The sequence below is a fragment of the Zeugodacus cucurbitae genome, chromosome 5 (assembly GCF_028554725.1).
Source record: "Zeugodacus cucurbitae isolate PBARC_wt_2022May chromosome 5, idZeuCucr1.2, whole genome shotgun sequence".
Taxonomy (NCBI): domain Eukaryota; kingdom Metazoa; phylum Arthropoda; class Insecta; order Diptera; family Tephritidae; genus Zeugodacus; species Zeugodacus cucurbitae.
This window is the reverse complement of record NC_071670.1, coordinates 45,874,017-46,162,374: the sequence shown is the minus strand read 5'-3', so window position 1 is coordinate 46,162,374 and position 288,358 is coordinate 45,874,017. Positions and strand designations below refer to the sequence as shown.

At 34.8% G+C, this 288,358-nt stretch overlaps 7 protein-coding genes and 2 long non-coding RNA genes across 22 annotated transcripts; 6 read left to right on the top strand and 3 right to left on the bottom strand.

Moving 5' to 3' along the window:
* Window positions 1–18,820: 18,820 nt before the first annotated feature.
* Window positions 18,821–55,717, top strand: LOC128922126 (uncharacterized). The gene is made up of 3 exons (XR_008471414.1): window positions 18,821–19,157; window positions 19,220–19,274; window positions 53,576–55,717. It is a non-coding gene; the product is annotated as an uncharacterized LOC128922126 (long non-coding RNA).
* An 11,130-nt stretch (window positions 55,718–66,847) lies between these two features.
* Window positions 66,848–74,403, top strand: LOC105219874 (uncharacterized). The gene is made up of 3 exons (XM_054231779.1): window positions 66,848–66,964; window positions 67,256–67,437; window positions 67,527–74,403. Exons 1-3 carry the CDS (start codon window positions 66,848–66,850, stop codon window positions 68,683–68,685), a joined length of 1,458 nt encoding a protein of 485 aa, XP_054087754.1. The 3' UTR covers window positions 68,686–74,403.
* A 1,212-nt stretch (window positions 74,404–75,615) lies between these two features.
* Window positions 75,616–197,924, bottom strand: LOC105219872 (probable serine/threonine-protein kinase yakA). Of its 7 annotated transcripts, XM_054231711.1 has the most exons (7): window positions 120,882–121,161; window positions 119,816–119,910; window positions 119,270–119,745; window positions 117,605–117,655; window positions 93,958–95,695; window positions 82,513–82,853; window positions 75,616–82,332 (listed from the first exon to the last, which is right to left on the bottom strand). In XM_054231711.1, the coding sequence occupies exons 5-7, from the start codon at window positions 94,697–94,699 to the stop codon at window positions 81,871–81,873; spliced, it is 1,545 nt and encodes a 514-aa protein (XP_054087686.1). In that variant the 5' UTR covers window positions 94,700–95,695; window positions 117,605–117,655; window positions 119,270–119,745; window positions 119,816–119,910; window positions 120,882–121,161; the 3' UTR covers window positions 75,616–81,870. The 7 variants fall into 7 exon arrangements, with proteins under 7 accessions (XP_054087686.1, XP_054087690.1, XP_054087685.1 ...); XM_054231715.1 differs by lacking the exons at window positions 119,270–119,745; window positions 119,816–119,910; window positions 120,882–121,161 and adding exons at window positions 171,370–171,416; window positions 197,762–197,924; XM_054231710.1 differs by lacking the exon at window positions 119,816–119,910 and having other exon boundaries at window positions 120,224–121,161.
* Window positions 87,093–92,437, top strand: LOC105220456 (uncharacterized). 4 transcript variants are annotated; one of them, XR_008471412.1, is made up of 5 exons: window positions 87,093–87,699; window positions 89,388–89,679; window positions 89,742–91,197; window positions 91,297–91,424; window positions 92,294–92,437. It is a non-coding gene; the product is annotated as an uncharacterized LOC105220456 (long non-coding RNA). The 4 variants fall into 4 exon arrangements; XR_008471413.1 differs by lacking the exon at window positions 92,294–92,437 and adding an exon at window positions 91,507–91,930; XR_008471411.1 differs by lacking the exon at window positions 92,294–92,437 and having other exon boundaries at window positions 87,095–87,699; window positions 91,297–91,938.
* On the top strand, window positions 147,671–154,402 carry LOC105219870 (uncharacterized). The gene is made up of 4 exons (XM_054231778.1): window positions 147,671–147,959; window positions 152,300–152,604; window positions 153,041–153,208; window positions 153,327–154,402. Exons 1-4 carry the CDS (start codon window positions 147,686–147,688, stop codon window positions 153,654–153,656), a joined length of 1,077 nt encoding a protein of 358 aa, XP_054087753.1. The 5' UTR covers window positions 147,671–147,685; the 3' UTR covers window positions 153,657–154,402.
* On the top strand, window positions 174,914–184,702 carry LOC105220063 (uncharacterized). The gene is made up of 4 exons (XM_054231718.1): window positions 174,914–175,711; window positions 177,251–177,846; window positions 177,971–178,117; window positions 182,151–184,702. The coding sequence occupies exons 1-4, from the start codon at window positions 175,705–175,707 to the stop codon at window positions 182,805–182,807; spliced, it is 1,407 nt and encodes a 468-aa protein (XP_054087693.1). The 5' UTR covers window positions 174,914–175,704; the 3' UTR covers window positions 182,808–184,702.
* Window positions 197,925–203,702: 5,778 nt separating the features above from the next.
* Window positions 203,703–205,259, top strand: LOC128922123 (putative nuclease HARBI1). Of its 2 annotated transcripts, XM_054231719.1 has the most exons (3): window positions 203,703–203,945; window positions 204,015–204,388; window positions 204,454–205,259. In XM_054231719.1, exons 1-3 carry the CDS (start codon window positions 203,771–203,773, stop codon window positions 205,210–205,212), a joined length of 1,308 nt encoding a protein of 435 aa, XP_054087694.1. In that variant the 5' UTR covers window positions 203,703–203,770; the 3' UTR covers window positions 205,213–205,259. The 2 variants fall into 2 exon arrangements, with proteins under 2 accessions (XP_054087694.1, XP_054087695.1); XM_054231720.1 differs by having other exon boundaries at window positions 203,703–204,388.
* LOC128922124 (uncharacterized) lies at window positions 205,235–206,635 on the bottom strand. The gene is made up of 3 exons (XM_054231724.1): window positions 206,412–206,635; window positions 206,229–206,351; window positions 205,235–206,154 (listed from the first exon to the last, which is right to left on the bottom strand). The coding sequence occupies exons 1-3, from the start codon at window positions 206,442–206,444 to the stop codon at window positions 205,402–205,404; spliced, it is 909 nt and encodes a 302-aa protein (XP_054087699.1). The 5' UTR covers window positions 206,445–206,635; the 3' UTR covers window positions 205,235–205,401.
* A 36,549-nt stretch (window positions 206,636–243,184) lies between these two features.
* Window positions 243,185–281,311, bottom strand: LOC105219618 (uncharacterized). 4 transcript variants are annotated; one of them, XM_054231722.1, is made up of 5 exons: window positions 281,078–281,311; window positions 251,441–251,916; window positions 250,789–250,926; window positions 249,471–249,518; window positions 243,185–243,913 (listed from the first exon to the last, which is right to left on the bottom strand). In XM_054231722.1, the coding sequence occupies exons 2-5, from the start codon at window positions 251,837–251,839 to the stop codon at window positions 243,455–243,457; spliced, it is 1,044 nt and encodes a 347-aa protein (XP_054087697.1). In that variant the 5' UTR covers window positions 251,840–251,916; window positions 281,078–281,311; the 3' UTR covers window positions 243,185–243,454. The 4 variants fall into 4 exon arrangements, with proteins under 4 accessions (XP_054087697.1, XP_054087696.1, XP_054087698.1 ...); XM_054231721.1 differs by lacking the exon at window positions 281,078–281,311 and adding an exon at window positions 255,520–255,714; XM_054231723.1 differs by lacking the exon at window positions 281,078–281,311 and adding an exon at window positions 253,827–253,896.
* Window positions 281,312–288,358: the final 7,047 nt, after the last annotated feature.

The window sequence follows — 288,358 nt, the reverse complement described above, 5'->3', positions numbered from 1 at the left end:
ACAGCTAATTTATTAGAAAGCTGAAGAAAAATAGCAAACATTTCCCTACACAAATTTAGAATTCTTAAAACTTTTTATATATACATGCTTTATTCCTGGAATATTGGCTTTGTGTAAGGTATTTGTAGTTGTTTATACAAACAGAAGCATTAGAAGTTATTTAGGTTAGGCGGCACGTGTGCCATTAAACTCATTTTATTGGCTGGCCAATAATTCACTGACTGACAGTTTGTTACTTTTGTTTTGGGAAAAGCTTTCAAAATAGATTTTGTGATAAAAGCCATATATTAAAGGAAAAATGTGAAAAGTAGTCTTGGAAACCGGTAACGTAGCATAACTTTTATACAGAAAATATTGTGGGTACCCAAATATACCATTCTGATTCTGAATTCCTTTGCTACATTTAAAAGTTAGACGTTAGATTTTGTAAAAAAAAACAAAGACTTTTGTGCTCCACTGTATGTTAACTAAGAGTGGAATTTTATATGCTTAAATACAAACATTTTTTATTCATTATGATCTTTGCCTTTCTCATGATCTGCTTTCATCGATAACATGTATTGTTATATGTTTCTTTGCTATCTTTTTTTATCATCATCGCTTCACATTTAACTGTTCTGTTACAAAAGTGTTCTTCTTTTCTTGCTTCTACAAAAAGGTGACTACTTAACTGTAAAATGAAACCATTTTGTACTGAAGCTCATTAGCAACTCTTTCAAAGTTTTCGAAATTCACCTGATCCTAAAGTGAAATATAAATTAGCTTTACATGGCAAAATACATATATGAGGTGTTTGTGAATAAGTACCCTCTTGCATATATAAGTATATAATTGAAGGACTTTTCCTTGTGCAGTGAAAAAACAACTGCTTAAATAAACATGCTATACTCATACATCATTCAGTAAGGCATTAAGGTATTAGTGTGAATTCTACGGAATTTCAATGTTAATTGTATACATACATATTAAACAGCTCGGTAAAAAGGTCTTGCCTTTACTTACAAATTAGTTGATGAAATTTTAGATATACAGCCTTGGCCAAAAGTATTAGGCACCCCATTAATTACTGAATTTTTTGTTTTAACAAGTGAAATAATGAAGTTTTATTAGTAAAACAGTGAAAATACAATGAATTAGTGATAATAACATTAAAAAAAATAAAAAAAAATATTATAAAATATTTTATGAATTTCTTAAAAATTACAATTTTTAGTTTTAGCTTAATTTTTTTTTTTTAATAATCAATCAACAGTTAAATTTAAATTTTAATCAACAGTTAAACACCCATGTAAGACATTTACAAAAAGAAGTGGTAACTTTGATAGCCACATTTGAGAATACTTGTATTTTAATGGGGTGCCTAATACTTTTGGCCAATGCTGTACTTTTTGCGAAGAATATTTCATCTCAAAGGAGTTGGCGAAATATTTCTGTGAATATATCTTAACAATCTCTGGCGCTTGTGTGCACTTGCGTTTCCTTTCGGATACCCATTTGAGTAATTAGTTGGATTATTATCTAATTCTTTTAATCGTACTTGTAGGCAGTTAAGTTAATGAAATATATATGAATATGAATTTATTTAGAGAGTCTCCATTGTATGTGATTAATTTGATTATATTTGAATTTTAAATTCACCTTTCAATAATATTTATATACTTTTTTTATAATTTAAATATATATATATATATATATATATATATATATGTAGGTAGGTAGGCCATTAACAAGTAGAAGTTAGGATGATTATATTTCATTGCATAAATTATATTTAGCCTTCATTATTACTTGCACAAAATATTTTGTTTCGAATACCCGAAAGATACTAGTTTATTCTTCATCGAGAGCTCCACTTATTTTCGAATTCACTAAATAAGTTGCAGCCGACAGCAAATCAGATGATTTTGATGTGATTCCTGCCGTTGCGTTTTTATTTTTCCTTAGAATAACGCACGGCTGCAATTAACGGTATTCATGTGTCCGCCATAAAAACCAATAAACTCAAACCGGTAGCGCCGCAAATTCATATTGACAATTCCCCTCTTACAGCGACACGTGTTTGATCGCAAAAGCGAAGAAAGTAATTACAGACAATCAGGAAATAAGGAAAGACGACGCATATCGACGCCTGTTGCTAATTTCCTTTTGCAATATGCGTGCGCTTCATTGATATTGCAAATACGGCGCACTAGCACTCTCTTACGTATGTAAAAATGTACATGTGAGTAAACCAATATCCTGAATATAAGTTATTTTGCTTGTGTATACTCAGTGAACTGTATACACCGCTGCGTATACGCAACCTCCTGTGTTTTCCTGTGCGCAGTCATTATAATTTACAAAATTATTTATCGATAATTAGGATGTGCCAATATGGCTTTTTAATTTTTCCTGGAAGTACTAAGTTCACTTGAGGAATTTTCCCTTTAACTACATAGAGATATGCCAGTAATAAGGAGCTTGTAGACAGAATTTGTCGTTTTCTTGCAGAGCCGTCAGATGTTGGAATAACTAATCGCTTTAGGTATTCAAAGATGGTGTAAAAAATGTAGCTACTTTGGGTTGATTATTAAGGGAATTCTATTTTATTAATTGCCAGCGAATTTGAGTTTAATTGTATATAAAAAATATAGATATTTCCATGTCAATAACATATTTACTCAGAAGCTTAACTGCACCCTTTAAATTTTCACTGTTCAGTAAAAAAATTATATTTAGCATTCGCTTTTATATTTGGTCATATCCAATTTGCTGCATATTTGTTTACATTCATACTACTTTTGTATGTGCTTTTCATTTCATTTGTTTTTGCTCTCACATAAATGGAACAGAATTGAATCAATATTTCATAACACAATTTATTGGAAAACCGAATTTTATCCACAAAGAACACGTGGAAACAGTTACACTGGCTCAAAGCAGATGAAGCAAACAAACCACATTTTATTTGTGCTAATAAAAAAAAACTTGTTTCTCTGTAGTTCGCTTACTGGTAGATTACATAAATTTTCATGGCTGCCAGCGCTAACAAAGCAAATGCATACATGCATGAATTTCATATTTTCACAGGAAAAAATGTTGCAAACTACTGGTTAAATAAATATTTACAAATGCCATATAGCATATTGCGCTGAGCATCGCTTTTGCTATAAATCAACAACAGGTTAAATATTGTGTGCTCTTAATTGGGTTGAGTAAGATAAAAGTTTTAAAGTGCACTGTTTCTTTTATAAACATATATACTATGTACGTATGAACAACAGTGTTTAAATTGAGCATACAAATATATTCATCACTTTGTGGAGCTTTTCGGTATATTTTTTGTATGAGAAGACAGCGAATTCTATTATCTGGTTATATAGTGTATAATACATTGGTATGAAAAGATAAATTTACGTTCATCTTTAGTAAATTTGTTTATTTGATACGCGTATAGTGGGTTAACTCACCAATTAATATATCTCAAGTGGGTGATATCAAGCGAGAGCTTGCTTATAACGTTTAACTCAGCTATTTCAAAAAATCATGTGTAAGCTTCTTTGTATACAATTTTGAACCTTCGATCTCCTCTAAAAGCACGAAATTCAATAAATACTCCTTGTTATGGAATGGCTTCATTCATAATTCATTTCATATTTTCATTTTCAAAATACATAAGTATGTATGTACGTAAATCTTGTTTACTTGCACTTACGTGGGCATATATACATATAAACGTACTGACATATAGCCAACTCCAAGTTCCAAGTATTGTAAGTTACACAATACTAGAATTTGTAGCCTGCAAACAATTTTGCAACTCTTGGCCAAAAATCGGCTTCAACGAAGAATAGAAAGCTGTTGCAAGGATGCAAATACGTACGAGTGGACACGGAAGCTTAGAAATTATTTAGTTTGGAAAGGTGAAACTTCCATCTAATTGCATGAACACAGTAATACAAGAACATTCGTGGTCTTGCAGTGATTACAACGGTACCTCTTCGTTTAGTAAATCTTAGCAGAAAATTTTTTGTTGATTTGTTTGGCTATCGAAAATTTACGTAGTGTGATTTCGATTGCTGTAATGGATCGATATTGACATTTATGTACTTCTTGTATCTGTTGAAAATCTCAATAGTCTCACTTTGCTTAAGTGTAAATTCTCCAATTATGAATTCAAACTCCAAACGGAGAGATTCCACCAAGCCTTTTTGTATTCCCTACTCCCAAATATTTTTTTCCTAATGTGAACAATTTTCAACTTCTCGTTTGAAAGTGTAAATCCCAATAATGCCCTAATTTAATTGGCGTTCAATAGATAGACTTATTTAAATATTTATGTTGAAATGTTTTTGTTAAACAGGTGGAAAAAAATTATTTAGTCCACACTTAAATTTTCTTTGATTTAACTTCCGATTTCTGTTTTGCCAAAACTTCATTCAATTCATTCAAGTTCTGATATGCAGCCATTAAAATGACAGCGCTGACGACGTCCAACACTCACTGCGTGACACTAATTACGACATGCTGGCATGTGATTAATGTTCATTGTTGAAATAACTGTTGATAATATACATACATACATAACAATAAGGAATAGGAGTTGAAGATGGAAAAGCACACACTAAAGACTTTGGGTACCTGCAGAGTGGACGCTCAAAACCGAGCCGAGCGCAAGGCTGATGAATGCTAGAAATAAGTGTCAAATCTGTGCGCATACATTTTCATACGAAATCACACAGTTAGCGCAGAGTGGAAGTTGACTGATCTAGTTGTTGACCCTTAGTAGTACATGAAAAACCAGCAACGAAATGATGGTCATGTGGGTGGTGGACAACACGCTTTCACCATTTTCCATTATTGCTTGCTTTTATTAAAGTGAGCATATAGTCTCCGTTCCAAAGGACTGATATGTAGTCGGTTAGATATAGAGAAAAGTTCACCCGTTAACTCTTTGTTGTAAATTAATTAAACTTGCCACTGTCTTTGAAAAGACTGGCGCTTTGAATAGCATTCGAGCGGAAAGCAACATCAACTGAAGTTTACTTTGCTAATCTCAAATTCAAATCAAAATATTAATTCATTATGTACATAAGAGTATACAGTTATTTTATGCTCCGAATATTTCTGTTTACTCGCTTTGACAAAGCTGCAACTGATTTTATTACGCCCTAAGCTACATTCCCTCTGAAAGGGTTAGTGAAATAAGACTTGTTTGCCTTTGTCCAAAAATATGCAAACAAAATTACTATACACGTATACTATATACTATATAGTATATGAATTTGTGTTGTATTATATCAAGTTAATGCAATTTCGCCGAAAGTAAAATCGTTGAACCGAAAGTTTGTAGTTTTATGTCAAAACTCTGAAGTGTGCAGAGATTGGAATAAGTTATCACGAAAACTTTTTAATAGCAGAAAAAGTAATCAAAAACATTTTTGATGGTGAATATCAAATAAGGGGATATGAGAGGTGCGACTGACGGCGTGACTGGGTCTGAGGTTGTAATATTTTTGTTGATTATATGATTATACACAAGATTTGATATTCGTATCAGCTGACTTTACTAAAGAAATTATCTGAGGGTGATTTTACAACATTTAAATCTCCAATATACATGAGAATTTATTTTTATTCCTGGAATAAACAAAAACAAGTATTTCTTATAAAATAAGAGATAACTCCCTCTACTACCTATTTAATTAATTTTATATACGTTCTTTGTTTGCGAGTTGTAGCTCACTTCTTAAGAAAATCAAAAGCAGAAATGTATAACAGCTGATCGGATATCGAGTAGCCGGCAGTGTGAAGGCTGTGATTGTTCAATCAAAATTTTAATTGATCAATTAATTTGGCATGAAAATGCAATTACCCTTTCGAAGGTTAAAGCTAAATTTTTTTAAATTTTTCTCATCTCATATTTCATTAAACCATATTGCTTAATCTCATATTGCATAAAATCAATCAATTAAATGTTCTATGTGCTAAAATTGCATTTTCATTAATCTTATCTTCACACAAATAATTTCATTTAAACGTCTGCTAAAGGCAACTCTGATGAGAAGACCGTTTTTATTGTGTTCTTCCCATTTTCAACTTGACTAGAATCTTATCTCTGTGTGCAATAAATTTCCACCCAAATGGATTCAATTTTACCACTTAAAAGCTCAACAAGTTTAAGTTGTTACTAACCATGCTGTTGCTCTTACTACTCCTCAACAGTTGTTATTAAACAAGTCAGTTAACTTGCAAATGTGTTTATCAAAAACATAGAATAGCAAGCGACTGAAAATATGCAACACATTCAGGATCTACATATACATGTAACGTTGCCTGTGGCCTAAATGTGTGTTGTATGTATAGCACACGTGTGTGGGGACCCAAAGTGAAAACGGGCGTAAAAGCACCCTCATTTTGCCATAACTGACAGGTGTTTACAACTTAAATGCCAGAATGTATGCAAGCGTATACAAGTATATTATATGTATGCACAGTGATGGGGACTTAGAGTCTTGAATATCATTTACGTTTTGAGTATGTTGCAGTGGAAGACATGGTTATTTTTAACAAGAAGTTAACGCACTTACTCTCCTGCATATGTGTCTTAAAAAGCTACTGAACACAATCACTTGCAAGCCCATTGCTTACACTTTCAACCTAATTATACACATGTAACACACCCCCACACCTATAAGAATAGTATTACTTATTATATATGGCAAATGTTTATTCAATGCCTACTATGGAGAATCTCTATAATATATATTTTTCTTACAGAATGTTTATGTATATATGGAAAACTGTACGTTATTTGCTCATGCAATCTTGAAATCTTTGTATGACAGCTTTCAAGGATTCTACTTGTTGCATGACAAATTTGCTTTGCATCTGAAAATTGGTTTCACTGCCAAGTTGGCAAAATATCACACAGAGAGCTGTGAGATGTTAGATGTTAGTTAGCTACAAGTGGCGAAAAGTTAATTGACTTTCAGTGACTTGGGATGCAAGAGGATTTTAATTAGTTTGTCGGTTAATCTGTGTTGTTGCTTTGGTAAGGTGATCTTAAAACGCTTCCGAATAGTTAGTTAAGGGGACACGAAAAAAATAGAATTTTCAGTCATTTTTTTGCTATTAAATCATGTTATTTTACAAAAGTAATAATTTGGTTTTATACATAAAGTTCTGACGAAAATTTGAAAAAAAAAAAAAAATTTCCAAAGTTATAGCTAGTTGACCAAGTTCCATAAAAAGGGCCTAAGCCAAGCCTTTTTTTATTTTTTCAAAACTTAACAAAATGGCGGCCTCAGGTATATTTTCTAGATTTTCGGGAAAAAATTTACAGTTCATTGGACTTAAATAATTTAAGTTTTGGAAAAAAATCCTGCGATCAGCCCTGAGTTTATTATGTGTTCCTAAAGCTGTATAAATTTCCGCTCAGTAGAGGTTTTCGAGCTGCAGTTGTCACCAATTAAAAACACATTGTTTTGAGCGAAATGCATTTAAAGTTTCACACTAAAGAAACCGGAGAGCTGCAAGCATCTTTGTTATTTCTCGAAAAGTAATAATCGGATCTACTTCAAATATTTTAAGAATATTATATACGAAGATACGCAAAAATAAAAAGTAGATTTTTTTGAAAATTCAGTCGGCCATGGGTTATGAAATTCATAAATAATTTTTTTTTTAATCAGTAAAATATAATCAATTAAATTGAGTAAAATAAAATTATATAAATCAAGTAAAATGAATATATATAAATATAAATTAAATATATTCCTTCACATCATGTGAGATTCTTCATGGCCATTTATTTAATGTCAATATTAAAATTCATGCTGCTTCTGTGACATGACAACACGTCCACTTGACCACTCTCTTCGTAATATAAACAACAATAAAAGTCTATATGAATAAAAGTATATGCATAAAAAACAAAAATATTTATATTTGTAGAAGATTTATCCGTTCCACATTTTCGAGCGTTTCTCCTATCGTTTCAATACATATTGAATCAACACATCTCTATCGTCTGCATAACCTCCTATTTACATAAATATTTACTTGCATTATTGTTGATAGTTCAGTGACATTGACACCCATTTTGCCCTTAATGCACTTACAGCCACTTCGTATACTCAAAAAACTTGCTGGTCTTCGGAGAACTTTCTTTGCCTTGAAGCTAATTCAATTTAATGCCCTTCTGCAATGTTTTATACACAGTTTTGTACTATTTTTACTTACGTAAAGTGAAAGTGAAATGTCTTCATAACCATGTACTTAAAGTAAATAACTGTTTTTTTAACTCAACACATGTATAGTCTGGATCTTAAAGGTGAATGACTCAGAAGGAGTGCGAAATTTTTAGGTTCGAAACAAATGAATAGTAGAAAAAATAAGCACTTATGTATGAATATATTCCTATAATAAAAGCAATAGAAGTATTTACTAGTTTTTATTAAAGAAAGAAATATTTTGAAATTGCAAAATTAATTGAGGCTAGGGCAAATGGTGAGCATTTTACTTTTTTTATGTTTATATTTCAATATTTTCCATTAATTGTGTTAAGACTATTCATATTATACCAGCCAACGTTGGTAGTTTTGTTGTGGGACCTTGATGGTGTGACAACAGCTGAGCTATCAATGCGATTGTTGTCATTGAAAGTGAGTACCAATAGAGTAGTGAAGGGAGTGCGAAAAGTGTTACACACATCGCATGTTTTTTTTTTATAATCCTCTATATATTTTTGCTATGTATTGCCAGATGTGTGTGTGTGTGTATGTACGATATCACTTGTGCATCGTCACAGTCGACTGTCTGGTTGCCTTGGATTAAAAATACCACACCACCACAAAGTTTGTGCTGTTCAATTGCAATTGTTTAAGCCGTGTGTACGCTTCGATGACACTTTTCTTATCACACCACTAGGCTGACCACACGATTGCAAGGCACACAATGCTGACATTTAGTGTATGCTCTTATGGGCATGAGTGCAGTCATCGATTTAGAGGCAACTTTTTTTTTGCTATGTGACCCGTTTACTATTTCAAATGACGCTATTGTAAATTCGTGGAAACTTTATTATACCAACACCATATGTTACCATTCCCCTATCAACTACTCTACCGAGAAAAAAGTAAAAAAAATCAAAAACTTAGCAAATCTGCAATTTAACAGCCGGCAATATTTGCCCATTGGCTGTGGTTGACTCGATTATGGTTGTTCCGAAGCTAACAAGTAATTGAAATTAAATAAGGGGAAAATTGAAAAATAGCAAATAGCAACGTAAAGTGCTGCAAAAGCTTGGTCAAACAGCGGTTGCACAAATAGCAATCAAATGGCAAATACAAAATAAAAAAGTTATGAAAAATCCTCAGCCTGTGCTTTGCTTCGGGTCCGTAAAGAGATTTGGCATTTTTTCATTGCATTTAGCTGGAAAATCGCATTGCTGTTGTTTCTAATATTTCCAAGTCGTTGTTTTATGCTTGTGTATATATAGTTTAATTTTTTTAATTTATTGAGGTTTTGTCGAGCGTATTGTATGACTTATCAGTGTGGCTTTAGACCTGGAAAATCTACAATGGACCAGATATTCACAATGCGCCAAATCTTGGAAAAGACCCGAGAGAGAAGAAGCGACACTCACCATCTTTTTATCGATTTTAAAGCTGCCTTCGATCGCACGAAAAGGAGTTGCCTTTATGCCGCGATGTCTGAATTTGGTATCCCTGCAAAACTAATACGGCTATGTAAGCTGACGTTGAACAACACCAAAAGCTCCGTCAGGATCGGGAAGGACCTCTCCGAGCCGTTCGATACCAAACGAGGCTTCAGACAGGGTGACTCACTATCGTGCGATTTCTTCAATCTATTGCTGGAAAAAATAATACGAGCTGCAGAACTAAATAGAGAGGGTACAATCTTCTACAAGAGTGTACAGCTCCTGGCGTATGACGATGATATTGATATCATCGGAAGCAACAACCGCGCCGTTTGTTCTGCGTTTTCCAGACTAGATAAAGAAGCGAAGCATATGGGTCTGGTGGTGAATGAGGACAAGACGAAATATCTCCTGTCATCAAACAAACAGTCAGCGCACTCGCGTCTTGGCTCCCACGTCACTGTTGACAGTCATAACTTTGAAGTTGTAGATAATTTCGTTTATCTGGGAACCAGCATTAACAACACCAACAATGTCAGCCTTGAAATCCAACGCCGAATCACTCTTGCCAACAGGTGCTACTTTGGACTGAGTAGGCAATTGAAAAGTAAAGTCCTCTCTCGACGAACCAAAATCAAACTCTATAAGTCGCTCATTATTCCCGTCCTGATGTATGGCGCTGAAGCGTGGACGATGACAACATGCGATGAGACGACTCTTGGGGTTTTCGAGAGAAAGGTTTTGCGCAAGATTTATGGTCCTCTAAACATTGGCAACGGCGAATACCGCAGACGATGGAACGATGAACTGTACGATTTATACGACGACATTGACATAGTTCAGCGAATAAAAAGACAGCGGCTACGCTGGCTAGGTCATGTTGTACGGATGGAAGAAAACACTCCAGCTCTGAAAGTATTCGATGCAGTACACGCTGGAGGAAGCCGCGGGAGAGGACGACCTCCACTCCGGTGGAAAGACCAAGTGCAAAGTGACCTGGCTTCACTTGGTGTTTCCAGTTGGCACCAAAAAGCAAAAAGGAGGAATGAGTGGCGCGCTCTGGTGGATTCGGCTATAATCGCTTAAAGCGGTTCCTACGCCAAATATATATATATATATGGTTTAACTTCCGTAGCTCGAATCACCACAATCCATGAAAAAACTTTAAATTCGAGAGACTTCGAGTTATGGAATGTAATTTGTATTAAATGTGACTTCAATTGTCAATTCAAGAGTTCGAGTTATGGAGAACTTCGAGTTATAGCAGTGCGAGTTATTATTACTAAAGGTTCAGCCATACAAAAAAAAGATTGTAATGTCCTGGGGCTCTTACTATATATGAATCTGTCCATTTAACCTCATCAGATCAGGGTTTTGAGATAACCCCAGAGAAACAATACGGCGGGCAGCGATTTTTAAAATTCATCGAATTCACTTTAAACTAGTTATTTAGGGTTTTTGGGGTCGCTGATTACGAATCGGTCGGTAGCTATATATAGATCTTGCTTAAACTGTAATTTATAATTAAATATGATATATTTCAAATGTAATCAATAGAAATTTCAAAGATGTATACTTTTAACAATTATAAATATTGTTTTTCTGCCAACATAAACTAATAATATATATTCCCTTTATTTCAGGTGTGGATAGTTTATGTGAGTAAAATTTAAATGTTTCAATTTTTTGAATTTTAATTCTATATTCATTATTTACTGCAATATTAAATATTCTTTAGTTCAATGCAAATATAAATTACTATTTGCTTAAAATATGTATTCTACATACCTATGCATGCGCACAGTCTATTCACATTTCCACATCCTGTAAATATTTTATTTGTACACATATTAACATAGTGAAGAATATTGCGGCCATTGTAGTCCCCCAAATAGTTTTGCATTGCGTAAATGGAAGTGAAACAGGATATGCATTCAAATGTTGGTGTATTTAAATGAGATAAAGGCTAGTCGGCATCATTATACAATATTTGTATGCTATGAATATTTTTGTGATAATATTCATAAACTCTACATAGTTTCTATATATGTACATATATTTATACAGTAATTATTGCGAATACTTACGAATTCCGTCGGTTCGAATGACTCTATACATACAATATTATTGGCATATGGAAAATTATTTTAATTATAAAATTAAATATTTTATTGTAATACAGAAATGAAATTCTTTACAATTCGTAAAATAATTCCATCCTTGTTCAATGTAATGCCTGTGCTGGTATACAGAAAAAAAAACAATTGATATTCGACAACAATTTAAGTACTATGCTTATATCCATTCCCAATATTGAATTTATGGCATTCATTCATTTAATTGAATTTATTTTATCTACAGATTATAGTAGCAAATTAAATAGAAGAGTGAGCAAAGGTGATTTTTGAAATCCGATATTTTATCACTTTATGTTCTAAATTTCATCAGGTAGATCTCATGATTGAAGCTTAGTCTTTGTCAAACTTCTATTTATAAGCTAATATAATATACAGTAAAATTAATTAGGTCTCCTTTTAAACATATTGTAAAAATGTAGATTTTGGGGCACCCCTCAATATTGCTGATATATGTATTACCGCCTCCACTGATCTATATGCAGTATATTTTTGTTACATAACTAAACTCATAAATAATTAGTTTTTGTTAGTAACCTGTAGGAGAAATAAGGCTATTAAGCATTTCAAAACGATTCAAAGTGATAGGGTTAATAAATATCATAGGCCGTTTATGAATTACCACTGTTGCCTTTAGTATCATTCCAAAAAGCTGCTTAGTTTCTGGGGTCAAATTGAAATTTATTTGAGCCGCTTATAAGTACTAGTGAAAAGGGTTAAAGGAAAGTATATGCACTATTTCTTTGTTTGGAGAACAAACATCCATAAATATTTGATCGCTCTAATAATGATGATTTAGTACAATAAAACCCATTGGAGCAGATAAAGGGAGCAAGCGCTTCATAATAAATACTTCCCTATACTATACGGTATTTTCCTTTTTATATCCCTTTATACACATTTTACGCTCTTTTGTTATAAACGGAGCAAACCCAAATGCCCTCATCCTAATTTAATGGCTTTTCTTTTCGTCACTATAAGTTTGCTGGCAACAAGTATAGATATATAACAGTAAATAATTCACTTAAGCATTTGACTTGTTTGTACGCACTACTAGTTCTTCGTCACTCATCGTTGGCCCTATTGTGTTTATGATGGGCCAGCTATCATTGTCGTACTTGACCTTTGCTCAATTGATATATGTATCACCGTACGAGCTTCTTTGGACCTACTATATGAACGTCTGAATTTTCTAATTCTATTGTAGTTTTGTTTTTATGAATATTCGAACAGACTACTTAAAATTTAGACAATAAAAAATTAAAAAAGAAATTAAATGCATGGCATTTTTGATAAGAAAAAGCTTCCAAGCAAATGCTCAGACATATGTATATTGAAAAGTTTTCACTTGTCATAGAACCAGTTCACCACAAAATTTTCGAACTACAACTATGTTTATTTTATGCTTTCTAAAGTATAATGATGTATTGATATACACCCAGGTCTACCTGACAAATTTTGCGTATACGCCATGTCAATTCGCTACTTTCACATCAATGCGGGACAATAACTTGACTTTTATAACTTGCATATCTGTAATACTCTTGGCATTCAACAAACGCTTTATACAGTTTTTATTTACTTCATTCACCTTTTTTACTTATGTACGTTGGAAAAAATACTTTAACAAATAGCTTTACAAAATTCTAGCGCCACTAATCTTCACACTTTCATTAAGCAGCAAATCAGATTAGTTGAAAGGCGCACAAATGGCGTTAAAAAGTTAATGCGAAAGGGTCAAAGCAAGCAGCAAGACAGCTGAAGAAACAATTGCAAATGAACCAGTGAACAAAGCTAAAAAAGCAGAGATTGAATTAAATTAGGGGACGCAAAGTAATTCTTTCAATTATTGAAGGGTAAACAGAGGAAAGGTAATAGAAGACTTGTGGAAAAAAAAACTCGAATGAAAGAGATTTTGTTATATATTACATTGGTATGTATAAACGGCACTAGTTACGTATATACATATACTCTATTAACTGATATTTAGAATAGTAGTGGCAAATGCACTTTTTTAAATACATTAGAAAGGATAGGATTTGTCCAAAAAAGCTCTTATCTTTAGCTATCCACCCACCTAACCCGTTAAAAAGACTGTCTGCCCCGTATGTCGCTGTAAGAGTGCTTGCCGTAGTAGTTGGTGTAAAAATACGGATAGCGTATTCATATTTTCCATTTTTTTGTAGAGCTGAGCTGCTTAGAGATTCTTTGGAGAGATTTAAAATACCTGCTTTAGTCATATTATATTGCAGATTAAAAAAATCGCAAAAATGTTTAGAAATTCTGACATCCTGCAGAATAATAAGAAGTAGATAGCTTTTTTGTTACATTTGTGCATGTTATTGAAAAAAAAATGTCAGATATTATTTGTAAACTGTTTTTTCCAAGTCAGCCAAATGTTAGTAGTTCAACTCACAAACTCAACTATTCAGTTGTTTTTTTTTTTCATTCTAAAAACTTGTAGTTTTTATGAGAAGCCAAAAGGAAAACAAATTTTGCTATAGAGCAAACCGAAGAACCAAAAATTAGTTTGATCACTAAAGCTAACAAGATATGCACGTTGCAAGGTGATTTAAATAGCCATGGAAAAAAAAAAACAAAAAAAAACATTTATTTAATTTCCGTTTGCCAAAGATTTCGTTGTAAGCAATTAAAAGTTTGCAAACATTCAAACTTTGCCACTTAGTACCATATACATATTTATGTAGGTATTTGCATGAAAGCACATAAGGATAATTCTGTTGCGGTCAGAGTTTCCGTAAAACAGTTTATTTTAAGATGCGACCAAAGTTGTGGGCAATTAGTGGTTAACTTTAGTAATTGCAACTGTTACATACATATGTAGATGTGCAATACAATTACTAAATTTACTTTTGTGAATATTTATTTAAATTTCTCAGAGTAAAGTACCTTGAATTATTATACTGTTTAAAACTTAGCTTTTATATAATCTATTCTTCGTTTGCATATTTTTGTACTTTTTTGTTTTTTAATTCATTAAAATTTTATAAAGAATTGTATTGTGTCCTTTTATAGCTTATTTTGAGGCAAATTGTTTCTAGAATGTTAGAAAAAAAAATGTATAGCTCTGACCCAAATACTATTGAGAAAATTTGGTACCAACCAAGCATGCTTGGGGGGGCGCTATCCTGATGACGTGTAGTGTACATACAATGACTATGTTAACAAACCAATTTTTTTCTGAATTATTAACAATCGCTTTTGACATTTATTCCAATTATTGTACACTTTTTCCTCAATGCGAACAAAGCTAATTTTTCACGTTCATTAAATAGAGTAATCAATTTTTAATTTCAATTTGTTTACTTGACGTTAACAAAATGGAATATTTTGTGGAAATTTTAAAACGAACTGAGCACTTGTTATTTCATTATTTCTCTATCAATTGATTGTAGAGAAATTCATGTTACACATTTCTGACACTTTGAACTTGTGTGATATATTCTTATGAAATTTAAATTCAAATTGATTACTTTCGAGAATTGTAAATGCTTTGTGTTTATTACAAACCGTGGTTGGTAGTTTTCGTTGTTGTGATGTGAATATTCATATATACTTGTTCTATTACAATAAATCTCTTGATCACAAATTTTAATACATTTTGAATGTTGATTGAACATATATAACTAAAACTAATTGAAATCGAAAGTACAGCTTTCAAAAAGTATTACTAAATAATCAAATGTTTTTCATTAGGGTTTTAAAATAGAAAAAAGATATTTTTTAAGTTACTCATACGCTTTATACAACAAAAAAATATTTTTCGTCTCTTTGAAAATGATTGACAATAGACTTTTGCTTTGACACATTCAGTGTGTGGCAAATTGACTTCGGGAAATGAAAATTTCTATCAAAGCGCTAACCTTAGAAGCTTATCACACAAGCTAACAGCATTAATCCATTTGTGTCGCATTGCTGCTTGTGATGTGGTATTGTTAGAGAACTTAACAGCACATATAAGAACAGAGACAGGTAGCAGAGCTTTATTAGCAGCGAGTGGTTTATGTGTGCGCTCATCAGGTGTCCTGTGGATTTTCAGGAACATTTTTCATTTATGAAAGTGTTTTACAGTTGCAAGATTTTGTTTTTAACAGATTGCTCAGTATATTTGTGAGAAATGTAATTTTTTTAGAATAAATTGAAGGTAAAAAATTAAATTTCTTTAAAAAAAATTCATACGGAAATATGTATACGTATACGAATATATGTAATGTATTCGTATCATTTACCTCTACTTACCACTTACAACCAAACAACCAGTTCAGTACATAAAGAAAGGATTTGCATTATAACAACATATAATTTATGCGATGTAAAATTCACGCAGTAAAGATAAAAGCAATTTTGTTGAGAGTTAAAGTAATGACTTTACCTTACACGTGCGTAAGTGCAGGCCTCCAACGTTAGCAGGGATACTCCAACGTTATACACATAAGTCTACATATTCATGGTACAATTACATGTATATTTGCATTTCTTGCTTGGCTTCATTACTACCACAAACACATAGGCTTGTTTGTGTTGTGTGTATATTTGCTAAATACGGCAATAAAGATTTACATAATATGAACGAACGCAAACGAACCATTCACAAAATATATATAAAATATACACTGCGCGTCATCAGGTTAGCACACCTTCACCAGACTACTGAAAGCTACAATTATTATTTCCATGATCTTCGGACAGAGGAACGTCAGCTGGGATGTCTACATAGTGGTGGGGGTGGTGTGATGGGTTGGAGGGTCATCTTCTACGATGGTATATACCGACTACAAATTTTGAATACTAATATGACCACAAAGATATATAACACGTACGGGAAACTGATTTTCCTATTTTCAAAATTTGGTTTGGAACTTTGCCATATTGTTTCCATCATAATAAAGCACATATGTATTAAAAAGTGACCGAGTGATTGAAGTATTGAATTAAGGGACAAAATGGTGTTTTAACGCAGTGGCCGCCTTACTCACCGGGCATCAATGTAATAGAAAACGTGTTGATATTGTTGGTTGGGAAAGTTTACGAGTCTCGCGGGCAATATTCCATAAAATAAAAACAAATTAAAAACATTAAATATTCTTGGTTATTAATTTCCTGAAATTATATAAGAAAATTGTACGAATCGGTACCCAAACGGACCATTGGTGTAATTCTAATTAAGGGGTGAGATACACTCTTAAAAAATATATTAAATGTTTAAATTGATTAATACAAAAATTCAAAAATATGATCGTGGCCGAAAATGTTAAACAAAATTAAAAAAAACGGATATGTGCTAACCTGATGACCAAATTTTAATCACTAATTTTTCTATTGATTTCGTTTTATTTAGTAGAAAATTGTGTCATTAATATTCACTAAAAATTGCAAATCTGTAGCTTCTTTAGTTTTGAAAAAAATTAACAAAAACTTTTTGATCCAGAGGTGTGCTAACCTAGTGACGCGCAGTGTATAATGCTATTTTCGACTACTTTAAAATTATAGAGCTTTCATTTAATTTCATTTCAAATATTTTATTTATTACATTATGTATATATGTATATATGCGAGTTTTTGTTTACTTACTTTGTTTATAAGCTGGTGTTGATTTTATTTATTTTTTTTCCACATCACCCTTTCATCACCCTAGGTGTACTGTAAAGTATGTTTAAACTTCCCCGTGATGTTATAGCTTCAAGCTTACATACTCATGTAAATGTCTTTTCGTGATCATGTATGGCAAATGAGTTAATGATTTCGTGAATTTAACTAGATATATTTACTGAAAAAGTTGCGAAATAAATATTTATATATTTCCACAGATAAGCTCGCTCATTAAATAACTACGTACATATTTATAAACCTGCATACCTTATTTCCAATATACATGGATGTACGATAATTACAGAGACACTGTCGCAATTAAATGAGCATAATGACACGTGTTGAAGCTTTTGTTAATCGGATCGCATGCAAATGTCAAATTTAATCTTTACCAAAGTTAATGAAATAACAAAAAGCAAGCGACAACAACTAACTAATCACTTGCCTTATTAAGGCCAATCGGCGAAATAGTCACATAGCTAATTGATCAATACCGCATGACCTTCGAATGGTGAGAAACATGCCATATTTAAAGAGATTAAGCAAAATTAGTTGCGGATGTTGATGCAGAAAATTAACATAAAAGCGTAATTTTATACAAATATTTGTCTGTGTAGGTATGTTTATTTGTCCAGTAAACAGGGATACAATTAATATAAAATTTGTAAAATTATTTAATTCAAACAGGAAACAAATATAAAATGATGTATTTTTTTTTTCAGTTACTAGATGAATACAAATGGACTTTCACAAACTTCCGATTTTTATATCAACAATCTTAAAATAGCTACATATCTTATCCTGAAGCCCCACAGACAATTCTACAAGAACTCAGATTCGAATCTAATGTATTTCCTTAATGGACACGTAATATTTTTATAACTTCCTTTTCTATTTTGTAAATCTATCTCTACGACTATACATGTCAGATCTCATTTTTGAATACACCTCTTTCATGTGGAATCTTCCTAGCATGATTTGGGTTATACATGTCGTATGAGTAATATACGAAAAAGCTTGAGTGCAAAAGAGTCATCGGATTACTGTATGACCATAGCTACAACCTTAGAAACAACTAAAAATAGAAACGTCATGCCTTTCAAGCAGTTGAACAAACACTCATGGTCTACATGTCCGCCGGAAATTTATTGCGTTGAGAGTTTGCCCAGCAGCCCATATTCATATTTTCCATCTCGCATCGTTGCGCATAACATCTTCTTCTGCACCATGCAATTGCATGCTACTTGCACTTGGAATGTCAGACTAACGCTACTACCACTGTAGTGTAGATGTGGCAAAAAAGTGCAGCAAGCTTAAAATAGATTGATAGGAGAACTGAAAAGAAGTGTTAGCTTCGAATAAAAAACAGAATGCAGGAATTGGAATGTTAAAAAAAGTTTCAATATCATCAACGTGCACTCAACGTGATTTAACGCGAAAAACTTCAGTCATGTATAGACTATGTGCCTATATATGTATGCATCTCCCTTCATTCTATTAAAATGAACATTTGCCCTCCCTTTTACATTGGAGTTGAAAACCGTAAAAACCACTAAAAGTTTCATGCATGATTCAAGAGCACTCTTCTCCGTTAAGAATTATAATATTTTTGAGTTTTATTGTATGTTTGTATTAAATTTTTTTATTTGTATGTGTTTGTATATTTAAATATATATATATGTTTTCCAGTGAACTCGCTAAACTCATTCTGTATGCAGTTGCTCGCACTGTTGGCAATTTTTGACGCATCTGGTCAATTGAATATTCAAGTAACGTTTTATTTCCATTTATCGACTTTTTGTAACAACTTTTTACATTTTTTCACTTTCAGGCACCACTTCAAAAGGAGGCATTTTAACGCTTGACTAAAAGTTTACAGTGAAAAGGTGAGTGAGATTTTATTTCATGGAAAATATTTGTCTATAACATAACAGAAAAAAATTTGTACGGAAAATATTTGTAACTGAAAAAATATTGGAGTGTCAGCGAATAGCTTTCATTGTTGTTGGGTACTATGGTAAATTATAAACTAAGATACTTTTTTAAGTTTTGTTTGTTATGAGTTATGATATTAACCATAAAAAATCAGAAACCTTTAATAGTCTTGCCAATCAATAACTTTTATATTATCTATCTGCTAAAAATACCCACAGAGATGCAAACATTTCTAAGAAATTGTCAAAGTAAAAATACTGGAGAGAATTGTTAGTATAATTTTTGATGCTACACAACGCCTACGGCTATTTTTCTCATTGTCAAATTCGAATAACGATTATATAATCTCCAAAGACGTGTAGGTGTTAGTCAGAAACGCAAATGAGGCAGTAAAACTTTTTCTAGTTCCAAACAAAAATAGCTTTCACAGATGTGTGTGTGTGTGCCTTCCAATTAACCTGCGATTCACAAATAACGTATATTCATATTTGTAGCTGATAGTTGTTAGTGGTAGTGTAAATACCCACATGAAAAATCAATTGAAAAGAATGATATGAAAAAGTCCCACGCTCAAATTAGTGAGTTAAAAAGTTTATGTAAATACTTATTATCGCTATTTAAATACTTTGGAACACACTTAGATGACATAACAATAGTTAGACGCTTTCTTGGAAGTTCTGCTCATCAGACCACGTCAGTATGAATGTAAAACTTTAAACGTGTTTATCTCAAAACTCCATTTTTCTAGTCGGTGGACACGATATCTCATAAAGTTATGAAGCGATTATTTTCAAATTCTGCACACATATTATCTTTTTAGGAACGAAGAGGAACGAAGAGCCTATATATGACGAAAATTATATCAAAAAAGTTAACTTTTTGGTTAAAACTCCGTCAAATTTCAATATTTCCTTTTTTCCTTAGTTCATTAACTAGATTTATCCATGTACTATCGAAATATATTTGGTTTATTGTTTTTTAAATGAACCAATCATGAGTTATGATGTCCACCGCAAGCCCTTTTTTTAAATTTTTTTTAAATTGTAAAAAATACCCTTGCTTTTAGCCACTGAAACCCACCTAACCCCTTAAAGAACTTTTTTTGCTATTTCATCTAAAATATTATATTTTTCATGTAGCAGTTAACATCCTTAATATACAACTTTGTGTAAGCATATCATTTGCACATTTCTACTATAAATAGTAGATAAAGTCAGAAGTCAGTGTTTGAGTTTCCATTTCACTTAAAAATATTTTCTAATGCTGTAAACAAGACTTTATAGAATTTATGTTTGTTAATTTAGCGGTTTGTATAACGCAGCTGAGGCACATCCACTTTCGTTTAAACTTTGTGAGCATAAGTTGTCGCTAGTTGTTGGTTGAGGGACATTTTGCAAAGGCACATAGATAATTATTTGCAGATGACTGAGCGCAAATAACTCTGGAAATTAACCACAAACACTACAAGAAAGTTCTGTTTTACTATGACAAAGTAAGAAGAGGAAATATTTGTTGTATGAACTTATATAAATGTGGTTCATGTTTTACTGTAATATATTACTTTCGCCCCCCTTAATGTATTATTTGGCTCCCAAGTATCAAGTATCATAACACATTTTTACATCAAATGTCTGCTCTTATCTCTGATTATTTCAAGTTACTCGTTGGCGTGCATTTCGATCTCTCTCACATTTATCCTATACATATTGTATATCCTGCTCGCTATTCCAACAACCGAGAACATAACTCAGGTTTCACCTACCATAGAGTCTCATATATAAAGTCAGGGAATTTTAAATGTTCGCTGCCAAGTTTTTCACAAAAGTACTGTTGCTCAGGTTTTATTCATACACTACAATACTTACTACAAGCATATGTATATACAATTATACTTGCATGTTCTTCCATACATGTGTATGTATGTAGATAGGTATTCGAATCGAAATGTTTTGTAAATGACATTTACTCAATATGGAATTCAAGAAATTTAATTTTCTCTTTTTACATTTTGTTCTTGGAAATTATTACGATTATAATTACTACATCTGTTGCAATTATTGCATTTAGATGTAATATTATTTTTGCATTTGACATTTGTAATACTTGCAGGTAGTAGAACCGTAAATTTACTGTCAACATACAATGCAATGCGTTAGAATTCTCCTTTTATAGACATAAACGTATATATGGCTTTGAAAGTATTTTATATAAAAACATCCATTCGTTCTCTCTATTTAAGTTGCGCAAATATTTAATATGATAAGTGTGTGGAGTCATATTATTTTTCCACACGCGTGACCATACTTTCTATGACAATATAGTCACATTTCACAATAGTCTTTTTCTCTTACATTCACAGTCGGAGTTTTCGGTATGCAACAGGTTTTTCTTATAATTTAACTGTTAGAAAACACACAAGCAAATACATATATGTGACGCCAAATATATAATATATTATATATGTATATTTACTAAAGCACATATGCATGAACAATAGTCATTTCAGCTTGCTTTTTGCTGAAGAAAATTTGCTTGTATTTTACTTGTTGGTTGCTGCCTTTTGTTCTAGCTTCTCATATACATACATACATATGTATATAGTAGCTTTTTGCCAAGACTTGCAAGTTAAGTAGTGGAAATAAGATGCTTAGACAGTAGTGCTGCATTCTCTTTACCAGCAAACACGTAATATACAGCATCTGCTTGAATCTGCCACGAACAAGCATTATTCTACAAGAGCGAATAACACATATGGCCAATGTCAAATTATGAGAATGTTACGAAACCAATGTTTTACGAACAAAGATAGAGAAATGTAAAGAAAATGAAGTAAACTAGCAAATATTTGATTGAGTGTGTAGGTTTTGGGCGAAGAGGAGAAGTAGGAAATTTCACTTCTCTCTTTGATGATGCTAAATTTTATAACTAAAATCTCAGACGTCTTATGCTCAATCTATTTCGTTCATAATAAACTCTTGACGATTTAAATATTTTGATTTATCTGAAGAACACTTAGTTTTATCGTATGTCTTCATTTAGTAAAAATTGTTGTAATGCATGGTAATCTGCATATATTTCCTTTTTCACTCTCTTTGTCAATTTTATCTTTTAGCTGATTGACTTTGTTGTAAATAAAAAAATTCTTCATGCATTTAGAAACATTTTCTCCGATCTTTTAATTTCAAAATATTGACATAAATCGAAGTTTAAATTTACCAAAAAAAATTTGAAATTCAAAAGTCAATAACTGCGAGGAAACATTTACAGTAAGTGGTTTCAGTGGAAACCTTCGTGGAAAGCATAAATCAACATAAGTCCACAAAGAAGCAAGAAGAAGCTATGTAGAAAGACTGCAATCGGCAAATTGAAAAAATTGAATGAGTTGTTGGATTTTTTTTACTTCTTTGCCTTCTTTCAAAATTTCTATGCTGTTATTCTATGCTCGATGGTTTTACTTCTTTGCCTTCTATCGTATGTATATCTACTGTTACTCTATGTGTTTGTGTATTTCGTTTGTTTATTTCAATCTTTTACAATTTTTATTGCATAAATTCCTTCAGTATAACCTTTTCTGCTTAAATGTGTTTAAAAAGTCAAAATACTAAAGTCACACACCACAACACCAAGGCCATTGGAGATTCATGAAATTGTCTGTGTGTATGTGTGTCAGTGGGTACAACTTTTACTTTTTCTAAGAAAGAAAGTGCGGAATGAAAAGCCATAAACTATACTTATACATATATACAATTTTGCGTATGTATGTATATTGACTAAAATCTAATAGTATATCGCAGAAGAAAAGAGTACACAGAAAAGTGTACAAAGAATTTTAAATAAAGCTAACAGGCAACAGATGGTTGAAGAAAACTGAATAAACCACAAAAGGTGGGAATCGAGAAAATTAAAACAAATGCAAAATATTCAGAAAAATAAAAAGCTACGCAAACGAACAAGTATAAATGTTAATAAATACCTCAGAATCAAATGCGGAAATCTATAAAGTAAATTGGAAAAATCGTTGAGGAGATACATTTAAGACATATGAGTTTGAAACAAAGCTTGTTGCTTCAACGCACGAAAGGAACATTTACATTTATTTTCCTCATGGTTTACCACATTCTAAATTGATTGTCCGACGGAGCGTATGAGTATTAGATATGAATACATTTAACCAAATCTGGGATTATATGGTACATTATGATTTATGATTATGTTTAAATGAGTTTATTACTTCTATAAAATAGCAATTGCAATACAGTTCTTTTACGGAACGTATGTTTCTTTTTATTTGTCCTCTATATTTGACTTTTTTGCTTAGTTCAGCAAAGCGAAAAAATTGTTAATGAAAATTCTTTATGTATGAAGAAAATTTATGACAAAATTGAAATTAATGGTAATTCGCCTAATGTAATATTATTAGATACAAAACTTGCTGCTGATTGTCATTAATTCCAATATTTTTTCATTTAACACATATAACGGTTATAGTAGTAATACTATAGTACCTTCTTTGTATGTTAATGTATCCTGACATAATGGCTTAGGTTGCTTGCTTTCGTCTACATTTATTATATAAAGCTGGAAAACTCATTTTATCGTACTTGAGCAGGTATGCTTAAACATGCGTGAGAAAAGCTGCACATTAGCTAACGGTAAAATTCTTTCGCACAGCTGGTTATTTGTTACATGCTGAACACCTGTAGATTGAGTCAGTTAAAATAAAAGTTTTTACGGTTCGTCAGACAATTTTTTCGTATACTATTTAAATAATATGTCTACAAATATAGGGGTTGGCAGCTACTTTCTGTAAGTGGCAGCTTGTAACCCACCCCAAAGGATTGTGAATTGTCAATTGTGATTTAATTCAAAAGAAAATTTACTCAAACACATATTGTAGGTATATATTATTTCAATCAATGTGCTTTTCATACTTGTTGCGGCTATATAATTAACAATGACTCGTATTTCTTTGTGCTTTAAACTCTCACATAGAATTATATGTTGTATGTATTTATATATATGTATATATATATATACATTTTGGTTGCTAAAAATTAAAAAACCTATTGGCTGTGGCCACAATATAAATAATGATATTAAGTACGCAAAAACAATGTTTTTACCCACAGTGAAATTGAAAATGGTATTTATTATTTTGAAATTTGCTTATTTCTTGTGGTTCATATACATTTGCGGTTTTTAATGCTTTTAGCTCAATGGGTATGAATTATTGTGGTTAAAATAATATTAGCAAAACGTGTAGTGGTTTATCGCTCGGCTTAACATAATAATAACTAATTATAAAACACTTTTCAATGCGATAAATGTACTTCATACACTGAGTTTTGTGCACTTACATATTCAAAGGAAATTTCGGTAGAATTCACATAACAAATCACCGCATCATTAAATCATTTCCTCGCTAAGAAATTGTCTTATTAAAAAATTCAGATTTTGTACTGTAGATATACTTTTTTAACCTTACTACTCACTTTTCATATAATTATATTTACAACATAATCAGTTTATTTTGCCGTCATTTAGTGTCAGAGAGTTAATATAATAAATGAGCTCGCTTATATCTCATTTGATAAATTTTATTACTCATACGCACTGTAGCCTTTGAAATATATGGATCATTACAAAGTCTGTGGCTTCAAAACAAAAATCTGTGATACATTTTATTCCATGTATGAAGCATAATAAGTGTGGTACTGAGCAAGAATAAAAAACAAACTTATTAAGGAAAGAAAAAAGTCAGAAATATATCATAGAAATTTATTTTGTAAATATTTTCCTTCAAATTATTGTATCCTCTGTACGCGGAAGGTCTAGTCTCAGTTCTTCGCAGCATACCATTCGTTGGTCTAAATTCACTGGAGAGTTACTTCCGAACACCACGTCACAACTCAGTCGCTGAAACAACAAATTAACTGACGACAGCAGCTCCGTTTACCTATATGAGAACGCCAACCACAAGAACAGCAAAGAAATATCGTCTACCTGAAAAATATAATCAAGACAAATGGATGCATGAAAATATGAGGATTTATGTAAACGAGGCGCACTGATGAATGACCGAGCTTGTGCTCGGTTGCCTGCGCTACGCATTGACTACTTATCAGCTTTGCTCACAACCAATAGTGTTCTGTTACTCAAGCTCAGGCAGGGCTGTTACTCCCACGTAGATGTCATTGAAGATAGCAGCATATGGTAGGTCAGAGCTTAGCAACAGTTTGTCGATATTTAGGCGGTCGTAGAATAATATTTTTTGTAGAACCTTGTAAGAAGGAGTATCCTATAAAAAAGGTAAAAAATATGAGAATCTATAAACAATTTGCCTTAATATAGAGCATGCTGAGTTAAAGGGCTGTAAGAACAATGGCTACTAGTAAGCTTTGTTATTGTTGTGACTAGCATTCGTTGGCTGATTGCTTGCGGCTTAGTTGACTATCGATTTTCCTTATGTATTCTGCCTCACTGCAGCTACTTTTTAAATTTTATTTCCCTTTCTCTTACCTTTTTACTTATATTTGTGTACCTAACTGTTGTCACTGCCACTGGGTAGGTTGTCAATCTTCATTATCTTTACAATATGTCAACTATAAAATTGAATGTTTACTTTTGATGACAGTTGAATATCTATGTTGTATCCACTTCCGAGCGCTAATATACACATCTATATTTGTAAACAAAAATAAATTACTATAGCTCTATGCCTCCAATAACGCAGTGGCCTTTCACATTTTGTTATAGTTGACAAATGACAGTTGACAATTGACAGATTTGTTTTGCAATTTTTTGGTTATGTAGGAATATTTATAGCAATCGTCGATGGAAATTCCGTTTGCATATTTAATGAAGTAGATAATGTTTAATATAATTTTAAATGTTTTTTTTTTCCTTTTAGTTATTTTCTGTTATGAAGTATGTTATGGTAAAGTAGAATAAACCAAAGATTGTATAAATTTCATAAAGGTTCCATACTTTATACCTATTGGTTCAACATTAATCTCTTTAGAACAGTGGTTTTAGGGTTTCCAGTATCCTATTAATGAGAAGCGAACATATTTTTTATCAAAAAATTAATGTTTCTAAGACTACTCTGTTCTAACATTCTTAGCTCCAATTCACATGAGAAAAATATGACTTATTTTTGGTTGGAAATACTATAAAATTTCAAATATCTTTAGCTCACATATCTCTAGAATTAGAACTAAATGATTCTCTTCCTCCACAACTAGGGTTATTTTCCTTAGGTTAACCCCTATGTCAAGAAAGTGTGACTTTGTTTATGAAAAGTATATCGTATATATGTCGTCATTTCAGTTTGCCTTATACGAATTTCGAACATGATAATGTCATAAAAATTCCCAACCGACTAACTTGTGCTTATGAGTACGAATTAAGTACACCTATGAATCCTTCCGCTTCGCTTCACCAAATGTTAAAGAGTGCGGTAAAAGTTTAACTCTTAACATCCACAACATAATTTTAAGTCAAACTCATTGCTGCACTCTTATTCCTGAACCTTGTTACTGCAACTGACTGCGAACTTGTTTTGAATTTTCTGTTTACCTTACTCTGGTTTGTTAGGTTTCAAAAAACTTTTCATGTACATTTTTATTACTGTGTCGAAAACAGCTTGATAGTTTTAAGCAGACCTTTAGCGTTGTAATGCTGTCAATATTGCTTTGCCTTTGTTTTGTCTTACAGCATCGGATGCGTTTGACGTGCAAATAGTTAGTGGTAGAAAGCAAAGTAATGGTTTGAGATGTTATTAGTTCGTATCGTTCTAGAATTCAATAAGTGTTATTATACTTATTTCTAGGTAAAACGAATTTATACCACTTACTTATATCATTTTTACTTTATTCATTTATTTTATTTCTTTGAAATTCACTGTTGCATCAATATCAATACAAATGGCACGCGCTTTCACACTGTTTATAATGCAATTGAAAAAGTTTTCCCTCTCTTTCTTTGTTTGTTTTTTACTTCCCACTTTTACGTATTTTGTTTGTTTGAAGGAAATTTTCTTTTTCGCTAGTTTCAAACGTATATTACTTGTAGTTTGCTCGTTTTCTTATCGTGTTTAGTGAAGTGCATAAATGTGTTAGCGAACTTCTCTCTCCTTGGGAATTTCTGTATTGAAATGCAAATATTGCTTTGTCCATTTATGACAAGTTGGACTGGAACTTAAGCAATTCTAATATATGTTTAGTAAAATTATGGTTAGATAATTTATAAAAGAAAGCGAATTTCAAGTGTATAAGTGGCACTTATCCAGCAATTAAAACTCAAGGTTTTTCTAATAGAAAATATATTATTTTGTTATATTCATAAAGTATACGCTCAAAGCAGGTCGAAATAGACCTTCATCGTTCAGTCGGAGAGAGTAAGATTTTACTATATAAAAAATTTATCAAACCTTAGGTATTTTATTACAAAAAAAAAATGTAGATAAAATTTGCGACTATTTTAAAGAATCACTTCAGTTTAGTACTCACTCACGCTCTAATTAATTTATCTACTCCACTTACTTGGGTGGGTGAAATACCTTAAATGGCGATGTAGTCATTAAAAGGCTTTAACATGATCATTTGGCGTCAAGATACGATACCAAAATCATCGGAAGAGTGTAAACCAGTTTGCTTCTAATTTTCCATTATTCATTCTTGTAACTATATCTTAATTTTTAATCAGCAAGTATAGTCTTGCAAGTATACTTGAACTATTCATATATTTTCTTATACACTTTATATTTTGTCATAAACTAAAGTCAGTTGGTTTATGAAACTGACGATCTATATTTTATCTAGTATATTTGCCTCGTTGTCATGACTGCTTTTGACTAATGGCTATTGATTCCAAATTCTATCCATAGCCAAAATGCATAGCTCTTCTATGCAAAAGCTGTGCAACCACATCCTTGCGTATTTATGTATATACTCTACGTATGTCTCATATAGTATATGATACCTCACCTCAACACATCCCTCCGTCATGACAATGCAGCTGTGTGTTGTAGTACCTTTGAACTTTAGCTGTTGCAGTGAGATTGGAATTTGATTTGTGTTGTATGTCTGTGCTTTATTATCGCCTTTGAGCATTTCCTCTTCATTACTGCTGCACTGAACACACAACATACTCGTTCATCCAGCAATATTACTGTGTTTGTGGGTTTACTGCGGACAAGCACAAACCATTTGACTGTTGCGGTAATGCAATTAACGCGAGGCATTCAGCCAAAATGTCAACCAATGGGTTTCATATATGGAGCAAGTGATTGTCGTCCAATTGTAATGCATATGCAAAATGAAGATGTCTTCTGAAGATTATGACATTCTTTAACAACATTCGTACAAATTTCCTTGCAATGTAGATTTAGGATATTTTAGATAAAGTAAGGCATCCAAAATTGGACTGATTGTGTGTTTTCCAAACAAATTTTCGTGGAAACAACATTTATTTTCCCCTTTTGGCATGGCATAATTTTTATTTATTACTTAGTAAATACTCATATAAACAGTTTTTGTTTAATAATTTTAATATAAAATCAGTATCCTTTCTATTTAGTAGCCACATAAACTTAAATCATACAAACCTAGTAAAAATGCATCTGTTTTCTCAACTTAAATCCTTGCTCATGTAACCTTCTCCACTTTTAATTAAAACACACTCGCTTTATCATTGGATTTGTTCAGCTTAGCAAACTAATTGGTAATTTACCACAGACCACAAACAGATTTATTTTGAATTCCTAATGCATTATACTGCTGCATACGTACGCACTCATCTGAGCAACCACATAAAATGCTGTGAGGGCCAAACATTTCTTTGGCTAACAGTATTGTTGTATCAGAAAAGTGAGGTAAATTGAAAGACCGGAAATGAAAAAAAAAAATTATATAATATATAAATGAAGTGAAAGAAAATTCTTAGAAAAGGGTTCGTTTTATTAATGAAAAAGCATTTGAGCATTTATCTCATTGTCAAGTTACTTACTCCCGCTAGCTCCTGACCATGTTTTTGCGCGCGTGTAATTACTCAGCCACAGTACTTCCGCATCCGCTTGCATTAGCCATTGGTTGCTGAAAGTAAAATAAAATTAAAGCTTACCTTTTGTGGATGAGTCGCTTCCTTTGGCTAATTTACAGCTGTTATATTGACTAATTAAATACAGTGCACATATGTATGTATGTATATAGGTACAAATAGTAAATAGGAGAGAGGGTTGGTCGATTTATAATATTTCTCCTTTAAATTTATTTCATGAAAGCAAGTAGAAGATTTTGAAGTAGATCGCGTTGTTTGCTAGTTCTCTCGTACTTTTGCTTCTTTTGCAATAATATCCACTCGCTATCCAAATATCTTTCAGTTAAAATTCTCTTTTGCCATATTCATTGTTAAATTTGGCTTTGATTTCTATGAGATAAGCTTTAACCTCTTCATGGCAAACTTTTCCAATTTATTTATTACTTTTTGGGTTACTTGCTGTGCCTTTGCTTGTGCTGAGGGTCGATAGGTAGGATTAATAAGGCTAATTTTCTAAATAACTGCAGGCTATTTGCAAAGTAGCTGTGTATTGAAAGTTATCGTCTGTCGTAACAAAAAAGTAGTAAAGCTCAGTATCTTTTTTTCTAACTATGAAAATCTTAGAAATATACAAAGTATTATTGCAAAAGTTTTATTTAGGCCTTGCCTTTGATTTTATTAAATATTATATTAAAGATAGTAGTAATCGGCCACAAGTTTCCAACGCACTTAACACCTCATTTATAATATTGATCCTTGTTATTATTGATTGATTATTGTTCCTTTAAACCACTTAGACCATATTTTGTGGATTTTTGCGCCAAACAAAAGTATGCACTGTTATTGATTGCCAGCTATTGTGTGTCATAATATTACACATATGGTTTTCAACTTCTAACCTTTCAAATTTGTTATATTTGTACCCAAAAATTATCGCAAATTATACAGGCACGTGTAATGTTTTATTTGGATATTGCCCATCAAAAGTAAAAAAAAATGTACTGAAAAATAGGTTTATTTACTTAATCTCAACGCATACTGAATCTTTTTTTCTTGAATAAAAATACTTTTCACCAAAAAGGGTCCGACAAAATAACGCAACAACGGTATGACAGCAACCAGTGGCTATTGGCTGTGTTGTATTGTTGTTTTTTATTTTTTAACTCAATTGGATTATTGCAAAACTTTTTGATTGATTTGCCAATGGAGTAGGGGACACGGTATGCTTTATTACACACAGTGATTTAAGTGAATTAGTGTGCAATTTATTCTCAATTGAGTGGTTACAAAATGATACCATAGAGACTAATAAAATTTACAACATTTTGCTTGAATCTATACACATGTAACCATATAACTAATATCAATGTGATATATGAAAAATCGTTTGTAATATATATTTGATTAACACATGCACGATTGACACAAAATTACGTTTTAATCGTTTCGAAATTCCCTAATCTCATTAATCAAAGCCCTAATTCATTACATAATCATTTAAATATAAATATATAGTTACTGATTTTCTTCATTAAAAATTGTGTTCATAATCGATAACACCGATTTGTAGGTAGATTTTTCGTTCTAATTTCAATTTATTAATAATTTGCTATTAATTCTAGTTTTTTATACTAAGTACTAGTAATTATGCTTACGATTGTGCGTATTTTGCATTTATTTTATCTTTAGTATATAGAATTAACTTTATTTTTACCTAAATGTCGTCAATGTTAAGGTCTCAAATCTCAATCCGCCTGAGCAAGATTAGGTTAGGTTAGATTCAAAGGCTTAACCTCGCGACAGGTATCGTGATGGATCCCATTTGAACAGCTGAAAGTGCCGGTCCATTGTGATATCAACAGACTTCTAAATATGGATCGCAAAGAAGACCCATAGACTTCGCCGAAGTGCTTTGAGCCTATAATTTTATGAGGCGGCTAATGGCTATTCGGGCAAGTTCATATGGTAGTATAGTTGCCGAGATGTTCCAACCTCAGTTATGCGAACACAGGACAGTGTAGGAGGAAATGACTTGGTATTTCACACCGCCTTTCTCCATACAGCTATGATAGATTGCGTCCGGCAGGATCCCTAGCCTCATCGCATGTATGCCCATTCCGTAGTGATCAGTGAGTACTCCCACTATTACTGCATTTGAGTGCACGTAGTTCCCCCAAACCTCTTGCGTTCTACTTTGGGCTAAATAGATCTCGCAACGGAGCAGGTTTTAGATGCTAACCACGTATACCAGGCTCATGAGGGATCCATTTATCTGGTGCTAGAGCATAAGAGGACATCAGAGCTCCAACACGTTCCCAGCAAAAAATAATTCAATTTATTTTAACCAACACATAACTAATATTTTTGAATTTTGGTTTCAAAAGTGACAGTAACAGTCTTCTAAGATCCATATATTTATTAATATATTATTGAATATCATTTCATATTCCATTAACAAGGTTCAATTAGAGTTACCTTGCTCTCTTTTATGCAAATAGAGAATTTATATATTATCAAAGCTTTTAGAGTATTCCTGAAAGTGTATTACTACATTAGTCTCCTTTCGAAACTCTCCTGCAATACTGTGATAAAAGCCTTAAACAACAGCCTGTCCAACCAAGATAATACTCATAATATCATGCGAAATTTACATTTTTTAAAAGCATTTTCTATAAATATACTAAAATATTCAGAATCTGAAGAGTTTGCTGTTACATTATAATTTAAATTTGTTTACTTTCTAATTCACTTATGCTGCTTTGCCTGCAATTTACTCACTCAGATTTGTTGTCTACGCGGATATTCTTTTTTTATATTATTACGACGCCTAAACATAACAATAAATTTGTTTCTGCCAACGCATTGTTTCATTTCCCATTATCTTGCGTTGAGTAAAAAAATTAATGCCTTTGCTTCTGTTTGCTTACGGCGACCATGAAATTGCTGTTTTTATAGCTCTTTGCCTTCATTCCGCCTTTATTATATTTATCAATTTTAGCGCGTCGTCATTTTCCTGTCTGCCAATGCAAATACGAGTATATTGCATGTCAAAGGCATTGTACTGAATTATGTTGAGCTTAATTTGGTTTTCATTTGAATATCGCGAATTAATAATACAATTTACATTTTTTAAAGGGTAGGTGTGTGTGTAGTGATGTTTTCTTTAATATATTATAAAAATTACTTTGTGTTTTAACTAGCTTTTGTCATATCACAATGGCAGTGAATTTGTCATTTGGTTTCCCAATCAAGTTCAATTAATGTAAACGAAGCGATGAAGACTTTCAGAATAACATCCTTTCACTTGTTAGTTGAGCGGAATTTCAAAAGAATCCTATTTAGACAGATTCTTTACTTTTATGCATTTAGAAAATATCACACAATTTTTCAATCGTTATAGCCTTCAGCTAGCAAAAGTTGATATTGAATGTAGAATGTATGTTGTTCAGAATAAACACAAATTCGAATATTTGGCAGCAGTTTATTGAAATTTTACCAAAAATTGCTTACTTGCTCGATGTAGCGACGCACAACAACCTCAACACATTCTCACTCCACAATTCAAGGACGGATTTATTGAATTTCCATGATATGGCTTGTGGCTAAAATCCTCATTCCAATATTTAAGCTAGCAAGAGCACCATGTTGGCAATGGTTTAACCGGCGAAGACAGGTGAAATTGTGCCCATGAGTGTGGTTAAGCAGTTATTCGAGAGATGAGTACGATATGTTCTATACTTTATAGATATTTGAAAAGCTTGTATGTGAACAAATACAGAACATCATTTATTGTTCAGCACAGCTTCCTGCTTGTTCAGACTTCTAATGGCTAAAAAACATACATATGTAGTCTGTGTGTATTGCAATCTATATATTTCATCACTGCTAATGTGCCAACGGAGTGCTATGAAAATTGTAGACACATCAGCACAGAAATAATATAATATGCATATGCAGGAGTTTTCACTAAAATTATTCCCGGTTCGGTTACTATAATAATAAATATGCTCTGATGTGAATACATTTTGTTATATGGTCCGTTGTAAGCACTTAAGCAGCTCAGGATGTTCATGCTTCAGAGCTATAGTATTTCTTTATTTCTCTTAAATCGACTTAAACGCTTTAAGATTTTCTAAAATCTATTTAAAACAGCGAAAACTACCTTTGGATATCTGAAAGGAAATTGAGAGAGAGAGAGAGTCTGGATTTTAAGCTCTAGTGATTTCATGCAATTTACTTTAATACAAGGTTATTCGATAAATTTCCGGGCTTAGTTAGTTTTTATTATTTTAGTCTTTTGATTAATTCATATGCTGCCTTTCAAATTAAAATAATGTCAAAACAAGGTTTTTTAGGCCTCTCAAAGTAAGTGATTTTATTTGCATATACAATATCTTATTTATTCAGTTATTCAAAGTCAAAGCTTTTTTCGGCATATTTAATATTCATTTTAATTAAAATAGAACTCTCCACTTTTACACGTAAATGAAATGTTGCAATTGTTCAGTTAATTTTTTGCACATACCACACAAAAATTTTAATGTCAAATGTCAGTTGTGAATATGACTTTCAACATGTTAATGATTATTGTGAAATTTAAGTCGTAATAAATGTAATATCAAAACTTTTATGTTCCGATTTCGGCGATTTTTGGAATGGGGCTGCAACACTATAAACATAGTATTTGTGCAAAGTTCTGCACCGATATCTTCACTAGTGCTTACTTTATATATTGTAAAGTAAATGATTCAGATCTTCTTCAAAGTTCTGGTATATAGGAAGTAGGCGTGGTTGTGAAGCGATTTGGCATATTTTCACAACATATCATTGGGATGTAAGGAAACTATTACAAACCAAGTTTCATTGAAATCGGTCGAGTAATTCCTGAGGTTGGTTTTTGACCCAAAAGTGGGCGACGTCACGCCTATTTTCCATTTTGTAAGAAAGAAAAAAACTGAGTGCAGCTTCCATCTGCCATTTCTTATGTGAAATTTAGTGTTTCTGACGATTTTCGTTAGTGGGTTAACCCACTTTTATTAATTTTCAACCTAGCCTTTGTATGAGAGGTAGGCGTGGTTATTATCCGATTTCTTTCATTTTTGGACTGTATTAAAAAGTGGCTAAACAAACGACTGCAGAAAGTTTTTTTTATAAAGCTCTATTGGTTTGCGAGATATGCACAATGCCACTGTGATCGATAAAAATTTAATATATATGGTTATAGTTCTTAAGATATTTTTCAACGGCTGTATATGCGAAAACAAAAAACGTCTGTATAATTTAATCCATAAATTCTTCCACCCTGTGACTATATGACATGTCAAATACGCCACCATATGCATCATTTGTTTATTAAATTCAAGGTGCCGTACTCTTGTAATATGTATATTTATAGTTATGTTGGCAACTTACGAAATTTTATGTTTAACACACGCGGTTGCCCAGTAAAGAAAATACAATTTAAACTTTCATTGAGAAAAATTGCGCTCCTCAAGAGGAAAACTTTTAAATGCTGTAAAGGAAGGAGTAAACTCTTTTTACTCTTAACACATACATACATACGTGTCGAACATACACACATACATAAGTACAGGACAAATTCGCATAACGAACTTTGAACTATTACATTTTTTAGCAAGTTGTTTGTTATAGTGTACAGGAAAGCGCTGAATTTTTAGTTCAAGTTATTTACCTCAATTTTTTACGTTCACAATTATTAAAACCTGGTTTTGGATTTTTTTAATTCTCTTTTTGTTTTCAACACACTTTTGCTTTAATAAAAACCTTGTACAGGTTTACTTCAAATAAGGAACGAAGTAAAAACTCTTTTGTATATCTTCACTATTTATTTAAGTTGAGATTATGATTTTATTAGATTTGTTTGGCTTAAAGCTTTAAATTTTATAAAGTAAAAATAATGCATAAGGAAAATAAATAATGTATAAAAAGCTGCACTATGCAGCTAGACAAAGAAATGCAAAAGACCTTCCGTACCAATAGCAGGTATTGTTGCTTTTATTAACCTACTTTATACATTATTCGTATGCACACATCATTGAAAGCATAATCTTCTTTTAATAGAGTAGGGGAAATAAAGTATATAAATATGTACCTCAAATGCAGAAGAAAGAACTTTCAAGGAGCTTGTCTACTCTACGATAACGCTTCTTAGTTGAAAATGAGACCTGCAGAGCTTTACCTAGATACATAACCCAGTTAACTTTAAGTGTCCGATATCTATAGATATGGTTCGTATCTTTAAGTACTTGCAAATTCAAACAAAACTAATAACTTACCACAAAAACTTTTAAAATGGTTTTCAATCAAAATACTAAGATTGTTTCTGATTTGTGTTTTGAAACTATTTAAGAATTTGTCGAGTGAGGTTTAATATCAGGTGATACTTACCACGAGTGCATTTTTTACATATTCCTTGGGTTCTAATTTGAAAATAAATTTTTATTTTATTAATATTTTTGATTTCGCTTCTCTTGCTTAACTACTTACATAATACATTCTTATTTATAATGGAGTCAAGCAATGCCTGCGGCAGAACATTCTCGCCACGTCTGGCATTTGACAGGTATCATGTCGCACTGCTTGTTAAGCACTAAGGCTTATAAACAACAGGCGTGCCGTACAAGCATTGAATGACTTGAAGCACTTTACTTACTGCTTCTTAGCTTGTGTTTGAATTGTCACTACGTTCATCTTTAATGGGAATGTTTGATCTATATAAGATATTGAGTTTGCTGTTTTCCAAATTTTCTTTTTCTTTTAAGAAGACTAGTCACAGGGTTTCCGAATACATATATAAAGCATTACATTGAATTTAGTGTTCGATATTCTCCAATTAAAATTGGATTTGAATACCAGTAATACAGTACTGTCCCCGTAAGTTTAAATCCTATATTGAAATAACAATAAAAAACGAGAAGCACTTTTATGCACAATATATTCATTGTAGTCTCACTACGTTTCACCATTCTCTTTGTGTTGCATTTCTGTATTTCCGTTCCATTCCGGTTATATTACACACAACTGGATATTAAATACTTTTTGCATTTCTCATGAAACATGAAACATGGAGACAATGAATAAAAATGGCATGCAGCACAATACAAAAAATTCTAACCATTGGAATGTGGAAAGAAAACCTCGCATTCCTCTCAGGAAAAGCGCATAAATCATTTCATTCGTCTGTGAGTGCAAATGAACGCGCTTGGCTGAAAGAATAGCATTTAAAGTTCCCGCATGAGATATACTAACTGCTACTAGGTTAGGTAAGGTTAGTAGGTAGATCTCTGGATATACAGAAGACCTCACTTATACAATTTTGAGGGCTGTCCTTTGTGATACTAATAAACTATTAATGGATCAAGGACCCTTAATATTCAGCAAAACACAGCGGATTCATACCTCTCTAAAGGAGGCAACCATGCGGGGCAGTGTGTCCACTGCTTCTTTAATCGCAGCGACCTCTGCCGACAATTATTAAAAGAATTGCCCAAAAATCTTCTTCCAAATTGAACACTACTCTCCACAGTTCGAAGTAAGGGTATTCTGAAACGTTTGTTGTTTCAAATTCGAAGATATATCTAACTTAATCTAAGCTTAGATCATCAGATTACGTCAAAGTATATTATCTTATAATGGGGTCCGAAAATTAGCTACTACTACTTCAATTGTTTAACAAAAAGAACCAACCCTGACCGACATTTTAATCACATAATTTAATGTTTAACTTTCCTTTCTGGTGGGTGATTATGTACATTTCTGCTCTTAAAAGTGCTCACGGCGAAAGCGACACTCTGTTGCATGCTATTTGTACATTTCATTGCGCTGGTGTCACAACTGTTGCTTTGCTTGCAGCCATATTTTGCAACACTCTAATCAAACAATAGTGTGTCCTCTCCACGGAAGCAGCCATTATGTTTTATTAACAGTTGTGTTAGTGAGTGCGTGGCGCATAAACGCTTGACTGCCAGCCAGCGTTTGGAGTTGAACAGCATAACTTAAGTGTTTTGAATTCCATTGTTTCAAATTTAATGAAATGAAATAAAATTGAAAAGAAAAGTAGGAAAGGACAGAGTATGGTTGGTGAGCGTGAGAGACGAAGGAATTTGTGAACTGAAGTGAGGTGTGAGCATAGGGTTTATAGTTTCAATTAAATGGTTTTATGAAATAATTGTTCTGCTGCGTTGTATCGAGAAAGTGTGCCACAGTTGATTCACACTCAATGCCGCTATAACTCCATTACACTTACAGACAATTGTCGTTGAAAGCAGCAGCAAAAGTTGCTCACAGCAGTTGCTTAATGGCTGGCATTTTTATTATTGTAGAATTTGTGAGTTTGTAAATATATATAATAATATAATAATAATAATATATAATTAAGCAAATTCATTAGGAATTATTGCTGAAATTGTTCATAATTCATTGAATTGAAATTGGTGTGTTTTAAAGTTGATTTTTATTGCTTCCAATATTTTATATTTTCTGTTGGTATTAAGTTATATTGCAATTGTATTTGGGTTTATTTCACTCGAGATTTACTTTATGACTTTATATTATTTTTTGATGCTAGATTTCTAGAAAGTTTAGATATGTAATTATATGATCATGTTTTCATGAAATTTTTTATTCCTAATTTTGTAGAACATATTTTCTTGATGATTATGTGGCTTGGCCTTAAAAATTTATGAAATCTATCCAAGCCTTCCCTAGGTCATATACATATATAACTTGATAGAAACATTGTACTTGATATAGTCAATAATTTGTATGAAATTATTCCTTAAAGTTCTTTACGAACTCATAAATAATCCAGAAATCAATATTCTTGCTCTCCAACTACATCGTGTCCTTTATTCTATAATATTTTCTTAATTGTCTGATTTAAGGCTAGATTTAATCCAGAATGTAGGTCGAATACCACTTACATCCATCCTATTCATAAATCATCCTACAAGCTTTGTCGACTAACTCAGCTGTCATGACCTAAAATGTTGTTTTTTAAATAAATACTGAATTCTGACCTCTTCAAATACCACAAAGTTTATCTCCAACGAGTTTTTCTACACATTTATGAAAATATATGCAGAAAATTAAAAATTGTAATCATTAGAAATGTAAACCATATTTCTGTTTTTGTGTGGACTCGCATTTCAATTGCAATGAAAAATAAAAACCTTGGCAGTAGTAGGCACACATCTACGTAATTGCATCATAATTAATATGCGGTTTGTGAATTTGCATTACTGACAAATCAGAAAATGTCCAAAAGTGCACATAAACTCTGCTCATCTCTCACTCAACCATTTAATATTGTGTGAAAATGCATGCAGATGAGTATTGAAATTCATGCAAATTTTATATATTTATATACGCATTATATGACTAGTTCACGTCAGAAGGCGTGAGGCGAGCGTATGTAGCGGGAAAATTTGCATATGAAATGTATTTGATTGATGAATGAAATATAATTCAATGCCAAGCATCAAATGCGCGGATCAAATTTCATAATGCTTGCTCACGCAGACATCTATTTAAATTTCATTTGTTCAACATATGGCATTGAACAAGGATTTTAAAGCTTAGAAGGATAAAAATTAAATTTTGTTTCATCTTTTTAAATTATATTTACCAAATTTTGTATGAAGTCTGAGTTTTGCTTTGGTAATATCTTTGAAAGGAGCCTTCCTAACATGAATGCTTAAAACTTAGACTTACTATAAATCTATACGAGTATACCTCCTTGGTTGAGTTCTCAAAATAATTTTTTAAATTCTAAGTTTCAATTCAGCTTAAATGTACACAGGAATCCTTTAGTTACGATTTAGACAAATCATTCAGCGCTCTACTCGAAGCTTAAAAATATTAGGAAGTTCTTTATGGCTTCTGAGATTATCGTGGTTGTGGCTAAAGACTTCACAAAAGTTCTCGGAGTGTATTATTTATTTAAGTTCGAAAATCATCTTGATTGGAGAGTTACATTGCTTTATCTTCGAAAATATAAATGACCTACTCCATGATACCGAATTAAGACGATGTATAGTCCATCAATAATTAATGTATCCATTTCTTGTTATATACAATATTAATTACTGAGCCACACTTTCTATTTAATTCCTCGTTCCCGACTGTTAATTCAACCTTTTGTAAAGCACAAAACACTAAATTTTTAAACAAAATCCAAAAAATACTAATAATCAGTATCTCAGTATGTCGTATCGAACCAACCAAAAAAGCAACGCAACAGAGCTTAACCTAGCTTTGCTTCTGCTATTTTTCATGGCAAAGTCGAACAACACACATAAGGACAAAATACAAAGCGTTCGCTGCTGATCGTTGATTGCACTTTCAATGACTTTGCCATAACGACGACGCACTGACATAACAGAAGACGTAAGCGTAATTCCTTTTGACAGAACCGGTGGATGTGTAGGTGCACGTGGAGGGAATTGCTTAGAAACAAGCACCAGAACACAGTTTGCCTTTCCTTCAAACAATACAACGATTTTACTCGTAATCTCTGACGATTTTCGTTTAATGGCGGAGCCGTATGGCAGCTTTATATACGAAAATTGGTTTCCCTTGTAGGATTAGGCAATTTTTCGTGCGTCTATGTCTACATATTGATGACCAAATCGCGTCCCTCGCCGTTTCTTATAGATGGGGCGCAATAGTAACGAGGAAATGATTGCGGATTGATGACTGACTGTTTGATAGGGTTATTTTTATATTTTGTACTTACAGTTCTGAGTGTTCTATCGAGCTTATGATTATTTTATAATGATCAGAATAGATTACTGTTTTAAAAATTTTTTTTTGTACACTTACGATACTTAAATTCAATTAAAGATCTCTGCTTCCCTTATATATTTTATATTTGATGGCTGAGTAAAATCATTCGCACAAGGACCTCCGTATCTCTAGATTTGGTTAATATAATTAATTTAAATTTTCAGTAAACATAATGAAACGAATTTAAATGGTAATTAATTGTTATTGGTATTTGCATGAAAGTGCTCACACACGTGTTTGCTTATGTAATTTCATCATCATTTAAAGCTGTAAATGTGTGAATGCCGTTGCAAATTGTGAAATGTAATTAAACCCAAAGGACATGTTTATGTATTCAAGTACAGATTTCATTATCCGAACGGGAGTCATGGGTGGTATTCTCATTTTATGTTTGTGCAATAAATTTAATATTTTATTTAAATAGGAGTTTAAAGCAGAATAGCACTAGTTCGGCAAATAAACTAATGGAACAAGTTTATCAAATTTTTAATTTTTAACATTTAAATATTCTTAGTTGAAGATGCGACCTAAAAACTATTTTTATTTCTACTAACCTAATAACGGGTGATTTTTTTGAGGTTAGGATTTTCATGCATTAGTATTTGACAGATCACGTGGGATTTCAGACATGGTGTCAAAGAGAAAGATGCTCAGTATGCTTTGACATTTCATCATGAATAGACTTACTAACGAGCAACGCTTGCAAATCATTGAATTTTATTACCAAAATCAGTGTTCGGTTCGAAATGTGTTTCGCGCTTTACGTCCGATTTATGGTCTACATAATCGACCAAGTGAGCAAACAATTAATGCGATTGTGACCAAGTTTCGCACTCAGTTTACTTTATTGGACATTAAACCAACCACACGAATGCGTACAGTGCGTACAGAAGAGAATATTGCGTCTGTTTCTGAGAGTGTGGCTGAAGACCGTGAAATGTCGATTCGTCGCCGTTCGCAGCAATTGGGTTTGTGTTATTCGACCACATGGAAGATTTTACGCAAAGATCTTGGTGTAAAACCGTATAAAATACAGCTCGTGCAAGAACTGAAGCCGAACGATCTGCCACAACGTCGAATTTTCAGTGAATGGGCCCTAGAAAAGTTGGCAGAAAATCCGCTTTTTTATCGACAAATTTTGTTCAGCGATGAGGCTCATTTCTGGTTGAATGGCTACGTAAATAAGCAAAATTGCCGCATTTGGGGTGAAGAGCAACCAGAAGCCGTTCAAGAACTGCCCATGCATCCCGAAAAATGCACTGTTTGGTGTGGTTTGTACGCTGGTGGAATCATTGGACCGTATTTTTTCAAAGATGCTGTTGGACGCAACGTTACGGTGAATGGCGATCGCTATCGTTCGATGCTAACAAACTTTTTGTTGCCAAAAATGGAAGAACTGAACTTGGTTGACATGTGGTTTCAACAAGATGGCGCTACATGCCACACAGCTCGCGATTCTATGGCCATTTTGAGGGAAAACTTCGGAGAACAATTCATCTCAAGAAATGGACCCGTAAGTTGGCCACCAAGATCATGCGATTTAACGCCTTTAGACTATTTTTTGTGGGGCTACGTCAAGTCTAAAGTCTACAGAAATAAGCCAGCAACTATTCCAGCTTTGGAAGACAACATTTCCGAAGAAATTCGGGCTATTCCGGCCGAAATGCTCGAAAAAGTTGCCCAAAATTGGACTTTCCGAATGGACCACCTAAGACGCAGCCGCGGTCAACATTTAAATGAAATTATCTTCAAAAAGTTTTATGCGTTTTTTTTTTAAAAAAAGTTATCAAGCTCTTAAAAAATCACCCTTTAGTACTAAGTACAACAATTTAGCTAAAATTGCGTATTTAATAATTAAGCTGGTTTTCAACTATAGATGACATTTCCATTTTCCTGTTCAATACTCTTCCGTCTCAAAGACCAAAAAGGTATTTTCAAAGCCGTTCTTCCTTCATTTCCTAAGCCTTCAACATGGTTAAATCTGACTCATGTAAAGATTGATAGAAAATGATTCTTGTTTCCCAAAGGCGAATGTCCAAATCCGTTTACATTTACTAAAGAATTTAAAATAAATTCTCTGCTGGTTTAAAGTGCAAGAAACACTTATTATGACCACATTGAATGTAATTTCTTTTCTTCGTTTTCGCTGTAATCATCATCACCATGCAATTTTATTTTCCTTCTTCGTATACAAAAATTTAAAAATGCAAAGTTCCAAGTTGAATATGCCGAAAGAGCGAAACTGAAAATCATTGCTGCTCATTTAAATAAGCACTTTACACCGATGTGTTTAATGAGCGAATGCTCAATAATGAGTACCATGGCAACAAGCTGCTGTGTTGCAGTGACTACTCGAAAATTCGAAAATACAACAGAAATCAAGGCCGCGCAAAATATCTTCTCGCCAGAGCTTTGAGCGTTGTACTCATGGTGCGTTTGTACTTTTTGCTGGCATAATGACTTCGAAAATGTACAAGTGTACGAAAGTAGTGCGAGTTGTCGGGCGACTTATGGATTTAAGTGGAGCTCAAACATTGTAAACATTAATTTGAATGTATGTATATAGCTTCCTTTCGCTTATGTTGTCAATGAAAACAATATAAAGAAAGTAATCTCGGCATAAAAACTATCTTGTAAGATACGGTCATGTTGGACACGGACTATAAGCAGAAATCAATTAAAAAGTAGTATCCAATTATGAGACAGTAATTAAAAATAATAATGTTTACTGTTTTCTCTAGTCTAGTAATATAAAGTGGAAGTTGGGCAATGAATTTCTCAAAAATTTTACTGCAATATTATATACATACATTTTGTGTACTTGCCAAATCGTATTATAGTGGAAATTACTGGAAATAATTGGAGAGAAGTAATTTTTGTGCTGAAAAAAAAACTTCAGCATTTGAAATTGATTTGTCGGAAAATAAATTGTTTCAAATTTTGAAAATTAATACTGTGATCAAACTAACCAAAAATGTTTAAAACTAAGCTTGATACAATTGAAGGTAGCGGTAATACATACATATATTGTATACAAAAGAGCAGCCCTCGAAGATAGCGACCAGAGAAAGGGCGAATCAAACACAGCTAAAGTTTTCGTAATATCAATTTTTCATGATACCAAACCAAGAAGAATTTATCATTTAATTTCATTAATTGAATATGCTGTAAATATGTCTTGCCTATATTTCTCTTCCCCATTATCACTCTCTTAAGCAGGTAAAAAGGGTAAAGTAATCAAGTCAGTCCGTGATGGAATAACCCATAGTAGCAACCATGAAATATTTTGATGTTAATGAGAAATGAAAAGGAACTTCGAATGCACCTATGTAGTGATGTTTATTATTTGCCTAATATGTAGAGTTTGATAAATGGAATTGCTTCAACTTAAATATTCGTATTTGTACATAATATTAGAACTCTCTTGACACATCCTACATGACGTGTGCCGCTACTAGGCTGTGACCAGTAAGAATGCCAATCATGGTTCTACAGCCCTTTCTATAAACTTGTATATTTCCGTTCTTACGCTTTTCATATGACCTCTGCGGTTTTACAACCCGATAGACCCTTCCAGCGCGCACCTGTCTATGCCGTCGTACAGATAGTCCAAGGGTTTACCGATGTCGATCATGTTTTCGGGTGACAGCTGCACACCATATTTTTGTAAAGGTTAAATAATTGATTTCTTTAAGAGATAATTTGCTCTCGATGCCTCAGCGAAACCTCAAAGCATCCTGCGTTTACAATTCATTTGCTGCGGAATTGTTAAGCCTACATCTGTCTAATTAGCGTAATACAATTGCAGCGATTGTATTTGCTAATTAACACACGCATTCCTTTGGCCTATCAGTATGTTCCGAATATTACGTATGAGTTCGTTCGCGCAAACATTACTATTGACCTCAGGTTTATTGAATGACCGTAATTATCGATGCTTAGTAATTTGAACATTATTGAAATGTTCTTGTTGTGTATAAATACGCATTCACCACAGCGAGGAAATTAGGTTAGCGCGTAATGACTGCCGCATATACACATTTGTATCCTTGACCCGGTTGTAAGCTTCTATATAGTAAGCTTGACATAATTGTATTTGTACTCACTCATATGAAGATCGGGCTAGCAATACCGGCACAAGCGTAATTTTTCAAACATCTCTTTCACTTGTTACATAAAAGTATATTTTCCAACCACATTTACAAAGTGTTGATCTTGCATAATGGCAGCATTGAATTCCTATTATAATGCCGAAGAGATTAACCATATGTATTTTTCCATTATTTATCAGATTATTGCATTTATTCTTTACGGAAATGTTTGTCAGCGCGTGTTAAGGCAACTTTAAAATCGTACAGTGTATATTGTGCATAAAATGTGGTTTTGAGATTACTCATACGCCATGGTGTTGCTCTGATTGTTAATGCGCATACAATTTTATATAATCATGCTTTTGAATGATACATAAGAGCGTTAAGAATATAAAGGAGTTTTTATATTGCTTTATATATACTATAAATAACGGGTGATTTTTTTGAGGTTAGGATTTTCATGCATTAGTATTTGACAGATCACGTGGGATTTCAGACATGGTGTCAAAGAGAAAGATGCTCAGTATGCTTTGACATTTCATCATGAATAGACTTACTAACGAGCAACGCTTGCAAATCATTGAATTTTATTACCAAAATCAGTGTTCGGTTCGAAATGTGTTTCGCGCTTTACGTCCGATTTATGGTCTACATAATCGACCAAGTGAGCAAACAATTAATGCGATTGTGACCAAGTTTCGCACTCAGTTTACTTTATTGGACATTAAACCAACCACACGAATGCGTACAGTGCGTACAGAAGAGAATATTGCGTCTGTTTCTGAGAGTGTGGCTGAAGACCGTGAAATGTCGATTCGTCGCCGTTCGCAGCAATTGGGTTTGTGTTATTCGACCACATGGAAGATTTTACGCAAAGATCTTGGTGTAAAACCGTATAAAATACAGCTCGTGCAAGAACTGAAGCCGAACGATCTGCCACAACGTCGAATTTTCAGTGAATGGGCCCTAGAAAAGTTGGCAGAAAATCCGCTTTTTTATCGACAAATTTTGTTCAGCGATGAGGCTCATTTCTGGTTGAATGGCTACGTAAATAAGCAAAATTGCCGCATTTGGGGTGAAGAGCAACCAGAAGCCGTTCAAGAACTGCCCATGCATCCCGAAAAATGCACTGTTTGGTGTGGTTTGTACGCTGGTGGAATCATTGGACCGTATTTTTTCAAAGATGCTGTTGGACGCAACGTTACGGTGAATGGCGATCGCTATCGTTCGATGCTAACAAACTTTTTGTTGCCAAAAATGGAAGAACTGAACTTGGTTGACATGTGGTTTCAACAAGATGGCGCTACATGCCACACAGCTCGCGATTCTATGGCCATTTTGAGGGAAAACTTCGGAGAACAATTCATCTCAAGAAATGGACCCGTAAGTTGGCCACCAAGATCATGCGATTTAACGCCTTTAGACTATTTTTTGTGGGGCTACGTCAAGTCTAAAGTCTACAGAAATAAGCCAGCAACTATTCCAGCTTTGGAAGACAACATTTCCGAAGAAATTCGGGCTATTCCGGCCGAAATGCTCGAAAAAGTTGCCCAAAATTGGACTTTCCGAATGGACCACCTAAGACGCAGCCGCGGTCAACATTTAAATGAAATTATCTTCAAAAAGTAAATGTCATGAACCAATCTAACGTTTCAAATAAAGAACCTATGAGATTTTGCAAATTTTATGCGTTTTTTTTTTAAAAAAAGTTATCAAGCTCTTAAAAAATCACCCTTTATTATATGTAATATACTATATTGGCTATCATACATACAACATGTAGTGTCTGAAATTGAAATTTTTAATAAACGCAATTTAACAAACTTTTGCCGTATCTTTGACATTTTTCACATTATCAAGCAACCTTGTTGATGTTGCCACACTTTCATTTTAGCAGCAATGACCTTGCACGTGACAAGCATAGAGAGATGAGTGTAGTCGCATAAATCTTTCGTGTGTATGCTATTATTTTCACTGAGTGAAGTTAGCAAAAAAAAGTGAGTATATACGCAAAATTAAAAACACGCATTTGAAGCGAAATTTTCCCATGAAAATGTTTCGAAAATTCAACCATTTCACCGTGGAATTACGATTTTTTTTTGTAAAACTAAGTAAATCTTATACACATGTTTATACGCTTCGCTATAAAAACGGTGTCAGAAATTTATTGTAGCGTGTGCCAAATAGTAGCGTTCGCAATAATGCAACTTTGTTTCTAGTTTAGAAATTTTTAACAACTTTTTTCATATATTTTTAATATTGGGGAAATACCTGCGTTTACCTGTGCGAATGATTAAACTATTCCAATGTGTCAAACCAGAGGTACATAGTAGGAAAGTAGCTGCAAAAACTTCGTTGAAATTTTGTGAAAGGGACACAGTATATTTCAATGTTAATTACTTATACTAAAAATGGCCTCCCGCAAGCATGTTCCTCAGAATTATGCTATTATCATTGTATTTTTATACTCAAGGATACCACAGTGCTAATTCTACCACCTTTAATTTTCGAAATATTTTCTGATGCTAGAGCCAACCATACACATGTACATTAGATTATAAATAATTAACATTTTGAGAGATTGAAAATTTGAGTTGTATAGCTTGCTGTAAGAATTTTATCAGCGCATTGGCTTAAATACCCACATACTTACAGATTTATCTAAAACTTCAAAAATATTCAAAATATAATTATAATAATTATAATTATAATTAAAGATTTTTTTCTTGTTTTTTTTTTTCAAGAATTTTAGCATTTTTTTCATTCCACGTTCACTTGTCGTTCGTTATTTGGTATTTACATTATAATGTTTTTTCTTTATTCCTTGTATTTTTATGGCGGCTAGACGGCGGTGCGTGCTAAGTATTATATGCGATTTACAAGAGATTTATTTTCGATTTCAATATTTTCCTTGTAGTGCTTGTTGCCATTACTTCCATTAATTTTTTTTTTTTGCGGTGTAGCGACGTGGAATCGGATTTATGATTTCCATTGGTGTTTAAGTGCTCACAGCTGTGTGGCGGCGCTTACTTTTACTTTTTATATGCGATTTTATATTTCTTTGCAAAATTCTATGTCTACATAGGTAAATTTATTGGCGTTACTTTGTATATATAGGTATATATAGGGTACTTTGATTTATAGGGAAGAGAAAACAAAGATTAAGAGTTTATGAACTTTTTCTTATTATTAGCATTACGTATGCATTACACTACATAAATACGTTTCTCAAATACCTAAGGTTGTAAATCTTATTTTTGATATCGTCAGTCATATCCTCTTCTTTACTTTGGTGGTCATATTAGAAATGAAAAAGTCAGTGAGAAAGATTCAAAATCAATGGATTCGTAAAGGCAAAAGGTTTCTAAAGATTACGTCTGTAAACTGACATTTTAATTTCCAGTTTTCTTGTTAATATTCTGTTTGGTAAATTTTCGATTGAAAATTATTAATATGCTCCTAAATCATAGCCATTGTTTTCATAATTATTTTCGCAACTTTGTGTAGCCATAATACAAGTACTTATACATTACACACGCTATCGGCTCATTCCAGTGTAGTCGACCAACTCACTTAACTAATTCATTCGCACTACCGAGGAAGCTGTGGCGCTTTGTTTGTCTTAATCGACTGCTTAGCTACTTATCTTCATCTTCGCTTTCTTCTACAGCCTTGTGCAAAGTCCTCTGCCCGCACAAACGGCTGCAACTTCGATTATTCATTTATCTTGTGGTCTCTTTGCCAGCTTGGTTTAAACACAATTTGGACTTTATTCAATTATGAGCTTATTAAACTTTTCCAGTTGATTTTTGTTGTTGGTGGGTGTTTTCACGATGGTCGCTTGTGTTGCCTAGGGACTGCTTGAGGTCAACCACGACTGTTGTTCTTACATTTCAAAGTACCCGCAAGACATTCAAAGTCACTACAACTTACAATACGCCCTCATTTATCTTTAGTATTTGCGTTAATATTATTTGCACTCATTTTCCTTAGATTTTCGAAAATTTATTGGCTGTTTGTATTTGTTGCGTTGAGTTTCATCAAAACACACACAGCATTCATTCATGTTTATTGAAAAGTTTTTTTTATCAGTGGTTTCAGTGCTGGGAATTTCATAAAGTTTTCGCCGTAAGCATGCTCTGGCAGAGTTTTGCCAGCGGATCTAGTTACTGGTTTGGTAGCTGCAAGTCATGTAGATGTTTATATTTATGAACGTACATATTATAAATTTATCCAGCAAGTCAAGGCACCTACATTTTGTCTTCTATTTATATACAAAATTGTATGCGGTATTCGGTTCGTTTTAATATTCTATGGAAATGCACTTTTGACCACTTTCAGCGTGGCTCCTCACTCTGCTACAGAAAGAAATTTTGCGGTTTGCAGATTTTATTAGATGAAATTTATTATATGCCAATTAATCTCGTTATTCTTAATTTTAGATATTTTCTATATATATTTGTGGTTAACTCGTCCTACTAATTTGCATTTAAATGGAAGTAATTGGGTGTATGTGGCAAAATTTAAGTTTAAAATTCAAGGTAACACAGCAATTTCAAACCACTAATGGGAATATGAAGAAAATGAAATCAAATCACTTCTGCCTCTAAACAAGCCACAGTATGTATGTATATTTACTATAAAGCCACATTTTATAGCCATTCCATTTTCTACTACTTTATGTGCTAAACTCACTAAATCAAAAGCGATTTGAATGTGCTATATCAATTAAAAAATTAATAGATATTACATCGCGAGTTTTGATCAACTCAGCAGTTATTTTGTATTTATTTGTTTATTTGATTGCTCATTTATGCTAATTTGTTTGACTTTTATTTGTCTAGCAAATGCTCAATTCTATTCATTGACATTTTATGCCCGTCAAAGTTTACATTTAAATGTTGCTCATACGCCATGTCAACACGATCTCAAAATGTGTCATGACATGGCTGTGAGCAATAAAGTTTTTATGCGATTTGACATAAAACTGTATTGTTCAGTCTGAGAATTACAGCCATTTTATCTTTTCACAATTGCGACAATAATAATAATATTTTAAATGTGTAATTTGTATGAATTTGATTGAATGAAAGCAAACAGTTTTATGATGGGAGCGGTGTTTGCACTTGAAATATTATATTTTTTTTTACAAATTTTGGAAAGGGTTTTATTGTGAATACATCTCGTTTAACCAATCCAAAAACAGTGCAATTTTTACTAATTTTTCACATTTTAAAAAATTACTTTTTTGTATTTTCTATTCAATTAATTTGCTGCTTTCAAATTACTCTATTGGCTCACATTTCACTTTTTTCGAAAAACATACACATTTATTCTAGAGAAACTTTACTACTTAACTGTTGAAAAGCGACTCCATTGTACAATTAATTATTTAAGCAGTAGCTCATTACCGAAATAAACTTAGTAGCTGCTTAAATATACAACACTCAATAAGGCATTCTTGAGTATTCTGACGAATTTATTTTCTTATTAAATAAAACACAATATTTAGCAGTTCAACGACAAAGTGGTGCCATTTATTATAAATCAGTTGATGATGATGTTAGAGGTTGTTTTCTAAAGAAATGTATGGTTTCTCACTTTAAAAGCGATGTCAAGAAGTTCCTTTGAATATTGCTTAACAACGAATAGCACTTGTGAGCATTCGATTTTCAATATAGACAGCGATTTAATTTATTATCTAAATTATCTATCACATACTTGTGATAGTTAATTTAATAAAAGGGTGTGAGTCTTTCAAAAAATCGATTTTTTATTTGCTTATACGATAGTTTATACTTTCAAAAATATCCCTTGATTTCATGAATTCAGGAAAATCGCCTAACTCTCATTTCATGGGCCATTTCATGGTATAGCCCCTTAAAACATGCTGCGTATATTATTTTCATTTTAAATTACGTAATGAAGTATTCTGTTTCCAAATAAAACTCCCAATACAATATTAAATATGTATGTGTAAAAATATATTTTTGAAGAAAAGTATAGCAATATACACAATGAAATTTTATTACAAACATTTACACATTTTTATAAGCTTATAAGCTAATATAATATTATTTTTCAGTTAGAGGAAATAAACATATCACTTAAATCTTAATAAATTATTTTATTATATTAAGTTATTTCCTTTTGAACACATTTCATTTATATTAATTTCATTTAAAAAAGTTTTATTTATAATACACAAAAATGTTTTAGTAATATTAGAAACTGAGAAAATTTTGTTTATATTGTTGACCTTTCCTGGCCCTTTTATATTATATTTGCGGGCAAGTATATTTTTCTCTCTACAAATATTTCATAAACACACATATATGCATATGTATGTATAAAGCTATAAGAATTTACCAAAAAGTTTACAAGTTTTTATTTGTATTGAGTGCATTTACTTACTTTTCTTGTATTTATTTTAGAATATGCCTTTGTAAAATGCAAACACTTCTCAATAACTCCACATTCGTTCAGTTAAGTTAATAAAATTCGATAGGAAAATCCACTTGACTATTGCCAACCAAAAACTCTTATGCAAAAGTGAATAAAATCAATTTCGCTTTATTGCTATGAAAAATAATCTCTAAAAGGGTTGACTATTTTGTGAAGGGTATAAGTATAATCAAAATAAAATGAGATTTTTCGACATACACACAAACAGTAAACATATAAACTTGTATAAGTGGTAGTAGTGCAAGTATCATTGTATTCGTGGAAATTAAGTTAATAAATGCAGCAAGCATATTTTGAAATAATTTTTTGCTTTTACTTTGGCAAAAGCATTAAAATATCTGTTTCTGTTTTTATTTCTGTTTCTGTTTCTATACTCGTACCAATCAGAAAAGCAATTGCAGACCGACAAGAGATAGAAGAAAACTGATGCGTATGGACTCCTGCTACTAGTTCCTTTTTGCACCATATGAAAATAATTGTAAATTTTACAGAAAGTACTATAGAACCATGTACACCATTGCGTATACTTAACCTCATATAGTAAACAGTATTAATTTTAGTAAATAGGGATTTAATGGAACAAACCAGATAAGTGTTTCTTAGAGAATATTTTGTATAATACTTTTCTACTGAATATTAATGTGATATATTTATAAAGCTGAATGAACAAGTTTAAGATTAATATCTGTTTCTAAAACTTACATACAATTCCTTATAACTATAATACATACATTTTCAGTTTACTGATAAAAGTACCTAAAGATCAGTACTACAAATAATAAATAATTCTGGGAAATATAACAGAACTGAACACATTCTTATAATACACCTTTCCATTTTCATTAAATATTTTCTGTTATTGGTCTTAATGAGGCACCTTTTAAAGCCGCTTTCTTGCAATCCTTCCAGTTAATCCTTACTGGTGTACGATATTTAAGCATCCAACGCATTTCCAAAATAAATATTCGTTTATATTGTTGTACGTAACATGTATTTATACAATCTGCAAAAAGGATAAAACATTACACTAACTTTAACAATATGGAAAACTGTATTGCATTTGACAAAATTATTTTCATTTTCAGTTAATATTAAAATTTTGTACAATAGTTGTTAGCCGGAAATTGTTTGCTTGCTTGATTGGCTGATAAAAGCTTCACCAAAGAAAATCCGTACTTTTTGACTGCGGCAGAATATAACAGATACAGCGCTTTTGCTTTGGCATCAGCGTGTGATTGTGATTTTTTTTTTTTTTTTTGTTCTCATTGATTTATATATAATAGATTTATTTCTTCAACGATTTTTAGAAATATTTCAATATTTTGTAGTTTTAGTATCATTGAAGAATATGTGGAAGATTTAAAATACATTCTAGTTATCATGCATTGTTTTACATATTTATTGAACACATATTAAATATTTTTATTAAACAAATATTTTGTGAATTTACTACATTAGAAGGTAAATAATCAAATTTTCCTTAAATTAGGACCAGAATCCTTTTCAACTACTACTATTCCACTTCTCTCCTTTTTATGTATGCTGATGAAAATTGCAACTCGTATTTCTTGTTTGCTATGCAACCATAAAATTGTCAACGATGTTGACGGCTAGCAACTGCTGCTTGCCACTAATTGCAACATGCTGGTGTGTGATTAATGTGCGTTGTTGGCATTACGGACATAAAGTAGAAAGAACAAGGGGGAAAACCATTGTGGTAGTGTGTCACCTACCAAAGTACAATTTGACCGGTCAGCATTTACGAAAAAAATGCACACAATATTGATGGACAGGACATGCGGGTAACGTCAACACAATTTCTTCATTTTTCATTATTGTTTACTACATTTGACATTAAGTGCAGACAAAACATTTATAAGACAGATAAGACAATTCAACAGCACACATGCTAAACGCACGAGAGTCATATCGAGTATGTAAGCAGCAATTTATTATAATTTTGTATGGCAATTGTATCTTCCAATCATTTCTTCCATCCATTCATATACTTCACTTACCGTCGCTAGCGTAGGCCAAATGAGTACAGTTGTCAATCATTGGAGTCAAGCCTCGAATACAAAATTAATGAAACTATCTCTATATCTTTTCGTTTATATATATATGTATATATACGAGTATAACACATATAGTACTTCAAATTCACCCTCTCCTGGTTTGGGAAAAATTCGGCAAATAGTACAAGTATATGGAATTACTTTTCGTACTTTTCGTTCGTCTTTGTACGTTATGAGCACATACTATATGTATGTGAGGTTTCGACTTGTTGCTTGCCAAATTTGCTTGACATCCGAGAATTGGATCCTTGCCAAGATGGCAGAATATCAGCCAAAGAGATGAGAGTAGCCGAGCTTGTGAGTTGCCTCGTTAGACGTTAGTTAACGACAAGTGGCGTTTGAGTATGTGGGATGCAAGTGGATTTTAATTAGTTAGCCAGTGACACTGTTGGTGTTGCTTTGGTAACGTGTTCAAGCTTGTTGACTTGTGTTTAAGCTGCATGGAAGGCAGATGAAGATTATTCCGACAGCGACTTGGGGGGAACAATAATTACAAATTGATGAGAATAACCGTTGCAAATTCCGTAAATAAGATTACTAAAAGACAATTCAGAAATTAAATGTATTTAAATTAAAATTTACTGTTTAATATTTTTACAAATACATTCCAAAACTTTTAGCATTTTGCACAAAATTAATACCTGAATTTTATATAACAAAGGTTCTGTTATATTTTATTTTAAAATTATATTTCTTTTAAAATTCTTATTTTTTCAGCTTTAAAGTAGTAATCTTCATACATATTATTCTCTTACTTTTTAATTTTTTAATTTACAGATTAAACTGGAGTATATAAGGACACTATAAATCTATCAAAATGGGTAAGTGATATTAAATACAATCGTAACTGCATTGTGTACTATTTAATATTTTATAGAATAATTTTCTTCTTTAATATTATTAATTTATTGGAACTAGAATTAAGTTAGAAGAATTATTATAAGAAACGCAACAAAATGTAGAACATCTCGTTTGAACATTCATTGGCATTACAATAGGAATGTTCTATTATATTATATATATTATAACTATACACAAATGTAATCGGTATTATTGAATGAATAGCGCTTCGGACTCCTATTATTCTTCCCACTACTAAATAGTTAGAAAAAGTCAATATTAACTGAAAACGTGCGACATGGCAGCCAATGTATTAAATGTATTGAAACCTTTGTTTCACACCTGTGAACGATACATTTCGAAAATAAAACAAAATTTGGAATTATATGGAAATATAGCATAATATTAGTATGCAACGCTACCATGCATACTCACTGCTTGCATCCTGAATGCAAACTTCCACGATTTGCACCAAGCGCGCTGAAACGCATTGTAGGGGTTAGGGATGGCAAAAAAATTTTTTTAATCGATTAAATAATCAAATGATTAATTGCAAGATTTAAAAAAATAATTGCAATTAATTCCAATTAATGTAAAAAAATCGATTAATCGAGTAATTCCAATGTTTGCAACTTTGCGTAAAAATAAAACTAATAAAATATAGGAGACTATATTCTTATTTCAGACATTCAAATTGTGTTCGTATATACACAAAAACAAAAACGGAAATAAAATTAAAATATCATATTAAAAATTCATTTGTCTTAGCATAAAGGAAAATATATTCATTGAATATATTCAGAAAATTTAGAAGTCTGTTCAACCAAGTTTGAAGAAAAAGCCATTTCGATAAACTTTTTGTTGTCAAACGATTGCGTTTTTCGGTCGTAGTTGCACCCGCTTTTGAGAAAAGCCGCTCAGCTGGTACTGAGGTACCAAGTAGATGACAATACTTTTTTGAAAGTCCGTACAGTTTGGGTAAACGGTTTTCATTTCTTCCCAAGCATAAATAGTGTTTCGACTTAGTTCTAATACCTGACAATTCAAATAAAAGCTCAATTCATCTTGTGGAGATGTAAAATCGTTGTCCTTCCTCCTTCTTGTGTGCACTAGAGTGCACAAAATGGTGTCAGTGTCATCATCACTTAGGGAAACATTGTCTTTACTCCAAGATTGCAGGGTCTAATTTGTACACATATATTTATATATAACTAGAAGAAATTTCAAATGTAATACCGATTGCTCCGACTTACCACCAATTTGCAGGCTACAGTTGCATGCTTTAATTTTAAATGCTGCAACATATTTGAAGTGTTATTAGAAAATTTTAAATTTTTGCAGCAAAGTTGACATTTAACGTAGTTATTGCTTATTTTATTAAAAAAATGTCCACACTTCGCTTTTAACTGGCGCCATTGCTCTTCAAACAACTGAACGTAAAATGCGTTTGACTTAACTGTAAATGCAGTGTTACCAGACATTCATTTGTTGATATTAAACTACGTTGACATATTAGAATGTAACTATGTTTACACCGTTTGCAATTTCGACCCTTGTAGCTAACTTAGATGAACATAAAATGTATTAAATTTCAAAATGCTGTTTCTGATTATTTTGCAATTACTCGAGTAATAGTCCTCAGGGTGCCAAAGAACATGTGTTCCAAGTTTCATTAAGATATCTTACTTTTTACTCAAGTTATCGCTTGCACGGACAGACGGACGGACAGACATCCGGATTTCAAATCTACTCGTCATCCTGATCATTTATGTATATATAACCCCATATCTAACTCTTATATTTCTTGGTGACACAAACAACCGTTATGTGAACAAAACTATTATACTCTGTGCAACAGGTTGCGAGAGTATAAAAAGTATGCACCACTCACATGCCTACTCTATGCTTTTGTGTTAGTGACGCCAGAGGAAATGCTTCCAAACCGTAGTGCAGTGAAAAATGGCGCCCTAATGCGGTAGCTAGGGCAGCGCTAGGCACTGCAGTACGGTGATCTGGTACAGGGATCGCATTGCAGTGCAGAATGGCGCCCGAATGTAGGGGCTAGGGCAGCGCTAGGCAGTGCAGTACGGTTTTATGGTACAGAGATCGCATTGCAGTGCAGAATAGCGCCCTAATGCTGTAGCTAGGGCAGCGCTATGCAGTGCAGTACGGTTTTCTTGTATACGGACCGCATTCCAGTGCAGAATGGAGCCATAATGCAGGGGCTAGGGCAGCGCTAGGCAGTGCAGTACGGTTTTCTGGTACAGGGACCGCATTGCAGTGCAGAATGGCGCCCTAATGCTGGGGCTAGGGCAGCGCTAGGCAGTGCAGTACGGTTTTCTGGTACAGGGACCGCATTGCAGTGCAGAATGGCGCCCTAATGCAGGGTCTAGGGCAGCGCTGGGCAGTGCAGTACGGTTTTCTGGTACAGGGACCGCATTGCAGTGCAGAATGGCGCCCTAATGCAGGGGCTAGGGCAGCGCTAGGCAGTGCAGTACGGTTTTCTGGTACAGGGACCGCATTGCAGTGCAGAATGGCGCCCTAATGCTGGGGCTAGGGCAGCGCTAGGCAGTGCAGTACGGTTTTCTGGTACAGGGACCGCATTGCAGTGCAGAATGGCGCCCTAATGCAGGGTCTAGGGCAGCGCTAGGCAGTGCAGTACGGTTTTCTGGTACAGGGACCGCATTGCAGTGCAGAATGGCGCCCTAATGCAGGGGCTAGGGCAGCGCTAGGCAGTGCCTTACGGTTTTCTGGTACAGGGACCGCATTGCAGTGCAAAATGCCGCCCTAATGCTGTAGCTAGGGCAGCGCTAGGCAGTGCAGTACGCTTATCTTGTATAGGCACCGCATTCCAGTGCAGAATGGCGCCATAATGCAGGGACTAGGGCAGAGCTAGGCGGTGCAGTACGGTTTTCTGGTACAGGGACCGCATAGCAGTGCAGAATGACGCCCTAATGCTGGGGCTAGGGCAGCGCTAGGCAGTGCAGTACGGTTTTCTGGTACAGGGACCGCATTCCAGTGCAGAATGCCGCCTTAATGCTGGGGCTAGGGCAGCGCTAGGCAGTGCAGTACGGTTTTCTGATACAGAGATCGCATTGCAGTTCAGAATGCCGCCCTAATGCTGGGGCTAGGGCAGCGCTAGGCAGTGCAGTACGGTTTTCTGGTACAGGGACCGCATTGCAGTGCAGAATGGCGCCCTAATGCAGGCGCTAGGGCAGCGCTAGGCAGTGCAGTACGGTTTTCTGGTACAGGGAGCGCATTGCAGTGCAGCATGGCGCCCTAATGCTGGGGCTAGGGCAGCGCTAGGCAGTGCAGTACGGTTTTCTGGTACAGGGACCGCATTGCAGTGCAGAATGGCGCCCTAATGCAGGCGCTAGGGCAGCGCTAGGCAGTGCAGTACGGTTTTCTGGTACAGGGAGCGCATTGCAGTGCAGCATGGCGCCCTAATGCTGGGGCTAGGGCAGCGCTAGGCAGTGCAGTACGGTTATCTTGTATAGGCACCGCATTCCAGTGCAGAATGGCGCTATAATGCAGGGGCTAGGGCAGCGCTAGGCGGTGCAGTACGGTTTTCTGGTACAGGGACCGCATAGCAGTGCAGAATGCCGCCCTAATGCAGGGGCTAGGGCAGCGCTAGGCAGTGCAGTACGGTTTTCTGGTACAGGGACCGCATAGCAGTGCAGAATGCCGCCCTAATGCTGGGGCTAGGGCAGCGCTAGGCAGTGCAGTACGGTTTTCTTGTATAGGGACCGCATTCCAGTGCAGAATGGCGCCATAATGCAGGGCTAGGGCAGCGCTAGGCAGTGCAGTACGGTTTTCTTGCACAGGGACCGCATAGCAGCGCAGAATGCCGCCCTAATGCTGGGGCTAGGGCAGCGCTAGGCAGTGCAGTACGGTTTTCTGGTACAGGGACCGCATTGCAGTACAGAATGGCGCCCTAATGCAGGCGCTAGGGCAGCGCTAGGCAGTGCAGTACATTTTTCTGGTACAGGGACCGCATTGCAGTGCAGAATGGCGCCCTAATGCAGGGGCTAGGGCAGCGCTAGGCAGTGCAGTACGGTTATCTTGTATAGGCACCGCATTCCAGTGCAGAATGGCGCTATAATGCAGGGGCTAGGGCAGCGCTAGGCGGTGCAGTACGGTTTTCTGGTACAGGGACCGCATAGCAGTGCAGAATGCCGCCCTAATGCAGGGGCTAGGGCAGCGCTAGGCAGTGCAGTACGGTTTTCTGGTACAGGGACCGCATAGCAGTGCAGAATGCCGCCCTAATGCTGGGGCTAGGGCAGCGCTAGGCAGTGCAGTACGGTTTTCTTGTATAGGGACCGCATTCCAGTGCAGAATGGCGCCATAATGCAGGGCTAGGGCAGCGCTAGGCAGTGCAGTACGGTTTTCTTGCACAGGGACCGCATAGCAGCGCAGAATGCCGCCCTAATGCTGGGGCTAGGGCAGCGCTAGGCAGTGCAGTACGGTTTTCTGATACAGGGACCGCATTTCAGTGCAGAATGCCGCCCTAATGCTGGGGCTAGGGCAGCGCTAGGCAGTGCAGTACGGTTTTCTGGTCCAGGGACCGCATTGCAGTGCAGAATGGCGCCCTAATGCAGGGGCTAGGGCAGCGCTAGGCAGTGCAGTACGGTTTTCTGGTACAGGGACCGCATAGCAGTGCAGAATGCCGCCCTAATACTGGGGCTAGGGCAGCGCTAGGCAGTGCAGTACGTTTTTCTGGTACAGGGACCGCATTGCAGTGCAGAATGGCGCCCTAATGCAGGGGCTAGGGCAGCGCTAGGCAGTGCAGTACGGTTATCTTGTATAGGCACCGCATTCCAGTGCAGAATGGCGCTATAATGCAGGGGCTAGGGCAGCGCTAGGCGGTGCAGTACGATTTTCTTGCACAGGGACCGCATAGCAGCGCAGAATGCCGCCCTAATGCTGGGGCTAGGGCAGCGCTAGGCAGTGCAGTACGGTTTTCTGGTACAGGGACCGCATAGCAGTGCAGAATGCCGCCCTAATGCTGGGGCTAGGGCAGCGCTAGGCGGTGCAGTACGGTTTTCTGGTACAGGGACCGCATAGCAGTGCAGAATGCCGCCCTAATTCAGGGGCTAGGGCAGCGCTAGGCAGTGCAGTACGGTTTTCTGGTACAGGGACCGCATAGCAGTGCAGAATGCCGCCCTAATGCTGGGGCTAGGGCAGCGCTAGGCAGTGCAGTACGCTTTTCTGGTACAGGGACCGCATTGCAGTGCAGAATGACGCCCTAATGCAGGGGCTAGGGCAGCGCTAGGCAGTGCAGTACGGTTTTCTGGTACAGGGACCGCATAGCAGTGCAGAATCCCGCCCTAATGCTGGGGCTAGGGCAGCGCTAGGCACTGCAGTACGGCTTTCTGGTACAGGGACCGCATTGCAGTGCAGAATGCCGCCCTAATGCTGTAGCTAGGGTAGCGCTAGGCAGTGCAGTACGGTTTTCTTGTATAGGGACCGTATTCCAGTGCAGAATGGCGCCATAATGCAGTGCTAGGGTACGGTTTTCTTGCACAGGGACCGCATAGCAGCGCAGAATGTCGCCCTAGTGCTGGGGCTAGGGCAGCGCTAGGCAGTGCAGTACGGTTTTCTGGAACAGGGACCGCATAGCAGCGCAGAATGTCGCCCTAATGCTAGGGCTAGGGCAGCGCTAGGCAGTGCAGTACAGTTTTCTTGTATAGGGACCGCATTCCAGTGCAGAATGGCGCCATAATGCAGGGCTAGGGCAGCGCTAGGCAGTGCAGTACGGTTATCTTGTATAGGCACCGCATTCCAGTGCAGAATGGCGCTATAATGCAGGGGCTAGGGCAGCGCTAGGCGGTGCAGTACGATTTTCTTGCACAGGGACCGCATAGCAGCGCAGAATGCCGCCCTAATGCTGGGGCTAGGGCAGCGCTAGGCAGTGCAGTACGGTTTTCTGGTACAGGGACCGCATAGCAGTGCAGAATGCCGCCCTAATGCTGGGGCTAGGGCAGCGCTAGGCGGTGCAGTACGGTTTTCTGGTACAGGGACCGCATAGCAGTGCAGAATGCCGCCCTAATTCAGGGGCTAGGGCAGCGCTAGGCAGTGCAGTACGGTTTTCTGGTACAGGGACCGCATAGCAGTGCAGAATGCCGCCCTAATGCTGGGGCTAGGGCAGCGCTAGGCAGTGCAGTACGCTTTTCTGGTACAGGGACCGCATTGCAGTGCAGAATGACGCCCTAATGCAGGGGCTAGGGCAGCGCTAGGCAGTGCAGTACGGTTTTCTGGTACAGGGACCGCATAGCAGTGCAGAATCCCGCCCTAATGCTGGGGCTAGGGCAGCGCTAGGCACTGCAGTACGGCTTTCTGGTACAGGGACCGCATTGCAGTGCAGAATGCCGCCCTAATGCTGTAGCTAGGGTAGCGCTAGGCAGTGCAGTACGGTTTTCTTGTATAGGGACCGTATTCCAGTGCAGAATGGCGCCATAATGCAGTGCTAGGGTACGGTTTTCTTGCACAGGGACCGCATAGCAGCGCAGAATGTCGCCCTAGTGCTGGGGCTAGGGCAGCGCTAGGCAGTGCAGTACGGTTTTCTGGAACAGGGACCGCATAGCAGCGCAGAATGTCGCCCTAATGCTAGGGCTAGGGCAGCGCTAGGCAGTGCAGTACAGTTTTCTTGTATAGGGACCGCATTCCAGTGCAGAATGGCGCCATAATGCAGGGCTAGGGCAGCGCTAGGCAGTGCAGTACGGTTTTCTGGAACAGGGACCGCATTTCAGTGCAGAATGCCGCCCTAATGCTGGGGCTAGGGCAGCGCTAGGCAGTGCAGTACGGTTTTCTGGTCCAGGGACCGCATTGCAGTGCAGAATGGCGCCCTAATGCAGGGGCTAGGGCAGCGCTAGGCAGTGCAGTACGGTTTTCTGGTACAGGGACCGCATAGCAGTGCAGAATCCCGCCCTAATGCTGGGGCTAGGGCAGCGCTAGGCAGTGCAGTACGGTTTCTGGTACAGGGACCGCATTGCAGTGCAGAATGCCGCCCTAATGCGCGGGCTAGGGCAGCGCTAGGCAGTGCAGTACGGTTTTCTGGTGCAGGGATCGCATTGCAGTGCAGAATGCCGCCCTAATGCTGGGGCTAGGGCAGCGCTAGGCAGTGCAGTACGGTTTTCTGGAACAGGGACCGCATTGCAGTGCAGAATGCCGCCCTAATTCAGGGGCTAGGGCAGCGCTAGGCAGTGCGGTACGGTTTTCTGGTACAGGGACCGCATAGCAGTGCAGAATGCCGCCCTAATGCTGGGGCTACGGTTTTCTGGTACAGGGACCGCATTGCAGTGCAGAATGACGCCCTAATGCAGGGGCTAGGGCAGCGCTAGGCAGTGCAGTACGGTTTTCTGGTACAGGGACCGCATAGCAGTGCAGAATCCCGCCCTAATGCTGGGGCTAGGGCAGCGCTAGGCAGTGCAGTACGGTTTTCTGGTACAGGGACCGCATTGCAGTGCAGAATGGCGCCCTAATGCAGGGACCGCATAGCAGTGCAGAATCCCGCCCTAATGCTGGGGCTAGGGCAGCGCTAGGCAGTGCAGTACGGTTTTCTGGTACAGGGACCGCATTGCAGTGAAGAATGCCGCCCTAATTCAGGGGCTAGGGCAGCGCTAGGCAGTGCAGTACGGTTTTCTGGTACAGCAGTGCAGAATGCCGCCCTAATGCTGGGGCTAGGGCAGCGCTAGGCGGTGCAGTACGGTTTTCTGGTACAGGGACCGCATAGCAGTGCAGAATGCCGCCCTAATTCAGGGGCTAGGGCAGCGCTAGGCAGTGCAGTACGGTTTTCTGGTACAGGGACCGCATAGCAGTGCAGAATGCCGCCCTAATACTGGGGCTAGGGCAGCGCTAGGCAGTGCAGTACGGTTTTCTGATACAGGGACCGCATTGCACTTCAGAATGCCGCCCTAATGCTGTAGCTAGGGTAGCGCTAGGCAGTGCAGTACGTTTTTCTGGTACAGGGACCGCATTGCAGTGCAGAATGGCGCCCTAATGCAGGGGCTAGGGCAGCGCTAGGCAGTGCAGTACGGTTATCTTGTATAGGCACCGCATTCCAGTGCAGAATGGCGCTATAATGCAGGGGCTAGGGCAGCGCTAGGCGGTGCAGTACGGTTTTCTGGTACAGGGACCGCATAGCAGTGCAGAATGCCGCCCTAATGCAGGGGCAAGGGCAGCGCTAGGCAGTGCAGTACGGTTTTCTGGTACAGGGACCGCATTGCAATGCAGAATGCCGCCCTTATGCTGGGGCTAGGGCAGCGCTAGGCAGTGCAGTACGGTTTTCTGGTACAGGGACCGCATTGCAATGCAGAATGGCGCCCTAATGCAGGGTCTAGGGCAGCGCTAGGCAGTGCAGTACGTTTTTCTGGTACAGGGACCGCATTGCAGTGCAGAATGGCGCCCTAATGCAGGGGCTAGGGCAGCGCTAGGCAGTGCAGTACGGTTATCTTGTATAGGCACCGCATTCCAGCGCAGAATGCCGCCCTAATGCTGGGGCTAGGGCAGCGCTAGGCAGTGCAGTACGGTTTTCTGGTACAGGGACCGCATAGCAGTGCAGAATGCCGCCCTAATGCTGGGGCTAGGGCAGCGCTAGGCGGTGCAGTACGGTTTTCTGGTACAGGGACCGCATAGCAGTGCAGAATGCCGCCCTAATTCAGGGGCTAGGGCAGCGCTAGGCAGTGCAGTACGGTTTTCTGGTACAGGGACCGCATTGCAGTGCAGAATGACGCCCTAATGCAGGGGCTAGGGCAGCGCTAGGCAGTGCAGTACGGTTTTCTGGTACAGGGACCGCATAGCAGTGCAGAATCCCGCCCTAATGCTGGGGCTAGGGCAGCGCTAGGCACTGCAGTACGGTTTTCTGGTACAGGGACCGCATTGCAGTGCAGAATGCCGCCCTAATGCTGTAGCTAGGGTAGCGCTAGGCAGTGCAGTACGGTTTTCTTGTATAGGGACTGTATTCCAGTGCAGAATGGCGCCATAATGCAGGGCTAGGGCAGCGCTAGGCAGTGCAGTACGGTTTTCTGGAACAGGGACCGCATTGCAGTGCAGAATGACGCCCTAATGCAGGGGCTAGGGCAGCGCTGGGCAGTGCAGTACGGTTTTCTTGCACAGGGACCGCATAGCAGCGCAGAATGTCGCCCTAATGCTGGGGCTAGGGCAGCGCTAGGCAGTGCAGTACAGTTTTCTTGTATAGGGACCGCATTCCAGTGCAGAATGGCGCCATAATGCAGGGCTAGGGCAGCGCTAGGCAGTGCAGTACGGTTTTCTGGAACAGGGACCGCATTTCAGTGCAGAATGCCGCCCTAATGCTGGGGCTAGGGCAGCGCTAGGCAGTGCAGTACGGTTTTCTGGTCCAGGGACCGCATTGCAGTGCAGAATGGCGCCCTAATGCAGGGGCTAGGGCAGCGCTAGGCAGTGCAGTACGGTTTTCTGGTACAGGGACCGCATAGCAGTGCAGAATCCCGCCCTAATGCTGGGGCTAGGGCAGCGCTAGGCAGTGCAGTACGGTTTTCTGGTACAGGGACCGCATTGCAGTGCAGAATGCCGCCCTAATTCAGGGGCTAGGGCAGCGCTAGGCAGTGCAGTACGGTTTTCTGGTACAGGGACCGCATAGCAGTGCAGAATGGCAGCGCTAGCCCCTGCGTTAGGGCGGCATTCTGCACTGCAATGCGATCCCTGTACCAGAAAACCGTACTGCAATGCGGTCCCTGTACCGTACTGCACTGCCTAGCGCTGCCCTAGCCCCTGCATTAGGGCGGCATTCTGCACTGCAATGCGATCCCTGCACCAGAAAACCGTACTGCACTGCCTAGCGCTGCCCTAGCCCGCGGATTAGGGCGGCATTCTGCACTGCAATGCGATCCCTGTACCAGAAAACCGTACTGCAATGCGGTCCCTGTACCGTACTGCACTGCCTAGCGCTGCTCTAGCCCCTGCATTAGGGCGGCATTCTGCACTGCAATGCGATCCCTGCACCAGAAAACCGTACTGCACTGCCTAGCGCTGCCCTAGGCCGCGCATTAGGGCGGCATTCTGCACTGCAATGCGATCCCTGCACCAGAAAACCGTACTGCACTGCCTAGCGCTGCCCTAGCCCGCGCATTAGGGCGGCATTCTGCACTGCAGTGCGATCCCTGTACCAAAAAACCGTACTGCAATGCGGTCCCTGTACCGTACTGCACTGCCTAGCGCTGCCCTAGCCCCTGCATTAGGGCGGCATTCTGCACTGCAATGCGATCCCTGCACCAGAAAACCGTACTGCACTGCCTAGCGCTGCCCTAGCCCCCGCATTAGGGCGGCATTCTGCACTGCAATGCGATCCCTGTACCAGAAAACCGTACTGCGCTGCCCTAGCCCCAGCATTAGGGCGGCATTCTGCACTGCAATGCGGTCCCTGTACCAGAAAACCGTACTGCAATGCCTAGCTCTGCCCAAGCCCCTGCATTAGGGCGGCATTCTGCACTGCAATGCGATCCCTGTACCAGAAAACCGTACTGCACTGCCCAGCGCTGCCCTAGCCCCAGCATTAGGGCGGCATTCTGCACTGCTATGCGGTCCCTGTACCAGAAAACCGTACTGCACCGCCTAGCGCTGCCCTAGCCCCTGCATTAGGGCGCCATTCTGCACTGCAATGCGGTCCCTGTACTAGAAAAATGTACTGCACTGCCTAGCGCTGCCCTATCCCCTGCATTAGGGCGCCATTCTGCACTGGAATGCAGTCCTATAAAAAGAAAACCGTACTGCACTGCCTAGCGCTGCCCTAGCTACAGCATTAGGGGGGCATTCTGCACTGCAATGCGGTCCCTGTACCAGAAAACCGTACTGCACTGCCTAGCTCTGCCCTAGCCCCTGCATTAGGGCGGCATTCTGCACTGCAATGCGATCCCTGTACCAGAAAACCGTACTGCACTGCCCAGCGCTGCCCTAGCCCCAGCATTAGGGCGGCATTCTGCACTGCTATGCGGTCCCTGTACCAGAAAACCGTACTGCACCGCCTAGCGCTGCCCTAGCCCCTGCATTAGGGCGCCATTCTGCACTGCAATGCGGTCCCTGTACTACAAAAATGTACTGCACTGCCTAGCGCTGCCCTATCCCCTGCATTAGGGCGCCATTCTGCACTGGAATGCAGTCCTATACAAGAAAACCGTACTGCACTGCCCAGCGCTGCCCTAGCCCCAGCATTAGGGCGGCATTCTGCACTGCTATGCGGTCCCTGTACCAGAAAACCGTACTGCACCGCCTAGCGCTGCCCTAGCCCCTGCATTAGGGCGCCATTCTGCACTGCAATGCGGTCCCTGTACTAGAAAAATGTACTGCACTGCCCAGCGCTGCCCTAGCCCCAGCATTAGGGCGGCATTCTGCACTGCAATGCGGTCCCTGTACCAGAAAACCGTACTGCACTGCCTAGCGCTGCCCTAGCCCCTGCATTAGGGCGCCATTCTGCACTGCAATTCGATCCCTGTACCAGAAAACCGTACTGCGCTGCCCAGCGCTGCCCTAGCCCCAGCATTAGGGCGGCATTCTGCACTGCTATGCGGTCCCTGTACCAGAAAACCGTACTGCACCGCCTAGCGCTGCCCTAGCCCCTGCATTAGGGCGGCAATCTGCACTGCAATGCGATCCCTGTACCAGAAAACCGTACTGCACTGCCTAGCGCTGCCCTAGCCCGCGCATTAGGGCGGCATTCTGCACTGCAATGCGATCCCTGTACCAGAAAACCGTACTGCACTGCCTAGCGCTGCCCTAGCCTCTGCGTTAGGGCGGCATTCTGCACTGCAATGCGGTCCCTGTACCAGAAAACCGTACTGCACTGCCTAGCGCTGCCCTAGCCCCTGCGTTAGGGCGGCATTCTGCACTGCAATGCGATCCCTGTACCAGAAAACCGTACTGCAATGCGGTCCCTGTACCGTACTGCACTGCCTAGCGCTGCCCTAGCTACAGCATTAGGGGGGCATTCTGCACTGCAATGCGGTCCCTGTACCAGAAAACCGTACTGCACTGCCTAGCTCTGCCCTAGCCCCTGCATTAGGGCGGCATTCTGCACTGCAATGCGATCCCTGTACCAGAAAACCGTACTGCACTGCCTAGCGCTTCCCTATCCCCAGCATTAGGGCGCCATTCTGCACTGCAGTGCGGTCCCTGTACTAGAAAACCGTACTGCACTACCTAGCGCTGCCCTATCCCCTGCATTAGGGCGCCATTCTGCACTGGAATGCAGTCCTATATAAGAAAACCGTACTGCACAGCCTAGCGCTGCCCTGTACCAGAAAACCGTACTGCACTGCCTCGCGCTGCCCTAGCTCCTGCATTAGGGCGCCATTCTGCACTGCACATCGATCCCTGCACCAGAAAACCGTACTGCACTGCCCAGCGCTGCCCTAGCCCCAGCACTAGGGCGGAATTCTGCACTGCTATGCGGTCCCTGTACCAGAAAACCGTACTGCACTGCCTAGCGCTGCCCTAGCCCCTGCATTAGGGCGGCATTCTGCACTGCTATGCGGTTTCTGTACCAGAAAACAGTACTGCACTGCCTAGCGCCGCCCTAGCCCCAGCATTAGGGCGGCATTCTGCACTGCAATGCGGTCCCTGTACCAGAAAACCGTACTGCACTGCCTAGCGCTGCCCTAGCCCCTGCATTAGGGCGCCATTCTGCACTGCAATTCGATCCCTGTACCAGAAAACCGTACTGCACCGCCTAGCGCTGCCCTAGCCCCTGCATTAGGGCGGCAATCTGCACTGCAATGCGATCCCTGTACCAGAAAACCGTACTGCACTGCCTAGCGCTGCCCTAGCCCGCGCATTAGGGCGGCATTCTGCACTGCAATGCGATCCCTGTACCAGAAAACCGTACTGCGCTGCCTAGCGCTGCCCTAGCCCCTGCGTTAGGGCGGCATTCTGCACTGCAATGCGGTCCCTGTACCAGAAAACCGTACTGCACTGCCTAGCGCTGCCCTAGCCCCTGCGTTAGGGCGGCATTCTGCACTGCAATGCGATCCCTGTACCAGAAAACCGTACTGCAATGCGGTCCCTGTACCGTACTGCACTGCCTAGCGCTGCCCTAGCCCCTGCATTAGGGCGGCATTCTGCACTGCAATGCGATCCCTGCACCAGAGAACCGTACTGCACTGCCTAGCGCTGCCCTAGCCCCTGCGTTAGGGCGGCATTCTGCACTGCAATGCGATCCCTGTACCAAAAAACCGTACTGCAATGCGGTCCCTGTACCGTACTGCACTGCCTAGCGCTGCCCTAGCCCCTGCGTTAGGACGGCATTCTGCACTGCAATGCGATCCCTGTACCAAAAAACCGTACTGCAATGCGGTCCCTGTACCGTACTGCACTGCCTAGCGCTGCCCTAGCCCCTGCATTAGGGCGGCATTCTGCACTGCAATGCGATCCCTGCACCAGAAAACCGTACTGCACTGCCTAGCGCTGCCCTAGCCCGCGCATTAGGGCGGCATTCTGCACTGCAATGCGATCCCTGCACCAGAAAACCGTACTGCACTGCCTAGCGCTGCCCTAGCCCGCGCATTAGGGCGGCATTCTGCACTGCAATGCGATCCCTGTACCAAAAAACCGTACTGCAATGCGGTCCCTGTACCGTACTGCACTGCCTAGCGCTGCCCTAGCCCCTGCATTAGGGCGGCATTCTGCACTGAGGCCGCTTTTCTCGCCACACTCTCACAAGCACCAGCTCCATCCGGTCGTCGTCATTCGGTCGTAACCATTTCTAAAGTGCCAACAACCTTGTTTGGCCGCTCACGTCGTGAATCAGTTGCCGCTTATCCAGCGGGTAGCAGGTGAGTTGGGGAAGGGGGTTGCTTGTTTGTTGTGTAGTGTACATGTGCCACTATAATTTAACTGTTCAACCTTTTTTCCATCTCACCAGCCGAGTACTGAACTCCCGTCGTGAAAGCAAAACCTCAACTGGGCCACCATCCACAGATCCCATTGGCAGTATACACAATCTACAATTGGATATAATGGACGACATCGTACAATCCCGTAAGGCACGCATGAAACTGTGGAATACGAGCAGCGAAAAAGTTTGCGAAGTGCAAACATTAGATGAAGTCGGTGGTGGAACACCACAACGGTATACAAATCGCCGCTATTCGGAATGTGTTTCCGGTGGCACTTCACCAGCACCCAATATGAGACGCGCCTCCGAGCATCCAGCTATCATTTCACCATGTATTTTACAACCGGGCAGCAATCGTTCCTCCACAAAGCGCAAGAAGAGCGGCGGTCTGCTAAGCACTTCTATTTTTAGCACACTCACCTCGTCAGCCATTGAGATCAACAAATTTGAGGACACAATTCCGACAGTCGTTTTGCCATCGTCTGCGAGCGCTAGTTCGACTGGTGCTACCGCTAAAACAAAACCAACATCAAGTGGCGGTCTAACAGCGTCAGCTGGTGCCGCCGCAACCAGTAGTTCTTCATCGAATCTGCTAGATCCCAATGCGGGTCGGTCCACGCGTTCGAACAGTTTCGATGTTTCCATACTCAACAATGCCAAACAGTTGGTAAGCAATGCACAAGACAATAGCTCAGCAGCGCTTTCCGGTTGGTTTGAGAAGCGGCACCAGCCGATGGCACGCAAGAAGAGTATACGCAGCAAAAGTACTGCTATGGCACTTTCCGAGGATATGTTGAAACGTTTGCAGGCTAAAGATGTATTGCGTGAGAGTAAACCGAAACTGGTGCCACGAAGCAAGCAAAAAAGCTGGGCGGATACGACAAAGGGCACAATTGTCGATGCGACTGTGATTGGTTCGGCAATTGAGGGTTTTCTACGAAAAGGATCGGTATCAGGACCTTCCGGTAGTTCGGGTAGTACGCCAAAGAGTGGTGGTAGCACCAAGTCTGGTGGTCTGCTAAACAAAGATACGGGTAAACGTAGTGCTCGGAGTAGCGCACAAAGTCAGGCAACGAATGCGGTACGCTCAACACTAAATTGGTTTGGCAAGGCGGACGAAGATGACTCGAAGGACACCTGTGAAGCGTCGCTCTGTTCAACGTTAAAGGATTTATTTGTGAAATAATTAACAGTGCGACGACTGTTCAAGTAAATAAGCACGGTCCGACGTTGGGTAAGCGTACGCTATTTATAAAAGTGTGATATTTGAAGAGATGGCGGAGGAAAGCGATAAGAGAAGCAACTAGTTGTTAGTTTTTGATTTTTCATACCAAAACATTAAATGCTGATTATGTTTGTATAAAATAAAAAAACAGACATTTAGAGTCTGAAGTACCTTCCGGTTCCTGTGTATACAGAAAAACTATATATATATATATATGTGTGTATAATATGCTAACGCAGAAATTGTATAAAAATATTGTATAACTAAATTAATTTCAAAATAAATTAAATGTAATTAGAGAAAATATAATATAAATATTTATGAAAATTACTTCATAAGATGTAGTGATAACGTTAGTTCAATTGAGGTTCAATAAAAAAAAGTATAACTGAACAAATACTATATATAAATATGCGCAATCGGATATTTACTTTGATTGGGTTTCTTAATATTATGCTAAAAGCTCAGAACTCCTTCGAATAACCAACCTCCTGGTTTTCTTGAAAATATTCTTCATAAAATAATACGGTTTTCAAACTCAAAAGCTTATAATTCCAACTGACTGCAAACCTGTTCCAATTTTATACAGAAATATATCTATCTATCGATATTTCAATATATTTAAAGTATACAGAATAGTTTTGCATTCTATGTAATGGCTTGCAGATATTTGCCAACTTTCATAACTATTGTCTACAACTTCTGAAATAACAAAAATGTGAAGGTTCAAAATCAATTTGTATTAACTTAAATAATAAGAAAAAACCGAACAGAGCATTAGCAAGTCCTAGACATATTTGTAACAAACACTAGTAGGTAAAGTCAGTCAAAAAATTGTGCATTCAATACATAATGACAATGCATTATGGGTGAACTAGGATATTGTACATACCCAGTTGATGTAATATAATACATGGTATACCTAAAATGTTCACCATTATTAAATAGTACAATATTATCACCAGTATATTGAAAAAATATTAAATAGTTTATTTAAAATGCGAGCGTCAGTTAAAAATTTATTTGAATCATTAACCAACATACAGATTTACTTTAGCGAAAATAAATTATATATATTTACTATCGCGCCCTCTTTGCTTTACTAATTATCAATTAAATTACTGCGGAGGATAGCATCAAAATCAAACATTGAGATACCTTACACCATTTGTGGTAAAAATATATGCCACACCATACAAGTCGAGCTCATTAGCTCACCAGATCTCAGTCGCTAAGACGCAATAAACTAATGAAAGTATTTCGAAACTTTAGTTAATATTTTTGGAATAGCCGTGAGTGTTATTGAAATATATGACAGAAATGAAATATAGCAAGAATAATGACGAGTACTGACATAACAATTGTTCTGTTATCAGTTAGCTCTCTTGCAATTATCTCTCAGATATTCAGTGAAATGTGTTACATAGATTTCGCTCTTCACTAAGTTTAAAGCAAAGCGTATTCTTCGCTCCCAAAATGTTTATTTCAATCGATATTAGGACCACGAATTATCTACACTTCCCGCAGAAATGGCAAAAAGAATTTAAGTTGTTTGCTATTCTCCAAGCTGTTAATCCGTATTGAGGGGCTATACCAGTGTAACCCATGAAAAATTAGGCGATTTTCGTAAATTTTTTTTAAAAGAAAGTACTCGATTGATTGTTTCGAAGTTTTTTACACATAATAAGGTATATTTTCAGTTACATTTCAATTTTTTTTTTACAAAAATATTGAAAAATAACGAATATAACCTGCATTCGGTGGTGCCAAAAAAAAAGTTCCCTAACTGCTGACTTAATTCCGGCCGAATGAGTTGCTAAAAAAAAATTCAAAAAGGCGAATAAATTTAATATATTTTCTATACAATGACCTACGACGATTTTTGAAAAATATCAAAAATTGACAAAATGGCGTAGTTCTGAAAAACAATTTCATTGTTTTTTTTGGGTACAAAATTGACAATTTTCAACCAATCAAACAGATCGTAGTCAATATATTCAAGAATACTCAGTTTAAATTTGAAGTCGATCGGTCAATGTATCGTTGAGTTATGATGTCAGCAATTTTGAGAAATGTCGTTTCGAGAAAGACGCGTTTGTCGACTATAGCTGCCTATACCATCGAACGCTGCCATTCAAAAACTATTCAAGATATGATCCGCTTTCACTGAATATTTTTGAAAGTATAAACTATGCAATAAGCAAAAAATAAAAAAAAAAAACGATTTTTTGAAAATGTCACACTGGTATAGCCCCTTAACTGCTTAATCAGGCTTAATTCGAGAGTTAACTCAATTAATTCCGTTGCTAACACCCATTTAATTCTAAAAATTTTAGAGAGTTAGTGAAAGTTAGTAGCATTTTCGTAACGTATTTGAACAATTTTCAATAATTAGTGATTTTGTACTAATTTTAGGGCTAACAACCGCAATATTTGCCTTTGATCCCATTTTATTCTACCAAACTGAAAATATAATTGCCAGTCAGCTGTTTAAGTGAGTTTCAAAATCACTTTGCTGCCGTCTGTCACCTCTGTTTAAGTGCGGAGTTAATCGGCATTAACGGTGCCGTCTGTCAAGGCTATTAGAGTTGGTTGTTAAGTTTCAGTTGTTCCATTCAAATAATTTAATCGATTTAACATTTCATCCTAACAGTAAGCAGGAATCGATATAATTTATATTTTATTGAGATTATTGAAATACGATGTTTATATACTTAGGTATTTTTCAAACTTTAGAAATCATCAGAAAACAGACAATTTATTTTAAAACTTCAACTATGTGAGTTCTGTTGAATTCTAATTTAATATGTATGTATATATGAGTAAATAAAAAAATTACTAAACGGTAATTAGTAAAGCTAAACAGAATAAACTAGTAGTTCATATAATTAGGAAATACGGAATCCGTAACTACTAAATAAGACAAAATTACAACAATAATATTGCAACAGTATGCACGCTATTTGTAAAACAAATATTTACAACTAATAACAAAATAAATAAAATATCTGGCGCTCTCTGCTCTACTCATTCACCGCTTCCTTTTACTGCGATTTTTCGAAGGAAATTCGCTGCAATAAATATCTCGATGTGGCAAAAAAAAAAAGACAATTTTTTTTCTATTTTTTTTTTGTTTGACATAACAGCCAAATTAAAGCAAAATGCAAATAAAATGAAATACGTTAATAAAAAAGTGCGTAAATGGAATTTTAATAACTAACAAATATAGCGACCAACAGTGCTCATGGAGAGATATAATGACTGCAAAACCATAAACCAAATAACTAAAAATAATTAAATGCAATAAAAACAAAAGTTTATGCAACAAATCTTGATATGCAATGCAATGAAAAAAGTGCTACAAAAGCAAAAAAATAAAAACCGAAAACATATATGTATGTATGTATGTAAATGTATGTAGTCATGTGTGCAAACATATGAAACATTCCATGTTTTTCACATACAAATTTGCATTCGATTCAATACCATTTTGAATATGCTACTTAAATGTTACACAGTTATAATGTAACTTTCATAAATGTGATGTTTAATGTTTTTTATTCAGATATGTAAAATAACAATGACAACTTTTTCTCAATATACTATATGTGTATGTTTGTATGTATGTACTTGTGTATGTAAAAATATGCGTTTGTGCAGCACGAAAGGATTAATAGTCGGCTGTTATGGTAATTATGGTGATGTCATATTGATAAATGCTAAGCTAGAGAGTATGTGAGTGCACGTATGGCACGAAAATAACTAAAAAAAACATGTTGTTTATTTAAAAAATTTACGATTTTTTTTGGAATTTTTCGATAAGCATTTGAATGTTCAATTTTCTGGCGATATAATATGAAAAAGATATACTTATAACTGTTTAACCTTTCCTTTTTTGTAATGCTTTCAACTGCAATTAATTTTAAACGCTCTTAACAGAAATTTTAATAAAGTACACACACCTGAATGCATCAGATAATAGATTTTATATAAAAAAATGTTGTTAAAAACCAATCAAATGAAATGCAAAGTTAACTCAACCATTAAGCGCAAATAAATGCACGAAAAAACAAGATAAAATGTTAAAACAGAAATGTAAAAAAAAATTACAGTTATCTATTGTATAATAAGTCATGAAAAGAGCCAATCAAGAAAACTATAAAAATAAATTAATTAATTTAATGTAGGTTTGTAGGTTAACAAATGCAGATTTTGTTGAACTACGTGCATATGCACATGCAAATAATATGAACATACACAGCAAACAGTCGTTGATGAATATATGCATAAACTAAAAATACAAATGAAAATTGTATGAATATAGATAAGTAATTGAAATCCCACCAGTGTTTAGCTGTATTATTGCATTAAAGCGCAATTGTAAATAATTCAATGTGTGTGTGTAATAAACAAGCTGGGCTTGCCTATATAGTATCACTGTAACAAACATAAACAAAAACAAATCAATAATGACAATACTAATAAAAATTGTGTTTGATATTTACCGTTGCTAGATATATATTACATACTTACATGTACACAAAGTACAAATATTTACAACTAAACTCAACTAAATATGCTCTAAAAATAAAATACTAAATTTAATTTTCAATATTGCAGAACTATTATAGAATATATGGCTTCATGTACTTTTTTCCTTAAACTAAAATACTGAAAATAACAGGAATACATAAAAAGAGCGATCGTTAAAAATATTATAACCGTAAAATATTTAGCTTCCAAAAAGTTCTATTTGGTTTGGTAGTAATAATTCAAATAGATAACAAGTTCTGATGAAATCGAATATTTTATACTTTCGCAAATTAATGCTTGAATGTTATTAAGATAACACACAATTTGACCCATATATTTGGGATAAACTCCAATAGAATAAGGAAAATCATTATATATAGTATATGAGCGCTATATATAATATATGAGCGCCGATTTCACTCATTTTCACCACCAAGGCACACCATATCCAAAGCATATAGTCACTCACTTAATTTTGCTAAGATATCTCACATATTAACCGATTTACGCGGTATAAGGCCCACCGGAAGTTTGATAATCCGAATATAAGGTATATGGCAGCTAGGGGAAGTTATGACCCGATTTTAATAATTTTTAGAACAGAGTCAAACTATTAGAAGAAGAAAATATGATCTGAATTACATTAAAACATCTAAGAGATTTTCCGATATTTTCGGAGTAAAATTACCCTAAGGCACTGAGTTCTTCATGTTCGCTATCCGGGGCCTTAAAAAGTTATAAGCCGATTTCACAACAAGTGAAGCCACAGATGATTCCACAGTATTTGTATAAAGTTTTAGTCCGCTATTCTTCATCGGTTCCTTATAAAGGGAATTCAGATGGAATTCAAAATTGAGTTAAATGGAAAGTAGTCGTAGTATCAAGAAAGTATTATAAACTGAATTTCTTTGAAATTGGTCGAGTAGATATGGTTTTTGACCCATAAGTGGGCCACGTGGCGTAGTGCGTGGCGCCCGTTTAAAAAAAATCTGCTTAAAAAAATGTCATTCAAATATACCTCTTCCTATTGCGATCCTTTATACCAAATTGCATATCTTTATTTATGGCTTAGTTATGATACTTTATAGGTTTTTGGTTTTCGCCATTTTGTAGTCGTGGCAATGGTCCGACAATGGTCGCTCATTTTCTATAATAATCTATTGTTTCAAGCTACATCTATGCCTTAAATTTTATATAATTAATTATAATATATTTCAAATCATTTGAGTTATTCACAACACCAGAACTGGTATAAAATATGTAAAACAAAACGTGGTACAATTGAAGATGGCGGTCATACCACTTTAATTAATTATTTTCATACATTCGATACGACAACTTTCTTATTGTTGTTTGATGTGGGCTTTTTGAAGACTAACGTTTGGACTAAAGTTTAGAACATATTCGAAAATATTCTTACTTATTTACGTCTTACAATTCGCATATACGGCGTCATTGAGAATAAGACCATTTATTCAGTACGATTAAAATTTTCTTTTTTTAACTAATATTGAATCTTGAAAAATACCGCCTAGTAGCTATGTTTCGGAAACCGGTTGCTAAGATATTTCATCTTTTTGAAATTTTCATAGCCAGTCTTTTCGCTTGTGCTACATTCCTGTAGCAAAAATGTGAACCCTGATTAAAACAGTGGTCTAAAATTGTTTAAGCTTTGTTACCAATTCGATGATTTTTAGCGATTTTAATGACGGTTTTGTTGAATATTTAGTAGTTGATTGATTAAGAAAGAAAACAGAACTTAGTGGCTCAAAATATCTCACCGATTACTTCTATCTGAACTAGGTATAATAAACTATGCTGGAGGAATATAAATTTATTTCTGGCAGTTGTTACATTTCCATTTTATACTTAAATATATAACTTACAATAATTTTCACAATATATATTGTATAATTTATCAAGCTACAGTACGAGCTCTCTAACTTTATATGTAGTATTTCATAAACCAGACAGAATATTGCTACAGATAAATCAATATATCGGTATTCAAACTTTTACCTAGTAGATATTCTAAATGTATTATAAATGTTGAAAATTCAAGCACAACAAACATATGTGTTACAATACTCAAATATGCAATTTGCAAATATACAATCAATATTTAAAATATTCGTATACATACATATAGAGAATAAATAAATAAATCCATATTTATGTGAAGAGATAAAATAATTACACAAGTACTTTAGGCGTTATTTAATGTTGTAACAGATACATATATATTTACAAAAAAATAAAACTATTATATAATGACATATAAGTACTTAAGTGCATGTGCAGATTAATTATGTGTAAATAATTAATTAACGGTGTGTAGCGATAATAAAGAACAACTTAACATTATTGTAAACATGAATATGGATAATCATATGTTAAAAGCATGTAGTAAATATATATATATGTATATATAATTAGCGAAAATAAAAAAATAAATATGCATATTTGTTGAAATAAAAATAAATACAAATGAATATTAAGGAAAACTCTCACACATAGAATGAAAAGAATTCAGATTTTTGGGGGAAAACGGAAAATACGCATAAATAGTTCATACCAAAGGAGAATATGTACATACATAAAAACGTATAAATATAAATACAATCGATAAATGTTTATTTCATCTTAAGTAAATTAAAGCATTAAAAATTAAGTATACAAAAATATGTGCAGTTAAAAAAATAAATGTGGGGCTCTAAATGCAGCAAATTTAAAATTAAATAAAATAATTTGCAAACATAAATAGTAAGCATGAAATAAACCACAAGTAAAACTAGTCGAAATGTAAATAAATATATTATAACTGAGTGCTAGCAGTTGATACGTAAATCAGAGAAATATGTAATTCTAACTCCACTCCTATTACCATCTTCTACACTTTCGCTTTAAGCCAATTTTATAGATCACTCTTGTTCTTCATAACAATAAATCACTCAACTATATATAAAAATAATTTCCAAATTATTAAGAAATATATTATCTCCCTTCAACTATCTTAGAGCAAACAATAGTAACCATATTAGATTTATGTTATTGTAAAGTTATAAAAATATTAATTTATTGTAAATGTTTGTATATTTTTGTATGCTTCTTTACAACACTTCCCTTTAAATTTCATGATATAAATGAAATTCTGAATAATAAACGCAATCTCTTGTGTTTCTGAATAGTATTTGTATTAATAAAAATTTATGAAATTGCAATTCACCATATGCAAATTGGATTGCGAATAAATCATATGAATTGTAAGCAGAATCCCATTAGTAATTAAATGACGTGAATAAATATTCGTACTTTACTTTGTGAATGTGTAACAACAATTTTTGTAGTTTTATTTATTTATCTTGGAAGATAAAATATGAAAGGTATGTACTTGAACTGGATAACATTAGCTGGAAAAGCATGAAAAACATTCCGATATTCAAAGGAGATATACATATTTACAGGGTTTTCAATAAGAGCGCTACAAAAGCAAATAAAACAAAAACGGTTTGGGATATCAATGAAATTCCCATTATGTATGGAATTCGATTTCTGTTGCATGGCCACCACTTTCAGCAGTCCAGACGCTGAACCCAATTTTCGACGGTTTTCAAGCATAAATCGGCCGATACTGCTGCAATTTCATGTTCGATGTTCTTACGAAGTTCATCAATCGTCGCTGGCTTGTTGGCATAGACTATAGACTTGACGTAGCCCCACAGTAAATAGACTGTGTCATTTCGTGAGATAACACGTTCACCAAACTTGGAACCAAAAATATTCGGTTGTCATTGAGCGGTAGCGATTCCCATTCACGGTAACTTGCCGATCTTGATCATCACTGAAGATGTACGGTCCAATGACGCCGCCGGCCCACAAACTGCACCAAACCGTAATTTTTTGGGGATGCAATGGTGACTCATGGAGTACGTGTGGATTGCTGCCTGACCAAAAACGCATATTTTGTTTATTGACGAAGCCATTCAGCCCGAAATGAGCCTCATCGCTGAAGATGATTTTTCGATGAAAATCCGGAACATTTTCAAGTTGTTACTCAACGGCTTTAGTTCTTGCGTCAATTTCATCTTGTAAGGATGTAGACCAAGGCGTCATAGAGATGCCCAACGCTTGAGAACGACGTGTAAGATACTGATATGGGTCTTTCTCAATTGATGCGCGAGCGGCAGCAATATTCTCGACATTACGGGCACTTTATTGTCTCACTGGCGCGGGAACATTTTGTACTATGCCTGTGGATTCAAATTTTTCCACTAGACGCTCAATTATTGATCTGCCCGGACGAATTTGACGACCATAAATTGGACGTAGCGCTCTTAAAGTTGAGGCCAATGACTACGAATTTCGGTAGTAAATTTTAATAATTTCGATTCGTTATTGGATCATATCCATGATGCAATAGCAAACCTTACTGACTAGAAATGTCAAAAGAGGAGGAAAAAATATGGCGTCGTCCCTATCGGTCTACTTTTGTAGCGTCCCTTTATTTAATGAAATTGTTATAAGGATATTGCATTGAGAGGTACATATATAACATTAGTTCTTAAGTAACAAATCAGAATACAGTAAATAAGGTAAGTATTGGTATAAATACAAAAATTATCAGAAAGAAAGACGAGATGAATTGTTCTGAACACAGATTTTTTGTTTTTATTTCATAACACAGCGTTGAAATGGATGAAATTGGACAACAACCACACCCACCCCTTTGTAAGGATCAGGCTCAAAACTACTAAAACACCGCTAAATGTCTTACGATTAACGCCCGAAACTTCAGCAGCCTTAGATTAGTTAGACAATTTAATAATCTGCCTTTAATAAATGATTTATACAATCCATAAGTGTAATATTATAACTTTTGTTCACCTTTATACGATATAGGACTCCTTTAAAATTCTGCCTCGATAGTACATTATAAATTTTGTATAATGCCCTGGTTGAAAAGTTCGATTTATAGAAGGATTGTTTTTATGAAATTTGACTTCTATTGGCAATTTAAGTGTTCGAGTTCAGGAAGTTTGAGTTATGAAAGGATGGCTTCAAACCGCTATTGCCAATTCAAGAGTTCATGCTATTGAGATCTTCGAGTTATAGAAGTTGGAGTTATGGAAGTTCAACTGTATATTAGTCTGAACACAAATAGTTTCAATTTTTGCTTCTGTTCGACTAGTTTAGTAGTAGAAAACACTTTTTTTACTAATAGTATTTCTGTATTTCCTGATACTAATAACTGACATAGAATATTCGAAACACCTTCCAACCTTTCAGCTTTTCAAGAACTATTCCAGATATACCCAAGCTCGAATCATTACCTTAGATACTCTCTTCTCGAATGAAATGACTAACTAGCAGAGTAATTTGACCGCATTCAACTATTATCTGTCTTCTGCCATACAGAATGCAATATAAAATGTTTTTATTAAAAAATACTATTAAATAAATTTTCATTCGCAAACCAAAAGTTGGTTTACTCCCTGCGGTTTTGCTGAAACTTTTTCTCTCGCAAACGGTCAACGTGTGTGTTTTGCTATTTCCCACACCCACACATCGAGTGTAATGAGAAATTTTTCTTTTTTTTCTGAAATTTTCATTTCCTGTGCTGTCTCACCTGTATACGTGTTGCAAAAGCAAACGCACACTTCCGGTGCAGATATGTGTGTGGGTGACGTCGTCAGTGTTTGCAATACAATGCAGCACAAAACTCTTTACTTACTTTAGTCAACTGCATTGCTAAAGTCTTATGCAGCACGTAAAGTACACAGTCTCTTTGTGGGTGTTTGTGTTTCAAATGTGCGTCAAACAACCGCAAAATTAATGAGTTTCGAATGCGTAAAGGAAGAAGGTTGCAGCAGAAGTAATACAATTGTGTGTGACAAAAACTTTTGCTAGCACAACCGAAGGTAATGGCTGCCTTAAGTTTAAAGGTCAGTGCGTAGGTAGGTCAATTCTAATGGGTTTAGCAAAGTTAGTCAAATACAAATCACACACCCACTCTGCATTCATTTGCGTGCGTAGGACACATTTGCAAGAATTTGGGCTAGAAAGTAAGTATAAATTTGGTAAAGGAATTAAAAATAATAAAATTACATCGACTTTGGTTTGAAATATTGGTTATTTCTGTTATTGAAAGGCAAAAATGAGAAAATACTTCAATAAAATTGGATTGTAGGTTGATTATATTCGGTAAATTGAAATATTGTATACTGTTATTTGCGTTGCCTTAGAAAGCTTGGGTTATTGTACAAAATTCAAACATATTTCTTGAGGAGACGTTAGTCATAATTCAATACTCAATTCAATAAATTGCTTTTTAGTATAAGGTCTACAACTTTGCTTCCGCCGTTTTTTGTAAATTTAAGGCTTTTTTCACTTAGGACAACCTCACCGAACGTATCCGAAAGCATTCGATGGGCCTCAGCCGCACTTTTCTTGGAATTAAAAAATAAAAGCAAAATTTCCCGCAAATGTCGAGAATGCGGCTCAAAAAGTGACATTTACAATTCAGAATAAGTTTGGGATGCAAACAGATCTCTGAAAAATTTTGTTGAGTTAATGTTGACACAAATGTCCAAGATCGATATAAAAAAAATCGGTTTAATCGACCAGTGCTTGACCCTAGAGACATCTATTGGAAAACGGCGGCAGCAAAGTTGTAGACCTTTGTTATTTGGTTACAGGATTAAAATCAGTTTCAAACTAAAAATAAAATATTTTAATAACCCAGAATATATGCTATGATATGCCTTTATTCAGTTTCTTTCATCCAGTTTTGATCTAGATTGGAGAGCCTACACCGTTTAACAATTTTGAAAATTCTTCCCAAAATGTATTTAATTCGCCTGAGGATCTTTGAGAAAATTCTTTCACTATTTCTGGGGGACAACTTTATATCGCTTTTAAACACCTTAAATTTATTTCTGTTAGTCTGTGTTTGTCTCTTGTCTCTGAAATACCCATATAAAATATAATTTAGTCCGTCACTCATCAACGAATAGATTTCGACCAAATTTTCGATTTTGCGGATTTAATGATTTCGTAATTAGCGATATATATTAGCCGCGGAATGTATTTTTTCGAGTCGGTAAGTGAGTTCAATGTGATCGTACATTTTATTTTCGATACGGTTTCAATGATTTCGACGTAAAATTTTTCGATCGTATCGAACCATTTTTCGATCGAAACGAATAGGTCCAATGTTTTTTATTTCCAATAATACGATTTATATAATGTCAGACCTATTCATAAAAGTAAAAAATTCGAGTAATCGCCACGAAATATTATTCTCTTATATTGAGATTAAAAATTATGAACTGTATGCAAAAAAAAAACAATTTCTTTTACATTCATAAAATACAAAAAAAAACAATCAAAAGCTAAACGTATACATTTTTGTTCATATGTGTTTACGTTAATTTTAATATTAATTTCTGAGTTAGTATATTAAAAAACAAAAATAAAATTCATCTGATGTTGAACAAAAGTAGTAAAATAGCATACAACATTAGTCTGCCAGAAATTCATTAAAATCTGACGTATTTTTTATCTGTAAACTCCTTTGCATGGCTTCTTCTTGTAGATTTCTCAGTGTATGCGTTTTGCAACTGTCAATATTATTCTCAACAGTTAATTGCATCCACATGATTCACCTTTTGAGATTCTGCTCGAACAACAATTGTTAGCTGGCTGGTTGCCAGTATATCGTTATATACGATATTCTCATTATTCCAAGCGTTCTAATTGTTGTCATTAAACGCTTCATTTGGAATCACGTGCCTTAGTAGACGTAAAGTGTTTATGGTCACGATGATGTCTCCACTTTGCTTAAGTATAGAGAGTGGAATGTTGTCCTCTTCGTCGAATACCGTCGTCATTTAAAAATCAGTTCCAACATTTTTCTAATGATCCTTGGGATATTTTCTTCCATGATAAAGCAATTAAAAATACAGCATGAAATAAATTGTTTTGTTTGAGGCACGTCTCAAGACTTTCCGCCGAGGTCATAACCATTAATAATAAACTGCTGCAGTATCAAAACAGATCGAACGGCGTAATGAAAGAAAAAAGTGATTTCGTAATACCGAACGACAAAATATTCCCAATCTGCTATATATTTTATTTCAGATTACTCAAAAATTTACAACAATGTCTTTGAAAAATACGATTTAAAACAGCAATAAATTTTTCTATAGCGAACGTCGCTACACTAGTACTAACGAACTATAATAAATCATATTTGCAAAACGGTCGACAATCAAAAAAAGCTATTTCTTCACTTCCACTCACTCGTTAAACCAATAAACAGCAAGAAAATGTCATAACGACGCAGAATACACATTATTACACAGAGCCATAGATTCCGAGAAGTGACATTTGCCACTCCTTGATTTCGCAAAGTTATTTCCAAGTTCTTCTTTCACGAAATTCAATAAAAATCATATTTGATTTGCATTCGATTTACTTATAGTGCGCAAAATAGATAATATTAAATAAATATTTTATTGAACGAATCTCCTTAAGTGTATTGATGAAAATTGAACTAAGTTGTGCTTTTTATTCACTTATCTGCGGCTGCTCACAGCATTTAATTTCATAGCGCTAAAATCCTTGCGCGCCTTTATACCGCAGCGTTGCATAGCTGTGCTGATAACCAGTAGCAGGCGTGCAATAATTCGAAGCACCAAAGAAGCCACAGCCGCCACCTCCACCACCACCCGTGGCACCAGTGAGACCATCCATGCCAGCACCAACCGTCGGTCCACTACCAAATGCATTATAGGAATTTGCATAATTTTTTGCAGCCGCAGCAGCCACCGCCGCCGACGAATACATGCCAAGTGTTGGAAAGCTCAAAGTGTAAGCAGCTGCGGCTGCGGCCGCATGATCCATTTGCTGATGAAAAAATCCACCCGCACTGCCGCTACCAGCGATGGCTTTATCGAATTTGTGCGTGACGCTGATGGGCGGCACCGGTTGTGGTGTACTCGCCAGAATGGAGCGGCCACTCGTTGAGCTCCGTTCATTGCGACGGAATTTTGCGCGTCTATTTTGAAACCATACCTATGACAGAAACGTATAAGAGGAGGCAAAGTGTAAATGGATGGTAGTAGTTGTAGATATTGATGTGCAAGTGGAAGTGGAAATGAGTGAAAATTGTGAGTAAGAAAAGCGCATAAATGTATTCATCGCATGTGCAGGTATTAAAATTTCATTTGCGATTTTGTTAGCACAAACACCCACCTGTACACGTGCCTCGCTCAATCCCACTTTGGTGGCCAGCTCTTCGCGTACGAATGCATCCGGATAGTGTGTACGTTCGAAGACCTTCTCCAATGCTGTCAATTGGCCAGAGGTGAAGGTGGTGCGATTGCGACGTGGCTTACGTGAATTATGTTGTTGTTGAGTCGACGGACCATGTTGTGAATGTTGTTGGGCAAGCATTTGTTGTTGTTCGCTGTGATGTTGCAACATGTGCGTGGGATGTGCGGTCGGCAGGTGATGCTGCAACGGTGCTGTGTGTGTTAGTTCCATTAAATTTGACGTGTCCGGGTAATCGTCATTGCTGCTACGGAAACTGTCATCTGAAAAATTGTATTTAGTGCATGATAAAATACTGGTGGGGCACGCCTTTGCCGCTGCGAAAGTCAAGTAATTATGAAAGTTAATGAGCTGCCGTCGTATTTTACGAGAATCTTCAAACAAAAATATGCGTTTGGTGATAGATTTGTGTTTCCAGGAAAATGTTTCTGTTGTCAAAATGTTAAATATGCTATCTCTTTGAGTTTACAGAAGCTCAAATTTCATCATCCTCTGGCGTTAGGTTAGTTTTGTAAGCAGATCTCTGCAAATACAGAAGATCTCATTGAGACAGTTTTGAGCGCAGTCCCTTGTGATACCAATAAACTCCTGATGGATCAAAGATCCTTACGATTCAGCAAAATGCTTGGAAGTTGTTACGAATTTTGTTAGTCGGCTAATGTCGATTCTAGCCAATTCGCTAGGATCGCCGAAGGTGGGAACTGGACAGTGGAGGAGCAAATACTTAGATGATTATACCTCGCCTTTCTCTAAACAGCTTTGGCAACTTGCATCTGCCAAGATCCCAAGTCTCAACGCATGGGTGCCCAGTGGATAATGATCGCGCTGAGGTGGACTTTGCTAAAAGAAAGCAGTTCAAATGCCACATACGATCCACAGCTTGGCAACTTGCATCTGCCAAGATCCCAAGTCTCAACACATGGGTGCCCATTGGACAATGAACAGTAAGCACACCAATGATCTCGCTGAGATGGAATTTGCTAAAAGAAAGCAGATCAAATGCCCTTTTACGCTCCACAGTGGACCAAAAGGTACTGCACAGGTGCTGGTTGTTGACTAGCGCTTGGCGAACTCATGCCTAGTCTGCATGTTCTCTCTTGAAAGCTTGTCCGCTACATGAAGTAACAGTCTACAAATTTAGTTCATCACTACATTCAACGACCTTGTCCGTATTAAATCAATAAAATGTCCAATTTTCAATCAATAGGTGATAAAATTGTTCAGGTTTCGAAAGGGTAGACTTTTTCTTATGATCTTTGAAATTTGGCTTACAAGTAGGAAATGGTTATAAATAAGACAATTACGGAGGAAGCTTCGATAGGAACATCTGAGATATTTTTCAATGGCCATTCACCAACATCTTTGCATAGGCAAAATTTCAATATTGAAGATCAGCTCCTTTGGTCTTTGGCTTACAAGAGGCATAGTATTTTTATTAATGACAACGGCTCACTTAAAGATGGCCTGTAGTCTGAAGAGCAAAGCGGAAAGAAGAACTTTGTATTTTTGATAAAAGCTGTATACTGTTTTTTCTTTATTATTCATTCCGTGAATCTTAATTCGCACCCTCGTATGACATAAATTCTCAAATATCCACAAAATGTGAGAATTGGACTGCTGAACTTTTTCACGTACTATTTTACATTTAAGAATGCAATAAATTCCTTTTCTCAAGTACATGAGTACGTAAGACACATATAGTACATCGAAGTAGTTGATCGTGAACATTAAATCAATACCACGTAGTGTGAGCGGTTTCAAAGCAAAGCTCAAATTACACATTAGGGGAAAATGACCACATCATGTATATGACTTGTAGCATATATAGTCTCTTAAGCACACACCCACACTATCCACAACCACTTCATTGTGGCGTTTACAGCACAATAAGATTTTTACGAGGCGTCAGCATTTGGCGAGCCACAGTGCCCCGAGCGCCGGAGAACGCATCAAATGTGATTTTATGTATCAATGCTCGTTGTGACAATTTCATTGTGCCGTTGCGGTGAATCATTAAATTCTGTCGTATAGTTGCACAGCATGTTTACAACTGCTCAGACAACTGCGCCAACCAGCACCGACACAACAGCAACAAAATGGTCAATTGTCATACTTGCCAGCAGGCGCACGTATAACAAATAACTCGATTTTATTATTACTCACTTAACACCTTTTGTCATCGTCAGCTGACGACAAGCACACGCAGACACACACCAGCACACAGAGATCCTTAAATAGTTTTCCATGCATTTCGCTTGAATTTATTCCTTTAATACTTTCACTTTCCACTTTTCATGGAAAATTTAAGCGAAAATTACGTTCACTTAATGCGCCACTTTACGGTACTTTGTAGACCATTAGCACACCGCAAGGCAATTTCATTTTGTAATCGAATTAAAAACTCGTAAAATAATGATTTAGTGTTGACATTTGCCGAAAATATGTACGTACATATATTTGTCAAATATTTAGTCGTTAATAGCGCACATTTAATAGCTCATTTGGGACATAAAAATGTCTGCCATTACTTTGTGTGTTTCAGTTACGATTTGTAGCACCTCAGCTAATAGATTTTCTAGATGAATTTCTTGGTATTTGTGGTCTTTTAATTTAACTTTCAGCTTGTTTTTACGATTGTCCTATAAAAATATGTTTTTTTTTTGCATTCTCATTCACAATGGCTGGCAAATTCTTGCACTTTGTTTCAATAGTTAATTTTTCGCAAATTTTATATGCCATTATATTATATTAGCACTAAATTCTTTACATGGTTTCCACAAAGTAATGTTTCCAAACTTTACGACGTCTTAGTAAGGAATCAACGGACGAAGCGTAATGTATACGCACTTGGTTTAGAGGCTTAATATACTTTGTTTCAACATTACTAGTCCTTCAGGCATTAAGAAGAATATAATATAATACTGAGTCTCCAGAGCTCTTTACCGATTTGCTATTTATTATCCTTTGTTAACATTCATTATTTATTTTGCGGAATTATATAGTACTATGCAGATCTATCTAAATCAGGCTCAAGACCACCATTTTCAAATATATATACTGTATAAGCAAAAGGCGAATTTTGTTATAGTCACTAGTACAAGTATACCGTCAATTATACTCCATACACAATTGGGTTATTAAACAATATGTTTTGGGAACTAGTTGCACTGGCAATGAATCAACAAAATATTCAAATATATTAAAAAAACACAAATAACAATCGTTGATGAAAAAAACAACTAACTTTTAGTCGGATAGGCTTTTCTCAAAATACCGTCGGCATATCTTCGTTGCATAGTATTCATTGAACCACGGCACCTATTATCAGTAGATCGTCCCTCTACATTCCATAAAGAATTGTTCCGAAAACATGATATTTTTGGTTGAGCTGGCCGTTCTCTTTCGATATTATTTTTGTCTATAAAAACTGTAGAAATTATATATACACATTCCAGGCATTCATCTACTAGAAGGCCAATTTTTGGTATATTTCTATCTCTGTATACCGAAATATAACTAATTATTAAGAGGTTTTCAATAGGGTAGCTATAAAGGTAGAGCGATAGGGACCGAAAACGATGCCATACTTTTTCACGTTTTTTTGAGATTTCTCTTCAGTAATATTTCCCATTTAATTATGGAAAGATATACGAACCAACCACTAGTCGAAATTTTTAAAATTTACTACCGAAATTCGGAGTCAGTGGCCTTAACTTTAAGAGCCCTACATCTAATTTATGGTCGTCATAATCGTCCAATCAAATCACTAATGAGTTCAAGCTTGCATCCCGGAAAAATTACGGTTTGGTGCAGTTTATGATTATGACCGGCACATTACTGTGAATGGAAATCGCTACAGCTCAATGATAACCGAATTGGATGATATGGACATGGACAATATGTGGTTCTAACAGGACGGTGCCATAAGCCACACAGCGAATGTCACAATTGGTTTTTTAGAAACCAAGTATGGTGAATGTGTTATCTCACGAAATGGCCGCCTCGGTCGTGCGATTTGACGCCGTCAGACTATTTCCTGCGGAGTTACGGCAAGTTTATGGTCTATGCCAACAAGCCAGCGACGAATAATGAACTTCGTACAAATATCGAACGTGAAATTGCGGCATCGACCGATTTATGATTGAAAACCTTCGAAAATTGGGTTCAGCGTCTGGACTTCTACGAGCGTGCCCGTGTTGGTCATGCAAATTGTTTTATTTCAAAAATTTTTGAATTGCTCTTATTAATATTTTTAAATAGCAAATAGGTCAGATTTTGAAGTTAGGAGGATATGATTGTATTGTTGGCAACCATCTAAACCGAAAATATTCACTTACATTATATATTTAATCGTCATAAATTATTAAGTCTATATTTCATTGGGCTACTGGTTTTTAAATTGGGTTACTGGTAATGTATAAACTTGTCCTTAATCTACTGAGAGCAAATATGCTTTATAGGTGTCTTCTTACTATGTCAATGCTTTTTCGATCACTTTTTACGTCTGTCTACGTTCATAACAATTTAGTTGTATTTATACATTTCAGACAATTCGACTCAACTTTTGTGGAAAATAAATTCTTATTTTGTAAACCGTTAAATGTTTATTGAAATTTATTGAAGTTACAGTCCTCCGATTTAGAACTTGGAACGTCCTTTTATCACATTAACATATTTTAAATTTATTACTTTAACAAATGCAATAAACCACTCTTTCACTATTTTCAGTAACCGAAATCATTAAAAATTTAACGGAAAAGAAGAAACCCGACTTTCCTTCACTGCGAAAATTACGCGAAAATAATGTGGAATACAGCAAACATAAATAATATCACATAAATTCCAAACTATAGTACGAGTATACCCCCCAATAACGAAAAAGGGATACGAGAAACGCTTGTCAAGGAACCGCCAAATGAAATGTCACTGATCCATGCGATGACACAAATTACGCCGGAACGCGCATAACTCAAAACAATGTGAAGGAGGAGGCAGCCAACAAACGGCAGTCGGCAGTTGGCAGGCGACACTGCTTGAAAGCAGGGGCTGAAAATCCAAATGAGCGAAACGGAAAAAAACACACACAAAACGATGATGATTTATAATTAGGTGAAAATTTAGTGCTCTTTAAAATTTAATTATTCATCTCGTTGGCGGTGGGAAGTCATGCCGACAGCCACTTGAATTGTATGTTGTGTGTTTTTGTTGTTGCTGTTGTTGTTATGCTTGCCGACATGGTAGAATATGATAAATCGTCGCACACACACGCGCCATATGTGGGCAATTTTTGAAAGGCGGTGTTTGTGATTTTGGTTTGACAGCGGCGCATAACCGAGCTGTCAACATAAAAGCAACAGACTTGACATTTCGACAGGGGGAGAGATGTGACGAGTAAAAATGTAACAGTACAAATAGTGATTTGATGAGTGTGGAGTTTAGGCCCAGGTTATGCGTATACCGTTTTTAATTATTTTGATGAGAATGAGAGATATTATAAAGCGAGGAGCAAAGGTTTTCCAAGGCAATTAAGAAAATAAGTTACTCAATTAATCAAAAGTACACTTTCTAATGTCACGGCTAGAGTTATCTAAAATATATTCTTATAAAGTTAAAAAATAAATTCAGGTTAGGTATTGATTCTATATTTAATCCGGTGGGAACTATTATACGTACGACTCAATACTGAATTTTCACTTATAAGATCATCTTCATACCTCCTTAAAGTATCGATCATCGAAAAAACACGGGAAGAACATTAGAGAAACTCAATAAAACTCCAATCTTGCTAAAAAATTTACCAATTTCTTTGAATATTCATTAATAAAGTTATTCTACAAATTTTAAAATCAATTAAATAATTCTAAGAGATCCCTATATCATACTAAAATAATACCAGTGCTTTACAGGCCTATCGAAAATGATAGTAATTAAGGGGTTATATGGGTTTCAGAGCTTCAAAAAGTCGATTTTTTATTGACTTATTCCCACAACATACCTAGAGTTCTCAAGTCGAACCGTGTAATTGGTTTGGAAATACAGTCTGAAGGAGTTGAACACTGCGCTTCAAAGTTATTTTATTGTCACTAAAACTTTAAAGACGTTTTTCTCTTAACTGTGTTTTCAAAGACGTTTGTCAGGATTTCTGGAGAACTACTCAACCGGTATTGATGAAATTTTAGACATAGACCTTCGAGATACAATTTACATAGAACATTTTAACCAATTTCTTTTCCTAAAATCCTCTGCCAAAAATATATTTTTAATTTTCTTTCCTTCGTCCAAATTCTAGCTTAAAGTCTTAACTAAACACATAATTTTTTATTTACATTTAAGATCTTCCAAGAGTGTGTCCTTAGTATGTTAGAACTGACACACCTTTTTCACGAAGGCTCGCCGGAAATGAATTCATAATGTGAGAGAATTTCATATTTTTCTTCGAAAATTTCAGTAAAAAGTTGGAACTAAAAAATATATTTTTATATTAAAAAAATTATTGGAAATAGGACTTTTTCCCCAGATAAAAAACACATTACTAACCATCGTATAGTAGTCACATACTTAATGCACTCGACTAAACCGATTTTTTTATGAAGAGGGGTATATTTCATATCCATGTATTATCTTACAACAATTTATGCAATTTTTGGAGATTTCATAGGGATATGATATATCATGTATGTAACAGTGCTACTACATATATATATATATAAACCCTTACATTTGAAGATTTGATAAATCTATTTATGAGTGAAGGGGATATCACAATCATCAAACGAATATACTATATGAATTTTCAGGCGAATCCTTTGTATGTAATAACCGAGGCGGAATTTTGCGGCAAAATCACAAACGTTGACGTATTACTTACACGCTTGATGCGATATGTCTCAATTTTGATGAGTTGCGACGGAAACAACTGACTGGTGTTTACAACCACATGAGAGTGTGTCTCTAAAGATAAGTACGCTAAGCGGCAGCAATAAAAAGTGGAAAAGCAAATAAAAGCGGTTTCCACGGATATTAACTAACTGAGTCAATTCGGAACTACATAAAAAGCTGAGCTAAAGGCATACAACAGCAACAGTACTGGTAAATAATGCTGGAAATCTCCCACACACGAGACACATAAATATATTTAACACTTTTTATAGCAATAATAACTCAGTCAATTACAAATTGCGGTGAAATAAAAAGCAAATTAAATACGAATACGAAACAAAACACTATGCCTGGCAGATGCTTATAAATAAGCACAAACACATATGAGTGTCTGTGGCATAAAAAACTCTATCCAAACGATAGCAGCACAAAATAAATCTGTCACATCACAAGTGATGCCAATTTGTCACCAAACTTCAAACATCACCCTATCGCAAGCGCACACAAGTAGTAGCTATAGTGATCACATCACTGACATAAAAAACCACAAGCAACATTATAGCCGCTGTGGGGCCGCTCTGAGGGATTGTTGTCTGTCAAAATAATGTGGGATCGCATAAAAAACGTGTGCGCCACAGAAATTGCTACCCTTTAACTGAAGCTACTCAATGAAATGAACAAACATAAACGCAGAGACCGAAAAACGCGTGGTACAACAACAACAACAACAAACATAGAGTCACTGCCAGCGAATGCGCCAAAGGAAGATAAACGTATAATAAAAAGTGAAATATCAAGTGGGGAGTAGTAAAAAAAAAACAGAAACACACACACAAACATACTCGAAACTGTCTGTATAGCACCGAGAAGCGTCTACATGCATGTTGTTGTTGCAACATTTGAAAAGGATACACCTTGTGTTGCATCGTTGCACATGCGGCATGCAACTCAAACTAAATTAACTTAGACGTTGAAAATGCCGCGACAGCAGCAAAAGAACGCATATATATATACATACATACATACATCTATCAAGCAAAAAAAAAATGTGTTGCAGTTGTTGTTGCCTTGCATTGTTTGCTCCAGTGGCACAACAACTAGACAGACACTTGGGTATAATAAATGTGTGCTATAAAAGAGAAGAGCAACAATAAACAACTGAGGATGCACTTATAAAATAAAAAAAACAACAACAAAAACACTAAAAAATAGAAAAGAGAATAGCAAAAGTTTACCGTTATTGCAAACGTATACTATGTTAGCAAATGTTAAAAAAGTCGAACGCACGGCGAAAAAGTTTGCGCAAACATAATAACCGTGAAATAACTAAATATACATACATACACACACATACATATATATATGTCATGTATATGGAGTCAGTTTCCGCACAAAGTGTTCATTTTTTCAGACTTTTTGTTGCTTTTCCTTGCGGTGTGCGTGTGTATGTGTTTGTGGTGTGGTTTCGCTTGCGGTTGCTCTTGTGGCTGCGCGCTTGTAGTTGTTTGCCTTCCCGGCTGTCAGCAGCAGCCGGCACTGTCAGCATGAATTAACGTTATGTCATTTGTGAGAATGTTGGAATTTTTAGTTTTTCATACGGTTTAAATGACTGCCTTCCACTGGCAGTCGAGTGGAAGTGGAAATATTCTGTGCATACACAAATTTTATATACAAGCATATACTACAAAATATACGAATACGAATTTGTGAGGAGCACAATATAAAAAGGTAATGCAGTCGATTTTTCTGTAAATTCGCACAACTTTAATAATGACCTCGAATAAATTGTATATTTTATATTAATTACTACAAATAATTTTATTTTAGAACTAAAGAGTGAAAATTTCCCTTCCCCCTTACAAAGGTTATGTTGAAAACCGACGTTAAGTCACTAACGAAAAATACCAGAAGCACTAAGCTATATATAAAATATGGCACAGAAAATCTGCACTATGGTTAGTATAAAAATTTAAGAATAAGCGTGGCACCGCCCACTTCTGGGTCAAAAGTCATATACTATCAGGAACCAATCTACAGGTTAGAAACGAATTTTCTACGTAATATTTCTTTAAGAATTAAGAATTGTGATGTTACGGTTTGTAAATGGCTGAAATCGGTTGACAACCAATCCTACCCTATAACACAATTTTAAATTCCATCTGATTCGTTTACTTTACAATATATAAATCAAACATCAATGAAGATATCGGAATAAAACTGTGAAGTTTCATCATCGCTCATCGTCAACGGACTATAACTTTTCCAGACCCTCGATATCAAATACAAAAACCTGAGTTTCTGCGATTAATTTCTAACGGAAAACATTTGTAAATCTTTCATACATATATTTTAAAGAAAATCAGAGAGTTTATGTTATTATATTGTCCTTACTTATTAATATCAAATCTCGTCCCATTCTCGGTTTCAAAAAATCGATTTTTTTTTATTTAATTCGAACCTATGACTATACAAGACTATTTCTTTAAAATTTTTAAAATTTAGTGAAAATTTCAAAAACTCTTGAAGATAGAGAGCGCCTCAAAACTTTAAACGCGTTTTTCTCGAAACAGTTTTTTACGACTGGAGCATCAGTGTTCCCAATCGGTTCCAAATTTTAATAAGTTATTCTATAAATACTATATATAGCTATAGTATGAACTAGGATAAATCAAATCGGTGAAGATCTTCTTTACTTTTCAATTTGATTTGTGGCTGAAAAAAAGGCGATTTAAAAAAAAAATTTTAAAGGTCCGCCATTTGTGAAATATTCATACCAGAGCCAAACATGTACTCTTTCTAATCCCGTTGGAATTTTTGGTTTCAGATGTTCCAGTGAGCAGAAATCACATGTTCCGCCGAAAAGAAGGGCTTTTTATCACCAAAAAACAAAACAAACAAAAAATTATGTAAAATTTGATTCTTATTTTTTAAGTCTTCAAATAAATATATGCAAAGGTTACAACCCAAAAAATAATTTATGTTCATTTACCAGCCCTTTGAAAATCGTCAAAATTGGATTCCCTTAATGTCAAGGGGTTATCAGCAGATTTGAAGTACTAAATTTCAATAGAGCGTCGATCATATAAAATTATTAATGTGCCCGCTCTAATAGATGATGCCCCGAAGTGTTAAAACAAGTCGCTTGGCGGTGATCTCGAATTTTTTAAGAATGGCTGAACTGATCAGACCCAAAACTTTTTTGATTTTAACAAAATGACCTTTATTGAAAAATCGTTTTGACCGAAGTTTTCAGTGATCGTTATTAAGAATTGTAATTATTTTAACTAAATTTTTTGCTTCATTCAATAGCAGAGGAATTTATTTAAGAAAATTGTATACAAGTATGAGGCCGATCGATTGAAATCACTGGCTGTGCGGCTACTTCTGACATATATATTTGAATTCAGGTATATCTTCGAAAATAATTATATGCATGGTTTAAATTACCTATGTACCATCCGAAAATGCAAAATAAAAAATCGATTTTCGTGCAAGGCGTATATACAGAAATAGCTTAATTATACATATACCCGATATTAGCGTTTCGTCAAGTGAGAGGTAGATGATCTCGTCCAACTTTGATATATCGTAAATCAGAGATATTATAGTATTAAGAGAGCTATATATTCTACATACGAAGACGATTATAAAAAATTGTACATACTATTGTATAGAAAGCAAGTAGTTCTTGGTGTCATTCGGACTTAAGAAGCTTGAGTGCTAAGGAACAGTAGATATTTTAACAATTATCTTATCCGATGATTAGATCTCTTACAACTTCATCTGTCAGCACAGTCGCTTATATAGAAAAATATGATGCATCAAAATTCAGCATCCATACGCTTTAATCTATATACAAGGTGGAAAAATCTAGGAAACAGCACTTTCTCCTCCATTGCTAGACATTTACAAGGCTGAGATTGAAAAAGCTCGTTAATTATACTTTCGGCGAACCAGTGGAATTGTTCGAAATTCACATTAGCCAAACAAATTTTTCTTTATGAACAGCCTTTAGGAGTTTTGGGCATCATTACGGACTTGCACTTTTAACTGTCCAAGTCAGATACTTAGTGGCCTTTGCCACAAGGTTCGAATTTATCACCCAACCTTGTTCCTCATGTTATTTCATCACAAAACGAAAATACTAAAATCCGACTTATTTCCCTTCCTTTTTGAGATATATGCATAGCAGCCGTCGGCAGAACAAGGAGAACATATTGGAAACGATTTCTAGGCAAATTTTTATCTACCTGTTTAAACGATGTCCTTTCGTAAATATGTAGTTATGTAGAAAGTTAACTAGAATTTTTAATCAGCAGCTATTTTTGACATCATTTTAACTAACAGACTTGATAGAGGTTTGAACTAATGAGGACATCAGTTACAGCCCCAAGGAAATTTAAGATATTTATAGACTTTTTGCATAAGCAAAGGCGCACATATATACATACATACATACATATGTATTAGTATGAAAATTAAACCCACCTAGATCATTTATTTGCGAGCCATCCATATTCTCCTGTTGATGCTGATGCTGCTGCTGCTGCAATTTGCCTGAAATGCGGCAATCATTGGCCAATTCCAGCAAATTGTTCACGGAGAAACGTTTCACATTCTCCGAATGTTTACCGCCAACAACGTGCAACGGATAGTTATCTTCAATTTTTGTAAGTTCATCGGATGAGCAGGAGGAATTGCGGCAACCAACAATATTACCGTTGCCGCTAACGGCAATTCGATCCGTTTGCGATGGTTGTTGTGTGTGATGATGGCTAAGCTGTTGGTGCTGTTGTTGCTGTTGTTGTTGTTGCTGATGATGATGCTGCTGTTGTTGTTGGTGTTGCTGTTGTTGTTGTTGCTGCCGATAAGCTGTGCCATCACCGGCGGCGACGGTGGAGCTCATATTAATGGTATTGGCATTACAGTTGTTCGTGTTGTTGTTGTTGCCATTATTGCAATTATGTGCCGCAAATGCATTATGCTGTGTCAGACTGTGGAGCTGATCCAACGACGACGTAGATGACGACGCTGCCGCTAACAATGCTGCCGACGCAGCTGTCACCGCGCGTCCACCACCGTTATTAGCATTGTGTAATGTCAGCGCGTTTGGCACGTTCACCGTTTGTGGGTAATAGAAATTGTCGGTGTTAGCAATTGAGCCACTCAATTGCGCCAACTGCGTTTGTGGTTGTTGTAGCTGTGGCTGTGGTGCGTGATAGTTGAGCATTATTACAACAGAAACACACACACACAAGTGGTGAATTGAAGAGTTGAAGGTAGAGGAGTAGGAATAACTGTTATGAAGCGATGCGTGCGGCGGCGGCAGTTAACAGGAGAAACTCATTAAATTAGCGCAAATCAGTGTCGAATTTCGCTGACTGGACGGCAAACTTGCAGCGACGGCTAAACAAACATGCACACATACAGCAGGCACAGTAGTATGCGCTGTACCGTTATGCAGTTATGCGCTTGTATAGGCGTGCGTGCGTGCGTATGTTTATTGGCGCATTAATTCAATTACAAGTCAATTAATTAACAAAATTGTCGCACGGACATTTGTCGAACGCTATTGGCGACGACAGCACAACGCCATGAAGTAAACTAGCGCTCGCGGAGTGCTGCTGCTGCTGCTGCTAGGATGCCGACGCCACGCTGGCTAGCTGTCACTATTAATTTTGATGATTTTGTTGTTGTCGTTGTTTTTTTTTTTGCAGTTGACGTACTTTTTATATTATTTTCAGTTGCTTGCTTTACTTTTATTTTTTGTTTTATTTTTTGTTTTATTTTATTTGCGCTCCACTTTTGTCAACAGCCTCAATGCTCTATAGACGCACATACATATGTATGTATATCAGCGAAATTGCGTAATTTAACAGTGATTTTTCGGTTCGACGCAATCAGTTGCTCGCCACTTTCGGTTGAAGTGCTGTAATTGCTTGCACAATCACTCTTGATTTCGCACTTTTCAAATTTTACTTTTCACGGCGGTGCTGTCAATTTGGTTTGTAAAAAAAAATTTAATCACTTGAATGTTGTTGTTTTTGTATTTTTAGTGTTTGTTGTTTTTGTACTTCTATTTAAATTTTTTTGTATTTTTTTATTTTAATTTTTTTTTTTCTATTTTCATTTAATTGTTCTTCTTTTATTTTTGGGTCTCTTCAAGTTCATCAACAGCCTTTTAATTTCGCTCTTTTTTGCCAGTCAATTTGATTTTTTTCTCGTCCTAATTCAATTAGCGAAAAACACAAATGAGTTAATTAACTTAATTGCTGTGCAAACACTAAACAATGCCAAAGTCGACTGACTACTGAAATTATTTTCAAATTCTTGTTGGAAAAGGCAACGTTTTTTCTCTACTCAACGGCATCGCGGCACCCCGACACCCTCGCGACAGCACTGCTATGTCACCACCCCTACACCCATTCGCTTATTTTTACATCGGGGAATATGTATGTTCTTAATGTTAAGCAGCTGATGATCTTTTCGTTAAGCGTTGCTGATCCGCAGCAAAAGTATTTACATATACACACAAATAGATGTCCCTCAATGTCTTCATACTTGTAGAAGCGTTCTCACTTTCTCACTTAGTATTCTACTCATTTCAATGGCGTTTCTAAATTTAGTTCGCGTTTTCTAATTGGTTCGTTGTCTCGAAGCAAATGTTTGTAGAGCATATTTTCTTTCTATTTATGTAAATGTGTTAGTGCTTAAAAAATCAGCTGGGCGTTGCTGCTCGTGTTCACTTTGTTAACGCCCATAATTCGTTTTTAGCTGTTCGCTTTTTATTTACGTCTCACATCATAATTTAAAAAGAATTGATATGTGGCAAGATCAGTGAAATCAATGTCGGAGGTTAATAACTTCACTTTTAAGTTCTTTTGATTTTTATTCACCCGTCAAATATATGGAACGCGACTGATATTCAGCTCTAGAAATAACTCCGTTCCCCCGGTGCAAGGTATGATTCTGTAACGGTGATGATCTCCACATTCCTCTAAAGTTTCTACTCAGTGAGGAGTTTTTCAAGTTTGAAAACATAAGCAGTTGCACGAAGCCAAATTTGGAGAATATGCTGGATGAAGTACCAGTTTGTAGCCTAATTCGATCAATTTAACCGTGACGTCTTTGCAAAATGTAGCAGACTTTTCTGGAATCCGGAATCCCGCCAATAATTATAATAGGGGAGTGTCGTTGTAAATCCCAGAAAACGATGGCCATCACTTTTCCTGCCGATATGATAGTTCTCGCCATCTTTGAATGAGGATCGTTAGGCAAGTCCAAAGTTTATCTTATTCGGTAGTCTCCATGATATGCGTGCTCTGAAACGATGCAGAAACTCTACCGAATTGAGCTTAAACACCGTTATATACTGAGACACGGAAGCACTTGTTGTCTCACCTACCTTCAATCGATGATCTGCTACTATGAAATATTGGCCCATCAAAAACTAATGTCAAGCCATATTAAGGGCCGGAATCAAGTCAGCAGTTGGGAAACTTTTTTTGGCACCTCCGAAGACCGCACATAACTCCGTTATTTTTCAATATTTTTGTAAAAATAAAAAATCTTAAAATATAGCTGAAAATATACCTTATTATGTCCAAAAAATTTCGAAACATCGAGTACTTTCTTTAAAAAATCACGAAAATCGCGTAATTTTTCATTGGTTACACTGGTGTAGCTCCTTAAGAAAAGTCATCGTACACATAGCTTCCAAACCCTTCTTGATGGCAAAGTGATTGAGAATTTTCTTCCATCTTTAAAATCCGAATGAAATTTTGAACTTTCTAAGCCAGTTTTAAAACAGTTAAATGACATAATGAGAATAAACCTCATAGGAACTGTGGTATATTAAGGTGAGGATTAACTAAATCAATAAAAAATGACTGTAACGTTTTTTACAACTTTCTTTCTTCGATAAAAATTGAACTCCGCAAAATCGAAAAATTATTAAAACAAATACTTGGACTTCATGCAAAAATTCAAATACAACAAAAATATTGGTATTTATTTGAGAACTAAACTGAGAACTTTAAAAACTTGCGATTATATTCGATGATTAGATCCGTGAAACACCAAAATTAAAATGATTTATATTGGGCCTAATAATTGAATCCGTTTCGATCGAAAATTTTTACGTCGAAATCATTGAAACCGTATCGAATTTAAAATTTAGATCACATTAAACTCACTTACCGACTCAGAAAAATACATTCCGCGGCTAATAGATGTCTCTAATTAATTACGAAATCTTTGAATACGCAAAATCGAAAATTTTGGTCGAAATCTAATCGCTTATGAATGTGTTGCGGAAATTTAAAAGAAATATACCATTTTAAAGTTTTTATGTTTTTTTATGTTACTCAAAAACTTTAAACGCGTTTTTCTCGTAACGGTGTTTTCAAAGTCGATTGTCAAATTTTCTCGAAAACTACTCAACCGATCTTAATGAAATTTTGCACAGGTGTTCGAGATACAATTTACTCGTGTTTGAACGAAGACTTTCATTTTTTTTTTCAAATACAAATGTTTAAATAAAAATATCAAGCAAATTTGACCGAAATTTTTATTTTTTTGTAAAAATGTTTGCCAAAAATTCCAATTTTTACTTTTTTTGTCTTTCCTTCATTCAAGCACGAGTTTATGGTATTATTTTTATTTTTATTTTTATTTTTCCAGTTTGGATGATCCTGTCAGGGGTTGTGCTGACAACGCGGACGCACCGTTTTTCCGAGGGGTCACCGGAAATGACGTTGCAATGGAGGAGTTTTAATATTTCTTTTTTGAAAATTTCAGAAATTATTCTTTAAATATAAGTATCTTTAAGACAGAAAAAAGTTTGAATTAAATAAATAATTTTTACATAGAAAAAAATATTGAAAATATGCCATTTTTTACGCGACAAAACCCATGCAAGCCCTTAAACTAAAATCAAATCAAGTAAGGAATGGCTAAGGTTCGGTGCAACCGATCATTTTATGTCCCCCTATCTCCCCCCATGTCTAACTCTTTTATTTCTGAGTGACACAAATAACAGTTATGTCAACAAAACTATAATAATCTGTGCAATATGTTGCGAGAGCATAATTATGCAATTTGTTTGAAAATCCTTCATATAAATTCCATGCAAATTAGAAAAAGAAATTTCAGAATTTAAATAGTAAATACATATTCTTACTTTAACAACTGATTAACTAAGATAATATCCGAAAATGCCAAGCAATTTAATTCTGATATACAATATAATCTCAACAACAGCGAGTATCTACATACATATATGTACATATGTACATATGTCTGTACCTTATATGCCATAACTCAATTTCTCAATATCCTGAATATTTGATAAACGAGGTGAAAACTGTCAACAAGTACACTTGAATTCAAGTAGCAATAAATACCAATTAAGATGTCACCATTTATGGCACGCCCTTCACCACGTGAGCACCTACAAGTGTGCTTATGTAAATGAATACTCACACAATTACATACAAGCATATCCACATGCATATATTCATAGTAATAGGACACTGAATTTCGTCTATGATATTCTATTTGTCATACAAATATATGTATGTACATGTGGTAGCGTGTAATACGAACCAAAAAAACGAGTACTATCACGGCAGCTAACAGATGTGCTCAACATATTGATAAACAACAACAACAGTGTCCTCAAGGACACTGAGAAACGTGGGAAGCAGGAGTCAAATGCCAGCACATGTTCAATACATATATTTATATGTGAGTGTACGTATGTCAAATTCACATGGAGTCAACAAAAAATATGCACATAAATCACAATGATTACAAGCTAGTCACGGCTAATTGCCACAACCACAAATCAATTGAGAGGGAGGCGAAAGGCGAAATGATGCGGAGAAAATGGAAATTTCAAGGAAATCAACTGATTTGATGTGAGGTTAGGTTTAAGCGTTGAACCATTGAACCGTTGGCGCCAGCACATACAAGCATACGTAAAGGACATGTAGGAATTTAAATAATGAATGCAAACATACATGGATATGTGTGTATGTGAGTGAAATGATTTACAGTGAAGTCTTATTTGCCCTTTGAAATGGCGTTTAAGATTTTGGTACATACTTATTTGTTATATATGTACACACGTACTACAAACACACTTCGCTTCTGCTACTATAAAACTCGTTTACTCTTCTGCTTCGTTTATATCTTGGTTGTGGAAAGTAGTGGGTGTGCCGTAAGTAGTGGCATTTTAATGGGAATTTATTGTGTGCTGCGGTTTCACTTCCTTCCATGTCAATAAACAACGCCTACTGACAGCTAATAAGACTTCCGACATTTGTGAAGGACTTTTAATTGATTTTAGTGTATTTGAAGTATTCAGCCTTAAGATTTTCTTTTAGAATTGAGAATTAATTATGCCTGAATCAATTTTTTTACTTAATTTAATTGGTGATTATTGGAAAATATCTGGTTTCTTAAATGAATTAAAGTTATTCAGCGTATGCTTTTTCCAGTCAAATAAAAACGTGGTTTGTCTCTAAATTAGATTCCTTAATCAGTCAATGGACTCCCAACACCTTCTGGCAAACTTGCCTGAGACTACAAATATATTTGTTCACTTTCTTCGGAGATTATCTTGTTTGAACTCAGCTTCTAAAGTTTTAAATCTTTCATCTCACTTACGAAATGGTCGAACTGAAAATCACGCCTACAGCTTATGAAGGTTATACTGCCCATTTTGAAACACTCTCTCCAGCATCACATGGTCTTATCTTGACTATATTGCACCGAATATTGATTTCCAGCTAGTTAGTCTTAAACTCGCGATGTATTGTACTCGCAGAATTGGCAGTTTAACGGAGATACATTACTAACTAGTCAGGCTCATTTTAAATTAACTAATTTTCAAGATGAATCGTACTTCCAAATAAAGCAGTGTGAGACTCATTTATATATCCGTTAAGGCAGAAATGCCTGGGACGGCATATACTGCAAGTATACATATATTTCCGCCATATTTAAACGTTGATCCATTGCAATTTGTAGAGTAAAATTAGCCAACCTTTTAACCTTTTTTTCAGCCACAAATCAAGTTGAAAAGTAAAGAAGATCTTCACCGATTTGATTTATCCAAGTTCAGACCATAGCTATGTATAGAATAATGTATTAAAATTTGGAACCGATTGGATTAATAGGTTTTGATTAACCTCATGCGCCAGTTGTAAAAACACTGTTTCGAGAAAACGCGTTTAAAGTTTTGAGAAGCGCTCGCCGTCGCCTGAGGCTTCCACCATAAGTCGGCTATATCTTCAAGAGTTTTTGAAATTTTCACTTGAAATTTTAAAGAAACATTCTTGAATAGTTATAGGTTCGAATTAAATTTAAAAAATCGATTTTTTGAAACCGAAAAGGGGGGGGGGGGTCTCCTTGAAGGAATCAAAGTCTAAAATATATACAGATCCGCGTTTCTTACTTTAAAATGACATAATTAAATTATTCTTAAGTCTGCCATAATTTTTTTTTTTTAATTACAAATTGTAATAGCATTACTTATTTATTATCATTTATTATAACAAGATTATAAAATTTTGTGTTTATTTTTATTAAATTATGACCATTAAAATATGTAAACCATGAAGCGAATACTTATTTCCAGGCACCGGAAATAAGTGTTATTTTACATTTTTTAATAAAAAAAATCATACATAAAGGAACATCGTAGAAAAGTTTTGATTACACCATCATGATTTTTAGGTGAACTATATTCGAAATATTGTATGATTTTTAAATTTTGATTTTTATATATTTAGATCAAAAATAAAAGTTATTTTTGATTTTTATTTTTTTAGATCAAAAAATAAGAATTATTTTTGATTTTTATATTTTTAAATCCATAATAAAAATCAATTCAAAATTTGTGACATATAAAAATTGGAATGATGCATCATATTGTAATATATACGGCATAAATAGATAAATAAAAATTTTGAATTGATTTTTATTATTGATTTAAAAATATAAAAATCAAAAATAATTCTTATTTTTTGATCTAAAAAAAAAAAAATCAAAAATAACTTTTATTTTTGATCTGAATATATAAAAATCAAAAATAACTTTTATTTTTGATCTAAATATATAAAAATCAAAAATAATTTTTATTTTTGTTCTAAATATATAAAAATGAAAAATAACTCTTATTTTTTGATTTTTTTGATAAAAGTCATAAGAGTTACGGTCCCTGCTTATTTCGAATATTATATAGTTTTCAAACATACAACAGTTGCGCAGCCACTGTAAAACCGAATATAATTAGTTTCCACTTAGCAAAGACACACACCTGTGAAATAGTATTTCTAAACAAATACACACACCACTGAACGTAACGTATACAAAGAGAACGTAAATGGACACGTACCAACTTACGTTTCTGTTTACGCACTATGCGGTTTGTGTCTTAACTAATTGTGGTGGAATCTTTAATTAGGTGAGAAGTGGAATACAATTTATTGTATTTTGTGGAACTATTTAATTATGATGAAATCCCATTTTGGTTAAGTAAATATAGCAATGTATTCATGTAAATAATTAATATAATAATATTAAAATTAATATAAATATATAATCATGTATCTTTTAAATATTCACTAATCTGGTGAGTTTTGTCTTTTTTCATTAAAAAGACTTGGTGGTATAGTGTACATTTTTTTTCAAATATCGGGGATTCCCGGACTTACATTTCGATTTACTTTTATAATGTTAAACTTTTGCGATATTATCGAGATGAATTTATTAAATATTAAATTGGCAATGATAAGTATTTTTAAATTAATTATTTAGAAGGAAATTAAAATGAAATTAAATCTTTCAAGACAAAAAAATATTGGGAAATCAGTAAAGCATATGGAAGCGAACACATTTCTCTATTCAATATGGTAGCCAGCCGATATTTACTAATATAAAGTGGAGCGATAGATGTGTGCTGCTAGAGTCCTAGAAATTTGGCATCTAAAACTGTGCAAGATATTAGAAAAGAATGAAAAACGAAATTTGGTCACAATTTTCAAAATCAAGTTTAACAGGGCCGCACGACCAAAGAACGTACGGAAACGAATTATTTCATGGTACATTTTATAGTTACTTATTCAAGGTGTTATACCAGTGTGATACTTTAAAAAATCGATTTTTAATTTGCTTCTTCGATAGCTTATACTTTCAAAGATATACTGTAAAATCGGCAAGGTCGTGTCTTGAATACTTTTTGAATCGCAGCGTTCTAAACAGCGACCTCTCCCGCACGTATAAGCCGCTACAGTCGAAACTTTTAACGCGTTTTTCTCGAAACGACATTTTTCAAGATTGCTCACATCATAACTCAATGATAAATTGACTGATCGACCAAATTTAAACTATTCTTGAATATGTTTACTTTACGATCTTTTTGATCGGTTGAAAATTCAATTTGGCATTAAAAAAACTACCATTTTCTTTATCTGAAAGAACGACACTTTTTTCAGAACTACGTCATTTTGTTAATTTTTGATATACATATATATATATATTTATTTCAAAAATCGTTGGTAATTGTATGAAAAATACATTCAACTTTAATAACCTCTTTGCATTTTTTAGTTTCATCTACTCATTCGACCGGAATCATGCTGGTGAACTTTTTTTTGACACCTCCCAAGACAGCCCATAACTCCGTTATTTTTCAATATTTATGTAAAAAAAATCTTACTATGTCCAAGAAACTTCGAAACATTCGACCGAGTACTTTCTTTTAAAAAATTCACGAATCGTCTAATTTTTCATGGGTAACACTGGTATAACCCCTTAATATAGACTTCCATAGCTACTATGTACGCATAAACAAAAAGAAGGCAAAAAAACTAAACAAGATTTTTTGATTTACAAACAATAATATTGTAAAGAAAGTTTTTATTTCGTCGGCATATTTGTATTATATCAGAATATTTTTTTATTCAAAAGCAAAAAGAAATACTAAAATATCACCAAAATCGAACGTTAATGACCAGACAGATGACAAATGAACAGATTTAACTGTAATTTTTATAACAGGTATGTAAATAAATTTTTTATGAAGTAAATAAAATTAATTGTAAAAAAATAAAAGAGTTCGAAAAAGGTGGAATAAGGTAATAAGCATATTGAAAAGGGTTGATGATTTGCTGACTGGTAAATAACGATTTGATTATGTATTTATTTTGAAGAAGAACAAAACCTTACTTATGATATATTATATTATATTTTTTCGAACATAAATTTGAAAATCGCACGCACCGCAGCAGTTGGTCAAACATTTTATTTTTGCAAACACATTTAGGATTCGAAATTCGAATTGAAGCATTTCAATTAGTTTCTTAATAAAAAGGAGGGGCGATGAAATTCGAATGAAACCAAATTTTAGATACAGTGGAACTTCCATAACTCAAACTTCTATAAGTCGAAGTTCTCCATAACTCGAACTCTTAAATTGGCAATAGAAGTCAAATTTAGATAGATACAAATTTCCTTTCATAAATCGAACTTTTCGACCAGGGCATAATACAAAATTAAAAATTTTACTATTAAGGAACAATTTTAAAGGAGTCCCTATATTCGTATGAAGACGAACGAAAAATATGATATTACACTTATAGATTTCATAAATCGTGTAACACATGGCATGAGATTAAGACGTCAAGAAAAAAACTTTTAGCGAAGTAAATAACTAAAACTGTGGGTAAATCTCTATTTTACAGCTTTTTGAAAAAATGTATGTTTTAATGAAAATGTCTATAACTCGAATCTCTCTAACTCGAAGTTTTTTTGTGGATTATTGTGGTGATTCGAGTTAGAGAAGTTCCACTGAACTTCGAAAATTTAACTGTAATTCACGTTATCGCAGAGCGGATTACAGACAACGTTCGTTTTACCTACTTTATATCCTACCCCACTTACTGACTATGGGTACAAAACCATTGTACTCTGTTCTACATATGAGAAATGTATAAAAATTCCAGTGAAATTTACATTTTAACAAATTTGTGCGCAACTAATGCAGTTTGTTTATTGAACATTAAAGAAGGTCAGTGGAGAGTGCGAGTAAATGCCAATCAATCAGCGCACAAACGATAAGTTTTATGACTTTCTAAGAATCGCGGATATAACACATCATTTATTATCATATACATATGTATATGTATGTTTACATATTATCAAACATATAAAGGGTTATGAAATTTTCCATTAATTGTATAGGGATCAGAACTGTGCACAATTTTACTTACATACATATGAAATTGGAAATTACTTATTTGATAGCAATTAAAGAGAGGAGATAGGGTAGTGGTTTAAAAAATCGATTTTTGATTTCGGAATTTTTAGTAAAATTATTGATAAATACATTATTCGTCTTGAAAAAAGAAAAAAAAAAACAACAAATCTTCATGTCTACTAGCTAACTACTTCAATTTAATAAAAATCTAGTAATCAGGGGAGCACAACTACGCCTCTACTTGGTAGAACCGGCAGATATTTTTTAAGATTCAATAGATTTTGCGCTCCAGCATGAAAACGTGCAAACGCACAAATGTCTCGAGACGATATTAGTTAATAAAATAGAAGAATTTGTTAAAAAAGCACGAATTATTCTTTATGCATACATACATGTACTTATACACATTTGCATTACTGTAAAAAATACAAAACGAAACTAAAATAGGGGCACACCAAATCTAAACGCTCTAAACGCTCTGGCTTTCCTAGGCTAGCGCACATAAATGTATGTATGTGTGTTTGTTTACATGCATGCTTCAGCTCTCGATAAAGACACTTTTGTTTCTGAAAATTTGCGCAAACACACGGCATTATCGTTCGATAGCACGATCACACCTTACGACACTTTCCGCTAGTCTGTTTGTCGATTTGTGTGTGTGTATGTATCTAACAAGCGCCGAGCGTTTAAGCGTTTAGTTCAATTTGAATTTTTATCGAAGACAGTTTGCTTCTTCTCGTAACAATTGCATATGGGATGAGTTTCTATTGATTTAAATTTATTGAGTGTAAATTGAATATATTAAAAAATCATAAAAGCTTAATATTTAAGCTTAAAATTAATCGGTAATCGATTTTAGTGTATATAAAATTAAAAAAAAAAAATTAAGAAAAAATATCTTATATGCAAAATAAGAAAAAAATAAATGTTTTTATGAAAAAAATGCAATCTATTAAAGCAACAAGTTTCAAGCAGTGTGTAACTTAACAAAAAATTTCTCACACGTGTTGACTCAAACGTCCATGCCATTAATTTCCAACCACAAAAATATTTAATTGTTGCTTCTCAAAATAGATATATGTATATCTCTTATCATTACATATCACAACAAGCAACTCAGAAGCTTTTCTATTTATATCGCCGATCATTTGGTGCTGTGTGTCCAACAAAAACTGTGCGATTTGATTTCATCATTAGCTGGTAAGTTCCAAAGTTCGAAAACATTTTATTACATGTAAATCTGTGAAGATTCCCCATAAGTGATTGCCGCTCACAAAAGTGTTTGTGGTACTCAACGCTATAAACGAAACTGATGGACAATTCTCTTCTCTCTTAGAAGTTCTTTGATTAGATCTTTATAAAGATCTTTAATGTTGTGGCTCTCTGTCTCTTTTGTTTAGTTTAAACAATTTAGGTTACAATAAGTTTCGAAGTTCAAATTGGATGTAAAAGTGATGAAATATGGTCCAAATTGCTCTTTTGTGCTCCTTTAAATTAATATAAAATGGTAATTTCAAACAATAGTTAAATTATTTCATTCAATAAAACTTTATCAACTGCCATTACATTTATGTACATAGCTAATTATATTTCGAGAATTTTGTTGTAATTTATATGGTAGTAGGAAAAATATTCGCTGTAGAATACCACCACTTTAAGAGTTCCCATTTAAAAAGTCCGAAATTTGCTAGAAATTAGAAACCGTTAATTGAATCAATGCTCTATTTATATTACACTGCTGGTCATAGGTTAGACGCACCCATTTTTTCGTTATATTCACTACCAAACATGTTTTAGATGAGCAAAATCTTTTTCTTATGAAAGTTCAAACCGTGTTCGATAAAAAACTGCAAGCTTAACTGTGCAAAAAAATCCGCTTCTCAATGCCATACGCAAAGAAACACGGCTTCAATTTGAAGAGTAGTAGTAACCTTGGAGTGTTCATTCTGACATCCGATTCAAGGATCGGTGATGCGGGATGGCATCTCGTTTTATAGAACAATTGAATTTATTTTTATTGATCAGAAAATTAACCTTGAGCGCTTCAAAACAATATTAAAGTCAGTTTGTCTATTGTTAGATGATCTCTGCAGATCTATCCCATGGATTTTTCAACAAATGCTCCGATTCTTATCGCTCGATTAGTCAAGTCATTTATTTCGAGTCAAACGTTAATATCATGACTTAGTCACCATATTCTCCGGTTCTTAGCGTAATTGAAAACGTTAGGAGTTGGCCTTCATGGAAAGTTTATGAAGAAGGAAAGCAATACGAAGATAAAGAACCATTAATTGTAGCACAAAATTTTTTTTAAGTTAGTTGATTCAAGTGACCAAAAAAAATATGGCCTTATTTTTAACTGCTCTAAAGAAATATTTGAAAAACACAGTTTCGTTGATTTTTGTTTTTAATCTTTTGAATATTAGCCCTGAAATATCATTAAATAACCATGGCTTTTGCATATCAACCATTATTTAATTGAATCCAAAATACAAGTTCTGAGCTGAATACTATTGTTAGTACCGATGCGTCTAATCTATTGACGAGGAGTGTATATGTAAAAAGCTGATTGTATTTTAGGAAAATTCAAATTTTGTATTATATTTTCAATAAAATTGAAGTGTTTGCGAAATTAAAAATACTTGAGGAAAATATATCTCAAATTTTAAGATTCAAATCCTATCCTGACTATATTCCTACCAATTTTCGGTTTATAGTCTAGATAATGAATTAATTGGGAGTTGTGAAATGTTGGCCTGAATCGAACTGTTCGCACATGTCATATATGTACATGTAATCTCCAGATTGGAAACTAACGAAAAAAACAAAACAAAATGTACATTGCACAACCAAATTAAATGAAAATCAAAAATACGTGACTGAATACTACTGTTAATTCTAAAGAAATGCAAAAATCAACAAAATCATTCATTAACAAATGCAAAGCAAAACATAATGATATGAAGAAATACAAAATCACAACTACTTATCGAGTGATGCATAAAAATTTACTGGAATGGTGACAGCTTGGTGATTTCGGAATGCGAAATAAATACGGCTATAAATGTGAGCCGATAGCACGAAAAACACAAAATAAGTCCAAAAGAACATTAAAATAATACTAATATGGTTTTTGGAACACCGTTTTGTAAACGAAAGCAAATTCACGTTGTTTCGATATTTACGTAACATCGTTAGTAATGGTGAAGTGCATGTATTGGTTGGGGGTATATGGGTATATGGGGGGAGTTTGGATTTCGTCATTATTGCAGTCGACAAAATTGTGTATAAAGGCATTATAAAGTCATATAAAAATGGCTATCCCAGAAAGTATTAATTGATATTTTTTTTTATTATTATTTTCTTACGTCATTTTGTCTGTAAGTCACTGTATTTCGTGTAAAAATGGTTAGCTTTACTAAATACGTATATATACATACATGCATATACATTGTAGTATACACGAATTATGTCAAATAAAGAATGCTTTAACGGTTTTTGATCGGAAATTCACCACAGTACGTACAATTTATTTTCACAGCGCCTAAAAGTATACACATATATATGTTCTATGCTTCCATATATATGGGAAAATCAATAATTCATATTAATAAAAGAAGCAGCCTAAAAGTATATTAAGGTCGTACTTGCTCGACGACATATTCGCTCATAATTTATTGTGTTTGAATGTATTGGTTGGTAGGCGAGAAGTGTGCTGTTGCAACACATTCCGATGCCTTCATGCAGTCTTGAACATTTCATTCCTGATCAAACGATCACTTTATGTTCTCTGGTTTCAATTAGGATTAAACGCTGTTCTGAAGCTCCAGAAAGAGTTATTTGTATGCATTTGTTATAAATACTGTTCGTATTACAAGTGATAGTAATTCAAATACATATGCAGATCTTGCTTTTAAGAATACTAGAGTGGGTCGACCAAATAATATTGCACATTGATATACAGAGCTCTTATGAATGATGACCCCAACGACCTCCAAAAAAAATTGGTTGACGGTGATCTCGGCTTTTCATAAATGGCTCAACCGATCGGTCTGAAATTTTGTACACATTCTGTTTAAGTCGATAAGATAAGATATTGAGTCGAGATCGCCGACTTTAAAAATACCGTTTTGAGAAAAATGCGTTTAAACTTTCAGGTAGCGCGTGGAGTAAGTGCAGCTGCTATTGTTGCTTTCTGAAAAAGTTTTTGCTTAGGAGATTATACACATTTTTGTTGTCAGTATAAATTGAGGCACTTTCAATCAATTCAATCTCCATCACAAAGTAATTTCTAAAAATTTGATTTTACATTTGTATTTATGCATTGCCAAATCAATTATGAATCAGATATTATTACATTTCAGAAAAAAATTTAATCTCCACCACAAAGTAATCTCTAAAAATATGATTTTACATATATTTATGCATTGCCAAATCAATTATGGATCAGATATTATTACTTCTCAGAAAAAATAATACATTTTAAATACAATTCTAGGAAAAATTAAAATATCATAATTTCAATGATTAATATCTGAGAGTGTATGACTATTTATGATTTATTTGGACTGCGGCGGCGAGAAAAAAAAATTTTTGATTACAAAAATAAATATGTACATTTTTGAAAGTTACGTAATAATTTTGAAATATTACACATTACTATACGGCAAAGTCGACTTTTTTTCTGGGTTCTGGTCCTAACTAACTAAAAATATTTCCGTTAGGTTGAGTTATAAGTAAAAAACGTGGATTCTCCGAATTTCGAAGTTAGTTATTTGCCTTGTAGATTCGAAGAAAGGCTTATTAAAAAAGGTTTTTAATTACGGAACCTTTCTACAAAAAATATAAAATAGATGCAGTTATGGACGAAATAATAGAGTCACTTTTTAAATTCTTTAGCATCTTTTGTCGTAAACTATAGAGTTACTTAGGGGAAATCATTAGTGGACATCAATTACTGTATGTTTCAATTGTATACATGTATAATAAGTAATGAATTTTCATAAGTTTTTTAAAACACCATACACGTAAGAAAATGTATAGAAGTAATCGTGAGATGATTTAAAAATTGCGAAAATCAGTGTAATATATAATATCAATACTTCGTTTTATAATGCCTCATTACCAATAAAATTTCATTTCAGAAAAGGAAAGTCACGTAAAACGTTGAAAAGTTATAACATCCTTATAGAAACAGCATCAATTTAAATGATTTATAGCAATAGGATCTGAATCAAATTTTCAAGATCCTTATTTAACTATTGCACGCTGATCACCAGACCTAAAACATTTAAGAATTTTGTAGAAAATGTATGAACAGGTTGTATGGTAAATGATGGCCGTAATAGCCAATAACGGATATTCCACTCAATATCTTGTTTTTAACACATATTCCACATAATAATAGTAATATTTCTGCATTTAAGCATCTGTTTTGGCTTTGACTCTATTTTTATGTCCAACGAGATTTTGATGAGACCTAACATTTTCATTTTTTTAATTATGTGAAAACCTTTTTTTTTATTTTCTTTTAAGATTTCAATTTTTTTTCTATTTGTAAAATCTAAATGCGTGACACTATTGTTTTGTCCATAGTTGTATATAATATACATTTTCTTCTCATTTCATTATTACTATAGAACAATACAATTACTATAGAATTATAGCTTTGTTGATACACGAAAGAACCTTGTTATACCATTTTCTTTATCCTTCAACTCATCTCTAATTGATATACAAATATAAACAACATTATTTTATATTATTTTTGTTTTATAGGTTTTAAAGTTTCTACCTTGATAGCGTTTAATATGGAAAAGAGCACTCCATGTGTATTCATATGTAAACACAAACTTAAACACTGTAGAGTCAAATTGAGCATACATAAATAAACTTATCTCCCCCATTATAAGCCAAATGTGTGCATAACCGCCATAACTTCAATCGGCTACCTCATTTAGATGCCGATCCCATTTGTTTTTAGACACTCGCAAAATATTGCACAAGGCATAATAGTTTTGTTCACCAACCCCGATTATGGAGGATGGACTAAATTTTGATATAAAAAACTTTCTAACCGCAAAATGGCTTCATTCGAGAGCAACACGAGTTACACATCTCGTTATGAATTTTTTTTCGTTTCACCATAAACTGCTCGAGTCAGCTCAGCACAACTTAGTAGATATCAACTATGAATCTGCACTATAAGCTGTATGTATAAGAACCCCCTAACCATGATTCCGGAGATTTGAGCGAGTCACTATCGATGTGTGTGGTCTCCCTTTTCCCGCATGAAAGATGAAATTCCTCGCCGATTGCTTTAAGCAGCTTACTGCTTTTGGGCGATTGCTACCACCTAAACATTACTAAAGCAATCTATTTGAGAAAAAAAATATATGTAAAATTTCTTTCAGAACTACCTAACAATAATCAGTAAACCCCATCACCTATTTTAATACTCTCGCAACAATGTTGCTATGAAAATATAATTGTTTTGTTTACCTAACGGTTGGTTGGAAGCCCTAAAACTGAAAAAAGTCAGATATGTGGGATTATATATGTATACCAAAGTGATCAGGGTGACGTGCAGAGTTGAAATCTGTCCGTTCATCCGTCCGTCCGTGCAAGCTGTAACTTGAGTAAAAATTGAGCTATCTTGATGAAGCTTGGTACACGTATTCCTTGGCATTATAAGAAAGAACTAAGTTCGTAGACAGGCGAAATCGGACCACTGCCACGCCCACAAAATGGCGGTTACTTATAAAGAAAGTGCCTACGGGTAATATTTTACCGAAAATATGACCAAATCTCTCAGATATTTTAATATTATTCAAATTGAATCTTTTTTTCTCATATTGTTTCCCTGTACCACAAATGGTTAAAAGCGGGTCATAACTTCCTCTAGTTCTCATATTCCTAATTATAGGTTTTTCAAATAGTATACGATAGGCTTAATACCTTGGAAATTGGTTAATTGCCGTTCCTTGCTTGTTTCTTAATTTTATTTGTTGCATTCATCTGGTTTTGCCTATCTACAATACAATCTCATATTGCCAATTTTAACTTGCAATCAATTGCTTCTCCGATAATTATACATTGGCAAGCGTTTTGTTAACACACCTGCTATAAATAAGTATACTTATATATAACTCAAAAGACGATCATTAATGTCAATTATATTCATAGACTAGATATAAATGTGGTCATTTACAAGTGAATGCTTATATCAATAAAGGCAATACAATAACAATCAATATAATATTCATAGCAAGTTACAATAACATGTAACACTGATCGTTTTTATTAGTGCTAATATCTCATTGAAAATTGTGAAAATACGTCACAACGATAGCACAACACCAATATTTAAATTTGTGTACTTTCTTCCCAGCTGCATACATAACAGGCGGATCTATGCCTTAACCACATCGTAATAAGACACATACAATACCTAGACTTGCATACCTGTATACATATGTATGTAAGTCTAAATGCCTAACTGATGACGCATTAGTTAATGAAGGGGCACCACCGCCCTACGAAACCACCCAAAGCGGATCTGTTTTAGTATTTATTAACAGGAAAATGAGTGAAAAGCTCGGCGTTGTTGGCATTGCTTAATATTGAAATGCAACTGCATGTTGTACGAGTGTATGTATCAATGAATGAATGAATGACTAAATTAATGCAGTTTATCTATTTGTTATAAATTTATGTAATTAAGTGAGTTTGCATGTGATTTAAAGAGTTGAATAAGAATTTCAACACTGATGATCGTGTAATCTTGAATGGGCGTGCATATTTGGTTTCATACGAACTTTTAATTGCCTTACTTGCTTTTAAGCATTTTACTGATTCATGTGGGTGTGAACGCTTCATTGTTTACTTAGGTTATTTATCCCACAACCAATCAACCACAACCATTAAATAAATAATAAACATTGGGGTTAATACGTTATTTAAATCTTTATATTGTGGCAATCGAGCTGCATAGTTTCGAAGCATTTATTGACAATGACGAATATGCGATTCTATACATATTGGTGGGGTTTTCATTTTCTAAATCGTCTCGTTATAATAACGTATTAGTATAAGAAGTATATATGTATGTACGTATAATGATAAATGGTTTCCCAAAGCGCGTTATTCGCCATCTTGAAATTATTATATATGTAACGTACCTATACATTTTTGATGACTATAATACATATTAAAAAAAAACTCCGCAATTGACGCAAGAGTTGTTTTTTAAGAGCCATATATTGTTTGTTAATTTACACAAAATATTGCACAGAGTACAGATCTGTCAATCTGAATCGTTTACTTTACAATATAAAAAGTAAGTACTAGTGAAGATATCGGAACAGAACTTTGCAAAAAAATGCATTTAAAGAGTGGCATCGCCCTTCTAGAAATCGCCAACATCGGTCCATAAGTTTTCAAGACCCTATATATCGTGCTTCTAACAAATTTTTTACCGAAAATATAGTTAAGTCTCTCAGATATTTTGAAGAAATTCATAGGGAATAGGTTTATTCTAATAATATGTCTCTGTGCCAAAAATAAGTGAAATCGGGTCATAACTTCCTCTATCACCCAAATATCTAAATAAGTGGGTCAAATTATTTGTTATATTAATAAAATTAAATTAAATAAATTGCGAGAGTATGAAATGTTCGGTTACACCCGATCTTAGCCCTTCCTTACTTGTTTTTTTTTTGTCTTTGAATCGATTGACGTAAGAGTTCTTTTGCAATGGGTCTAAGCTTAGATCAGTGGTCGGCCCTGTTTGGCACAAATGTGCCGACTGAGATCACCCGCACGCTTACGCTCTATCGTTGCACGATATATACATACACATATATATTTAATAAATAAACTATATAATTTTAGTTTATCAAAATGTCTCGATTGACGCAAGTGTTGTTTAACATTTGGCTGACATTTTTATACTCTCGCAACATGTTGCACAGAGTATTATAGTTTTGTTCACATAACGGATGTTTGTATCACCCCGAAATAAAAGAGTTAGACATGGGGTCATATATATAATATATAAATGATCAAGATGACGAGTGAAGTTGAAATCCGTCTGTCTGTCCGTCCGTCTATCTGTCCGTGCGATAACTTGAGTAAAAATGGAGATATCTTAATGAAACTTGGAACACATATTCCTTGGGACCATGAGAGGGTTGGTATTGAAAATGGGCGAAATCGGACAATTCCCACGCCCACAAAATGGCGAAAACCGAAGACCTATAAAGCGTCATAACTAAGCCATAAATAAAGTTATGAGTAAGTAAAATTTGTTACAAATGATCGCATTAGGGAGGGGCACATTTGGATGTAATTTTTTTGGAGAAGTGGGCGTTGCCCCGCACCCAAATGGGATTTTTGTATATATCTCGAAAACCAATAAAGCTATATTAACCAAACTTTCTGCAGTCGTTTCTTTTAGCCACATTTTAATACAGTCCAAAAATGAAAGAAATCGGATAATAACCACGCCCACATCCCCTACAATGTTTAGGTTAAAAATTACTAAAAGTGGGTTAACTCACTAACGAAAAACGTCTGCAACACTAAATTTTACAGAAGGAATGGTAGAAAGAAGCTGCACTCAGATTTTTGATTGAAAATGAGCGTGGCGTTGAATTGTCGAAATCGGACGATAACTTTTAAAAGCCCGGATATCGAACAGAAGAACTCAATGAATAAGGGTAATTTTTAACCGAAAATATAGGTAAAGCCTACCTTTTTCTCTTTTTCTAATAATAATCTGTACCAAAAATGGTTAAAATCTGGTCATAACTTCCTTCCTATACATCCCATATTTCTAATTATAGGTTTTTCAAAAATACGATTTATGACGATTTACTATATATGATGAATTTCGTTATTCTATTGGACTTTATGCCGAATAAATGGGTCGAATTGTGTTATCTTAATAAAATTACATCAATAAATTTCGAGAGTGTAAAATGTTCGGTCGCACCCGAACTTAGCCTTTCCTTACTTGTTGCCATTCTTTTTGACTCATAGTTGAACTTGAATTGTGATTGGTGGATGTTTGAAAAAAATATGTACATACATTTAGTTCTTTTGTTGATGAAATGACTAAATAATATTTACTATTCGTTTTGAGTCATAGTTAGCTCTGATTTGTGGTGAAATCTGAATGTTTTCAAAATAGGAGTATATTTTCACAACAAATAATAATAATACGCACTATATGATATGAGTAGTTTCTAATAGCTACCGATCTTTACACTCTATAATTATAATTGAGTTAAAATATATCATATCATAGTCACGTAATTCAGTGACGTGAATCAATTTCATTTGCAATGTGTTTACATGTTTACAAGGTGTGGTCACTTGTTCTGCATGCAGGTGAAATAATTTAGAAAATCGCCTAGTTTCGATCAACAATATTTTTTGTTATTGATGACACCGTGTTTACTAATTTATTAAAACCTTAAATCAAAACATCGTTTAAAGTTAGTCATCGAACTTGAATTTTAATTAAAGCAAGACGATTGGTTAAGGTGCAACAACAATTGAAAATTCAAGTCACCAGTACGTATTCATAAATCTGATCAGTACATGTTCATCTAGATCAAATCGTGGTAATCTTTTGAAAGACCATTAGTCTTGAAAGGAGTGAAAAGATTTAGACTAAACGATGGCCGTAACTATTAAAAACTTTACTTTTGGAAATACAAAGAGTTTGCACCAAAATTCTTAAAAACTGAAGAAACCCAAGCAAGTTATTGTTATATTTCTTCAATATTCATTTTTTTTTATTTGGCGATATCCCATGAAATATAATTTATTCAGTGTCAGTAATGAAAACAATAGCCCCATATTAGTTCAAAATAGACCAAAAGTTTGTATCAATGGACAGAGCTGAAAAAAATCTTGATAAGAGAGTCAAGAAAACTTCTTAAAAGAGGACTGCAAAATCACTTGTCGGTTCAGGTTAGACCAGTCTGGGATTTTTATTATACACTAAGGATAAAATTCAATTGGTAGAACAGTGAAAATAATATCTTACAATTATCTGTAGAATAGGCGTCCTGGTCGATCAGCTCAGCACGTAAAACTTAGAACACTAAGTTCGAAAATGTATTTTTTAAATCGGGCGATAATCTATTTAATATCGTACGTACAGTTGTCCACAAAATAATAGGAGTGCCAGTATGAAAAATGTATTTGGCTCCAGAACTAGGATCTCAAGAAAATGATGAGATAAATACCAATACCATATAATACCAATCAACATTTTTCTTCAATTGACCATTTTTTAATACAGTGTTGCAAGTTCTCAGAAGTATAAGGTTTTGCATTCCACAAAAAATAGGAGTGTTAGATACTTCCTTTAAAAAATGAACTATAACCTAAAAAATATTAACAAAATTAGAGAAGTAAATAGTTAGGAGCATCCTCTCCTTGGATTTGTCAATTATTACTTAAATTGTTCATATTCTCTTGGCACAGAACAAAAAAATCCGGGAAAAGCATCCCTACTAATAACTAAAAATAAACACATAGAAGCCCGTAAATAATTTGCAAAATAGAATGACTACTACCTATTGGGTAAATGGCGACACATATTATATTAAAATGAATCCAAAATTGAATTATTTGTACTGTAACCTGCTGTTCAAGAAACATTGTTAGAGCTCCACATAAGATGAAATAATATCCCCAATTTACATCAAATCCATTCAAACGTGATGGCGCCAAAATCATGATATTGGTTAGCTTTTAAAATAGCGGAGTTTGTACAATTCTCTTGATGGAAGGTATCATGGATCACATGGAATATGCCAAAATAGTATTGCTACGATAACGTTCATGGAATATACCATTGATGTGGGTATATCAACATTTATAATTAACCTAAACATACCAGCGAGTTGGCAGAGAAGTGGTTAGGTGTGGTTAGACTAAATAGTAGTCTCCTGACCTCAACTTCATTGAAAACATGAAGACCGATATGAAAAAAAGTGTTTGCTTAACGAAAACCAACCAATTTGATAGATTTGTCGCTGGTAGCGAAAGAGGACTGGGAAGGACGATGATATAAGCGTCGCCAGGATCTCATGGACTCGAAGAAATCGAAGCTATTCAATGAAATAATAATTATTTTATTATTCTATAATGTTTTGAAAGTTTTTAAATGTAAAATTTTAAAATTATCTCGTATTACATCGAACACTACTATTTTTTTGTGAAACTAGTTTTCGAGTTTATTTAACAAAGGCCGCGATAAAAAATTTGTATTACGTTTAATTGCAACACTGTGGACTGTCGAAATATTAGTACTATTATTAGTGATTAAATTGTGTATTGTGTAATTTGAAACAAAAATCATTTTTATTATGGAAAATATAAAGATTCGATTTCTTCATGAGCGCATTCCAAATTTTGTGGAGAACTTTAGATGTTTTAAACAATTACTGTTTATTTCAACCACTTTCTACAAGTTATGTATATGAAAAATTAATGTGCAGCTACTAACGAGCATATGAATCAGCGTCGTCTGTTGAGACGCTGTTGAAAAAAAAAATATTTCAAAAATTGTCCGCAAATACTATATCAAAATGTTAATATAACAGTTTTTACTATATATAAGTACACTGAAATACATATTTAATTAGGTCCGATGCCGTTTTCCTAACTCTCAGTGTATTTTGTCAATATTAGACCCATCTTAAGGGTTTTAGTCTGACTCAACCATTTAAGTCTTTTGTGTCAAATAAATAATAAAAAAAAGTTTATAACAAATATAAGCCTTTTCGAAACTCTAGATGTAAACTCTTATTTAACAATATAATTATTTTAAATTATTAAGATGTGACTTACCATAGTATGAGTATATACATATCTGGCTGATACATCATTGTTTTATGATATCTAAAAATGAAAAAATAAACATAATAGAATAAAATAGAGTAGAAATGGATTAAATATTTCATATATTTGAAAAGCACTACAAACAGAATTTCTTATTGTTATTCTTATATCTTATTAATATACGATCTCCTTTATCATTTCAGATACAAAATACTGCATTTCAACAACCAATAAGGTAAGTTTCTTTGCAAATAAAGTTCGTAAGTACAAGAAAGAATATTAAAAATAAATTTATATTCTATATACATATATAATAGTAACTATTTATAAATGATTAAACCACACACAAAAGAAGACTACTTATAATGATTATGAGTTTTAATTGAAGAGGTTTCAGAAGCTAAAAACAAGGGTATTTTTACAATTTTTGTTTAAATATATATAATCATATATTTCATTTAAACAATTCAGCGTATCAAAGATACATGTTTAAACAGTATTTTGTGAAATTTTTATTTAAAAATTCCAAAAACTCAGCCGTTGGCACCTCATCTCTCATGAAAGATCTTGCGGTGGACATCATAACTCATGATGGGTTCATCTAAAATCAATAAACCAAAAATATTTATATAGTGCATGGATAGATCTAATTAATGAACAAAGAAAAAAAGAAAATATTGAAATTGAGTTTTGACAGAATTTTAAACATAAAACTCACTTTTTTATAAAATTTTCGGCATATATTGGCTCGAAAAAATAGTTATAATAAAGATATAATAAACTTTACTAAAAAAAACGTCATACCATCCCATTTACATAAATAGGACTCCTATATCACATCACAATAATGCTAAGTACCTAGGAATCAACATAGATGCTAAGCTTCTCGCTGAAAAGAGCATGTCAAGAAAAAGCTGTGAGCTTGATATAAAATTTGCTAAATTTTAGCACCTAGTCGGTAGGAGATCCACGCTTTCAATCGAAAACAAGCTGTTTATATATAATACAATCAAGTATTAAAGCCAATTTGGCCCCATGGAGCTCAACTGTGGGGTTGTTCAAGTCAATGCTATATTGCATTCAGTGCTTCCAAAATAACCAAACTTGTAAAGACTCACGAAATGAGGCTTAGACAGCATGTAAATGAAGGGGCATCCAGACTCATCGAAACTGCTGAACGAGAAAACCGACCGAAACGTAAGAGGCCTGTAGACTTATTATTTAGAATTGAATTGTTGTTAGTATTTAATTATTGTATACTAGGTACAATTTAAAAAAAAAAATAATAATAATAAAAAATAAAATAAATACTGACTGCCTGACACTTTGGCGAACTTCCAAAGTGTATATTTCTTAGAATCTTACTCGAATTGATTTGATATGGGTTAATAGATATTTTAAACATATTACACTATTTAATAAGATAATACTTTTTTTTTAATTTTGAAATGTTGAAACCCACCTAATCCCTATATATTATGTGTATATCACTTTATTAAAATGTGCTTCAAGAGTAACTATTTTGCAAATATTTCAAGCTTGAAAGAATTTGAATGATGAAACGGAGGGAGAAGCGAGAGAACAACGGCTTTTTGATGTAAGGCAGAAATAAAGAAATTAGGCATAATAGTTATTATTCGTGTAAATTAAAATTCGAAATATTTTATTATTTACCTTCCTTGACATAAGCAACGAAGATGGGAATTTGTTTCTCATGATGTAAAAGAATTTGTATTTCCCCAATTGGTATAATAAAACTTAATTATCGTTTTCTGCAGACGTTCTTTGATACATTTATTCTTAGTTTTCAACACTCAACTGTCATATTATAAATAAACACTTTTATTACTGTTGAACAACACGTTCGATGAATGACGTCAGAGCTGTCAGATTGAACAAGTTACACGTGCTCAATGATGTTAACTGCCGTGCCGATTTATAGATACAATTTTTTGTGGACAATTAAAAGTCTACCAAAGATGTACTATATATGTGTATCAAAAGGTCTGCAAAGCTAATTTATGAATACTTGAAATTTCGTTTTAGATAGCTTCACTTAATGTGTGTTTTTTTTTAATGACAAAAAATTACTATAAAGAATAATCCATAGACCAGGTTGCATAGTGTTTTTGTGGTACTAATAAAAATGGCTGAAATGGAATTTAATTAAAAAAAAAAAAAAAATTAATAAAACCAACACCAAAAATTCAGCTCACTCACTTATGTATACGACCATTTTGTATTTCTAACATCCAATGGAACGCTGCAGGAAATGCGTCATGGGAAATTTTTTTCCAATTATTGAAGGTCAACCGCTATAATATTGGGTTTTATGAACGTTTCATGAAAAAAAATTAAGTTAAAAATTCCAATAATTTCGCGGCTAAAACTCCCAAATATGACATTGTCGCAGTACACTGTTGTGTAATGCCATTGCAAGTTTATCGCATGAAACAATGCTAATTCTAAGACTAAACACGCGCACACTACGCACTGAATAAATGAACTTAATAAAATACTGCAATATTTGGCTTCATTATTGATGGGAGCTTGTTTAAATGCTAGTTTTTAGAAATTTCCTTGATTTTTTTTTATAATTTGGTATTTTCCTGCGAAATTTTCGCTTACTGAAGAGATAAGTAGTTTTGACTGCTCACTTTGTGTTCACCTTAACTAAGCTGCTTTTGCTCTTATATATTACGGCACCTAACTTAAATAATGTTTCCAAAAATGTCTGTATGTAAAAAAAAAAAAAAACAAACAGTTTTCTCTCTCTTTATAACACTTGAAAATGAGCAGAAGAAGAAGAATTGTAGAAATTTTACATGTGATTCGAATAGTATAAACTTTGTACTTTGATGTTAACGTGATTCAATTGGGAGATACGCAATGACAAGCGAATAAACAAGATAAATAACGTAATAAGCAAAACAAAAAATAGCAACAACCCAAAACAGAAACCAGTATTAAGTAAAAATTAAAAGAAAGAACGATAGAAACGCGGCGTACCTGTCGCGAAAGTTGTTTGAAAACTAATAAATAAGGAAAACCAAACACAAAAACAAAAACAAAAAACAGAAAACAAGAATACAAGAAAACACAGTGAGCGGAAAAGGCTGTAGCAACAAAACGGTAGCAAAATACTAGACTTGCGACGATCGAAAAACAAACGGATATAAATGAAAAAAATTAAAAAAAAATTAAATTCTAAATTCCTCTTTTCTGACAAGACTTTCACAATATCATCGCAAGAATTAGATTTGTATGCGAAAACGTGTTAAATTACAAGTGAATACTATACGCAGGCGCTTCGGCAGGCAATAGATCAAACGCATTGGTGCTATTTCATTTTCGTTTCGGTCCAAAATCGCGGCAAAACAGACGTTTAGCTCAAATTTTGTTAATATTTTCCTTTTTTATTTTCGAAAATAAATAAATAAAAAATTGTAAAGATTGATATAAATCAAGCCACACGCACGCACGCACACACACATACTCACTGAAGTTGAGAAATATCAGAAAAAAAACAACTGAAAAGTGAAAAAAGAAACTTTTGGGCAAGCAATTGGAAATTGAAACGATTTTACAAGACGACGAAACACAACAGATGTCGGCACACGAACGGCAAAAGTGGCACTTTTTCAATTTGTTCGCATTTTGTATACACAAGTGAGTATTCGGTTTTCATAGTAATTGTTAGAGGATATCCAAAGAATCGTAGGCATTTATTTTGATGAAAAATGCAAAGCACTTTTAATTTGTGTTTTTTTTATGAACTTTTATATATTATAAAATTCAAAAATATAAATACAGTTGAACTTCCCTAACTCGTATCACCATAATCCACAAAAAAATTTCGAGTTAGCGAGACTTCGAGTTATGGAAGGTAATTGGTATGGAATTTGACATCTATTGCCAATTCAAGAGTTCGAGTTATGAAGAACTTCGAGTTATAGACGTTCGAGTTATGGAAGTTCAACTGTAGGTCTACAAATTATTAATTATTAAATTATTCTAAAATATTCATAATTAATTTTCAGTTTGGCATTTTATCCATGGTTAGTGTTCCACCTAGGAACTTTGGGAAATTATACAAAAATATAAATAGTGTTGCAATATTCAACTTTTCGTTTTAGTTCATTGTATACTAGTCATTTAGCTTGATTTTAATATTTTGTTGGGAAGTTTAATTTCTTTTGGTTCTAAATTTATCTAAAAAATCCATTATTTTCGCATTACATAAAAAGTTTAATTTTTAGTGAATGTCAATCTTTGACTTATTAGGATAAAATGAAAAATATTTTCAGTAAACAACTTTATATATCTGTTTCGTCCTTGAATGATATAGAGAGTCTATGAATTTAGCGAATTCTCACTTCAAGCAAGTATTATTGCTACAATTAATGGTTCTTTATCTTCGTATTGCTTTCCGTCTTCATAAACTTTCCATGAAGGCCAACTTCAAACGTTTTCAATTACTTTAAGAACCGGAGAATATGGTGACCAAGTCATGATATTAACGTTTTGACTCGAAATAAATGACTTGACTTATCGAGCGATAAGAATCGGGGCATTATCTTGTTGAAAAATCCATGGGATAGATCTGCAGAGATCTTTTAACAATAGAAAAACTGATTTTATTGTTGTTTTGAAGTGCTCAACATTCATTTTCTGATCAATAAAAATAAAAGCAATTGTTCTATATAACCAATATGTTCTATAATAGGCAGAAAACGTGATGTCATCCCGCATGATGGCGACCTTAACACACTTATTATTTGCATAGATCATGAAAATAGTATTGAGAGCCATCGGGGCCCTCTGAATTTAAAAGTTTTTCATCAGTAAAACAACTGATCACTTGATCCAGAAGTAGAATTTTCATTATTTTTAGACGCTAAAGATGTTTTCCATTTCTGAGTGCACGTGGAACGGTTGAAAAGTTTGTGTTTACTCCGGTTAATTAACTGATCTTAAATGCCGAACTGTAACCAATTTTATGATCCGATCGTGTTGTTTTCGCTGTTCAAAGTTTTCTATATTTCTCTGGATCTTTTAAACATCTGTCAACAGTTCTGGAACGGCACTTTATTTGTTTGGCAATATTTAGATTCAATAGTCCTTGTGAGTGAAAGCAGTCTATTTTTAAGCGTTTCAATAGGCTTAAAACATTATCTATTTCTAAAATTGATCTAAAAACAACTGATTTCTTAATATTATGTCTTTTATTTATGAAAATAATTGCTCCTTTTTATACAGGACAAAAAAACGTTAAGTGCGTCTTATTCAATGACCAACTGAAAGCGCATGTGTAATCGTCGAAGTTTCTAAAGTTTTCAAATGCACAGTTATGCCAAGCCAAGCCAAGCAACTATGAGCTGTTTTTTATCGAACACGGTTTGAACTTTCATAAGAAAAAGGTTTTGCTCAACTTAAATATACTTGGTAGTTCTTTAAGGAAAAAATTGGTGCGTCTAACCTGTGCCCAGCAGTGTAAGTGACTTGTTCATAATGGAACACAATTTTTCTATTAATGACCAAATCTGGCCACTCCTGGGCAGATTCTTCCTTTAGACGGTTCGGCTACGTTAAGTATTTGTCCAATCCCATTACAAAACATTTCCCATCGGAAATTCCAGCTTGGTTACCATTTGTGTCGACTCACCGCAACGCGACCGTTTTCACTTGACGCTATCGTTAGTGACCCAAAGTAACTATATACTTCAGAAATTAATCGATTTTATAGCGATTCAGCTGTAATTCGCAGATGGAAATTCGTCCATGAGTTTTTTGTTAATTTTTGTGATGTTCATACATATATCGGAGCTTATTTTTGTATCCAGCTTTATCTAAATGATTCCAAATTTGCTTTTTGTGCAAAATAGTGTACTTATGATCGACGGCCTCACGACGACTTCCATTATTTTATCGACATTTTCGACAATTGCGCTTCTAGAGCGTAGTTCATGTTTTACATCAAAAATACCGAAACGAAATCGATGAAAATTGCGCTTATAATGTATAAGTACTAATCACATATTCAGCCAACTAGTTTGAGTTTTCGCCTTTACTTCTCTTTACTGATGTCCATCATTGGCACTAGTGCAAACAATAATGAGTCAGTCAATCAGTCACTAAAATGTCTGATTGACGTAATTTTTGTACGAAATCGTTATTTATCTAACGCCGATCGCATGGAAGTTCAACTGTATATGATTATTATCATTCATATCTTACTAATAATTTTTCAATAAACAGTGGTCCGTGCGAGAGGAATTGTGTCGGTGTAGGTGATCACATTATAAAGGGCACCCAGTGAGAATTCTGTAATCTTCCATTTTGAAAATGTGTTCCATTTGTTTCATAAAATATGAATTTTTGTACACATTTCTACATTTTAGTTATTTTATTATTAAAACAAATTTATTAGATCACAAAAGCCTTAACTTTAAACAGATTAAAATCATAAATATAATGCATAACATCAAACGACATTCATAGCAGTAAGGCATTTCGCGCAAGGCACTTATGCAAAGTGTCACAAGCATCATCGATGTTCATTTGTTGTTGGTTGTGTCTAACACAAGCAGTGCCGACTACTGCACTAAGTAATATTTTTCCATTGGTAATTTTTATACCCTGAACTGGGTATATTAAGTTTGTCACGGAGTTTGTAACCCCCAGAAGGAAGCGTCGGAGGCCCTATTGAACTGAGTCGCTTTAGCCATGTCCGTCTGTCTCTCTGTATATATACGAACTAGTCCTTCAGTTTTTAGGATATCGTTTTGAAATTTTGTAGATGTTATTTTCTCTTCAAGAAGCTGCTCATTTGTCGGAACTGCCGATATCGGACCACTATATCATATACATAGCTGCCATACAAACTAAACGATCGGAATCAAGGGTTTGTATGTAAAACTTCCGCATTTTACTACATATCTTCACGAAATTTGGTGTGAGTTATTGCACATAGAAATAATTTAATCTCCGAAAAAATTGTTCAGATCGGTTCACTATAGCATGTAGCTGCCATACAAACTGAACGATCGGAATCAAGTGTTTGTTTTTTACTTACTTTTTCTTACGTCTTTAGATTTGCTTAAACACATAGTTACTAAAAGAAATGCACCTGTGAAGGGTATATTATTATAATAAATTGAAACATTTACATTATATTTAGTCGCACCCTTTGAGTATTGACGTACTAACGACTACCGCACTTGGTGACATCATTTATCATCATTCATCAGTGATGTCATGGAAATGTAGCATGCGATTTCATGATATTCGATTATGTATACTAAATAAATATACAGATAAGAATCGGGGATATATTTAGATTAGATATATGTGATATATGTATCGGGGATATATTTAGATTAGATATATGTATATTTAGTTATAGATATACAGTGAAACTACCATAACTCGAACTTCTATAACTCGACCTTTTGATTTGGCAATAGCGTTTCGAAATCAATTTCCATACAAATTTCCTTCCAAAAATCGAACTTTTCGACCAGGGCATAATACAAAATTTAAAATTTTACTATCGAGGCAGAATTTTAAAGGAGTCCTTATACTGGTATGGAGGCGAACAAAAAGTTTGATATTGCACTTATGGAAATCGAAGTTTTTTTGTGGATTATGGTGATTCGAGTTAGAGAAGCTCCACTGTATATGTAGTTACCTATAATTACATGTATTTTCAATATTGCGTGTAAGAAGCTATTGCTCAAACTGGTAGTGGATGTCTACACACATACATACATATGTACATTCGATTTATTATATACAATTTACTTTGCTATAGACAATGTGGGTGACAAGTGCGTCATAGCAGAATTTGTGCTTGAAAGTCATGACAAGGCGCTAGTAACCTTAGTCTTCACAGGCATTCTGTTCTGGTCAACTAGCGATGCATGAAAGTGTTAAGAAAGCAACATGTGCTTATGTATAAATATAGAAATATGCTCACATATGTAGGTAAATAAATGAGTACGTAATTGTTATTGTTGGTGCTATATGCTTGTTGTGCGTCATTATATCATTATATCACTATAGCATCTGCAATGATTCTATGTTTTATTTTATATTATCGCAACATGTTGCACAGAGAGTAAAATAGGTTTGTTCATAACTAAAACTAAACGAGTTAGATATAGAGCTTTATATATGTACTTATATTAAAATGACCCAGGCTAACAAAAAACACCACATTAGTGTTTGTTTTACAGAAAATAAAAAAATTAAAAATTGGCGTGGTCCACTCTCCGTCTAGAAACCTTGCATACGGAACTACTCCACTAATTGCGACAGTATAAAATGTTCGGTTACAACCGAACTTAGTAGCACTTTCTTACTTGTTTTTTCTTCTAACTATGTATGCGATATACATAGGTATGTAGTTAGGTAAGTATGATTACACAGGCCAACAAACAAAAATATTTTTGGTGCCCAGATTTTTTGGCTTGCTTTTAGCAATATTTGGGGCGCTGATTAAAAAGGTTACACGTGTGTACGGCTCGCACGAGTTGGATGATATTTACGTCGGTGGATTACTGCAAAAAGAAAACAACCGTAGAAAATGGAATTATCCTGATGTAGAGTCTGCAAGGTGCGCAATCGCTCACTGAGATGAAGTATCACTCCCCACATTTCATCAACTACCAGGCCTTGACCACGACGAGAATTTTTCCTCTGATCACTTTCCTCAAAGTGATGAACGTAACAGTGATTATTTGGGGATGACATCAATGCCCCAACATTTTAATAAAATTTAGTTAAACGATCTCAGCAGAAATCTTAACCTTTAAATGGAAGCTTTTGAAATTTTAGCTTCTAGGTAGAAGAATAAGAATTTACTGGTTCAAGAAACTAAGATTACTTTTTACCGCACTAGATAAAAGAAATTTCTACATTTTTTCTAAAGAAGACAATTTTGTATATTGCCAGAATGTTAAAGGTCTTCTAGAACAATGGGCCTTTTTGACTATTCTCTAAATGAATGGCGCTTATTTATTGTTGACTCAAAGCCAAGTTTAAAATGTATAATAAAATAGAAAACCTGGAAGTGGAAAACATAACGTTATTAACGTTCCCTTTGTTAAACGGGAGGAAATCATATTCCCACCACTTTATATTTAACTGAGTCTAATGAAAAATATTGTGAAGGCTCTTGATAAAGCCCCAATAAGTATGCCAGTTAAGTTCAGAAAAACTTGAATTTTAACAGCTAATTTTAATAATGCTTTTTATCCGTATCATACATATTATTTTTTTTACGTTTTTGAGTTATGTAAATATGTATTGCTTTGTTTTTTAAATTAATAAAGTGGTAAATAATAATTTAAGGTTTTTACTAAAATGTAATATTTGAAAAAAATTGAGCTCCTAGGCAAAAACTAACAATAGATTTGGGATCAGGGCATCAAATTTATACCAAAACAGTTGAAACCACCCGGCCACCAAAAGCACTGTTGACCAGTGTTATCCATGTTTATTTAAGCTAAACATGTCGTCCAGTAAGTTATATTTACAGTATACATATATCCTTTCATTGTGGTTAGTATTGTTGTTTGATGCAGACGTTTGCTCACAAGAGCCGCTAAAGTTCCTCATACGTCACGGCATTCCACAAAATTCTCATTATTAGGAAATATGAGCACATTTCTGCTTCTCTATATATTTATGTGCGTATGATTGCGGGTAACACGTGAAAGAGGTACTTAATAAAAAAAAAACGTTGAATTCTTGTTTTAATTGCACATAACGGATTTTTTTTACAGTGAGATAATTAATCAACTGCTAATTGTAAGCGACAGTTATCGAAATTTAACTTAATGATTAACTATTTACTGTCATATTAGTGTTAGTTGAGTATTGACCCATAACCCCTAGGAAATGTTTACAAAATCATATTTTTAGAGCAAAGATATACGAGTTCCATTTAAATATTTAAGACTCTAAGGGGTAATGTTGGAGTGCAACTTGACTTTGTGTACGCAAGAATCGACATCTAATCATCAGCAAAAAAAATCTCGATAAGTAATCGCGCGATTGCTCTAAATTATTAGTCAGTTAGTAGTAACTGTAATCCAAAATACCCAAACTTTGCACATACACATACATATGTAATTATATATATATACAGATAATACATATGTATGCGTATGTGTACACACACACACGCATATATTTGGTGTGTATGCATGCAAGCACTGCAGGCATTGCGCATAATCAGAGAGTCAACTAAACGTTTATTACATACTCACAAATCGTAAGCGCTTCAGTTAGCTTTGCTGTTCGCATATGCGTCAACGCTAGCGCTTAGCTGCTAACGACAACGTCGTCAGTGCCGGCGGCGTCGCTGCTAACTTCTTAGCGCACGCACACACATACACACACACACATGCGTATGGCGTATGGCGTATGCGTATGCAGGCGCTATGATGTGTGAGATAAAGTAGAACTAACTAATAATGTTTGCTTGAAAGCTTTGTTATGTGGGAAAAACCACGCGTTGGCATGTATTACGAGAAAACATATTCGAATTCGCGAAATATCAATTTGTAAATAAAACAACAACAACAAACAAGTAGCTGCAATGCTTAGTGAGTATGCCGATCATGCCGTCAAATGCAGTCACTTATCGATGCATTGATTAGATTGTCTAACTGATAGTAATTGTTGTTGTTGTTAGTGTTTTTGTTTTTGTATTTTATGCGTATAAGCGTGTAAACAATACTTTCAATGAAAATAATGTCTAACACATATACTCATCACGGCACCTAAAGCGAAACGTCATTTTAACCGGCTATCATGTAATCTGTATGTTTGTGAAAAATGCACATGCACTGTAGGAATTCATTGACAAAGTTCTAAATTTAGAAAACGTTAAATTCCGCTATAAAATATAAATATAATAATTTTTAATAGAAAAAATATTTTTTTTGTATTGTTATGATTGGAACCGCATATATATGTGTGTCACTTAATACCTCTATTTTATTACAGAGTTAAAATTCGCCAGTAGTATTCAACGTAGTGAGAGCAAGTGATTGCAATTTCCTACAGGGTACGATTGTATACAACAATGGGCACGTTGTCTACGCCTTCAACCCACTATATATGTACATATGTATGTATGTAGCTATTTGTTTGATTAGAAAATCTCATGAACCGGCACGAACAATGAACTTTTTATCAAATCAACACTACAACTATTAATTTGTTTCAATTTGTATTTAATTTATTTCCGTATTCTTTACTTCATTATTACGAGTAACAGCACTTTTTTGTGTGTATGTTTTGCAAAGGCAGCGTAAGTAAGTGTTGAAAGTGAAATTATTGTGTGATTGTTGATTATGCTCTGTTGGGATTTTCTCCACACATTTTTCTCAAAATAACTGGTTGGGAAAAATTATTTCTATGCCGTGCGCGCATGCCATTCGCCGGCACACAATCGATGCCATTAATGTTTAATCAATTTTGATAACGAAATTCACGAGACTTTTACGCGGTATAGACGCGACGCTTATATGGCTAAAGGAATTTCTCACCAGCAAGTATTTACAATGAATTCTCCACATTTCTATGCGTTGTCAAAGTGAGCCTGTACACAGAATTACTTTGCTGTACTATGGTCAGGCGCAACGGTAGCATTTGTGGTGGCTACGGGTGACGTGTATTTGACGGCTAGTACTTGTTGAGGGTGTGTACGAGTAGCGTTTAGCGATTACTTTCCGTTCGTAGTATAATTTGTAAAATGAGATTAGTTTTGCGCGGCTTTGGAGCATATTAGATTATAATAAATTATCAAATTAGTTTTAAGTAGTTGACTTACATATGTACAAATGGAAATGGAGGTACTTATGTATTACATATATTAAAAAGGGTGTAAAGTAATAAAATGGTTTTCTATTGCTGAATTATTAATAAATTCTTGATAGTTCTACATTTTAGATATACACAGGGAACAAGTAAGGAAAGGCTATGTTAAGCTACATTTTATACTCTTTCAATTTATTGTTATAGTTTTATTAAGATAACACAAAATTTGACCCATATACCCGGCATAAAGTCCAATAGGATAACGAAAATCATCATATATAGTGTATGAGAGCTGAGGTAATTGCTGAACCGATTTCACTCATTTTCACCACCAAGGTACACTATATCCAAGACTATTTTCTCACTTAATTTGGCTAAGATATTTCACCTATTAACCGATTTATAAGGTATCGAGCCCGTCGTATTTTTGAAAATCCTATAATTACGTATTATATGTGGGAGCTAGGGGAAGTTATGACCTGATTTTAATTATTTTTAGTACAGTGACACACTATTATAATAAAATTCCCTCCGAATTAAATAAATTAAATTAAAATATCTGAGAGATTTACCAATATTTTCGGTGAAAAATCAGTGAGTTCTTCATATTCGATATTCGGGGCCTTGAAAAGTTATAGTTCCATTTCGACAAATTTTCCACAAATGATGCCACAGCTCATATACAGTATTTGTGCAAAGTTTTTTTCCACTACCTTAATTGGTTCCTTATGTATACATTATAAAGTGAAGGAATCAGATGGAATTCAAAATTGAGTTATATGGGAAGTAGTCGTGGTTGTGAACCGATTTCGCTCATATTTAATCCCTGTCATCAGGGTGTCAAGAAAATATTATATAGCGAATTTCATTGTATATTCATTATACGGGAATAAGTATACATATATAAATATACTATTTTTGTAGAACTTCTTTGGAAAACTGCAAAATATTAGCAACATACGATCCATATTGCAGATCAAAATTAGACTAAACATCCTGAGTTAATTCAGGGAACCGTAATTTTCATCTGAAATGGAGAACCGTTACGAACAAAAAGCATACCTCAGGAAGTACTCGACTAATTTCAACGAAATACGGTTTATAACATTTTCTTTGCATCCCAATGGTGCAGTTTGAAAATGGTTTGAAATCGACTCACAATCACGCCTACTTTCATGCTACCACAACTCAGATGCAGTATCAGATGGACTTCAAATCTGATTCATTCACTATACAATATATAAATCAAGAACCCACGAAGATACCGGAATACAACTTTGCACAAATACTGTATTTGAGGTGTAGCATCAGTTGTGGTAAAATTGTCGAAACCGGACCGATAACACTGGTATACATTTTTTAAATTTCCCATATGGGATGTGATTCAGTTAAAATATTTACCAATGGGAAACAGAACAATGTATGTATACGTCACTGATAAGCCACAAACCACAATCGCTTAAAAATCATATGAATTTTGAAGTGATACAACCCTATAAGGAAATAACCCTTATGGGGTATGTACGCTTAATTGTAGTACCACTAAATCTTGTTGCTAATTCAATGAATTAAATTAAATGTGTAATCCCTGTGATTAAGTATAAGTGTGCCCAATTTATGTACCATTCCACCTAGTGACAAATAATTTAAAATAAAAACCACAAAGAATTTTTCTGTGGTGGTGAATTTGTTCTGAATCGAAGTCGCGATTTAAAAACCCTGACTTGCTTAGTGATTAGATTAGGTGATTAAACATTTCTTAGTGTTGGCTGTTTAAAACTAAATTGGTTTTGTCAAATAATTGGTTTTTACTTCTTGAAATCGGACTATAACTTTTCAAGGTACCTGATATCGAACATGAAGAACTCAGTACCTTATCTTAGATATCTTAATTAAATCAGAGGGAATCTTTTTCTTCTAATAGTGTGTTCTATACCAAAAATGGTTAAAATCGGGTCATAACTTCCCCTAGCTCCCTTATAGCTAATTATAGGTTTTTTAAAAATGCTTTGGGCTTTATTCCGCATATATCGGTTAATATGTGAAAGATCTTAGTAAAATGAAGTGAGCATATAATCTTGGATATTGTGTACCTTGGTGGTGAAAATGAGTGAAATCTACAAACTCTCTAAAGATTTCCCGATAGTGATCTAGTACTTTAGCCATACATACAAATGTGGTTTTATTTCAATTAAATTTCAGTTAGTAACTAAAAGTTAAATAAAAATGTATGGGGAACATTTGGGAACCGCAAATTTCAACTGAAATAAAAGAAACCGCTAACCAACGGAAATACCACAAATAGAGGGAGTGTAATTCACCTCATTTATATGTCTACTATGTCTAATCGTTTTAGAATGCTGTAATCATATTTCCCACTTTAATACAGATTAAATTTTATATATCTACAATATAATACAAATTCTTTCCTTAGATGGGTCAATATACTCAAATCTCAGATATGATTTGCTGAAGATCGATTTATGTTTTTAGCTAATACCATATTGAACTATTCTTTGTAACTGTGTATGACTCATGCTTACTGCATTGTCGCTGCGCGCAGTCTCTACACGCATTGCAGTGCTGTTTATGATTTTATGCAATTCTCCGTTTGTAACGCTTACAGCTTCAAGATATGATCTCTCACAAAACCATCGTCTACATATTTTCTTTTAACAATAATCTGTTCAAATTCCAATCAAATATATATAGAACGACGTCACTGAATAATCCCTAAGCTATTTCAATTGATCTACTATGGCTCTTCCACGAAAACAATATATGACTCCCACTTTATTGCGCCAAATTTCAAAGAATTCTCCCCATACAACAGAGTAGGGGATTGCCCCAACCCATTCCTAGAGCTGTAACTAGCCAGTACTTCTAATCATGTGATCAAATCGCCAATATTAATACTAGCCAAGTGCACGGCAACTAACTGCGCGTGGTAAGTTCATGTGATGTGTTGTAAAAGTTGCATGTTGTTTAGTTGAAATGTTGAGTGTACTGCCTTTGGTATACATATGTATATTATGGGGTATGCACGATGTGCATCATATGTTCCGCAATAAGGTGATCGTGAATGATAATGGTTCAACGTACATAACTGAGCTATAGCAAATGATGAGTAATTTATTATAAAAATTTCATTTCCAAAAAATCTCTGCTGCCAGACCCTTAATTCTACCATCTACTGCGAACAACTGGAACGCTTGAAGCAGGCGATCGACTAGAAGCGTTTAGAATTTGCCAAAAAGAAGGGTGTAGTGTCCCACCAAAGTTGGCATCTACGAGGGGGGTATTATGAAGTTGCCGTCTAGAAGGAGACAGATTAACGAACGAAACGGCGCATTTTTGAAAAAAAAAAATCCGATCACTGCAACATTTTTATAAAGCATGTATACAAATTCTTAGGATAATACATTTACAAGTTTTCTAAGGAAAAATGTTTGAAAAATCTCTGCTTTTAGTGCGCCCAACTAGATGTAACCCCCTAAAAATCCCCGAAAAAATTCCCTTCTCGTCAGCATTTCATTAATATACGGGCATAAAGACTACACGCGTGCCATAAGCCGCAAAGCGCGAGTATGACGCGCGACACACATTCAGCGGCCGCACCACATCAAGAGCAAACGTCAAAAAGCCGCAAGCGATAAACTCAAATGGCTTGCGAGTATGAAGTAGCCAAAGAGTGTGCTCGCTGCTTGCTGGCTGTTTCGTAGATTATAACAATTGTGGTATTGCACTACCAATCGCGTATGCGCGCATAGATAGATAGATGAACATCAAAGCCGCACACAGATACATGTTTAAATATCTCACAGCGCTGAGCAGCGCTTTAGAAAAATTGCAAGCAAATTGTGAAGAGCGCGACTTACGTACTAGACAAAATGAAAGATAATCTTATAATAAATGTTAGTAAACGCGCTCTTTGCGCTGCCAAATCGGTTAGAGTTTACCAATAAATATATTCAAAACTTGAGCGCGGCGCAAGTTTGACTAGTCACACACACACACCTTGCATCGCGCAAATGAAATTATGAATGAAAACGTAAACGTAAAACCCCTACAACTGTGCCAATATGTTACTTATGTAGTTATGTATGTCAACGCGCTGATTTGCCGCCGCGCGACCGACAAGCGTAAATACTCACTAATTCACTTTGTAAAAAAACCTGTTGCGCCTCCACCTTAGCACCTTAGCGGCTTTTTGATCAAGACGGGTTTTATTGTGAGCGCGTGGCGACGCCACCGACCGCCGTGTGCTGTTGTCTTTATTTATGTTTTTTTTTTCTTTCTGTGTGTTTATAGTCGTCTGGGGTTTTTCAAACAATCAGCCTCTTTGAATTTTCTTTCTTTTTTTGTTTAATTTCATTACTGTTAAATTACAACTTTGAATTTTTATTTAATTTCACAATATAAAGTAATCGTCAGCGCGCTAACTAGATTTGATACGTACATATATGTATGCGTGATATGCTCGGATTATATATGATATACATACGTACATATACATATAAGTATATAATTAAAAATAGTTTCGATGCTTTTGTGAGTTCAGCAATTATGTCAATTTTGAAATTTGGAGAGCGCGCCTATAAAAAACAACAAAAATACAAATTTTTTGAACTTTATTTTCATTTACATTTGCTTGTTGTTGTTGTTGTTGCGGCTGCTGCTGTCTTTATTGCCACCGGCTAATCCCAAAAACTGGTTGCACTTCATTTGCGCCCGTGTAACTACTGGCGTTGTCAGTCGCTGACTGCTTGATGACGCGCTATTATTTAGTGTTAATTTTCACATATTTCTGTTGAATGAATAAAGTAAAACAACAACAGCAACAATGGAAATTGTAAAGTGAAGGCGATAAGTATGCTGTTATTTTTTAATTTTTTTTGGTGTATCTGGTGAGTGTCGTGACGTCAGTAGCGTCAACAACTTATTTGGCGGTTTTGATTTTTTTGATTTTTTTTTGGTTTATGCTTTTGACAGTTTGACAATGCCGTTACGGTTGCAGACAGTTGTGAAGTGATATAGCAGCTCACTGTCTTTCATTTAAATTAATTCGAGTAGCATGCTCAGCTCAACATATTTACATACGCATATATGTATGTAGGTATGTATGCTCGGACATACATTTGGACGATTGTTTCATTTTATTATTAAAGATTTTTATTAACAATATAACATAAATATGCAGTATTTATATAAAATTTCATAAACATTTTAGGAAACAAATTTTTACTCTCACTTTCAATGAAACAATATTTTACCGTGTTGGGCTTGATTTTCACTTGTGAAAATTTATATATTAGGCTGACAAATATCTCCCTTCCGCCTTTTTGCTCTTTAGTCAATTTGAGTTGAGTTCAACTTTACACCACAAAAGGCGGTCGCCATCGACAGGAACAGGTGGTAATTATTTAGCGCTATGTCCGGCCTATATGGTGGATGCAATAAAATCTCACATCCGAGCTCCCGTAGCTTCTGACGAGTCATCAATGAAGTGTGTGGTCTGACGTTGTCCTGGTGGAACTTTACACCCTTCCTGTTGGCCAATACTGGACGCTTCTGGTCGATCGCCTGCTCCAAGCGGTCCAGTTGTTCGCAGTAGATGGTAGAATTAAGCGTCTAGCCAATGGGAGCAGCTCATTGTTAATGATTCCCTTCCAATCTCACCAAATACACAGCAAAACCTTCCTGGCCGTCAATCGCGGCTTGACCACCGATTGGGACGTTTCAACGGCCTTCGACAACGACCATTTCCGCTTGATATTGTCATATGTGATTCATTTTTCGTCGCCGGTCACCATCCGCTTCAAAAATGGGTTTTGCGTCAAATCATGCGGCACCCAAACATCAAGCTTTTTTGTGATATTTCGTCGTCACAGGTCTTCCGTCGGCTGGCTTATCTATCCATGGTGTCGTTTTCACCCGCTCTGAATCGTCGAAACCATTCCTCCGCAGTTCGAAGTGATATAGTACCATCACCCAAAACACCATTCATCTCACGGGACATTTCTCTAGCGCATTTGTCTTTAACGAAGGAAAACTTTAATATAGCGCGAATTTCGGAGTTATTATTTTATTATTACTAATGCAAAGTGTCGTTTTGTAGGTTATGTCAAGACCTTTCAAATATGTATGGTATTGCCAGATACGAGCTCTGTAGCGTTTTATACATAACTGCGAAATTCAAAAGACGAAAAGACGGAAGGGAGATATTTGACAACCTAATATTATGGCATGAAGAGTATTGAATAATTTTTTATCTCATTTTTTCATTTCGATTCGCCAAAGTTAACGAGTTCAAATATATTTGGCAAATAAGCTCAACATTGAGTTTTCTTCAAGTTAACCGCTCCAATATTCTTTGAATATGTCTTTCGCTTGACTTGCGTCACAAGTAGCCACAATGGGAAGTTTATTTGTATCAAAAGTCTGCATTAATTAGTTCCGAATTCCGGCGAAAGCTACCAACTTTGGCAATATCCCATGGTTTTTCCTTTCACTCACAATTTGCGTAAATCAATTTGTATTCCTGGTAAGTTATTTATTTTTTTTTTTTTGTTTCAATATCCGCATTATACGCTGGTATAAAATGTTTAAATTTCCCATATGGAAGTGATTCAGTTAATAACTGCTTAACTTAATATTTGTTCTTCAGTTAAAATACTTAACCAATGGGAAACAGAACAATGTATGTATACGTCACTGATAAGCCACAAACCACAATCGCGTAAAAATCATATGAATTTTGAAGTGATACAACCCTATAAGGAAATAACCCTTATTAAAATGTATTCACGCGTAATTGTAGTACAACTAAATCTTGCGGCTAATTCAATGAATTAAATTAAAATTTACAAAAAAATGTGTAATCCCTGTGATTAAGTATAAGTGTGCCCACTTTATGTATTATTCCATCAAGTGACAAATAATTTAAAATACCAACCGCAAAGAATTTTTATGAGGTCTATAGCGAGAAAAAGTTGCTATTTAAAAACCCTCACTTTCTTAGTGATTAGGTGATTAAACACTACGTAGCGTCCCCTGTCTAAAACTAAATTGGTTTTGACAACCTATTGGTTCCTCATCCCTCCTTTTTGCTTTTTGGCGCCAACTGGAAACACCCAGTGACGCCAGGTCACTTTCTCCTTGGTTTTTCCATCGGAGTGGAGGTCGTCCTCTTCCACGGCTGCCTCCAGCGGGTACTGCATCGAACACTTTCAGAGCTGGAGTGTTTTCATCCGTTCGTACAACATGACCTAGCCAGCGTAGTCACTGTCTTTTTATTCGCAGAACTATGTCAATGTCGTCGTTTAAATCGTACAGCTCATCGTTCCATCGTCTGCGTTATTCACCATTGCCAATGTTCTGAGGACCATAAATCTTTCGCAAAACCTTTCTCTCGAAAACCCCAAGAGTAGTCTCATCGGATCGGAGCTTTTGGTGTTGCTCAACGTCAGCTCACATAGCCGTATTACTTCTGCAGGGATATTAAATTCAGACAATGCGGCATAGAGGGATCTCCTTTTCGTAGATGATGATGTGTATCGATTCTACTCTCTCGGGTCTTTTCCAAGGTTTGGCGCATGGTGAACATCTGATCCATTCTGGGTTTTCCGAGTCTAAAGCCACACTGATAAGGTCCAATCAGTTTGTTAACGGTGGGCTTTAGTCTTCCATACAATACGCTCTACAGGACCTTGTATGCGATATTGAGAAGACATACCACGTTAGTTGGCGCAAATTGTGGGGTCTCCCTTTTAATAAATTGGGCAGGCCACACTGAGATTCCAATCGTCAGGCATGCTTTCTTCCCTCTCATATTCTACAAAAAAGCTGATGCATGCACCTTATCAGCTCCTCGCCGCCGTATTTGAATAGCTCGGCCGGCAAACCATCGACCCCACCGATTTGTTGTTCTTCAAGCAGGCAATTGATATTCGAATTTCTCCACGGTCGGGTAATGGAACATCTATTCCATGGTCATCGTTTGGGAAATCGGTTTCTGATGTTGTATGCGCACTTATTAACAATAAATATGGAATTTATTTACCAAAGAGTTGCAAGCAAGTACTCTTCTACACTCTTTCATTGCATTCTTGTATTTTCATTTTCATTCTATTACAGCAGTTATGGCTTGTGCGCATGTCTTTAAATATGTGTGTTTGTTTGTTGCATGTGGAGAGAGTGCGCAAACGTCACCTTCTTCGTTGCGGCATGTAAATATTGTGCTACTAGCTGTGTTCCGCACTTCTTAAACGCATGCATTTACAGACATACATACATACATTCATACATGTGTAATTACATACACTCTCCTACAATTCATTGTTGCAATTTCGTATCCGTTTTTCGTCTCTTGTTTACTATTTTTATTGACGTTTGGGGGCTTTTGTCACGATTTTTATAATTATTGATAGTTTTTTTTTTTGCTCAGTTGCATTTTCCCTTATATTCATCCAACATATGCCTGCGTCTGAAATCCGCTCAGTTGTATTCTCGAAGGCAATCGCTGTGTTAGTTGCTTGAACAGTTCGATATTGTATTGATCGGATAATTTTTTGATCGGCAGTGATTACATAATATTGATTTTGCTTGCCGATTTTTGTAATTTTTTTACCGGCTTCTAAAATTTTGTCAATAATTTGTTGGTTTAAAAATGTGCATCATGCATAAAATATGCATAATAAAATGAAAATATATTACAAAAAAATTAATTGTGTAATATCTGAATATGAAGCGTGTCGTTACAAAAAACCAAAGGAAATGATACTCAAACCGCAAACATATGTAAAACGTATGTTGTACAGCGGTTTAAATTGTATTAAAGTGATTAATTATTAATTTTACTCAATAAAAATATGAAATAAATTGTATGAAATAAAAAAAATTAATAGCAACATTTATAATGATGCCGCAAGCATATGTGTGGCTACAGTTGCCTCATAGTGCAGAAATTAACGTACAGTGTGTACTAGCGATTGAATTTAGTAACTGTCACGTCCACCATTAACCAATATTATAGCACTGATTTAATGAAACCACAATGAATAGAGTTTAATGACCGTGAATTCGTCCATGAACGCTTTGAAATATTGCAGTTTTTGTCATAAAGCGTCTTTACAAATATAATAATTAATTACAAAAAAATAAAAAATAAACTTTTTTTTTAGAAAAAAAATATATTTTTTGTGCAAAATTTTATGAAAGTAGCAATGGAGCAGCATCTAGTATAAGAATTACAGATAAAAATACAAAAAAAATGTGTTCTTAACATTAAAAAAGTCAAATATAGTTTTCTGCAAAAAAAAAAAAAATAAATAAATAATTAAAAAATAATAATAAATAAATAAAATGCTAAAGAAAAAATTTTTGAAACATTTTTCAATTATTCTTTGTCGAGTGTTTAGATAGATAGATGATTTGAGGACTTTAGGTATATTGTGTCCTCAGCTGTTATCACAGAATACCATCCAGTCGTGTCGCTTTAAGAAAATTTAGTAGCGTTACAGTGCTGATGGACGAGATACTTTCCCTTTGGGGATAGAGAGACAACATTGCTTTACTGCTTAAGCGGTTACATGGGTTTCGTGTGTTCAAAAAATCGTTTTTGGCTTATTACTTTCTACAACATCTCAAGAATATTATACTAAATTTTCAAGTCGATCCCAATAATTGTTTCGGAGATACAGCCTTTGGTAGGTGTGCGCTCCAAGTCAGGTATTATTGTTACTCAAAAACTTTAAACGCGTTTTTCTCGGAACCGTGTTTTCAAAGTCGGTTGTCAAATGTTCTCGATAACTACTCAACCGATCTTGAGGAAATTTTGCACTGGTGTTCGACATAATACATATTTACTCGTATATGGACGAACGATTTTTTTCAATTACAAGTATTTTAAAAAAATAAAATGTCAAACAAATTTGACCGAAATTTTTATTTTTTTCTTGGCAATATGTCTGCCAAAATTCCAATTTTTACTTTTTTGTCTTACCTTCGTTCAAGCACAAGTTTATAGTCTTAACTAAAACACTTATATTTGTTTTTTTTTTTAATTTTAAATGACCCTGTCAGAAGTTATGCTGACAACGCGGACGCACCTATTTCCGAGGGGAAAATTTTTTTACATAGAAAAAATATATTGAAAATAGTCCTTTTTCTACTGATAAAACCCATCTAACCCCTTAACCTAGCAATCGCATGGCAGTCCAGGTGTAAATGCTCAGATGTTTCTGCTGCCAGCTCACACAACCTGCACTGTTCCGACGAGCAGATTCCGAGTTAGTTCTAACGACACCTTAGTCTGCTGTAGTCGGTGTAAAGTGCCACTTGTTGTCTCACTATTTACTATGAGATTATATATTCTATAGAGAAGAAAACCAATCCATCAATATTCCAATATTAGACCTTAGTAAGCTTCGAGTAAAACTGTATGACTGTATGTATGTTGTTCGAGAAACGTCAAACAATAGTTTTTATGAAAATGAAAAATTATTTGCCAAAATGTATGCTAAATCCACTAAACGATTTCCAGAAATTATGCCACAAGTGTAATAGAATTTTATGTATTCGCATACAAATTGAAAGCATTTAAATTACGTATATTCGAGATATTAGTAATGAACTCATTACTTATTCGTAGAAATGAAATTAATAAGAAAAATTAATAGAAAAATTTTCAATCTTTTTGAAATTTTTTTTGTGTGAGAAACAAAAATATAAAAATTACAATTTTATGGTAATCGAAAACTTATTAAAAATAAAATTTTAAAATCATAATTTTCGTTTTTTTTTTAACAAAAAGAAAATATAATAAAAATATCTAGGAAGAATAGACAACAATTTTAATGCCTAGTAATAAGCGCTCACTGTTGCACAATATGCCAAAAGCTATAATTTTTGTAAAGAAATGAACACTGTGCATTGCATAGAAAATCACATATCGGCCAAATCGCAAATGTGCAAATGAGCAATTGCATTTGCGCGCACTGCAAGTATGCAAAAACATGCGTACATACGTATGTATGTGCATAGCTGACTTTGGTGGGCAGCAAAGCAAAGCAGGAAGACAGGTAAACACACATGTTGCGTCTACTACTGTGGCAGCCGCGAAGGCGGCGGAGTTACTTCCGTTTTGACGCGTTGCCACACACACCGCGGCCGCCAAAACAGGTGGACATAAAGAAAAAAATATTTTTTGTGCAAAATAGCTAATGAATGAAATGCAAAAAAAAAATTAAAAATAAAAAACAAAAAAAAAAATCGAATGAAAAAAATAAAAGTGAAAAAGTAAAATTGCAAAGTGGGAGTACAATGTTAAAGGAGAATAACAACGCACGTGAGCACAAGCATGCTTAAAAGCAATAGTAGTTTGCCAGCTTGTTTGTACACAGCGAAAAAGAAGTGTGAAACCTGTGAGAATTTCTTCATTGACGAAATCAATGAAGATAATTCCATTATTCATTGATGATTTATTTTTTTTGTTGTTGTTGTTTAAAAAACGTATAATAATATAAACAAATAACACAAATGAGTTGAATGACAAGTTGTTGTTGTTATCATTTTGGTTAACAACTTGTTTGGCTCGTCTTAACTCGTCTTCTTGTTTTGAATACTGCATAATTAATTGAGCGCGCTTCAAAGTCAAATAAATATGTATGTATGTAACGTAAACCAAAACAACTGTGACTTAGACAACAACAGCAATTGTTGGCCGGTTTTTGATGTGCGCATGGGTAGCGCAGTGACACAGCAAACAGCTGTTAAATTGCTTGCTTTCTTTACACTTTTTCTTACACATTTAAATGCCTTTGAGATTACTTTTTTCTCCCTGATTTGTATTTTTAAATATTCTTTGCAGTTTTTTGGTAACTAAGAGCATCATTGATATATTGACACATTCTTGACATATTTTCTTGACCACAAAAATAAATAAAAATGGTTCGGTAGGGTGCTTTTGTAATGTACAATCACTGCAATGACCTTTGGGTTTTTCGTTACGTGACTAATCTTGTAATTATGCATGCACACAAAAACTGGAATCATGCGTTGAGCTGGAAGATTTTATAGATATTAAGTTGTCCGCTTTTTTGCTCTTTTTTCAATGCTTTATAAACAGTGTTACAGTGATCGGATTTAGTTCAAATATGCGCCGATTCGTTCGTTAATCTGTTTCCATCTGGACGGCAACTTCATAATATCCCCCTCGTAAAAGCCCACCTCCTTATTTGCGAAGAACTCGGACAGCTACTTTCACAAGCCTCTTTTGAGTTCAACTTTACACCACCAATGGAGTTCGCCATGGACACGGAAAGGTGGTAGTCACTTGGCACTGTGTCCGGGCTATATGGGCTATATGTTGGATGTGATAAAACCTCCCATCCGAGCTCCCGTAGCTTCTGACGAGTCATCAACGAAGTGTGTGGTCTGACGTTGTCCTGGTGGAACACTACACCCTTCCTGTTGGCCAATTCTGGACGCTTGTGGTCGATCGCCTGCTTCAAGCGGTCCAGTTGTTCGCATTATATGGTAGAATTAAGCGTAAACCTTCCTGGTCGTCAATCCCGGCTTGATCATGGTTTGGCATGATTCACCGGCCTTCCACCACGACCATTTTCGCTTGATATTGTCGTATGTGATCCATTTTTAGTCGCCAGTCACCATCCGCTTCAAAAATGGGTCGAGCTCGTTCCGTTTCAGCAGCATATCGTTGCGCGGCTTTGGATCGATCCAGAAGGTTTTTTTGCGTCAAATCATGCGGCACCCAAACATCAAGCTTTTTTGTGTATCCAGCCTTCTGCAGATGGTTTAAAATGGTTTGGTGACTAACTCCTATCTACTGGGCGATGGCACGAGATGACACATGCCAGTCTAACTTGATGTTTTCCATGATTTGGTCGATATTCGTCGTCACAAGTCTTCCGCCGGCTGGCTTATCCACGGTGTCGTTTTCACACGCTCTGAATCGTCGACACCATTCCTCCGCAGTTCGAAGTGATAGAGTACCATCCCCCAAAACACCATTAATCTCACGGAACGTTTCTCTAGCAGATTTGCCTTTAACGAGGGAAATCTTTAAAATAGCGCGAATTTCGGCGTTATTGAACTCCATGTTTACACGTCTATAACTGTTGAACGTAATATCCAAGCTTATCATGCATAGCGTCGTTTCGTTGGTTATGTCACGACCTTTCAAAGATGTATGGTATTGCCAGATACGAGGTCTGTAGCGCTTTATCCGATGAGTTAGGCGGACACTGCGTTAAAACACCATTTTGCCACTTAATTCAAGACTTAAACACCCGGCCACTTTTAATATATACATTATTATAATGGAAACATTATGGTAAAGTTCCAAACAAATTTTGAAAATAGGGAGAATCAGTTTCCCGTACGTTTTATATGTCTTCGCGGTTATATTAGTATTAACAAATTGGAATCAGTTTATATCATGGTAGGAGATGGCTCCCCCAACCCATCACACCACCCCCACGACTATGTAGCCATCACAGCTGACGTCTGGAGATCATGGGTCGGGTTCTTGCAAATAAAATTGCTTTTCTTCCGAATAAATAACATAGTGCCAATTGGACTCCCATCTCTATGAACCTGGGAAAAATGCAATCGTGTATCTCTTCGGGCATCTTTAAGGGTTCAATGTTCTTTTAGTTTTAATATTTTTACATATGGAGCACACTTTATAACCCATTAAACAGGAGCTTAGCTCGGTGTAGCACCACCATTTGTCCTGATCTTGACGGTCGATTGATGAAAATTGTATGCTTCTCTTGAAATTGATTCAAAATCCGAAGATAAATTGAAAAACAAATTGGTGGGAATTGTTATGGCTTGCTTTTTTACCCAGAGACGGTTCATACATAGATGAAAAAATGAAAAAACCACAGTAGCTTCAAGTTAAGAACAAGAACAGAATCAGAAGCATTTATATAAGTCTGGTGAAGGTGTGCTAACCTGATAAAGTGCAGTGTATTGTCAATTGTAAATATTTTAACCCATTTTTATCACTTTTTACTCATATGGCATTCTGATTGATCTTTACACCAAAGTCAAATCCATTGGGTTTTGTACTGAGAATCTTAATAAATATAATATACTCTTACAACACCTAACCCTAGCTCCAATATCATATAGTAATTATTCCGTATGCGGTGACAAATGAAATTGTGACTGTGACCAATTCAAATTATTTCCGGTTAACTTTTTGGAGAAATTGCTTTTCGCTTGTTCATTTCTTTTTCCAAGTTAAAATATATACGTAGCGCTCGTACCCGCAATATCCCTTTCCGTTCTATATATATATATATATATATATGTACATTTATAAATTGTATTTAACAAGTTAATCCGCCACTACCGCTCATTCAGCAATTGTGAAATTTATATATTTCTTTTGCAAGCGACGCGGAGCTGTGTTTGTGGTTTTAAGTGCGTACATTGCCTTTCGATTAAAAAGAAATTATGTACTACAATTTCCTTTCATGTCACACATTTTTTAAATGAATAATAGTTTGCATTTAAGATATTTTTTATTCATTTTTGATTATATGCCTTAAAGAAGCTTTTACATATCAGTACAAGCATATGTATGTATGCCATGGAATTTCAGAAGAAGACCACCTTGACTCATTTTTTTTTTTAAATAAAAACACTATATACCTCGGCAATTATATATTATATATTATATTGTAAAAGAAAATTTTTTCTTGGTATTTAAAACTGGAAATAGGCGTGGTTCTAGTAAAATTTCGGTCATCGGCTAAAGAGAGTATTATAGTTGTGTTCGATTTGTTAGGAAATCGGATTATAACCATGCCCACCTGTCATACAAAAGTTATGTTCAAAACTACTAAAAATTCTTTAATTAGGTAAGGAAAACCACCAGAAACCTTAAATTTCGTTACAAAGATGGTACAGAGGAGCTGCCCACTTATAGGTCGAAAACCATATCTCCGAAACTACTCGACCAATTTCAATGAAATTTGGTTCATAAGATTTTCCTGGCTTCCCAATGATGTGTTGTGAAAATAGTCCAAATCACAAGTTCATAACCGCGCCTACTTCTCATAAACCAGAACTTTGAAGTCGATCTGAATCGTTTAATTTACAAAATATAAAGTAAGCCCTAGTGAAGATATCGGAACAGAACTTTGCAAAAATACTGGCATCATAATTCTAAAAATCATCGAAAGCGGTCCGTATGTTTTCAAGACCCTATATAGCGAATATGGGGAACTCAGCGCTTCTAACAAATTTTTAACCGAAAATATAGGTAAGTCTCTAAGATATTTTGAAGAAATTCAGAGGGAATATTTTTCTTCTAATTATATGTCCGTGCCAAAAATGAGTGAAATCGTGTCATAACTTCACCTAGCTCCCAAATACATAATATTAGGGTTTCCAACTTTCAATGGACTTTATACCATATATATGCCGAAGATGTGAGTCAAATTGTTTGTTATATTAATAAAATTAAATAAATAAATTGCGCGAGTAGAAAATGTTCGGTGACACCCGAACTTACCCTTCCTTATTTGTTATAATGAAGATTAAGCATTAAATTTGATTCAATAAGCACGAGTAGTCGCTGAGTTATGGAATTTCAAATACAAGTGGGCGGTGCCACACCCATTTATGCAATTTTTACACCGTTTCTCATATTTACTTCAGAGTTGTATGCCTCTCTATATGCTTTGGTGACTTAGGGGGCTTTATATGGCGTGGGCGTGGTTAAAATTTGATTTCAACTATTTTCACAATGCTTGACAGACGGACAGAAATCTAACATACAACTCGTCTCGTCATCATAATCCATTTCATATATGCTCTATATATCTAACATGATTAATTTTAGTTGTTGCAAGCAACATGTTGAGAACGTAAAAAAAATTTCTACACATCTTGTTCTACTACAATTAATAATCTTCTTCTACAACAATAAATAATGCGCACAGCAATTCTAATATCCCTACTAATAGTTGATGAAACATTTTCACAATTGAATAATCATACCATTTCATAATATTTACAATATTCATACATTACATGGGAAAAACCCAATCACCGAATTAAAAAAAGAGAAAAACTACATTTCTGTAATGTGTGTGCTGCAAACACGAAAATAGTTGTCATCATAAGAAGTGCGCCAAGCGAGCTGTGTGGCTGTGTGTGTTCAAGCCCACAAAGATAGTGATGAAAGCGGGCGCGCGCCATCATCAATGTGAATCATCGTTGCACTTTTAATTGTGTTTTCTTGACAATTTCTTGCAAGTAGCTCTTACTAACAAAGTTGCAAAGAATTCGAAATCATAACAACTTGCAACAACAACAAAATAATATTATAAATTAAAAAAATAATATTAAATAAATTAATTAAAAAAAAAAGAGGAAACAACTAACCCACAACACATGCCACTACACTGACTTGTCACCGTTCAGCGATCTGGTGATTTTTTTAAACGCGCGCGCGCGATCACTCAATCACCAGATGATCATGTATGCAGCGGCTGATATCCAAACAACAGCAACGGTGTGCAGCGGTCAGTGTTGCAGCGGTGCATTTGACACAGAGAGCCATAATTGTATTGTAAGTTAAACCCCAACTTCGTCTGTCTGTTGACTCATGAAATTTCATCAGCTGAACTTGGCGCGCGTACGCGTGCTCACACAGGCATACACAAACACACACATACAAACACTGGCAGGGGCGGCTATTTGCTGCTGTAATAATGAGCAGCAGGCTGTTGGTAACAGTGGCGCATGTTTGGCACACTTGTTAAGTGCAGCATTTGCACGAGCCATTATTAATCAGCAGTAACCGCAATCTCGTTGATCGTGCCGAGAAAGAGTAGAATTGATTGAACTAAAACAGCTCACTTGTAGTTTATACTCATAGCCCGTATGAGTCGCGCTTGCTTGTTATGTATTATGTATGTATGTATGTGTGCTCAAACGCGAGGGGGCTGCGTTGGGTGCTACCGCATATTAATGCTACTTACACATGCATGTACATATGTATGTATGTATGCATTAAAAGAGTGAATATGTGCGCGTGCTCGCCGGAAAACGTTAACCGCAGCGTTGCCTGCAGTGCCGCTGACTGCGACGTTGGACGTTGCTGCGACAGCGTCAGCGTCAGCGACTGCTACGATGTTTGGTTGTTGGCATCGCCAATGCTAAACAGTTGTAATATTTGTTGTCTACAGCGCAGCATAAACAACAAACCCCCCTCCCCCGCACTATATATATATGACTCCAACGCTCTTTTGCACGCTCACAACTACCCTCTTAACTCCAATGGGTCGCCCATTATTCTTTTCGCCCAATATACACCTGCCATAACAAATGATAGTTGCTCTAATCGAAGTTCGAATTCAATAATAAAGCTGCATGGCGCTCTTTCAATAAGCACGCGCAAACTCTTAGCCAAGATCAACGCTTGAACGATTAAATGAGAAATTCAATGCTGGCGTTGTGTATGTGTGTGTGTATATCGGCAGTCGTCAACGTCTGATTTTATACGACGCGTTGCTACTGGTAGAGTTACTGTTACATTTGTTGTTGTTTGTTGTTCACGCTAACACAAGCCCCAACACTCACGACGCTACGGCTAACTAGTCGAGCTTCGCTCACATCCTAACCGTTAAGACGACGCTGTTCTCCATACGTTTATTTGTTAGTGTGTGTACTATATTTATGTGTGTTCGCGTGTGTGTGTGTGTGTGTGTGTGTGAGTATACAGCTTGTGTACTCACAATAAACTGGCACTTGTTTGAGCGTCTGCATAAAAGTACTCAGCTTAGCTGCCATTGTATCAGTTCAATCCGCAATCAATTGCGAACAAGTGAAATTAAAAGAGGAGATCGTGCCTGCAATAGTTGAAGAAATTTTTATTTCAATTTCAATATCGAATTGCAAATAATATAGCACCGTATACAAAGTATTAAAACAAAAAACAAAGTACTTAAACAAATTTAAAATATTAAATTTAAACAAATTAAAAATCCTTTTAATATTTGTAAAAAAAAGGACAATTAAAAACAGTATTTTTTGCTTATTTGCCGACTGAAACATAAAATTTGCAAATTTTAAACAAAACTTAAGATTTGAAAAAAAACTCAATTTCTTCTTTAAAGTCTGCAACTTTTCAAGTCTTTGTGTGAATCATTCTGTGATAATTTTTACTGAAACAAGTTTAACAAAATCAAGACTATAAAAAAAAATCAAACCAAAATGTATCAACAACAAGTGAACAATAACAACAACAACAATATTAGCAGTACACTTGATTGCTGTGAATCGCGCACAGTACGTACAATTAACGCAAAAGAATATTTGCAACGACAACAACAGCCTACCGTCAAAGTGTTAACCTGCGGTGTTGCGCCATTGGTCAGTGCATTAGATTTCACCACTGAAAGTGTCATTACAGGCAAAAAGTCAACGCAAATGCAAAGCGTGTGTCAAGCGCATTCACTCAAATGGAAGCCCATGATGAGTAAGTCAAGTTATTAAACAAAAAATTTAAATAAGAAGTGCCGATAAAGTGCAAGCCATTGATGCTGCTTAGAAGTGTGATTTATTCAATATTTTTGGTGTATTAAGATAAATGTGTTTTTTTTTGTTTTTTTTTTATGCAAAAATATTATTGGGGAATTTTGGTGTTACTTTTATTTTTTGTGTGAATAATTTTAAAATTTAAATTAAAGAAATATACACAAACTGCTACATATATTATTATTTAAAAAAATAATAAAAATGTATTATTTTATTTTAAATAAAATTTATTTAGGAATATTGAAAGAAAATTTCAGTTATGTATAAAAAAAATAAACTTCAATAATAGCATTTACATGTATAAGAAGTGTAATAATATTTGAATAATTTTCAATTAATATTTTTTTCAAATGTACTGGTTTTCAATATTATTAGTTTTCAAAATTTTTTAGTTGTTTTTTAATTATTTAATTCTTACAATTATTTCTACTCTAACTTCCGCGGTTTCAAAATTGCTTACTCTCACAATATCTAATTTTTAATTTTTTAGTTTTCAAATTTTTTTAATTAAATTATTTAATTCTTGCAATTTTTACTTCTCTAAATTCTAGGATTTCAAAATTGCTTCCTCTCATAATATTTAATTTTCAAAATTTTTTAGTTTCCTTTTTTAATCATTATTATTATATTATTTAATTTTTAAAATTTTTCAATTTCAAAATTTTTAATTCTAATAATTTTTAATTCTGAAATAATTTTTGTCCCAATTGTTTTCAAACATATACATACATATGTATATTTTTTTTCATTCGCCAAAACTTCTCAATTTTTAAATATTTTAAATAATTTAAATAAATCAAAGCTTATTTTATTTCACTAATTTATAGAAATTTACATCATTACTGAAGAATTTAATTTCAATAACAGTTAAAAAGTTAAATTAAAAATAAAAAAATCTAAATTCATATAGAATAAAATTTTGAATTCTAGCAGCTCAATTTCACTCAAAAAGTAAAATGAAATAACATAAATTAATTAATTTGAAAAAGTAATAATAAACAACATTTTCTATATATTTCTATATATATATTTTTTTTTGTTATTGAAACAACTGAAATCTATAATATATATTTTTAATAAAAGTTCAAATTTTTAATATTTCTTAACAGTATAAGAAATTTCAATGAAAGAATAGCTGTTCCATTGCAAAGGTTACCTTACGTTAGTCTGCCAAGCAACTAAGCCACCGATGAATAATGTTTGAAACTTTAGCGTTTATAGATTTAGCGATATGGAGTTCCGTCATATAGTGCATGAGCAGTAGACATCCTTTAGAATGTCAACGCTTAACGCGAATTTTCAAAAAGATTCTGTGGTCTCACTAACTATTGCCCATGCAGTCTCCATAAAACTACATAAAACATTATAAGTCTAATATGTAGCTGTTGAGACTCAGTTAGACTTAGAGCATACATACTGAACATTAATATAATCACAATGGAATTCAAAAACAGAAAAGTAGCGCAACATAATCATGCGACGAATCCTTAGCATTCATTTTGTCTTAAGATTTTCTCCTTGAAATGCTTCATTAGAAATGTATTTTTACATCCTACATATGTGTGTGTGTGTACGCATCTCACACATATGTATGTTGATTATCTTTTTTTAACATCCACTTAACTAAGAGGGTAACCAATAGCAACACGCCTTGCACATTTGCTTAACTCTACTAAATGAGCATACAAATAAACGAGGTGGTAAACATCGTATGTATGTTTGTACATACGTACGTACATACGTGACTCGGAGTGCATTTAGCGTTATTACCGTTATGTTAGTATGTATGTAAATGCTGATGTATAGTATATTTGCTTAATTAATATTAATAATATGTTGAAATAAATATAATTGCAATGATTGCTATAATTAAAAAGCAAATAGGAGTGATATATATACATGCACACACACACACACACACGCGCATATATAACATGCGTGGCGTATATAAAAGTTACCTATTTAGCACAACGGTGTTTTAGTTAGTGTGCAAACAGGATACTCTTCAATGATTTTCCTTTACAGGTCAACGCGCATCCGCCTACACGTGGCCAATAAGCAGCACTAAGCAAACGCTGCGCGCGTATGTATGTAGTTGCTCGCGTGTGTGTATGTGTGTTTATATAGACAAACATTCAAGCAATGTGTTAATGAATGAAACTTCTTAATGAATGAAACTCAATGAAAGCGTTTAATATTAAATAAGCAACGTCAAAGCATATTTTGTTTTTGTTTTTCTTTATCAATTTCATTTTAAATAATTCTCCAGTACAGTTATATGTATGTTATATGCGCTTAACCACAGAAATGCGAGCACATTAATACATTATTATAAAACTAATAATACATTAATTTCACATTCAATCCATATATGGGTAACTATGGCCTTTTGATATTTATTGGTGAACAAAGAAATTACCAAATTTATCAGCACTGTGAGCTGCTCTATAAAAAACACAAAAAGAATTACGTCAGAGTGTATCTTTTTAAATGTCACACACAAAAAACATAGAAGTCTTGATTTCGATGGTCAAGCTTCGAATACACAGGAAGTGTTAAATGTCGGTTTGAATATGTGTCATGTTTTTTATCTTCTCAATTAGTAACGCTAATAATACTAATATAATATTTAAAAAATATTTGTTTATCTTCTCAATGAGTAATGCTAATAATAATTATTTAAATTTAATTAAATTAAAAATATATATATTTTTTTTATGAGAAATGCGTGATTACTCCAAATAATCAGTTTTTTATCCTCCAAGTTATTAGCAAAGTGAGAACTGATAAAGGGAATAATTGCGTACATAAATATATAATAACTAGCAGACCGCTCCACACTTATATACACTCTCCCATACATATGTATGTACTTTCCCGCTTCTTGCGTGGGTTCATTTAAAAAAAAAAGTAAAATGAGGAAACATGAAATTATATTTTATTTGCAATGAACACACTGCACACGCTCCGTACTAGACTCTCAATCGCGTACTTTTTTTTTAATAACATAATTTTTAAACATTTGGAATACATAATTTTTTTTATTAATTTTTTTTGTTAATTATTTTTTTCAAAATCATTACAAATCAATATGTACGCATAATAGAATAAAAAAAAATTGTATTACTGCTATTTAAGAAAGCGCACGACCACACCACACCTAGCGCACCTGATAGCAAATGCAACGCTCTTACATATGTATTACATACAAGTATAGTTACGATTTTCTAAACAGCCAACAAGATCACTTCACATTAAAATCGTTAATTTTTAATGACAAATGATAATTAGCAAATTTCTAATACTTAGCTATGTCTGCCACACAAATGAAAATTGCCGGCGACGCATTTGCAGTATGCGCTTTACTAAATACCTTTCAAAGTTAAACAAAACAAAAAAAAAAAGAAACAACAACAATAATAATGAAAAAAAATCTAGCTATAACAGCAGCCGGCAGTTAATTTCTATTGTTGGCGGTCTTTGCCTTGATCTTGAAACAGCAGAAGAGAAGCCTAAACAATTTAAGTCTCTAAGTCTAACTTGTGGATTTAGACCACCTGTTAAGTACGCTATTGCATGCACACACACACACATCTACATATCCGCAAAAGCGTTAAACGGCAGATCGAACGTACATACATACATACATACATACATATGTCGCATGCCAACACGTACGCTTGTTGCATACTTTGTTGCAACAGCAACTTGTGCGCTTTAGTGCATTCTACAAATTACTGTGTGTACGCATGCGCAGCAGTAATTGCAAGCCGATAATCGCGAGCGCCACACAGTACATACATATACAATATAAATCAACATTTTTATATATATATATGTATATAGGTATATAATATATGATATATGTCTATATAGTGGAGTTGAATCTGATATAAACATATGTATGTGTTTTGTCCGCTACTTGGCTGCCATTGCCAAACTGACATTGGTTTTGAGCGCACATACGCTGGCTGTCAGCGAGCTTTCGTAGTGTGCGACAAATTCGCAACGTTCATTGGTGTATGCTGCAATTGGCCGAAACGAGTCGGCCAGGTGTGATTGGGTGTGTGTGTGTATGGGCGTGCGGACAGCTTTGCTGCCTATTGTGAGGAGGTTTGAGTATGCGCTAGTGTTTACATGTGTATGTATTTCTTATGTATAAAATAGTTCAAATGTACAAAAATAAAGTGGTTTAATTCATGATTTTTATTATACTACATATGAGATTCTATTAAGTTATATTTTTATAAACAAATTTGTAATTATTATTATATTTCTTTTCAATTACAGAAACCTTTGCACTCCTGCCAATAATTTGCATTATCATATGCGCACAAATTTCTACGACTTCAGGTCGCACATTGCCCGGAAGAAGACAATTCTTACACACATTGCGAAATCGTATGCAACATCGTATAAATCTAATGGGGTACGAACGTGCAAACGCGCCCAAACTTATGCAAGCGCGTCATCACCGTATTGTACGTTCGAATGACCAAATGATGTGTCCCGAAAATTTTGAACATTTTTTAACAAAATTGAAATATCAATCAAACGCATCGCACCAAACACTTAAGGGAGATATAGATACTTTTGTAAGTATTCTAAAATATATCTAATACACATGTATGATCACAATATTGCTTAAATGCTTTCACAAAGCTTAAAACAAAAAGAAAGCTTAAAGCTTTAAGCTGCAGCTTTCACGAAATTTTTCATGAAATTTAAAATTTTCGAATTCATAGTATTAAGCGATTATTGGGTAGAACTTAAAAATTTCTCATAATTTTTCAAAGCTGCTACACATTTTTTTTTTTTAGTTTTTGAAAATGATTTGATTAAAAATATATATTTTATTATACCATTAACTGCTTTTTGACAACACAAAATATATTTTATATGCACAGTTTAAAACGTATTTCGTTTGCATTTGAAAAACATAAAAACTGATATTTTATAAGTCAGTTATTGTCTATATACGCGTATTATACCTTTCCATTAATTTACCAACTTATTATTATAATTTTCCAGACGAAAGTGCGCTTCAATAATGTAGCCCTTAATGCTAATATAGAGTGGAATATGCACAATTTAAACCTAGAACATCCATATTCGAGTTATATTAACCGAACCTTTGACACTAAAGGGCACCAGTACAATTTCCCGCATTTAGAGAATCAGGCAATGAGTACAGAATTGGTAAGCATTGAATAAAAAACTGTATATATGTACATGTATAGTTTTGGCAATTTTTTTTTTTTTTTCAAAATATGTAAAAATAAATAAAATTAATAATATTGTTCTCTTCTTCTGTTAGTTTCGTGCGGAAATGTTTAATATACTTAAAACATTGAGAACTTTGAAAATCGTCTATAATGATACCGTAACCGACAACAACCAGAACGAGTGGAAGGGTAAATATCAACAACACCAAGAAATGATCAACTTTTTGGAAAAGACTTACGACGAGCTGACTAAAACTGAACAATATGTCAAACTTATATTGCATAACCCCGATGTGCCAAGAACAACAGCCAAATACAATGAAAGCGCTCAGGTGAGAGAATGGTTGTTGGTGGTGGAGAGCGTAAGCTTTTTAGAATATCTAACTCAACTCTGCCAAAAAATAATGGAAATGTGTAAATGAAAGATATAATCTCACAAACAAAACAAAACAAAAGCAACAAACAAATAATGTATGTATTTATGTATATGCCTAAGAGGCCGTCACTCCGTTATTCAATCACAATATTGTTGAATGCATTCGTGTTTTTCATACAGATTTACAAAGAATTTCAGTGTGTGCGATTTTTAGCTAAAGACTTCTATATATATATATATGTATATGTATATACCAACAATGACTTATATTTTATAATTATGAAAGAAGAGCTAATGATTTTTTACCTTATGACAATTATGCAATTATTATTAATTACAATTTTTAATTTAATTAAAAACAGTTTATTAGAGAAACTTGACGTTGCGAGTTCGCACAAAATTTTCGTTTTTTAAATTGTATCGAATTTTGTAGAAGTTAAAAAAACCATGATCCCAAAGAATACTTAAACGAGGCATACAAAAAAAAAAAAATATATATCTAAAAAATATGTACATCTAATACTCTGTAAATTATTAAAAAAAAAAGAAAAAAAAAACATTCTCGTATACTTTCAAATATTTCGTGACGCATACAAAATTGTAAATTTACTTAGTATATTTTGAAATTATGCTATTTATACCATTAAAAAAAAAGTTACCAAAAATTATAATACTATAATATATATACATACATAAATCTAAAAAAAAAAAAAACTTGTAAAATATGTACAAATGTTATCAATGATGCTTATTACTTAAAAAATGCCAGTTAATAATGTAATTATATCATAGGACTATATTTAAAATAATTACAAGTTTAACTACACTATTTATTTATATAATTATTTATTTATTTATTTATTTATAACACATAACATATAACATGTTTATTTATTACACCAAAAAACCATTAAAGAAACTCTCAAAATGCATAAAACAGTGATTTACTTATTTTTGGATAATAATATAGCAATTCAATTCACCAGTGATTATGTCACAAAAATTTGCAACAAAGACTGCAGCAATTGTTATATCATACATACCTATCATATTATCAGATCACCATTTTAATATCTTGCTAAAGTCTATGCTGCCATTCCACATGATTTCTTCATTTTCAGTTTATTTCTGACAAATTAAAACAGTTGATAACAAGAATAATAACAGAAGTGATTATAGAAATGATGTTATGCTCTATGATAAAATATCATATGATGTGTTCATTTTCCACGTCACATGATGTTGTGCCCTTTGATAAAACATCATATGATGTGAGTATATTCCACAAAAATAAATCAAATCTTCTCAGAAGTATGAAGTGAAACAGCTATCACATCGCACGCAAATATGCATGTGATAACTAGATATGATATCTACATGATATGCTAATGCCAGACACTGAATAAGCGATGATTTTATGGAAGAATTATTAATATCATATCACAGCAGCATATGCACAACACATGATGATCATATTTAACAATCACTTTGACAAAGTGTAAATCCGAATTCTAAAAGTATAGAAGTGACTATGGTACACTATTAAAAGTCACCATTTTGTAAAAAATCTAAAACTATACAAGTGACTTATCTGATATCACGTCTTACACTATGGTGTACCATTAAAAGTCACCATTTTGTAAAAAATCTTAAACCATACAAGTGACTTATCTGATATCACGTCTTACACTATGGTGTACCATTAAAAGTCATCATATTGTAAAAAATCGAAAATTATACAAGTGGCTTATCTGATATCACATCTTATTATATGGTAACTATTAAATGTTATATGTTTAACATTACACACATATCAGCAATAGTCACATGAATACTGGGTTTTTAAAGTCGTGTTCAGTTGTTAAGGATGGCTTTAAAGCATATTTTTTCCTAAAATATTTATATTGATTTATTATTTTATATATGATGCTTATCGCTTGTGATCATTTCAATTTGTAAAAATCGTGTAAGTGCGTATGTGCGTAAATTTTAAAAACAATTACAACTGAATTAAAAATATACACAAATCTCGTATCCAGAAATGTATACTAAAAACTATGGCTATGTCTGTACTTAAAAAGTAAAAAATAGGAAATAAAAAATAATAAATAATAAAAAAATAAAGAAAATAAAAATAAAAATAAAAAAAATTAAAGAAGAGTAAAATATATAAATAATAAATAAAAAATAAATAGCATATTAAGTTAAATTTAAAAGAAAAAAGATAATGTTAATGCTAATAAAAACCAAAAACCCCCACTCATGCTAATTATGTATGTATATGTAAAATCATAATAAATAATTTGTCTTCAAGATTATAATCATAATTCAGACTATCTGTATATATGCCTATAACGCTGTACAAACATATAAAACATAATGTATAACATTACCTATAGATTAATTAATTTATTTTCGAGCAAAATTGAACTGTTTATTGTATTTTAATTTAAAAAATATCAGTAAAACTGAAACTAAAACAATATATTAATGAAAAATAATCTAATTAATTGAAAAGTATACAAATTATAATTACAGATATGTCAAAAAAAGAGTGTAAGAAAAAAAAACAACACACGTGTACTAATTATCATAAATTAAAAATAATAAAATGCAAATATATATGCATGTAAATGCCAAAAGTGATTGTAAAGAATAAACAAATATTTATTTAAATAAATCAAATTTAACTGTAAAACGTATAGTATTAATTACTTATTTTTTCTGAGACATTACAATTTCAGTGACAATGTCATTTAATTAAGATCTATTATGTATATATTCCGCATAAAATCTTCCAGAATATAGAAAATAATTATATATAGTATATTAAGTTGGGGTAAGTCGTAGAAAGATAACCCTCATTTTCGCCACCAAACTATAGTAAATACATCTAAAATTATACGTTGACATCATTTTGGTAAGATTTAGTCATAAATTTGAAAATCCATATATTAGGTAAAATGTGAGAGCTAGACCAAATATTAACCCGATTTTATTCATTTTCATCAAGAGAGCACACTTAGTTTTGGTATAAAATTTTCCAGAGGCGCTTCAGGAAGACGAGAAGAGTTAAAATACAGATGTCTATCTGTCCCTCCTTCCGTCTGTCGCACTAGGCAGGGGCATATTTGGATGTAATTTTTTTGTGGAAGGCCCCACCCTGAATTCTGGAATTTCCCTTATGTACCTCATCACACACCATGACAATAGCTGAATTAGGATAATGACCACGCCAACCTCTTATATAAAGGATCCGTTGAAAATTACTAAAAGTGTGTTAACCCACTAACGGAAAACGTCAGAAACACTAAATTTTTAGAAGAAATAGCAGAAAGAAGCTCTCTAAGATTTTTTTTTACCAAATGGACCCACTTATGGGTCAAAAACCATATCTCAGAAACTACACGACCGATTTCAATGAAATTTGGATACATTTTATTTTCTTGACACCCCGATAACATAGATTGAAAATGGCGAAATCGGTTCAAAACCAGGCCTACTTCCCATATAACACAATTTTGAATTCCATCTGATATAACAACATTAGGAACCAATGAAGATTACGGAATAAAACTTTACACTTGTGGAAAAATTGTCCAGATCCTACTAGAACTTTTCAATACCTCGAATATCGAACATGAAAAACTCAGTGCCAAAGGGTAATTTTTTACCGATATCGGTAAATCTCTCAGATATCTTAATTTAATGCAGAGGGAAACTATTTCTTCTAATAGTGTGCTTCTGTGGCAGAAATGGTTAAAATCGGGTCATAACATTCCCTGGCTCCCATAGACCTAATAATAGGTTTTTCAAAAATACGGTGGGTTTAATACCTTATAAATCGGTTAAGATCTGAAATATCTTAGCAAAATTAAGTAATCTTAACACTTCTATAATAATCGTTATATGGATTGTTTTTAAATGGCTTATAACACAGCTTATACAAAAATAATTTCTTCAATAAATAATTGAGGTAATGAGTGAGTATGAACCCTAGAAATATTTTGAAATTTTACATTACAGAAAAACATTTAGGTTTTCTCTTCCAACTTGTCTCTCTGTCTGTAATTCGGCATAACAAAAGATTCACTTCAGTTTCCAAATGACAAAGATAAAATCAATGTATATAATCTTTAATAATGTTAAAGTTTGACAAGCAACAATATAAATAACAGTATAATTGCTTCGTATATGTGAAGCGACTGTTGAAACTGATATGGCGCTAGGGGTGCTAAAAAAATTACTTAATTTTTTAAATAAAATGAATATATAAGAATATCTGATATTCTGCCATGTTTTCTTCAGCAATAAATTACCGTTATATATACGTTAACGGTACTTAAACCACAGCGTGAAATTATAAATATACAATCAAACTTGTTGCATGAAGATCGACCAAACCACAGAAAGGCCCAAGTCTTACGCATGCCATGAGAGTTAGTTTGCACTTATAAGGCTTTAAGCATAAGGTTTGGTATTCAATTTCACAAATATATTACATATAAATATGTACGTACATAAGTACAAAATATATGAATCAAATAAGTTTACATATTTTGTATTCTTAAAAAGACCATATAACATGTACAAAAAGGAATGCATGGGGAGAGGAGTAAAAATTTCGTTTAAATAAGTTAAGAAATTTTGTTAATAATTTTCTGGATTTGAGTTCTTTGTATTCTTGTATTTTTCTATTACGTTATAAAATATCTCCCTTCTTCCTTTTTTGCTCTTTATTCAATGCTTTATCAAAAGTGTTACAGTGATCTGATTTAGTTAAAATATGCGCCGTTTCGTTCGATAATCTGTTTCCATATTGACGGCAACTTCTAAATACTCCCTCGTAGAAGAACCCGCTCCTTATTTGCGAAGAACTCGGACAGCCTCTTTTGAGTTCAACTTTACACCAACAAGGACGTTCGCCATGAACAGGTACAGGTGGAATCACGTGGCGCTATGTCCGGGCTATATGGTGGATGCGATAAAACCTCCCATCCGATAATCATGTAGGTTATGTCAAGATCTTTCAAAGATGAATAGTATTGCCAGATACGAGCGCGAAATTCAAAACGGCGGAAGGGAGATATTTGGCAACCTTATATATATAGATATATTTGACTAAGATATCTCACATATTAACCGATTTATAAGGTGTTAAGCCCATCGTATTTTTGAAAAACCTGGAATTAGGTTTATAGGAGCTAGGGGAAGTTATGACCTGATTTTAACCATTTTTAGCACGGAGACACACTATTAGAAGAAAAAGACTCTCTCTAAATTAAATTAAGACATCTGAGAGATATACCGATATTTTCGGTGAAAAATTACACAAAGGCACTGAATTCTTATTATTCGATATCCGGAGCATTGAAAAGTTATAGTTCGATTTCGACAATTTTTTCACAAGAGATGCCACATATCATATACAGTATTTGTGTAAAGTTTTAGTCCGCTATCTTGATTGGTTCCTTATGTATATACAGTGGAACTTCTCTAACTCGAATCATCATAATCCACAAAAAAAAAATTCGAGTTATAGAATAATTAAAACATACATTTTTCAAAAAAACCGTAAAATATAGATTTACCCACAGTTACTTCGCAAAAAGTTTTATTTAAATCCATTAAATCATGTATTCTGTAATTTTGATTGTTGCACGTTATTGCAATTGTTATTGTTTGGCTCTTGACGTCTTTATCTCATGCCTTTGTTACACGATTTATTAAATCTATAAGTTTAATATTATTTTTTTTTCGCCTCCATACGAATATAGGGGCTCCTTTAAAATTGTTCTTTGATAGTAAAATTGTAAATTTTACATTATGTCCTGGTCGAAAAGTTCGATTTATGGAAGGAAATTTGTATGAAATTTTACTTTTATTGCCCATTAAAGAATTCGAGTTATGGAGAATTTCGACTTATAGAAGTTCGAGTTATGGAAGTTTCACTCTATTATAAAGTGAAGTGATAAGATGGAATTCAAAATTGAGTTATATGGGAAGTAGTAGTGGTTGTGAACCGATTTCATCCATTTTTCACACGTGTCATCAGGGTAATAAGAAAATATTATATACCAAATTTCATTGAAAACGGTTAACGGAAATCTGTCTTGGATTTCACAACACCCCTAACAGTAAACTAAGTCAATCCAAGTAATTTTATAGAAGCAAAACATTTTTTATCATAGATCTTCGTTCAAATACAAAGATGTGATTCATTTCTGTAGAGTATAAAATAGAAATTATTTAGTAAAGTAAATCCAACAATTTATATTATAAAATATTTAAACAAAGTTTTACATATTGTATATGTAAAAGAGATTGTAAAACGCAAAGTGTAATCAAAATATTGAACCAGCCATAATGCATATTTAATGAATGAATAATTTCAGTTGGCATTTCGAACAGCTGGTAAACAAATTTTATGAATGAAACAATTTCTCTATACATTCGTACATCCATATATGCGCACATTTTGAGAGCGTAACTGTCCGCTGTACTCACGACGCTAGCTCACTTACTCACCAAATTATCGCTCACATCACTAAGTGCGGCAACCTGTTGCTTTCCTCTCGAATATTTTAGCTGTAAATTTCATTTATGAATGAGTATTTGTATTACTTGCGCTCACTCGCGCTCTCTGCTGGACTGTAGCTCTTCTTTATTTATGTATATATATATGGATATAAATAAATAAGTACAAAACTGTATATAACAGCTTATATACTCACATATGAATTGAGCTTTTCTTAAGAGTGTAACTCATTTTGTTGGTTCTACGAATCAAAATTTGACAATTTACACACACTAGCTAAGATTTCGATGGAGGCAACTCCTACTTTTCTTATATACTTTTTGAGTATTCTTCTTGCCGTTTATTTGATTTCATTTTTTGCTATGCTTGTATGTGTTAGTTGAGAGTACAGTGAGCACTGAGCAGAATTTTATTGCTGTTATGCTCACTGGTAGGCATGTCAGAGCATTTTTTAATTGTGATGAAATACGTTGATGCAATTTTTAATGAAAATTAATTATTTTAATCAAGCTTAAAACCATTTTGGACGTGCCCATAAAATTTGTGGGAGTGAGATTAAATGAAGGAAATGAATACTTTTTGGTTGATACTTCAATGTGGCTCCTTGACGTACCCACAAATCAGAACAAAACTTAACTCGCTTTTGCAGGACTTTAATATTTATAATTACTAAAAAAATCAGATTCAAATTCAAATCAGAATATATGTATAGTTTTTGAGTCAATAACGATATTCGGAGGTGGGGAAGTTTTAGTTATCCTTCGACATATTGAATATCAGTACATATATATATAATATTTAAGTTAAGTTAAGTTAAGTTAAGCTAAGTTAAGTTACGTTACGTTACGTTGCGAGAAGTTAAGTTAAGCTAAGTTAAGTTACGTTACGTTACGTTACGAGAAGTTACGTTATGTTACGTTACGTGAAGTTAAGTTAAGTTAAGTTATGTTAAGTTAAGTTAAGTTAAGAAAGAAAATAAGAAAAATATTTCACAAGTTAAATAGGCGCTTGGGTATGGAAAAATAAGAAAACGAAACTGATTACAAGACATCATTTTAGACATTTTACTTGTTTGCTGCGATAGTTATATTTAAAACCTAACTGTTTCCAAGATACCACCCAAAATATTGATTTTGGCCTTTGAGAAACTTTAATTTTGAAATATTTTATAAAATTATAAATTAAATTTAACAAACCTAACTGACTTTAGAAAAAATCAAATCTATTGCTGTTTTTATTACTACTCAGTGGAAAGGAAGTAACCAGAAAAAAATTAGAGTCTAATTCAAAAGCAAAATTTTTCCTACAAAAAAATGTACTTAAATCTTCCAAAAACAATCTATATACATACGTATATCGGTTAAAACTTAGAAATCATAGCGATCATTTATGTAGTTGTGGACCACCAAAGTTGGTGAAGTACGCACAAAAAAGGTGAAAATTAAATACACCATATCGGTAAATAATTTAAGCAACCTGCTGGGTGCACCGTTGGCGGTGTAAAACAATTGAATTGTCAAATTGAAAACTCTATTTACTTTATATAGTAGTTTGAACAATGACAGTAGAGCACAAAATTTGCACACATTTGGGTAAGATAAGGAGTATGAAGAATAAAAAGCCGACAGCAGGGAGCACGTGCAATTTTTCCATTTGGCAAGTCAATTTGTGAATCACAAAACATGCAGTAAATTGCTGCGCTCAAGGTTCCCTATTCTACTTTTCTTTATGTTTGTTTTGGAAACATTTGTAATGCTAAGAACAAGAGTTATGTGATGGTGAAATTATTGGTTGTTGGAGATATCCGGGTGAAGAAATTAAAAATTAGTGCAGAAATAGTATATCATTCACAGGAGATCGGTTTATTTCCCTTGATTTTCTTATATGTGCCATTTGGAAAAGGTCAAATAATTTTAAGACGAAGAAGAACTGAATTATCATCAAAAGATTTAATTTTTCGTGAAAGAGATAAACTTGGCACCTTCAGGGGATTAGTAAAGTAAAAACGAATCATTGCCATGACCTCGTAAAATTCAAGACTTGAATTTGATCCGTGATCCTTGATGGCAATTGAAAAGCAGAGCTCTATCTCGCAAAACCAAAGTAAAGTAACGCTCTATAAGTCACTCATCATAACCGTTCTGACGTATGGTGTGAAACATGGATGATGGCCAACAAAAATGAACACTGCTTAGGAGCATTCGAGAGAAAAGTCCTACGAAGGATATATATACATATATAGACCAAGTGCGGCGCATAAAAATACAACGGTTGCGCTGGCTTGGAAATATCGCCCGAATGGAAGAAAACACTCCAGCGCAAAAAATGTACGACACGATACCCACTGGCGGCCGACGAAGACCAAAACTCAGGTGGAAGGATCAAGTGTATATCGACCTGACGAAGCTTGAAATCCCCAACTGGCCCGTCATGCGCAATGAAGATACGACTAGCGAAGGCTTGTGAACGTGGCCACCACCGGCACCCAGTTGTAGTGCCAATTGATAATGATCACTGTAAGTGGACTAAATTTCACTTTTCGGTTGATGAAAAAAATATTTCATTTCAGAGTCAAAAGTCAAATTTTGGGTTTATTTATGTATACTATTTTTTTCTTATTTTTCCATCGGTATATATTTCCACTGGTAAATAACTATACAGCACATTATTTCAAAATGAATATAGTATGTACATCCATGTATATATCAGTAGTTTGAGTATCCTTTAGAATTCGGCATTTTACAGTCATTTCCTCTCGAAATGTCAAAACGCATGAAATATTATTGCAATTTCTCAAAATCACTTCAACTGTAATTATTTCTACGCCATTCCGATGTTCGACACTACGGTGACACTACTACACACAAACGAGAAAACACATAGAAGACAAAAACGTATAACTTCTTTCAAGTCTATACGAACACCAATGGGCATTATTTGAGCCATTTTGGCCATAAAACACCGAACAGTGGGGCGTATTGCTTGATCTCCACCGCCAAAGTGCCACCATCAGTGCATTGAGATATCTGACATCAAAATCTAAAAAGTATCACTTATCATTTCAATTATATGTACGTATACACATATATTTAGATGCTGTACAACTTTATTTATCGACAAAAAGGTGAGGACCTATCTATACAAGAACAACAACAACAACATGTACCAAACAACAATTTGCAAACAATAGCGCAACAATAAGTGAAAATTGTAAGTTTGGCATCTTCCACAGGGCAAACAAAAAGCAATTAAAAATGCACAGCGCAACAGCAACAACAACAACAAGAAAAATTAAATTTTAAACAGACAATCGGGCAGTCAAATGGATCAAATCGAGCCAATTGCTCGCACTCAATCCAGTTTTGGCTATTTCGCAGCTGAGCGGCGGCGGCGGCGGATGTGGACGCTGCATAACAGCAGCAACAACAACAAAAACAATAAACCACATTTGTAACCAAGCCATTGCCATTGTGAAGCAAACACACCACTGCAACAACAAGAACAACAACAACAAGAACAACATTGATTATTGCATTGATGAGCTCCTGCTGCTGTTGTCGGTATACAAAAAGTACGCTAACGCCACAGGACATCACCAGCAGTTGGCCCTTTTGCTTTCTTTCTCCACTGCGCCCGGCATTTTAAGGTCTAACCAAAAATCACACACAAATACATACATATCTACACCTTTGCGCACATTCACACATTTTGCATATTTATGTACAACGCCTCTAGAAAATCCTTAATACTTTGAGTATTTGTATGTGTGTGTGCGCCCAAAGGTGTGATTGTGTGCCCAAGTAGGCATGAAAATGCACAAACATGTTAGTGTATTAGAATAAATGCAATAAAAATAGGTGTAGATAGTAGTGATGTGATAAAAATGTTGTCAGCAGTAAAGAAATATAAAAATAAAAAAGGAAATTGAGTTGTCAAATTTTAAGTAGTTGAAGGTGTTAGTGTGATTTTTGACTGCATTGTAATGTTTAGCTATATTTAGACAGGTAAGTGACTACATTTGTATGCTAGTTATGATAATATGCAGCGTCACGGTGTTATTAGCCAAACAAAAGTCATCTAAAATATGGTTGAATGTGGATAAACCAAGATAAAGGATTAACGGTGGCGCTGTGTTTTTAATACAATAAATTCATTTGCAAAAAATGCATTTTAAACTTCATTTTGTCATCATCAAAGGTGTTTACTACGATATTACATTTTTTTTTAAATATTTTTAAGAGTGTTTATGGAATTTAGCGGCAATAAATAAAGATTTAAAAATTAAACAAATCTTCATACACTCCGAAACCCAGCATGTTAAAGCAAAATCGGATATTGAAGAATACCATTCTTCTTCAAACAACAATCGGCTATCAGCAGTCAAGTCAAAGTTTCTTTGGCCAAATTTATAGCTAAATCAAATCTATAAGCTGCTAAGAAACAATTTCCAAATGGTTATATTGGAATTGTTTTTCAAAAATATTTAAAAAAACATTTCATGATACATTTTTATGAATAATAATGTACTTATTACGGCTACTGGATTGAATATAACTGGTTATATTGGAATTGTTTTTCAAAATTATTCAAAAAAAAATTTCATGAAACATTTTTATGAATAATAATGTACTTCTTACTGCCACTGGATTGAACTTGCGCTACAAAAATAATATTTTCTATCCTTTCTTATTACTATTTAATATGACAAAAAAAACATATGTATACGACTGAATACAGCAGATATTTGTTATCTTTCCCCCCCCAAATAAGTATACGGTTATGGCCAAAATAATGGGGACACTTTTTAAAAATGTATATTGACTTAAATTCTTTAGCATCTTTTGTCGTAAACTATTGAGTTCTTTAGGGGAAATCATTAGTGGACATCGTGGGACTTAGAAACACTTAGTTAGCAATACTTAAAATTTACTACTATTTTATATAAATGCTAAACATCATTCAAACCCAAGATAACGCGTGGACAAACAGATAGGATCAGTATGTTAATTATAGCGGAACTCGTATTTTAATCGCCATGGACAGGAACTCGTGGTAATCACTTGGCGCTATGTCCGGGCTATATGGTGGATGCAATAAAACCTTCCATCCGAGCTCCCTTAGCTTCTTACGAGTCATTAACGAAGTGTGTGGTCACTACACAACACTACACCCTTCCTGTTAGCCAATTCTGGACGCTTTTGGTCGATCGCCTGCTTCAAGCAGTCCAGTTGTTCGCAATAGATGGTAGAATTAAGCGTCTAGTCATATGGGAGCAGCTCATAGTGGATGATTTCCTTCCACTCCCACCAAACACACAGCAAAACATTCCTGACCGTCAATCCCGGCTTGGCCACTGTTTGAGACGATTCACCGACCTTCACTTCAACCACGACCGGCTTGATATTGTCATATGTGATCCATTTTTCGTTGCTAGTTACCATCCGCTTCAAAAATGGGTCGAGTTCGTTGCATTTCAACAGCATATCGCAGGCGTTTATTCGGGCCAGATGGTTTTTTTCAAGCTTTTTTGTGTATTCAGCCTTCTGCAGATGCTTTAAAATGGTTTGGTGACTAACTCCCAGCTCCTGGGTGATGTCACGAGATGTTACATGCCGTTCTATCTCGATGTTTTCCATAATTTGATCAGTATTCGTCGTCACAGGTCTTCTGCCGGAATGCCTTATCCATGGTGTCGTTTTCATCCGCTCTGAAGCGTCGAAGCCATTCCTCCGCAGTTCGAAGTGATAGAGCACCATCCCCCAAAAACATTAATCTCACGGACCGTTTCTCTAGCGGATTTGGCTTTAACGAAGGAAAACTTTAAAATAACGTGAATTTCGGCGTTAATGAACTCCATGTTTACACGTCTTTAACTGTTGAACACAATATCCAAACTAATCATGCATAGCGTCGTTTTATAGGTTATGTCAAGACCTTTCAAAGATGTATAGTTGTGTCAAATACGAGCTCTGTAGCGCTTTATACATAGCCGCGAAATTCAAAAGACAAAAAAGCGGAAGGAAGATATTTGGCAATCTTATACTCGTATATATAGATAGATATAGAATATAGATATAGGTATAGAATATAGATGTAGATATAGAATATAGATATAGATATATAGAAATAGATAGATATGCATTGATTTCAGCAAACAGCCATGATCTCATGAACTCAAACTTAATTACTAAACTTGCATTCAATTGCTTCTCCGAAAATTATAAATTGGTTTTTTGTTAACACACCTGCTATAAATAAGTATAACTCAAAAGACGATTTAATGATAATGTCAATTATATTCATAGACTAGATATAAATATGGTCATTTACAAGTGAATGATTATATCAATAAAGGCAATACAATAACAATCAATATAATATTCATAGCAAGTTACAATAACATGAAACACTGATCGTTTTGATTAGTGCTAATATCTCATAAAGAAAATTGTGAACATATGTCACAACGATAGCGAAACAACGTTACAATAATAATTGTGTACTCTCTTCCCAGCTGCATACATAACAGGCGGATCTAAGCCTTAACCACATCGTAATAAGATAAGTATACCTAGGCTTGCATACCTGTCTATGTATGTCTAAATGCCTAACTGATGACGCATTAGTTAATGAAGGGGCACCACCGCCCTACGAAGCCACCCAAACCGGATCTGTTTTATTGTTTATTAACAGGAAAATGAGTGAAAAGCTCGGCGTAGTTGGCATTGAAGAATATTGAAATGCAACTGCAAGTTGTACGTGTGTATACATATATCAATGAATGACGAAATGAATGTAGTTTATCTATTTGTTATAAATTTATGTAATTAAATTAGTTTGCATGTGATTTAAAGGGTTGAATAAGAATATCAACACTGATGGAAGTGTAATCTTGAATGGTGCACCTCATTGGTTTCTTACGAACTTCTAATTGCCTTACTTGCTTTTAAGCATTTTACTGATTCATGTGGGAGTGAACACTTCATTGTGTACTTAGGTTATTTATCTCACAACCAATCAACCACAACCGTTAAATAAATAATAAACGTTGGGGTTAATACGTTTTTAAAATCTTTATATTGTGGCAATCGAGCTGCATAGTTTCGAAGGATTTATTGACAATGAGGAATACACGATTCTGTACATATTGGTTTGGTTTTCATTTTCTAAATTGTCTCGTTATAATAACGTATTAGTATAAGAAGCATATACATATGCATGTACGTATATTGATAAATGGTTTCCCAAAGCGCGTTTTCGCCATTTTGAAATTAGTATGTATTTACATGCTATACATTTTTGAGGACTATAATTAAATTTTATTAATATAACACACAATTTGAACCACATATTCGTCATATACCATATGTTTGGTATAAAGTTCATTGAAAATTGGAAACCCTAAAATTGGGTATATGGGAGCTAAGGGAAGTTATGGCCCTATTTCACTCATTTTTGACACGGAAGACATATTATTAGAAGAAAAATATTTCCTCTGAATTTTTTCAAAATATTTTCGTTAAAAACTTATTAGAAGCACTGAGGTCTTCATATTCAATATATGGGGCCTTAAAAACTTCTGGCCTGATTTCGACAATTTTAAGATGGGTTATTATTTTAAGATTGGTTGTGAACCGATTTTTTTCAATTTTCATTGGGAGGCTAGACAAATCTTATGAATCGAATTTTATTGAAATTGGTCGAGTAGTTTCGGAGATATGCTCCGAATGGTTTTTGACCCATTCAAAATTTTGCATACAAATTTGAGTGCAGCCTTTCGGTACCATCTTTACAATGAAATTTGAGGTTGCTGGTGTTTTTCCTTACTGAATTGAAGCATTTTTAGTCGTTTTTAACATAATCTTTGTATGGGAGGTAGGCGTGGTTATAATCCAATTTCCTACATTTTGGGACTGTATAAAGTATTACCTAAAAGAAATGATTGTAGAGAGTAAGGTTGATATAGCTCTAGTAGTTTACTAGATATATAGAGAAAACTTAGTAGGGGCCGAAAACACGCCCACTTTATTTATGGCCCACTATTAGTTATGGCACTTTATGTGTTTTCTGTTTTCGTCATATTGTGTGCGTGGCAATGGTCTCTCAGATATAATATTTTAAAGAAATTTAGAGGGAATATTTTTCTTCTAATAATGTGAGTTCTGCCCCCGTCTTCCATATACCTAATATACAGATTTTCAGACTCTCCGGTTACATCCGAACTTGACCCTTCCTTAAATGTTTGTTTGTTTTTGACTCGATTGAGGTAAGAGTTGTTTTGCGGGAGGTCTATGCTTAGAATATACGATATATACATACACAAATATTTTATATTATATGATATGTTTTTCATTTTAGTTCTTTTGTTGACTAAAGATTTTTCTATTCGTATTGAGTCATAGTTAGTTAGCTCTGATTTGTGATGAAATCTGAATGTTTTCAAAATAGCAGTATATTTTCACAACAAATTATTTCTAATAGCTACCGATATTTACACGATATAAATACAATTGAGTTAAAATATATCATATCAAAGTCACGTAATTCAGTGACGTGAATCAATTTCATTTGCAATGTGTTTACATGTTTACAAGGTGTGGTCACTTGTTCTGCATGCAGGTGAAATTATTTAGAAAATCGCCTAATTGCGATCAACAATATTTTTTGTTATTGATGACACCGTGTTTACTAATTTATTAAAACCTTAAATCAAAACATCGTTTAAAGTTAGTCATCGAACTTGAATTTTAAATGTAGCAAGACGATTGGATAAGGTGCAACAACAATTGAAAATTTAAGTCACCAGTACGTATTCATAAGTCTCATCGGTACATGTTTATCTTTATCAAATCGTGCTAATCTTTTGAAAGACCACTAGTCTTGAAAGGAGTGAAAAAATTTAGACTAAACTATTATGTAAAAATGAGTAAAGCAAAGAGAGTATCTGATGGCCGAAACTATTAAAAACTTTACTTTTAGAAATAAAAAGACTTTGCATCAAAATTCTTAAAGAGAAAAAATAGTCAAGAATCTTCTTAAAAGAGGACTGCAAAATAACTTTTCTGTCCAGGTAAGCGCAGTCTAAGATTTAAAAAAACCGGTTACATTTTTATTTTCTAGGGATATAATTCAATTGTAGAATCGAAGCGTCCCGGTCGATCAGCTCAGCATATAAAACTTTGAACACAGAGATATTTGACAACCTAATATAGTGCATAATTATTTTGGTGTAAAATGGACAGCAATAAATACTGTGACGAAAGTATGATAGCCATTATTATTAATATGAGCAACGATGCGAAGTCCCATGTCTTTAAAAGAATGGGTTCAACATTCTTCAGTACTTTAAATATCAGTAAGAGTGCCAAGCCAAGGGAGGATTTCTCGGAAGAAGCCACTGCGGCCAGAGCGAAATCGTAAACAGCGACCTGAATTCATCAAGAAATACCGCCATTGGACTCTAAAGAAGTGGAAAGAGTCCTATTTTCGGATGAAACTAAAATAAATACACTTTCAACAGATGGAAAAACTTCCGTTTAGCGTTCACAAAGTAGAGGGTCTGACCCCAAGTACAGTTGCCCTACGCTGCAGCACGGCGGGGGTGTTATATGTGATGTTGTATCATGAAGGAGTGTTAGGCCAAAAACAAAAGAATAGGGTCATATGGATTAGTACTGGTATATTTCTATACTGAGAGGTGTAGTGCTTCCATATTCCGACAACAATATGCCTCTTACTTGGCTGTTTCAGCAAGATAACGACCCCAAACATAGCGCGGGGTCAACTAAACGATGGATGAACGAAAATATACTTTCTTTATTAGACTGACTTATGTGCAGTCCAGATCTGAATCCCTATTAAGAATCTCTGTGGGAAATTAAAAACGAGGGTTAGATTGAACAAAATCGCAAATTTCATCGAACAATTAGGAAGGATAAAGGTAGAATTGGGAGCAATTTCCAAAAGCATATGTGAGAAGTTAATTGTAAAGCCTTCATTCAAACATTTTTTTTAACAAAAACGTAGTGCAGAGTAAAATTAAATTAAAAAACTACATATTATTTAAAAAGTAGCGAAATATCGCTCAATTAAACTCCAAAAGTTTCAATTATTCTAGTCAACTTTTCGACTCACATATGAATAATAACATGGCTCAAACAGCAGCGTTGCTAATTATTTGACCGTAGCTGTATGTAAGAACACTCAAATACATATTTTATTAGGCCTGATTCCTTTCAATCCCTTAAGTCTTTTATGTAAAATAATAAATTTGCATAATGAAAATAGGTCTAGTATTTTAACTCTATTTAACAATATAATTATTTTAAATTATTCAGATGTGACTTACCATAGTACGAGTATATACAAACTAAAATAAATACACTTTCAACAGATGGAAAAACTTCCGTTTAGCGTTCACAAAGTAGAGGGTCTGACCCCAAGTACAGTTGCCCTACGCTGCAGCACGGCGGGGGTGTTATATGTGATGTTGTATCATGAAGGAGTGTTAGGCCAAAAACAAAAGAATAGGGTCATATGGATTAGTACTGGTATATTTCTATACTGAGAGGTGTAGTGCTTCCATATTCCGACAACAATATGCCTCTTACTTGGCTGTTTCAGCAAGATAACGACCCCAAACATAGCGCGGGGTCAACTAAACGATGGATGAACGAAAATATACTTTCTTTATTAGACTGACTTATGTGCAGTCCAGATCTGAATCCCTATTAAGAATCTCTGTGGGAAATTAAAAACGAGGGTTAGATTGAACAAAATCGCAAATTTCATCGAACAATTAGGAAGGATAAAGGTAGAATTGGGAGCAATTTCCAAAAGCATATGTGAGAAGTTAATTGTAAAGCCTTCATTCAAACATTTTTTTTAACAAAAACGTAGTGCAGAGTAAAATTAAATTAAAAAACTACATATTATTTAAAAAGTAGCGAAATATCGCTCAATTAAACTCCAAAAGTTTCAATTATTCTAGTCAACTTTTCGACTCACATATGAATAATAACATGGCTCAAACAGCAGCGTTGCTAATTATTTCACCGTAGCTGTATGTAAGAACACTCAAATACATATTTTATTAGGCCTGATTCCTTTCAATCCCTTAAGTCTTTTATGTAAAATAATAAATTTGCATAATGAAAATAGGTCTAGTATTTTAACTCTATTTAACAATATAATTATTTTAAATTATTCAGATGTGACTTACCATAGTACGAGTATATACATATCTGATCCATCATTGTTTTATGATATCTAAAAATGAAAAAATAAACAGATTGTTAGATAGATTTAATATGTTCTTTCTTGATAATATAAATATTTCAAATATTTGAAACGCACTACAAACAAATTTCGTATTGTTATTCGTATGTCTTATTAATATACGATCTTCTTTCTCATTTCAGATACAAAATAAATTTATATTCAACATATATAATAGCAACTATTTATAAATGATTAAACCACACACAAAAGTAGACAACTAATAATGATTATGAATTTTTATTGAAGGGGTTTCAGAGCCTAAAAACAAGGGTATTTTTACAATTTTTGTTTAAATATATATAGTCATATATTTCATTTAAACACTTCAGCGTATCGAAGATACATGTTTAAACAGTATTTTGTGAAATTTTTATTTAAAAATTCCGACAACGCAGCCGTTGGCACCTCATCTCTCATGAAAGATCTTGCGAAAATCAATAAACCAAAAATATTTATATAGTGCATGGATAGATCTAATTAATGAACAAAGAAAAAAAGAAAATATTGAAATTGAGTTTTGACAGAATTTTAAACATAAAACTCACTTTTTTTTATAAAATTTTCGGCATATATTGGCTTGAAAAAAATAGTTATAATAAAGATATAAAAAACTTAACTTAAAAAAAACGTCATACCATCCCATTTATACAAATGGGACTCCTATATCACATCGCAATAATGCTAAGTCCCTAGGAATCACCCTAGATGATAAGCTTCGCTGGAAAGAGCATGTCAAAAAAAAGGGTGAGCTTGGTATAAAATTTCCTAATTTTAGCACCTAGTCGGTGGGAGATCCATGCTTTCAATTGAAAATAAGCTGTTTGGATATAATCAAGTACTAAAGCCAATTTGGACCTATGGAGCTCAACTATGGGGTTGTTCAAGTCAAAGCTATATTGCATTCAGCGCTTCCAAAATAAGGTACTAAGAAGTATAGTTAATGCTCCTTGGTATATTAGATCTGCTGACCTTCACCGTGATCTTGGTGTGAATTTAGTTGTAAACGAAAAAACGAAACTTGCAAAGACTCACGAAATGAGGGTTATACAGCATGTAAATGAAGAGGCATCCAGACTCATCGGAGCTGCTGTACGAGAAAACCGACTGAAACGTAGAGGCCTTCAGACTTAGCAAGGCAACTGTAGCAGCAAATGAATTTCTCTAACATTTATTGTACAATATTGTATACTTGGTACAATTGTAAATAAAAAAATGAATAATAAATTCCAGAGAATCCTGCTTCATTAAAAACTGTAAAATGCCATAATCATAATCTAAATAAGCGTTGCGGTAAAGTATGTATGTTTTTACCTTCAAATATTCTTTTTCTAAAATTACTGATTTGGAAAAGGTTAAAGGGGGGTAAGGTTTGACAACTTTTTTTTTCATTTTTTTATATATTTTTTCGGAACCATCAACATCTCAAGAATGTTGTGCTAAAGTTTTAGGTCATTCGGAGAAAAACTAACGACTAACTACAGCAGGTTGAAGAACGGTACCTCCAGCTGTGCTGAGTGTACAAAACTTTGAATCGATTTTCCCAAATATGTCATTTTTAAAGTCGGTGACCAGGCTACAGAAAAAACTGCTGCATCGATCGTTTTGAAATGACTAACAATTTTACAATAACAAATAGGTCGATTTTTTCGTCTAAAATCGTCATTTTGGCTTGAAAATGGTCCAAAAATAGAAAAATTGAAATATTAAAAAAAAAACTCGACGTCAATTGAAAGTTAAACTAATAAACTAAAGAAAGCATTTTAATTTTTGGTTTCGGTTAGTATCGTGAAATTTGAACTTAGTATCGTGTTTAGAGTTTTGTGAGTCGACTAACTGGAATACATTAGAACTTACATAACTTGAACTTCTGTGCAAATTTCCTTCCATTAATCGAACTTTTCGTCCAGGGCACAATACAAAATTTAAAATTTTACTATCGGGCCAGAATTTAACAGATTCGCTCTATATCGTATGGAGGCGAACAAAAAATATAATATTACGGTTATGGATTGTACAGCGAATATGACAAGGAAAACTAATGTTTCAATATTTTACAAATTTTAATAATGATTTTGAGAACCTTATACAGTACTGGTCATAAAAACCCGGTCGGTAGGAAAATTTGAATTATGAGCTACAATAATCATCAAAGAAGAATTTAATATGAGAGTTTGTTTAGATTTGTAACAAGTAATAAAATAAATTATTAACCAAAAAATATTAGTGTTAAATTTTTCAGGAGGGATTTTTGTTTAATTTTGTTAGAATAAAAAAAGAAATATTATAAAATATTGAACAATAAATTTATTAAACTCATTGTATTTTGAAGAAAGTGACTATCCGAATATCATAAGTATTTTATTTAAATATTGGTTTAAACAAAAGCTATATTATTTCAATATTCATTGAGTTGGAATTTGTTTGAATTTAAAATTGTCAAATTTGTATAATGCTCTTTATATTTTTGTATGTGTTATGTAAATGTATTTGTCTATTTGAGTGCATAATCATCGAATAGCACACACCCACACGCATACAACCGAAAATCATGCATAATCTATTTACAGTTAAGTGTATATAAAATTAATCGACGAATGGCAGACAAACTAACAACAGACAAGGCCAGCAGGTAACCTCTGCAACGGCATACTGGTGCGCGGAAGAAAGAGAGCAAACGTGCGCGCAAAAGAACCACCAACATAAACTGATGAATGCGCAATTATATACAAAAACCTATGAATGTATGTCTGCATGTCTGCACGTATCTTGTCTCTTTGTCTTCACTATAGCCATATGTATTTTAGATTTGCCTTCCGCTCTAACCTTACCTTACCACGCACACACTAATTGAAGTGAGTAGAAAAGGCAGTAAATATACTCAGTGAACTACTCACTCACTCAATAGACACGCAGGTACTATGCTACGCGCATGTGTGTGTGTATACTCGTATATTTGCTGAGCGACGACGATCGCATTGCCATATGGCTATGGGTAAATTGAGTAAAAATGAGATCATTGGATTAGGTGAGAAGACACAACACAATACAACAATGGACAGAAGAAGAACCGTAATAACAAACACATGCAGACACACCTACAAACGTCATATAGACACATACACACACACACACACACACACACAGTGAGGTGCACGTAGCCGCAGCATTGTTGCTTTCTTTTATGAACGACGGTGGTGGTTTGTATCTCACCGATCGTGCTTTAATGTACGTACATATGTGTGTGTGTGTGTTGGTTAGTCATCAGCAATTGTCGGTTGTCTGGTCGGTCTGGTATTGCCCGGCCTGCTGGCTTGGCCGGCAAAGGCACACATCACACACACATACACAAGCAAACAAACGTTAGCGTAATCATGTCGTTGCTTGTGTTGTTGTTATTGTTATTTTTGCTACAATTGTAGTGGTAGTTGTAAGTAGTGTCGTTGCTGTCTCGGCATTGGCAGTGTCGGTGTGGCGCAGAAAAGTTACGGTCGACGTTTATGGCTAAGGTTTGATCAGTCTGATTCAACAGTTTGTGCCGTAAGGAAGTGTGCAGCACTACTGAACGGAAGTCACTTGGGGAAAAAGTTTGAAAATTGTTAATTACACATCTACCTACAGCGACACTGTTAGACATTATGCGTCTAGCAAAGTGACATAGTTCAAATTCAATAAAAAGCAAAAACAAAATCAACGTATTTCGGACTTTAGTAGAGCGTTAATTATTTAAACCAAATCGAAATAAAATTTTTGTGTGTTTCTGAAAGACTGACAGTAAAGAAAAAGTAATTAAATAAGAAATAAAAAAAGTGTTAAACTCAACGAGCGAGCGAAAGTAACTGTATAACATTGAAATCAAACAAAAATCAGCAAACCGAAAATAATAACAACAACATTGCCGTCGTTGTGCGAAATTGAAAATAAAGAAATTGAAAATTGAAAGCCACGCTCAATACCTTGCTTAATTTGCGAAATTAACACATTCTTGTGAAATTGCCTAATTCAATGCAGATTTATAACACAAAGTAGCTTGCTGCGTATAACAAAAAAAAAAATAAAAACAAAAATACATACATAAATTAAAGTAAAACGCGCACTTGTTGTTATCAACCGGCGTTTTGTACGCGACAACGCGTCTTTAAAGTGAAGTGTCGTGACACTCGAAACAACAATTGCCTTAGTCATTTATCGATATTTGACTAATAGCACGCCCAGTGCGCAGCCAATTACTCCACGTGGACGAGCAGCGAAAGATTTTTACGAATTTACTTGGATTAGTATGCGGTGTGTGTATTGCTTTTGATTTGTTGTTAAATTTAAGTTCGTTTTTATTTATTTTTCTCTGTTCATAGCTTTATCTAGTACAGCAAAGTTATTTTTATATTTATTTATTTACTTGGAAGTTAGTTTATTTTTGGCTATGAGCATATTTTTGTTTTGCTTATCAGTTCATTGAAAGTGCATTCGTACGAAATTGAAAGGTTGAGGCGTTTATTCATTGATAAGTTGATTTATTTTTATGTACTTATGTATGTATATGAGATTTATGAGTATGGAAAGAAATTATTAATTGATAGGTGGTGTTTCCCAATAAGTTAATGAAAAAAATTGGTAATGGTAAAGTGTAAAGACAGTGTTGAAAGTATAATTTTAATGAAAGTGATGGGAAATTGAAGTTGTAGAAGCAATATTTGAATGGAATATTATTAAAAATTACCTGAGTAGATAATAGGGATATAAAAAATATAAATAGTAAATTAAAAATTTAAAACAAAAATTTGAAACAAAAAATGCGTTAATTTCGAAAACTACTAATTAAATTTTTGAATTTCAAAAATAATATTTTGTGAAAATATTAACAAGCAAAATATGAAAATTGTAATATTTAATTATTAATTAATATTAATAGTATACTTTTAATTCTCATAAGTTGTACTAAAAATTATTTTTTCTTTTTGAAGTAGCTATCAGTGTAATTTTTTTAATTTTGTACTAATTACTTAAAAAATCTGTTTTTATTAAAATAATTCATCTTAATTATAAATTTAATATTATTTTTGACTTCCTTTACTCAAGTGCCCCATATACTTTCAATGGTATTTCTAATTGTGGTTCTTTCCTTTACAGTTTTCAAAACAAATTTTTAACAAATTATTAACTCTGCGATTAGAAACTTTGAGTTTAAAAGGCAGGACGTTTTCTAAAAATTCTTATACTGTTTTATAATCAAGTTATCCGTATTATTTAGTAATTAGAACTTTATAAGGTTGTGTTTTAATGTAAAATATATTAAGTTCTGGCTCTAACTAACTAACTATTCAAGTTTATATTGAATATATTAAAGCTTACATTTTTAATAATTTATTATTTTAAGCTAGTTTTAGTTTTTTTTTATATTTCTAAATATTTTTAAAATCATTTAGATTATGTTAAATAATTACATAATGCAATTATTTAAAGAAAAATTAATAAACCAGAGCGTAGATCGAGCGGAAGCCGTTGATATTTTATTTAAAAAAATTTCGTAGTAATAAATATTTGTAAACCAAATTTATTAACTGGAAATGAAATAAAAAAAATGTTTAAAAAGTTCTTTAAATAATTCGTTAAAAATATTACAAAAAAAAAATTTTTTTATGTCCTCTACATAAATAATGCATTTCAAAAATATTGTACTTTAAAGCCATAGAAAATTTAAGTTATCGTAATAAGAAACTGAACTTTATACATTTTTAGTTGTAATATTAACTTTTTTATTATAACTATAACTATTATTTAAAAAGTTCAATAACAATAATATTTCTTTCCTCTTCTCGCCAACACAGGTGGTTGCAAATCACTTGCAACCAATAAATCCAGCAAAACGGCGAACCTAAACGAATTTTTACCCTCCCAAACGCACCCACGCCTCTCATGTAGCGTGTGGTCACCCACGAATGTTATAAACGTAACAAAAACAACACAAAAAACCACGCATATACAGCGAAATTGCGGTAGCCGTAGCCGAAGAAGAAGAAGCTACCGCGTCCTACTTATAAGCAATCTCATTTTCATAATGACCATTGTAACAATATGCACTGAAACCGCCTTAGCAGCGCCCACCGCAACAACAACAACAAATAGTCCCGCCACACAATCCATACACGCGCCAACCATGACGGGTGGTAGAAAAGCCAACACTGGCGCCAAGAACAAGGCTGTGGGTGTGGCTGTGACGCAAAATACGATCGATGTGAGCAGCGGTGTGGTCTATACGATACCCATTGAGGGTTCGCGAAAACGTAAGCGGCACAGCAAACGTCACAGTAATTTTAATATTGAAACGTTGAAAGATATGCCATGGGTGAATCCTTGTGGTGGCTTCTATGTGCCGTCGGCGACGCAGGGTGGCAACGCTATGCGGCGGAAGAATCCAAAAAAGGTGGGTTTGAGTGGAAAATGGAAATGGATTAAAATAAATTTAAATTTTTAAAACTGGCATTTAATACTGTTAATTGTATGCAGCTAATAATTAGTTTTCAAATTTCTTTTTTGTGTATTTTCAGATTTTCAACTTGCTCAAAAGGTTAACAGAAAACGAGTACAAAACGTTGAAAGCCGGCCAACAAGATATTGATATAAGCAATATACAAATTTGGTCGCTGCACAATAAGACCTATAAGTTTCTGCCAAAATTGAAGATCAACTCAACGGTAAGTTTAAATTTTTTGCTTTTTATATATGTAGATATGTTAATGTATAGCATTGCATTTTCGAAAAACCCTCAAGGCATACACAAGTATATACTATAATATATATGTATATATATAGCATTACATAGTTCGCTGGAGTACAAAAATTAGTTTGGTATTTCCGTTGCTGTGTTTCGAATACACAGTAAACGGAAATATCTGCGTGAAAAATAGCCAACAACAACAAAATCGTCGAAAAACTGCACGTCATTTACGCTGCTCATTAGATCGTTTGCAAATACATATGTACATTGAAAAGCAACTTGGAAAAAGTTGAATTAAATGAAATAAAAAAATGCGGTAATAGCTGAGCAATTAAAAAACTTTAGTTGATTTAATTTTTTTTAATCCAATAATTAATAGATTTCAAAATTGAAAAATTTCCGAAGCGAATTCTAGTGCTTAAAAGCTTTACAAAACGCTGTAGTAAAATAGAAACTAAATGGGGCAATATATATTTTTTCAAGTTATATATACTTTCCTACATGCTTACAAGTGGTTTTCGAAAGCTTTTCCAAACGAACATACTTTAGGTATTTTCGATTTATTTTTCATATATTTTTAATATAAATATTTTTTTTTCTTTCAAACTTCTCTCAAACTTGAAAGCTTTTGAAGTTGAGCTTTACTGCCACAAAACAGTTTCACAAAGCTTTACAAAGCAGCGGTGTGGTCTTATGTGAAAATTAAAACGGAGTATTTTGATAAGCTTACAAGTGGTTTTCGAAAGCTTTTGCAAACATGCACGAATATACTTCAGATATTTTCGAAATATTTTTTATAAATTTTTAATACATTATACATACTAAATATTTTTTCTCAAAATTCTATCAAACTTGGAAGCTTTTTAAGTCAAGCTTTACATCCACAAAGCTTTACAAGGCAGCTTCACAAAACTTTTACAAAGCAGCGGTGTATTCTTATGTGCTGTCAGGTATCGAAAATAAAGCGGGGTATTTTGATAAGCTTACAAGTAGTTTTCGAAAGCTTTTCCAATAAAAAATAAAAAAAAAATTCTTTAACGGCATTTGCTTGTACATACACACAAATATTTTGGTATTTCCGAACTGTTTTTTATATTTTATTTGCTTTATCGTGAGAATTTGATAAAATTAATTTAGCATTATTTTGTAAATGAATACAAAAAGTATACAATTTTGTTATGGTTCCACTTCGCTGCCGACAAGCTCATGCTTATTCCAACAAAGTTAAATAATATGTACATATGTATGTCTCTAAAGCGTCGGCATGTCATCATGTGTGGCACCAAAACACTGTAATAGACATATTAGTAATAAACTGCCGGCTGTGAGTCACTTATAAGGCATGCCTTCATATCATTTATGCAATGCATTTGACATTTGTAATACGCAAACAATGCGTTTTGCAGTCGTTTTTGCAATTTTTGTTTTTAACTGAAGTATGACAAGTGATTGAAGTATTCAATAAATAATATTAATGAAAAAAATCCTAAAAAAAAATCAAAACTTTGCAAAAACGCTGTAGTGTAAATATTTACAAGCAATTTTGCTTTCATTTAATTTTCAATCAGTGGATTGTGAAGTGTCATAAATGGCAATAACTGCTTAATGTAATTACAACGGCTAGTTAAATTCATTCATCGCTTGAGAATGTTATCTTATCACAAGTGCTCCCTTTTAGCTACGCGCTGGCTATAAAAAGAAAACTTCCGTAAATATATGTACATATGTAAGCGGAAGGTGTAGACGTTCGTATGTATGTATGTGTGTGCGCATGCGCTAAAAAGTGTGATCGATGCCAGGTGATCGCGTGTTGCTATCAATAGCAATAACATATGACTGATATGTGACAGTGGCGTAGCTGAGATTTCATACAGAGGGCGTGTGTGTGTGAGATACTTTTTTTGTTAATTTGGAGTTATAACTTAAGAATTAATGATTAAAAAATTTACGAAAGAAAAATATTGTATTAGTTTAAATTAATAAAAATCATTAACAATTTATCAATTGGGGGCACTACCACCCGCTTCATAACTCAACTACGCCGCTGCTGTGTACAAAATGTAAGCTAATTTCGTTTTGAGACCTATTGCTCATGTATAACAAAAAATAGGCATTATGACATCACTAATTGTACCGTAGGTAAGGGAGAGCTAAGCAAATTAAATGAGCAGTATGTACATTGAAAGTTTTAGACGCGTCTAATGAAAAAGCAAATGCTAAAACCTAAAGCTATTTGAGATTGTTTGTTTTTGTTTTTCGTGTCGATTTTGTTGCTGTTTGACTGTTTTATTTGTCATGATTCACAGCGTACGTTTGTATGCTATCTGTGCCATTGTGGCGAAATCTCAATTTGTACTTGTATATATGTATGTATGTAAGTACCTATATAACAACAAGTGTCGCAAATCAATAAGTTAAGCGAATAAAATAAGAAAGTAAAAATATAAAAAATACATAATAACGAAATCGGTAAAGAGTGTGTTACAAGTCAAGAAGAGCGCAAAGATTATGAGAATATTAGGGAATAGTCTAAAAAGAGTATTAAATTAGTGAGCTAAACTACAGTTGGTGTGCCAAAAAATGGAAATTCATTAAAAAAAATTAAATTTTTTTATAAATACTTCTTTTATAAATATTTTTTGTGTGCAAAAATGGAAATTCATTAAAAAAAATATATTTTAAAAAATTTTGTTTTATAAATACTTCTTTTATAAATATTTTTTTTTATAAATCTTATTTTATAAATATTATTATTATTTATTATAATTATTTCTATTCTAAAAAATTTTTATAAATAATTTTTTTATAAATATTTTTTTTGAAAAATATATTTTTATAATTATTTTTTTATAAATTATTTCTTTTATAAATTATTTTTTTTATGAATAATTTTTTTATATAAATTATTTTTTTATAAATGTTTATTTAACATTATTTTTTGAGCGATTTTTCTTTATTAATCGCGTTTTGAAATATATTTTTTTATTCATTTAAATATTCATTTAATTTAACAAATGTGTTTGTTTATAATGAGTAATTTCCGTAAATTTCCCTTTAAATAGTCATCATAAAAAATTATATAAAATAATTTCATATATTTTTTTTCAATAATTTTGGAAAACCCATTTAATCACACACGCCACAAAATCGCTTGCTATATGGTCAGGTGCTTCAAATTATACCGTACGTTAATAATAATAATAGTCTTAAATAACGATAAGTTTTTTATTCGTGAAACATGCATGTGGGCACAAATCAAATCACGACAACAACAAAATAGCTTCTATGTGAAAGCGTGCTGCTTGTCTTCGCCAACTTATCACCATCACGTATGACATTACGGTATTTAGCAAAGCTGACACATGCGTACAAATTCATTATTAGATAAAAAAAACAAAGAGCGTGAATGAGCGCGCGTTTTAATTATTTTATTTTTTTAATATACAAAATATAAAAAACTACTTTTCTGTATAAATCTTCCATATAAGGCTTAAATGCCTTTCCGGCCCGTTGATGTGTCAATTTCTGTTACTATAATTAAGAGGAAGCAGTGACGTCACAGCTAGTGAGCGCGTTTTGTTGTGGGCGCTGAGCGTTTATACGCTCTGCACTGCTCAGCTCAACTCCGTAGCGCAATAACAGCTGTTGCGGTAGGTCACGGTTGATTTTGCGCACACGTTCAGGCATTGCTTGTGTTTAAAGATAAAAGCTGTTGAAGTGAAAAGGTTGCCAATGTAGACTGTTTCAGCGTTTGAGCGATAAAATTGTGTTGTTTAAATTTGTTTATAACAAATTGGAATAATGAATATGAGTGTGTATGGCTTTTGAGATAAGAATATTGTTGAAAATACAAATAAATTTATAAATAAATAAAATATAAAAAATACTTTGATAAACAAATTTATAAAAAAGTGAAAATAAAACATTATAAAAAAATTAAAATCTTTTTAATATATTTTTTCTCAATATTTTCATTAATAAAAATTTATTTCATTCCTCTCCCATTGCAGATCGCACTAAAACGCTGGTACCGCAATATGCAATCATTTGTCGGTTCATTCGCCTATTTGCGCAGCATACAACGCGCCTGGGATATGGCCAAATTGCAGCGTGAGAATAGCACCGCACGCGAATTGAAGCGTCTATTTATCAGCGCACGCAACATGCTGTGCGAATTGGAGACAGCTATCAATGGCACAATGCCAGCGCCGCGTATGTTGCGCGGCAGCGCGTTGCCACAAGTGACAAGCCAGCAGATGAATAAACGCTTGAAGCTGCATACAAAGCGACGTGCCGAAAGCAATCCGAATGTGCTGCAGAAAGCCGACACAATCGATTTAATGTGGGTGAAATATTACTATTATGAATTTTTGAAAACCATGTGGAAGGTGTTGCGTCAACAGACAAAGCGACGTGGACAAATTGCGCTCAACGCGGAAAATCCAAAAGCATTCAATGAGGTGGAGAAGCATTTCGGCAGCATTGCGGCGACAAAGCGCAATGAGATGAGTAAAAACAAGCGGACGAAAGATCAACTGACGACGTCAAAATCGGAGGCGGCTGAGGCGTTGGTGACAGCACGCAGCAGTAGTGGCGCTAATAAGCGTAAAAACGCTAATTTTGGTAGTCGGCGACGTTTGGCGCAAGCGCACAGCGAGACGCGGTGAGGTTATACTATATAATTACAGATTTTAAATTTCATATGTGCAGAGTAGTTAGTAGCTAAGTTGCATGTATGAAATGGTAATTTTGAGTCTCAAAGCAATATTTCGCTTTTCACATTTGACATGTACATACATACATATGTATGCTAGTTAAATATTTACATTCATACATATAAACATGCCAGGTTGAAGCATTGACTTCCAAATATATATACACATACCTAAATACATCTAGCTACATTAATAGTATTGAGTTTATTATAGTATTAAATGAAAAAAAAAAAACAACAAAAAAATGTGAATAAGAATTTAGCTACTTCTTTAGTGCACAGTGACTGCATTCCAGTAATGTTAATAAGACAAAACTTTATATCGTAAAAAAAATATTTTTTTGTACACATCTGTATACATATGTACATACATATATATGTATATAGTTTAGTAGTATTGCAGCAATACACTGCAAACAAAAGGCTTTGTATTTAATTATAAATTATTTGCTTACAATATCTAATAAGACAATAACAACAACAACAAAACGTAATATAAGCAAAATTATCGCACACATAAATGCATATTTATTTATTATACAACATGCCGTTTCATATAGAACAATCAGTGCGCGCACACGTTCAAGTTCAATGTTGTTGTGCAATAACAAGGAAACAACAACAACAACAATTTGAAATATCAAACAGCAAATTTCCATAAAATTACTTTGCCTTGAATTTTCATTTTCATTTTCATTTCCATTTTTCACTTTCGATTTCATCTACACAACTTGGCATGCAAAAAAAAAAAATCAACGATAACAACAACAATAATAAAAATGTAAACAAACACAAATTGATAGTTGTAGCACTCGTCTAGTCAACACCACACAACAAGCAGTTTCAATTACTTTGATAACTGAGCGCACACACCCACAATCAGACATACATACATACATACAAACTAATAAACACAAATAAGCACATATTAGCAGCAACATACATACATACTAGTTATATTGCTATTCAAGTGGCGCAAGCTGCTTGACTGGTTCCTCAATTTTTTCACAATTCATTTTTATTGTAAATGTTTATAGAAAATGCATGCATGAACAAATTGTATGTATATAAGCTTCAGAAGCTTTATTAGCACGTGAGCAGAGGCGCGGCATGTGAGCGATAAGAACAGCGCCAACAAAGGCGTCTCAAATAATGATTGATTTTAATGAGTCAAATAGACGGATAATTAATTTTAATTGAAAAATTATCGATTTGCAAAACAACAACAACAGCAAAATATGCAGTTATCAAAAAAACAATGCAAACATTTTTATTTCTAAAAAATTATGGAAAATTTTTCAAAAATTGCAAATTTTTAATAATTTCTTTTTTTATGAAATATTGAAAATAGCTCATTAAACACACTCAACAAGCATCTCTGCTCATAACTGCATATATCCATAACATTCACTATCATTCAACACATTTCGAAATCAAATCGAAAACACTGAATATAAAAGACTACGAATAATAAGCTCTCTCACAAGCTCTCTCTCTCTACTTACTATGTATCTAAGTCGCATTCTATTTGTTATTTTATTATCTTAAATGGCAATGCGTACAATTAGCACATAAGTCACAAATAACAAAAAAATTATTAAAACAAAACCAACAACAACAAAATGTGTAAATGACTTGCATTTTGTCAACTAAATCATTGACGACAAATATTTATACATACATACACACATACATGTATTTATTTTTGCATTTAGTTAGTAGCAAAGCAAAAACACAAAGAATAATATTAAAAAAAAAAACAAAAACAAAAACAAAACAAACACTTAAAAATAAACTTCATTCAGTCAAATGCTCGCATGCATTTGCTTTTGCGCTGTGATATTGTATATGTAAAAGTAAAAAGTTAAAAAACTAAACCGAAAAAAAAACTAAAAATTAATTCCAAGACCCAGCTAACTTGCGAAGTAGGTCTACACTAAAAATATAGTATTATACTTAGTACTGTTAAGCCTAACTAAAAAAACAAACAACTCTTGTATGAGTAACTTAGCCGTTAAGTGTAAATTTACCTGTAAGCATTTTTTTATTATTATTATGTAAAAAAGAAAAATTATTGACGATTTAAAAAAATATTTGAAAAATAAAATTATAAAAATTTTGTAAAATAAAAAAATATTGAATTTTATTCTTATATCATGGAAGTGGTTTCAACGTTGAAATATTTCGAAGAAATTAAATTTTTTATTCAAATATGATCTTTTCCAGCTTATCTACATCAATAAAGACGACTCCATCCATACCTTATATATAGCTAATTTGTGGAAAAATAATGGATTTATTTATTTTTTCCTAGATCTATTATATTCTTCTTAAAAACAAGTGCCAATAATATAATAGAGGAACTGGATATTATATATTGATGCTCAACTGTTACCAGGATGATCAGCATTTGATGCAAAATATTTGAATAATTATTTATCATTTTCAATACTAGATTTGGGAGTATTCAAAGTAAAATTGAAGGAAATAGTCGAGAGTATGGGGTAACATTTTTAACTAAAGATTAGGAATCATACTCGCTCAAGTGTATTGGAGGTAACTAGGCATGAGTATGAGGTTATTTATATTAGGTTGTCAAATATCTCCCTTCCGCCTTTTTGCATATTGCGCTCAACAATTATAGACGTCTAAACATGGAGTATCACCGAAATTCGCGTTATTTTAAAGTTTTCCTTCGTTAAAAGCAAATCCGCTAGAGAAACGTTCCGTGAGAATAATGGTGTTTTCGGGCATGGTACTCTATCACTTCGAACTGCGGGGGAATTATTTCGACGATTCACAGAGTGTGAAAACAACACCATGGATAAGCCAGCCTGCGGAAGACCTGTGACGACGAATACCGATCAAATCATGGAAAACATCGAATTAGACCGGCATGTGACATCTCGTGACATCGCCTAGGAGATGGGAGTTAGTCACCAAACCATTTTAAACCATCTGCAGAAGGTTGTATACACAAAAAAGCTTGATGTTTGCGTGCCGCATGATTTGCCGAAAAAAAACCTTCTGGACAGAATCAACGGCTGCGATATGCTGCTGAAACGGAACGAACTCGACGCATTTTTGAAGCGGATGGTGACTGGCGTCGAAAAATGGGTCACATACGACAATATCAAGAGAAAACGGTCGTGGTCGAAGGGTGGTGAATTGTCCCAAACAGTGGCCAAGCCTGGATTGACGGCCAGGAAGGTTTTGCTGTGTGTTTGGTGGGATTGGAAGGGAATCATCCACTATGAGCTGCTCCTATATGGCCAGACGCTTAATTCTACCATCTTCTGCAAACAACTGGACCGCTTGAAGCAGGCGATTGATCAAAAGTGTCCAGAATTGGTCAACAGGAAGGGTGTAGTGTTCCACCAGGACAACGTCAAACCACATACTTCGTTGATGACTCATCAGAAGCTACGGTGATTACCACCTGTTCTTGGTGGTCTTAAGTTGAACTCAAACGAGGCTTGTGAAAAGTGATTGTCCGAGTTCTTCGCAAAAAAGAAGAGGGGCTTCTACGAGTTGCCGTGTAGATGGAAACTGATTATCGAACAAAACGGCGTTATAAAGCATTGAATAAAGAGCAAAAAATTGGAAGGGAGATATTTATTCTCTCTATTGGAGGTAACTAGGGATGAGTATGAGATTCTATAATGACTATTAAGTTGTGCTCAGGATACAGAGTTGAGAGTTATTTCTCAAAAAAGCCTATAGCTTGACTTTCAGAAAATAACCACTCGTTTCTATGTATAAGTTCTATCTAAAACTGTTCTTCTACTACTTTTGTTTTTGAATTCGAGATAAGACGGAAACATGAACATCTTCATTGCCACATTTAAAGATAGTACTGGTTGAAGCTATAAAATCAGTAAACATGTTATTAACACTTCATTACCTTCAGATAATTATGAATGAATTGCACTACTGACTGGACATGTAAGCAACGTGTACTACTTTTCAAATACAATCAAAGATTTATGAATTACAGCAAATTGGAATTAATTAAATCGCGTAAACAATCTGCATTTATACATTAGCTTGATTTATAATACAGGAACAGCAGTTGTGAAATTCACGTGCGCATACTTAAGTTAGCGGTACTGCTTAAGCTACCTGTAGTGATTTCGCCAGCATTGTAATGCTCGTAAATGAGATTTGCACGACACGCTGGAACTCGCTGTGATTGAGTAATAATTATACAGCGCTTACAGCAGTCCTACTTAAACGACTAGACTTAGAATGCTTGAATGTAAAACCAGTAAAATTTATTAATAGACAATAAAATGCAATGAATTTATTAAAAACACTATTTCTGAGGTGATTTACACAAAGTCAGTTTGATGAGAGCGGGGACTCCCAAATATTTTCAGTTATTTATAAAAGGGATTTAAATTTCAAAGTTCCGTTTGTTTTAGACCGGGGGTGTGATTGAGAAACTATTATGCTTAGAGCTATCTGTATTTTCATATGCAAATTAGAGCTAGAACGTTTATGACATTTTTATGCAATACTATTAACATTTTTAACGTAGATTCCATTCCTCTATTTATTGACAAGCTTGTATTTTTATACTCTCACAACATATTGCAGATAGTATAGTAATTTTGTTGACATAACGGTTGTTTGTAAGTCGAAAAACTTATTTAGTTAAATATATATAACAAAGTGGTCAGGGGTCAGGGTGACGAGTAGATTTAAAATCCAGATGTCTGTCTGTCCGACGTCTGTTCGTGCAACAGATACTTGAGTAAAAATGGAGATGTTTAAATGAAACTTGGAACACATGTTTATTGGAACTGGGCAAAATCGGAATCATTGAATCATTACAAAATGGTGAAAACCGAAAACCTATAAATAAAGTTAATATTTCGTACAGAGCATCACACTATGGAGGGGCATATTTGTATTATTTTTTTTGGGAAAGTGAAAACGGCTCCGTCCAGTACTAAGTGAATACTGAAGCTATATCAACTAAACCTTCTACAGTCATTTACCATCAGTACCCCACCACATACCATGAAAACATATGAAATCGGATGATAACCATACCAAGGCTATGTTGAAAATTACTAAAAGTGGGTTAACTCACTATCGAAAAACGTCAGAAACACTACATTTTACAGTAGAAATGGAAGAAAAAAGATGCACTCAGATTGAAAAAAATGGACAATGAGAGTTGCGTCGCCCACTTATTGGTCAAAATCCATATCTCAGAAACTACTGGATAAAATTAGGTACATAATGTATTTTAGACTTCCTGATATTACCCATGGAAAATGGGCGAAATCGCTTTACAACCATCCCTACTTCCCACATAATTTAATTTAGAGTTCCATCTGATTCCTTCACTTTATAATATATACATCAGGAACCAATGACGAATTCAGTGCTTAAGAGAAATTTTTTACCGAAAATATCGGTAGATCTCTCAGATATTTTAATGTTATTTAGAGAGAATGTTTTTCTTCTAATAGTGTTTCCCTGTACCAAAAATGGTTAAAAGCGGGTCATAACCATATGAAGCCTATAAACAGTTATAAATAAATCTGTATAGCATAAAAAATGTGAATTATAAAACCTATTGACACTTGACACCTCTATACCCAAATAGATATACGAATACATATAGTCAGGGAATCGTTTAGATTTATACAGCACATGCCAACATTAATATGCCGATAATGTCCTTTTCACACTCAACAATGTGAAACTCAAATACCCCAAAATTCAATAAGCAGCTTAAAATTTTACAAAAGAATAGCAACTGAACGCAGCATTTCCTGCGTGAAACATTAAAAAAATCTTGAAAGATACCGACTGCAACCTAAACTCATCAGCAAACGCTTTTGTGAGTGAACGTTTTCAGGTTTTCTCTTATTTTTATTTATTTTTATACTCAAAGCAGCATCGATTTATTGGCGATTGTACCGAGTGGTCATATTTGCCATTGTCCTTGCTGCATTGTGCATATTTCGAAATTTTAATCCTGTTGTGCAGTTTTTTCCATACTTTTTTTGCAAAACAAAGCAGCAACAACAACGGAAGTAATTGTCATTGTAGTGAGTTAGAAGGTAAAATATGTATGGATTTGAGTAGATCTTAATATATAATGTATACTTGTAGAATTGCTTTGTCCTTAATTTGCCTATTGAAAATTTTATATCTTTCACTGTTGTTGTAATAATGTTGCTTTGTTGTTTCTGCCAACCCGTAGCGTGAGCACACCCCATTTATGAAAATATTTCTGCCTCTCTTCGTATCAAATGTCTACCTTTGCGCTATATATGCAACTGTATATGTGTGTGTAAATATGTCTCCTTTGCTTATCCCTCCCGCATTTAATAATCCCTTCGGATTAACAGGTTACCGTTACTTCATACAAAGGCCACAAAACACATACTTATATAACCCTCGCACAGTAGGCAAAAACAAGCAAGCAAAAATAAAAAGCAACAAAAACAAAAATGCATACACCTTGCTGCCACTCGTTTGCCAATTCATAAAACTGCAACAGACTCATATTTACATACACTTATACAAACATACACACACACACACTATCTTCACATCTATTGCATGACTTGACCATTTTCGACTTATGCATACACGTTTCTATTGTTTCGCAAAGACGACTCTTCGCAGCCGATAAATACAAATGGCTTAGCACCTGAATTTGCCTAAATCAGCTTAAAGCTATTTACATACATACAGATATGAATAATATCTACATATTTACAGCTACTCAACGCAAGCACTCGCATTATACGTCGGCAGCGATCCCTTAAATAAACAAATTAGTACAGTGTTTTGGGCAAATTTGCTTTTGTTTTTGCTTTGCATACATACAATGTCTTGTTTATGTAGACTTCGCAAAAGACACAGTCTATACTGTGTGATTATAATAATAAGTGATCTTCAGTGATCGTGGCAGTGATTTTTGTGGTGTACTTATAAAATTTTGCAATGTACTTAAGTGCTATTATTTAGCACAAGTCATTGCGTCGCAATTGTCGTATTGTGACACCAGGTGGATGGTACTTATAGAACCAGGTCTACATACTTATAGCATAATACTACGTCTCTCAACTTTGTGTAGAGCGGATTATAGAACAAGGTACTAATGCTTAGAGGTATTTTGGTTAGATTATGCAGTAGAAATCATGCTTAATCCTGCCGAATATATTCTAATGAGGAATTAATGTTACGATTATTACCATAATGGCCAGTGATCTCGGCACTTCGGAAGACATAAGGGTTTAAGAAATGGTTTTAACACGGAAACATAGAATATCAGTCAAGAAGAAGAGTAGGAATATAGTTCATCTGGGCAATAAGAAGAAAAAGTATGGCTGTGAGTAATAAGTTAGTTAAAGTTCTATTGGGGATCCAAAATGATCCCTGGAGAAGCAGCAAGCCAAAGAGATATAGTTTAGCTACCAGTACTGTACTGAACTTACAGTAAGTTTTACTTTGAGGTAGTGACAGTTTTACGGTTGTATTCTTAGTGACATCCTCGGAAAACGTGAGTCTTCACAACTATAATTCGCTTTTGAGATCGTTCCGTCCATTCATAAGTAATTTTGGTATTGAACCAATGTTGAATCCGATGTGATAGATACCAATATATTGAGAGAACTGGGCAAAGTGGGAGATAACTTATCAGTTGGGCAACAAAATCTATGTCGGAGGTAAGGCCCATCTGAAATATGCTCTCAAATAAAACTGCACCAAAATTAAGAATGGATATTCGAGATTTTGAAAACCTTCTAAAAGAGAGATTGTCAAAAAGATATGTTAATCTTTAATGACAATATTTACGGTGAGAGAAGAGAAAAGTTAGTATATTTTATAGAATGGTTCATATGACACCGAAATTTAAGATGACGAAATATATTAGGTTGTCAGATATCCTTTTTGTCTTTTGAATTTCGCGGCTATGTACATATAAAGGTAAGGCTATGTATCTTTGAAAGGACTTGACATAACCTACAAAACGACGCTATGCATGATTGAGATTAATGGTGTTTTGGGGGATAGTACTCTATCACTTTGAACTGCGGTGGAATGGTTTCGACGATTCCTGAAGGCTTGTGTCATCTCGTGACATCGCCCAGGAGATGGGAGTTAGTAACCAAACCATTTTAAACCATTTGAAGGCTGGATGCACAAAAAAGCTTGATGTTTGAGTGCCGCACGATTTGACGCAAAAAAACCTTATGGACCGAATCAACGCCTGCTATATGCTGCTGAAACGGAACAAACTCGACCAATTTATGAAGCAAGGTGGCTTCTATGAGAGGGTATTATGAAGTTGCCGTCTAGATGGAAACAGATTATCGAACGAAACGGCGCATATTTGAACTAAATCCGATCGCTATAACAATTTTAATAAAGCATTGAATAATGAGCAATGAGATATTTGACAACATTAATAGATTAAAAGTAAAAAACTTCTTCAGAATCAGACTCCACTTAAATTTGTATTATACGATAAAAGAAATATTTATTCTCTATGAATCGATTAAGTGCTCAGATCTAATTTTAGCTAAATCCGAAAAATTAAAATATAAATCGTATTTAAATGCCATAACTTAGCTAGTTACCAACGAGATTTCTTTTTTCAAACTCTGCTCATATTAAATACTATGCTTTAATAAACGGCCGGTTTAAGAATTAAGTTATTTATGTAACCACATTTGAACAACCGCTTGCATAAATGTGGTTTACTAGGTTGTTAACCACACTGAGAATTATGACTTGTTACGAGTATAAAATACTAGTTATATAATTTCAAGAGCACCCTGCGTAAAAGAAAAAAATATATAAAATTAAAAAAAAAATTATGGTTCGCTACTTGAAAGGAATTCAGCAGTGTATATCTGTATTTAGAACGTTTATTACCGAAAAGTGTGTGTGGTAAAGACTTAATTAAAATGTCGTTGAACTGACAAGCGGCGGTAGCAACATTTATGCTTTGGTTTATCTCTTGTATAAATATTTTTTTTTGTATTTTTATTGTAGTCTTTTTAGTTTTAATTGCAGAATTATTTTACTTTTTAACTACACGAAAGTAATTAAAACCAACAGCTGTTGAAGTTATGTGTATTTAAACACCGATACATACAGTCATATACATACATATGTATATGTATATAAGAATATTTTTTGTGACTGCTGTGTATAAATATAATGAAGTTCAAATAAGATACTTATACTTATGTATATTGCAATGCCTGACTTGAAATTTGGCAATTAAAACTGAATTTATGAATTGCTCACATCGTATTCGCGCCTAAGATTTTTTAATTGGATCGGTATTGCCATCGGCCGCAGATATTTTTATATGCTTGTGTATTTACTAAGCATTTGTGAAATCATTATCAATTTAGTTAAATAATTAAGAAATGTACACTTATGTCTCTAATCTGAATATAAAACTTCATCCCTACTGACAAAAAACTGGAACAGTCTACTTTCACAAGCTTCTCTTGAGACTATTTTTTTTTTAAATCACTCGCTCTCTTCACTTGGTGCCTAGTTCGGATTATAAAGTAGATACGTAAGAACCTCCCATAAAAAGCTTCCGGAGCTCGCCATGTGTGTGGCTTGACGTTGTTCTGAAGGAACACAATTCCACACTTAATGGACAAACCTTGTCGTTTCTGAGAAATTCCTTCCTTCAGAGAGTCCAATCGTTGACAGTACAGATCCGAATTTAGAGTTTGCCAGAAAGGAAGGGCAGCTCATAGTAGATGACTCCCCTCCAATCTCACCGATTCCGATCGTCAATACTGACTGGGGCAATGAATGCACAGCCTCATCACGAATCGACCATGACCGTTTTCACTTGACGCTGTCTTAAGTGGCCCACTTCTTGTCACCTATCCGCTCCGATAAGCGATTCGCAGTTAGAATCGATCTATGAGGTTTTTTGCATTAACTTGTGTGGAACCCAGCTTCCTTTTTGGATTCAACCTTATTTATGTTTCCAAACGTGTTTTTATCCAATGGTTAGCTCCTGGGTAATCTTACATAACGATTGGACTGGGAGATTCCCATTATTATATCGATGCTTAGGGGAAATGGCCTTCAAGAGCGTGATGCATCGTTGTCATCTAAATTACCGGAATGGAATCGACGAAACCGAAATTGGGAGAATTTGCTGTTAACATTACCAAAGTGTAAAGTCATATCTGGTTACAATCCTAATAAATCGTTAGGCCAAGCTTTGGCTCTATTTCTTCATTTTCTGTGCAGAAACTAATTACCAATTATTCAATTACAATGTCTACACTACTATTCAATTAAATGAAAGCGAAGCATTTGCATGCTGGGTATAAGAAGTTAAAATTCCGTTTGCATGACATTCCTCCACTTAGCACACTCATCATTTGCGGTATGTGCCCACATTCGCTGGAGCGCTTGTCCTCTCTTTTTGCGCTTACATGCATACGAGTATATGAAAAACGCTTGCGTTTGCTCTACAATGCGTATAATGAACCCGTTCGTTGGTTATCGGAAATTCCATTCATGACGTATTGACAGGCGGGCGAACAGCCTTTAGATAAGATATGTGTACATACATATTATATATGTTGGCATATCGCAGATAGATAGTATCGTATCGATACAGTCATACGCTTGAGGAAATGTGTCAATGTCAGCGCGTGTGACGTCACATTTCATACATCCGCTTTACACACTGCTCATAAACTATTAAGCTACGCAACATAATTGAGTTATTTTAAATAAATATTAGAATATGGCGCCTAGGTTGATGACACAGTGGGTAATGTATTACTTCCGCTTATGAGTTGGCGCTCGCTGGCTGGTTTTGGCAAAGATAAAAACTAACAGTTATCTGTGATCATTTAGTTTGAATGCGATTACTAATATTCTTTGGTAGTTAAAAATAAATTTCGCCATTTGATATGACTAGCTTTTTTTTGTGTTTTGATAATAGATTTTGATATGATAATTAATAGTGCAAACATACGCGATAATTTATTGAACGTGCGCATTGAAAGCGCCGTTTATTTTTATGCTGATCAATTTGAATTGATTTAGCAAGTAATCGTACACTATGCAAAGAAATATATCAAATCTATTTCTAGAGTATAGGCATAATCAATTTCGTTAGTGAGTAATTTGAAAAAAAAAAAAACGATTTTTAAATTCTATTTTTACACTCTCGTAATATGATAATTTCAGTCTAATAATTTTGTTAAACTAACGGTTATTGCTAACATACGACAATTAAACGAGACAGTTTTAGAGTTAAATATTTATATTGAAATGACCTTGAATCTGCCCTAAACTAGTTTTAATATTAATATCTCGATTAAATGGTTACATGGGTTTTGTTGGGTAAAAAAATTACCTATTTTCAATATATTTTTTTCTATGTTTCATCAAGATCGGTTGAGTAGTTTTCGAGAAAATTAACAACAAACTTTAAAAACACGGTTCTGAGAAAAACGCGTTTAAAGTTTTGAGTAACAATAATACCTGACTTGGAGCGCAGACCTTTCAAAGACTGTAACTCCGAAACCATTATTCGGATCGAGTTGAAATAAAAAAAAATTCTTGAGATGTTGTAGAAATTAATAAGGAAAAAACATCGATTTTTTTAATCCACGAAACCCATGTAACCCCTTAATAAGTGAAAGCATACGATTTCACCATTTCATGTTGTATGATGAAATTTGTTGAAATCAAGCAATAACTACGCCCACCTACCTTTCAGATAAAATTTGGTTTATAATCTAATAAAAGTGCGATAACATTGAAAAAAACTAAAAACGAAAGCATTGAATTTCACTAAATTGTGATATTTTTAATGAATTTTTTTTATATGAAAATGCATACATATGTACCTCAAAAATTGCCTCAGTAATTTGAAGTAAGAGAGTGGAGAGGAACTCAAATTAAAAATTTATAAAATCAGACTTCAAGCAAAATGATTCACTATTATAATGCTTTTGGTATATGACAACTCTGATCTGGAAACACCAAATTTTTAGATTATCAAATACTCAACTGCGCTTGAATTTATTTGACAATATCTTATTTGTTATGCGTGACAATTTATTGTATATAAACAAATTTTGAGGAGCTTTAAAATGTCTACAGTGTCTGTAAATATGTTTTTATAAATATTATTATTTAAGTAAACTTTGTAATTTGCGTGGGTGTGAATTCTCTTATCACGTGCGAGAAATGTGAGTCGTTATTTTATATGTAGTTATAAAAGTGCAAATCATAATGACTTTTCGAAATATTTTATAGCCGGTATATACACAAAAGAACGTGATTCATATACCATATAATTCATTAATTTGCAAGCTGATAACTACAAATTACCGCTGCTGATCTCACATAAAGTATATACAGCGACCAGCTCTGTGCTTATTATTATGAAATCGTATATGGACACTGCTTTGAGGTCAGAGTGACTTTGAAATTTTATACGAAATTAATGAGTTGGTTTCAGTTATATTAATTTTTTGCCATAAAGCAAAGTATAAACTTTATATTGAAATCATTTATTTTAAATGAAATAATCTAAAATTTATTCATTATTTTAGTACAGCGGTAAATATTTTGAAGAATAACTGCGATTGATTCGCTTAGGAAACATTAAAATCATTTGGAGTGTTCGATGGGTTCCATAGCTTCTAAAAATCGTTTTTTTATTATTAAGTTCTACAATATCAAATCGAGCCCAGTAATATTTTTTGAGATACATTTTGATATTTCACGATCCAGGGTATCGGTAAGTGACAATAAAACTCAATAGTTTTTCTCAATTTCTGTTTGTAAATTTTAAAATTGATGTGAAAGTTTTTTACGACAAAAAGTTCAGGAATCTTTCTGTGGCCACTGACTATTTTAAATCAAGTGCTCGCGCTCATTTCGATTTCATCGATTAATACAATTGAACCGTTGCATACCAAACGATGGTCAAAAAGCAAGGAGTGTCATCAAAGAGTTCGTTGGATTTGTAATCTATGTAGTATTCCATTTTGTGTAGAGCGACTGCAACTTTACATACATATACAGATATACCCCTCATTATCCCATTGTACTCGATTGGCTACAGGTCCAAATGGACACTTCTTGTAAATCAGCTTTTTAAGAGGGCGTTAATAACATCATTTTAATGGGTTAAAGTTGTTGGCCAAGATTTATCGGGAACTACGCAACCGATTTTGATGTAATTTCAGACAGCTCTCAACATTTTTTCGTAAAAACCTCTGAATAAAAACTTCAGAATTTTTAATATTTTTCTTTAAAACTTCTTTATCCTCCTTGGAATATCTAACATCAGGGCAATAAAATTTTCGAACTATATATTTCATTTTGTTATCCAAAAAAACTATTTAAGGGGACCCCCACATTCTCGGTTTCAAAAAATCGATTTTTTTTATTTAATGCGAACCAATAACTATTCAAGAATATTCCCTTAAAATTTCAAGTGCAAATTTCAAAAACTCTTGAAGATTTAGCAGATTTATGTTGGAAGCGTCAGGCGACGGCAGGAGAGCCTCAAAACTTTAAACGCGTTTTTCTCGAAACAGTGTTTTTACGACCCCCGCTAGAGGTTACTGGTTACTCAAAACCTATTAACCCAATCGTTTCCAAATTTTAATTAGTTATACTATACATATGTAGCTATGGAATGAACTAGAATCAAATCGGTGAAGATCTTCTTTACTTTTCAACTTGATTTGTGGCAGGAAAAAAGACGATTTTCAAAAAAAAAATTCAAGGGCCGCCATTTTGTTAATTTTTGTGCGAAATTAATAATCCTAGTTCATACCAGAGTCCTATGTTCTTTTACCAGCAAATTGAAAATCGTCAAAATTTGAAATCGAGAAAGGGGGGGCTCTTCTTAAAATGATCATTTTTCAGTAAACCCATAAAGTTATTTTATATTACATTCGTAACTCATCAATTATAAAAGCGACTAAAACAAAAGCCACCAATCATAAATGTACATACATATGTACCACATTTGGCATACAAAATATGCAACGTGCGATTACATACATACGTATGTATCGTACACAGGTAGCACATTTAACAACGAGTTCAACGCGCAAAATCGCGCAGTCTAACCAAATTTGGCTTTTGTCAATTGCCGCATTTATGGCAGTCAATAGACGCAAATTTCGCGTGTTGCTTGGGCTACCGCTCCCGCTGTTGCACACATAAACGTGCAGTTGCAAAATCAAAAAACAAAAAAAGTAAAAGCAACAAAGAGTAAAACAGAAATTACAATAATAAAAACGATTTTTGAAACATTTGTACCGTTTCATCTTGACAACATTATCATTATTAGTTGTAACCTTCAGCAGCGTGTAGCCTTCGCCCTATGTCCTGACATTATAAAAACGTCATAACAACGTTGTTGTCTTCACTTCTTTATTTTTATTTTTTTTCCTGTGGGCGTTACACAAGTTTGTATGCAGAGTTACAGTTATATTGCTGCTTGCTTCTATGTACATATGTAATTAAACAAAGGACGCTTGGCCAACTCTTAACAAAAAGGGCAGTGCAGCAGCAATAACAACAGCAATAAAAACAAACAAAAATTTCAAGGATTTGCTGGTCGTATTATTGTGTTGCGCTTTGTTTATTTTATTGCCTTTGCATATTTTGGTTTATCTCATCTACGCTTTGTTCACCTCTCCTCTGTTGCGCTTGCCCTTTTGTCGAGGTTAATGGTGGTGTTGTGTACAATGCATTTGTGATAAATATGTGTTAGGGGTATGTGTGGGTGTGTGCTTGTGTGTGTTTGTTAGTGATGTGTCCTTGAGGTGTCTATTTTGACTATTAAGTCCTTAGTTAAATACATTTATCTGTGCATATATGTATATATATAAGGGTACTTACATATTTACATTGTGGTGATTTGTTTCGGTAGGCCACTTTAATTTATGCATTTTTGGTTGCAATTTCTGGAAAACTATTGAAGCGCATTCATTCATTCTGCATTCACACCTCACTCGCGAAGATACACACACATACATATTTACATATATATGCATTTCATATTGTTATAAATTTGACGTAGCGACGAGTCGAATGTCGAAGTCAACGCGAAAATTGAAAGTTGAAAGTCAGATGTATGTCGTTGCTCGTATAGGTAACCTGGAAAATAACAGGATAATGAGAAAAATGTGTCGAATGTTAGGAAAAATAAATTTAGTTGTGCTATAATATTTCCAATTATTTGAGAATAGGAACTTCATAATAGTAATGTAATAATAATCGTAAGAATTTAAGTAAATATTAGTATTATTAATGCCTTTTACACATTGAATGTCCTTTGACCTAACTTGCTTGTTACCTAAATTGTTTCTAAACTTTTGTGGAACACTTTTTCAAGTACAACAGCACCCGTTAGTCATACGGTTATGTGAGTTTACATAGTTTCTGTGAACAGATTTCGAATATAGTGATAGTTACGTACATGAGTAACTCAGTACTTTCATACATATGTCAACCGAATAAAGTTTCTCAAGATAGTCTGAAAATTTGGTTTTATGAAGCATAAAGAGAAAGATCTGGGTATTTGCTCGTATATAGGGTTCTTACTATATGCTATATTATTGTTTTAATGCCTATCAAGATCATGTATTCTAAACAGTCCATACAAAAAAACACCTCTTGGCTGAATAAAATCCGGGTCAATTACGTTAAGTTAGAAACAGCTGGCATGAGAATAGTTGGATCATACCCAACAGTACATATATTTATATCTAGAATCTTATTATAGAACTATATTCTTCATTAGAAAAGTAAGCATTAGTCAAAATAAACAAATTTTGATTTACTCTTTAATATGGTATGAAGGAAAAATTTTAAGGATTAATTTACCTTTCCGCAAAAGCTACACTTTAGAACAAGAGTTTATCCGTGTTACCTCTACTATACTTACCACTTCTTGTGGAGTTACCGACATCATGGCACCAAAGTAATCTAAACTAATAATAGCAGTAAGTAAGATTGGTAAATATACTCAAATTCAATTGCCCACTTCAACATTTCTAAATATGAAAGTTGAACAGAGAACTTTCAGTTTTTTTATTCGAAGCTCCAGATCTAGGAAACAAAAAACTCTTGACTGAGATAGTTTTCAAGCTGAATTAGTTACCGTCAATCATTGCCTAAATTTACTACCCCCGTTTCCCAAAAGGAAATATGCAAACATAAGTGGTTGGTACTAAATTTGTAAATCTCCATAACATTCTTATATTTTTTTGCGGGTGGGTAAGACAAACTCTAGATGGATTAATATTTTTACGATCTCGATATAATACTATATTAGCTTAGGTTAGGTTGGTCACGCATAGACCAGTTAAGGTCCTTAGCGATACAAGATGGAGTGCCTTCCCATATTCCCTAAGTAGTAGTTAACGCTTACGATGACTGCGCTTGACGTGAATTTTAACAGATTATGAGACCTGACTGACGATATCTTCTCCAAGTTATCGTATTGTGGGGCCCCTAAGTACCTGAATCGTTGTCTCGCTAATGCTGGACAATCGCACAGCAGACGCTCCACTGTTTCCTTGGTACCCTGCTCTTAACACTTCCTACATTTCTTCTGATCTGACAACCCCATCTTATAGGCGTGGGCCGCTACTAGGCTGTGACTAGAAAGAATGCTAACGATGGTCCTAGTGCCCCTTCTAACGAGTGTAAGTAGGAACCTTGTGTATTTCTGTTCTACCGCTCTGCACATGACCTTTGCGGTTTTACAAACCCGTAGATCTTTCCAGCGCGCTTTCAATTTTCTTATTATGCAATTGTCTATGTCGTCGTACAGACAGTGCATGAGTTTACCGATTGATTATTTTTGAGTGACAGCTGTACACCGCTCTTGGCGGTCAGTCAGCAATCCCGTCTACGATTTCGTTGCCTTTATGTCCTGGTACTCAGTAGAAGTGTAGCCGCATATTCCTGGCGACACTCTCCACTGCTGCCCTGCTACTCAAAACATATTTGGCCAATATTCGAAACGAGGTTATTGCCTTGATTGCTGCTGATGGCTTTCTACGTACACGTTAACTTTAGAGTATCGGGTTAGTGCGCTGGAGGCTTGCTCTGCCACTTTTTCACTATATTAAAGAAGAAGAACTTCATGTTCGGTGAAGTCTTATACATTAAAACAGTCCACAGATACCCTGATAAACCACTTTTACTCAGGAGTCATATTTCAAATCTATACGATTATATTATGATAATTAGAAGAGTTGAAAAATGTGGTAAACGGATTTGAAATCCCGTCTTATCTGGTCATACCATGCAGAATATAATTTGTGTTTTACTCGTCGATATCCAAATATTTTGCGGCAAAAATCGGAAATTTGTAACGCATTTCATGCTCAATACGATTTGTTTGCAAACTTTAATGCCGCGCACACGCAAATCCAACGCATGTGACGAAGTGCGCAGTCCAAAAGGCGTAACCTTATTTAAGCCACTACCAACCGAATCGAAACGGCGCACAGCCGAACGGGCGTTCAGACTCGAGCGAACCGAAGAATAGTCTTCTGTCAACACCGCGCAAGCGGGAGTTGAAGTGAATAAATGCACAACGTGGCGACGGCGCATGAGCCAAAAGCAGTTGACTGCATGCAACATGTGGCATAGAGGTAGTGGTGGCATAAGCGCACACTTGTGCAGACGTGGCACCCACTAGGCGGTCGCAGTTCTTCGCAGCGCAGGCTACGTTTTCTGCGTGTGCGTGAATGAGTACATACTCACGCGCTCCCAAATGCAGGATATGCGTAAGTGCAACAGCAACAATTGATGGTTGTTATGATGTTTGTTGGTGCTTTGTACGCGAAAAGGGACGCGAGCGTATAATTACGATTAGTAACGCTAATCGACGCCTCAATTTAAGCGTGACACGCATTTTGTAGCTCATAAAGCGAGCGAAGGCGATAAGCAGGATATTATACTACCTTGTGAGGTAGCAAATAACAACAACATCAAGAGGAACACAATTTGAAAATAATCAATAGAGAACGCACACCGCCATCTTCAGCGGCTGCCGTGACGAATGCGTCAACAGGTAAACAACAAAGCCGATGTCCAGGTTGAGGAACCAAGTATGTTTACAAATACAATGATGCTTTGATGGAATAACCGTAAAAATGTGCACATAAAAATATTGCAGTGAGTTGAGAGAGGAGGAAATATAGAAAATAATAACAAAGTTACCTTGAGTAAATATGAATATGAAAGTGTGTGTGTGTATCGCAGACATAATATGGCCAAAGCATAGCGGTTATTAGAAGCTGTTGTGACACTTTCCACAACACACAATCGTTGTAATTGAGAATGGCTTACCGCGCATGACACAAGTAGTAGTTGCTTCGCGCAGCTTCTTGCGCTTCGCCGATTAGCCCACAATAGTCAATATAAATGAATCCCGCTGTTAGCTGTTGACCGCTGTGTGCGCGTGAACGATGACTTCATTGCCTGCTGGCGCACCGCCACTTCGTAGCATTGTTCAGTCGCTGAGGTAGCGCCGCGTCCATGCAGCTACTACTATAGCTACTGCTGCCACTGGTGGTAACTAATTGAAATGATCGTCAGCCAAAGTATTGCATACGTATCAATGGCGTTTCCTGGTAGTCCAGAAGTGGCAAGATATTTAAGCTATAAAGCGGGTGTTTCTTTTTCTTTTGGAAGTGGTACTTAATTATGGGTTTAAGCACGACAAATGCGCGCGCTGTGTTGACTTAACCCTTGCGAGCGCTGTATTTTCATCAATTTATTTGGAATTAGCTCAATAAGTGGTGGTATATCACGAAGAAATATCACCTATGATCTATTTAATTTATTTAATTCGTCAGTTTTACTGATATTAGATTGTTAAATATCTCCCTTCTGTTTTTTTTCACTTTATTGAATGCTTTATAAAAAGTGTTGCAGTGATCGGATATAGTTAAAATATCGTTCTATAATCTGTTTCCATCTAGACGGCATCTTCATAATTCCCATTCACAGAAGCCCCCCTCCTTATTTGCGAAGAAATCGGACAGCCACTTTTCACAAGCCTGTTTTGAGCTCAACTTTACACCACCAAGGGCGTTCGCCATGGACAGGAACAGGTGGTAATCAATTTGCGCTATGTCCGGGATATATGGTGGATGCGATAAAACCTCTCATCCGAGCTACCGTACCTTCTGACGAGTCATCAACGAAGTGTATGGTCTGACGTTGTTCTGGTGGAACACTACACCCTTCCTGTTGGCCAATTCTGGACGCTTCTGGTCGATCGCCTGCTTCAAGCGGTCCAGTTGTTTGCAGTAAATGTAATTAAGTAATTAAGCGTCTGGCCATATGAGAACAACTCATAGTGGATGATTCCCTTCCATTCCCACCAAACACACAGCAAAATCTTTGGGACCGACATTCGACCACGACCGTTTTCGCTTGATATTTTCATATGTGATCAATTTTTCGTCACCATCCGCTTCAAAAATGAGTCGAGTTCGTTCCATTTTGCATCAAATCACGCGACATCCAAACATCAAGCTTTTTTGTGTATCCAGCCTTCTTCAGATGGTTTGAAATGGTTTGGTGACTAACTCCTATCTACTGGGCGATGGCACGAGATGACACATGCCAGTCTAACTTGATGTTTTCCATGATTTGATCGATATTCGTCGTCACAAGTCTTCCGCCGGCTGGATTATCGTCGTTTTTACCAGCTTTGAATCGTCGAAACCATTCCTCCACAGTTCGAAGTGATAGGGTACCAGTGCCGGAACGTTTATCTAGCGAATTTGCCTTTAATGAAGGAAAACTTTAAAATAGCGCGAATTTCGGGGTTAGTGAACTCCATGTTCACACGCCTATAACTGTTGAACGCAATATCCAATCTACTCATGGTTAGCGTCGTTTTGTAGGTTATGTCAAGACCTTTCAAAGATGTATAGTATTGCCAGATATGAGCTCTGTAGCGCTTTAAGCATAGCCGCGAAATTCAAAAGACAAAAAGGCGGAAGGGAATTTAGAGAATCATTATGGACAAAAATAAACAACAAATTTAAAATTGTTCGAAAGTAGCCTAGGAAGTTGAACTTTACGAATTTTGTATTTTGAATCTAAAGTCAGTATCCCTTGTAGAAGAAGCTGCAGTTATGGGTCACGTTTAACTATATCAGATTCTTTCATTTTACGTTCTCGTTTTTGAAATGATCCCAACCTGGAATTTTTATACAAAATTTATCCCTTTAATACGTTTTTGATACATATACTTATGTATATACTGAGCAAACTACTTATGATACCTTGTTTTCAATTCAATTATTTTCCTTTATTAAAACTTATTACTTCTCAATCTTATGTAAGTTTTTTCAGATACCATGAGTCCCTAGAATCACTATCAAGATCCTCTTGAAAAAGATGTTTTCGAAGATTAATAGGTCAATCATAGCTATTTTGTAACAAAATGTTCTTGTAAAAATATTTCATACAATCAAATATATATTTCATAAATTCTAAAAGAAAGAACAAAGTTAGTTGAGGTTTCCAGACTGGCCTAACTGCCTAAAGCTTCCAGTTAATATTTCCATCATAAAAAACTAATACAGATAAGCACTTCAAAGTGTAATTCATTTAATTGTTGAAATATATTGTGTAATTCATATTTTTAACAGTGAACTCTAAATATGTGTTTTCATACCCACACATATCGATATGGGTATATTTACATGTTCGTAGACTGCTTCCAATAACAATATTGCCTTCACGCTGCATTCAATTACCGCAACGAATGGATTAATTGTTGTGCTTATTGACAGCTAAATAATAAGGGTATTCGTTTAAACGTGTAATGTTACCCATCGCATAAATTTATGCAAATACGCAGTGTGTTACATGAACGCACTTCAAATTCTTTGTGTAAATGCCACTTATTTATGTATTAAACAGCTGTTTGGGTGTCAAAATATTAAAATGCCGAAAGTTAGCGAAAAAGCAAAATTTATTCAACTTTGCGAAAAATCACTAGTATTTGATTTGTTAATGTTGGAGCTGTTTGGAAAACATGACGGTAATTGTTTTGCGTCAATGCTACATTTTTTAAAGGCGCATATATACATAAATATATAAATGATTTCAGAAATCCAACGCAAAAAGGAAGATGAAATTATGGAAGACTTTAGCTTTGCATTGGCAGCTGCTGCATATTTTAGATATGGATCTACATTTGTTCATCATTCTGTCCCAAAATCACCCAACTTTTTAATAGATGTATTACCGCATTTGGATGAAAACAGGTTTCGAGAAATTGTGCGAGTCAGCAAAACCACATTTGATTTTATCATTGATCTGATAAAGGATGACGAAGTGTTCAATGGTCCACGTTCATGTAAACAGTTTCCTATCCAAATTCAATTGGCTGTAGTAATGTACCGACTGGGTTCATGTGGAGAAGGAGCAACAATTACTAAAATTGCTAGTTTGTTTGGTATTAGCGATGGTGGAGTAATACAGGTGAGCTATTTACATATGTATCGGTTAAAATTTGTGTTTCAGCTGTATTTTAAATTTCTCAATAGGTCATGACCAACAGGGTATTTGATGCAATTATTAAAAGGAAAACTCAGTTTCTGTTTTGGCCGGACCCTGTAGAGCGTAGAGCTTTAGTTGTTCAAACACTCAGTGAGCTACCACATTGTGTTGGCTACGTAGATGGAACGGAGATAAAATTGGCGGAAAAACCCACTGTAGATTGCGAAGCATATTTTTCTCGCAAGCATATATATTCACTTAAGGCTCAATGTGTGTGTGACCACAAACTAGTAATTCGTCATATGGTATTGGGGTATCCCGGTAGTGTTCACGACGCTAGGATATACAACAATTGCGAGCTATCCACAAACGCCACTGAAATGCTAACAGGATCAGAGTGGTTAGCTGCAGACAGTGCATATAAATTAACTTCGACCCTTATTACTCCTTTTAGAATAAACGCAACGGAAGGCACCTTGAATCAACGAATTCTGTTCAACAGAACGTTCAGCCAGTACCGAATAAGAATTGAGCATTGCTTTGGTTTATTGAAAGAACGTTTTAATAGCTTGAAAGAACTCAAAATTCAAATAAAGAGTGATAATTCGGTAAAGTTTGCATGCCGGTGGATATTAGTTTGTGCGATATTGCACAATATTATATTAAAAGAAAACGACGGTGGTTTTGATGTTGACGAAGAAAGCATTAGTGAAAACAGTGAAGTCGACGAGCCTGGGGATCAAAACTTACCAACAGTTGAAGGTGCATCTAAGCGCCTTTCATTGTTATCACTAATGGAAACTTAAAAATAAAGTATTGAAACTCATGTTTACATATCTTTAAAATCCATTAATATATGCTTTTATTTACAGAAAAATAAAAAGTGCTTCTGTGCCTATTAACATTTAGTTACATTCAAATATACATGTATTTTGCTATGAGATCTTTTAAATCTGCGAAAAAAGTACCATGTGAAATCTCTTAAAGTTTCACATTTATTTTGATTTTAACTTTAACTCTATTTCAAACATTTTAATGCGTTCTTCACTAGCAAGTTTCAGTTTTTCAATTTCCAGTTTGGTTTCTTTTTCTGATTCAGTTTCAATTCTTTTCATTTCTAATTGATTATTCAGTTCAATTCTTTTCAACTCGACCTCATTCTTTTCTTTTTCTTTTTCTAATTCTATTTTCTTAACTTCTAATTCCAACCTTTTCTCCTGAATAAAAATCAATTTATTGAACGGGGCTTCACTCTTTCTTTTTGGTTTTTTTGTTGAACTTCTAAAGTCCAACGAACTTTGTGGTGTAGAAGTTGCCGCGGCGGCGGCACTGCAATCGCTACTTATACTTATAGGTAATATTGGGTCAACTAAATCCTCACAATCGAGCGCACACAAGTCGTAGGAATCGATGGTATCGTTTAACGAACTATCAGCACAAGGGGAATCAGCCAGTACTTCAATGCTGTCAGTGCTTTCAAAAATTACTCCGGGATTTACATTTTTGCGTTGCCCGAAGATAACTTCCAGTAAGTCAAAGTTGGGACAAATTTTGTTGACATGCGCTGATACGCTTGACTCGTCACCATTAGCGAGTAGTCCAGACCCAGTTTTGTTTTTCCAGGCTGCCGCGGCAACGTACAACGCTTTGAGATACCTCATTTTGCTTTTCATAGCTACGCAAACGACAGATTGAAGTGCCGGTGTATTTTGCTGCAATTTTTCGTAAAACCTTTGGGAGGTCGGTTTCTGGAAGATATGCGTAAATTCGTGTTAAAACAAACATATGTACCTAAACATTTTCACTTTTCTAAAACCCTTACCTCAAAAGATTCTGGACTATCTTTAATTGCGTCGGATACTGCTTGCAACAGCTGCAGGGACTGCGACTCTGTCCAGCGATGGGACGGTTTCAGCCGTAGACGCTTTTGCTTTAACTTTTTATCCTGAAATATAAAACAATTGCAACAATTAAATAAAATTTATGTTCCGAGTTTCATTCTTACCTTTTCCATTTTAATTTTCACAATAATATTCATCAGCTGGTCGTTTGGTAGGGTTGCTTTTGCAATATCGTAAATTTACAAGTGTTCTTTACACACTGACATTGGTGCGTAATGTGTTTAAATGAATTTCCATATAAGTTGCTGCCAGATTTTTACGCATTCGTAAATATACACGGTTTAAGAGGTTTACGGGGCTTTTACACGTTTAAACGAATACCCTTAATATATTATTAAAGTGAATTTAGATTGACAGTTTCACGTGATTTGATGATTATGGCGTCTAATTTGCCAACGTGAATATGACTAGATATGAGAGTGGAAGTAAACAACGTGCGAAACGAAAAATTCCATTTGTAATGTTAATTGTGATTATTTGTTATTTTATGTTAATAATATTTATTCAACTTGATGCAACCAGAGCTCAAATTTGGTACACAAAATGTCTTTAGAATTCAATAAACTTCAAAGTCGATATTCAAGGGTTAATTACAAATCTTAGTGGCGCATATGCAAAACTTTTGTCAAGGTCATATTTTCATTTGATAATGGTCCGAAAAGGTTATGCAACCCAAAAACATCAAATAAATGCACATAAGCACATATTAATGATTAGGAGATTTGTGATGTCATGCAAATTTTATAGTATTTCTTATATATATGTATGTATATACATATATATAAAAATACTTAACCACAAAGGCTGATATTATGGTATGCATGCGATAAATAAACTACTACTGAGTAAATTTATCCAATAAATCAGATAATTATTTTTGCGGTGCAAACTTGGCTTTAAAGATAAAAATGGATAAAACTTCGATCAACTGCTATAACAAAAAAAAAAAACAAACACAGGAGGGCTAAGTTCGGGTGTAACCGAAAATTTTCACCACCAAGATACACTATATCCAAGACTATACGCTTAATTAATTTTACTAAGATATCTCACATATTAACCGATATATGCGGAATAAAGCCTACCGTACTTTTGAAAAACCTATAATAAGGTATATGGGAGCTAAGGGAAATTATGACTAGACTTTAACCATTTTTGGTACAGAGGCACACTATTGGATAAAAATTACATTAAAATATCTGAGAGATTTTCCCAAATTCGGGCCTTGAAAAGTCAAAGCCAGAACGCGATTTTTTTTCACAAGTGATTCCACAGATCATATACAGTATTTGTGTAAAGTTTTATTCCGCTATTTTCATTGGTTCGTTATGTTTACATTATAAAGTGAAAGAATCAGATGTAAATCAAAATTGAGTTATAAGGGAAGTAGACATGGTGGTAAACCGATTTCGTTCATTAGGAGTTAAGAAAATATTATTATCATTGAAAGCGGTCGAGTAGATATCTTAATTTTTACTCAAATTATCCGTTGCACGTACTGACGGACTTATATTCATCTGGATTTCAACTTGTCTCGTCATCTTCATCATTTTGATATATATAACCTTATAAGTTTTATGACTTTCAAACAACCGTTATGTGAACAAAACTATAATATTCTCTTAGCAACTTTGTTGCGAGAGTGTAAAAAGTTATTATAGCACCACTCTTTAAAATAGCTCTCCTCAAGTTTAAATTGTGTCTTCGCATAGGTGTTCAATAGGTTTGATTGTCGCTAAGTAAAGGCTAGAAGTGCGTAATAGCGTGCGGTGTGGTCCGACAACATAACTGTTCTTGCCACACCAACAATAGTTGTCAACAACGTTTGACTATTATATTATGTTTGTTGTTGTATTTATTCAACTATCTTGTATGAATATTTGTCAGGTGTTGGCATTAAAGGCTCAACAATGTCAATGACAAGCGCACAAATAGCGGGAAGTGCTTTCAATGGGAGAATCACATACATTTGTATACATGTATGTACAACGAAACCAAAAGCAGTGTTCCTTAACGGAACAGCAGTGGCAGCCAAATGTCATTAGAAAGCAAATCGAACACTGTAAGCAGCTGCAATGTTGGAGGCACAGGACATACAATCAAGATGTTGCACACGAACCGGTGGAGAAAATCATCTTGCCATATGCTGGCTGCTACACATGTCCTGATTTGTTGTTTTTGTTGTTGTCAAAGTCTTTCTTTTCACTAACAACTATTCAATTGTGGCATTATTTGTATTTACAACAACATACAACGGCTTTTATTGAACACACAACTTCCTCTTGGCAACAAAAGGCGTTCGATCGAAATAATTTTCATCTATGCCAGGTCTATGGAGTCTGCTGCTCCTCCATGCGCTGTGGCTTTGCCGTGTCACTTTATACCTTTAAAAACCAACAACAAAGCGCATGTGTGTGCGTGCGTGTGTACGTATTTGTGTCAACGTGTCGCCGTGTAATTCTTATTTGTTAGAGACACTCTTTTGTCTGCACAAGTAAAAGATTTGATCAGATTTTAATGAACTTCATTCATGTTTGAATGACTTTGATCGGCTCCGCTTCGCTCTATGCCATGTCTCTACGCTCATCGATATGTATTTGGCGTGGCAAAACAACAATAAGTACTTGAACAAAGCCTCTGTCCTCATATGCGCGTGTATGTGTGCGTGTGTGGGAATGTGCTTGTGTCACTGCAGTGACGGAGGATTGCCGTTCTGGTCAAACGCACCATTCAACATGCGGATTGTCTCATATGTATAAATAAAGTTATACAAAATGCCATGTGTCCACATGAAATTGAGGTGTGTGTGCGGGCATTGGCATTTTTGAGCGATTCTTTTGTCTGCATAAGTGGTAAGATATTTTCCCGAAGTCATGATAAATCATAATAAATTTGTTAAATTACTGTTACACATTCCAATCAATTTTCCATATGTTGGAATTCCCAGATTTTTAATTGGAATCGGAACCGGATTCTTATCTGACATTGACTGTTAACTTGGTATATGTAATTCCTCAAAATTATTTGCGATATTATTTTTCTACAGCTACAACAATAACAACCAAGTTTTGTGGGGTGTTATATATAAAGAATTCATTTTTAAGTCTCGGTCGGTTGGTTGGCTGAAGAGGGAGGAAGAGCACCTGGTCATATGCAGCCGCACCGGAGTCATCCATAGATACTAAGTTAAGCGCCAATTAACAGCTCGATCGATTTGATAAAGCTTCTGAGTTTGTTTACCATACTAGCCTCCCAATTTCCTATAAACTAGAATATCATTAGTCATGAAAGGCGTTCCTTCTTGACCGACCTCATCATCAGATCGTACTTTGCTTTTGAACGAATTTACTTGAGCAAGTTTTTGAAATTCTGATCTTAGGTGTAAGTACCTCCTGATGATCCCTATGAGACTCTATAATTATCGATTTTCCTCAAAATATAGTCTGTCTACAATTACAACTATCCCTAAGTAATTTTGCTATATGCCCCGTGTTGCAGGAGCTCCAAACACTGAGTTGCTCCTACAGCAACCATTGCAACCGTCCGCACAAAAGTTGACCGATAGAGACAGCAAACGACGCCATATTTTTTCCTGCTCTTTTGACATTTCTTTCAGTACGGTTTGCCATTTCATCTAGGCAAGATACACGATCCAACAACGAGTCGAAATTATAAAAATTTACTATCGAAATTCGGAGTCAGTGATCTTAACTTTAAGAGCGCTACGTCCAATTTATGGTCGTCATAATCGTACAGTCAGATCAACAGTTGAGCGTCTATTAGAAAAATTTGAATCCACAGGCACCGTACAAAATATTCCCGTGCCAGTGGGACAAAGAAGTGCCCGTGGTCTCGAGCTATATTCTGCCGTTAGCGCATCAATTGAGAAAGACCCAAATCAGTCTCTCACACGTTGTTTTCAAGCGGTGAGCAGCTCTGTGTGTCGTTGTGGCGAATTTTGCGAAAAGATCTTGGCCTACTTCCTCACAAAATCGAATTGACGCAAGAACTGAAGCCTCTTGACCACCACAATGGCCGTATGTTCGTGAATAGGGCTGAACAACAACTTGAAAATGATCCGGATTTAAATCGAAAAATCATCTTCAGCGATGGGACTCGTTTCGGGCTGAATGGCTTCATCAAAAGCAAAATATGAGTTATTGGTTAGTCAGTAACCCACACGTACTCCATGAGTCACCATTACATCCCGAAAAAATGACGGCTTGGCGCGGTTTTTGGGCTGGGGGCGTTATTGAGCCGTACTTCTTTCGTGATGATGTTTACCGAAATTGCCACAAAGAAATGCAATTTGAAACTTTGCCACTGGTCCTGTCTATTGTTGAATTTTTGGTCTCATTTTCAAGTCTTCTTCTGAACATTGTTCAGGATTGTCTCGAATTACTCTTTGTGATTGTAGTTTTTTTCTAAGGACCATGGAAAGGAATTATTTTCTTAATATTGAGTCCATATATATTCAAGTTGCATATTCACTAATCGTGTTAATAATCAATGTAAAGTCAAGAATGCTTAGCATTTAAATTAAAAAGAAACTATGCGCCGTCAAAATTATTTTATATGAGGACTGGACTAGAGTTCATTAAATGAACATAAAAATTCCATTTATGTTTAGGACTATAAAAAACAATAATAAACACGAGACGAGGCAAAAAAGGAAAAAACAAGAGATCAGAAAGCAAAATTATCAATGGTGTATAATCAGTAGCGGAAACTATAATTCAAAAATCTTAAAAGACGTGTGTTGGTACATATCCATACATAGGTAGACGAAAGCATGTAAGTTAAATGAATGAAAGACAGCTACATGTGCCCCAAAGATACATATAATAAAAATTTGGGCACATACATACATAGGTTTGTATAAATAGGAGTATACGCATGCATGGAGACATCCAATATAAAAATAAGATATTCATAATTAATTGTTGGCGAATGAGCACATTCTCAAGATTAACCACGATGGAAGTTGTTGTTGCAGTATCTTATTTGTATGTAGTTAATTTAGGTTTTTTGGTTCAAATTTTGTTTGATGCAGACCCAAACAATGAAGAAACAAAGCAAAAACGAAAAAAATGTCAACAAATTACTGCACGTCCGTGCAGCTAATGAAAAAGAAAACTAATAAAACATAAAGATTAGAATCACAGTTGCGCGGGCACAAGGTGCAAAGGAAACATGAAAACACAGAGAGTGTACCACTTATGCTGGTAGTTGTGTGAAAATCAGGAAAAAAGGGTGAACTGCAACAGTAGTTTGGAGTTTGGTAGTTTGGAGTTCATTGAGCGCCACCGTACAATAACTGCGCATACATCCATTACAAATGGGCAGAGGAGTAGCGACATAACATCACATCCGCTCAATGGAGCACACGTACTGGAGCAGTTGTGTGCATGTTGCACTACTTAAAGGTGTTTGTATGTATGTATGTGTGTGGTGAAATTTAGTTTAAAAAATTTGTCAGATGCTAAGATTAGCCAACAGTATATAATAATGGTGTGTTATGTATTTTGAGATATTATACAGACATACATGAAGCTTTTTGGAGCAAAAGAGGCAACAACTAATCATCAGTACGTGTGGCACCCAAAATGAAATGTTGCAGTAGCTAAAATGTACTGTGTACATGCAGCTTGAAGAAATGTGTTAAAACCAATTGTAAAACATTTTAAGTTGTCGTTTTCTGTTTTTGAACCCAATGTATGTATGCATAGAGTAAAATTATTAAGATAAAGCTATAGTAACAGCACTTTTGGAATCTGCGTAGGAAAACTTTTATTATATTTAAGATTCTTTAATTTTTTTTTTAAGTGGAAAGGGGGTTTCAAAAGTATCAAATAATCCGAGTAAAATTCAAAGAGGTATACCTTTTGGAAGTTTCGCCGATCATGCCAGTATTTATCTCAAAACTCAATTTTTCAAGTCGGTGGACATGACATCTCAAAATGGAATAACATTATCTAGTTGATGAAGGAAGAATTTGTTTATATTTTTACTATAACTAGTTGGGTTTTTTCGTTAAAATTTTGTCAAAACTTCAAATTTCAATATTTAATTTTCCTTCGTTCATTAACAAGATTTATCCAGGTGTTATCGAATTTTTTTTTTGTTTTTTGTCCTTAGAAGAACCGATCTTGAGTTATGATGTCCACGGCAAAACCTTTTTTTTGGACACGCCAGCAGAGCTGAGGTGCCAACAGGTCAGTTTTCGGATTTTTTTAAATACAAATTTCGCTGAATTAATAAAATATGTATATGATTGTATATATAAAAAAAAAAATGTAAAAATACCCTAAAATAGTCGTTTTGATTTTTTAATAAATGACCAATCATTTCAATGCTTAAAATGTTAGGCTGGTGTTCTGAAGATTCCCAACAAATTTGACAATGGTCTTAAGTATAATTTTCTAATATAATGATGACGTTGTGTAGCTTTACTCTTATCGTTATTATTTTACGAATCAATGTCAATGCTGAATACCCAACATTTCCAATTTCAATGATCTATGGGCCTGAAGGATCTACGTACATATGTATATAAAATATAAATATTCCTTACATTGATCCAACTTCATATAGAACTGATCAAGCCAATATTCTGGTTTATGTCAAAAAGGGATGTCCGTGTCATTGAAATCTCACCGCTTTCACATAAGTTCATCGATATGTTTTAAAACAGTTGATTATAGTCGAAAGCTTCCATTATTTGTTAGGTTGGTGTTGCCTGGGTTTAGAGGAATTTTCTATTTAAGGTGTTCGGGTTGTCAAGATTTTCTAAAATCAATTTTTCTTTGCGGTTTCCTTAAGTGTAATATCGCAAACAAATTTTTGAAAATTGATCCGATAATTACTTTTCGAGTAATTTGACAAATAACAAAGAGCGCTCGGGCACTCTAAAACGCTAGTGTGAAACTTTAAAAGCGTTTTTCTCATAACTATGTTTTTTGAAATGGTGACAACTGTAACTTGAAAACCGCTCAGTATATATTAATGAAATTTTTACAGCTCTTAAAAAACATAATGATCCTGGGCCTAATCTAAGCTTTCTTATTATTCGAAAAATTTCGTTTATTTAAGACCAAGATTGACCGTAGATTTTTTCCCGAAAATCTAGAGAAAAAAATTCCTGAGACTGCCATGTTAATCAGTTTTGAAAAAAAGAACAAAAAAGACCAAGGATTATCTATTTATAAAACAAATTTTTTTATCCGATTGATTTTAGATGAATCTCCAAGGACTTATGATTGTCACCGCAAGGATATTTTTTGGGAACTGAGTCAACACAAACAGCTATAACTTTGGAAATTATATATATTTTTTTTCAAATTTTCGTGATTTCAAGTCAAAACATTTCAGCATAAAAGTCAAAAGTTTGACTTCAAAAATTACCATTTAAATTTATTGAGTTGGGTATAAAAACCTAAAGTTTCGCCTGAGCACAAAATATATATCGTATCCATGCATGGTATTTAAAATTCTGCCCAACAATTGGGAACACCATGATGGTGGCGTTACAATTTTTCTTCAATGATTCACAAGTAAGCCATGCTGCTGAAGCGGTGCGGTTCATAGAACCACAACGCACTTGAAATTAAGGCTACACACATACACATTCATACGAACATATGTATATACATGTATGTAACTGAATGCATATTTACGCGCTTTGAGCGTACAAACCCAATTTGATCGCATCAGCATCATTCTCACTCTCCCTAGTCACAGAGCAATTGATAAGAGATCTTTAGTGTAGTTGCATCACTTGCATATTAAATTGTTCAACTGCAACAATTGTTGCCACCGCAACCACTCGAAAATAATATCAACGCCAACAACAACAACAACAGTAACAATAACAATAACAATAACAATAGCTAATGCAATGAAGGTGCCCACAGTGAGGTGAGGAAAAATAAAAATCAAAGCGACAAATCATGCGACACGTACGAATTACAACAACACAAACAAATAGCCAGCGAACAGCCTCCACCAGTTGAGGAAGGGTCAAGAGGCGGGTATTTATTGGTGTGCATTTACAAAAAGGAGGTGCTGCTGCTGCTGCTTACTATTGTTGCAAGCAGTTGTCGCTGTGCTGTGACCGTCACTTTTGTGCTGCTGATGCGTGTGTGATAAGGTTTTTTGTTGGTGTTGTTTTCTGTTGCAATACTTTCATTGTTTTATTATCATAACTTTTTACTGTTTGTATGTGTGTGTGTGTGTGCGTGTTGCTAGGCGTAACTTTTAAATATGTTCACCTTTCTTATTTTATTGTTCACTTTTTTTGCTACTTTTTTCTCGATTGTTGTGGTTGCTTTTTTTTTTTGCTGTCGGTGGGTAGTGGAATGTGAGAAAGTACGCTGCACGGTGAAAGGATGCTGATGCTGCAGCTGAGACGTTGTAGCGATTTTTTGTTGCTGATAAAATTTAATAACAATAGATATGAAGAGTTTTGAAGGTAATAAAATTTTATTCTAAAGTCGTAAAATGCTTAGACAAGTTCATATTTAGAGGAGTACCTTCGGTAGGCCGTTGTAAGTAGCAAGGTAATCGTATAGGTATTAATGTCTAGTTTGGACAGAATACTGTTGGTTGTATAAGAATTTATGAGGTCGATGGTTCAACAACTGGTGTACATAAGTACTTATATATACTATATTTTCACTTCCAATTTTCCTCGTAGCGCTGTTTTTTCTGTAGACGAGTAAGACAAGAAAATGAATGAGAAGATCACATTTGCATAAATATATGTAGCTATTCTTGCCTATATACCGAGTCTAGATATTTCTTTGTTTTTCTTCGCCAAGACGAAGCGGGAAGTGGAACCAAGTCTAGATTGACCTTCTGTTCATCTTATATTAACTAGTAATGTACAAAACTATTTTAAAAGGGAAGAAAAAATAAATTTTAATTTGCGATATTCGTACGCCCAGACTACTCCCCTGTGTGGTACATATGTATGTAATGGACTGATCCGAAATGCTGCCTCTTTCACGGAGGTGTGCATTTTAACTCAGAGCGGCAATACTGACCTTGAACTCAAGGTGGGCCGGACCTCACTATCAATAGCATCAGGTTACTTTCGTAGCAGATTACTTTGGGCTTCGGGCTTACAGCGAAATCATTCGCATCTTCAGAGGTGATGAGCTTGCACGAAGAGGTGGTCTAGTCATAATCTTATCAGATTGAGAATGTGCTAGTGTACCTCTGTATTTGTGATAGTCTGTCGTTAGATCTGTGGACCTTGCATAAGCTTGGTAGCATCGACGTGACTGTGTGCTCGTTTTAAAATTGTGTGGATTCTAGGAGGTTCAAGAGCAAGTGTGCTCTTAGTATGGTTCAGCCTGCCACAATGGTAGGAGTCCTTACTAGGGACTGTCCAGCCTTTGCTAGACTAAAGCTGAAACACCGCAGTAGCAATAATGTCGGCGGATCAGTTGATTTGGCTCAAAATAGATATTAATCGCCTCAACAAAATTGTAACAGTTTCAAAGCGATTTGTAGGATATCCATATTTAGGAGTTTGTGAGTTTATGATGCCACAACGGACTGGTTCTCGGCAATGGACTGGTTTATAACAATATGCGATCTCCGTTATTTTCACCGAAATCGATTAATCTTTTGTAAAATAGCTGCTTGTGATCTAAATATGTATTACTTTGATCTTGCATGGACTTAGAGATGGGTTCGTTGCATCTTGGAAGTACTATGTAGACTTGAGTCTACTAAAAAAGAGGCATTTTTTATCCTAGGACCTTTTCGCGAAGTACCTGCGCAGTAGCGTGGTCTTTTTGGCCCACAGGCGATCGAAAACGGTCTTTGCAGCTACTGTCGTTCAGTAAGGCTCATCTCTCCGCGATCATTGGAGTGCCCAATAAGCACACAATCGGTGAGACTAGGGATCAAGTCAGACGCTGGTTGCCAAAGCTGTTTGGAAGAAAGCGAAGAGGAATCGTCCAAGCACTTCCTCCGTCAATGTCCAACATTCGCCAGACTTAGAGTTAAGAATTTTATTATAGAGTCCAAGCGCTTCGTCGCAACAAAAGGGTCTTAGTGATTCGTTAGGAGTTCTCTGGGTGTCACAATGGACAGTCGAATCTGCCTTAGTGAGATTATCGAGTGAACTTTTAGTTCTTTTTTCGAAAATAAACGACAAAAACTTCTAGTTGTGCGAATAGAAAGTCCTTATAAGTGGTTTAAAACCATTTGACTACATCAATGGTTACCGAGTTTCCACCTCTCTATACTAAATTGTAAGAAGTACATTATTCAATTATTAAACTCTTTCACCAACCACTCCAGGCAATTAAAATGCCGTCTGTTAGACCACCGTGCAACCACCGCTAACAACAATGTTGCGACCAATACAATACAATAAATCCGTACTAAATGAAAAAGTCAATAAATGTTAAAGGAAACTAACAAATGCATATTTGTTCATACGTACATACACATGCATAGGTATGTATGCCGAATTGACAAACATTATAAGTATTTACTAAGTATTTTGTAATTTATGCTCAATTTTTCCATGACAAATTATTGAGATTTACCACACACACACACACACACACATACATACAGTTACAAGCATAGCAGAATGCAACAATGCACAACAACAACAACAATACAAGCAACTATTGGGGCGGCATGTAAACGATTTAATGCTAGCTGCATAAATGTGCCACACGCTTAGCAGCAACAAGTGCGACGAGTTTGACATTTACATATGTATGTACTTATAGCTATTTGAATGCACATGTAACGCAAGTATGTGATTGGTAAATATATGCAAAACGGCGTTTATTGTTTTAACACATTAACAACAAAGTGCAACAAATAATTTCCATATGCGCAAGTGCAGGCATACATACATATGTATATATATATATTGACACAGCAGACGCGCAGGCGCACTAGAAAGAGCGGGCGGATTTCACAGACGACAGTTGCATGCATACATACATATATACAAATGTGCGTTTGACTAGAACAAATAAATGCGTTGAAGTGAAAAGGTTAAAGTGGCAGACGCGCGACCGTACAATGGGCGCGAGCTTATAAACCAATAGCTTGAGCATATTACCCAAAATGACTGAATGTTTGACGACGCGGGTGACGACTGATTGACTGTGCGACTGTTTATCATATGATTGCTTCACGCGTTATTTGACTGCGCTCGCACTGTAGACCGGGCAATATCAAAGGTAAGATGAAAGTAGCGAGAGTATAACACGACCATGTATGGCAAGTAAGAATGGTCGGAATGAAATGTAACAGGAAGAAAATATTGGTCTTTGCCATTAGTCAAAGAAATAAGAAAAAAAAACTATAAACAAGAAAAAATAAATATGAGCGACTACATTTAAGTAACAAAAACAAAAGCATGCACATTGACAACGACAACAAGACCCGTAAGTACACGCAAATACGGCTCTGCATTTGGACATACACCGCTCATCCGGTTCTACACTGTCTACAGCACCACTGGCTATGTGAAAAGAAAAATTTAAGTGTTGCCAAGTTATGTCGCTTGTTGTATTAAAAGTGCAACAACAAAAATATGACAACTTGACTACCAAAAAGCTTAAAAAAAGAAAAAACCAAAAACAATGAAATTAAATGCTTAAGTGTTGTGAACCAACATTGACTGCGTAAATAATAACAACATAAAAGAGACAAAGGGATAATAAATAGAAATAATAACAACAACATTAGACAAGATTAAGTAAGACCAAAATAAGTTTGACAAAAACAACAAAGGGACGGTGGATCAGAAAAGCCAAGAGTTCAAAAACTCTACTCAGTCACTTTACAAGCTTTGTCGTTTTGATTTCCGAGACCGCCATATTTTATACTCTGGCAACAAAGTTGCTAAGAGAGTATTATAGTTTTGTTCACATAACGGTTAAAGTTATAAAAGTAACATTTGTTACAAAAGATCGCCCTAGTATAGGGCATATTTGGATGAATTTTTTTTTTGGTGAAGTGGGCTCGGCTGCGCCTCCAAATAGGTGATTTGTATATATCTCGCAAGCCAATAAAGCTATATAAACTAAGTGCCGCTGTCGGTTCCCTTACGTATCTCACCACACACCATGAAAATAGTTGAAATCGGACAATAACCACTCCCACTCCTATACAAAGGTTAGATTGAAAATAACTAAAAGTGCGTTAACTCACTACCAAAAAACGTCAGAAATACTAAATTTTACATAAGAAATAAGAGGAGGATGATGTACTCAACTTTGTTTTACAAAATTTAGAATCGCCCACTTATGGGTCAAACACCATATCTCAGAAACTACTCGACCGAATTCAATGCAATTCGGTACAATTTATTTTTCTGACACCTTGATAACACGGATTAACAATGGCGAAATCGGTTCAAAACACGCCTACTTCTCATGTAACTCAATTTTGAACTAAATCTGATATAATTAGGAACCAATGAAGATAGCGGAATAAAACTTCACACAAATACTGTATTTCTGTATAACTTTTCAATGTCCCGGATATCGAACATGATGAACTCAGTGCCTAAGTGTAATTTTTCACCGAAAATATGAATAAATCTCTTAGATATTTTAATGTAATTCAGAGAAAATCTTTTTTTCTTATAGTGTCTCTCTGTACCAGAAATTGTTAAAATCGGTTCATAACTTCCCCTAGCTCTCATATACCTAATTATAGAATTTTCAAAAGAACGATGGACTTAATAGTGAAATCGGTTCAGGAATTATCTCAGCCCTCATATACTATATATGATGATTTTCGTTATTCTATTCTATACTTTATGCCGATTATACAGGTCAAATTGTGTGTTATGTAAATAAAAATATAGCAATAAATTGCGAGAGTATGAAATGTTCGGTTGCACCCGAACTTAGCCTTTCCTTACTTGTTTTTCTTTAATTTCAGTAATCGCTGTAATATATGTATATATACACATTTTATAAAAATGTTGAACCAAATATCTCCATTTCTTATATAAAAAATATTGAAAAAGTTTTTCTGGATGAAACCCGTGACCTTAAATGGATCTAAGTTCAGAGTAACGCTGAATACGATAATGGTAAATTTTGAAAAATTCTGAAAATTTGGCTGATATTACAGATCTCAGATCTACTTTCTTACCTTTCTAGAGGCCACATAAATAATCTTCGAGCAGCAACTCAAAATATGTATTATACCGTTATGAAAAAAGGGACAATTCACAAAAAACTTCGAATTAGAGAGGCTTTGAGTGTGAATGAAAGTTCAACTGTTTCATACATAGGTTGAACAGAATTGTCAATAGGAGGGCGGAACATGATATTCTAGTCTAAATTTTAAACAAACATGTCGAATTTCGGCTTGCATTTCGAAAAAGAGCATTACAATGAAAAATAAAATTTTACATGAGTCGAAAATCGAGTATACATATGTATATTGCATGGCATTTCCTGATGGGTGGATGTGTTTATGCGTATGACCTGTATGTATGGTAACAAACGCCAAAACGCCGGCGGTCGGCCTTTAATGACAACATTATATGCACAGCAACGTTTAAGCGCGACATAAAATATACATACATACATACTTATATATATACAGATTCGTATATATACTATATATGTTTACAATTTACACACATATTTTAGTACAAGCATTTGCGGTGAACTCCTTTTTAACGGCGTGACGATGAAAAGGTTCACACCGAACTGCTTAGTGGGCTACAAGCGAAAAGTAACCGGAACAGATGAGCGTCAAAAGCACATACATATATAAATATGAACACATTTTTATATGCGTATATGCATGTGTATGTATGTATGTGTGTGTGTACATATGACAACGAACCCGATGAGCCATTGCAAAAGTCAATAAACGCTCAGAGACGCAGTGATGAGCGAGTCCAAAGTTCCACACCAAAAAGCAACAGGCAAAGCAACGGCGTATAAGTCATACATATACTCGTACATATGCAGATGTTTGTATGTATGGCAGATACGCTATGTTACCAAATATGGCTTTTTTGTTGCTTTTATTATTACTGCGTACGATACAAATTGTTGTTGTCTGAGGGAAAACACTTGACAATGACAAAATGAGGCAAAATCCGTTGGAGTGCGGCGGTGTATTGCGGAGAGGAGCGGCCCGCAATATGTGTCCGATTGTGATTGTGTTCGCTTTTGCGTCTGCGCCAACTTAGCGGGTTTGCCTCGGAGACGCACTATAAATTTTCCCAGAAATTCGCAGCGATTTCTCGCAATTTTATGATAAATTCATTGAATTTCGTTGACGTCTGCAACTTATTGACTCAGCCAGAGAGTAACAGAGTTTGTACGCACTTGTACATATGTATATGTATGTATATAAATATAGTGTGTAGTGAACCTGTGATATGATCACTAGTACTACCTATGTTGCTTAAAATGTCGCTCTCTTCACTCGCTATTTAATATCGAATAGATTTGCATTTATTAATTCGTTAACTAAAAACTTGACGATTTATGGTTTATACGTTGTTAATTGACTTAGTGATTATGTGTGAAAAGAGCAAAGACCGCTAAAGGCTTATATGTTAGACATACCGATACATATATGTATAACTGTATACTTTTTGGAGTTTTATTTCAACACTCGGTGATCTTGGTGTTAGTCAATAAGCTAAGCTTCTAGTGTTAGCCAAGTTGAACACAAGAAACCTCAAGTCATTCGTTACATACGAAACAACTAGGCTCCCTTGTTTGATAATCTATGATAAGTATACCGATCTTGTTTAATGTTGTTTGATTATAAATGGAGATTATCCGAGTGAATAAGTATACTTTGATCATATCTAAAGGCATTCAGCATAAAAATTTGGTGTACAAGTAGTAAAATGTGAATTTTCTGCCTAATGACAAGTGTAAAACTTTTCGAAGAAGAAGAAAAATAGAAGAGCACTTAAACAATCTCCTAAAGTTTTGCAGACGTTTCGATCACGATGTGTAAGATTATGATCTTAAGATTGTAAATGGATAACTTCTGTAGACCAATACTATGGTGGTACGTGGCTAAAAATAGGATAAGCCGAAAATAATTCAAAGAGTACATTATCCATTGATAACTCGAACTTCTTTACCTCGAACTCTTGAATCGGAAATAGAAGACAAAGTAAAATAAATTTTTTTTAGCTAAACGTGAGTGAATAGTATTGGGCATAACACCTGGACTGAGTAGGCAATTGAAAAGTAAGTTCCTCTCTCGGCGAACACTAACCAAACTCGACAAGTCGGTTATAATTCCCGTCCTACTTTATGGTGCAGTAGCGTGGACGATGTCAACATCCGATGAGGCGACACTGGGAGTTTTCGAGAGAATTGTTTTGTGCAAGATTTATAGTCCTCTTCACATTGCCATCGGCTTCACTCTTTTGGAAAGACCAGGTGGAAATCGACCTGGTTACTCTTGGGAATTTCCGAATTGCAAGTGATAGACAGGAATGGAGCGCTACAACGGGCAAACGGTTTCTGAATTTGGAAAAAGGATAGCTCTGTACGACCTACCTACGTTCGTATGTATATTTTTTCGACCTAGTGCATAGAAGACTTGTTTTTCCACCTATTTATACACAAAAACTGAAAGTAGCAATAATTGTATATATTAGGTTGGCAAATATCGCCCTTCTGCTTTTTTCAATGCTTTATAAAAAGTTTTACAGTGATCGGATTTAGTTCGTAATACCCCCCTCGTAGAATTCCCCCTCCTTATTTGCGAAGAACTCGGCCAAGCCACTTTTGAGTTCAACTTTACACCACCAAGGACGTTCGCCATGGACAGGAACAGGTGGTAATCACTTGGCGGTATGTCCGGGCTATATGTTGGATGCGATAAAACCACTCACCCGAGCTCCCGTATCTTCTGACGAGTCATCAACGAAGTGTATGGTCTGACGTTGTCCTGGTGGAACACTACACCCTTCTTGTTGGGCAATCCAATCAAACACACAGCAAAACGTTCCTGGCCGTCAATTCCGGCTTGGGCACTGTTTGGTACGATTCATCGGCCTTCAACCACGACCGTTTTCGCTTGATGTTATCGGATGTGATCCATTTTTCATCGCCAGTCACCATCTGATCAAAAATGGGTCGAGTTGGTTCCGTTTCAGCAGCATATTGCAGGCGTTGATTCGGTCCAGAAGGTTCAAACTTTTTTGGGTATCCAGCCTTCTGCAGATGGTTTAAAATGGTTTGGTGACTAACTTCCATCCCCTGGGCGATGTCACGTGACGCAACATGCCGGTTTAACTCCACGTTTTCCATGATTTGATCGGCATTCTTCGTCACAGGTCTACCGCCGGCTGGCTTATCTATGGTGTCGTTTTCACCTATTCTGAATTGTCGAAACTATTCCTCCGCAGTTCGAAGTGATAGAGTACATCCCCCAAAACACAATTAATCTCACGGAACGTTTCTCTGGCGGAATTACCATTCAAGGCGAATTTACGATTTGAATATGGGCATTGTTTTCCTTAAAAAACACGCTTTCTTGGAAATCAAATATTAAATTAATTACCAAAAGAGTTTGTAGGGAATTATGAGTTTTTGTTAATGTTTTATTAACGATATCTTTTGATACTATTGATCTTATTTAAATAAGTTAAAGTTTGGAGATCCTATCCTTTAAAGGCTTCATATATATGATCATATCGTTTTAAGCATTAAAAATGATCGAAGTAACTTGCAATCATCTCTACATTAGGTTACATTTTCATAGCACCCTATAATTAAAAAAATTGTTTTTGAATATAAAAATCCCTAAACGTTATGAAAACCAAAGATACTATTATAAAAGTTGATCCCCACACGGAACACACACACACTCGGTCAGACAATTATCAACTTATTACGATTATTTCAAGTCATCATGTGGCTCAAGTGGAACAACATTGGTGTTCCAAATATTGGGAAGCCAAACAACAATGCAATGCAACAAATAATATTTTAGTAAATCTGAAGAACAAACAAGAATCAAAAGCCGACTTCTTCTACTTATTCAAATTGCTTATGGGCTCTACTATTTTTTTGGGCGAGTTGTTGTTTTTTGCCTTAAGACTCTCACACTTTTGACATATTGTTGCGATCTGCAAGACGGCAGTCACATCATCTACAACAACAACAAAAATAATAACAAGCAACTATAACAAGAACAACGCAAACTAATGCAAAGTTATCGCTCATCATCGTTGCCACACCAGTAGACCAATCAACCGGCTGGTTGCGCACCGCTCCCGCTCACTTACTTACAAATACACCATAAGTGCATGCACAACAAAAACCCATGTGAGCGTGTAATCTGGCACTTGACAGTGCGACGAGTCAACAATGGCTGGCTACAGCTAGTCACTGACTGCAACGGCAGCCGACAACAATGCCAACTATACCGAATGACAACAATAACAACAACATGACAGCAGGCGCATTGGTGATTACATGCGTACTTGTGACGCGTAAATGTAATACGCCAAACACAACGCTTGGCAGCTACGGATCAAAGCAAGTGTCGCATGAGCATTGATGTATTCATGTCTACCGTGTGCGCATTCTTACAAGCTTGTACATACATATATATGTATCTATATAGATGAATGTATGTATGTACCCTTATGAGTATGCACATTAATATTGTGATAATCATCATCGCCATCAACTTGGCAACATCAGCGCTCATCAGCATTATTGTCCTTATGGCAACCAGGCCAGAAGAGTTCTCGAAGTGGCTGCCGTTGCCGCCGACATCGCTAGAGGTGAAAGAAAATCAAAAATCATAATAAATAAAACTGATTAAGTAGGAGAGTGCGTGCGTTTTAGGGTTTGCCTTAAAGATTACTGATTACCGTTGCACTGAGAGAAATCACTGAGATTTCTCTAATAAGGGATAGGAAAGGTTAAGGGATAGATCTCCGCAGATGCAGAGAATCTCACTTAGAGAGTTTCGGCTATCCATTGTGACACCCAGAAACACTTAACGGATCACAAAGACACTTATGATGCTACAAAGCCCTTGGACTCCGTAATAAAGTTCTTAAGTCGACTAATATCGATGCTAGTTACTTCGCTGGATTCGCCGAAGATATTCCTACCGAGGTGCTTTAACCTAAGTCTGGCGAATGCTGGACATTGGCTGGACTGGAAGTGCTTCGATGATTCCTCTTCGCTTTCCTCAAAACAGCTTTGGCAACGAGCGTCTGACTTGATTTTGGGCAATGACCAGTATGCACACCAATAATCGCGGAGAGATGAGCCTTACTAAGCGGCAGCAGCTGTAAAGACCGTTTTCGATCCACTGTGGGTTAGAATGACCTCGCTACTGCGAAAGTGATGGTTGTTCTCCAGCGTTTGGAGAGTTCACTCGAAGACAGTCTGTCCAGCACTCCAGCGCAAGTAGACCACGGACTGATAACACGTTTCCAGTCCAGCGTCAATGTTGCTAGGGTATCCTCTTTTGCAAGCTGATCCGCTTTGCAGTTTACAGCGATTCCTAACGATAACGATGTTAGGCACTCCCTTACAAGCTTTGAGCGTACTGTCATCGAATCCAAGGACAGTATTGGCGCTCTGCTATCGGAGTGAATACACACATCTCTGACAGATGCAACACTTCGAAGCAGTATATCCACTGCTATCTTAATGGCAGCAACCTCAGCCTGAAAGACGCTGCAATGGTTTGGTAGCCGAAAACTGTAGTTAATTGAGTGCTTCCGACAGAAAAGGGATAAAACGACCAGTTCACCTAAAGCTGCCTTAGAGCTGAGCTTTCAGTAATGGTGTCCCCCTATGCATCATCTGTATGTATCAATATGTCTCCATATTGGACATCTACATCATGGTCCCTCTTCCTTAAGTAAGATGCTCTTTACGATGGCTTGTTAAAGGTTTGCGTGAGTTTCACGGCTTTCAAAAATATATTTTTTATTGTGTTATTAAATTCTACAAGATCTCTAAAATATCATCCGAAAATCAGAGTAAGAGTTTCGAAGATATAGACTGAAGAAGTTGCGCCCTTAGGGATAGCTTTAATGTCACTCAAAATTTTCAACTTTGTTTTCTCAAAACTATGTTGTCAAGATTTTTCTAGAACTACTCAACCGATCTCGATGAAATCTTAGACCGAACTTCGAGAAAAAATTTGGACGTAGATTTATATTAATAACAAATCATTGAAAATAGGCCGGTTTCCCCGACGATACTCATGTAACCACTTAATGTGAACTCCGTAAGTCTTGATTACGGTTTTTTTTATAAGTAAGTTCATGTTTTCAAGCAATAAAATATAATTTATAATTACTTAATTAACACTAATGAACTGAATATGCAGAACTAACAACTCATTACTAATAAAAATGCATTTTAAATATAAATCTTTCTATTACATAAGGCAACCGAATTTCTACGGTGTATCACGCAATAAGTCATGCTTGTCGCACTCTCACACCGTTTTCATGCAGTTTCACAATTTCTATATTTTTTTTGCTTTTTGTTCTGAAGTGCAACATTTAATTGTTTAACATATGTAGTATCTGTGATTTCTGCCGCCCGCTTGTTAAAGCGGTCACTTGCAACAACAAACAACACAACAATGCAACAATGCACACGTATTGAAACAGAAAAAACAGAAATCAAATAATTTGATATGATGTTTATACCCTTTCGAGGACCCTCAATCAAAACAACAACCACAAACTGGCAGCTTTGCTTGCATTCGCAAACAAAATTGATTCAAATTGAATTGATGGCGGCTGAGGTGTACGCATATTTTGTTGGTGTTGGTGTTGTTGTTGTTGTTGTTGTGTTGTGTGCGAGCGTGAGTTGGGTTATCGAGATCATTGATCGTTCAGCGGCGATTATGATGATCGGCGCTATGGATGCACGCTTACACGCACATGCCTATGTATATACTTATGGGTGCGAAGAAGAATTAATATTGATTGTTGAAGAATTGAAAAAAAAGACGACAAAGACGAAAAAAAGTGTGTGTGTGTATAACAATAAGTAAGCAGCATTGCAATGCAGTTAAATAAGGCACAAAGTAGCACCTTTTTAACAAAGTATCATAAGCTGCTGTGAAATTGTACTGCAGTCAGTTAAATGTATATACACAACAACAACAAAAACAACACAATATCAAAAAGATCACTCTCATAACTGCTTTGTATTCCTTGTATTGTGGCTTATTGTGCTTTCTCGCGTCTTTGTTTGCCCACTTTGCCGCTTTGGCAGCATTTCCTCATGGACCGGACCGGGCCGTTCCTGAATGAGTCGAGTTTCGGTGCACTTTCGGTGCTCGTATGTGGATTAGCTGCCCATTTTGTTCAAGTACATGCAAACACGTGTACGCTCAACGGCGGCTAAATTGCTCCAAAACTCGATTTGGAATGTGTTAGCCCAGCGGCGTAGAGTTCGTGTTGCGTTCCAACGCCGTTGAAAGAGTTTGTCGCCGCTTAATCTTTTTATCTCAAAAGCTATTTGTTTGTATTTGTTTTTATTTTTTATTTTTTTGTTTTGTTTGTGTTTGTTTGCATGTCTTGTTACACTTTTTTGTCGTTGCATTACCGAAAAAGACTTATTCGTTGTTTTTATTTCCCATTGATGATTATGCAGATTTGTTATTTGTTCAAATTTGTGTACGCATTTTCTCATTTTTTTTCTTTTGTGGACCATATGTTTAGATTTGTGTGTATGTTTGTTCTGAGTTAACAAAATTGTGTTTGCCAAGTTCTTATGTGCTCAAGCCGTTAACAAAGTACGCGTGAAGGTGCTCTCTTATTTATTTGTTGTTTGTTTGTATTGCATTAACATTTAACATACACGAAATTATCGAAATTATTTGATTTTTTGTTTGACAAAACTTGAAAGAAAAATCTCATGTGCGGCATTGCGGTGTTAAGTGGTTTTAACGCTAGAAGACATTGCTGTGTTGGGAGTTGTTGCGGAAAATTGTCAGGAGTTGAGGTTATGATCGGCCAGGGGTCGTTTTAAGGCCTATATCTATGAGACTGTATTTTAACCGAATATTTCTTTTTATTGGTCTTATAGATCCTTTCAATTGCAAACGATTCTGGTGTCTGAAATACATTCGAAGTCTTAGTATTGACACAGAGATCTCTACAGATTTTCTGTATTTTTAGATAAGAGTTTGGTCAAATTTATCTTACCAATCATTGAAATGTTGTATCGTGCCCGACCTAGGAAGAATTGATTTGAAAAATGAAATCTACTTTGATAACTCGAATGAAAAAGACAAAAACAGTAGAGGTCGAATTCATATCGAAACGAACCTTTTGAGATGGCACCTCGTAAGGCGCATTGACTTGTACTTGGAAATGGACATCTATATCCTTAAAATAGCAGCATGTTCTGCTATAAGAATTAAGGAGTTAGGTGGAACCAGAAAAACTATGGACCTAGCGATATTCAAAACAAAGTTAAAGTTAACGCTAATAAATCGGATTACATTCTCCCAAAGTTAGATTTCAAGAGTGGCTTCCAGGTGAGGATACCCTCTAGATGAGAATGGAGAAGAGGCCTAATAAGAGAGAAGAGACTACCATATCAGTCTATACCGACTGGTCCAAAATGGACTGCGGAGTAGGCAGAGGGTTATACTCCGATGATTTTAAAATTTCTCCCTCTTTCCGTCTACCGAACTTGGCTAGCATCTTCCAAGCGGAAGTACTGGGCATACATAAGGCCTGTGAAGCTCTATTGGCTAACTACGAGAGGATACAACAGCAATAATATATACAGATAGTCAGGTGGCGCTCCTGGTCTTGTCGTCGCCAATGACTAACTACAGCATAGTCCATAACTACAAGGAGACAAAGTACAATTAGACTTGGTCTGGGTTCCCGGCCACAGGAACATTTTTCGGTAACGAAAGGGCAGACGAGTTGGCAAAGGTAGGAGCCGTTCTAGACGAATCAGAAACTATGCCCGCTAGGATCGATCAGAAGAGAGCTCAACTTATATTTCGAACAATTAGCCGAAAACAGATGGAAAAATTCAACAAAATATAAAATAACTAAACAGATATGGCCAAAAAATGATAAGACGAGATCTCGAGTCTAACTATAACGGATCATTGGCTATTTAGAGAATATGCAATAAAAATGGGTATAATAACATTTGCCGAGGCTGTGAATTAAAGGGGAATGAGCACATCTAGTGCTAATTGAGCCCATAAAATTATATGGCAGCACTCTACCGACCTACTTGGAAATGGACGTGGAGCCATGACTAGGAACACATTTGCTTGATTAAGAAACACCGAAAAGGTAATTGCAATTGCTATTCTTAAAGAAAAATAAGATAAATGGGTGATAATTCGATATGAACTTGCAAAAACTTGGCTGAATCCTAGGAATCCGAGATGTGTTCTCTGGAAGGTGGTATTAAGCTCTGTACGAAAACGTTGTCTCCCAGAAATTTTCATCCATACTTCAGAGAATTTAAGTCGTTAATAAAAACCGTGACCTTGAGCCAGAGCAACTCAGTTTGATTGAGGAGGAAACACATATGAGGAAGAAAGTGAAAACCTGCAAAACAAAGGTTAATAACTCGACAGAATGTTGCACAACCTTAGATGGCTGCAATAATACTGAGGTGTGCTTTCTAGAACGCAAGAAAAACTCTGGATAATATTGTACAATCTTCTCTGACTACAAAGAGGCTAGAAAAGCTCTGGAAGAAATACACGAAATTCCGAGCTAAACTTAGCTTTATTAATGAAATAAATATGAAAACACCAACTCGAAACTGTCATTCGGTACCTACAGCACAACAGACAAGTGTTAATGGACTTAACACAGTGACCTGCTAAAGATGGACGGAACAAAATGTAGAAAGAGCACCAAATAAGCAACTCAATTAAATACATAACAAGTGATGTCTTAAATGTATTTATACAGGTAAACGCATGTATTCGCCACTATTTTTTTGTAGGTTTACGTACAACAGACAAAAAGTCTGTAGAGGTCAACAGGACCACCCAAAAATGATTGCTTACCACACCAGCATGCTGTGGCAACAGCTGAGCTGCGCCAAAACGACATGACAGAGCAGAAAAGATATCAAACCAAACCATTCAACCAACGAGACCAAAAGAAAAATTGTGGGCTCACACAAAGAAACCTTTCGAGCAATTGAAATAGATTACAAGCTGTGTGTTGCATGCAACCTCATGTCGTGTTTTTTGTTTTGTTTTGTTTTGGTTGTGCCATAAAAGTAAAGGCAGCCAAATTAAAAGGTGCATTTTCCCAGTTGGCAACCAACGGGGCTGAAAAGAAGTTGCAAAAACCGATAACGAAATAAGACATTAACATAGCATATACAGGGTGTTGATGGTATACTCTGGACATGTATATTTGTAAGCATTCAGAATGAAAGATAAGTGATTGAAGCAGGCACCTGAGTGAATAATGCAGTTATTCAAAGTAGGCAGGTGTGTGACATGTCCATTTAAAGTGGTGTAATAAAATAGAAAATATCAAAAAAATTTCAGATAATCCGAATTCGAGGTCCATTAAACCCCATCAGATCAGGGTTTTGACATAACCCCAGGGAATCAATATCGCTGTCCGCCGATTTTTAAAATTCATCGGATTCAATTAAAAGTCGCTACTTGGAGGTTTTAGGGCTCGCTGATTACGAAACCGGTGTCGTTTCAAAATGGCGGGCCCAATATGGCGGACGGTATTTTGAAAATTTCACCGGAATCGGTTGAAACTCGTTATTTGGGGGTTCTTGGGGTAGCGGATTACGAATTTGACGTTCTTTTTTTTTAAATTCAAAATGGCGAATCAATATGGTGAAAACATTTTGAAAATTCGCCGTATTGCATGCGCCACTTTGAATTTTGAAAAACCGACACCGGATTCATAATCAGCGACCCCGAAAACCACCGGATAAATTTCAAGCGAATCCGATGAAGTTTAAAAAATGCAGTCCGCCATATCGGGGGTTAGGTGCCGACAAACATTTGGTTTGTGGAGCTGTGTTATAAACATCCCCTTTCGTCGATGATCCAGAAAACGGATATGGATATGGATTGGATGTTTGAGATTATTTAAAAAAATGTAATGAGTACAAAAATCAAAATTCAAATAATTTTTTGGTTTCTATATCTTTTAGATCCCTCATTAAACTCTTAAGCTCCGAAACTATTGAACACTTTTACCTAGCCGAGTGCGAGAATGGAGTTCGCTTCATTAAGTAGGCCACATGTTATAGCATGGAAGTGGTATCCGGAAGGAACCAGTCGAAGTAACACTCGTATATGTTTGGACCGATGAGCGCTTCATTATTATTTTAAGAATAAAGTAGTGTTAATGGTTTATTTTCTACCGCATGAAATCGTAATATATCCCCGGATATGTAGTTCCACGAGAGCAAACAACCAACACTCACACCTTAGTGTTTTGGTGGTCAACTTCATACTCCAGCTGCCGTGGCGTAGCCTCAATTAAAGTATCATATCGGCGGTAATTTGACGACAACTATTCACATTGCGGTCGGCTTCATTAAATATTTGAACGAATTATTGCACGCACTTTGTCATACATTTTAATTTCGCTCATTTATACTCGCTCGCTACAGAACGAGCTAAGCAATGCCGGGGCGGTAACGTCGCTGATGACTACCGCCGCTATCCGCTAGCGTTATTATACCGCATGCCGCATGCCGAACGCTGTTGTGTGCTGCACGCTTCACACACTGTGTGGCAATCGGAACAATGCGGTGGCATGGGGACCATCATCATGGACCGTGCATGGACAATGTGCCCGTGGTATGTACGCATGCGAACGAGTAGTACGAGTACATTAGCAATTACGCTCATTATACTTAATTACCGAGCCAATCGAACGCCGACGAAGCTAAACAAACTCAAACTCTACGAGGAGGATGCTGCTGCGAAGGCGAAAAAGTGTGTAAAAATAGACACACTAACAGTAACGGGTACGAATGCACTGTTGCAGTGCGTACATTGCAGGCGATGCGTGAGCTTAAGACGCAACTCGGCTAAGAAGCCTCCACTAATACTGGTCGCAAACGGTTGGTGTCACCAACAAGATGAGTGCTGTGATGTGCGCTGAATGCGTTGTTGTCGTTCACTTTGTTGTTGTTGTTATTGTCACTGCCACAAATATTGTTGCTGTTGTTGGTTGCTGCACAAATGAATTATTGCAGTCTCATTATGTGCGATGAGTTATGTTCGGTGCATTACATTTTCCTCATTGCGTGCGCTGTTGTTGTAAGCTCTCCGCCTGCCGAGCTATTGCACGCATGTTACATACTGCTCTTATATCTACATACAGCTACAGACAAACATACACATTTTCAAGTTTACAGCCTGAGCCGCAGTTGAGGTCCGACCATTCGTTGGTCGCCTAAATCGGGCACTTAGCGCATGATTTACATTCCGTAAGACAGCAAATACGCCGCTCTTTTGCGGTATGCGTTGTTATGCGGCAAACCGATCTTTGGTTACAGCTACAGCTACAGCAACAGTGACGGCTATAACAGCACAGACATAAGCGTAATCATCAACGTGAGCCTGCGCTGTGACGATAGTGGCAGCGAAACGCTTCCTCGCATAAATATCTCCTGCAATTACTCAGCAATAAATCGGCTGTAAGTCAGCTAGTCGTTTTGACGGTTCGTCATTTGGCTGCTTTCAGCGCGTTGTAGCCGGGTATTGTTTGTTGCCGCTGGGCGCAAATGCACCATTCAGCCGCTATCTCTCCGCCTCTTCAATTGCCTGTCTGTCCGCGCCGGTGCGTGTCTGTCTGGCAAGGTACAGTGGGGCAGTTGTAAATTTTTATAGAAATTAAAGCGGCACTTGTTAAAGAAAAGTTTTCCGAAGTCGAATTTAATTGATAAGAATAGAAGAAGCATAAGTGTCAGAAACCAAAGTATAAAGAACGTGTTCTGGGAATAATTTGTCCAAAGGGGTGGAACCAATATTCTGCTTACGGCGAAAAATACATAAGTAGTTCCTGACTTCTTTGCATCATATACCTTAAAATCTTCCAAATACGAGAACCTATATTTGACATGATCCGTTCAAGATTCCATCGTAGGAATACTTCGATTTTGTTCGAAAAAGTGCTATCCACAGCACCAGAACAACTTGAAAAGCCCAATTTTACTTACAACAAATTTTATGGATGAATAAATCTTACAGCAAACCTAAATCGACACCATTTCAACCCCAAAACTAAATAGACGAGCATCCATGAAAAGCCAGATTTCGACCAATAACGAGCTTGGGAGAGGTAATCAATATCAACTATGTCTAGAATTTGATTTTGGGGTTGGACTATCGGAATGAACTACTTTATATATGAACAAGATAGAAGAGTATCGAAGGCTATACAAAGATCAAAGCAAGTTTTTAGAGAGTTTCAATTTATTCTGTGTTGTAGGTTTTTTGGAACTCTCGGATACAGAAGAAATCTCCGGAAGAAGTGGTTTCCGTGCCAATTAGAAATTGGTATGTCTAATGTCTTAAGTGGTCGCTGAAAGTCATGGTGGCTGGAAAAAATTTTCCAGACAAACCGAACTAAGCAACGCTGCAACATTCAACTATTTCCGTTCCTATCACAGTAGAGTCTACGTAACCGGAACGGTTACCTGACCTGGAGAGGATCGACTGGGTGCGTACGGGAAATGGCACAAACGCTTTGGGCCACCTAGTAGATTTCATTGGCTATCATTACCGCTATTAGTAGCCATCCTATCGTCACCAGGATCGCGACAATTCTAGTTTCTCGGCATTTTTTTCAGAAATCCTGACCGAGAACTGTCAACTCATTAGCATTCCCAAATGATTTGCGAAATGTTTTCTTCCGCTACCAGGACAATCCGGTCTTCTAGTAATATAGTTTAAGACTGTGATAATCTACTTCTTGAATGCTGAACAGCTCTCGAGTGTTCAATATGTTACAAGTGACTCTTGTTCATTCAATGAATTATACATAAAGGGGTTACAGAGTCTTCTTCTCTGCCCTTTTATGAAGATATCCTTGGAGTGCCTTCCTAAACCACTCTTCTCTAGTATAACTAAGGTAAGATTATAAGGTGTCGAACTATTTTCCAGTACAAATATTGAGGAGTTCCCTATACATAAGGTCAAGTTTAAAACCCGACTTAGCCATTTGGACCACTGTTTTATATCAACTTCGTGCTTTTCTGATTGCACCGTTGTCGGCACCGTTGTTATTTAAGACACAGCGCTGGAAGTAATGTCCATATACGAAAGACCGCAGTGTGTGTGTCTGCATTAAGCTACTGCTGTTGTTTTAAACTAATACGCTGTGTTTGTGTGTCCTTATTGTTGTTGGTGTTGTTGGCGCGCTGCAGTCATATGTACGTTGCGCTGATGCGTCTGGGCGGTAATTTGTTAAAGCTTCTTTACTTTTCAACACTCCAGCCACAAGGCGTCGGTGGTGGCGGTGGCTGTTGAAGTGTTTCAGCCATTTCGGCCACAAAGCGCTAAAATACGACAAGCGATCTGCAACCACGACAAGAACACCAACACTGCTAGCCGGACTTAGTGCAAAGGCGCAGGCGCAACTTAATTGCTGCTTGAGTTGCGTTCGCTTGCCACTGATGCCGCTGCTGCTGCATGTTGTTGTGGGCAACGTGCGTTGAAATTGAAGTATCTGTGTGTGTTGTGCTGTGCCGCCGCCGGGTGGCTGCTTATGCGCCACCGATACTTTGCACATATTTATGATGAAGTATGTTGTTCAGCGAGATTCATTGAGTGCAACAGTTCGTGTCAACTTACAAATGCGAATGCGGCAACTAAAACGCCGCGCACTACTTACGATACGAGTATCTCTTTCGGTTGTTTTGAATTTTTTTTTTTGTTTTGTCGGCGCACGGCTGTTGCTGCTTGACTTGTTGTGGCACAACACAGCATCAGCAGCAGCAGCAGTTTGCGGCATGGAGATCTCACTTTGCCCAAAGTCATTCATAATTTTTTGTGGTAAAACTACGCTTTGCGCTGTCGCTCATCAAGTGGGCGCGGTAAGGCGTGGAATAATGCGCGGCGCGGTGGCTTTGTGTAGCTTGTACGATGCGTACATACACACTCATCAACTACTGTGCAGGCGTTTGTGTGCGTGTCGGCTCGTTATGTGCTGCACCACGAAGGATCGCTTGGGGCGGCAATTGGCAAATTGGAAAGGAACGCCGTGAAAAAGCCAAATGAAAGGCAATATATGAAAATCGTGTGCGAAATCGAGAGGCGGTTGAAATTATCGCTACGCTCTATACACTGATGCATATTTATGACATACATACACACATACATATATAAAAAATCCATGTATATGTATGTGTGTGTCGCAGTTAGTTGCATATTTATACATATCGTTGGCCAGTTGCACGCTCATCATTTGCAGTTACATTGCCCGTGATAAAATGTACATCATTCGTCAATAACGAGCCGCAAGTTGTTGTATGTGTTGCCTGTTAATTTTTTTCTGTTGTTGTTGCAAAATGTGTAAAAATCCAGCAGTTGATGTGGGAATAAATTATGTTGTCAGTGGATTAAAGTTGCTAAGTCAGGTCATTGATTGATTTAATGTCGCTATATGATTAATTATTTTGACTGACTTTATTGTGCGCCGATCGAAATATTTGGATATGCAAAATCATTTTGTGCTTTTGCTGGCAGTTGTCTGGTGGATGTTAGCTTTATCTCTCTGCAACATGGTTGTTTATAATTTTGACAGGAAATTATTAAAAGAAAGGAGAGGATCATGATGAAAAATATTCTAATTCTGACCAGATCTTCACCATGCGCCAAATCTTGGAAAAGACCCTTGAAAAGAGGATCGACGCACACATCTCTTTGTCGATTTTAAAGCTGCTTTCGACAGCAAAAAAGGAGTTGCTTCTATGCTGATATGTCTGAATTTGGTATCCCTGCAAAACTAATACGTCTGTGTAAGCTGACGTTGAGCAACACCTAAAGCTCTGTGAGGATCGGGTAGGACTTCTCCAAGCCGTTCAATACCAAACGAGGTTTCAGACAGGGTGACTCACTATCGTGTGTATTTTTTAACCTGCTGATGGAAAAATTATACGAGCTGCAGAGCTAAGCAAAGAAGGTACAATCTTCTATAAAAGGTACAGCTACTGGCGTATGGGTCTGGTGGTCATCGTGGACAAGACGAAATATTTCCTGTCATTTCCTGTTTCCTGTCCATGTCACTGTTGATAGTCATAACTTTGAAGTTGTAGATAATTTCGTCTAGGCATCAGCATCAACAATGAAAATAATGTCAGCCTTGAAATCCAACGCAGAATCACTCTTGCCAACAGGTGCAACTATGGACTGAGTAGGCAATTGAAAAGTAAAGTCCGAGGAACCAAAATCAAACTCAACAAGTCCCTCATCATCCCCGTCCCACTTTATGGTGCAGTATGGGCGATGTCAACATCCGATGAGGCGGCACTAGGAGTTTTCGATCCCTTAAACATTGGCAACGGCGAAAACCGCAGACGATGGAATGATGAACTGTATAAGTTATTCGACGACATAGACATAGTTCAGCGAATAAAAGACAGCGGCTACGCTGGCTAGGTCATGTTGTTCGAATGGACGAAAGTGATCCAGCTCTGAGAGTGTTTGATGCAGTATCCGCTGGTGGTAACAGAGGACGAGGAAGACATCCACACCGTTGGAAGGACCAGGTGGAGAAGAGCCTGGCTTCACTTTGTATTACCAATTGGAAAACTGAGGAATGAATGGCGCGCAATTGTGGACTCGGTCAAGAAGAAGAAGAATATTTCAGAGGAATGCTGATTTTTAGAAAACTTTCGTAACCCTACTACAACCGAGTAACATTCAACTGTAACCGCGAGTTGAAAGTCTACGCAACTAGTGTTCCTTTATATTGTATAATAATAATTGTATTATTATTTTTCATCTAATAAATAAATAATTATAAAACATTCAAGAACATTCGTATAATGACTTTCTGAAAGTATGAGAAAGAAGGCATGATAACAAACTGTAATCAAGAGCAAAGTTTAGGTCCTCTTACAATATATGCAATATACTCGATAGAGTATATAACAGCACATCCACCATCTCATTTAAGTTTCGAATGTATTTGTTAAGGACATTTAAACGCCATATCTGAATATTGAAAAATAAGAACAACCAAATACATGTTAAATATGATCACAAAGCAATAACAACAATCTATCCAAAAATTGTGTGCCATATCAAGTTCTCAAACACCTGCAGTTGGTTGCTGAGGCGTTTGCAAAGGATCAAATAACTACAACATTGTTGCACTGACTCAAATAATATTAAATTACGTCATAAAAGTATATCTTGCCACTCATTGGTGGCATATCAATCAAAATTGGCCATTGAAGCTACATCGGTGATGGCGTTTACGCTGTCACTGCGTTGTCACTGGTGGTAGCAATATGGGTGAAAGTCAGCATATGTTCATAGCCATAACTAATGGCTCACGGTTATTATTAATACTTCATTGGTTGCGTGTAGGAGTAAGGAAATAAGAACTAAGTCAGTATTACTTTATTGCTCTACACTTTTTTGCGACTCGAAGGGAAAGAACAACATAGGACATGATTAACAGTAGACTTTAGATATCTGTAGAGTCGTGCATATAATATTTAATACTACATATATGTATATGTATTTCCATGCTTTTTTATGTACACAGTAGTCGTATATTTACAACTCTAAATATTGACAGTAGCAGTCACTCCACTTACGGGTGGGCCAATTTGCATTTTAAATCCCATTTGACAGTGAGCTTCTAAGTAAATACAACAATTACGGACACGATAATTTTCTGCATGGTATAAATACGCTTTTATTTGTTTAGGCAAATTTTAGTTAACACTTGACTGTTGAATAGTTTCAGGCGCCGAAAAGGATTGTCATATACAAATAATTTACTTCGCGTCCATTGTGCTCTTTTTTCAGTATATGCGGCAAAACTTTGAGGGAGCAGTTCATTAAAGAATAACACGATTAGTGGCGAACTTTCAGCAAAACAGCCTCTTCAGTGAAGATATTCCGGCGGAGAGTTAAGTTGGTTGGTTTTTATAAAGGATGTTTCAAAAGGGGCGCTACAAAAGTAGACCGATAGGGACAGCAAACGATTCATATTTTTCCGTTCTTTTGACGTTTCTCTTTCCTTCACCATGGAAAGATATACGATCCAACAACGAGTCCAAATAATTAAAAGTTACTACCGAAATTAGGAGTCAATGGCCTCAACTTTAAGAGAACTACATCCACTTTATGGTCTTCATAATCGCCCTATCAGATCAACATTTGAGCGTCTAGTGAAAAATTTGAATCCACAGGCACAGTACAAAATGTTCCCGGGCCAGTGAGACAAAGAAGTGCCCGTAGTGTCGAGAATATTACTGCCGCTAGAGCATCAATTTAGGAAGCGGGACCCAAATCAATCGCTGACACATTGATCTTGGACTTGGGCTGAGCAACATATTGAAAATGATCCGGATTATTATCGAAAAATCATCTTCAGCGATGAGGCTCATTTCTGACTGAATGACTTCCTCAATAAGCAAAACATGGGTTATTGGTCAGGCAACAGTCCACACACACTCCATGAGTCACCATTGCATCCCGAAAAAATTACGGTTTGGGGCAGTTTATAGGCCGCGGCTTCATTGGGCCGTACTTCTTCCGTGATGATTAAAACCGTCGCGTCACTATGAATGGCAAAAGCTACCGCTCAAAGATAACCATATATTTTTGGCCCGAATCGGATGATATGGGACTTGGACAATATGTGGTTCCAACAGGACGGTGTCACAAGCTGTATGGCACAATCGATTTATTGAAAACCAAGTAGGTGAACGTGTTATCTCACGAAATGGCCCAGTCAATTGGCTGCCTCGGTCGTGCTATTTGACGCCGTTAGACTATTTTCTGTGGGGCTACGTCAAGTCAATGGTCTGTGCCAACAAGTGAGCGACAAATTAACAATAGATTGTTGTGAGAACGGTTAGAAGAACTTGACATTGGAAAACTGTTAGTGTGGACTGCGGGAACCCAGATGTAAATGATTTGCAGTTAAAAAGCTATTAACCCCTATATTCGCTAGTAAACTGATTGGAGAAAAGCGTATTGGTATCGGGACTCTGATACACAGACACTATAATTTATGTCTATTATACTAGATGCCTAAATTTATATACAAAAGTGTTCGCTGTCAGACAATAATTGCTTTATTCCATTATTTAGATAATATCAATAATGGGCCAAAAATATAAAAGCAACTATTTATAACCCATTATGCTGTTTATATGGTTTGTATACAACATTTCTAAATTAAAATAAACAATCAAAATTTTTGTTAATTTCAACTGAATTTTTCAACAAAAATTGAATTTGGACAGCAGCTGGCGACACTAGAATTTCTACACCTACATACTTACATTGAAATGTTCTCATGACAATTGCGCCACACAGCATTTTCACTAGGGAAAGAATTTGAAGCCAAACGTAAACATTTTTTACGCTGAGAAGTGTCTGCATATAGCTCTTTATGTTTATAGCGAGATGTCAACATCAGCAACGTATGTCAATCAAATTTAATGGCGATATTTCAACACCGGTCTAAATTGCTGAATATTCTTTATTTCCCATTTGTCACCAGTAATGGAATTAATGTAAATATATTTATCCATTAAATATGTAGTTATGTATCAGAAGCTTTAAGTGCAAGACACTTGTTTACGAAACCATGAGATTGTGTAATGTGTGAAAGACAGCGCGCAATATGAGGAAATTGTCGATATAATGCAGCAGCTTTGACCGAAAAGAATCCGATAAAATTAACGCTTAAATTAACAATTTCAGTTTGAAAACAGAAATTAGACAGCGTAATCGTAAGCAAATAACTTTAAAGGTTCAGCATGTGGGCTAAGCTCTGCTTTGATTGAGAAATATTGAAAACAAGTTTTCGTTTTTAGAAACTTTTTGAACAGCTCTACGAGAATTGAAAGTCCCGACTGTCAGCATGTGGGCTAAGTTCAGCTTTGACTAAGAATTATTGAAGACAAGTTTTCGTTTTAAGCAAAATTTTGAATAGATCTATGAGAATTGGAAGTACCGAGGGTCAGCATGTGGGCTTAGCTCAACTTTGATAGAGAATTATTGAAGACAAGCTTTTATTTTCAGCAAAGTTTTGGACAGCTCCCGAGAATCAGCACGTGGTTTGCTCGCTTTTGGTTTTAAGAACTTTTTGAACAGCTCTACGAGAATTGAAAGTCCCGATGTGGGCTAAGCTCAGCTTTGATTGAGAATTATTGAAGACAAGCTTTCGTGTTCAGCAAAGTTTTGGACAGCTCCCGAGGATCGAGAGTCCCGACGGTCAGCATGTCGGCTAAGCTCAGGTTTGATTGAAAATTGACTGAAGCCAAGCATTCGCTTCTAGAAACTTTTTGAATAGCTCTACGAGAATTGAAAGTCCCATCAGCTTTGATTGAAAATTTACTGAAGACAAGCTTTTGTTTTCAGAAAATTTTTGAACAATTCTACGATAATAGGGAGTCTTCAGGGGTCCGCATATGAGCTAAGTTCAGCTTTGCTCTAATTTTGAAACCATTTTAATGCGCCCATAATTTTAAATCTCTAAATACATACTTGAATTCCAAGCCAATTTCACATGAGAAGCCCTTATTTAATTATAAATTATAGTCACTTTCTACTCTCACTCTACAATGTCAAACACGAAAATCTTCATTGTCAAAATGACAATAACGGCAATTTGGTCGATAAAAATATGACCATTGTCGGTGCAATATCAAAGGCGTGAAAGTGCACATTTTTGTGCACACCTTCAAATCCAGCACAACAACAAGCGTACCGATACACACTCATAAATTCAACATGCAACACCCATACCTATACCCCCTGATGGGTGCGATACAGATCGAGCACCGAAATGGCACGTCGCGCCGTTAACAGCAGCTGATATTGCGGCTGCAAGTAGGCCGTTTGCAGTTACTACAATTGTATTTAGTTCAAATGTGTGTTGGCATGATAATGAACATATTGATTATTTTCTGCTTCCACACATTTTCCAATTTCAATTCAAATCAATTCGTTTTTTAATTGTCAATGGAGTGACCCAACGAGTGGAGTGGTCAACAAGCATGAAGAAAGGAAAAAACAAAAAATGATTTTGTGGCATGTCACCTATTGTTATTTGTTGTTGTAATCATTTTATGTTGTCCAAGCTGCTTTGTGACAGTACAAAGGTCACGCAGATTTATAACGCTCATTATGAGCAAAATGCTTGTTGGCATTTTGAAGAGGCTACACTAACTATTGTACTACAAGCCAATGCTGGCCGAATTGGTTGGGTCCACATATGACAAATGCCTAGCGGAGTGTTTAATTCGTCGATGTGCGACTGCATTGTGTGTGAAAATTCAGCAAAGGTGCTGCGAGTGTACTGGACACAAGGTGGAGTGGATGGACACAACACAATAGACCAATTGTTTTCGTATAGAAGTAGTGGCGGCAAATAAATAAATAAATGGCATGGCTGGCGCCTGTGTGGCCAGCATGCGTGAATGGACAATGTGTGGCAAGCGAACAAACCAATCTGGATTTTATGTTGCAATGTTGCGTGCCTTCGCCATGTGCTTGTAAACGCAAGCATGCGCGGTGTTGTTATACAGATGTCTAGGCACACGGATGTATGGTGACTGTACCACCTTGTAAATGTACATCACACGACAAAATTATTAAGCAGCTGATAAATTTGTGTGCTTTTTAGAAAATTGACAATATTGGAGAAAATGGAATATACATTCATAAGTATGTTTAATAACACTCATTTTTTCCGGTAGATGAAGTCATAACTAAAAAAGTGTATTCTTTGATTTTCGAAGTTAGCCTCCAAAATCGAAATATTTGGATTCGAAGTTCGAAAAAAGAACTTTTTAAAAAATTATTTTAAATTATAGGATATAATCACTAAGAAATCCAAAATAATCATTTTAAATCGACGATGTATACATCTTGTTCGTCAAACTTATATGAGAGATGCTATAAGCGGTCCAGTATTTTTCGATATAATATTTTTTTTTTTCGAAAATCAAATTTTGACCCTTCATAGCATCTGTCATATAAGTTTGACCAAAAAGGTGTATACACCATTGTATTAAGATGCTATATCCTGTAATTAATAATATTGTTTTTAAGTTATTTTTTCGAACTTCGAATCGAAATATTTCGATTTTGATTTTCGAATTTATTTAGTTATGACTCAATATCCCGAAAAAAAAATTTTTGGTCTAATACCCAGAATAAAATCGATTTTGTCGCATAATATAATAGGTCGGTCGAACGACTAGACCAGCTAAAATCTTGTTGAAATTTTATATTCATTTCAAATGCCAATGTAAGAATCAAAATTTCTGCAGCTTGAGTCCGACTCAAGCCTTTAGTATATGTATATATATACATATAAATGAATATTAGGTCTAGTACATGGAAATCCATTACTTTTGCATTAACTTGAAAATTTTGTACAACATAGCTAAAATATTCCGATTTGAGCCAAATAAACACCATTTTGTTCGATAACTTGTTCTTACTATTTGGAAGTTAATACTGTTATAATGTCATTCTCATAGAAACCACCGTTCCTATTCACAAAAACTTTGACAGTTGATTTACGAAATTTTCTCTTGAGGTGAATTGTTCGCCAGCAAAATCATTTGCTATAGACAGGAACAGGTAGTAAAATCTTGTGCCATTTCCGGATATTATTTTGAATAAATGAAGTAGTTCCAAGCTGCTGGAGGATCTGGAGAGTCACTATCGATGATATGTGTGGTTGGCCATGTCATAGTGGAATACAATTACCTTCTAAGGGCCAAAGGTGGCCGCTTTTAAGCGTTTGATTTCTTCAGGCCGTCCAATTGTTCACAGTACAGTTCTGAATTAAGAATTCGTCCGTTGGGTGCAGCTCATAATAGATGATTCCCTGCTAATCCCACCAAACACATAGCAAAATCTTTCTGACCGTCCATTTGCGTCGGCTCAACGCGAAACGACCACGACCATATTTTCACCATATTTTTCAATTTTCCACAAATGAAAACTAACATGTTGTTGTTATATATTTTATTATTAACGGTACAAATTAGTGTAATAAATACTTAAGTAATTACAATACAATTCACAGCCCAATTTAATATAATTTTGTGTTTTTCATGAGAATACTTAATTCGATGTGTAGTTACTATGAAATCATATAGTATAATACTGCGTAATTGCCGACGTACGTTTTTGAAAAGGAATACTTAATTATGCGTAAAACTAAACCGAATTTGTGGCAAGGAAAAGTAAACTAAAATTTTAATGACGAACTCAAACATTACAATTTAAAAATATTTATAATAAATTAGTCTGACAATCTTACTAAAAATACGGAAAGTTTCAAGAGACACGTTTAGACGGATACATTTGACAAATGCAAAATAAATGGTGGGCTAAGATGGAAATTACTTACTTAAAATGTGATTAATTATGATATTTGCTCAAAATTTTAAATATTTTAAACTCAGTCAAATACGATACGTTTGATAATGAAATATATTGCATACACATTTTAGAAATGTTGCCTACTTATTTTAAAAATAATATTCGAAAAAGTTTATACGCCAACTACAATGTTGAAATTAGTGGTAGATATTTAAAAATAAAAATAATATTTTTTATAATCAAATATTATAAAACTTAAAATCGAAATTGATAAATTTCAATAAAAAAAAAATTTGAAAAATGAATCGTCAGTGAAAGCACTAATTTATAAAGTTTTAAAAATTAGAAAAGCGATGCTTTTAAATATATTATAATTTAATTGTAATGATTGTGATGTATCTAATCATCACTATAATAATGCCTGAGTTTCGAATATATCGAGAAATTTTCTTATAATTATGATAAGTATATTTAATAATGGCATATATAACTGATTTTGTGCATGAAATAAATTTTGTGCATTGTTCTTGCTGTAGAATTTACGTCGAATTCTGTGTAACTCATATTTAGCTCTCCGTTGTTAATCTTTCCTGATTCTTTTGGTTTTACGTCCAGACTTTATTGTGCGCTTTCCATTCCGAGCACATTTATTCTTTTCATTTATAATGTTTCGCATGTTCAATATGGATGTTCGAAATTTAGAATAAACCATATCAATATCAACTTGATCGATTCCTTCTTCAGGCGAACGCTTCTCCGATTTAAGTTGTATACGCGCTTCTGCGGCAATCACATCTATTGTTGTATTACGGTCAGGTCCTTTCACTAAACTGGCAGTCATTTCGACATCACAGAGCATACCACGAATCACGTTATTGAGATGTTGCAGCCGTTGAAAATCTATTTCAGCTTGGTTCACACTTTTATTGGCATGAATAATTGTACTTTGTAAGTTTTTATAATTTATAGCGCGATCAAGTAAATGGCGAACTGTAAGAGCATAAACTTGCAATTGCTTATGCCAAGTGACTAAAGCGATCTGGAATTTGTTTTTGTTGAATTGTTTAATTTTCTTTTTTTGTAGTTTATTTTATGACTTAACGGATTATTGTTATTATTATAGTTATGATAATTGATGATCTGATGGAAAGCATTAAGTTCTTGACTATCATTTTGATATATGCAAAGTTGTGAGAGGACTTGCAGTAAGTGGAAATATGAAGTCTCTTAAGTAGATGTTATAAGCGTGTATAAAATTTAAATATGTATATATGTATATTTTTTTTTTTGATACCATTAGCTAAAACCAAAATGACATAATATATGAAACCGATATAAACACCATAACCAGAAGCTATTTAAACATAGAGCAATACTTAATAAGATTCCTTAATGCTTAAAAGTACCCAAAACCCAATTCAATCATAGAAATATGATTAAGGGATTAGTGGTAGTCAGGATTTTCAATAATTTTTTTTTTTTTGCACTTTTGTTAAGTATAATATATTAAAAATGTTCTCTAAAAATCCTGGGCTTAAACAATTTTTTTTTTTAATTATTAACTGTTGAATTTTTTCCCGAAAATCTAGAAAAAAATGTCCTGAGGCCGCCATTTTGTTAATTTTAGGAAAAACAAAAGAGCTTCGATCAGGCTGAGGATTATCTTAAAAATAATCTGGCAACAAGAGAGAGAAAGATCGTAGACAAAGGTAATGGCCCTGTGCCAAGAACTCCTAAATATGGATCTTCGAGTACAATTACGGATATCTCTAAGCTGTCCAGTCACAATTTTTTTGATGTTCCCAGTTAAATCAGATAAAATGAGCCGTTGTGAGATCATCGAGTCTATTGTTCCCAGCGATTCCTCTATAGCTCGACCCAGAAAAAAGAACCACAATGAAGAAGTCTCAACCAAGCTCCCGAAGCTTCTGAAGTGTCACCATCGATGATATGTGTTAGCCATGTCATAGTACATAATTCCCTTCTAAAGGCCAAAGCTGTCCGCTTTTAGGCGTTTGATTTACAGTACAGGTCCCAATTGAGAGTTAGGCAGTTGGGAAGCCGCTCATAATATATGATTCCCTACCAATCCCACCAAACACATTACAAAATCTTCTTGACCCTCCGTTTTGGGTCGGCTCACCAAAAATCCCAGTTAAATCAGATGAAATGATCCCTTGTGAGATTATCGAGTCTGTTGTTCCCAGCGAATCCTCTTTAGCTCAACCCCCAAAATATCGTGACGCTCACTAGCGTTAAGCGCAGAAAATAATAAGTTATTTTGCTCACCCGCATATAACTAGTCGCATATAATATGGAGCTAAGTACTTTTCATTATCTTGATAATCCAGAGATTTAACAACTAGAGTACTTTAAAAACATTTATTATTTAATAAGATCGAATAAATTGAATTTAAAGTACGCATGTAAATAATAAATAAATCTCAATTATCGCATACTGAACTCATAAATGACAACATATGCAATTTTCTAGACAATATGTCAAGTAAGTCTAATGCGTGCGTTGAATGTGTAATTGACGGGGGACTTTTTTTTTTGTGTCGAGTCTCTGACATTTCACAATGCAATTGTAAACAATTATGTATGCTTATCAGGTCCGTCCGTTTGGATAGCTTAAGTGTTAATTAAATTCTTATTTATTTCGAGTGTTTTTACTTTTTTATGGAAGTGCAGCTACTTGGGCGGTGTGGTTTTTAAGGATTCCCATTTGCAATATATATATTATTTGAAGTAAATTTTCTTTTCCAATATTTTTCTAATTTTTATTTCTTTCACTTACTATTTTATGCGATTTAAAAGAGATTTCTGCGAATATAATAAGTCACATTTTAACAAATTCCTTATTAGGAAATATAAAGTATAAATTTTCTGTTAATATTTATGAGATATAGGAGTCTTATCACTTGTATAAATCAAGTGCAGACCTCTTAGCACAAGTGATAACCCCACATCACAATAACAATTTGTAAAGTTCAAATAACATAATAATTTATACTAATTTCATAATTTCATAATACATACAATAATCTGTAAGCACTATAAATAGCCACAGTGTGTATGTTTACTCGCGTGTACGGCAGCAAGTCGCTTAGAAATGTAAACAGAAAGTGAAAACGACGTTAATATATACATATTTATTTATTTATTTGTTCATTTATACAATTAAGTATTTATTTGTATATTTTCCGTTTGTTTTTGTTTTCGCTTCAAGTCATCGATAGCCCACTTAACAAGTCAGAAAGCCGAGTAATAACAATACTAATGATATTACGCGAGTGTAATATACATCTTATACATATACACACTAATGAATACAAAACACCCAGCAGAAGCAAGTGTGGAAATGTCTATATGTATGTACATACAATACACAGTAAATTGAATTTTTATATTGCATGCGAAAAACGCGACAAATCTGAGTTGGCTTTGTAATTAGTCGCAAACTAACCATGTAAAATGCCGAGAATTTGATGCTTTTATATACCGAAACTGTTCTCTTTTATTCGAGATTGTCTAATGAAGAGACTAATTGAACTCCATTGTACTAGCCAAAAGGCTGCAAGGAGAGACTAATCCCTTACAAGGTTTTACGGACTGGTCAATTATTCCTTAAAAATATTCGTTTCGGACTCATTAATAGCATACAAGTTCATGAAATTTAGACTAAGTTCGCATGTACCCCTTAGTGAGTAGTTCGGGAGTACTCTTTTTAAAGAATATTCGCTGAATTTTTTGCCGGGTTGAGATATAGTAGTAATGCAAATTAAACGGAATGAGCTCTCTGTTGACGATACGTGTTGAGTTTTGTTTTAAGATTGAAATTGTTATCGTAAATTGCTGCATTACTCAATGAATTTTTTTGTTCACCGAATTTTTTTAAAAACAATTTTCAAAGAATTTAACTAATGAAAACAAGTAAGGAAGGGTTAAGTTCGGGTGTGACCGTACATTTTATACTCTCGCAATTTATTTATTTAATTTTATTAATATAACACACAATTTGACCCACATATTTTACTTACATTGAAAGTAGGAAACTCTAATATTAGGTAAATAGGAGCTAGTGGAAGTTATGACCCGATTTCATTCATTTTTGACACGAAAACATATTATTAGTAGAAAAATATTCCCTCTAATTTTTTTCAAAATATCTGAAAGATATTTTTCGGTAAAAAATTTAATAGAAGCACTGAGGTCCTCATGTTCAACATATCGGGCCTTGAATACTTATGGTCCGATTTCGATAATTGCAGCATTTGTGCAAAATTCTGTACCGTTATCTTCACTATTGCTTACTTTATATATTGTAAAGTAAACGATTCAGATCGACTTTAAAGTTCTGGTATAAGGAAAGTAGGCGTGGTTGTGAACCGATTTGGACAAGTAGTTTCGGAGATATAGTTTTTTGGCCTATAAGTGGGCGGAGCCACGCCCATTTCAACTTGTGTATACCATTTTGAGTGCAACTCTTCTGTACCATCTTTATAATGAAAATTAAGGTTAGTGGTAGTTTTCCTTACTGAATTAATAGCTTTCAATATAACCGTTGTATGGTAGGTGGGTGTGGTTATAATACGATTTCTTCAGTCATTTTTAGACTGTATAAGGAAGTGCCTGAAGAGAACGACTCCTGAGAGTTTCCTTGATATAGATTCAGTAGTTCACAAAATATGTACAAAAAACTTTGTTGGAGCTTCATAGAACGATCCTTTGTACCAAATTTCATTTTTATAGCTTAATTTATGGCTTAGTGTTAGCTCTTTATAGGTTTTCGGTTATCACCTGTTTGTTATCACGATATGTTCCTACACTGTCAAAATAGGCAAATCTTTCTCGGCCCTCACTTAGAAGACCTTGATGACAATCAATTTTGATCTAGAGCCTCCAAGCAGAATCTAGGTAATCGTTACAACAACAACAACAAGTATTTCCCAAAAAAAGTATGGCCTCTATTACAAGTCTGTCTACACAACCGAATACAAGTGCATTCAGCAATTATGTGCCACTAGAAATATTTTCGGCGAGTAACTGTGTTATAACTCAATTTTAGAAATTTTAAATTATATAAATAGATTATTTGCTTTTGTGGGCGCGACTTCCGATATACCGACTATAATCTCTCGATTACGCTATCACCAACCATATTTGTATGACCACCGTTATCTTAACCGAGTACAACTCAGTACACAGTAAACTATTTTAAACGAGCAGACACATACAAATGTACTTTCAAAATTCATTTTGACTGCAAACAATTATGATACCCGAGTACAAGCGTACACATTTTGTTTATTGTTGTAGATACGAGCAAAACAAAAAAAAAAAAACAACAACAACAACAAAGCAACATGTACGAAAGCTTTCGAATACATTTATAGCTACTGCTGACGTGCCGAGTTTGCCGGCTCGCCGACCTTGTCACCCGCTACCGCACGCGTTGGCCGCAATCGCTTAAGCTAACGGGGATTCCACCGGCACAGCGTGAGTGATTCATATACAATATGAGCTGAAAATAAAATTTCGCGCGCGCACGCCGACGAACACTTTAGGTACAGAGGCGCGGCAAAACGCTCGAAACGCCACTCGCAACGCGCTCACACTGGCAAACAAACAAACGCAACTGGGTAGCGATCAGCTGCGTACAGCGTGTTTAGTTAGCATTTTTAGCTGTTAATTTATACATTTGTGTGTGCATGTTTGAAGAGTTCAATTTATTTGCGTACGATTCGCTGAATATTTGCTTTTTGCTCCGGTTTTGTGACGTTTGCAAAGTTTTAATTTAATAATTGTTGAAATTCTACGAAATTTCGATGATGTGTATACGCCATGGTGGTGGGGTCGCTTAGCGGCAATTGTCGATTGTTGATTGTCAATATAACATGTTGTTGTTGTTGTATTTATATGCATTTTTTTTGTACATATAACCGTCATGCATATCTTACATATTGTTGTTGATATTTATTTGCATTAGACACGCAGAAAATCTGTTATATTTAGATTGTATGTGCTCATAATGAGTGTAAATACAAACATACATACATACATATATGCATGTAATGCTTTGGGGAAAAGCCCAGCTGACTGATATCACTACACCAGCCACTAACTGCATGTTCAGTTCGTGACCGAGAGGGCATAGTGACGCTGACGATCGATCTGTCAGTTTTCTCGCATTCAATTTTTCTGCAGAATTGTTTGTGCCGCCTCGTACAAACAAATTTATGCATTGTAAGTACTTAGAAATTGGTCAAGCAATTAAACGTATTGTAATGTAACCCGAGTCACTCAGTTCAGGAATAGCACAATTAGATCATTTGTTGTAGCAAGAAAATGCCAATGAATTATATTTGCATAATACAAAAGTGCCGCAGAAGAAGTGAGCCATCTATGGGTAAAAGTGCGAATTTATTTAAGCTTTATGCGTGTGTAAGCAGTTGAGTTGGCACAGTGTGTCAGTATTATATATAATAATGGCAAATTATAATACATAAATACTAGTATCTTCAAAGAAAAACTAAATGCAAAAGCAACAAAAGTTATCGAGTTGATATCGATAAAAGAGCGTATGCGGTTACCTCATTTAATTGGTCGTCGTAATCGACTTCGTGCCATGGAACTGTAACCTGTGTAATGAGCGAAAAAGACAAAACAAAAATTGCTGACTTTCGTGTGGAAAATTAAATGTTTACTTAACTTAAATTATTGAAATTAAATTAAAATTATTGAAATTAAAATTCAATATTATAAAATAAAAAATCATTTAAAAATGTATGATTTGATTTTCAAGCAAGTAATATAACGTTTGTTCAATATTCAAAAAATTTTGCACAGAAAATTATTTTTTATTGCCTAAATGTATAAAAGAATTCCACTGTGCCGTTGAAGGATAAGCTGATAAGAATTTGAGCAGTGGGTGTGTAAAGCTTTTGAACTGCCATTAATTTCTGCAAGCTTTTGCTTCAAATGGTATTAATTTTTGTTGTTTATGAATGAATTAACGGGCTTTATTTAATTATTATTATTAATACGTTATTGAAGCTTTTGAAGCTATTGTTTAGAGTGAGTGAGTGCTTTATATGTACATAAATAAATACAAATGCGAAATTATACTTATTCACACTTAATACATAGTTAATACATGGTGTAGACGGTATATGGTGCTTAAGTTTTCAATTGACGAAGCTTTTGTGAGCTTTTTCAGCACAGAGGATATATGAGCTCACATGATCTACTGACCTACCACTAACATAATTATTATTGGCGTGGGTAAGATCCTTAAGCTTTCCTGGTGACCTAATTTGAAATGATATCCGTATATCAATGAATGTGCTTTATATTGAACTTTAATTATTTCAAAATAGACTCTCCTGACAGCTTTTAGACAGCCAAATTAATTGACCAATTAAAATTTTGGTTGAAAACCCAGTTTTTGCCCTTCACACTTCCGTCTACTCGATAACCGATCAGCTGTTTTTCATCCGATCATTTTTGTTTTTTGCTTTTCTTAAGAAGTTGGTAAGTTTCATCACCTTATTAATGTTTTTCAGCAACGACATCTAACGTAGCTTTTTTTATCAAACGTTTTTGTCGCAGAGTTGTTTTTTTTTTCAAGTCAATTAAAATTCAATTAAAAATTATGTAGATTTTTATTTTGTATGGTAAATCGATCTAAATAAGCGTTTTAATCGAGCAGAGGCCGCATTAAGAGGCCAGAGAGCAAACATTAAGTTAGTAATACGAAAGCGAAAGAAGTAGCATAGTTGGTGAATGAAAATGTTGAATGATGAAAAAGTTTTTAACGCAAAAGCATGATATGATAGGCATTCATCACAACAAGGCAAATGAGATGACATAACACTAGAACTACAAATAAAATATGTTTGTATTACTTACTTTGTTTTTTCTAGTTATTTTGAGAAATTCATACGTATGTTGGTGTTTATCCCAAACTTCTGAAAAGTTTTTAGGAGCCATATATGGTTTGAGGGTTCTCATTTGTTTGGTCAAATTTCCACGTAGTTGGCATAAAACCTGAAAGTATTTATAAATATATTTATCGTATGATAATAAAGAGAAAAACTAAGAGGAAATTCAACGAATTTTTGAATATTCAGTTTTGCCTAATATCGAATAAGTTAAAACTGAGTTCGGAAATTTCAATTCCATAGAGTATTGTCTCTCTTTGTTTCTTTGATCTCATGGAAAAAAAGATTGAATCAACTTTTTTTTTAAATTGTAGCACAATTTGTACTGATTCCAAAAACATTAAATGATCTAACGAAGAAAAATTTTTGGAAACAGCAAAGTGAATGGTGTCGAGGTAAAGGAAAAGGAAGGAAAATCAGTGCCATATATAATCGATTATAAATATCTGAGCTTATACTAGAAGTCCGAAGCGCATTTTATGAACACACACGAAGCTTCTACATATGAATTCTGACAGCTGTTTGTTGGAATATGGTATTGAAAAACTCTAAGGACTTCACTGGCTTTATCTTAAGCAATTTTTATCACAGTTATTTTATACATATGTATTATCACTTACCACACGTCTTTCCTCACGACCCAAGGTTGTATTAGCAGGTTGCTCATTCGCACCGTCATATGCGAGCTCATAGCCGCAAGCGTTAATCCAAGGTACGGGAGCTGCTTCTATTAAAGCCGGCGCGAGCAAAGAGAAGACGAAGTACAGCATTGTTAACAAAGTAAAGGAGAGTAGCTTCTTGTACAATGGACTAGTATCAGTTGACGTTTTAGTTACTGCTATGCGCCCATTAGGCAAGCTTGAATTATTGCACGCTTTATTAGCTCGCGTGGTAGGCTCCACTAGATTTTCCATAATCAATTCAATCACTTTCATTTGTACATTTGTTTTCAAAGTAGTTTTACTTGTGTTACTGTTATTCATTATTTGTTTGAGGTTCTTGACACGTCGTGAACACATTTCGTATGATTGAGCGCCACACACACACTTGAACTTGAAACGCGTTAAAGTACTTGTTGAATGTTGAGCGCCAGTTACTGCAATTAAACAGAAAATAAACAATTAATTAATGCGATTCAATAATAAACTTTGCTCAATGAAGAGCTTAACTGATTTTAGTTGTTTACTTTAAATGGACAGTGGGTATGGCACACGCGACCAAAGTTGAGTTCAACATTTCATTTGCAAACTAATTAAACGAAGATATTCGAAATCAACAATTATGGGTTGTGTAAAAAAAAATATTTAACGATCGACTACTGGCCGCAAGCTGTGTGAACAGGTAGCTATCGTATGCGGGAAAACCCCATAATGAGCATGGAATTTCCACATAAGCGCGTGCTAAAGCTGTGGGGTACCATATTGGACTTAGTATATGTATGTACATATGTATCTATAGCTCTATGAATATTTGAGGTTTACAGCTAGAATAACTGCATAAATTGTAAATGTTGCGTTCACAATTGACGTTGGCCGTGCTTGAGGAGCTTATAAAGTTAAGCACAAAATTTTTGGGGATTTTTTTCCCCCGACACTCGCAATTGATCGTTAATATATTTTCATATATTTAACGATCGGAGGATTTTGCTTACGCAGTTACTTAATTGAGTTATTAAAAACGAGAAACGTTAGTTACTATTTGGAAATTAATTGGAAAATTGATTAACCTTTGAATATTTAACTTTAAGTACACGTAAGCTAGCTATCTAGTATATAATGGGGATATGTAAAGTCTAAAGTATATGCGGCTCGACGCGTGATTCGATTTAGGCCTTGGAACAAAACATCACGCTTGTCATTCGGCAGTTACCAGTCGAAAGGCTTTAACAAGTCATCGACAAATTGACTCAACGGATGCAATATCTGAGACATATGTAGCCGCGCCAACATTTGAAAGAGATAATCTAAATTAAATGTCAAAAATTTTCTTTCGAATGATAATAAACATTCCCCATTAAATTTTAATTGTTTGTGTTTGTTTCCTTTAAAAAAGTAGGGAATATCGAAGTTCATAACCCTTGATTTCAAGATGTCTTTAATATTCTGTTTCTTGCGGTGTTGGTATAAGGCTTGAGGAAAATAATATTTCAAACTAAAAAAATTCTCAGATCGTCTTTTAAATAACATTTCGATTGGTCTCCATTTGAAAGCATTTAACTAAAGCTAGAAACAAAAAGAAACCTCAAGAACCGAATTTCCATTTAGGACTCGCAACAAAATCGATCCACTACTAAAGCGGGAAGTTACTGCTAATGAAAACTTAATCACTAACGATACCGTCAACTCAAAACTGTCTTGGTTGAATCGCGGTGTGTCGGTGCGAATGGTAACCAAGCTAGAATGAACGGTTAAAGACCTTGTGCTATATTTTTGGTGGGATTGTTCATGGAATCATCAACAATGATCTGTTTCCCTTCGATTTCTTTCGGAGTTGCACTATGAACAATTGGATTGTCTGAAGGAAACAATCATGAAGAAGCGACCAGTAGTAGTAGTACACTCATCGATAGTGACTCGACAGGAGCTCGGAGAGCTTGATTGGAAGATATGTATACATCCAACTTATAGTTCGGACCTGGTACCAAGTGATTACTATCTGTTTCTGTCTAAGGCGAATGTTTGGCCTCAAAAGAATTTTGTGAAAATCGTACCCTTGCCAATAGGGACAAGAGTTCCAATGATAACCAGAATACCGTGAATTTCTCTTCACTGCAACTTACATATCCATATAAAATCGAATTGGTTTGCAAATTTAATCTAGACTACAGAAACAATGAGGAATTTTAGCTGTCTTATGGTTTAACCTTTAATTATTTCAGGTTCTTACAGGGCTTGCGAATATAGTAGAATGTTGCTATTTGGTCCTCAAGCGTAAATTATTCTATTTGGTCCTTTCTTCCTATCCCTTGCAACATCCATAAATATTACTTTTTATAATATAACTTACCACGTTCAAAATTTAAACTGTATTGAAACTGGGAGACTTGACTTCACAACACCGGCTAAATCAACAGATTAACTATGAATGGGTCTATGCATGGTGCTAGCTACCGTATTTATATCGACTCGTGAAATACGTGGATAACGTGATAGAAGCCTTAGCCTTGTTGCTAAGTATTTAGCTATAATACAACCCTTTGATATATTCACATTATGCGGTTTTGTTCCCAAGAAAATATATATTTGTTTGTTTTATTTTTGTAACTATATGGAAATAAAATTGATTTCAAATAGTCGAAGCGTGCCAAATATAAGAAAATGCTCAATGTAAATCGAGCGTAGCAAACTCGTTCTTTGCTATTTATATGTATTTTTCTACAAATTCTATTTTTACCGGGCAGTACCAGACATTATGCCGCCACCAACAAAACGTCATAATATCCACGTAATTCATTAGTTCATTAAAAACCAGAAATTTCAAATATTTGCCGATTATATAACTCGACAACTGTTTTATAGTAACGAGTTCGTTGCGGTTTTCAATGGGCGAAGCCATGTGGACAGGTCATGGATTTGTTTAGTTGCCAAGTGGTTTCTAACACTGCGTTTATAAAAATTTAAATTTGTTGTGTAAGTAAGTTTGTGGATTTCGAAAGTATATGTATATAGTCACGATTAAGGTCAATAAGGAGCGCTATATCGGGTATGTAATTCCATAGAAATGGTAACCGTTGATTACTTACATATAAAGTAACTTCAGATTAAGCACAAATAATAAAAGGCTAAGCTCGAGTGCAATTAGGTAATTAGGTATATGGGAGTTATGACCCGATTTTAACCATTTTTGGTGCAGAGACACACTATTATAAGAAAAAGATTCCTTCTGAATTACATTAAAATATCTGAGAGATTTACCAATATTTTCGTTGAAAAAATTACTCTTAGGCACTAAGTTCTTCATGTTCGATATCAGGGACATTGAAAAAATATATTCCGATCTCGACAATTTTTCCAAAAGTGATGTTACAGCTCAAATGCAATATTTGTTTAACATTTTATTCCGCCATCATTGGTTTCTAATGTATACATTATAAAGTGAAGAAATCAGATGGAATACAAAATTGAGTTATATTGGAAGTAGGTTGTAAACCGATTTCGCCCATATTCCGTCCTTAACCTCAGGGTGTTAAAAAATATTATTTACCGCATTTCAGAAAATCGGTCGAGTAATAAAGTCACGGTCACAAATTTAATCTACGAAATTATATTTCATACGTTAAACAATTAGTAAAATATTTTTAAAACAATTAAATCTATACACTTAATCAATTGGTAGTGCCAATAAAGATAACAAAACACACCTCATTGTTGTCGGTTATGTTAATCGTAAGACGGCACATTCTATTACCTTCTCTAGGTACATTTGTATATAGCAATTCGTTTAATGTGGGCCAATCGAAGTTACGTCAAATAAGAACTCGAAAGTTCTCACTTAGATAAGATTAACATTTTGTGAAATTCTATAAATTTAACGATGAAAATGTACATGCATAGGTTTTCGGGTAACACCCTTTCTAGAAATTGTTTCAATTTTCATGTGCACTTAACTTGTAGCCTTACAAAAGTATTTAACTTACGAAAAAAACTCAGTTATTCCAATTGTCTTCAAATACGTTTCTTCAATAATTAAGTATACGCACCAGCATCCATGCTCCACCAAACACAATCGATATATAATAATTCTTCAAAAATATACAATATTCACAAAATTTCAAAATATTCTTTTTCTCAATTAAAAAATCAATTTACGTAAATTTGCAAGGAAATACGTTTACTATCCGGCTTAATAGCGTGTGTTTACACCGCCAATACACTTGATATACTGCCAATTTGCGAAATTAGATACTAATACATACAAACAAGTCGATGGTTACTCACTTTTGTATCTATATGTATACATTACATGCGAGGTTCACTCATCATGCGAAGAGTTAATTTTGTAGGCTACTAAAGAGAGTTTTTATACATATATATTTACAAAGATGAAGCCTTATGGCGTGAAAGGTGCTTCACTTCCGCGACTAACGAGCATAAAGAAATGCCTAAGAGAGCGTATGCGCCTCTAGCTGTTGTGGGTATGTCAAGTAGTTGTCAGTCTTGCTCAAGTTAATACAGAAGTTCCAAGATTATTTACTTACAACTTCACATAAGTAAATAAATAAATCAGTACATAAATAAATTTCATTTCGCTTGCGGCGAAAGTGTGTTAATATGTAAGTGTGTACAAATTGTTGATTCATTTCATTCATTCGTGCTTGCAGTAAGCAATTCTTAAAAGTTAACAGCAACACCTAGCCGAGGTGTTCAAACTCAATTATTTCACGATTTATAGTATTATAATGGCTTTGGAATTGTGTAATATTAAATATGTCCGAATGATGATACCTACTGCTAGACTCATACCAATATATATATATAATTTATTCAATAAATTATTTTATTTTATCCAATAATTTTTTTATTTTATTTTACTTTTTTATTATTTTATTTTTCATTATTTTATTTTATATTTTATATTTTATTCAATAATTTTTTTATTTTATTTTATTTTTTTATTATTTTATTTTATATTTTATATTTTATATTTTATATTTTATATTTTATATTTTATATTTTATATTTTATATTTTATATTTTATATTTTATATTTTATATTTTTTATTTTATATTTTATATTTTATAATGTATATTTTATATTTTATACTTTATATTTTATACTTTATATTTTAAATTTTATATTTTATATTTTATATTTTAAATTTTAAATTTTAAATTTTATATTTTATATTTTATATTTTATATTTTATATTTTATATTTTATATTTTATATTTTTTATTTTATATTTTATATTTTATATTTTATATTTTAAATTTTATATTTTAAATTTTATATTTTATATTTTATACTTTATATTTTATATTTTATATTTTAAATTTTATATTTTAAATTTTATATTTTATATTTTATACTTTATATTTTATACTTTATATTTTAAATTTTATATTTTATATTTTATACTTTATATTTCATATTTTATATTTTGTATTTTATATTTTAAATTTTATATTTTATATTTTATACTTTATATTTTATATTTCATATTTTATATTTTATATTTTATATTTTATATTTTAAATTTTATATTTTATATTTTATATTTTATACTTTATATTTTATATTTTATACTTTATATTTTATATTTTATATTTAAATTTTAAATTTTATATTTTATATTTTATATTTTAAATTTTATATTTTATATTTTATACTTTATATTTTATACTTTATATTTTAAATTTTATATTTTATACTTTATATTTCATATTTTATATTTTGTATTTTATATTTTAAATTTTATATTTTATATTTTATACTTTATATTTTATATTTCATATTTTATATTTTAAATTTTATATTTTATATTTTATATTTTATTTTATTTTATTTTATTTTATTTCATTTTATTATTTTATTACATTTAATTCCCTTTATCGTCATTTCATTTAACTTAATTTTATTATATTTGCTTTTGATTCATAAATATTCGAATATAATTTGTGTTAACACAATTGCCAACACCTTTTTTGAGCGTCTTCAGAGGTCAAGTGTAATTTCATCATAATAACGATTACTCATTCGTGCGCATGGCAAACACAACACAATAAGCGATGCGTCGTGATTCTCTTTGTTTGCACGAAATCCGTTAAGTTTGTGGATTACACTTATTTGCTCTAGTGAGAGATAAACGAAGAGAGGGACAAGGTCGTCAGACGCTTTGAATTCGAGGAAATTGATCGCTATTGAGATATTATATCAAAGAAGAGTAGATTGATTTGGCAAAGCTTCTGCTTATCACTTCAAATTCTGCTCTTTATGCCAATGAAATATCGTAGGGTACATAATAGTTAAGACGGATTGCCTTATAAGTGGATTACAATAGTTAAGAAATTTGATCGTAAAAAGGTTTAGGGATAGTCAAGATTTTCAATATTTCAATATATTTCAATCGTTAAGTATATCTTAAAAATATTCTCTGAAAATTTGAAGTTGAACCGATAATTACTTTTCGAGTTATTAGACAAGTAACAAAGAGCGCTCGGGCACTCCACCACAAAAACTATGTTTTTTGAACTGGTGACAGCTGTACCTTGAAAACCGCTCAGTAGATTTTAATGAAATTTATACATCTGATCGACCAATTAACTGTTGATTTTTCCCGAAAATCTAGAAAAAATATTTCCGGAGGCCGAAAATTTTTAAAATGTCATATCTTAGGAACCACTTGACTTCAATTAAATTCATTTCAACCAATGTTAATTGATTTAGTTTTAAGAGTTTGCGAAATAGATTGGTTTAAATTGTGTATATCGGTCGATATGTAATAGAAATTTCTCTCGTTTATGCACCCGTACTAAACCTTGTTTGCAACTCAGAGCTCTAGGATTACTTTGGGACACCTAACCAATGTTAAATGTATGTTTTAAAGGTTTTATGGCACCAAAATATATCACCAAAAATATTTGCACTTCCATGTAGTTGAGACATCATTAAAAATATTATATGTATATATCCAAAATTCAGTCGCACTTCAGACGAAATATTTACAGATGAAGACACCTGTTGATATCACCAAATATATTAAATATTAATTATTTACCTAATTTATGCTCTTTTGACATATTCACGAAAAAAAAAAAAAACATAACACAGAAGTAGTTGAATGCCTTATACAAATTGTTATGATACGACACTTAGCAAACATTAGGCTAAGAATAATACGTTCTAACCGTTGAAGTGACAACGCTTCCAACACTTTTTATAGTATTCGCTTATCTATAATCTATATTATCGTATGTTCACGTAGTTACCCATTGTTCATAAAGAATGCATGAAAAAATTTGAAATTATTTTTCAATTATCGTAAAAATATGCTGGCAATGGCCTACTGTGACGAATTTTTGTTATGTAATGTTTGATAATCAAAATTTTAATATATTTTTTTATTAAAAAATCAATTTAGCTGGATTAGAGAAATTCTGATTTATTAATTTGAAGCTTTGGCCCAAATATTTTTTTCATGTTATAAATATTATATATAAAATAATATTATAAGTAAAACAATATTTTTAATTTAATTATGCGCTGACAATTTTCAAAAAATTCTTTCAGTTTATACACAATTTTTTTCGAAAGAAAAAAATTAATACTTAGTAATATTAAAGGTGTTTCTCAAGTATGACTCATTAGGAGTTTTATTGGAGTGCGAGTGATACAAATTACTGTTAACACATGAATTAAGATATCAATGGTTTTTCGAACTTAACTTTTCGTATTTAATGGTATGTTTAATGATTGATTTAAAGTTAAGTTTTTTGTATGCCATTAATATTTTTATTATTTATTAATTTACTTATGAATAACTGTAATTGAATAAATTAGCCTTTTTGTTGCTGCTAAGTACTATGGGTGGTAATAATTGAACTTTGATGACTCAGTGTTTAGAAGATAGAAAATAAGCAAATAAAGTCCAAAATTAAATTCTAATAAGCCAACATAATGAAGTCAAAGAGCTGATTGACTTAGTCAGTTTATGCATTTTGACATTTGCTCTGTCCTTGGACCCTATCACATTAATTAAAAAGATATAAAACCTTTTATGATATTGCATATAAGGTACTATCGAACATATTACTTAAGTAATATAAAGTACATAAGCTTATAGAATCTTACAAGTATGACTTTAACCCATTCGATCCTATTGTACTCGTTTGTGTATAGAATATTTTTTTATTATTTTTTTTTCGATCCTCGCTTGGGTACAGAAAAAAATCTTCTATTTATTTTACTCAAGCGAATACAATGGGTTCGCAAGGGTTTTCTGTGACATTTTTTCTATACCCAAACGTGTACAATGGGATCGTAGGGGTTAAATATTATACGTAATGTATAAGTTCTCTAAATAAAGAGTTCTTGACTTCATGAAATCATGTATCCAAGAAAACTGAAAAATGTTTACTTTAAACTCGCTGTTGATTTCATTTAAATAAAGCCAATGTAACTTTGAACTGATCTTTGAATATAAAGCAAACCAAGATTATCGGTCCCGGTATCTAGGCCTTGTCAACTCTTTATCAAATGAAGTGTTGTCAACTTTCAGAATGATTTTTAGAGTTACACCATCAAAGAAGAATAAAAAGAAAGTTAGTGAGAAAATGAGAAGCTATCACTTTCTGATTCCGTCCAGAACAATAATATAAAAATGATCTTTTAAAATAAATATAATCAAATTTTATCCGATAAAAAGTGGAGCATGCCAATGTATCCGATGAATCATTATAATTTTAATATTTAATAACTACAGTTTGAAATGAGTTGACGGAAGTAAAAATTAAGTGCCAATATACATCGCCAATTAAATTGTGTGGACAGGCGCATCAGGGAGTGTTGAATTATAGAATATATATTATATTAGGATGGGGTTGAAATTCAGTTGTTATATTATTGACTATCAGAACATTTTTAGAGTTCTCAAGCTACTTTTATTCTAGTCCAAGCATATTCGTTGGGCATTTTATTTTTATACTCTCGCAACAAAGTTGCTAGCAACAAAGTTGCTACGAGAGTATTATAGTTTTGTCCACATAACGGTTGGTTGTAAGTCCTAAAACTAAACGAGTTAGATATTGGGTTATATATATCAAAATGATCAGGGTGACGAGAAAAGTTCAAATCCGGATGTCTGTCTGTCCGTCCGTCTGTCCGTCCGTCCGTGCAAGCTGCAGCTTGAGTGAAAATTGAGATATCTTAATGAAACTTGGAACACGTGTTCCTTGGTACCATAAGAAGGTTAAGTTCGAAAATGGGCGTAATCGGACCACTGCCACGCCCACAAAATGGCGAAAACCGAAAACACTTAAAGTGCCATAACTAAGCTATAAATAAAGCTATGGAAGTAAAATTTGGTACGAAGGATCGCACTAGGAAGGGGCATATGTGGATGTAATTTTTTTGGGGAAGTGGGCGTGGCCCCTCCCCCTACTAAGTTTTTTGTACATATCTCGCAAACTACTAAAGGTATATCAAGGAAACTTTCTAGAGTCGTTTCTTTTAGGTACTACCTTATACAGTCCAAAAATGGAGGAAATCGGATAAAAACCACGCCCACCTTAAGGGGCATATGTGGATGTAATTTTTTTGGGGGGGTGGGCGTGGCCCAAAACCAAAAGAGCTATATAAACCAAACTTTCTGCTGTCGTTTTTTTTAGCCATTTTTTAATACAGTTCAAAAATGAAAGAAATCGGATAATAACCACGCCCACCTCCCATACAAAGGTTAGGTTGAAAATTGCCAAAAGTGGGTTAACTCACTAACGAAAAACGTCAGAAACACTAAATTTCACATAAGAGATGGCAGATGAAAGCTGCACTAAGATTTTTTTACAAAATGGGAAATGGGCGTGGCGTCGCCCACTTATGGTTCAAAAACCATAACTCAGGAACTACTCGACCGATTTCAATGAAACTTGGTTTGTAATAGTTTCCTTACATCCCAATGATATGTTGTGAAAATTGGCCAAATCGCAACCACGCCTACTTCCTATATACCAGAATTTTAAGACGATCTGAATCTTTTACTTTACAATATATAAAGTAAGCACTAGTAAAGATATCGATGCAGAACTTTGCACAAATACTACGTTTATAGTGTGGCAGCCCCATTCTAAAAATCACCGAAATCGGACCATAGGTTGTTAAGGCCACATATATCGGTACTTCTAACCTAATATTAGAGTTTCCAACTTTCAATGGACTTTATACAATATATATGACGAATATGTGGGTCAAATTGTGTATTATATAGTATTAATAAAGGTAAATAAATAAATTGCGAGAGTATAAAATGTTCGGTTACACCCGAACTTAGCCCTTCCTTACTTGTTTGTTTTCAAATACCTCACCTAACAGCTTTTTCACACAGAAGCTAATTGATCAATTAACCGACCTCTGCTCGATTAAAACGCTGATTAAGATCGATTTAACATACAAAATAAAATCTACACATGTTTTTAATTGAATTTTAAACGAAATGAAATGCAACTCGTTTTTTTTATCGAGTAGCCGGCAGTGTAAAGGGCAAATCTGGTTTCTCAATCAAAATTTTATTTGTGTGAAAAGGCTATAACACCAGTATATAGACGACTAATTTCACACTGGCAAGTAATTATTATCTGTACTGTTCAGCTGCTTAATTTGCATTGTAACCTGTTGTTCCTGGAGTTTATTTCAGATTTTAGCTATACCTGCAGCATGGCACAAAAGCTTCTTTGAACTTGAAGAACATCACTAAGTAATTTATATTCACGTGCCATTCTTATAAATTGCCATTCTTATAAAAATGTTTTCCAATATGCATTTCAAAAACATCGAACCTCACTAATGTAAGCTCCATTTATAAGCAAGTAAAAAAATCAGTTGTTAATAATTTTTCACCTCCTTTGCCGAATCCACAATCTCACAATCTTACACAGCAAAAAGGCATAAAATGCTATCTTCACATATGTATATGTATACATGTGGGTGATTATTGAACAAGATCAATATCTGATTTTCATGTTATATCTTTAAATCATTTGATAGATTTGTCTTTTTATGGTGTTTTTTGCTTTTCTCTCTTTTTGTTCTTTTCAATTTCATGCAGTCTTTTGGTGTTTTTGTACGCTGCCGGCAGAGATTAGTGTGCGGATTAATGTCAACTCATTCATCAAGAGTGCTATACTCATACGGATCGTATTTGTACATATTCTTATGTGAAAGTATTTTGGTATTCCATGGGGGCATAAAAATTCCTGTTGTTCAACTGACACATTTATGATTGCTCATATAATTACATATGTCTGTACTATATAATGCATAATAATATTAAACCAATTTTGGAAGCAGTCGGCGTCCTTGATTAACACTTTGAAGACGACTTTACAAAATCTGTTTGGCGCTCAGCTTAAGTGACGTCATTTGGCTTATAGTCGTGGAACTATTGCTGAAATGTGGTATCATCACTATTTATATTATTGGAGTAATTTTTATATGAATATTGTATAGAATGGCATATATGCAATGGCATATATATAATGGCATGAATAGAGCACGACTCTCTGTGCTGAAAACCATACGAGCTAAGTATCTTCAAATATCTGGTAGGTGACGCTGACTTGATATATGTAAATATGGTGTGTTCAAGACCCTTAAGTATATAACATAATATTCGAATATCACTCTGGAAGAGCAAGAAATTTTTTTCTTTTTATAAAAAATACTGAGCGCTGGGTGAAATATTGAGCTAGTTCTTATGAGGAATAGTTCTGGACGATTTTTCCGAAGATCATTAATTTTCTTAAGACCAAAATTAAGGAAACTCTTTACCAATATAACTCAAAGACAGGCAATTCTAAAGAGAATCTTTATTTATATGTTTATAAGTTCAAATTAATAGACAAAAATCGAAAATTCTATAACCAGCATTAAAAACTTAAAAAAATAATATGAAAACCAGAGGCAGAACCATTTACACTTCAGAACATTATATCCAACCATGCTGTTCAACCCACACTTCTTCACATTACTCACATTCACCATCATGTATAAGCAAAGTAGTTATGTTGCTGCCTTGGCAGACCAATTAGAGGACCTCACACTGTCACATGACGAGTAGTATGTTGTGCGATCGGCGCACACAACCTTCTTCGGTGGCATTTGAACACATCTCTGATTACGAACCGAGGTAGGAAGGAAAGAAGTAGAAGACGGTAAGTAAGTTGAGTGATTGGTATTTATTTCCAATGATATGTCTTTTCGCTTTCAGTTTTTCTTTTTTTTTAGATTTAAGTTTCGTTTCGTTAATCATTAATATGTTGCCCTTCATTTTTTCTTGTTCTTTTTATTTTTTTGTTTTAAGTGTACAATTTCACAGCATTTAAGGCAATGCGACAGGTTCAAATTCCAGACACAATTGAGGTATGAAATGAAATCACAATGAAAACAAAAACAAAACACAACAAAATTAACAAAAATAATAAAGTGAGTAGGAGCAGTGCTTATACACAAACAGGTAAGGCAAGGATATACTGGCGCTGCGATGAAAACGATTCTTTGATAAATGGATTACAATAAAAATTGCAACAACAACAACAACAAACGCTAGTATCGGCGTCGTAGCGTAGACGTTGAAAAATTTGAGACCTCCCGCACATGTAAAACATGCCAATTCATAATTCCGGGGTCCAACAAACCAACCAAGCCAAGACAGCCAAGTGGTAACAGCGGTCGCATAGGGAAGCGAAGAGTTGACATGAAGCGCAACACAGCAGAGCGCTACGAAAAGGTTATAAGAACACAAAAACAACTACACAGATATTTATGCCCGCGGCGGCGGCGTCGGCTACTCGGACACTGATCGACCGGCTGGTTGAGGATAAGTAGGATATATGGAATGGATCAACGCACCAGAGCTGACAGTTGAAGCATACCAACAACAACAACAAGTAAATGACAGCAAATATGTGGATGAAATGTCAAAAAAGAAATTAACAAAAGTATAAATGCGATATGACAATCAAATGAAAACGAGAACCAGAGCGTTTTTTAAGTTTTGTATGCCGGTTTATATGTATGTATGTTTGTATGAAGGGAAGAAATCATGACATTTCAGTTTATTAAAATATAATTGAGATCTTCGCTCGGAAGACCTACGGCGATGTTTTATGAGACGCAGACATTTGGACTGACTGACAAATGATCAATGCTTTGAGAGAGACTGGCGACTATGTATGTAAGTGTGTGTATGTATCCAGCAGCCAATAAGCCTTGCTAGACTTTTGAAATATTTCGCTTTTGGTCTTGTGGAATTTGCATTGTTCTACACTTTCATATCCTTTGCTTTGAGGAATGCGCTAAGCAGTTGTTGTTTGTGAAGGATATGCAGTGATTATAAAGCCTTCATTTCCACTGAATGAATTTGTTAGTGTGAAATGAAAATATTGAACCTGAACTTTACTTAAAATCTTAACATAACTTAACACGACGCAAACTCTGTCGCTTGATTTTTTTATAAAAAAGTATAATCTCATTCTTCCTATCAGAAATATAGCCCAAATGGAGAAAATCTACAAATGACTAGATCTTCACCATACGTCAAATTTTGAAAAAGTCCCGTGAAAAGAGTATCGACACACTCCATCTATCTGTCCACTTTAAAGATGCTTTCGACAGCACGAAAAGGAGTTGCCTCTGGCGCTATGTCTGAATTTGATATGCTTCCAAAACTAATACGGCTGAGTAAGCTGACGATGAACAACACCAAAAGCTCCGTCAGGATCGGGAAGGACCTATCCGACACGTTCGAGGTTTCAGGCAGGTGTGTCTTCTTTAACCCGATGCTGGAAAAAATAATACGAGCTTCAGAGCTAAATATAGAAGGTACAATATTCTATAAGAGTGTAAAGCTGGTGCAGAACTGTGGACGATGTCATCAGCCGATGAGACGGCTATAGGAGTTTTCGAAAGAAAGGTTTCACAGTCCCCTAAACATTGCCAACGGCGAATACCGTACATGATGGAATGATGAGCTATGTATGTGCTATTCTACGATATTGACATAGTTCAGCGAATAAAAAGGGCAGGGGTCATATTGTTCGAATAGATGAAAGTGTTCCAGCTCTGAAAGTGTTCGATGCAGTACCCGCTGGTGGAAGCAGAGAAAGACGAAGACTAAAGTTCTCCGTTGAAAGGACCAGATGGTGAAGGACCTGGCATGGCATGACTTGGTATTACCAATTTGTGCCAAACTGCCAAGAGGAGGAATGAGTGGCGCGCTGTTGTGGACTCGGCTATAACCGCGTAAGCGTTGCCTACGCCACTCAGCAAGAAGAATATAAACAGAAATATAGCTTATACAATTTTTTTTTTTTCAAAAACTGGTTACAACAACCATGACCAAGATAACTCTAGCCACACAAATAGGTTAGTACAATTGTATCTATTTCAAATATATATATTTCTACCGGAATTAAGCAAAAACAAGGAAATCCCACCTAAACAAACAACTTAACAATGCAAACGTAATAAGAACTTATGCAATACTCCATTACATCTTACAATTACGTCTACAACAACTGCATCTCAAACGAACGATCCACAAGACAACCGAATTCAAAGTCTCCACTTGCTATTGAGATATTCTCCAGCCAACAATCGATAATTATATCTATGCACGTCAGCTGTTTGACCAATTTAATTCAATTTGTTTGTAGTTCAACTATAGTTGTAGTTAGTAATAGCTATGATATTCATGGTATATACATATTGCTCGGTAGTTGAACTTGTTTTCACATAGTAAATATACGCCGGCACACGTACTGTATGTAGATTGATCGAAGCAAATTATATTTACTTCTTCCGTCGATGGCTTAATAATGCTAGCGAACTCATATGTGGAGTCATAGTAGCATAAAATCTAGCTCTGCAACTGCGTATATGATTTGGATGTAAAAATTCATAGATAAATATATTTGATCCAATAGAAAAATATTTGGAATATTAAAAAAAAATTTTATAACCGACATTTTTTTATGCAATTTTTTGTTTTATCCGCAAACAATATTTTAACATTTTTATGAGAAGAATTTTAAAAATTTTGTTTGAGTAAATTATCGCGGAACTCCCAAAAAACTAGTATAGTCTAAAGTAGTATGGTCTATAGTCCAAAAATCATGTGTATCAGGCCAATTAGTACTCCATAATCTCCTATGCTGAGTTAAGTTAGAGATATATCAATCGTTATTAACGTAAATCTACACAAACAACTACCGTCAAATTGATAACACGTCGATATCATAGCCGCTGGCTTTACTGCTGCCGTGTCTACGTCTACGGCGTTAGGCTACCATAGCAATTGAGTTGGCTGCAGAAAATTGATATACGTAATTATATATGATAGTTAGGTTGGTCGACGTAGGTGCTGCCGAAGCGTATGTACATAATGGCTATATGTAAACAGTGTTGCTAACATTCAGTGGTCTTGTACCACTTTTTGTTTTATCAATCAGATAAATACGTATGCGAATTTGTGACATCATTTCACCTTTGCAATAAATTTACGAAAATATTATCATGAAATATGAAGCTTTATTTGGCAAATGAGTGGTGAAATTTTAAATATATTTTGATTGACTGAGTTTCAGATATACATATGTATGCATTTATATCATAATATAGTTAATGCCATTTAAACAAGCTATACAAATCACAATTCAAATCACTTCAAGTATTCGTGTAAAATATGTTCGACGACAAGAAAGCAACAAGACGACGTAATTAACGCCACAAAAGCAAATATATGCCAGTCTGTCTAACACAGACTATTTTGATGATATTATCAACTGTAATCCACTGGCGAAATGTGAGTACTATGTAATCTGTGTAACATATGAGTATGTACATACACTGTATGAAAATATTGTGAACCAACAACCGGTAGCACAATTGGCATAGATATGAGTATATCGGCGAAGCAGAGTGCTCTTTGAGTGCACTTAGTCAGTTGGTTGCACCGTCCAATACATTATTGTCTTATTGCCGCAGACGGTTTGGAGTTTATTAATTGGCATTGTATGTTCGTAAGTAAGTAGCACTTACAGTAGCAATATGGATATATGGTACTCCCTGGTAACTCGCTTTATTATTGTTGTTGATCTATTTTCAATTGCGTATGTCACGCCTCTTTCGCAATCAAATACTGATTTTACGTATGCGTTGAGACAACAACATTTGAAATGTATTAGGGTGAACATTTTAGTAGCTTTAAGCTTTGATCTTAAATTTCATTAATATATGTTTGAATAGTTTTAGGGAGATTTATTAATAGTATTTCAATAGCTTTACGAAATTTAAATTTTTAATAATTTCTTTATTTGCCTTAAATCAACAGTTGTCCAAAAAGTCTCTTCGAGTTAAAACGGTCTACCCATATGATGTGATAAAAAAAAACACACTTTTAGTCATAAATTGCTCACTTAATATGTCTAGTAAAGTGATTTTTTTAAAATTCAAAGACTTTTTAAGGTGTTAAATGAGTTTCGTCAGTAAAAAAGGCCTATTTCAAAATTTTTTTTCTATGTAAAAAAATTATTTATTTGATTCAATTTTTTTTCTGTCTTATAGATACATATTTAAAGAATAATTATGTAATAAATTTAAATTAAAAAAAAAAGATTTAAGCCCTCCATTGTGACGGCATTTCCGGTGACCCCTCAGAAAGAAGTGCATCCGCGTTGTCAACATAACTCCTGACAGGATAATCCAAAATGAAAAAACAAAAATAAGTGTTTTAGGTAAGACCATAAACTCGTGCTTTTACGAAAGAAAGACAAAAAAAGTAAAAGTTGGAATTTTGCCAGACGTTTTTCCAAAAAAAAAAAAATTCGGTCAAATTTGCTTTTACATTTTTATACTCTCGCAACAAAAGTTGCTAAAGAGAGTATTATAGTTTTGTTCACCTAACGGTTGTTTGTAACACCTAAAACTAAAATAGTTAGATATAGAGTCATATATACCAAAGTGATCAGGGCGACGAGTAGATTTGAAATCCGGATGTCTGTCCGTCCGTCCGGCTGTTATTTGTATTTAACTCGCAAACTAATCAAGCTATATAAACCAAACTTTCTGCAGTCGGTTCTCTTACATACCCCACCACACAACATGAAAATAGTTGAAATCGGCTAATAACCACGCCCACCTCCCATACAAAGGTTAGGTTGAAAATTACTAAATGTGGGTTAACTAACTAACGAAAAACATCAGAAACATAAATTTTGCAGAAGAAATAGCAGAAGGGAGCTGTACTCAGATTTTTTTACAAAATGGAAAATGGGCGTGGCATCGCCCACTTATGGGTCAAAAACCATATCTCAGGAACTACTCGACCGATTCGAATGAAATTCGGTATATAATATTTTCTTGACACCCTGTTAATACGCTACTACTTTCCTTATAACTCAATTTTGAAATCCATCTTATTCCTTCACTTTATAATGTAAACATAAGGAACCAATGAAGATAACGGAATAAAACTTTACACAATTAGTGCATATCATCTCTGGCTTCACTTACGAAAAAATTGTTGAAAACGGACCATAACTTTTCAAGGCCCCAGATATCGAACATGTTGAACTCAGCGCCTAAGGATAAATTTTAACCGAAAATATGGGTAAATCTCTCAGATATCTCAATTTAGTTCAGAGGAAATTGTTTTCTTCTAATAGTGTGTCTCTGTTCCAAAAATTATTAAAATCGGGTCATAACATTTCCATATACCTAATTATAGGTTTTTCAAAAATACGGTGAGTTTTATTCCGCATATATCGAAATATATGTTATTAAATTAAAATTAACTATAAGTCTCTATGTATTTACTGGTCGTAGAAAAGAATTCTAAAAAATCGCTAAAAAACATGCCGTCACATATAATGACCTTAAGGGGTCATACTTTAAAAATTAAAAAATATTTTAAAAACTGTTTAAAGCTGTGAAGCGCTTACCCTAATTTAGCTTTTCATAAAAAAAGGCTCGATACAACCAACTATTGCTTTTGTATTTTTGTATGCGAGTATTTACCGGCGAATTGTAATACAATTGCCAATAATAATTACATCAGATATGTTTTGCCGATATGATCAAACAATCGTTAGCGTTAGAGTCGCGACGCAAGCAGTTATGACTGTGATGCCTTGAAACCGTAATGGCAAATAATAAAAATAAATATTTGTAAATATGTATGTACATATATCGGCAAATATCTCTATGGTATGCAATTCATTGATTACTTTTGATGTTGTTAATAGATATATAGATATATACATATGTATATATGTACATAGTTATTGTAATGGTGCGTTTTAATAATAGCAATTAATTTTTCTTGCTCATACAATGTAACAGTAAGTGGTAGATATACATACATATACATGTGTGATATATTTAGTTGATAAAATAATACAGGAAATGTTTATAGCAGAGCCAATATAATCGCAAATAAATTTGTTTTGCGAACCTTGGCATTACTTGCGTAGGTAAAATATTCTGATACTTCTGTTGTAATAGTACTTATGTTGGCAATGAATTATCTGGTTAGATATGTCCTAAGAATACATTAGTGGTATTATTATTCTCATCAGTTTAGAAGAGGTTAGATATAAATCCATTTTCATTATTGTAAAAGAGTTTTATAAGGATCAAAGCTTAATGAAACACAGCGTTGAGAGCTTTTGCTACTAATTTTAAATGAGATAGAATATAAGAAGAAACAATCTTTAAGATGATGCCTAGTCAAGCTTATGTAGAAGTTAAATCAGATAAATCGACCTATACTGACTCTCGTAAGGAAATCAGGTTTTCCAAGGCTGCGCCCTCAAACGCCGTTTTGAAATATCCGAGCGAGCAGAACCGCAGAAATACTTTAGATTGGTATTGATGACAGACAAAAACAAAAAATTTCATAACAGAGTACTTATTATTGAGATTTTAACTTAAGACCCTAAGACATGCCCAGCACTTTAGTCACAAAAAAATATCTCTTGGAAATTCTCCTTTCAACTAAAGAATCAGCATTGTCCACCAACTTCATAATATATTTATTTAGAGACTTTACAGGAAATTATTATTACGATTTTTCGAAGAATGAATCAAAATCCCTAGATGACTAACTAGATATGGAAATATGTACTGTCACGATTATAAATCAAATTCCTTTAATTTTACAATTTTCTGAAAAAAAGCGCCTATTTGTTATTTGGAATACTCTAATATTTGTTCTTCAACATTTTGAAACTTTCAACGACTAAGTTAAGTAAAATGAAATCAAAAGTTCCTACATATCATTAGTAACCATACATGATCCAACATATCAAACTCTTATGTCCGTAAAAGTACTATAGACATGCGATTATTTGCTTTTTCTACATTCATACATATATACATACAAACATATGCAAGGCAAATTTTTGCCAAACGATGAATTCATGAAGCAATGAAATCGTGACTTACCAGCATCCGATAAATTGCATACCGCCGCCAGGAATACTCATGACGAATGCAACAAAAACAACAGTAAAAACGATGCCTCAATCGGTGTGTGCTGATATTGCGAAGCATTGCAAATGAATGAATAACGAAAAACGAATGTTAGTAGCTAGTGGATAGTGGTTAGTGGCCATAGAAACTGGTCGACAAAGAAAATTATTCAATTTCTTTGGACGCTTTTATTTTTTTTTACCCACCAGCAGGATATTTGAGCTGATGGCTTGCGAAATATGTGAGTTAATGTGTGGGGAAGCAGCATTGCCGCCATATATATGCTCATGGAGCATAGTAATACAAGTAATATGACGCCTGGCCGAACAAGTGAATGCAACGCAAATAAATAAAATATAAAAATAAAAGAGCACAAAAAATTGCGCAATCAGACAGAGAGTGCAAATAAAAGTAAATAAATCCAAACATGCATATTTCATTGAGAAGTTCAATCAAACACAGGGCATAACACAGTATAAAATGGCAAGAGGAATGCCGCAATACACCCACACACCTACATACATACATACAGGAACCAAGAAGATATGAATAACTGGCGAGTTGTGATCCTTTTGGTGGGTCGTCGTTGAGTTCACGAGAGTTTGCAGGGCGATGGCTCGATGCTCGATGATTAAGCAATGGAATAAGTTATTCATACGCAACTATCGAACACACATGTATATACATATGTATATGTAAATATAGTCGAAATGAACTCCCACATGCTCTTCTGCATACCTTGGTCTCAGCGTCAGAACAGTCAAATATTTCCATCACAGTGATTAAGTAAAAGTGTATTTGTCTTCTGCGTTTTTTTTTTTATACCGCGGTAATCTGAAGAATTCCATCTGTGCAACGAGGCTTCGTGCGCGACACTTGGCTGCTCAGCTGAGCTCAGCTCAGTGGTAGTGCAAGAGACTGTTGGACCTGCCGACCGATGAAGCCTCCGGTTTAGTGTATGTGTCAATATGCCTGCTGGTGGTATTTTTGGCTGTCTGCGAGAGATTAAACAAAAAAGCGAAATTGCCAAAGTAAAGATGGCGCTGGTTGATGTGACCACAAACCACTGCACAGCACAGCAGGTTTCATGCATTTGCATAACGAAGACGTTATACATAAACATACACATGAATATGCATATGAGGTCTTCGCATTGTAGACGGGGCTTCCTTATGTTGTTGTACAAAATGGCGTTGGTTCTAACTCAAGAAATTTTTTCTTGTTGTTTTTTTATATTGATGCACTGACGGACTTGGAAGGTTTCTCTCATTAAATTTCCATCGATCTAAAGGATTGATTGGCGGTTGCATGCGGCCGTCTCAAGGGTTGCCAAATGTAAGAAATGACACTATTCACAGAGGAGAAATTCAAATATTTCCAACACCATTTTTATACATTTCTAGAATACGCTAAACTTTTTGCTCAGAGTTACACACATTTATGTTCTACCAAAAATCTTATATATTTATAAGCTATTGGCAACCCCATACAATATTGCGCGCGTCATCGATTTGAACTTGTCATTTAACACCACTCGAACAACGCTTAACCAAGAAGCGTTTCAAGTGGCGCCATATGTGAAAGAACCATCACCATTACTATCACCTTCGTCATCAACACCAATAACGACGAACACCGCCACCGCAAGCAAGTGGTTGATATTGCGAGCGCCAGTCGCACGCAAGCAATGACTTGGAAATTAATGAAGGCGGACGACTAACCGACGAAAAGGGCCGCGTGTGAAATCTAATCGCGACGGAAAGAAGCCTGACCAACTGCCAACTTTGTTGCCATTTTAGATAAAACCCCTCACGTTGGTGAGACAGTATCTTATATGTGGCCGAGTGTGCTGTTAAGAGTGATTGGTGGCAGCTGATGTTAAAAGTTTACTGATGTGTTAATAAGGCAACAGTAACCAAATACGGTTGACAGAATGATACGTGGTATATGTATGTAGGATGCAAACGAGGAGAAGAAGAAGACAAAGGAGACCATAACTCTTATATGAAGCTAACTGGGAAATAATTCCAGTAAGAAAAATTATTTAAAAGAACCTTAGCACTTAAAGTAAAAAGTTATATGCTCAGTTTGACCTAGTTGTACTATTATCGGACTGCAACCATGTTTCTATGAATTAAATAAAGGAATCGGAGCAAATTTTTGTAACATTATTCCCATTATATTTCTTTTAATCGTGTAACAAAATGGAATTTCTATTTCTAATAAAAAGAAATCTAAAATTTGGCTTAATAAGAATGATCCGATTTGGGTTAAATATGCTTCGTTTTATTCGAACTTGTCATACAAACCTCCATCAATTTTTTGTCACAAAACTTGGATAGTTGATTTTCATAAACTTTTCGAAGCGAATTTTTCGCTAGAATTTGCGCTGAATTTGGTATCCCTACGAAACTAATACGGCTGCGTAAGCTGACATTGATCAACACCAAAAGCTCCATCAATATCAGGAAGGACCTTGCGAAGCTGTTTGATACCAAACGAGGTTTCAGACAGAGTGGCTCAGTATCGTGCGACTTCTTCAATCTATTGCCGGGAAAAACAAAACGAGTTGCAGAGCTAAATAGAGGGGGGTACAATATTCTACAAGGGTGTACAGCTGAATCACTCTTGCCAACCGGTGCTACTATGGACTGAGTAGGCAATTGAAAAGTAAAGACCTCTCTCGACAAACTAAAATCAAACTCTATAAGTCGCTTATTATTCCCATCCTGATATATGACGCTGAAGCTTGGATGATGCAAGATTTATGGTCCTCAGAACATTGACAACGGCAAATAACGTAGACGATGGAACGATGAGCTGTACGACTTATACGATGACATTGACATAGTTCAGCGAATAAAGAGACATCGGCTATGCTGGCTAGGTCATGTTGTACGAATGAACGAAAACACTCCAGCTCTGAAAGTGTTCAATGCAGTACCCGCTGGTGGAAGCCGCGGAAGAGGACGACCTCCACTTCGATGGAAAGACCAAGTGGAAAGTGACCTGGCAACACTTGGAATTTCCAAATGGTGCCAAATTACAAAACGGAGAGATGCAAGGCGGGCTCTGGTGGATTCGGCTATAGTCGCTTAAGCGGTTCCTACACCAAATATATATATATATATATATTCTTTTACATAAAACTTCACTGTTTTGAAATTAAAAGAAAATATATTCTAGTAAATACCACTAACTGCATAACAATGTTAAAGGTGTGCTGTGGAATTATAAAAAAATATTTACGAAATATTCACAAAAGGGTGAAGAGGCATAGTGAGCACATAAATGTCACAAAAATATCAACAAAATTTGCATAAAATCATCAAAGTGCCAGAGAGCATAATTTACATAGCAACGACTACAGACATATGCAATGTCGGTTATACATACATATATACATATGTATATATGTATTAAATTATATGTGCATTCGAAGATCATAAAGTGAATGCAATGACAAGCGCGAAAACCACGACCACGAACGCATCCCTGAGGCTGAAGACTTGTGCTTGCTGCTGTTGTTGCTTTTTTCATATGATTTTTCGTAACATTGGTGCCCAGCTCAGCTGCTAACAAGTGTCACGTAAAGCGTATAAATTTAAATAACTACGAAATAAAAACAGGCGACAACAGCAACTACAACAACAAATTGAAGAAAAAAGTGAAAAAGTAACCCAAAAGGTAGCAGTAGTTGCATTTCGATCAAAAAGTGAGCCAAGACAAGATAAGCAGATAATTTTGGTACGCGACCGCGTCGGGTAACCGAGATTGCACGCGGTTGAAACAATACCACACGTAGACCCAAACAACAACAACAACAGAAAGTGTGGAGCCAAAAATGAAATTAAAAAGTTGAAAAAATGCACCAAAGGAAGTTCAACGCCGATGCTTTCATATAAAAATTGGATCAGAGCATTCAACAACAGCAACAACACGAGTCATGACGACTTTCGGCAGTCAAAAAAGAATTTAAAAAAATAAATAAAATAGCTCTACCGATGAGCAATTCAATTCAGCAGTCGTTGCGTTGGTGCGCGAATTTACACCATGTTTTACTAACCACAACAACTAATTCTACAACCACCGACAAGACACGTCGACAATGGTCTGGCGAAGTGAATTCGACACTTGAAGAAGAAGAAGGAGAGACAATAACGGGCGCGCGACAGGATCACACACCGCCAACATTGAGGCGGCGGACGCGGTTGATGTCTGCGCATGCGTGTTGCCAATTTGGTTACGAGCACCATACCATCGCATTTCGCCATTCAACAGATTCATTCATGTTTTGGCAGGGAGCGCAATTCTTTCTTTTTTTGATTATGTATTCTTTTTTCTTGATTTGGGCAACATTTTTTTTCTTCTTGCTCTGTGTGAACAATTCTCATTTGTGTTATGAATTTTATTCAACATTTTTCGAGTCTTTTACGCACCGACAATGATCGAGCAGCCACCGCCACTGTTCGTCATTCAAATATTCAGAAAAAAAATAAAATAAATTTTTTTTTATAAAATAAAAAAAAGTATGTAAAAAGGGTTTTGCCAGTCTTTAATTCCCTACAAAGTCGCTGGAGTGCGTCGGCAACTCAAAATCGGAATTGTCTTTTCTGTATATGTATGTTGTTGTTTTATAATTGAATTTGCATGGATTTTGGTAGACAATCGTTCGCATTGCGTCAGCTCAATCGATTTGTTGTAGCACCGGCGCATCGCACAACGCATATTGCGCATGCTATTGTTTTTTGCTTAGCCGTGGAATTTTTGGCAGTTCTCAAATATACCTCAAACAATAAATTTCCCCAATGACAATGTCGACAAAAATGTTGTACCGCAAAAATAATAAAATTCAAGAAATACTAAAGAGATCAGTGCAAATGAAACCAGGTTTGTTTCGTCGAAAAAAGACCTTTTTTCATGAATTTTTTTAGAAAAAATTATTGCTGTAGGTTTACTGTACTTATTGTTATATGAAAGTACAACATTAGAAGGATACTTAAAGAAAAGTTTTATCGAAAAATAGCGAGCAATAACGGATTTATCGTCGATCTCTGCAGGCACGTCGAAAAAAAGTTGTTGTGCGGTGACCAGCCTACAGCATCACTGGATCATCCGAAACCAAAAAATCAAAATGCTTTCTTTATTTTATTAGTTTATCTTTCAATTGACGTCGATTTTTTTTAATTTTTAAATTTTTCAATTTTTGGTACCATTTTCAAGCCAAAATGACGATTTTAGACGAAAAAATCGACCTATTTGTTATTGTAAAATTGTTAGTAATTAAAAATTAAAAACTCGACGTCATTCGAGAGCTATATACATGTATAATATTTGTTCAAAATTTCAAAACGATCGATACAGTAGTTTTTTCTGTAGGCTGGTCACCGACTTTAAAAATGACATATTTGGGAAAATCGATTCAAAGTTTTGTACACTCAGCGCAGGTAGCTGGAGGTACTGTTATTCAACCTGCTGTAACTTCGTTAGTTTTTCTCCGAATGACCTAAAACTTTAACGCAATATTCTTGAGATGTTGATGGTTCAGAAAAAAAATTAAAAAAAAAAAATGAAAAACAAAAGTTGTCAAACCTTACCCTCCCCCCCCCCTTTCTCTTAATCTGAACAAAAAACACTTTTTATCAAATATTGTTCGAGTCCATACTTTACGTTTTCTTTAAACCATTATAATTTATTTCAAGTTAAAACCAATAAAAGTAAAGTAGTAAAGTATTCGTTTTGGGCAGTAATCTGTCCTTGGAATCATTCACAATGGTGAAACATGTCTAAAATATGTAAAACTAATCTTGGTAGCATTTAAAATAGTGGTAATACCATTTTAATGAAATTTCCCAATACTCTCTGGTATCGAATATATCTATATCAATATTTATATAACGAAAAAATTTAATCTTCGAACCTGCGATATTTTAACAGTTAAAAAAAAATAAACAGATCCAAGTCAAAAGCTTAGCTGTAAGACCACTCTTAAACAATTTAACACCTTCACATAACCGAAAAATCCAAAGCATATATGAATATATCTATCCTCAAGCAATAATTGAATACTACAGTTGTAAGTAAGCCGAAAGAAAGGAACGAATTCATCAACAAGCTTGAATTATAGCCAAGAGCCACCGAACAGCAAACGAGCTGACCAAATAAGTAAGCAATTGCCAGCAGCAACCACACACAACAACAACAACAGCATTAATAAATACTACACATAGTTATAATGCGAGTATAACAACAGGCAATGAAGCATTAACAGCGGGAACCCGTGAAACGAGGCGCTCGCCATCATCACCGCCGCTCATTGTCAGCCTCAACGCCACGCTAAGGGCCACCGCATAACTACACACCACCTTACATACAAACATACCTATATTCTCATTCTAGAACAACTGCATGGATGGCCCATCATTTGCTTACACAGCCATGCATACAAACATATAGAATGGCGCTATCGCATTTGATCTCATTTAGTAGGTTGAGCGCACACGTAGCAGTACAGAGCATAAAGCGTCGATCTCCACACCACACCATTGGAGCTGCAACAGTAAGAACAGCTGCAGCAACAACAATAACAACACTTGTATGTGGTATGAATCGGCGACAGCAGCAATGCAGCAGTGGCAATAAAAGTGCCTAGTTGGCCACATAAAACGACATGAGATCATTCATCAGATCCTTGCAAGACGCTTAAACTGAATGGGATGCGAAGCGATGCGTTGGATACGCGAGACAGGTATTCAGTTTATTAAGCGATGTGTGGAGACGATGAGCGGTTGATCTTCTAGGGGTAGCAGCTTGTCGTAAAACTACAAAATTGTTTGTTTGTCGACATACTACGAAGTGACGAAGGCGCGCGCGTTTCAAAAGTGGACTCTATGGTATGCGGCCGACATCCGGTCGATTGATGTCTCGCTGACTGGCTGCCTTGTGCTTAGTCGGTCGGTCGGTCTGTCGGTCGATCGGTTGAGATCGTTAAGGACTCGTGCGGTGCGATTGCTCAAATTGGAATATGCCACCACATAAATGCTGCGCATGCTCCTTTATTTGTTTAACATGCTTCGCGCACTTGTGGGGGTGTCGCGACTAAATTAAGTAGAAACGGAAACGTGTTGCCACACAACAGGCGCGCAGCATGCCATCAGCACTCATTAGTCGCTGCGAATTGTGAGAAGGAGGTTCGTCCGAAGGCAATAGTAGTATTTGGTGGAGTTTCATTCTGAAAATATGAAGCTTTTTGCGGAGCGGGGAAACTTACAGAATTTTTTAACACACGCTTTTGAAACAATGGCCGGAGCATTATTTAAAATAATCTATTTTTGGAATGATCAGAATGATTTAGAGAATAGTGAGATGTTCATCTTAGTTCTTCATTTATTTGTCGAATATTTCTTTGTTTTCTCTAAAGGGTCTTTTTGAAGCCCTCGATAATACCAGTGGTAAATTTGAATTTAAAGGACCTATTGCCTTGAAGTTTTTTGCTCTTCGAGTTTTCATATATGAAAGATTTTTTCAATGTTAAGAGATAATATTGGGTTTTGACGAACTTGCAGAAAAAGTCGCTCTCCCGAAGTTAACCTATATGGGGGTTGAGGAATATTGACTATCTGATATTCAGTTGACAATCTCTAGACCTAATTTTGTCTACTTTGGGATTTTGGGTTCACATTATCACTAATTATATACAGGACTAATAAAAAGCTTCTGTGCTTGCCGAAAATAAGTTCTCTTTATTTCACTACCACACAAACAAACCCTTGAAAAGATACACTGAATTGCACAGCTAACTTACCACATTAGCCCAACTAAATGTACACCATAATGTTGCAGCAGGCGTGCCCCAACAATTTGCAACATTACCCCCTGTGTGTGCGACTCAACTCAGCGCCAGTCCATATTTTTCGCACTTCCAAGCATTTATTTGCTTAAGTATGCCCATATGTATTTGCTAGTTCAATAAGTGCCAGACAAGATGCAACAGTGGCGTGGCGAAAAATTTGCATACCGACACCTTGGCGCAAAGTGTGCAACATGCAACAAGCGAACTCCCTCAACGCCTGTAGTCGAACACACCACCTCAGTCACACTCAACTGGCCACTGAGCACCACTTTTTCATACAATGAATATGAATGTTGCACAATATCACTTTATGCATCATGCAGTACAATCGCTTACGAGTAGCCTGCCATGGTTGACAGCGGTTGTTGCGGCACGACATCGTTGCTTGGTTGGTTGGTTGGGCACCCTGTGGCGCGCATACTTTAACCGATTGGCGATCGTTTTTGGCATATGCGTTGCAAAGTTTTTTGTTTTGGCTTTTGCTGAACGCCATTGTTGTACACATTTCATTGGTGTCTCTGCATTTTTTCCAGGGGTGGTGGATATACAAACATACACACATACAAATGCATGTACAATGGCGGCACAGCGGGCCCATACAAATGGCCGTGATGCGACACAGCGTCGTAATTGTTTGTTTATTGTGATTCAAACTTGCATTTATTGCACACATTAAACACATTATTGTTGTTGCTTTGACTGCTGCTGCTGCTGCTGCTGCTGATTATGTATGCGTAATATTTATTTATGCATTGTTCGCATTGTCACTGAAGAAGATGCGCCAAAGTCAAGCGATTTAACCAATAAAAAAAATTGTTGGCATTGCGGAATTCTCAAGCTGCGGTTAGCCACTATGGTCGAAACATATACACATATACCCATGTAAATATATATAAAATACATTTTTCTCAAATCTTCTCAACAATTTTCTTATGTGCCATTTCTTGATTGTGATCACACTCGCGACTCACACAATAGCACAATGCGTGAATGCTTTTCAGAAGTGCCAGACATCATGCTGTGGCGCTACTGACTCATACGCACTCGTCATACTACATATCGAACTATGGGAAAAAGCTTTATGCACATTACTGTAGAGGCGAATTTACAAATGCGTGTAATCACTTATGTAACAACACGATTTTGCTAAATACCCTGAATACAATTCAATAAAAGGCATAATTGCGGTTATTAATTGCTTAAGCAAAGAGCGATTAAATAAAAAATGGCGTTAGCTGCTATATATACAGATGTATAACAGTGTAGGACCCGATTAATACTAGAGAGTACTGTAGAAGGGAATTTAGAAATATGTGTAATCACTTACGCTGCCGTTACACTCTTGATCGTGTACTGGCTTTCAAATTGATCACAAGAACTAATTGTCAAAATTGATATAAAATGAAAGACATGACGTGGGCTGCAAGCAACTTGATATTCAATTATAGTTTCAGAGATGCCATCATCAAGGAAACGATATAACACTCTCGCCTCTTCAAAAGTTTTGAAAGAAATAAATAACTCAATAATTAAATTTTAATATACCAAAACAATATTGGAGTATAAACAGAATTTATCAGAACTTCCAACTTTTTGCTTTTCTTAGTTTTGCAAAGTTCACTTTTTTAAATTTGATTTACCGTTTATTTTAAATTTTTTTGAAAATTGTAATTTCAATTCAAAACTTTCTACTTAGCTGACTACTTCTTGTTTATCAACTTGTAACACTTCTTGTTTGAGAAAATATATATCAAAAGGGCTTTCAAGTTTGAAAAGTGAGAATGTGGTATTAAAAAAGTGTGAGTATTGTAACTTGAACATATTTCTTGATCGTGCAATTGCCGGAACATTAAACAATATTCTGTCGTTATATTTATTGTTTATTAACTTATATAATGTCATCAACAATAATGCAAATAAACATAATTAAATAGATATGTACAAGGAGAAATAAAAAAAATAAACCTTTTTCAAAAAAATATTGAGTGACAAAAATGATGCAACACAAAAAGTCATAACTCAATTGATGTTGTATATATAGGAGACATAATAAAATACACCACGATATTTTACTCAACAAAATATTACATATGTATAAAAAATATCTAACGACAAAAATTATGCAAAACATCAAATAATATTTAAGTCTCCTTAATAGAAACGCAAAAATATACATATTAACTATGCTTGGTCACTAATATTAAATCATAGAATTGCAACTTACATTGAAATATTATTTATAATTGTCCTCGCACGACATTTATAAGTGTTTAATTCATGAAAGAACAAACGAACGAACGAACGCACCGAAAAAACGAACAAAAATCGCACAACGACGAGCACACCACTTGATATATTTTTTATTGTAGCATGCGACTTTTAAGATTTTCACCAAAAAAATGCGCAATAATTTTCCACACATTTTTCATTATTAAAACAATGGATTATTATTATTTTTATTATTATATCATTTATAACACATTTCATTTTATTAGAGCAAGAAAAACCAATAAGCACAAAAGCATATGCAACTAAGCATTATAACTACGCATTGCACACAACAGCACCACACTTTTTATTTAACCTTTTAATTTTTCCCCTCATAATTTTCACATTTTCACTATACACTTATTTGCACCATACACTTTTGATTTAATAAACACTAAACCCACAATATAATTTATTAATGCTATTAATACTACTTTTCTTTATTCACTTAAATTTTCCTGTTCGCGAATTATTTTCTTTTCACCGATGACCTTACGAAAAATTCCGATTGACAACTGATCTGCTGCTGATGCTGCACTTATTTGCGTCGCCGTGTAGCTGTGGGTGGTTGGTTTTGTTGGGAAGTTTCGTTACAAGTCCGTGCATGCATAAATGCGAATGCATGCTTAGGTGGTCGTGCATTTAATTTATAGCATGCAAATATTCTTATATTATTCGTCCCATGCTATTTATGGTAATGCAATTTTGGGCATGGTACAATAGTGCGCGACCTATTCAATGCGATAATTAAGCGAGATGAAAAATTATTTTTTTATTAAAATGTTTTTAAATAAATTAAATAAAAAATTAAATATTTTTACTACCTACTAAATTAAATTATCTATTTATGAAAGTGGTGACATATTTTTATGTATTTTCGTTAAGGTCTTGGAAGTTCAATAATAAAATGTATGCAAGTAGTATTAATGTGCTGATCGGAGAAAATGTTAATAACAATTTTAATAAAATATACATATGTATATATATGCATATTAACCACGCTTGATTGCTAATTATATAATTATAGTACTAGTACTACATTTCAACATTGTTTATAATTATCCTCAAACGTCATTAACAAGAGTTTAATTCATGAAGAAATATGAACGAACGAACGACCGCACCGACAAAAAAAAAAAAACAAAAACGCACGAGCTCACAACTTGATAGTTTTTTTGTATTGTAACATGCGACTTTTAAGATTTTCACCAAAAAATGCGCAATAATTTTCCACACATTTTTCATAATAGAATATATAATATATATACATATATATTTATTGCATTTTTAATATTTTCACACATTTATGACATATTTAATTTCATTGAAGCAAAAAATCCAACGAGCACATAAAATATAAGCGACTAAGCATTGCACACAACAGCAACACACCTTTCATTTAACCATTGCTATTTTCCACTAATAATTTATACATTTTTACTACACATTTCTTTAGACTAACACACTTTTGATTTAATAAACACTTAACACAAATAATAGTTTACAAATTACTTTTATTTTGCTTTTCTTCATCAATTAAATTTTCCTGTTCGCGAATTATTTGTTTTTTCACCGATGACCGAACGCGAAAAATGCCGATTGACCACTGATCTGCTGCTGATGCTGCACTTATTTGCGTCGCCGTGTAAAGGTGGGTGGTAGGTGTTGTTGGGAGATGCAAATTCATTCGTAGGTGGTCGTGCAATTAATTTATCGCATGACATTATTATTATATTATTGGTGGCATGCTATTTATGTTGATGTAATTTTGCTCATGGCATGATATACGAGTGCGGGACCTTTTGTTTGCCTTCCTAAATTAGTTAATTCGTATGCGAATTATGCGAAATGTTAAATACTGTTTAATTTTAGCATTTATTGAATATAATAAATAAAAATTGAATATTTTTGGTGTTAAATGAAATTTTACTGTTTATGTACGGGGTGTAATGGTTTTTAGCAAATATTTTGGAAGCATAAAATTGTAATAATATTTATACAAGTAGTCTTTATATTTCTATAAAAAATTCTATAAAATCGCCATATATAAATACATAGTAAAATATATTTAATTGTAATATTAAAGCTCGGTGTGTATAATATCTATTATTAATTTCAAGTCAGTATAATTAGGTGTATGTTTTATTTAAAAAGCTTGAGACTTGAAGATTATGGATAATCCGTAATCTTGAATGCGCCACAGTTTCTTACTAATATAACAAGATATTTCAAATATTTTCAGTATTGAGTTTATAACTCAATAAACAATAAACTCAACTTTCAGGACTTCAAGATAAAGCGACTCATTTTGGTAAGGTATATTTATATATTTTACCCGATTTCCGTCATTGGATAAAATATAAATATACAGTTGAACTTCACTAACTCGAATCACCATAATCCACAAAAAATCTTTAGATACTTACTTTTTATGGAAGGTAATTTGTATGAAATTTGACGTTTATTGCCAATTTAAGAGTTCAAGTTATGGAGAACTTCGTGTTATGGACGTTCGAGTTATTCGTAGACCAACCTTGTAAAGTATTAGTTTTATTAGAACGATGTAAACTCAATTGTACTGAATTTAAGTCTGGAAAGCTTTGGCAACAAAATCAATGAAAACCAAGAAGATGACACTCTTAACTCAAATATCAAAAAAATTACTTTCTCAATGCAGTAAACAGAAGATAAGTATAAGTATGCATGCTCATTCATAAACCCAGCTTCAAATACTCAATCATATTACAAATGCTGTACCCCATTTAATATAAAAAATTTAAAAGTGATACAAACGAAAGACTTAAAAATTTAAGAAAAAAAAATTAGAATCGTACGTGCTCGACTCAGATCAATCTTTTTTTTTATTTATTTAATACGTTTTGTTATATATTTCTATAGGGAAAACTCTTTAAAGATTACAAAACCATTTTGGTCAGCCGGTTAATACAACTCGGTTGCATAATTTATTGGCATCTTGTGGACATTAAAATTTCCTGTCACGTCTCACGAATGATGATACCAAGATACTGTGGAGCCAAGTAAAAGTCCGCCAATTAATAAAATTTGAGACGAGTATGTATATAAGTCAACGGTTCACACGCGCAGACACAGTATTTCCCATTTCCCAGGGCTGTAAGAGGACAAGCGACAAATACAAAAATACAAAACAAAAAAAAAATTAAATTACTTTCTTGATACAAAACGGCTAGTAGGTGTAAAAAGTTGAAGAAAAACTGCTACATAAAAACCACTTACGAGCCGAAAAAATTCACTGGAATTAAGAACACACAAATTACACGAAACAAATAGGCAATACTGAAACAACAACAACTACATACATGCGTAGTTCATGAAAAGGTGTGGAGGAGAGGAAGAGTAAAGAAGCTAAGAAAATATACTTTATTTTCACTGCCACCCTGATCGACAGTGTTGGCGGACGCTGCTAACAAGTTACCAATTGCATTAAGAGACAACAACAATAACAATGGCACACCAACATTTGGTGCGTCCGTATGTATGTATGTGTGTGACCTTTAGCGAGCATCTTGCTTTTACTGCTGCTTTCTTTTTATAGCTACATTGCAAAGAATAAATGAAAATTGTAGAAATAATTGCGCTTTCATCTTGTAAATGGCGTGCCGCCACACAACACCAAAATATATATAAATACAATAAAACACAAGGAGAAAGATAAAAAAACATAAAATCAAAAATAAAATAAATGCAGAACAATATATGATGTCTAAATGCCTGCAAATGCTTGGCACGTCACAGCACATAGCCGATGTTTGGCAGCCACAACGGCTGACAGCCAAAATCTCAGCCAGTAGTGAAAGCAGCCGGACGAAGGACATGCAAGGAGCGCAATGTGTGGAGGCAGCGTACAGCACAACAAGGAGGCGGATGCAAACATTATAGTAACAGTACAACAACAACAACAACACCCATACAGAGTAACGCTGCATTCATTCTTAAGCACAATTTCTTCCTGTTCGTATTGTTGTTGTTGTTACTTTGGTTTTTGCCTTATCCTTGCCATACACAATGTAATCTCTCAATTCTTATCTTCAATGCCGGTTTTTACACGCATTTAGACAAGGCCATAATTCACTCATTGTAATGTCTTCATTTCAACCGCCGCCGTCGTAGCCACCACCACCACCACCATCACCACCACCAATACCAACCAAATACCAATCAAGTAACCAATAAACCAATAGGCCAACTCACGCAAACACACACACTCAGTGCACTCAGTTTGTACACAATAAAGACACAATCAATAGCTAGCACCAAGCAGCGCGCAACGTCACTGTAGGCTCAACAACAGGATTCGCATGGTCATGTTGTTGATCCTTTTTACCGCTGCCGCTTATGTTGTTGCCTCTATTGTGTGTGTATGTCCTGGCAATAGAGTTGTAGCATAGTCACACGCAAACATGTAGCTTCACCTACCTTTTTGCCTTTTGTTCTCCTTGTTGTTGTTGTTGTTATTTGTGTGTGTTTTTTTGTTTGCATTTCGTTCACCAAGTGAAAATATAACTGTGAATTGTCAGCTAAGGATTATACTTATTTTTATTGTTCCACTTACAAGTTTTTCAATGCACTTGTGTGCTATTGTTGTATGCGTGTGTGTGTGTTGCCAACGTAAATATTTTCTCATCGATTTCATGCCTTTTGAGTGTATTTTGACAGATTTTATTAGATCATGTGAACAAGTTGTTACATTGCACACACACACATACATATACAAATCTGTGTGTGCGCTGTGCATTTCCTGTCGCTCGACTTTTCATGCCACCGCAGAATGGTGAGAAAAAGCAATAAAATTATGATTTTTAACCTACAATACAATACGCATTTTCCTTTATTTCATTTTATTTTATTATGTCTTATTTATTTTATTTTCTTTTTTTTGGTTGATTTTGAATAAGAAATAAAGGCAACACATCGTGCACTTCATTTTGAAGCGTTGAAGATGCATTTTTATCGTTTTCTTGGCGCCGAAGAGACGGCGTGTAATCCTTGTCGTCTGGAGAAAGTTGTGGGCGGTGAGAACAATAGTTCTTTTGTATTACTTTGCACTACTAACGTTGAATACAAATATTAATTGCAGTCTATGCTTTATAACGGCGGGTGGTGGGTGCATAAGATCGCTGAATTTCTACGATTAAGGTCAAAGGTGAGATCTCATAAATAGTAATTGCTCAAAACAAAAATTAACTGTAGCCATCTTTTTGATCTTCTCAGGATATTAGATTGCTCAAGAAATGGTAAAAAAAATATTTCGAAATTTTGTTGAAATAGTTTTCATAACGAATAGTACACTCTCATAGATGACTGCTGCCAAAAGTCCAGACGGATTTGATCTGGATATCAATGAAATTCTTTATTCCAGTGAAGGTACATTCCAAGCCTTTATGTATGGAACTCGATTCCTTTTGCATGGCCACCACAGGCACACTTGCAGAAGTCCAGACGCTGAACTCATTTTCGACGGTTTCGTCCGATACTGCCGATCAATAAATCGATTGTGACATTCGCTGTGTGGCTTGTGGCGTCGTCCTGTTGGAACCACATATTGTCCAAATCCATATCATCCAATTCGGACCAAAAATATTCGGTTATCATTGAGCGGTAACGATTCCCATTCACAGTAATGTGTGTGACCACCACGGAAGAAGTACGGCCGCCGGCCCATAAACCGCACCAAACCGTAATTTTTTAGGGATGCAATAGTGACTCATGGCCAATAACCCATATTTTGCTTATTGACGAAGCCATTCAGCCCGAAATGAGATTCATCGAAGTAAATCCGGATCATTTTCATGATGTTGCTCAGTCCAATTCACGAACACACGACGATTCTGTTGGTCAAGCGACTTCAGTTCTTGCGTCAATTTGATCTTGTAAGGATGTAGGCTAAGATCTTTTCGCAATGTTCGATACAACGACGTCACAGAGATGCCCAACGCTTTTTAGATACTGACTCGAATATCTTGAAATGCAAACTTTACATTTGCTGTGCCTATCGGTCTACTTTTGTAGCGTTCTATTGAAAACCCTTTTAGTGTATAGTAAAATATTGGACATGAGCAAGCTGTAAACACCAACGTGAGAAACATTTACAGCAGTAATGGGTGTGGATTCTGAAGGAGTTTCTGCATCGTATGATCAATATCTACGAACATGGTTACACTCCACAGAGACAACGAATAGTGGAAACAGTGGATAGCTCTGAAGACGGCAACGGCTGTTCTATCTGCAGGAGAGATGATGGCCCCTATTTTATGGGATTCACTAGTTATAATTAACATCTACAACTTGAAAAGAACAAATCGGTCACGGCTCTACTGTTGAATTATTGCGCCGATTGTACATCAAAGTGTAGAAAAGGTACCCATTCGGCGAATAAATGAGATATCTTCGATTATTATGATGCATCGACTCACGCCGAAACTCCGTATTTTATTATTCCACAGGGCTGGAATACTCCGACATTTCACCTTCAGCCGAAAATAGCAGAAACTACAACCTGAAAGCTAGGCCTAAAAGATTTTGTTCCTCAAATACAATACCTTAGAATTACAATCAGTGTGCAAGATTAGGAAAGATTTTCTATTGGAGATTTGGAGCTTCATAGCTAATTAGGTGTTGATGAAACTCTGCTTCAGCCAGAAATATATACTGTCGAATTAATCATTTGTCAATTAACACTCAGAAAAAGAGAGATAGCGCTAAACAGAGCGTTCTCGACCATATTTACTCGGATGGACAGTTGGTAAGACCCTATATTAAGGATGTATGTTTAAGTCGGTCAAAAATTTGATTTTTTTATTCTTTTATCTTAAAGTATACGTTCTTAAGAATGTTATCTCAGAAATTGTATAGAGATTGAGGCAGTGGAAGCGCAGTTATAGCGTTTTGCAACTTGCTCCGCTACACTAGGCAAAAGTGTACTTGAATCTTTAAACGCGATTACCTCGAAATCATGTTTTTCCGAAGACGTCGTTATGGTGACTTGGATTGCCGCAAGAGTTTTCTGCCGATTCAAATATTTTTTTTAAATTGTTCGTAATTTATTTGCACTGTCCTTGACTGATTTCATTTTTTCGTTTAAATTTTCATATCAATGTTATGCATTATTATTTTCAATACAATTCAGCAGATGATGAAAGTAGACTTTTTGAGAAAATCGTCCCTGTTTGCAGAAAAAATTTCCAAAGAATAGGTTATG

Bases quoted from the DNA above. Each gene is read 5' to 3' on its own strand.
- LOC105219872 (XM_054231715.1), bottom strand. From the start codon at position 94,699: ATGCTCAACTATCACGCACCACAGCCACAGCTACAACAACCACAAACG. The intron at 82,854-93,957 runs GTGGGTTTAATT...ACAATTTTTCAG, and splicing joins CTCGCAAATAAATGATCTAG to ATGACAGTTTCCGTAGCAGC. The intron at 82,333-82,512 runs GTGGGTGTTTGT...TTTCTGTCATAG, and splicing joins TGAGCGAGGCACGTGTACAG to GTATGGTTTCAAAATAGACG.
- LOC105219874 (XM_054231779.1), top strand. From the start codon at position 66,848: ATGCGGTCCCTGTACCGTACTGCACTGCCTAGCGCTGCCCTAGCCCCT. The intron at 66,965-67,255 runs GTACCGTACTGC...TGCACTGCCTAG, and splicing joins CGTACTGCAATGCGGTCCCT to CGCTGCCCTAGCCCCTGCAT. The intron at 67,438-67,526 runs GTGAGTTGGGGA...CCATCTCACCAG, and splicing joins GCTTATCCAGCGGGTAGCAG to CCGAGTACTGAACTCCCGTC.
- LOC128922123 (XM_054231719.1), top strand. From the start codon at position 203,771: ATGAACGCACTTCAAATTCTTTGTGTAAATGCCACTTATTTATGTATT. The intron at 203,946-204,014 runs GTAATTGTTTTG...AAATGATTTCAG, and splicing joins GCTGTTTGGAAAACATGACG to AAATCCAACGCAAAAAGGAA. The intron at 204,389-204,453 runs GTGAGCTATTTA...ATTTCTCAATAG, and splicing joins GCGATGGTGGAGTAATACAG to GTCATGACCAACAGGGTATT.
- LOC128922124 (XM_054231724.1), bottom strand. From the start codon at position 206,444: ATGAATATTATTGTGAAAATTAAAATGGAAAAG. The intron at 206,352-206,411 runs GTAAGAATGAAA...TTTATATTTCAG, and splicing joins TGAAAATTAAAATGGAAAAG to GATAAAAAGTTAAAGCAAAA. The intron at 206,155-206,228 runs GTAAGGGTTTTA...CATATCTTCCAG, and splicing joins ATAGTCCAGAATCTTTTGAG to AAACCGACCTCCCAAAGGTT.
- LOC105220063 (XM_054231718.1), top strand. The intron at 177,847-177,970 runs GTGGGTTTGAGT...GTGTATTTTCAG, and splicing joins GGCGGAAGAATCCAAAAAAG to ATTTTCAACTTGCTCAAAAG. The intron at 178,118-182,150 runs GTAAGTTTAAAT...CTCCCATTGCAG, and splicing joins AATTGAAGATCAACTCAACG to ATCGCACTAAAACGCTGGTA.
- LOC105219618 (XM_054231721.1), bottom strand. The intron at 250,927-251,440 runs GTAAGTGATAAT...AAATACTTTCAG, and splicing joins GTCGTGAGGAAAGACGTGTG to GTTTTATGCCAACTACGTGG. The intron at 249,519-250,788 runs GTAAGTAATACA...CTCATTACACAG, and splicing joins AAATAACTAGAAAAAACAAA to GTTACAGTTCCATGGCACGA.
- LOC105219870 (XM_054231778.1), top strand. From the start codon at position 147,686: ATGTATCAACAACAAGTGAACAATAACAACAACAACAATATTAGCAGT. The intron at 147,960-152,299 runs GTTATTAAACAA...TTTCAATTACAG, and splicing joins GCCCATGATGAGTAAGTCAA to AAACCTTTGCACTCCTGCCA. The intron at 153,209-153,326 runs GTAAGCATTGAA...TTCTTCTGTTAG, and splicing joins AGGCAATGAGTACAGAATTG to TTTCGTGCGGAAATGTTTAA.